Source organism: Hevea brasiliensis, unplaced genomic scaffold, assembly GCF_030052815.1.
Source record: "Hevea brasiliensis isolate MT/VB/25A 57/8 unplaced genomic scaffold, ASM3005281v1 Scaf7, whole genome shotgun sequence".
NCBI lineage: Eukaryota > Viridiplantae > Streptophyta > Magnoliopsida > Malpighiales > Euphorbiaceae > Hevea > Hevea brasiliensis.
In genome coordinates, this window is record NW_026615250.1 from 1,031,809 (window position 1) to 1,270,240 (window position 238,432).

A 238,432-nucleotide genomic window follows, 5' to 3' on the forward strand; every position below is an offset into this window, starting at 1 on the left:
TCAGATTTCATTGAAGACATAATGGAGGTTTTTATGGACGATTTCTCTGTTTATGGATCTTCATTTGATATATACTTGGCTAACCTTTCTAAAATTTTGCAGCGATGTGCAGATACTGACCTTGTGTTAAACTGGGAAAAGTGTCATTTCATGGTCCAGGAAGGGATAGTGCTTGGACATTTGGTGTCTAACAGAGGAATAGAGGTTGATAAAGCCAAAGTTGAAGTGATAGAGAAGATGGCTCCTCCTACCAATGTCAAGGGAATTCGAAGTTTCCTAGGACACGCTGGGTTCTACAGACGCTTTATCAAGGATTTTTCTAAAATAGCTAAACCTTTGTCTAATTTGTTAAGTAATGATACACCATTTGTATTTGACCAAGAGTGTTTGGATGCCTTTTGCAGGTTGAAGCAAGCTCTTATCACTGCACCAATCATGCAACCACCTGATTGGAGCCTACCTTTTGAAATTATGTGTGATGCTAGCAACTATGCAATTGGGGCTGTTCTTGGTCAAAGAAAGGACAAAAAGGCTTATGCTATTTATTATGCTAGTAGAACACTGGATGAGGCTCAAACAAATTATGCAACAACTGAAAAAGAATTTTTTGGCAATTGTCTTTGCATTGGAAAAGTTCAGACCTTACATTATTGACTCAAAGGTGGTTATATTTTCAGATCATGCAGCCATCAGATATTTGCTCCGTAAAAAGGAGGCTAAGCCTAGGCTCATTAGGTGGATTCTGATGCTACAAGAGTTTGATTTAGAGATTAGAGATAAGAAGGGAGTTGAAAATGTAGTTGCTGATAATCTTAGTAGGTTGAAATTGGATGGTGAAGAATTGGATGAAATCCCTATTGATGAGTTTTTCTTGGATGAACAACTTTTCTCTCTTGTTGCTAAACTACCTTGGTATGCAGACTTTGTGAATTATCTATCTTGTGGAGTTTTACCTCTAGGTATGACATGGCAACAAAAGAAAAAGTTTATGCATGAGGTGAAGTTTTATAGATGGGATGACCCTTTACTCTTTAGGAGATGTTGTGATGGTCTGATTAGAAGATGTATTCCTGAAGAGGAGGTACAGAGTATTATGCATCATTGCCATGCTTCTGATTATGGAGGTCATTTTGGAATCTCTAAGACAGCTAGTAAAATTTTGCAAGCTGGTTTCTTTTGGCCAAATCTTTTTAAGGATGTGAGGAAATTTGTGTCGAATTGTGATAAATGTCAAAGGAGTGGAAATTTGTCAAAAAAAATCAAATGCCCCTAAATAATATTCTTGAAGTGGAATTGTTTGATGTTTGGGGAATAGATTTTATGGGGCCATTCCCTCCTTCATATGGTAATAGATACATCTTAGTTGGGGTTGACTATGTGTCAAAGTGGGTGGAAGCTATTGCAACTCTAACTAATGATGCTAGAGTGGTAGTGAAATTTTTGAAGAAATTTGTCTTGAGCAGATTTGGAGCTCTTAGGGCTATAATTAGTGATGGGGGTTCCCATTTTTGTAATAAGCAATTTGAGAGCTTAATGAGGAAGTATGGTGTAGTGCACAAGATAGCTACCCCATACCATCCTCAAACTTCAGGACAAGTTGAAATTTCTAACAGAGAGCTCAAGCATATTTTGGAGAAAACAGTGAACAATTCTCGGAAAGATTGGTCTATCAAACTAGATGATGCTTTATGGGCATATAGAACTGCCTACAAAACCCCTATAGGAACTACTCCCTTTAGGTTGGTGTATGGTAAGTCTTGTCATTTACCTGTGGAGCTAGAACATAGAGCATATTGGGCCATTCAAACCTTGAATTTTGATCTTAAGCAAGCTGGTGAGAAAAGGTTGTTACAACTTAATGAGCTTGAGGAATTGAGGATGGATGCTTATGAAAGTGCCCGTATTTACAAAGAAAGAACTAAAGTTTGGCATGATAAGCATCTGAGAAAAAAGGAATTCAAAGAAGGTGATTTAGTTTTGTTGTTTAACTCAAGATTGAAATTGTTCCCTGGAAAACTCAAGTCAAGGTGGACTGGTCCATATAGAGTTTCTAAGGTTTTCCCTTATGGAGCAATTGAAATTTGGAGTGAAAAATCTGGGAATTTTAAGGTCAATGGGCATAGATTGAAACATTACATAACTGGAGACCCAATAATAGGAGCAAGCTGTTACAAGCTCTCCAATCCCTCACCTCTTTTCAGTGAAATTCATGAAAAGTCCAGCTAAGGACTATAAAATAGCCCTCTTGGGAGGCATCCCAAGTCCTTTTATTTTGCTTTTGCTAATTTACTTTCATTTTCATTGATTTTGTTTTATCTTAAATCTCCCCAAATTCAATTTTTGACATTGTTAAATCTTGTCCCTTGTAGATGTAATTCAATGAAGAAAAGGTCAGAACTGCTGGGGAAGTAATTCTTAACTTGAAAAATTTTGTCCTTCAAAAGAACTGATAAGTTTTTGCTGCATAATCTGTGCAGGAGCTGCAATCTAGTTCATGCAGAGGAAAAATGAAATCTGCAGCAAAAAGGGTGTCTGCAGCAAATGGCTTGTATTTTTGGTGAGGTTGGATGTATATCAATGGAGGAAGGTTGGTGAACTGCTGAAGTTGCTATCTGGTTTATGCAGAGCAGAAAAATAGAATCTGCAGCAGATCACTTAAATTCTTGGTGAGGTTGGGTGTGTATTTTTTTTAATACTTGTGCTTATAATGTTAATATGGTGGTAAGTGAGTCATTTTTGCAGTTTTGAGCTTCTTTGGGTTATAGGATACAAGGTAGAAATGCTGCATTTTCTTGGCAAATCTTGGAGAGTTCATTTCTCATTTGTGGTTAGATGCAACTTTATGCAGATTTTATGGAGTTTTATGTGCTAAATGTTGATTTGCAGAATTTGAGTCAAGATGGCATAGCTCTCAAAGGTCTTTTATGTAGGATCAATGTCTACACGCCTGTGTGATGCCTTTTTGATATACTTTGTATATATTGATGTGTTTTTGGTGAAAATTCTCATGGTTTATGCTTCATGGAATTATATTTCCTCATTCTAGGGTATTTTTCACACTTGCAATCCATGTTCTATTGCATTCTTGATCTTGTTAAATTGTGCATAAGCAACTGCATAGCTTATGCAATCCTGCATAACCACAATTCTTGCCATTTTTCACCTTTATTACAAGTGCATAAGGAGGGTGCATAGCTTATGCAACTCTGCATAGCCTAATTTTGTCAAATTTCACATCTCCAGAAACTTGCATAAGCAGAGTGCATGACCTATGCACATTTGCATAACCTCAAATTCTTCATTTTCTCTCTCTGCCGAAGTTTGCATAAGCAGAGTGCATAGCTTATGCACTTCTGCATAACCAAAAACTCTGAATTTCCAATTCTGCCGAGGGGTGCATAAGCAGAAGTGCATAACTTATGCACTTCTGCATGACCTCATTCTCTGAAACTCAAAACCCACCGAAGAGTGCATAAGCAGAGTGCATGACTTATGCACATCTGCATGACCACCAACCCAAAATTCCAAAAATTGCCGAACAGTGCATGAGCAGAGTGCATGACCTATGCACTTCTGCATGACCCGATTTTCTGAAAAACCACTTCTGCCGAGAGGTGCATAAGGGGAGTGCATAACTTATGCACTCCCGCATGACTTCGCTCCTCAAAATTTCAAGGGTCACCGAAACTTGCATAAGGAAGGTGCATGACTCATGCACAACTGCATGACCACTAACCTAAGATTTCAATACCTGCCGAACAGTGCATAAGGACAGTGCATGACCTATGCACTTGTGCATAAGCTATTTCTCTGAATTTCAAATCATTCTGAAACATGTATAAACGAGTGCACAGGTTATGCATCAATCATTTTTCACTTATGCAGTCTTTTACAAACCCGATTCAAATTCATTTTCGGCAAATAAAATTCCCACCTCCACTTCCCGACTTTTCCCCCCCACGACCGTCCTTCAACCTCCATTCCTTCCGGCATTCTCACCGTCTCTCTCCCTTCTTCTCCACTAGCACTTTCATCACGTAAACCCTAAATTTCCCTACATTTTCTTCTTTCACCCTTATCTCTTCCATCTTCTCCATCGGCAATGGAGTCCCCTCCACATTCCCGCCCCGCTTCCCCTCTCCAAGTTTCACCATTGTCATCGATACCCCCCACTCCTAATTCCCCTCCACAAGCGACGCCCCCACCACCTCCCCCAACCACATACAAACGCAAAATCCGATCAAAATCTGTGCGACCTATGTCCTCTGCCCCTCCTCTGTCCAAACGCAAAGACCCACCCACCCCATTGTCGGAACCGCCTCCCAAAAAGCCAAAAGCTCCAGCCTCTACACCCTCTTCCAGCAAAAAGACAATTTCGGCAACCTCATTTGTATCAAAGCTACCCTGGCCTCTCCCTGATACGATTCAAAAAGCAGCTTTTAAGCGACTTAAGGATAGGAAGGTACAACCCACTAGGTATATATCTGCTGATGCTTTACAATCTCTTGGTTTATTTGACAATGTAGTTGCATATCTTGATGGTATGGGTTGGACAGAATTTGTGCATAAGCAAGAGATAGTTTATCCAATTCTAGTTTTGGAGTTTATTTCTTCATTCTCTGCTACCCTCAACTTGCATGATGTAGACCATAAGCCAATTATGAAATTTAGATGCTTGGGGCAAAATAGAGAACTGTCATTAGACCAATTTCATAGCATTTTCGGTTTTGCAATTGATGGGTTATTTAGAGTACCACATACTGGAGTAGAGGTAGCCGCAAGGGCATTTGGAATGCTGCCCAATTTTGGAGAATCATCACAAACCAACCTCAAACTTTCTGTGGAAGATCAAAACATCCCAAATACTTGACCACACTTAGGTTTATTCATAGGGTGATGGCTAGCACCATATTGGGCGGAGGGACTAGTTACGTCTTTGTGGGAAAATCAACTATTTATGTTATGGTGTGCATTTCACAAAGTTAAGGTATCTCGGTTATTTCTTTTGTGAACATGTCTTGCATATTGCCACCAAATCCATAGGTGACATTGTTTTGGGTGGGCTCATCATAGCCAAGCATTTTGGTTTTAATCTGCAGAGCACTCAATACCAAAGACTTGAGGACACTTCATATTTTGATCGCACACTTAACCAAAAGCAGGTTCAATTTGTCATGTTTTGATCATCCACCTGCAGTGGCCAGGCCTATTGCACAACCGAAACCCAACCTTTCACATCAGTCCACGGCACCCTACTACACCTACCCCACCCCTCGGCTGCTCGGGACATTCCAGCTACCTCTGCTCGGCCCATACCTCCTCTGGTGAACCTTCCTCATCCACAAGACCTCACGCATTCAACACTAAAGCCTTATTCACCTATCTTGAAAGGCTTAGTGATGACATATACTTTGTGGATAGGAAGCTTGACACTGGTCTTGATACACTCAAGGATCGTCATGATCGGCTATTTGACCTTGTCATGGAAACCGAGGACAAAGCAGAAAGAATCAAGGAGATGGTGAAGCAACTCATGATCTTTTGGGCATGCCACCCCACCTCCATCACCTCCTCCAGCACCATCATTTCGACAGCCGGCAGCAGCCACCAGCCCCTTAGCAACATCCTTGGACAAAGGCAAAACAATAGACATAGATTAGCTTCTGTTTTACTTTTGTTCAATCTTGTAGGACCTTTTCTTTGTAAATATGTTCAAACATTTATAGTTTGTTTTGGATTATGTTTGTTTATTCTGAATTAGTTTGTTTTAAATTCTGTTTTTCTTGAAGTTTTATTAGATAGCTATTACATTAGTCTTCTTTGATTTTCATTGCACTTATTGCCCTTTTGTACATATTTGCCCATACTCTGTATATATTTCAATACTTCTACTGCTGGTTGTACATTCCCCTTGCCAATTCCCATGCAGCAGCTTTTGTATACACTGCACAGGTTGTATTCCCCTTATGCAACTGTCCTGCATAGCCTATGCAACATATATTGCCTCTTATGCAGCACCGCATGGCTTATGCACCTTACCTATGCACATGCTCTGGACAGCACTTAACTCTGCATAACCTGTGCAGTTTCTTATGCATCCCTTTATCTTGAATTCTCATCTACTACATACCAGGTAACTCTTTCTTTTTGCTCTTAATCTTTATAATTCCTGGTAATTACCATTTCCTTTGACTTTTGATAACACATTGCATGAGACATTGAGGACAATGTCCAATTTTGAGTTTGGGGGTGCACATTCTGATTTTTGCTTTATTTTTGCTTCATTTTTCACATTTTGAGTATAGGAACATCTCATCCCATTTCATTTACATATATTGTAAATATTTTACATATATTTCCACACATACATATACATAACACATTTACACACACATTATACATCACTTAGAAATTGTACACATTGCATACAAATAGACTCCCTCCATTTAGTTAATGCATTACTCATTTTAGGAATCATGCATCATGCATTAAAATCTTTTGCCAAATCCCTTGAGTATTGAAAATGTGCCTATGAGAATGATTTGACTCACCCTTTAGTTAGGTTTGTGGATTGAAAGTTTCCTAAAAGGTGTAAGGTTTTGAAGTGTCTATCCCTTGCCTATATCTTCTTAGCCAAAAAGCCACCCAACTAGTCATTTGGAGAAGGAAGTGTTTAGAGGGAGTTATTGGATATAAGATAGTCAAATGATGTCTCACCAATCCTAGAACAAATTTTCTAAACCTTTCAAGGCGAAATACCAGCTTGTACTTGAAGAGAGAGATGATTAGGCATTCTTTGATTTAAAACTTTCTCATTTTAAACCTTTGGCCCTTTTTCCCAATTAAAATTTACCCTTACAAACCCCTTTGAACCTTTTTATCCCTAATTTTTCTTGAAATCCTTATTACTACCTAGCCAATGAACCAAACACTCCAACCCTTTTCATGAGAATAATTATTCATAATATTAGGTACATAAAAAAAAATATACAATAAAAGGGAGAAGAAATACTTATCACCTTGTAAAAGTGCTAGTATATGTGCTTTTCACCATTGTCATTCAAAATGAAAGAAATCCACCCAAAGTATTAAAAGAAATGAGTTTGGGGGTGGCATTTTTAGGGACAATCATCAAAAGAAAATGCAAAATACAAGTCTAAAGTATCAAAATGTCCCTCCATTTTATGTGTCTTGTAAAATATGCTAGCACTTGACAATCCTCATTATGTATTTCTCTCTCCTATATATATATATATAAAGAAAAGAGAAAAAGATATAATAAAGTGTACCTTATGTTTCAAAATTACAATATATTCTCATGCTTTGAATACTTTTTACCCTTTTTTCTTCTTAGCCTCTTTTTGAATCCCATGGCCCCATTACATCCCTAAAAAGACCTTTGATCTCTTGATAGTACTTGCTACATTAGTGGAGATAGGAGTAGGGAATTTGCCTATGGGATTGGAAAACTATTCATCTATTCATTCAATTCCATCATTCCATATAGAGACACTTTGACTATTGATTGTTCTAGAATTCCTTTTGAGCATGACCCTCTCTTTTGATTGGTTGGTTTGGAGATTTTGAATGATAATTGACTTGATGGCTAAGCGGTGAAAACTTGGATAAGCATTAAATTCTTTGCATTTTGAAGGATGGGTATATGGATTGCTGGTATGGCTGAAGGTGTGCTAAGTTACTTCAATTGGTAATTTTCATAACTCTTTGGATAAGGCACCCCTAAAAACTTTGCACCACATTTTAAAGTTTGCTTGAGGACAAGCAAAAGCTTGAGTTTGGGGGTATTTGATGCATACATTTTGCATAGTCATTTAGGTCTAATTTTATAGCCATTTTATTCTATTATTAGTTATTTTTAGCTAATTTCATTAGTAAATTAGTTAGTTTTTCATAATTGTCGATTTTGGATTAATTTGTAATTTTTACTTTGTTTTGTAGGAAAAATGGTGTTTTTGAAGGACTGAAGAGAATTTTGCCATTGAGGAGTGTCTTCTGACCAAAGATGTCAAAAACAAGTTTTCAAGCTGAAATATCGTTGACCAAATTGTGCATAACTTGCCGTATAAGCTATGCAGATCTGCATAAGGAGAAAGATCATCTGTTCCAAAACCAAAATGTGCATAAGGAGACGCATAGCTTATGCACATTCTCGCCTCCCTTATGCACCTTCACGGAATTGTGCATAACCTATGCACCAAGTCATGCGATTTCGCATAAGTGACTCAGAACGATCAGCGCATAAGGGACTGCATAACTTATGCAGTCCACTTATGCAGTCCCATAAAGAGTTCATTAATGAGCTGGCAGAAGATTCCCTCAATTAATTCCTCCTAGAACATACCATTTTAGGGCTCCATGTCAGAAAAATGCTATAAATAGTCCCATTTTCCCATTTTAGAAAGGAGAAAAGGAGCAGAAAAGGAAAGGAGAAGAGAGGCAGAATTTGAGGAGTCACTTTCACCTTCCACACCATTTTCAACCAAGATTTGCAGATTTCTTTCTTCCCTTACATTTTTCTACATTTCTAGTGTTTAATTTCTTACTTCTTAGCTTAGATTAAAGCTTTATTTCCATTTAAACTCATCATATCTTGTAAGCATTATGGATAGTGAGTAGTTTACTTTTGATTCTGGAGTAAGGGTTGTAATATTTGAGATATTTTGTGGATTTTGATTGGGTAATCCATATTTTGTGGTCTTAATGAGTTTTATTCATTTCTTGTATGCTTAATGACATGCTTAGTGTAGGATCCCATTAAGTGATATTCTTAATCCATGGTTGAAGCACCGAAAGAAGAAGACCTTGTGATAGATAATCAAGAAATTGGACTTAATTAACTTAGACCTAGAAATAGGCTAAGGATTAAGAGGATTCACAGATTAATTAAAGAACTTAATGGGTCTTAATTAATTCTAACTCCACGAAAGTAGGATTAGTTTGATTAAGGCACTCTTTGTCTCACTCGAAAGGGAATTCAAAGGATTTAAGAATTAATCTCCTTAAAACCCATAAGTTTCATAAAATTGGATAACCGATTTAAATCCCAAAATAGCTCGAATATGAAATCCCGAACTCCGGAATCGCCTTTTTACCATTGTTAATTTTCAATTGAATTTAATTGATTGCCATTTTCAATATTGCCATATTTGAACTTGCCTATTTCAATTTGATGCAATTTTAGTTTAATGCAATACATTGTTAAATAGAATATTGATTTTGCACATATAGATTTTACGCTCCATTACTCATCAATTCACTTCTTTAATTTCATAGATACTTCGATTTAGTCAACTTTTATATCAAAAATTCAATCATTAACACGACTCCTCGTGGGATCGATATTTTTCTATACTACTTGTACGACCCGTGCACTTGCGGTAGGGACGCATTAGCGTTATTCCTCGGTTAATATAAAAGTGCTTCAGTTTAGCACCTCAGTTTTGTGAAGTACATAAAAGTGTGAAATAAAGTTAGCAGACATGTTGAGGTCTGCCATGGAAATACATTCTCCAAGAAATAATATATTTCTATCAGTATGGGTCTAAGTGTTGTGCCTATCTGGTGCTAGGCACGAGCACATAAGGGTGAGTTTTGATAGTATAATTGCACTAGATAAGGGTGAGGATACCACTGCTGGCAGTCGTCAGTGGATGACCCAGTCAGAGTAAGTTTATGATAATAGTAGATTCAAGAGAGATAAGAGATTAGGAGACCTAGTCTGTCAGGACATATCGTAGTAACTATACAATATTCTCGATGTCTGCTCTGTAAGCTGCAGATTACAATACCGACATGAGATTATTGTGTAGAGTTGCGTGCATCCCCGTGGTACTCCATAATGAGGGTGTTTGCGGATGGCCTCTGTTTTAGTACAATTATGTTAGAACAAAGTTCTATATCTGCAGAGGAGTTAGGAACTCCTGGTTAGGGATCTAGAGCTAGAATATCGAAAGGTCATAGTTGGTTGGTAACTAGAGTCGGTAACTCGGTTACCCTAGCATGAGCTCGAGTTACATCAAGAGTTGCCATCAGACCAGAGGTTGCGGATTAATTGCAAAGTAAAAGGTGACATTTATAGAGTGAGACCATCTAGTCTTCGGTATGGAAGTTTGGATGGTTTTTGCAGTACGACAGACATTTTGCTTAGAGCTTAATGAGAATAGTATACCTGGTGTGTATCAGCAAGGTGCAAAGTACAATCCTACTACCTAGGGAAGGTCGGAGCTATGAATTGATGATTTACAGAGTTATGATATGATAAGAGAGTCGTTAATTTGACATGGTTTTGGCAAGGTGGTAAATGTAGTACCTTTATTGCAGTAAGTTAGGGTATAGTCCTATCTTTTTAGAAGGGATCAAAGGTTATTACTGATAATGATGATGTCACACCTTACCCCTCTGTAAGGCATAACATGATCCCGTAGAATACTTAATGAACTACCGAACTTCACCTACCGATAACTCATTAAGTACCCTACAAGGGATTTTAAAACAATTTTCTTACATTTTGGAAGTGGTGAGCATTTTGATAAGAATTTAAAACCATTTATTCAAGTTTAAATACTAATAAAAATTTTTGTCCATTTTAATTTTGCCGCAAATTTTATAAAAATTTTGACAGAGTTCCCTCTGTATTTTGAGAAACCAGTTTTTCAAAGACCTATAAAATAGCACTTCCAAAAATATTTCACAACTCCCAACCTTCAATAACTCAATCATCTCAATTCAATGCACTTCAAAATAATTTCACAATACAAATCAAGATTTCTCATCTCAAAATATTTAATATTTCCATTCACAAAGCATAAAGCAGAAAATCCATATGAACAAATATTAAATTTACAGAAGAGAATCCAAAATAATATTGTTACAATTTATTTACAACTGCTCAACTACATTGATACATACAACATTTTTATATTTACATCAAGATTATCTACAAGGGTATAAAATAATACCCGTACAAAATGATCAGAGTAGTCCTCGATTTAACAGCAGCTCACTCTGCTGCTTTCTCCTTGCTCTTATCTGCGACAGCAAAATAAGCTATCGCTGAGTATAAAAATACTCAGTGGTGCACAATAAAAATTTAAAATACAACAAATAAATCATTCATTGCCAAACACAATTTAAATATTTCTCAGTCATATTTTGCAAATATCAAAGTCCATAATGACACCATTTTGTAAAATAATCCATTAAACACAGTTTAGTCATACAATTTCATAAACACAGTGTTGCCAGAGTTATACACAACTTAAGTCATGACACAAAATTTCCGATCAATGCCGTGTTGTACACCACGACAAAGCAATCTACAACCCCATTAATCGAAATCAATGAGGGAGGTGGCTAGCTAGCTAATGAGTACTCATCCGATCTACAACCTCAACTGGCAAGCCAGAGAGGGAGGAAAATAAACGATCTCAACCCCATAAATGGAGGAGGAAATGTGGTACTGTCATGCTAAGTGTGAATCCAAAATCAATTTAAAACAATTATTTTCAATAATTTATGAGAGATCCCAAACAATTTTCAAAGTCATTTTTGTAGTCACAAAGTGGCAACACAATTCATAAATAACACAGCGATTTCATAAAGTATAGCAATTCAAATTTTCAATTGGAAAACAATTACATAAATTTATTGTGCACAAACCTGACTAAAGTCGCCTCTAGGCCTTGACTCAGTCTTTCAGGGCTTCCAAGTCTTTTTCAGCTGAAACACATAATTTCACAGTGTTTCAGTACCATAACTTAGCATAAATCCAAAAATAAATTTCACTTTATTTTAACTAACTCTATTGCGATAAATTCGACGTTCTCGAAGTTTTTGTGTTTCGGGTTACTATTCACTACACTATTCAAGTCAAATTGTTGACTTTTTAAGGCTTAATAGGTATGGGAACTCCAACTTCACCCACATACCACATTTTGGTCATTAAACTTGTTGGTTTTGGTCATTTTCTCAAAGCTTAGGTCATTTTGGCAAAATTGCCAATTTTCGGTTTTGGTGCTCCGAAGTTGCACTGTTCCATTGGTCAATCTACTGTTGGAATTTAGCAAAACTTCCTTCATAGAAAATGTTCCTTATTGTCTTAAGTGTATTCTCATTTTTGGATCACCCCAATCGGAGTTTTTTAGCTCATGTTATAGCCAAAATACGATTCTTGTTCACGCAATCGCTCATACCGCAACTATGGTTCCGCGGGTTTTTATCCAACTTTGTTCAGTAATTTGATCAAGTTAAATTCATAATTTGGTCTAACTTTCTTCATATGAAATGTTTTACTATGTCTTAGGTTTCCATCGGTTTAAGAATCACCTAAATCAGAGTTTTCTAGAGAGAGTTATAGCCATTCAAACATTACTGCTCAAATGGCAATCCTCTGATTTTGCAGTCTGATAACTCAACTTTGCTCAATAATTTGAATGGGTTAATGGCATAATTTGGGTTGGTGTTCTTCATAAAGTTTTAGATCTATATCTTATCTAATTGCTGGTAAAATTTCAGGTCAATTTGACCTGTCTAACTCGAATTATGACGAAATGAACAGTTACTATTCATTTGGTCAGTTTGGTGCAGTGGCAGCCTGCTCTCATTTCACTTTGGTCAATTGGTTCACTAAGTTTTAGTCAGTTTTTGGCCATGGTTCCTTAATGAAAATTGTGCTATTTTATGTCTATTTTCATCCCCAATTGGTGGCATATCAATTAGACTTGTAAAATTTCCGTTTTGGTCCTTCAAAGTTTGCTTGGTCATGCTGCCAGCAGCATGACCATTTGCCCTACGAATTGGACTTCCATTCCAACAATTCCCACACATCTCCTTTGATCATTATTGACCATTTTTCAGCTCACAATAGGTCAAAGTCATCATTTATGCATTTCTCCAAAATTTGCCTCAAAACCCTAGGTCCAAAACCGTAACTCACTTAATTTGTTACATTTTACTAATTCTAAACATCTCAATCTTACTACTTCATTCAAACAAACTTGCCTAGCATATTGAATTCAATCAAAACTCAAACATATGCATAGTAACCCTAGTTGGCCAAATTTTCAGTTTGGTCCTTCACAAATGTTTTCTTTTCATTTTAAGTATATTTCTAGGTTAATTAAGCTATAAACATAACTAAATCAACTAACAATTCAAGTTTAGTTTACTAACCTTGTGTGCAGAATTTCTTCTCCCTTTTCTTCAAATTTTTCTTCTTTCTTTTCCTTGAATCTTCTTTCCTAGTTGCCCAAACAAAGTCTAGTTATGGTAGGACAATTTTCTATGGTTGGATTTTGGGTTCTTCAAGCTCAAAAATGAGCTTTCATGGTGGTTTTGGTGTGGGAGAGAGAGAGTGATGTTTTTTTGAAGAAGACTTGTGTTTTATTTTTTTTTCTTTTCTTTTCTTTTATCTTTATCTTATGGAAGACCACAAAAAAAATCAAATTAATTAATTTATTAATTAACACTTATGGCATCATGCATGATATCATGCATGATGTCATCACCTTTTCACTTTTTCATTTTCCTCTCTTTTTTTTTTCTATTTTTCTATTAGTTCTTTAATTTAATTATCGATTCCGAAATTTTCTTTTCTTCGATTTTATTTGACAGTTAGGTCAGGAGTCAGCTCTCGGGGTCAATTGACCAAATTGCCCCTCGCCGGTTCATCCCAGTTTGTAAATAATTCCATATTTCTTCCGGCTCCCTGACCTAATTATTTGGTAGCTTATGATTCTTTTTCGTGATTTTCTCTTTTCCACTTTGTGTTCATAAGGGTCCTAAGGATGCTGGCGTCACTTTTACGGTTCGAAATTTGAGTTTAAAAGCGACTTTGCGATGCGTTCAGGAGGTCACTCATCGCTGTGACTCTCGGCTCGTTTAACCTCTTATGTTCTGTTTTTCTTATTTATAGTTAACTAATTAAACATTACTAATTATTTGTGTTTATGTCTTCTCAAGTTGTCTTAAGTGTGGCCCTAATTCCATTAATTGTTTGGACCGATACCGGTCATCGGAACAGTGAAATATACCAGGCTATACCAATAGGGGTGTTACAATTCTCTCCCCCTTAAATAAATTTCGTCTCGAAATTTTACCTGGTGTCAATCTCTGAACAGCTGTGGGTGTTGTCTCCTCATGTCCTCCTCTCGTTCCCAAGTAGCTTCTTGGCCTGAATGATGGTTCCACAGCACTTTTATCAACGGTATCTGCTTGTTTCATAGCTGCTTCACCTCATAAGCCTGAATCTTTATGGGTTCTTCTTCATATGTGAGGTCTGGATTTACTTCAATTTCCTCTACTGGTAGTACATGAGATGGGTCTGATCGATACCTCCTCAACATAAACACATGGAAGACATTATGTATCTTTTCCAACTCTGGAGGTAGTGCCAACCGATATGCCAAAGGACCCACTCTTTCCAGAACCTCATATGGCCCAATAAAACGAGGACTTAGTTTTCCCTTCCTGCCGAATCTCATAATCCTCTTCCAAGGAGAAACCTTGAGAAAAACTTTCTCATCCACTGCATACTCAATATCCCTTCTTTTCAAATCGACATAGGACTTCTGACGGTCTGATGCAGCTTTAAGTCGACCTCTGATCACCCGGATTTTCTCTTCAGTCTGTTGAACAATTTCAGGTCCAATCATTTTTCTTTCACCCACGTCATCCCAACACAACGGGGTTCTACATTTCCTGCCATACAAAGTTTCATATAGAGGCATCCCAATGCTTGATTGGTAGCTGTTATTGTAAGCAAACTCAATCAAAGGCAAGTGTGTATCCCAACTACCCTCAAACTCAATCACACAAGCTCGTAGCATGTCCTCCAAGATCTGAATTACCCTCTCAGACTGGCGATCTGTCTGTGGGTGGAATGCAGTACTGAAGTTCAATCTAGTTTCTAGGGCTCTCTGAAGACTACCCCAGAATCTAGAAGTGAACCTAGGATCTCTGTCTAATACGATAGATACTGGCACTCCATGCAGTCTCACAATCTCATCGATGTACAATCTGGCCAATCTGTCCAAACTGTAGTCCATTCGGACTGGCAGAAAATGAGCGGAACTTAGTCGATCATCAATAACGACCCATACTGCATCATGACTCTTCTGTGTCCTCGGAAGTCCTATTACAAAGTCCATCGTTATTCTCTCCCATTTCCATTCTGGCACTGGTAGTGGATGTAACAACCCAGTGGGTACTTGATGCTCTGCCTTTACTTGCTGACAAGTTAGGCATTTGGATACAAACTCTGCCACGTCTCTTTTTAAACCCATCCACCAGTAATGCTCCTTTAGCCCTCTATACATTTATGTACCACCAGGGTGCATAGCAAAAGGAGACTCATGTGCTTCCTTCAAAATGATCTGCCTCAAATTAACATCATTAAGAACACACATTCTGCCTTGGTGTAGCAGTAAACCATCATCTCTGATTGAGAACTCTGGTTTCTTACCCTGCTGGACTTCTTCCATCAGCTTCTGATACTTCTTATCATTCTGAACAGCCATTCTAATCTGATCAATCAACACTGGCTGTACATGCCATGCAACTGCTATCTGCTCCTCAGCATTAATCTCTAAACTGGCATGTAATGATTTCAACTCATGTATCAAAGACAAAGGAGTAACTTGTAGACTTGCCATAGTCTTGCGACTTAGGGCGTCAGCCACAACATTAGCTTTCCCTGGCTGATAGTCTATCAAACAATCATAGTCTTTTATCAACTCTAACCACCTCCTCTGTCTCAAATTCAACTCTTTCTGGGTGCCCAAATACTTCAAACTCTTATGATCTTTGTAGATGTAACACTTCTCCCCATACAAATAATGTCTCCAGATCTTAAGAGCAAACACAATTGCTGCAAGCTCCAAATCATGTGTTGGATAATTCCTCTCATGCGGTTTCAGCTGGCGTGATGCATAGGCAATGACATTTTGATCTTGCATCAACACACAACCTAACCCATTATGAGAAGCATCAGAATCGTATATTCTTTACCCGGTGTAGGTAAAGTCAGGACTGGAGCCTCAGTCAAACATCTCTTCAATTCATCAAAACTTTGCTGGCATTTGTCCATCCACTGAAATTTCACATCCTTTCTAAGCAGCTTGGTCAATGGAGACACCAACATGGAGAATCCCTTCACAAATCTATGGTAGTATCCAGCTAAACCCAGAAAACTGCGAATCTCTGTGACATTTCTGGGTGACTTCCAATTAAGGACAGCTTCAATTTTGCTAGGATCTACCTTAATACCCTCTTCTGATACTACATGCCCCAAAAAGGATATCTCCTTCAGCCAAAATTCACACTTCGACAATTTGGCATATAGCTGTTTCTCTCTCAAAGTCTGTAGTACAATCCGCAGATGTCTATCATGCTCTTCTGCATTCCTCGAATAGACCAATATATCATCAATAAATACCACAACAAACTGGTCGAGGTATGGCCTGAAGATAGTATTCATCAGATCCATAAAAGCAGCTGGAGCATTAGTTAACCCGAATGGCATAACCAAGAACTCATAATGGCCATAACGGGTTCTGAAGGCAGTTTTAGAAATACTCTGCTCTTGTACTTTCAGCTGATAGTAACCTGATCTCAGATCAATTTTGGAGAACACAGCTACACCCCTCAATTGATTAAACAAATCATCAATACGGGGCAATGGGTATCTGTTCTTTATGGTCACCTTATTCAACTGCCGATAGTCAATGCATAACCGGAGAGTGCCATCCTTCTTCTTTACAAATAACACCGGCGCTCCCCAAGGTGACACACTAGGGCGAATGAAGCCCTTATCAAGCAGCTCTTGCAACTGCACTTTCAATTCATTTAGTTCTGCAGGTGCCATTCTGTATGGTGTTATGGAGATTAGGTCCACACCAGGCATAACATCAATTTCAAACTGCACTTCTCTTTTTGGAGGTAATCCTGGTAATTCATCAGGAAACACATCCGGAAAGTCACATACAGTAGGAATGTCCTTCAGTGCTGGACTCCCCACTTGAGTGTCTATCACATGTGCTAAGTATGCCTCACACCCTTTCCTAATCATTTTTACGCGGTCTGGTGAAATGATGTTTGAAGGTAATAACTGTCTCTCCCCATGTATTACTACATCACCATACTGAGGGAGACCAAAAGTGACTGTCTTCAGTTTATAGTCAATCATGGCGTGATGCCTGGCTAACCAATCCATGCCCAAGATAATGTCATAATCTCTGAAGGGCATTTCAATCAAATCAGATAGAAAAGTGTGTCCTTGGATCACCAAAGGACAGTCCCTATATAACCTATTTACCCTGACCTCCTGGCCTAATGGACTAGTTACTAGCACATCATAGTCCATTGGTACACACTGAATAGCAGTAGAACACATCACACTAGCACTAACATACGAATGTGTGGAGCCAGGATCAAATAACACATACACATCTTGGTTAAGGATGGAGAAAATACCAGCTACAACATCTGATGTTTCAGCTTCCTCCCTCTGACGCATAGTATACACTCTGACTGGCGCGCCACTGGATACTGGCTGGTTAACAGTGCTCTGACTTCCAGGAGTGTTACCAGGGGCCCTACCTCTGCCTCTACCTCTAGCAGCTGACTGTGACCCTCTAGGTGCAGAGACTTGGGCTGATCCCTCAGATGTAGCAGGAGGTCCAGACCGGCGCGGACTAGTGCAATCCTTAGCGAAATGTCCGCTCCCTCCACAATTAAAACATGCACCGGTGGCCTTGAAACAGACCCCACCATGAGTTCTACCACAAGTTTCACATGCTTGTTGGGTCGGCTGACCAGACCGAGGTGGTCTTTGGCCAGAAAATCTGCCTTTGCCTCTACGGGAGCTGGATCCCCCAAACTGTTTTCTCTTGCCAGAACCACTTTCAGATGCTTGTCCAGTAGTCTTTTCAGCCTTCTCTTTCTCTTGTGAACCCTTCTTCATTGCCCCTTCGGATTCTATCCTTTCTAATTCCAAGGCTTGTGAGATCAATTCAGCAAAATTCTGATATCAAAAACCCACGACTTGCATTCTTAAATTCTGCCTTAACTCGAACTCAAATCTCTTACATCTGTCTCTGGGGGTGGAGTCTAAGCTTCCAGCATAGTGGCTTAGCCTTGAGAAGTCTCTCTCATACTCTGCTATGGTTCGATTCCCTTGTTTCAAACTCAAGAATTCTTGCAACTTCATATCCACATATGCATTGGGAACCCATTTCTGTCGAAACTCCCTCAAGAAGTCTGTCCATGTAAGGACAGGTGGCTCAACCAGGCTGTGGGGGATGGTCTTCCACCATTCATAAGCATCCCCTTAGAGAAGAGATACTGAATACTTGAACTTCAGCTCTTCCGTACACTGCAGCTTTCTAAAAACTCGCTCCATTCTTTCCAACCACTGTTCTACCTCCAGTGGATCCACTGTGCCTTTAAACTCGGTGGCCCCAAATTTCATCAACTTTTCATATTGCCGAGCTGAGGGCTGTGGTTGTATTACAGGTACTGGCATTTGAGCCTGCGGTGGCACATTACCCGCCATTTGTTGGAAGAACGCAGCCATCTGCTGTACAAATTGAGCAGGGAACTGCGGTGCTGGAGCAGGAGCTGGAGTGGCTGACCCACTCACGTTTTGGAGTGCTGGGGCTTCCCCTTGAACCTCAGCCTCAACAGATTGTTCTTCGGAGTGATCTCCCCCTTCCATTCCGTTTTTCACAATTTTCTACTTCCTAAGATCAAACACAAGGAGGTTGACCTCCGTTAGTGCATATTCATGATGTAAATATGTCATATGTATCAATTAAAGACACTTGAGCAGTTGTACTTATCAATAAAATGTTCATACACATAGTTAAAATTTATTGAAAAACCATGCTCTGATACCACTAAAACATGTCACACCTTACCCCTCTGTAAGGCATAACATGATCCCATAGAATACTTAATGAACTACCGAACTTCACCTACCGATAACTCATTAAGTACCCTACAAGGGATTTTAAAACAATTTTCTTACATTTTGGAAGTGGTGAGCATTTTGATAAGAATTTAAAACCATTTATTCAAGTTTAAATACTAATAAAAAATTTTGTCCATTTTAATTTTGCCGCAAATTTTATAAAAATTTTGACAGAGTTCCCTCTGTATTTTGAGAAACCAGTTCTTCAAAGACCTGTAAAATAGCACTTCCAAAAATATTTCACAACTCCCAACCTTCAATAACTCAATCATCTCAATTCAATGCACTTCAAAATAATTTCACAATACAAATCAAGATTTCTCATCTCAAAATATTTAATATTTCCATTCACAAAGTATAAAGCAGAAAATCCATATGAACAAATATTAAATTTACAGAAGAGAATCCAAAATAATATTGTTACAATTTATTTACAACTGCTCAACTACATTGATACATACAACATTTTTATATTTACATCAAGATTATCTACAAGGGTATAAAATAATACCCGTACAAAATGATCAGAGTAGTCCTCGATTTAACAGCAGCTCACTCTGCTGCTTTCTCCTTGCTCTTATCTGCGACAGCAAAATAAGCTATCGCTGAGTATAAAAATACTCAGTGGTGCACAATAAAAATTTAAAATACAACAAATAAATCATTCATTGCCAAACACAATTTAAATATTTCTCAGTCATATTTTGCAAATATCAAAGTCCATAATGACACCATTTTGTAAAATAATCCATTAAACACAGTTTAGTCATACAATTTCATAAACACAGTGTTGCCAGAGTTATACACAACTTAAGTCATGACACAAAATTTCCGATCAATGCCGTGTTGTACACCACGACAAAGCAATCTAACCCCATTAATCGAAATCAATGAGGAGGTGGCTAGCTAGCTAATGAGTACTCATCCGATCTACAACCTCAATCGGCAAGCCGAGAGGGAGAAAAATAAACGATCTCAACCCCATAAATGGAGGAGGAAATGTGGTACTGTCATGCTAAGTGTGAATCCAAAATCAATTTAAAACAATTATTTTCAATAATTTATGAGAGATCCCAAACAATTTTCAAAGTCATTTTTGTAGTCACAAAGTGGCAACACAATTCATAAATAACACAGCGATTTCATAAAGTATAGCAATTCAAATTTTCAATTGGAAAACAATTACATAAATTTATTGTGCACAAACCTGACTAAAGTCGCCTCTAGGCCTTGACTCGATCTTCAGGGCTTCCAAGTCTTTTTCAGCTGAAACACATAATTTCACAGTGTTTCAGTACCATAACTTAGCATAAATCCAAAAATAAATTTCACTTTATTTTAACTAACTCTATTGCGATAAATTCAACGTTCTCGAAGTTTTTGTGTTTCGGGTTACTATTCACTACACTATTCAAGTCAAATTGTTGACTTTTTAAGGCTTAATAGGTATGGGAACTCCAACTTCACCCACATACCACATTTTGGTCATTAAACTTGTTGGTTTTGGTCATTTTCTCAAAGCTTAGGTCATTTTGGCAAAATTGCCAATTTTCGATTTTGGGTCCCTTAGGCAAATCCCACATCGGCAAAGCACGGAGATGGTCTTGGGCTCAAAAAGTAATGATATATAAAATGGGGAACTAATCACTAGAGGCGCCTTTTGGTGGAATGGCCTGGAGAGTTGGAAGAACTCCAGGGTTAAGCGTGCTCGCTTGAGAGAAATCCTAGGATGGGTGACCTCCTGGGAAGTTCTCCATTCCACCTATGGGACAAAACCGTGAGGCTTATGGCCAAAGCGGACAATTCCTCTAGTGGTTGGTTCCCGATCATTACAATTGGTATCAGAGCCGCTCGCGTGTCCTCTTGGGCAATGGTGGGGCAAACCTCAGCGAGGACGCTGAGTCCCGAAAGGGGGGGAGAAAGGTCCCTTAGGCAAATCCTACATCGGCAAAGCACGGAGATGGTCTTGGGCTCAAAAAGTAATGATATATAAAATGGGGAACTAATCACTAGAGGCGCCTTTTGGTGGAATGACCTGGAGAGTTGGAAGAACTCTAGGGTTAATCGTGCTCGCTTGAGAGAAATCCTAGGATGGGTGGCCTCCTGGGAAGTTCTCCATTCCACCTATGGGACAAAACCGTGAGGCTTATGGCCAAAGCGGACAATTCCTCTAGTGGTTGGTTCCCGATCGTTACAGATGACTTATGGTGTAGTGTCCCAGATGGGATTGTAGCGTGAGATAGAGAGTTGTTAGCTCAAGTGTTCTGGAGAGGGTACAAGTTCCATGTAGGAATCATAAGATGTAAAATCAAGATGTATTTAAGCCTTTAAATTGAATGACAGGTTTGGATAGCTAGTATTTTAAGTTTCAGCTAATTAAATGGATATGAGAAATTAGAGTTGCTACAGATCCCCTCCCTAAGGTAGTAGGGGGTAGTATGTAGTCCAAAATGGTAAGAATAGAGATCACGCAGGAGAAGTATGACTGCTATTCCCTAAGTTCATCCTTAGCTTTGTAATGCTTAAGACTAAAGTATACTCCAAATAAAGTAAAAGAAAAAGGACAAAAGTTAGCATCGATAAATCATAGAATATATATATATATATATATATATATATGGAGTGCAGTTCAAATGTAGTAGGAGAGATAGCCTGAATACCAGTAGAAGTCTAGCTAGGGTAGTTAGAGGATCAATTCTGAGTAATATTGAGGCATAGATGACGTGGTAGGGATAGTGGAAAGGTATAAGTTTCTGACATGACAATCAGGTTCAAAAAAAAAAAAAGATAGAGCTAAAGAATGGAAGAGTGAAAGTTCGGATTTGGGTAAGATAAAAAGAGTTGGCTAAAGAATAAACTAGAAAAACAGATTAGGATAAGATTAGGAAGAATAGAGCCAAGATACCAAGAAGGTGAATGTGCTTCTAAGAAGGGTAAATGAGATGAACAAAAAAGTAAGGATAGAGAGCGTAGAAAAGGATGTCATTAGGAAGGACATTATCAAGTTATGAAACCCATAAGTACAGGACTTAGAGTAGGTCATAATTGATATAGTGTTAGGAGCCTGAACCTAGAGCTTAGAGTTACAGGATCGGGATTAGACCTTATCTGTTTTCTACCCCCAAGGTAAGATAATGGGGCAATGACATAAGAACCCTTTTGGTTGTTCACAGTATGATGGAAATTAGGTGAGGTGTGCGACCAAAGTAGGTAGTAGCTGTTGAGCATGCTGTGGTAACTTGAATTGTATTGTCAGATAAAGAAGCAAGATCAGTAGGAGTAAGTTGGATAAAAGTCAACATAAGGGATTTAAATATGCAAGATGAAGGATAATGTCACAGAGGCTTGATGTTAAAATTTAGAATGGTGAGACCTAGAGTCAAAAATTGGAGTTAAATAGATATTTTCAGTGTGATCGATAGGATAATTATGTAAAAAAAAAAAAAAAGAAAAGGAATAATAATAAATAAATAAATAAATAATAGTATGATAATATGTAGCAGAACGCTAGTAAAGGTTAGAATAGGACAAGATAGGTATAGGTGTAATTATAAGATATTGAGAAGTACATGGATTAGAGGAGTGATTGTTGGTAAGATTGGAGTAGATCTGAAAGAATCTGTGAGTGCTTTTATCTTCTAGAATATAACCAAGTATAAAGAGCATTGGATAAATAATTATAAGCATGGAAGATAAATGGAGAGTAAAAAGGAAAAAGTAAATTCTAAAAGGAAATAGTAAATTTTAAAATAATATGTCAGACAGGACAACAGTATAACAAATGGTAGATACAACTGATATCTTGTAATAAAGCACAATAATTACAAAGAAATAATGAAACTAAAAAGGGAGACTAAGGGGTATGAGCTAAATCTTGTTTATCAAACAATGGTATACCAAAATGGTGGGAGAACATTTCTCATTCTTTCCAAATTAGCTCATGTTTCGATTCTAGGAGATTATGTTAAGAAGAGAGATCATATCAAAGTGACCCAATTAATTGAAAATTTGATGAGCGTTAGCACATATCCAATCTTTTGAGGTGAAAATGACGATAATGGTGTACCTAATATTAAATACGAAAGAATGATCAGAGAGATGACAGGAGTTAAATCGAGCTAGTTACTAGGGCTTACAACCCTTTTGAACTATAAGCTGGAGGAAGTGCTATTTGCTAATGAGTTACAGTGAATGAAATTATTGCTAATAGGAAAAGTTGAGGCTGAAGTTTGGAAAGCTATGGGCAGTATATGTGATTATATTAAGGAGAATGAACACATGAAGTATCTTGTTTAGAATTAAGGCATGGCACATATTTCCCACAGCCGTGTTAGTTCATATAGAACTTATAATTTCTGGGGCTTCTATCCATCCAAGATAAGTAATTTCCTACTAAGGTTGGTAGGGAATGATAATGTTCTGATAGGTAAGTTGGGAAAGGAGATACAAAAAGAATTTTCTATGGTTAATTACAAGTGTTACGTAACGTAAAGAATGTGCTGGTAGGAGTTAATCGTAAAGTTAGAATTCTCGAAGTAGTGGAACTAGTAATCAAGATAATACTAAGGGAAAAAAAAAAGAAAGTTAAAGTTGATGATGGGATAGACATCCTTGAAGGAAAAGGTGTAAGGGTAAGATAAGACTAAGATTAAGGAATAAGTACAGCATATTGAAAAGATATCAACGATAGCAGAAATAGGAAAAGAAAGTGGATAAGATCCAAAGGACAGGAAGAAAGCTCGGTAGAGCTAGTTATAATGATAAAGATAAGAAGGAATAGGTATGCTAGGAACACACTAAGAGATGTTTGAAACAAGTTATTATGAGATGATAGATTAAAGGAGTAGTAGAGCCTCAATCTAAATGCCAATGTGTCAGAAGTAAGCCACATACTAAGAAGCTTTAGGAAGAAGTCTAGATATTTCCTTTCCAGAGAAAGAGTGGGAAATGATAAAGTTGCATTAACTGGGTTGTCAAGGAATACAAATACATTTGTCCTATAAGAGAAGAGACCCAATTCACTATCCAATATTGATAAGTGGTGTAGGGTGTGCTTGACACTTGGATGGAGCTCTACATAACTAGTTACATAAGATGGATAGGAGCTGGTCTAAGGACCTTAGTAATGACACAAAAGAGATTGAAAATTTGAAGTATCATGGAAGTGAGAAGATTTATAGGTATTGACCATTGAGGTCATAGGACAAGTAAAGGTTTCGAACGAGATGTATATGATAGGTGCTACAGGAAAGCATTTCATAGGATACTATAGGGTAAGGAACATAAGTCATATTTTTGGGAAACAGAGATTATTGAAACAATGAAATGAGGACTAAAGTCACCAAGAGATACGTTAAGGCGTAATAAAATTGAGGTAAGGGCCAAAGTTGATTAAAGTTATCAAATATCAAGTCAAGAGTAGTGGAGTTATAATGAGTACTAGAGATGACCAAAAAGAAAAAAAGGGTAAACGAGTAGTCAGATGTGATGGTTTAGACTCAGAAGGAGGATGGTAGTTGGCATACTATGACAGGGGCAGATAGACATAAAAATTTTTAACCATCCATGCAGGTCCAAGGCAGAAAGATGTAAAATTTGCAATGGGTGACCATGTTCTTGAAGGTTTCTCCTATGAAAAGGGTTATGAGATTTGGAAAGAAAAGGCAAATTGGCACTCCATTATATAGGACCTTTTAAGATCATGGACAGAGTGGGAGCAATTGCCTATCAGTTAGAGTTGCCACCAAACCTTTCTCATGTCCACCCAGTATTCCACATTTTCATGCTTAGAAAGTATATTCTCGATCATTCTCATGTGCTGCGATTAGACACAGTGGAGTTAAATAAGAATTTGATCTTTGAGGAGCAACTAGTAGCTATAGTAGACTATCAGATGAGACAACTTTGGTAAAGGAAAATCCCTATGGCTAGTCCTGTGGAGGAGTTAATCTATAGAGGAATGCGCTTGGAAGTTAGAGCGGAATATGTGCAGCAAGTACTCATAAGTTTGATATGCAACTATGTGTCATTATTCTGCCTTGTGTAAAATTCGAGGACGAATTTTCTATAAGGAGAGAAGAATGTAACATCCCTAATTTTCAAATAATTATTATATATATATATATATATATATATATATATATATATATATATATATATATATATTATTCTAACCTTGGTATTGTAGACTTCGCATATGTACTTTTATTTCGTGGAAATTCGATCATCGCCTAGATCTGCAATTTCGGGCCGAGCAGATAAGTTGCTGGAGCCATTTCAGAACCGGGTCAAGATTATAGGCTACCCCACCATTTTCAGACATTCTGGACGCGTTCCAGTTGTCAGATTTGGTATAGGTAAACTCAAACTCTACATTACTCAATTTTTGCCTTGTACTGGGTTAGAATAAAATTTATAAAATATTCGTGGATGATAAGAAAATTACGATTCCTATTGCAATAGCCTTATAATATTGTTAAGGACCGCGGGGCAGGTTTATAGAATTTTTAAAGATAGTTTGGATAGTTTTTGAAAAATATTAGTTTTGAAGTCTTATAATTGAGTTGTCTGATGTTGTGATTATTGCTTGGTTTGGAGGGCCCAGGAGGGGCCATATAATGATAATGAGATATGGGTTGAGTTTATAAGTGTTATTTGAACCATTTTACAGGTTGGGTAGGTTATAGGTATAGGGGAGACTCTGCCAGATTTTCAGCACAACTTATGGTGTCTTTGGTCTTTTCTAAACTTGTGTTGAGTCAAACATATTAAATAATTGCAATGAAATTGTCAGGTGGCCCGGGACAGCCTTCCTCCTCCACCCGACCGCTACAGTGACTTCGGTTAAGTCTGTGAGTAAAATATTAATTTTAATTATAATTTTGATATTATTATATGTTCAAGCATGCCCATGCATCACTTATAAATATGTATCTATGTAGTTAAACTTTAGACACGTTTTATGTTGCATTCACAACTGTTAAAGTGCCATGGATGTTGCTAGTGGTAATTTGGAGCAGTGTGTGTGCGTGGCGTGCGTGTGGTATGGTATTGGATATGGACAGGACGGGTAGACACGGCTTGAGTTCTTCGCTGGGACTCGGTCCTTCGGGGTAGACACGGCTTGAGTTCTTCGCTGGGACCCCGTATTGGTTTATTAAGCAAAAGTCTGGCTTGAGATCTTCGCTGGCAGAGATTGGATTAAGAGGGCTGTATAGGGGATTAGCTCCCATATATGTATTGTTTGACAGTGTTGGGTGTGTGAGTGTAACATCCTCATTTTAGCTAGTCAGCTGATCTCTTGTTCCGGTGACGATGTCGGTCCTGGCAATAGAACGTTCGAAAAAATATTTAAACTAAAGTGAGAAACCAAAAATTAACTCAAATATTAATAAGAAAAAAAAATTTAGGAAAAATTATAAAATAATTCTTGGGACTCCAGAGAAGGGTCATTGAGGTTCTTATGCCATTAGAATGCCAAGAAAATATTTAGAAAAAATTTTCAATCGGTACAGACAATTTTGACCCGTTAAGCCAAACGGAGGGCATTTTGGTCATTTCGTCTTCAGAGATGATTTTTGGGCCAACTTGTCCAGTTAAATAAATAATTTATATAACATAAAATATAAATAAATATTGTCAAAAATTTAATTGCAATTAAATAGACAAGAAATGAAGAGAATAATGATAGAAAATGGATTTATGACATCACCATGATGTCATTTAAAATTCTCCCAACCAACTCAATGTTGACACATGGCATAAACATATATAAAAGAGACTAAATGGGCTAGAAAAGGAAACAAGAATCAGACCTCCTCTCTCTTCTTCTCCTTGACGTAAAACACTCCTACCATGGCCACCATGAACAAGCTTTCAAAGCTTGATTTTCCCCCACTTTTACCCAACTAAACCCTAACCTAGCAACACAAAAACTTGCTCTTACACGTTGGTGATTCTTTTGGGAGCAAAAAGAAAAGGAAAATAAGAGTTTTAGCAAGTGGGAAAATCTCACTCCTTTGAGGTTAGTGACCAATCCTTGCTTTCTTTTTGAAATGCATGCTTAGGGACAAAAATTGAGCTAGAAAATGAGAGAAACTTAAATGAAATTGATAATTATGTAAACCCCCATTTTCAGTAGCTATGTGAAGGGTAGGATTTTGATTGTTTTTCTTGAATAAATTTGGTATTGTGGCTGCCCATAACACTAACCTATTGTTTAGAATGGTGAAAGGTAAGTGAATGCATGAATTGAGATGGAATGGGTTAGGGTTTGGGTATAAAATAGAGACTTTGATCATGTAATGGTTAAAGTGAGTTTTAATGGTCAATTAGTGACCATTTGGATATGTGTAAATAGGAAATGAAGTGGTTTGTGTAGTGGGAATTGAGATTAGTGTGGCTGCCCATGGTGACCTGCAGAATTGGACATGAGTCCAGCAGGTTTGGGCAGCCATAACTTGAATTGTAGAGGTTCAATTGGTGCAAGGCCAATTGGACATGAAACTAGACACATAATGGCACAACTTTGGTGAAGAAACCATGCCCATAAAACCAAACCAAGTGGGCCAAAAACTTGCCTTAATCCGGGTGACCTGCAATCTGTTTCTGCAGAATGACCAAATGAATAGTGATTGCTCATTTGGCTATAACTCAATGTAGAAAGGTCTAATTGACCTGAAATTTTACCAGAAATAAGATGAGATATAGACCAACAACTTTCATGAAGGAACCTAACCCAAATTATAACCAGAACCTATCCAACAAGTGAGTTGCAGTCACTATTCACTGCACTGTAGATATGGTCAGTCCAAAAAAATTTCAATCCGGCCAATTGTGGTTTTTGGATCATAACTTGAGTTACAAAACTCCAAATGGAGTGATTCAAAAAAGGAAATTCAACTAGACAAAATAAGGAACAACTTTCATGTTGATCATTTTGCCAAATTCCATTGCAAAAATGACCAATAGAACAGTAAATATGAATCATGAAAACTAAAAATTTTGCTTAATTAACATTAAACTTAGAAATGGTATTGGCAACCAATACCAACAGATTTTGAATGCAAAATGTGGTATGTTGGGAGTATTAAAACCAATGTACCTATTGTTTATGCAAAATTCAATATTTTGGCTGACTAATGAAGTGAATAGTAACACCAAAACTTGAAATTCAAAAATTGTAAAACTCAAAAGTGTAAAATGCCCTAGTATACCTAACAAGATTGGTTTGGATAGCTTGGCATGCCAATAGGGTTCTGTTAGCAGTACTGCATATGGCTTCATGCCATTCTATGTTTCATGGCTTTCCCATGCCATTCTGTGACATAATAGCCTTTGGCTATGTTATTTGAGTTGATATACTTGGGTTTTAACCCTGATAATTATTACAGCTTATTAGTTGTTCTGTTGCACACTGGGAGACATAGTGTGACTGATGGTGTGATGGTCCGAGGTACTTAGTACTCAGTGCCAGTTTACCCATTTATCCAGTCCAGTCAACTAGTATGGGTTACTCGGGCAATGATAATAAACCTTATCAAATTTTAAGTGAATAATACTACAAATAATATCAAAAATTAAGTCTACCCAAAAATAAAATCATATATTCTGCATAATTATTTTATTCTATTTTATTTTATTTTATATTGTCACTACTAAGCAGAATTGCTTAGCGCGTCGCTTTTGCCACGCGCAGGTACTGGAGACCTAGCTGGGGAGCCCAGCAGATATCAGACGGAGTAAGTCTTCAGAGCTGCATCCGGGGTCCGGAGTCACCTCACATCTGCACTGCATATGGTAGGACATTAGGACTATAGGTGTCCCTTTTGTATTTTGTATTTTGTATTAGTTTGGATTGTAACTCTAAACTCCTGTAATTATGCATTAATGTAAATATATGAAATTTCATATTATTGAGATCTTTTGCATAATGTATGTTGATAAATGAAATGTTTAGAATTAATTGTGAATATGCTTCAAGTGATGAAGTGAACAGAAAAGTTTTAAAAATAGTCTTGTGATTTGAGATTGAGATTTTGAGATTGACTTGAATGTGTATAATGGAGTTTGAATTTGAAAATTATTTTGGAAGTGTTTTTAAACAAGTTCAGAAGAACTGTTTTTCCAATTTACAGCCGGCACTCTGCCGGATTTTCTATAAAATTTGCTGATAAATTCAGATTTATCAAAATTGAAAATAAATGAATTATAAAGGGATAAATTGTAATAGAAACATAAATTGGTGCTCCGGCACACTAAGTGGCATAACTTGCTCGGCTACACTGTAGACGGGTAAGGGGTGTGACAGTGAGTGCTCCAAATTGCCTTTTTGATGTGATTTGTATGAAAATTTATGACGATGTTGCATTTCACTCTACAGGGTACATTTGTTTTAGATAGCTATAGAGATTATAGTTAAAATTGATATTTTACTCTCTGAGTCGAACGCTCACTCCTGTTCATTATTTTTCCAGGCTACAGGAGGATTATTGTTGTGGTTAACCTGCTTTTCTTCTTCGCAGGTCATCTATTCATGTCTGTAATATTTGTATAATTTTGTTAACTCCTAGAATTTCTGCATGTGTTAGAAATATTTATTTGATTTGGGTTTGTAATATAATTTACCATGTTGGACCTGTAAACTTATTATATGCATGTATGTTGGACTGGATGAGGGAGCTGAGCTCCCATTTGACTTTATGTTATTATGAGTATGTGGAGGGTGAGTTGAGCTCCCCAATTAATTATATATTGTGTTTACAGGTCCGGCGAGTCAAAAACTTCTCGTTAAAAGGTCCATTTTATGGTCGGACTCTGTCCAGTTGAATTCTTGAAATTAGACCCAAATGGGCCCTAGAGTTGGGTTGAGGAATAATTAGGCTTATTACGGGCCTCGGGGGCTTTAGGCTGGCCCAGGTCCTAGTGCCGGTCCGACCCATAGGTTGGGTTGTGACACATCTACTCATATTACTCCATTAAAAATTAAATAATTCATGTTATTAAAATTTTTTGGGAACTAATAAATTTTATTTTTTAATATATATTAAATTGGATAAGTTAATAAATAAGTTATTATTTGTAATTTAAAATAAATAAAAAATTAATAAGTCTATTTTTATTTAACAGAGAGAGTAATATAAATATAATTAAAGTAATATGTTTTATTTAATTTTTTAATATACTCTTCCTAGTATATCATCCACTCATATTACCCTATTAAAAACTAAATAATTTATGTTACTAAATTTTCCTTGAAATTAATAGATTTTATTTTTGAAACTAATAAATTTTATTTTTTTTAATATATATCAAATCGGATAAGTTAATAAATAAATTATTACTTATAATTCAAAATAAATAAAAAAAGCCTATTTTTATTTAACGGATGGAGTAATATACTCAACTCAACTAAGCCTTTATCCAAAAAATTTGGGGTCGGCTATATGGATTCGCTTTTTCACTTTGAACGATTTTGGGTTAAATCCTCAGAAATGTGTAATGTTTCTAAGTCATGTTGTACTACTCTCCTCCAAGTCAATTTAGGTCTACCCCTTTTTTTCTTTCTATCCTCTAACCTAATGTACTCTACTTGTCTAACTGGAGCCTCCGTATGTCTACGCTTCACATGACCAAACCACCTCAATCTCCCTTCTCTCAACTTATCTTCAATTAGCGCCACTCCTACTTTAATTGTATTTAATAACGGAGGGAGTAATACAAATACAATTAAAGTAATAAATTTTATTTAATTTTTTAATATACTCGCTATTCATATTAATTTATTAAAAATTAAATAAATTTTATTATTAAATTATTTTTAAAATTGATAAATTTTATTTTTCCATGTAAATTAAATAGTGACATATTAATAAATTAATAAATAAATTACTATTTTAAAATAAAAAGTGACCTATAATTTAAGACAAATGAAAAGGAAAAGTAAATTTATACTATATTTGTAATGAATTAATATATAAATTACTATTTTTAGTAATATTACAATCGTCTTTAATATATGAAGTCTCGAATTTAAATTTTAATTATAAAAATAAAATAAAAATAATAAAATAACTATCTTCCCCCTTTTTCTCAGGGTAGGAATGGAATTGTCATTTCTATTTAGCGGTTCCATAATTTTCTCTAAAATTAAATTGTGAAATTATAAAATTTAAGTTTCAATCAAAACTGAATTAAATTTCAATCATTCAATTTAATGATGGGCCAAAAGAAAAATTAAGGAATAACAAATTGCATCAACTTAGATTAACCAAAGACTTACATTTCTATATAATGATTCATACTGATGAAAACAAAGAATAGATTTAAGAGAGAGAGAGAAATAATAATTATTTAGGAAATTGGAATCAAATATATTATCTAAGAGCATGAGTAATATTCATTCCAATATTCTATATGCCATTTCTGGAAATCAAAAACTTGTGTCAAACTATGGGCTATAATTAATTTGAAGAACTAGGAACTACCACCTCCAACTAAGTTGATGATTTTAAGTTGCCTGCTAAATTTCAGGTCACTAAGCGCTTATTTGGTTGGTTTTTATAATCTAATCTTGATCACATTTAAGGTAACTTGAGGCGTAAAAACATATCATTTTCCTGTGAATCATAAAATGAAAAGTGGCATATCTTATTCGACAATCAACAACAATCTTCAAGTATTGTTATGGATTTTCAAATAAATCAATATAAAAGATTCTATTATACATTGCTTTCCCAGAACCCAAATCCCTCTTCTAAGTAGTGCATCCCATCACTTGTTTCTAAAGCTGCATTTTAAACTTTTGCAATGCTATAGACTAGGCTCCTTTTAGCTTAAAGCTATATAACCCTTTTATGTTAATGAAATATTTATCTATTAATAAAAAAAGAAGGATAATTAGCATTGATATCTACAAGGGTAATCTTTCATTCTTCATCACATGTTGGCGAGCTTCTTGTGATAGTTTATGATAATCAATGGCTTTGCATATGCTTAGAGGTGAGCATTATTTGATTCAAACCAAATCAACCGAACTGAACCGTCTTAATTCGTTAATTCGGTTTGATTTTTAAGATAATTCGATTCAGTTCGGTTTTATATTATAAAAATTTTGGTTATTTTGATTCGGTTCGGTTTTAAGAGAAAAAAATCGATTAAACTGAATCAAATCAAATAGTTTTATTGATTTTTTAATTTATTTATTTTTATAGGAAATTTATGAATTATATGTGATTATGTATATATAAATTGTTTAATTTCATTAATTAATGGTTATTAGGTTCAAATCAAGGTTAAAATCAGACCAAATAACTTGAAAATCAAGTCTAAATTAAAAAATAATCAAAAATCAAAACCGATCGGTTTGAACAGAACCGAACTGAAATACGCAGATTCAGTTCGATTTAGTTTCTAAAATATGTAATTCAATTTTCATTATTTGATTCGATTTGGTTTGAACCAAATGCTCATCCCTACATACGCTTGTTCTTTCTTCTTCTGTTAGATTAGGATGTGCCTGGATAGCTCTCTAGTTAGTGGCATGCAATAGGAAAGTTGACATTTAGTGAGAGGATACCTTGAGATACATGTCTATGGGTCTATAGAGATTGTCATCACAATATCGAGCGTCCTTTGGTAATGCTTCCATAAGCAATTAGAACTGTTTAATCAAAAGCTTCTCATCCTTAAAGATCATTATAACATACTTATCCACCAACCTTCCCACAATGTATATTCTTGATGCTGGATATTTTAGCATAGAAAAAACATGTGATTCGACCAATCTTATAGTGATTCTCACATCATAAACAGTATCAGTATTGTTGTAATTTGTTACACTCATTTCATATAGGCATTTTAGGGTAGTTTTGCATCCATTTTGCTCTAATATTTTAGTATATTTTATGTTTTTAGCTTTATTTTAGCTTATTTATCAAATTTAGATACTTTATATTTGATTTTTGTAATTTTGTTGTTTTTAATAGGATTTTATGTCAAATCGAAGATCAATGAGTGCATTAGGAAGTGATTTGAAGAAATTTGGAATTCTTTAAGCATGGAGGAAAGTTGAAGAAATCAAGCTTTGAAAGAGCAAGTTAGCTGTAATTTGCTTAAGACTTTGCTTATGATGTTGCTTAGGGTATGTCATACAAGTTTAACCTTAAGCCTGTTCAAGCTGAAAGTCAAGCACGACTTAAATCCTACATATTCAAGCTTTTACTCCACAACCTGCTGAGAATTGCTTAAGATCCTGCTTAGGGTAAAGCGGCAGTGCTTAAGGTGTAGCACAAGTCAAGCTGGAAGTCAAGCATGAGCAAAAAAGTCCATTTTACTCCAAGTCTGTCGAAATTTGCTGAGGGTCTGCTTAACCTTAAGCAGACAGTGCAACCAGAGGCTGAAATTTGCTAAGAAGCTGCTTAGGATTAAGCAGTACCCTAAGCAGACTGCCAGAACGTGAATAATGCTGTTGACTTGGATAATTTTATACCTCATTTTCTATCCACTCCTTGGCTCTTATTTACTTTTAGGGCAACTTTTTGGGACCATATAAATTCATCATTTCCTAGTTTTTGCCACAAGAGGAAAGGAGAGAAAACAAAAAAAAGGAAAGAAAATATAAATAGAGAGAGGAGGAGACGCCATTTTCTGTGGAGGAGCTGCTGCAACCATCTTTTGGAGCTCCAGAAACCAGAGTTTTGGGTTCTTCTACCTGGGTTTTTCTATTTTAGTCCTCTTATCATGTTTTTCTTTACTTTTCCAACAATCTTTCTTGTAAATACCATTATGAGTGAGTAAACTCTTTAGATTTCAGAGTTGGGAAATATGTTTTAGATTAATTTGTGGATTTGGACTATGTATTTCCTTATTTTACATAAATACGAGTTTTGATTCCTTTCTTGTGTGCTTGATTTACTTACCTAATGTTGGTACCCATTGGGTATTGTGTTAATCTTTGATTGAAGGACCGAAAGGTGAAAGTTATTGATAGATAATCAAGGATTAGAATTTAAAATCACCTAGATTTAGAAATAAACTAGGATTTTAAGAGGAATTAATTATTGGTTACAAAACTTAATGGGTTTTAAAGTAATCAAATAACATACGAAAGTAGGTTTGGTTATTTTAGAACACACTTTGGTTTGCTTGAAAAAGATATCAAAGGAATTTAGAATCAATTTCCTTCAAACTCTATTTTTTCCCTTAACATTGAAATGCCCAAGACAAATCCCAATTAATTTATGCACAAACCCCCAACTCTGGAATCACTTTTAACATAATTAGACTTTGATTTGAATTACCCATTATTAATTTAGTTTAATTGCAAACTAGATTTAGAATTTATTTGTTTGCTCTTTACCCATTCCAATTAGATTAATCAATTTACCTTGCTTATTTATATTTACCATTTATTCATCAATCATTAGCCCAAATAATCCTTCATTCATAGTTTGGTACTCAAACGGCAAATCCTCGTGAGAACAATACTTGATTCATCACTTTATTATTTGAGACGACCCGTATACTTGCGGATTCTCACATCAAGTTTTTGGCGCCGTTGCCGGGGATTTGATTTTTGTTTGATATTGAACGATTGTTTGTTTGGTTAATTTGGGCATTTTATTTTATTTTCTTTTTACCATTTTACTTTGAGAATTTGTTTATTTTGTTTTTCAGGTACTTTATTTTATGAGAAGGACAAAAAGTGAAGAAATCAATTTATTCTTTGATCCAGAAATAGAAAAGACAGCAAAAGCTTTAAGAGCAGAATCTAAAAGGAGAAAAGCTGAATTTAAAGCTCAACAACAATAAGAAAGAGCACGAGAGCAAGAGCAATTACAAAAAGAAATGGCCAACAACAATAACAACCACTATGTGAAGGATCATGCCTATCCTAACATTGGGGATTTCATGCCAAGTATCACAAGACCAAGAGTAGAAGCTAATAATTTTGAACTGAAACCTGCACTTTATCAGATGGTACAACAATCACAATTTGGGGGAAGCCCAAGTGAAAGTCCACATGTGCATCTAGCACACTTTCTTGAGATCAGTGATATATTGAAGATAAATGGAGTTTCTGATGATACAATTCGACTCAGATTATTTCCTTTTTCTTTGAAGGACCGAGCTAGAGAGTGGTTACATTCTTTGCCACCGGGTTCTATCACAACATGGGATGAACTTTCTCAAGCATTTTTAGCTCAATATTTTCCACCAAGCAAGACAGCTAAGCTAAGAAATGAGCTGACTTCTTTCAAACTTAGAGATGATGAGAGCTTGTATGAAGCATGGGAGAGGTACAAGGATTTGCAAAGGAGGTGTCCACATCATGGGATTCCTAAGTGGATGCTTGTTCAACACTTTTACAATGGAGTTTCACTAGCTATTAGAAGTACAATTGATGCATCTTCTGGAGGTGATCTTATGGAAAAATCTAAAGATGAAGCTTTTTCTGCTCTGGATAAAATTGCTTATAACAACTACCAATGGAGTTGTGAGAGGAATGAGATCAAGAAACCAGTTGGTATGTTTGAGCTTGATGCCATGAATATGATTAATGCTAAGTTTGATGCTTTGACAAGGAAAATGGACAAGCTAAGCATGAAAGTAGATTCTTCAGCTGGAGGTTCTAATAATTCAGTAGAAGTTGGAGCTGCAAATGTTAATTATGCAGCTGATTTTTCTGCACTTAGTCAAGATTTTTCAAGTGAGCAAGTGGATTATGTGGGGAACTACAATCAAAGACCAGGTGGTAACCCATTTTCTATAACTTATGATCCAACATGGAGAAACCACCCAAATTTCTCTTGGGGAGGTAGACAAGGACAACACCAGAATTTTTAGCAACCTTTTGGGTATCAACAACATCAGAATTTTTAGCAGAATAGAGGTCCTCCTGGAATTCCTAAACCTCAAAATGCACCTGCTCCATCTCTACCACAACAAGCACAACCAAACAAGACAGCTAGATTAGAAGCTATGATAGAGACTGTACTTGTGAGCCATCAAAGTCAACAAGATATGATTTCTCAATTAGCATCTAAAGTAGATCAAATGGCAACACACAACAAGATGTTAGAAAATCAAATAGCTCAACAAGCTAGCTCTTCAAATAACAAAGCATTTAGGAAGCTTCCTAGCCAACCAGAAAATTCAAGGGAGCATTGCAAGGCTATTACATTGAGAAGTGAAAAAATATTGGAGAGTGGAGATAAAAAGATTGAAAAGAAAATTGTAGAAGAGAAAAACAGAGAAGGAGATGAACAAACTGAAGTTGAAGTTAAAATTGAAGCTGAGAAAGAGAGTTCAGTGGAAGAAAAAGGAAGTAAGGAGGGAGCAAGCAAAGAGGAAGAACCTAAATATGTAGCACCTAAAGCCTACATGCCACCTTTACCATTCCCACAAAGGTTCCAGAAAGTGAAGTTGGATAAACAATTTGGGAAGTTTTTGGAGGTATTGAAGTCTTTGCATGTGACTATTCCTTTCACTAATGCCTTAGCACAAATGCCTTCATATGCTAAATTTTTGAAGGAGATTTTGTCTAACAAGAAGAAATTGGAGGAATTTGAGACCGTAGCTCTCACAGAAGAAAGTAGTGCTATTTTGCAAAATAAGCTCCCACCCAAACTGAAAGATCCTGGTAGTTTTCCATACCATGTCACATTAGGGACATCAGTATAGATAAGGCTTTATGTGATCTTGGAGCCAGTGTTAGTCTAATGCCATTGTCTATCTATGAGAAAATGAAGATTGGAGAAATGAAGCCTATTACCATTTCACTATAGTTAGCAGATAGGTCTATTAAATTTCCAATTAGGGTGATTGAGAATGTTCCTCTGAAAGTTGGAAAATTTTTCATACCAGTAGATTTTGTGGTATTGGAGATGGAGGAGGATGTACACATTCCTATTATTCTTGGTAGACCTTTCCTTGCTACTGCTGGAGCTGTGATTGATGTAAAAAATGGAAGGCTTACATTAGAAGTTGGGGAAGAAAAAGTTGAATTTAATTTGTTTCAAGCAATGAAAAAGAAAGATGATTCAAATTCATGCTTGAGAATTGATGTGATAGATGAAGAGGTCAGAGAAGTGCTCAAAAAGCAACATTCTGAAGATCCCTTAGAAGCTTGTTTGGTTTATAACATCAAAAAAGGGGATGAGATTGAAGAAGCTGTAGAATATGCTACAATCTTGGAAGGAAATCCACCTTTGCCTATGGCTAATACTGAGAAGATTGGGGATTTAAAGCAAGATACAACTTCATCATCAAAGCTTGAAAAAAGTGAAGCACCGAAGGTAGAGTTGAAAACTCTTCCAACAAATCTCAGGTATGCTTTTCTTGGTCAAAATTCTACATATCCTGTGATTGTTAGTGCTAAACTGAATGATTGTGAAGTTGAAAAATTATTAAGAGTTCTTAGAAAGCATAGAAGGATAATTGGTTATACCATTAATGATATTAAAGGAATACATCCTTTTGTGTGCATGCATAGAATTTTGTTGGAAAATAATCATAAAGCCTCTAGAGAGTCACAGAGGAGATTGAATCCAAATATGAAAGAGGTTGTGAAAAAGGAAATCTTGAAATTGCTTGATGCAGGTATCATTTACCCTGTTTCTGACAGAAATTGGGTAAGTCCAGTTCATGTTGTACCCAAAAAGGGGGGCATCACAATAGTGAAAAATGAAAATGATGAACTAATACCTACAAGGACTGTAACTGGATGGAGAATGTGTATAGACTATAGGAAGTTGAATAATACAACTAGAAATGACCATTTTCCATTGCCATTTATAGATCAGATGCTTGAGAGATTAGCTCATCATTCTTATTTCTGCTATTTGGATGGCTATTCAGGGTTCTTTTAGATCCCTATTCACCCGAATGATCAGGATAAAACTACCTTCACATGTCCTTATGGTACCTTTGCATATCGAAAGATGCCATTTGGACTATGTAATGCCCCAGCTACATTTCAAAGATGTATGATGTCCATATTTTTTGACATGATTGAGGATATTATGGAAGTGTTCATGGATGATTTTTCTGTGTATGGTAAATCTTTCGATGAATGCTTATCTAACTTGTCTAAAGTTTTGCAGAGATGTGAAGAGTTTAATTTAGTTTTGAATTGGGAAAAGTGCCATTTTATGGTAGAAGAAGGAATTGTTTTAGAAGAAGGAATTGTTTTGGGACATCTTGTGTCAAACAGGGGTGTTGAGGTGGATAAAGCAAAGGTGGAAATTATTGAGAAAATGCCACCCCCGACATCCGTGAAGGGAGTGAGGAGTTTCTTGGGGCATGCTGGATTTTACAGGAGATTCATTCAGGATTTCTCTAAGATTTCTAAACCTCTTACCAATTTATTGAGTAAAGATGTGGAATTTCATTTTGATACTGATTGTATGAATGCTTTTTGCAGGATAAAGGAAGCTTTGATATCTGCTCCTATTATGCAGCCACCCGATTGGTCATTACCTTTTGAGTTAATGTGCGATGCTAGCGATTATGCCATTAGGGCTGTTTTGGGACAAAGGAGAGATAAGAAGGTGTATGCAATATACTATGCAAGTAAAACCTTAGATGATGCTCAAATAAATTACTCTACTATAGAGAAAGAGTTTTTGGCAGTGGTATTCGCAGTAGATAAATTCAGGTCCTATCTTATGGGGTCTAAGGTAATAGTGTACACAGATCATGTAGCTATCAAATATCTCCTTCAAAAAAAAAAAGGCCAAACCTAGGTTGATAAGGTGGGTGTTCCTTCAAGAGTTTGACTTGGAAATTAAAGACAAGAAAGGAGTAGAAAATGTAGTAGCAGATCATCTGTCTAGATTGAGGCAAGAACAAGGAGATAATTTGGGAAAAGAGCTTCCAATAGATAATTATTTTCCTGATGAGCAGCTGTGGGTAATCATGAGTGCAAAAACCCCTTAGTATGCAGATTTCGTAAACTATTTGGTGTGTGGAATCCTTCCACCTGATCTAACATGGCAGCAAAAGAAGAAATTTCTTTTTGATGTGAAGGATTACGATTGGGAAGAGCCATTTTTATTTAAGAGATGTGGAGATGGTTTGATTAGAAGATGTTTAGCTGATGAGGAGATAGGGAATGTTATTAAAGATTGCCATTCTTCGCTTTATGGGGGTCATATGAGTGTGACGAAGACTGTAGAAAAAGTTCTTCAAGCAGGGTTCTTTTGGCCACATATGTTTAAAGATGTGAGAAAGTTTGTAAATGCATGTGATAGGTGTCAAAGGATGGGTAGTATCTCAAAAAGAGATGAAATGCCCCTCCAAAATATATTGGAAGTGGAACCATTTGATGTGTGGGGCATTGATTTCATGGGACCTTTTCCATCATCCTTTGGACACAAGTACATTTTAGTTGGGGTAGATTATGTGAGCAAATGGGTTGAAGCTATACCATCTCCAACTAATGATGTTAGAGTTGTGATTAAATTCCTTAAGAAGTTCATTTTTACAAGATTTGGAACTCCACGTGCCATTATACGTGATGGAGGTTCTCATTTTTGCAACCATCAATTTGAGAGATTATTACAAAAATATGGAGTAAAGCACAAGGTTGCAACACCCTACCATCCACAAACTAGTGGTCAAGTGGAGATCTCAAATAGAGAGTCGAAAAGAATTCTTGAAAAAACAGTGAATAGTTCAAGGAAAGATTGGTCAATAAAGTTAGATGATGCTCTTTGGGCCTATAGAACAGCTTTTAAAACTCCTATTGGCACCACCCCATTTAGATTGGTTTATGGGAAAGCTTGTCATTTACCTTTGGAGTTGGAGCATAGAGCATTTTGGGCCATAACAACACTGAATTTTGACTTAAAAACTGCAGGAGAAAAAAAAAATGCTGCAACTAAATGAACTTGAGGAACTTAGATTGGATGCTTATGAAAATGCCAAGCTTTACAAGGAAAGAACTAAGAGATGGCATGATAAGCATATTAGGAGGAAAGAATTTCAGGAAGGGGATGTTGTTCTCTTATATAATTCTAGGTTAAGGTTATTTCCCGAAAAATTAAAGTCAAGATGGTTAGGGCCTTACATTGTTATAATGGTATATCCCTATGGAGCTGTTGAGATAGGGAATGAAACCTCAGGTACTTTCAAAGTTAATGGGCAGAGATTAAAGCATTATATTGTTGGAGAACCCACACAAAAGGTTGTAGAGGTTTCATGGCTTAGTTCCCCAACTGGGGATATTTAGGTGATTTGGAGTGGAAGGTCAAGCTTAAGACCTTAAACAAGCGCTTCTTGGGAGGCAACCCAAGCGTATCCTTTTATAGTTTATTAATTTTCTATTTCATTTCATTTTCAATTTTTTCCCTCATTAAACTCAAAAGTGACATTTGTTTATCTTTTGTGGGTCATTCATGAAGATTGAGCAAATTGACACTTGTAGCAAAAACAAAGAATTGAAAGGGAGCAAGTATAAAGCAAAATTCTGCACTTTATCCAGTACCTGTGAACAGTAACACTTTTAAACTCGTGCTAAATTACTGATATTGCAATCTACTTGATAGCACATGTTTAATTTTTTGTCTTGTGTAAATTCTGTGAAATACAACTTGAATGAGGATCAATTTTGATATTTAGGACTGATGTGAGCTTTATTAAAGTGCAAAAATAGTGTTTGTTAAGTTTTACCTTTTAGTGTATATATAGTTTTGTAGTCTGTTAGAATTTGCATATACTGCTAGTTTTTATAGTCTGTTAGTTTTGTTCTTTATTCACGCTCTTTGTTCATCTTTGCTAAGAAGTTAATTTCTATGTCTTTTCTGCAATTTTTGAATGTTTGGAACTTGTCTCAAATGCTGCTGAAAATGTACTTTTGGTATAAGTTAAGGAATAAGACCATTTCATTAAGTTTGCAAAAAGGTAATCACAATTGGTGCCTAATTTGAACCATGCTTGCAAAAAGCTAAATGAACTTGTATCATGCTTGCTAAGTTTATGAGAGATGATGAGCTTAAATTTTTTAATTTTGTGGTATTAATGTGTATTTGGTAATTGTTGAGGATCATGATAGCATTCCATAGCATTTGGACTATTTTTGGTAAGTAAAATCACAATTTTTTCCAAAACCTGCCAAAATTTGCTGATGATGTTGCTTACCCTAAGCTGTACCCTATGCAAATTCTGCTGAACCCTAAGCAAATTTCTGCTTAACCACAAGCATAACCCCAAGTTACCAAGTGTCTGCCCTACATTTTAAAAAGCCCCAAAATTTTCGCCATTTTTATGAAACCCTCACCCTCACTCCCAATAAACCAAAGCGCTATTCCACTCCCTCCACCATTTTTTTCAGCCATTCTTGGGAAGCTAAAGAGATTATTTCTCTTCATTAAATGGTGAGAACCAAGATGTGTTCCACCCACAAACCCAGAAAATCCAAACGCTCTGTTAAATCGAAAATGGTTACTCCATCTTCACTTTCTGCGAACCTTAACCCCAGTCCCAGTCCGCCGCTGCCATCCTAGTCACCACCGCAAACACCACTACTACCTCAATCACCACCACCGCAAACACCACCACTACCCCAAAACCAAACACCGATCCTCATTCCGCCGACCCCCTTCTCGCCACAAAATGAAGCATAAAATGAAACAACCATTTTCGAAACTCAGATTCAAGAACCAATGTCTGAACCCGCGCCAACTCAAACCAAATCTAAAGGTAAAACCAAAATGGCTGCGGGTAGACCCAAGAAAGCCACTGTCAGAAAAAGAAAAGGAAACCCCTCTATTGCTTTGGACTTTAACTCTTCACCTCAGGTTTCCTCTGAACCAGTCAGTAAAAGAACTAGGTCTTCATCTCAAGTTTCATCACCAATGGCTCAAATCCCTGTATCTCAGTCACCCTTAGACTCTCCCCAGCCTGCCACTGCTCTAGCAGCACCTGCGACATCTGCCAATGATATAGAGGAGGTACTTTCTCCATTACCTTGGGCTTTTAAAGACATGGATATAAAAAATGCTTATGAGAGTTTAGCTTCTAAGCCTATTTCGGCAAACAAATATATGGATGAGCAGATTTTAAAAGAGTTAGGAATTTATGACTCTGTATTTGCTTATTTAGATGCTGTCAACTGGACTAAGTTTGCTAGGATTAGGGAACCAGTGTACAAAGATTTGACCTTGGAGTTTTTGAGTTCCTTAAGGTTGAATTTCAAACCAACTGTTCCTGAGCATAAGGATGTGATCTGTTTTCGATGTGCTGGCATTGATAGGGAGTTAGACATGGGTTCTATGAGTGAAATTTTTGGTTTTCAGGGTTCGGGCTATAAGAGTATTGAGTGGCAACAAACCATTTATGATCCTGTTAAGTTCTGGAAAGAAATTGCACCTTATGGGGGTTATTACAGGCAGAGGACAGCAAAAGCCTCTAGGATAGTAGATCCTGTGTTGAAATACCTCCATAGATTTATCTCTTACACTGTTTTAGGAAGGGGACACAGTAACAGCATTGTGGGTGCTGGAGACTTATTTTTCTTGTGGTGCATCAAGGAGAGAAAACAAGTTAGCACAGCCCATTTCCTAGCTACTCATTGGCACCAAACTGTCACAAGGCATACCACAGGTAGCATAGTTTTTGGAGGCTATATATAACTGCCATAGCCAATTCATTTAGCTTTGATGCTAGTCTACATAAGCTGCTGCCAGTGTCTGGTGAGTCCTTTATAGATAGCACAATGTTGCTACACATGGATCTTTGTGAGAAAGTAGGACATGCATATGTCTTGTTACAGCAGCATGCTGATGCTAGTGGTGCTACAGAACCAAGTGCCTTTGCACCAGCAGAACCTCAAACAGCCACTTCCCAGTAGTTTTCAGCAGATATTTTATCCCTCCTAAATCTAAAGTAGCTAGCTTCACTACCCAACTATCTGTTCCCTCACCTGACACCATAGATATCCTTGCAACCTTGAAGAGCTTAGAAGTTAAAATTGATACCATGGGTCAGTAGCAGGTCAACTAAAAGAAGAAGCTAGAAAAGAAACTTAAAAAGAGATTTTCATCTCTTAAAAAGAAGCAGCAGCAACAGCAATTTCAAATGTTGGAGCTCTACAACAAATTGGCTCAATCTTATAACAATTTATATCATTGGGGCCAAGACATGCTCCAGCAAATAAAAGAACTCACAAAAAATTTAGAGACTGCTTCTGAAGCTTCAGATTACAATGAGACTAATGCAGAACCTGAAGCAGCAACAAAGCCTTGACAGCAATAGCAGTAGCAGTAGTTTATTTAGTTTAACAAGTTTCTATTTCTGTATTTGTTCTTGTGTTTGTTCTAGTCTTTAATTTCATTTTATCTTTTATTTGTTAATCTTTAAACTTTGGTAACATATGTGATTATTCTTATTTTATGGTTGTGCTCACACTTACATATTTTCTTTAGCTTATTCTCTCCTGCTTTATTTTCCTATATGATTTTGCAGTAGTAAATCTAGTTCTTTTCTGAATACTCCTATTTTCCACCTTAGTACACATTATCTTTCCATTTTTGCCTTTATTCAGTTCTAATTTTGTGGATATTAATGACTGGCACAGTTTACCTTCAGCCAAATCTGTTTCATTTTATCATGAGGTACTGAATCACTTTTAGTTCTTTCGATATTTTTTTTAGCATGTTCCCAGAGCTTAAGATCTTGCCTAACCTTATGCAGATCTCGCTTAACCTTAAGCTTAATCTTAAGCAATTTCTTAAGCAGTGGAAATTCATACATTTGGGATACTTTTTCATATTTTTCTCTCTAAAGCTTCATTGTTAATATCATTTGAACTAATTTTGGAATTCTTGAGCTTATATTGATTTAATACCCAATTGTCTATATTTCATTAATTGATTAGTTCACACAATTTTGCCCATCTTTGCATTCATTTTAGACATTAAGGACAATGTTTCATTTGAGTTTGGGGGTGAGGGCAAAATTTTTGCAAAATTTTTAAAATTTTCTTTAAAATTTTCATTCATTCATTTATTGCATTTCATTCATTCATATATAGATAATCCATACACTTTTACATATACCACACACGTCTATACTCATACACATACATTTGCATATAGTTTTCATATAGATTACACTTAATTTTAATTTGATTTATGCATTCATTTTAGGATCATGCATATCATAAAAATAATTTTTTACCTTATCCTTAGAGGATTGAGAATTACTTTGAAGAGCAATTAAACTTACTTTTAGAAGGGTTTGATGGATTGAAAGTTCTAGATATATGTAAAGTTATTAGATTCTTGCTTTAGTTTATATCTTCTTAGCCAAGGGCCACCCAATCAATTGCGTTGACTTTGAGTGCCTAGAGAAAACTCTAAGGTGAGAAGTAGCTAATTGATGTCTCACCAATCCTAGAACAATCTTTCTAAACCTTTCAAGGCGAAATCATAACATGCACTTGAAAAAGAAATGATCTAGACATTCTTTGAATTTTAAACCCATATTTTAGCCTTAGCCAACCTCACTTCAAAATTTCCCTTTGAAACCAATTTGAGCCTATATTTATCCTTCTTATTTCTTTGGAACCCACATTAATGCCTAGCCATAAACCCAAACACTTACCTACCCTCCATGAGAATAATTCTTTGAGTGATAGATACACTTAAAAAAAAATAATAATAATAATTAGTTGGGAGAAGTGACTAAAATAAAAAGCTAGCAAATTCAATTATGATATGTAAAGTAATTCACCACCCAAATACACAAAGAAATGAGTTTGGGGGGGAATTGAAAGGGACAATTATAATTCAAAGTCAATGTTATTTATGTAGTTCCTCTAAAAGCTTTAAAATTATATGCTAGCAATCGTGAATAGTTGTAAAGTTTCTTCTCCCATTTGATTTTTAAAAAAAAAATTGCGTGTCTTGATCTTTTAATAATTTAATTATTCTCATATTTTGTTACCTTTATCCTTTCCTTGTTAGCTACATTATCAACCCCCTTAGCCTTATTACAACCCTTGAAAGTCTTTTTGATCTTTTGATGGTGTTTTGCTACATTAGTGGATATTGGAATAGGAGAATTGCCTATGGGATTGGGATATCATTAATCCATTCATTTACTTCCATCATTATTTGAGACACTTTAGTTTATGGATTACCCTATAGTCTATTTAGGCATGATTATTCTTTGTGATTGATTGGTTTGGGCTTGATGATATGGATAATTGACCCAAGGCTAAGCGGTAATAACTTTGATAAAGATTAAACTCTTTGTATCTTGAAAGTGGGTATATGGTTTGTTGGTGGCTAAATGTAAGCTTGAGAGTTTGGATAAGTAATTTTCATAAATTTAAGGTAAGATACCCAAATTGCATTAATTGTTTTTAATTTGCTTGAGGACAAGCAAAGGTTTGAGTTTGGGGGAATTTATTACACTCATTTCATATAGACATTTTAGGGTAGTTTTGCATCCATTTTGCCCTTATATTTTAGTATATTTTATGTTTTTAGCTTTATTTTAGCTTATTTATTAAATTTAGATACTTTATATTTGATTTTTATAATTTTATTGTTTTTGATAGGATTTTGTGTCAAATCGAAGATCAATGAGTGCATTAGGAAGTGATTTGAAGAAATTTAGAATTCTTTAAGCATGGAGGAAAGTTGAAGAAATCAAGCTTTGAAAGTGCAAGTTAGCGGAAATTTGCTTAAGATTTTGCTTATAATGTTCCTTAGGGTATGTCATATAAGCTTAACCTTAAGCCTGTTCAAGCTGAAAGTCAAGCACGGCTTAAATCCTACATATTCAAGCTTTTACTCCACAACCTGCCGAGAATTGCTTAAGATCCTACTTAGGGTAAAGCGGCAGTGCTTAAGGTGCAGCACAAGTCAAGCTGGAAGTCAAGCATGAGCAGAAAAGTCCATTTTACTCCAAGTCTGCCGAGATTTGCTGAGGGTCTGCTTAACCTTAAGCAGACAGTGCAACCAGAGGCTGAAATTTACTAAGAAGCTGATTAGGGTTAAGCCGTACCCTAAGCAGACTGCTAGAACGTGAATAATGCTGCTGATTTATATAATTTAATACCTCATTTTCTATCCACTCCTTGGCTCTTATTTACTTTTAGGGAAACTTTTTGGGACCATATAAATTCATAATTTCCTAGTTTTTGCCATAAGAGGAAAGGAGAGAAAACAAAAAAAAGGAAAGAAAATATAAATAGAGAGAGGAGGAGACGCCATTTTCTGTGGAGGAGCTGCTGCAACCATCTTTTGGAGCTTCAGAAACCAGAGTTTTTGGTTCTTCTACCTGGGTTTTTCTATTTTAGTCCTCTTATGATGTTTTTCTTTACTTTTCCAATAATATTTCTTGTAAATACCATTATGAGTGAGTAAACTCTTTAGATTTCGGAGTTGGGAAATATGTTTTAGATTAATTTGTGGATTTGGACTGGGTATTTCCTTATTTTACATAAATACGAGTTTTGATTCCTTCCTTGTGTGCTTGATTTACTTACCTAATATTGGTACCCATTGGGTATTGTGTTAATCTTTGATTGAAGGACCGAAAGGTGAAAGTCATTGATAGATAATCAAGGATTGGAACTTAAAATCACTTAGATTTAGAAATAAACTAAGATTTTAAGAGGAATTAATTATTGGTTACAAAACTTAATAGGTTTTAAAGTAATCAAATAACATACGAAAGTAGGATTGATTATTTTAGAACACACTTTGGTTTGCTTGAAAAAGATATCAAAGGAATTTAGAATCAATTTCCTTCAAACTCTATTTTTTCCCTTAAAATTGAAATGCCCAAGACAAATCCCAATTAATTTATGCATAAACCCTAACTCTGGAATCACTTTTAACATAATTAGACTTTGATTTAAATTACTCATTGTTAATTTAGTTTAATTGCAAAATAGATTTAGAATTTATTTGTTTGCTCTTTACCCATTCCAATTAGATTAATCAATTTACCTTGCTTATTTACATTTACCATTTATTCATCAATCATTAGCCCAAACAATTGCTTCATTCATAGTTTGGTACTCAAAAACGGCAAATCCTCGTGGGAACGATACTTGATTCATCACTTTATTACTTGAGACAATCCGTATACGTGCGGATTCGCACATCATAATTCCTGACTAAGAGATCCGAAGCAGAACATTAGTGCTATTCTTTGTTCCAGCTTAGTTAACAGTTTAAACTTAATTCTCATCATCATTCCCAACTTGAGAAAGTGAAGTAAAAAATTACATTTCTCCTTAGGAAGTACCTTAATCAAACTTTCTGTAGTAACTCTCAGTAAGTAACTAGTGTGTAGGATGTTTTAGCAAATTGTGCTGTCCCAAAGGAATTTGAGAAAGCCATTTTGCTGTCCAATCAGCCATGCATGATCCAACAAGTTGTGATCTTATCATTCCTTTTCTTTTAGTTGATTCAATGACTTCAAGAAAATGATTTATTCGAAGAACAGAAATATCTTCAAACCACCATTTCTCAGCTACAAATCTATGTTGTGAGTTTTCTGCGTTATTTGCTCAAGCATTAGAGCACAATGAATCATCATCACCAGCAGCAGATGTTTTTGGGTCCATTGAAGCTTTCCAAGCAATAGCTTCAGAGCATAATTTCAAGAGTTGTAATCCCTTAGTGCCTGAAGAAATTATCTCGCAGCTTTTGAAAATCTGAAATATATCTTTCCATGATGCGTAAAGTATAAAACTTAGAAAAGTCTCAGCCTTAGAAATAAGATTTCCTTGTTCAAGATCATCACTCATTTCCAAGAAATATGCCGCACAGTATACTGGAGCAATGTTGGCTGCTGTCAAATCAACTTTCCATCTGTAGTAGAATTTCACAACTAACTCAAAGATTTCAGCTCCACCTATAAGATTGTCTACTCGGATCTTAGAGATACTATTTTTATCTCCCATGCTTATTCTTTGGAATACTAATCTATTCAAATATCCACTTTTTGATACCATGGGAAGCTGACTACCCAAAAATAATATGAAGTTAGAATATGATTATGGATATTTATACTCAGAAGATAATCAAAAAGGGAAAAAAAAAAGAAAGATATTTCAACTTCTTTTTAAATGAAAATATAGCTCAGGAAAGACCCAATATAACTCCATGCATATTTTCAATTCTCAAAAGAAAGAAGTGGGCAAAATGCGTGAATTATTTTCTGATTCCAAGTTGTTTTGTTCTTTGCTCAATCTCTATTATAGTTCTATAAATGCTAAAACCTACAGAATTCTCTGCAATCTCCATTAGTCATAAACTCTTAACCGTAAGCTTGTTGCCTATTAGTGTCATATGGTGTAATCTCAACACAAAACTTCTAGCAACTCAAGAAAAGACTGCAACATTAATGCAGCAATAAGAAAATAATTTTCAACAGAGCTATATAACTTAAGAGGAACATATTGCGTGCACCTTATGTAACTGAAAGGTAGAATTCCCAACTTTTATTGTCAAATCATTTGTAACTTTTGAGCAAACAATCCTGCAGAAGTGAAATCAATCAAAATTGCAGAAAGAAGCACTGTAAAGATCATAGAGCTTTTCACACACACACACAAGTATATGCATGAACAGAAACAAAGAGATTACCAATTCTGGTTTCTTCTTTCTATAGCTTCAGCAACCATACTCACTTTGGAAAGAAAAATAATACACTTGTTGTGCTTAACCCCAAGTAATGAATGCCCACTGGCATTCCCTCTATCAAGACTTTTCGTTTCCATAGGAACCTTGTCATGTTTAAGGGATAGAGACCTGTACATTATTCCTTCACAACTCCAATTATCCAAAAAAAGAGTTGGTTTTTGGATTAGACAAATTTATGTTCAGGCAACAAAGAAAATACTTGTTGGAAAGTAGCTTTGCCATTAAGAGGGTTTGTTGCCTTTAGCTGTCTCTGGTCACTGTAAAGCACAGGTGTGTGTAGTGGACAGATTGTAGCCAACACCATGGCCAAATTTGTTATACATTCTCATCCACTAGGTGTCTCCTTTCTCTATCAGTCTTTGCTACCTAAAGCCTTTATTTTTTTTTATTTGACTCTTACTAAAAGTTGAACTCGAAAATTTATAATTTTAGAGATAACTCTAACACCACTAAAGTATATCTCACTGATTTCTACTTAAAAACTACATTATTCATGATCTCCAATCTATTCCATTCAAGCAAAAAATTACTGAACACTTCAACCATAGTGATCTACCACTAATCCTAGTCAACACTATATAATTTGAACTTAATTAAAAGTACTCACAGACAATGAGATTTTAAATTTGGAAAAAAAAAACCCACCTTTAAAATTTTGAACTTTTTCATATTCATCACATGAAATTCTTTTCCTTCTGGTATATCCCCATTTAGTACATGAGTATTTCAATTCACGAATTTCTTCTTTTTTTTTTTTCTTTAAATAAAAAAAGTGAGAATTTGTTAATGATAGTTTTAACGTTAATAATACTTATAAAAAACAAGTAATTAATGCAAAATTTTTTAATTCCTAATTTTTTATATTATTAAAAATAAATTCTTAAGGTATATATATACTGAAACATTCATAAACTTAATTGATTACAGTTGAAAACAAAACTACTGACTCAATAAATGAATAAAAATTGAAAAGCTTTAACTATTTAAGGGCTAAAATAGCTCAGTTCAAGATAACACTGAAGCTATGAATTTAAAAACCATTGAAGCTTTAAAAACCATTGAAGCTTTAAAAACCATCAACGTAGTTCTTATTACTGATTTTTAATTTTATTAGGGTTTCCTTTTGGATTAGCAGCAATTTTTCATAAGTGAAACAAAAAAGAAATTGTGGCATGAGATGATGTTTTAAAATAGTGTATATTTTCATATATTAATTATGTGATAAAATTAGATGATATTTAAAATAAACACTATTTTTTAAAGCTATCATTGGAAAACTTAGAACAAATAAAAGGGAAAATGATAGGGAAAATCAACTAAATATACATTTTATCAGAGATCTTGAGGGAACACTAGCTTGTGATGAGGGGATGATATATGAAGAGGTTAGAAGTACAGGGAAAAACAACACAAAAACAAAATTGTCAACATATTACATTCCATGCCTATTTGCAGATATTAGAGTTTCTCCACCCCTAGTTCACAGAGAGGAATGGATGCTCTAGTAAGCAATCAGAAGACCATCTATGAGCAGCAGTACGAACAAAACATCGACTCAGGAAATCCTTTGCATCTTCTGATACATTACTGGGTATTTGAGGCAGTTCATCTGTATATCCAATCACCCACAGAAGATCTTTAACTTCTGAATACTCCCAGGCTGGTTTTCCGGTTAGCATCTCCAACACAGCACATCCAAAGGCCCAAATGTCTGTAGCATACCCAATCTTTTTTTCTCTCACCAATTCTGGAGACATATATCTGGTTGTGCCCCTCAAATCATGGCACTCTTCATCCACTGCCTTAGCCAATCCAAAGTCCGCAAGCTTTGCTACAAAAGTTCCCTTCCTTTCTCCACTACCAGGCACTAGCAAAATGTTGTCGGGCTTGATATCGCAATGGATGTAGCCACGACAGTGAATGTGCTTCAACCCCTGAAGAACGTCTCTTGAATAATACTTAACATCAGAGTCAGCCAACCCAAAACCGGATAATCTTATTTGTCGTTCTAAACTAAGTCCCGAACAGTACTCCAAGAGTAAGTTATATACTTTCACCCCATTAGCCATATGCGTGACTTCGTCTCCATAACAACGAACCACGTACGGACTGGAAGTAAGATCACAGAGAACTTGTTTCTCATGCTTTAATGAAGATGATTGATCCATAATTGCAGATTTGACTGCCATTTGAGGAGGAAGATGAGTTCCCTGATTGATGGTTGTTCTTGTTTTAGCATAAAAGACAGAACCAAATCCTCCTTTGCCAAGCAAGCAAACTCGAACCCATGAAAGCCCATGAGAGGCTTCCAAAGTTGTAGCCGTTTCGAAACAAACGACTGGAGTCTTCTTTTTCCTCTTAAAGGCATTGCGTCGCTTGATCATTTCGTACCATTTAGAATCATGTTTTGGCTTCCTAGGAGCAGAAGAGGAGGAGGAGGATATGACCACCACGGAGATGATGGCTGCCATGGTTGAAGAAAATATTAGTTGTTTGCAACCGAAAAGTTGTGTTTCTTGAAGAGAAATGTGGAATCGGAGATTACTACTAGTAGCTTAAGGGTTCTGTTTCTTGAGAAGAAATATGGAATTGGAGATTACTACTGCCAATAGCTTAAGCTAGGATTGCGAATTTACTTAGGGAGACGTTTGGATAGATTGAGGGGTGAGGGAAATGTAAGTGATGAGAGGATAATAAATGATAAGGAATAGGAAGGGTAAAAAATGTTATAATAAAAAAAAATCTTATGTTTAGGAATGGGTGAATTAATAGAAAGATAAAAAGCGGTAATGTATATTTTTTTATATTTGGGAAGAGGTGAAAGAGGGATAAATTTAAGAGGGTGCATAAATAAAAATATTTATAACTCTTATTTCTTTCTCGTTATCTCCCACGGGGATGTAAGAAAAATTAAGATTTGAGGGATAAGAGAGTATAAGCTAACCCTTACTTACTCTTATCCCCCATTAGCTCACCTCTTTCCAAACAGGGAACAGGGGTAAAAGAGTTAATTACCCTTCTTATCTTTATTTATCCCTCCCTTGCCCTCATCCAAATAAATCCTTAGATGTAATCTTCAAGTCGATCCATGTGTCAAGTTCTTTTATCGGGTTGTGTTTTGATTGCAGATAGCACATTCTTCAAGCTTATCTCTCAAATTTAAGAGACCGAAAATAGTAGCCGCGTTTTGCAGGGAAGCAAAGAAGAGAATAAACCGATCAAAGTAAAACCAAGTTAGAGTTGGAGTTGGCTCTCCAAGGATTGAACTAGTTCTCTCTCACTAAATCCAACACTTATTAATAAAATAAAAGATATATTGAAATTACTAAATTTTATTAAACAAAATATTAACATAATTTAACAAATTTCTATGCAATAGGTTTTTACAATAAAAAAATATAAAATTTTTAAGAAAGTTATAATAAAAAACAACAGTTAACTTTCAATATTACACCACAGAAAATTTATTTATTATTTAGAAAAAAAATTAAATCAAATTTATATTTTCATACTATTTAATTTAACCCATTGAATCATCATGAGAATGTGTTATTCAATTTCGCATATTTAAGCTTATGCTACGGTCATTATTTTTAATTTATATAACACTCTTAATTCATGTTTAAAAATACCAAATAAATTCGATTAAATATTTTATAAACTTGTTAATATATTTAGAACCTAAATTACTTTGACATTTGTAGTATTAAAACAACTCAATGTAATATTTTAAAATTAATGTAAAATTTATCTATTACAAGCAAGTTGTGAAGACACCAATAAACAAAACAGCATTTAATTTAACTAAGGTTAATTCTTTCTGTAAAAAAATCTGTTTTGATATTCAAACTTTTAAAATTTTTAATATATGTATTATTTTTAATTTTTTTTACATTTTAAAAAATACATTAATCAATCCATTTAAACCAGAGTGGCAGAAACTTGACAAATGTGGATGCTGCTTGAATTTATTTCTTTTATTTATTTTTTGTGTCAATATGATTCTTGGTGTGTTAAAATGGTCGTTAGTTTTTCTCTTCACAACTTTGTTGGGTTGAGAATGCCTTTCTTCCCAGATGATCTGAAAACTCCACTGAAAGAATAATGTGATTCGACCAATCTTATAATGATTCTCACATCATAAACGGTATCAGTATTATTGTAATTCCTGACCAAGAGATCTAAAGTAGAACATTGCTCCAACATAAGTGTTATTCTTTGTTTCAGCTTATTTAACAGTTCAAACTTAATTCTCATCACCATTCCCAATTTGAGAGGGTGAAACAAAACATTACAGAAAACTGAGTTTTTCTCCTCAGGAAGTACCTTGATCAAACTTTCTGTAATAACTCTTAGTAACAGGTGTGTAGGATATTTTGGCAGATTATGCGGTCCAGAAGGAATTTGAGAAAGCCATTTTGCTGTCCAGTGAGCTATGCATGATCAACAAGTTTGATCTTATCATCCCTTTTCTTTTAATTGATTCAATGACATCAAGAAAATGATCTATTCGAAGAGCAGAAACATTTTCAACCTACCAATTCTCTGCTACACATCTACGTTGTGAATTTTATGTATTATTTGCTCGAGCATTAAAGCACAATGAATTTGTTAATGATAGTTTTAACATTAATAATACTTATAAAAAATAAGTAATTAATGCAAAATTTTTTAAATCCTAATTTTTTTATATTATTAAAAATAAATCCTTAAGGTATTTATACTAAAACATTCATAAACTTAATTGATTACGGTTAAAAAAAAAATACTGACTCAATAAATAAATAAAAATTGAAAAGGTTTAACTATTTAAGGGTTAAAATAGCTCAGTCCAAGGTAACACTGAAGCAATGAAATTAAAAACCATTGAAGATTTAAAAACCATCAACGTAGTTCTTATTACTGATTTTTAATTTTATTAGGGTTTCCTTTTGGATTAGCAGCAATTTTTCATAAGTGAAACAAAAAAGAAATTGAGGCATGAGATGATATTTTAAAATAGTGTATTTTTTTTATATATTAATTATGTGATAAAATTAGATGATATTTAAAATATACACTATTTTTTAAAGCTATCATTGGAAAAATTAGAACAAATAAAAGGGAAAATGATGGGGAAAATCAACTAAATTTACATTTTATTAGAGATCTTAAGGGAACACTAGCTTGTGATGAGGGGATGATATATGGAGAGGTTAGAAGTACAGTGAAAAACAACACGAAAGCAAAATTGTCAGCATATTACATTCCATGCCTATTTGCAGATATTAGAGTTTCTCCACCCCTAGTTCACAGAGAGGAATGGATGCTCTAGTAAGCAATCAGCAGACCATCTATGAGCAGCAGTACGAACAAAACATCGGCTCAGAAAATCCTTTGCATCTTCTGATACATTACTGGGTATTTGAGGCAGTTCATCTGTATATCCAATCACCCACAGAAGATCTTCAACTTCTGAATATTCCCAGGCTGGTTTTCCAGTTAGCATCTCCAACACAGCACATCCAAAGGCCCAAATGTCTGTAGCATACCCAATCTTTTTTTCTCTCACCAATTCTGGAGACATATATCTGGTTGTGCCCCTCAAATCATGGAGCTCTTCATTCACTGCCTCAGCCAATCCGAAGTCCGCAAGCTTTGCTACAAAAGTTCCCTTCCTTTCTCCATTACCAGGCACCAGCAAAATGTTGTCCGGCTTGATATCGCAATGGATGTAGCCACGACAATGAATCTACTTCAACCCCTGAAGAACGTCTCTTGAATAATACTTAACATCAGAATCAGCCAACCCAAAACCGGATAATCTTATTTGTCGTTCTAAACTAAGTCCCGAACAGTACTCCAAGAGTAAGTTATATACTTTCACCCCATTAGCCATATGTGTGACTTCGTCTCCATAACAACGAACCACGTACGGACTGGAAGTAAGATCACAGAGAACTTGTTTCTCATGCTTTAATGAAGATGATTGATCCATAGTTGCAGATTTGACTGCCATTTGAGGAGGAAGATGAGTTCCCTGATTGATGGTTGTTCTTGTTTTAGCATAAAAGACAGAACCAAATCCTCCTTTGCCAAGCAAGCAAACTCGAACCCATGAAAGCCCATGAGAGGCTTCCAAAGTTGTATCCCTTTCGAAACAAACGACTGGAGTCTTCTTTTTCCTCTTAAAAGCATTGCGTCGCTTGATCATTTCGTACCATTTAGAATCATGTTTTGGCTTCCTAGGAGCAGAAGAGGAGGAGGAGGATATGACCACCACGGAGATGATGGCTTCCATGGTTGAAGAAAACATTAGTTGTTTGCGACCGAAAAGTTGTGTTTCTTGAAGAGAAATGTGGAATTGGAGATTACTATTAGCAGCTTAAGGGTTGTGTTTCTTGAGAAGAGATAAGTAATTGGAGATTACTACTGCCAATAGCTTAAGCTAGGATTGTGAATTTACTTAGGGTCTGTTTGGATAGATTGAGGGGTGAGGGAAATGTAAGTAATGAGAGGGTAAGAAAGGATAAGGAGGAGGAAGGGTAAAAAGGTTATAATAAAAAAAAAATCTTATGTTTAGGAATGGGGAATTAAAAGAAAGATAAAGAAAGGTAATGTATATTTTTTTATATTTGGGAAGAGGTGAAAGAGGGATAAATTTAAAGGGGGTGCATAAATAAAAATATTTATAACTCTTATTTCTTCCTCGTTACCTCTCCTAGAGGTGTAAGAGAAATTGAGATTTGAGAGATAAGAGAGGATAAAGTAACTCTTACTTACCTTTATCCTTCACTAGCTCACCTCTTCAAGTCGATCCATGTGTCAAGTTCTTTTTATCGGATTGTGTTTTAATTTCAGATAGCACATTCTTCAAGCTTATCTCTCAAGCTTAAGAGACCGACAATAGTAGCCGCGTTTTGCAGGCAAGCAAAGAAGAGAATAAACCGATCAAAGTAAAACCAAGTTAGAGTTGGAGTTGGCTCTCCAAGGATTGAACTAGTTCTCTCTCACTAAATCCAACACTTATTAATAAAATAAAAGATATATTGAAATTACTAAATTTTATTAAACAAAATATTAACATAATTTAACAAATTTCTATGCAATAGGTTTTTACAATAAAAAAATATAAAATTTTTAAGATAGTTATAATAAAAAACAATAGTTAACTTTGAATATTACACCACAGAAAATTTATTTATTATTTAGAAAAAAAATTAAATCAAAATTATATTTTCATACTATTTAATTTAACCCATTGAATCATCATGAGAATGTGTTATTCAATTTTGCATATTTAAGCTTTTGCTACGGTCATTATTTTTAATTTATATAACACTCTTAATTCATGTTTAAAAATACCAAATAAATTCGATTAAATATTTTATAAACTTGTTAATATATTTAGAACCTAAATTACTATGACATTTATAGTATTAAAACAACTCAAAGTAGTATTTTGAAATTAATGTAAAATTTATCTATTACAAGCAAGTTGTGAAGACATCAATTTACAAAACAGCATTTAATTTAATTAAGGTTAAATCTTTCTTTAAAAAAAACTGTTTTGATATTCAAACTTTTAAAATTTTTAATATATGTATTATTTTTAATTTTTTTTACATTTTAAAAAATACATTAATCAATCCATTTAAACCAGAGTGACAGAAACTTGACAAATGTGGATGTTGCTTGAATTTATTTCTTTTATTTATTTTTTATGTCAATATGATTCTTGGTGTGTTAAAATGGTCGTTTGTTTATCTCTTCACAACTTTGTTGGGTTGAGAATGCCTTTATTCCCAAATGATCTGAAAACTCTGCTGAAAGAACAATGTGATTCGACCAATCTTATAATGATTCTCACATCATAAACAGTATCAGACTGTTGTAATTCATGACTAAGAGATCTAAAGTAGAACATTGCTCCAACATAAGTGCTATTCTTTGTTCCAGCTTATTTAATAGTTCAAACTTAATTCTCATCACCATTCCCAACTTGAGAGGGTGAAGCAAAACATTACAGGAAACTGAGTTTTTCTCCTCAGGAAGTACCTTGATCAAACTTTCTGTAGTAACTCTTAGTAACTGGTGTGCAGGATGTTTTGGCAGATTATGCGGTCCAAAAGGAATTTGAGAAAGCCATTTTGCTGTCTAGTGAGCTGTGCATGATCAACAAGTTGTGATCTTATCATCCCTTTTCTTTGAATTGATTCAATGACTTCAAGAAAATGATCTATTCGAAGAACAGAAACATCTTCAACCTACCAATTCTCGGCTACACATCTACGCTGTGAATTTTATGTATTATTTGCTCGAGCATTAAAGCACAAATGAATTTGTTAATGAGAGTTTTAACGTTAATAATACTTATAAAAAATAAGTAATTAATGTAAAATTTTTTAATTCCTAATTTTTTTTATATTATTAAAAATAAATCTTGAAGGTATTTATACTGAAACATTCATAAACTTAATTGATTACAGTTAAAAACAAAATACTGACTCAATAAATAAATAAAAATTGAAAAGTTTTAACTATTTAAGGGTTAAAATAGCTCAGTCCAAGGTAACACTGAAACAATGAATTTAAAAACCATTGAAGATTTAAAAACCATCAACGTAGTTCTTATTACTGATTTTTAATTTTATTAGGGTTTCCTTTTGGATTAGCAGCAATTTTTCATAAGTGAAACAAAAAAGAAATTGAGGCATGAGATGATATTTTAAAATAGTGTATTTTTTTATATATTAATTATGTGATAAAATTAGATGATGTTTAAAATATACACTATTTTTTAAAGTTATCATTGGAAAAATTAGAACAAATAAAAGGGAAAATGATGGGGAAAATCAACTAAATTTACATTTTATCAGAGATCTTTAGGGAACACTAGCTTGTGATGAGGGGATGATATATGGAGAGGTTAGAAGTACAGGGAAAAACAACACGAAAGCAAAATTGTCAACATATTACATTCCATGCCTATTTGCAGATATTAGAGTTTCTCCACCCCTAGTTCACAGAGAGGAATGGATGCTCTAGTAAGCAATCAGCAGACCATCTATGAGCAGCAGTACGAACAAAACATCGGCTCAGAAAATCCTTTGCATCTTCTGATACATTACTGGGTATTTGAGGCAGTTCATCTGTATATCCAATCACCCACAGAAGATCTTCAACTTCTGAATACTCCCAGGCTGGTTTTCCAGTTAGCATCTCCAACACAGCACATCCAAAGGCCCAAATGTCTGTAGCATACCCAATCTTTTTTTCTCTCACCAATTCTGGAGACATATATCTGGTTGTGCCCCTCAAATCATGGCGCTCTTCATTCACTGCCTCAGCCAATCCGAAGTCCGCAAGCTTTGCTACAAAAGTTCCCTTCCTTTCTCCATTACCAGGCACCAGCAAAATGTTGTCCGGCTTGATATCGCAATGGATGTAGCCACGACAATGAATGTACTTCAACCCCTGAAGAACGTCTCTTGAATAATACTTAACATCAGAATCAGCCAACCCAAAACCGGATAATCTTATTTGTCGTTCTAAACTAAGTCCCGAACAGTACTCCAAGAGTAAGTTATATACTTTCACCCCATTAGCCATATGTGTGACTTCGTCTCCATAACAACGAACCACGTACGGACTGGAAGTAAGATCACAGAGAACTTGTTTCTCATGCTTTAATGAAGATGATTGATCCATAATTGCAGATTTGACTGCCATTTGAGGAGGAAGATGAGTTCCCTGATTGATGGTTGTTCTTGTTTTAGCATAAAAGACAGAACCAAATCCTCCTTTGCCAAGCAAGCAAACTCGAACCCATGAAAGCCCATGAGAGGCTTCCAAAGTTGTAGCCCTTTCGAAACAAACGACTGGAGTCTTCTTTTTCCTCTTAAAAGCATTGCGTCGCTTGATCATTGCGTACCATTTAGAATCATGTTTTGGCTTCCTAGGAGCAGAAGAGGAGGAGGAGGATATGACCACCACGGAGATGATGGCTTCCATGGTTGAAGAAAACATTAGTTTTTTGCGACCGAAAAGTTGTGTTTCTTGAAGAGAAATGTGGAATTGGAGATTACTACTAGTAGCTTAAGGGTTGTGTTTCTTGAGAAGAGATAAGTAATTGGAGATTACTACTGCCAATAGCTTAAGCTAGGATTACGAATTTACTTAGGGTCTGTTTGGATAGATTGAGGGGTGAGGGAAGTGTAAATAATGGGAGGGTATGAAAGGATAAGGAAGAGGAAGGATAAAAAAGGTTATAATAATAAAAAAAAATTTATGTTTAGGAATGGGTGAATTAATAGAAAGATAAGGATAGATAATGTATATTTTTTATGAAGGAGTGATAAATTTAAGAAGGTGTATAAATAGAAATAAAAATTTAGATTTGAGAGATAAAGGAGGGTAAGGCTTATCTTTACTTACCCTTACTTTTCACTAACTCACCTTCTTCCAATCAAGGATAAAATAGTTAGTTATCCATTCTTCCCTTTATTTACCCCTCCTTCACCATAATCCAAATAGACCGTTAGATATAATATTCAAGTCGGTCCATGTGTCGAGTTTTTTAATCGGGTTGTGTTTTGATTTCAAATAGCACATTCTTCAAGCTTATCTCTCAAGCTTAAGAGTTTAGCAGAGTGACCGACAATAGTAGCTACCGACAATAGTAGCACATTCTTCAAGCTTATCTCTCAAGCTTAAGGGCAAAGCATAGAAAAATCTCAAATGAAAATATGTACCGGCAAAACAGCCTGAATTTCTCTTCTCAACCAACTTTGTAGCTACCGATTTGGTTGAAGATACTTGTGGGACTTCCAATATCGCAATGCATTAACTATATTGCTCAAGATACCTGACTGACCACAAAATTTAGTGTAAAACACATATAGGTACTGATTTGTTGGGAAATAGCATTAAACAACAAATATCAGTTTAACAAGCCACGAATAAAATAGGAAGTAGCAGAAAACCCGGTTCAGTATGATAGCATTTTAATCTATACTTGTGAGCTTTTGCAAAAAAAGAACTGAAAAAAAAGGGAAGTAAACTAAGTAAACAACCGATTTTAATAAAGTGAAGAGACTTGGAAGGGAAACAATAATATAGAAATAGGTACCTATAATCAAAATTTTCATTTACATACTGCCTTTGGAATGAACTTCCATCATATCCATAAATTATTGAAAGATTTTCTGTGAGCAGAACAATTATCAAACAATACTGCCATTAACAACAAATTTTACAGAGACATCAATCCTGTAATCAATATGGCAAAACAAATGGCCTAAATTGTCATGTGAAGCTAATGTAAAACATAAGTGGAATAAAGCAAACCTTGCACAAGGGACATTTTACAGAAGAAGGGGCACAGGAATGCTTGCCAGCAACTACTTTAGTCCAATGCAAAATGCACAAGCTTAAATAAGGTTTATACAGAATTATGGTAAAATTGCTCAAATACCCACATCTAGGATCGATTCATAATGCACAATTACTATCATAAAGGTTTAAAATTGCTCTCTGTTACCCATAATTCTTAACAAATCTTAAGTGCCTAATCACTACCGCTAATACAATTTTTAACCAAAGAAAAGGACAACAAGAGAGCTAATAGACATATAAATTGTTAAGAAGTATATAATGCAATACAACATGCATACCCTTGAATAGAAGTATATAACCATAAAAAGGCTGACACTCCAGAAGCGAGTGCAATTTTTGCCTCTGGGATATTTTGTTCTTCAACCAAAGCTGAAATTGGCTTAAGTGATTCCATCGAGCAAGACGTGGGTGTTGAAGAGGAAGGAGCACCTAAGTTAGATAATGCTTCTCTGATTCTACCAATTGGCCATGAAAATTCTAGTGCCGTATCCTTGAGCTGAAGTTTCAATGAATCATCATTCTCTATGGTAAAAGAAAGGTCCATCAAAAATCCACTATATATGTTCAACAATCATTTCATCAACTTAAATAAAAAAAGGCAAAACAAAAAGAGGAAGAGGCTACTGTAGAATTATGATGAAAACAAGGAAAATCCAACAATGTTAGATATGATGAATCTGAGAAATGATGAACCTGAATTTTAATTTATTTTTACAGGTAGATGAGAAAATATATGGGATTGCATACATTTCTAAAAGTTTTTCATAAACATTTGAAATCCAAATGTTACATATCATTATTTGATCACGAACCATTAAGATAGGAAAATATTTGATCACACTTAGCATTAGCAGCCATTATAATGCTGACAAAAGCTTAAGTTGGTTAAGTGACAATTACAGTTTCTAAATTGACCTAAAAGTCTTGCAGCCTGGACAAGTATTACAGGATGAGAATGCTAGAGACATATGGGTTATTACAATAATGGCATTAAACATGTCTCTCACATTGAAAATCACCTCTAACTTTGATGCATTTTTATTGACATCTAAAATAAACTATATAAATATAGAAAATAAAACAGTATTACCAGTTTGAATTCTTGTTCTTAAAAAAGATTAGTGATGGCTGCCGCTGCTTCTTCTCTTTTTTTTTTTTTTTTTCGCAATTCTAAATGCCAAGCTATATATGGGGAACCAGTAAGATGTAAGCCAGTGGACTGGTTTGCATGTGCAAATGAGAGATTGAACTGCTGGATTTGATTACTTTGGCAGAATGCCAAATCCATCAGCTTGCTAATGAACGCATTGAATCATTATCATTCAAAAGTATGAAAATATGAAAGGGAAGCCTAAATAGTGGTCTTGCAATTTGTCAGTCAAAGTTAATGCTTTATGATAAAAAAGCATACTTGCATCTAACAAAACAAAATTCAATTGAAAGCTTTTTCGTTTTTCTTAAGTGAAAATAAAACTCTCGCCCTCAAAACAGTTCTGAATTAAAAATAATGGGAGACCATGGAAACACTGGGGAAAGAACACTATTATTGATGAAAAGCTTATAACTTGACCAATTTATGGATAAAACTGGCTATTATGGTGTTAGATCAGAATTAGAAGTTTAGAACTATCCTCTCCAAGACTCCAACCAATTCTCACCAATTAAAAATTCTCAAGGGTTCCTTTAGATCATTAGTTTTAGATAACCCGAAATCCAGCCACATGAAAAATATTAGCTTTTGCAAAGTTGTAGTCCAATAACAACAATTGAACCAAACCAATCCCAGTACAAGAGAAAATATTGCGAATAAGGGAAGAGAACAGGGCTTATCAGATATATATATATATATTTTTTTTCATTGATCATATTTAAAGAAAAACTCAAAGGAACTCTATCTGAATAAAATCTGTGACTACAAATTTAGCTCCAAAAAATAGACAAATTCCAATCAATAATCCTGCAGAAAATGGAAGACAATTTCACTTGATCACAAAGGTTTCTACACAGCAAATAACCCAAGGGGGTATTATCCAATCAACATTTCAACAATCCCCAGATAAAACAACCCAAAAAAAAGAAAAAAAAAACTTGGCCTTTGCGGGTCTAGAACACAATGAAAGTAAAATATGCTAAGTACGATACACATATTCACATAATCTCAAAAAGGTATCTTTCAATCTACATTGCAAACAATCCCGACTCAAAATAAGCTGAAAAAAACCTTCACATATGTACATGATGTGGCCCAACCGCAAGTGCACGGGTCGTACAAGTAATATAGAAAAGATATTGTTCCCACGAGGAGTTGTGTTAATGATTGAATTTTTGATATAAAAAGTTGACTAATTTGAACTATTTTTGAAATTAAAGCAATAAATTGATGGGTATTGGAGTATGAAATCTATATGTGCAAAATTAATAATCTATTCAATAATGTAGAGATTTAACTAAATTTGCATCAAATTAAAATAAGCAAATTGAAATATGGCAAGATTTAAAATGGCAAGTAATTAAATTCAATTAGAAATTAACAATGATAAAAAGGCGATTCCGGAGTTCGGGAGTTCATATTCAAGCTATTTTGGGATTTTAAATTGGTTATCCAATCTTGTGGAACTTATGAGTTTTAAGGAGATTAATTCTTAAATCTTTTGAATACCCTTTCGAGTGGGACAAAGAGTGCCTTAATCAATCTAATCGTACTTTCGTGGAGTTAGAGTTAATCAAGACCCATTAAGTTCCTTAATTAATCTGTAAATCCTCTTAATCTTTAGTCTATTTCTAGATCTAAGTTAATTAAGTCCAATTTCTTGATTATCTATCACAAGGTTTTCTCCTTTCGGTGCCTCAACCATGGATTAAGAACATCACTTAATGGGATCCTACACTAAGCATGTTATTGAGCACACAAGAAATGAATAAAACTCATTAAGACCACAAAATATGGATTACCCAATCAAAATCTACAAAATATCTCAAATATTACATCCCTTACTCCAGAATCAAAGAAAACTACTCACTATCCATAATATTTACAAGATATTCTGAGTTAATATGGAAATAAAGCTTTAATCTAAGCTAAGAAACAAGAAACCCAACACTAGAAAGGTAGGAAAAATGTAAGAAAAGAAAGAAATCTTCAAATCTGGTTGGAAATGGTGTGGGAGACGATTTTTTTGACTCTTCAGCTGCTGCCCCCTTTTTTTTCTTTTCTTCCTCTCTTTTCTCCCCTCCTTTCTAAAATGGGATAAGGGTCTATTTATAACTTTTTCTGACATGGAGCCCTAAAATGGTGTGTTTGAGGTGTGATTTTCTGGGGGAATCTTCTGCCGGCTCATCAATGAAGTCTTTGTGGGACTGCATAAGTTATGCAGTCCCTTATGCAGTTTCGGCTGGTTTCTGGCTCTCTTGTGCGAAACTGCATGAGCAAGGTGCGAAACTGCATAGGTTATGCACAATTCTGTGAGGTTGCATAAGGGAGGCACGAATCTGCATAAGTTATGCGGCAACTTATTCAGATTTCGGCAGGTGCTTGGGACAGTTTCTTTTCCTTATGCAGAACTGCATAACTTATGCGGCAAGTTATGCGCAATTTGGCCAATGCATACTTCAACTTTGAAACTTGTTTTTGACATCTTTGACTGCAGAAATCATTCCTCAAAAGTAAATTTCTTTTTAGTCCTTCAAAAACACCATTTTTCCTACAAAACAAAGTAAAAATTACAAATTAATCCAAAATTGATAATTATGAAAAACTAACTAAATAACTAATGAAATTAGCTAAAAGTGACTAATAATCAAATAAAATGGCTATGAAATTAAACCTAAATGACTATGCAAATGGTTTTTCTCTGAATACAGGCAAGGACTATGACTATGAAATTAAACCTAAATTAAACTTAAAATGGTTTTTCTCTGAATACAGGCAAGGACTCATTAGAGAGAGTTTTTCACGTCAACTATGCTATGTTGACGATCTCCCAGCATTGGCTCTATAATATTGATTTTGGCGTATTTTATGGGAAGTTTTTTGGTTGTTAAGTTCTTGGAGGTCTACTTTGGTGAATAGCACTTTAGAAGTCTTTACCCACTTCTAAAGACATGGAACTTTGTGTTGCTCCCTTCCTGAATGCCTCATTGCTCTTACTTGTGTTGCAGCTACCGTAGCTAGGGTTTGGATCTCTGGGTTGGACTTGTATGCTGGATTGAGGAGCTTTTGTTTTAATTCGTGGGTTGTATGTTTTATGAGTTAGGTTTCATTGGATTCTATGTCTCTAGTCTAAGTCTCTGTTAACTTTATGGTTTTTTTTTTAGCTCTTATTCTTGATTTTTACCTATATATTCTTTTCCCATCAACGATACCTCCAACTTTAATGAAAGTAAAAATTCAACTAAAAATTAAAACAAAAATTTAAGCCATAATCCAAACATAGATATAGCCATTAAAACGAATCTAACCTGTGACTAGAATTAAATCAAAATTGATATTAAACTAACCAATCCAAATCATCTGATTTTGAATCATATCTAAGTTTTTTCCCTTTCAAAAATTTTATTAAAACATTAACCATTAAATTGATCGAAATTAAATCGATAGGATACTGAAATTAAAACCATGTTGTCAAAGTAGTCAAGATTAGCTAAAGGTTTCTTTTTCAATTCATAAAGTTTCGAATAAAACTCGAACTCAATACCTTAAAATTAGAGACAACTCTAGAACTAGTGATGTAACACCCCGTTTGCATAGCCTGGTAGATTTCACTGTTCCGGTGACCGGTGTCGGTCCGGATAATTAAGGGGATTAGAACCACACTTAAGACAATTAGAGAAGCCATAAACACAAATAATTAGTAATGTTCAATTAGTTAAGTATAAACAAGAAAAACAGAACATAAGAAGTTAAACGAGCCGAGAGTCACAGCGATGGGTGACCTCCTCGGGAACGACTGCGAAGTCATTTTAAACTCAAATTTCGAACCGTAAAAAGTGACGCTGCGGTCCTTAGGACCCTTATGGACATAGTGGAAAAGAGAAAATCACGAAAAAGAACTGTTAAGTCAGTCAAATAATTAGTTCAGGGAACCGAAAGAAATATGGAATTATTTACAAACCGGGATGAACCGGCGAGGGGCAATTTGGTCAATTGGACCCGAGAGCTGACTCCTGACCTAACTGTCAAATAAAATCGGAGAAAAGAAAATTTTGAAATTGAGAATTAAATTAAAGAAATAATAGAAAAAAATAAATAGAAAAAAAAAGAAAGAAGATGGAAAAGTCAAAGGTGATGACATCATGCATGATGTCATAAAGGATTAATTAATTTATTTTATTAATTTGGGATTTTTGGTCTTCTAAAAGGGGATAAGATTAAAGAAAATAAAAAAAAAAATTAGAAAAGTCTCTTCATCTTCTCCCAATTGCCGCCCCATCTTCCTCCATAACTCCCATGAGAATTCTTCATCTAAGCTTGCATCTAAGCTTAAATTTCTTCACCCAATTTATATAACTCCCCTAAAAACCTCACTAGACCTTGCCATCTCAACTTAAGAACAAGAAATAAGGTAGAAAGAAAGAGAACAATTGAAGATTTGAAGCTTTAAGTTGAGGTTAGTATGCTAAACTTCTTATTTTTCCATTTAAATGCATATGTGATGTTGAAATGAGCTTGTAAATAACCTTAAAATGAAATAAAAATATGTGAAGAGGACTAAACTGAAATTTCATCCAGCTTGGAGGGAGTGTGATTTTGTATGGTTTGAGGGTTTTGAATGAGTGTAGAAACCTTAATTAGTTGAATGATTAGCATTAAAACCATTAAATGTAGTTAAATACAATGATTTAGTGAGATTAAGGTTTGGAGGCCTAGGGTTTTGAGGCAAATTTTGGAGAAATGCATAAATGATGACTTTGACCAATTGTGAGATGAAAAATGGTCAATAATGACCAAAAGAGATGTGTGGAAATTGTGAGAATGAAAGTTAAATTCGTAGGGCAAATGGTCATGCTGCTGGCAGCATGACCAAACCAACTTTGAAGGATCAAAACAGAAATTTTACAAGTCCAATTGATATGCCACCAATAGGAGATGAAAATAGACATAAAATGACACAATTTTCATTAAGGAACCATGCCCAAAAACTGACCAAAACTTGGTGAACCAATTGACCAAAGTGAAATGAGAGCAGGCTGCCAGTGCACCAAACTGACCAAATGAACAGTAACTATTCAATTGGTCATAATTCGAGCTAGACAGGTCAAATTGACCTGAAATTTTACCAGCAATTAGATAAGATATAGATCTAAAACTTTCATGAAGAACACAAACCCAAATTATGCCATTAACCCATTCAAATTATTGAGCAAAGTTGAGTTACTGTACCTGCAAAACTGCAGAATTGCCATTTGAGCAGTAATGTTTGAATGGCTATAACTCTCTCTAGAAAACTCGGATTTAGGTGATTCTTGAACCGATGGAAACCTAAGACATAGTAGAACATTTCATATGAAGAAAGTTAGACCAAATTATGGACTTAACTTGATCAAATTACTGAACAAAATTGGATCAAAAATATGCCAGAACCAAAATACCAGTATGAACAGTGCACGTGAACAGTAATTATATTTTGGCCATAACTTGAGCTACAAAACTCCAATTGGGGTGATTCAAAAATGAGAATACACTTAAGACAATAAGGAACATTTTCTATGAAGGAAGGTTTGCCAAATTCCAACAGTAAAAGGATCAATGGAATAGTGCAACTAAGAGCACCAAAACTAAAATTTGACAATTTGGCCAAAATGACTTAAACTCAACTCAACTCAACTCAACTAAGCCTTTATCCCAAAAATTTGGGGTCGGCTATATGGATTCGCTTTTTCCACTCTGAACGATTTTGGCCAAAATGACTTAAGCTTTGAGAAAATGACCAAAACCAATAAGTTTGGTGACCAAAATGTGGTATGTGGGTGAAGTTGGAGTTCCTATACCTATTAAGCCTTAAAAAGTCAACAATTTGACTTGAATAGTGTAATGAATAGTAACCCGAAACACAAAAATTTCGAGAACGTCGAATTTAGCACATTAAAGCTAGGTAAAAGTGAAGTTAAATTTATTTTTGGACTTATGCTAAGTTATGGTACTGAAATACTATGAAATTGTGTGTTTCAGCTGAAAAAGATTTGGAAGCTCGGAGAGACTGAGTCAAGGCCTAGAGGCGACTCCAGTCAGGTTTGTGCACAATAATAATTGCTTAAATATTTTAATCTCAAAAATTTGACTTCTTTGATTAATTATGTATTGTGTTGCCATTTTATAATCCTAAATGTGACTTTGGAAAGTGATCAGATTTCTCATCAAAGGTGATGACATCATGCATGATGTCATAAAGGATTAATTAATTTATTTTATTAATTTGGGATTTTTGGTCTTCTAAGAGGGGATAAGATTAAAGAAAATAAAAAAAAAATTAGAAAAGTCTCTTCTTCTTCTCCCAATTGCCGCCCCATCTTCCTCCATAACTCCCATGAGAATTCTTCATCTAAGATTGCATCTAAGCTTAAATTTCTTCACCCAATTTATATAACTCCCCTAAAAACCTCACTAGACCTTGCCATCTCAACTTAAGAACAAGAAATAAGGTAGAAAGAAAGAGAACAATTGAAGATTTGAAGCTTTAAGTTGAGGTTAGTATGCTAAACTTCTTATTTTTCCATTTAAATGCATATGTGATGTTGAAATGAGCTTGTAAATAACCTTAAAATGAAATAAAAATATGAGAAGAGGACTAAACTGAAATTTCGTCCAGCTTGGAGGGAGTGTGATTTTGTATGGTTTGAGGGTTTTGAATGAGTGTAGAAACCTTAATTAGTTGAATGATTAGCATTAAAACCATTAAATGTAGTTAAATACAATGATTTAGTGAGATTAAGGTTTGGAGGCCTAGGGTTTTGAGGCAAATTTTGGAGAAATGCATAAATGATGACTTTGACCAATTGTGAGATGAAAAATGGTCAATAATGACCAAAAGAGATGTGTGGAAATTGTGAGAATGAAAGTTAAATTCGTATGGCAAATGGTCATACTGCTGGCAGCATGACCAAACCAACTTTGAAGGACCAAAACGGAAATTTTACAAGTCCAATTGATATGCCACCAATAGGAGATGAAAATAGACATAAAATGACACAATTTTCATTAAGGAACCATGCCCAAAAACTGACCAAAACTTGGTGAACCAATTGACCAAAGTGAAATGAGAGCAGGCTGCCACTGCACCAAACTGACCAATTGAATAGTAACTGTTCAATTAGTCATAATTCGAGCTATACAGGTCAAATTGACCTGAAATTTTACCAGCAATTAGATAAGATATAGATATAAAACTTTCATGAAGAACACAAACCCAAATTATGCCATTAACCCATTCAAATTATTGAGCAAAGTTGAGTTACTGTACCTGCAAAACTGCAGAATTGCCATTTGAGCAGTAATGTTTGAATGGCTATAACTCTCTCTAGAAAACTCGGATTTAGGTGATTCTTGAACCGATGGAAACCTAAGACATAGTAGAACATTTCATATGAAGAAAGTTAGACCAAATTATGGACTTAACTTGATCAAATCACTGAACAAAATTGGATCAAAAATCTGCCAGAACCAAAATACCAGTATGAACAGTGCACGTGAACAGTAATTATATTTTGGCCATAACTTGAGCTACAAAACTCCAATTGGGGTGATTCAAAAATGAGAATACACTTAAAACAATAAGGAACATTTTCTATGAAGGAAGGTTTGCCAAATTCCAACAGTAAAAGGATCAATGGAATAGTGCAACTAAGAGCACCAAAACTAAAATTTGACAATTTGGCCAAAATGACTTTAGCTTTGAGAAAATGACCAAAACCAATAAGTTTGGTGACCAAAATGTGGTATGTGGGTGAAGTTGGAGTTCCCATACCTATTAAGCCTTAAAAAGTCAACAATTTGACTTGAATAGTATAATGAATAGTAACTCGAAACACAAAAATTTCGAGAACGTTGAATTTAGCACATTAAAGCTAGGTAAAAGTGAAGTTAAATTTATTTTTGGACTTATGTTAAGTTATGGTACTGAAATACTATGAAATTGTGTGTTTCAGCTGAAAAAGACTTGGAAGCTCGGAGAGACTGAGTCAAGGCCTAGAGGCGACTCCAGTCAGGTTTGTGCACAATAATAATTGCTTAAATATTTTAATCTCAAAAATTTGACTTCTTTGATTAATTATGTATTGTGTTGCCATTTTACAATCGTAAATGTGACTTTGGAAAGTGATCAGATTTCTCATAAATTGTTTGCATAAATTGTTTTGAATGGATTTTATGTTCACACTTAGCATGACAGTACCACATTATTCCTCCTCCACTCATGGGGTTGAGATCGTTTATTTTCCTCCCTCTCTGGCTTGCCAGTTGAGGTTGTAGATCGGATGAGTACTCATTAGCTAGCTAGCCACCTCCTTTATTGATTTCGATTAATGGGGTTGAGATTGCTTTGTCGTGGTGTACAACATGGCATTGATCGGAAATTTTGTGTCATGACTTAAGTTGTGTATGACTTTGGCAACACTGTGATTATGAAATTGTTTGACTAAACTGTGTTTAATGGATTATTTGACAAAATGGTGTCATTATGGACTTTGATATTTGCAAAATGTGACTGAGAAATAATTAAATTGTGTTTGGCAATGAATGATTTATTTATTGTATTTTAAATTTTTATTGTGCACCATTGAGTATTTTTATACTCAGCGATAGCTTATTTTGCTGTCGCAGATAAGAGCAAGGAGAAAGCAGCAGAGTGAGCTGCTGTTAAATCGAGGACTACTCTGATCATTTTATACGGGTATTATTTTATACCCTTGTAGACAATCTTGATGTAAATATAAAAATGTTGTATGTATCAATGTAGTTGAGCAGTTGTAAATAAATTATAATAATATTATTTTGGATTCTCTTTTGTAAATTTAATATTTGTACATATGGATTTTCTGCTTTATGCTTGGTGAATGGAAATATTAAATATTTTGAGATGAGAAAACTTGATTTGTATTGTGAAATTATTTTGAAGTGCATTGAATTGAGATGATTGAGTTATTGAAGGTTGGGAGTTGTGAAATATTTTTGGAAGTGCTTTTTACAGGTCTTTGAAGAACTGGTTTCTCAAAATACAGAGGGAACTCTGTCAAAATTTTTATAAAATTTGCGGCAAAATTAAATGGACAAAAATTTTTTACTAGTATTTAAATTTTGAATAAATGGTTTTTAATTCCTACCAAAATGCTCACCACTTCCAAAATGTAAGAAAATTGTTTTAAAATCCCTTGTAAGGTACTTAATGAGTTATCGGTAGGTGAAGTTCGGTAGTTCATTAAGTATTCTACGGGATCATGTTATGCCTTACGGAGGGGTAAGGTGTGACAAGTGAGTTAAAGCTTATTGATAACTAAAGGTATATTTTTTAATCAAGCATAATTCAAACTTTGCTGTTCCACATTAGGAATAAAACTTTTAATCAGCTTCATTAGAGTCGTCATCAAAGACATCAGAGTCATCATCAAAGACAGAAATATGGGATTCCAGGTGGGCGTGAATTCACTAGGTTCTCCTTCTGCAGCCTCAATCAGTTTCATCAGAGTCGTCGTAAAAAATATACAAGTATGGGACTATTGGTGTGTGTTCACTATGTTCTACATCTGCACCCTCACCAGTCAATCTAGGAGTGTTCCAACCCAACTGCTGCATGTATGCTTCATCATAGGCTTCAATGTTGAAACCTGAAGCAAGAAACAATTCCAACTCATTCACGAATTGTGCTGTTCTTGCTGCTAGAAAAGGCCTTGCTGCATCAGAGACTAGATTCTTGAACTCTCCTTTTTTTGTTTCAGGTGTTCTCATTTGATGAGATTGATCACCCCTGGCAAAAAGGAAAGCAAGCTTTTGAGAAAGAGATATGTAAAGTAATAGAGATATGTAAAATAATTAGAGTTATGTGACAAACTTTCATACTCATCAAAAGAACTTAAAGAATGAGGAATCCAATTGTTACAATCTAGAGTTCATTTTAATCGTTAAGTTGCACATGATTAAACAAAAGGTGGGATAAGTAAAGAAAATACCTTCTCAAGAATGAATCAACCACACCAAGTATATGGTGTACAATAATTTCAACATCCTCTTCCTGCATGCAAGCATGTCAGAAGATGAGAGTTTGTCAATGATAGCTAACCAGAGTTAGAAGATAACTATAGACATTAAATTAACATCCCAAATTATGAAACAAAAAAAAAAAAAGAAAATCCAAAACAAAAACAGTGCAAGGTTTTTTGTAAACATCATTACTATTATATGCATAAAGCCATAAACATTCTTCTATTTATATGCATAAAGCCATAAACACTCTTCTATTTCCTGTGTACATCGAAAAATACGCAAAACCAAAACTTTAAATATTTATCCACATCCACAAAGTTTGAATCAGTGCCAAAGTAGCAAATGAAAGAGTTGGAAGAGAATAATGCCTTTCAAACTCTACTCAACTCAACTAAACTCAACTAAGCCTTTATCCCAAAAATTTGAGGTCGGCTATATGAATTCTCTTTCTCTACTCTAAACGATTTTGGGTTAAATCCTCGAAAATGTGTAATGCTTCTAGGTCATTTTATACTACTCTCCTCCAAGTCAATTTAGGTCTACCCCTTCTTTTCTTTTTATCCTCTACCCTAATGTGCTCTACTTGTCTAACTAGAGTCTCCGTATGTCTACGCTTCACATGACCAAATCACCTCAATCTCCCTTCTCTCAATTTATCATCAATTGGTACCACTCCTACCTTTTCTCTAATACTCTCATTACAGATTTTATCTAGTCTAATATGGTCACTCATCCACCTTAACATTCACATGACCAAATCAACTCTTATCTTAGGCACATACGACTCCTTCAGTGCCCAACACTCACTATCATATAACATGGCCGGTCGTATGGCTGTACGGTAAAATTTTCCTTTCAACTTATTTGGAATCTTGTGATCACATAAAACTCCCATGGCACGTCTCCACTTCAATCATCCGGCTTTAATCCTATGACTAACATCCTCCTCACATCCCCCATCTACTTGAAGGACTGAGCCGAGATATTTAAAGTGATTACTTTGGGACAGTATCACTCCATCCAAACTAACTCATTCCCTATCACCAGTTCGCCTTTCACTGAACTTGCAATACATGTCACACCTTACCCCTCTGTAAGGCATAACATGATCCCGTAGAATACCTAATGAACTACTGAACTTCACCTACCGATAACCCATTAAGTACCCTACAAGGGATTTTAAAATAATTTTCTTATTTTTGATAAGTGATGAGCATTTTCCAATAGGTATTTAAAACATTTAATTAAAATTAAAACTAGTTAATATTTTTGGTCCATTTTATTTCTCCACAAATTTTATAAAAATTTTGTCAGAGTTCCGTTTATATTTTGAGAAAATAGTTCTTCAAATACCTGAAAAAAAAAAGGCACTTCCAATAATTTTTTTATCACTGTTTCAAATTCATACTCAATCTCAATCAATTTCTCAAGTCTCAAAATTCAATAGTCAACATTTCTCAATTTCCAAAATTTAATAATCATTAAAATAATATCTATCAATCTCATTCAAATTAAAATAAAACATTTCCATTCATTAAATACAAACAATCTATATATACATCATAATAATATCTACATTGGGAAAATCCAAACTAAATTTTATTACAATTTTATACAAACTTTGTACAAACTGCTCAAGACTGAATTTACATGTCCATACATTTATGCATATTACATATATCAAAATAAATTTCTACAATCAGGGTATAAAATATACCCGATATAACTTCAGGATGAGTCGCTTGATAATCCTCAGCAGCTCACTCTGCTGCTCCTCTAGTCTCTAAATCTGCGACAACAATAATAGCTATCGCTGAGTACTAGGACTCAATGGTGCACAACATACTAAAATAATCTTTATGCAGAATTTAAATCACATTTATTCAAAAATTGAACTAAACATGCGAGTTAAACACAAAACATGAATTATGAGATTTTATTCCAAACAATTTCATTTCGAAGTATCAAACACATTTCATAAAACCCACAGTTAGATCATGCCATTCGAAACAAATATAATCTCAATAGCCAGAGGCTAAAGATGTCACATCACAAGGCTAGCTAGCTCAAATATATGGATATCCATTCAAATCCTCTTCTACTGGCGCACCTCAACACTTCTCCAAAGAAGGAATCAAAATTCGAAACTAATTACCCCCACTAGTCATGCTAGTGAGGTGTTCAAATATATGGTCATGACACTGTGGTTTCAAAACTTATCTTAGCAATTTGCTAAACATTGCTATTTTAAATATACACAATAACTTTTACAATTTAAATCAAAGCATCATAAATAATGTCACAAATAAACTTTCAACAATTCTGTCACGACCCAACCTATGGGCCGGACCGGCACTAGGACCTGGGCCAGCCTAAAGCCCCCAAGGCCCATAGTAAGCCTAACTATTCCTTAACCCAACTCTAAGGCCCATTTGGGCCCAATTTCAAGAAACCAACCGGACAGAGTCCTGCCATAAAATGGACCTTTCAACGGAGAGTTTTTGACTCACCCGACCTGTAAACACATTATATAATCAATTGGGGAGCTCAGCTCACCCTCCACATGCTCATAACAACATAAAATAAATGGGAGCTCAACTCCCTCATCCAGTCCATCAACATGCATAAAATAATAAGTTTACAGGCCCAAATTAGCACTTTATATTACAAACCCAATTCAAATAAATATTTCTAACACATGCGGAAATTCTAGAAGTTAATAGAATTACACAAACATGAATAGACAACCTGCAAGGGAGAAAAGCAGGTTAACCTCAAAAATATCCTCCTGTGGCCTGGAAAAATATTGAACAGGAGTGAGCGTTCGACTCAGAGAGTAAAATATCAATTTTAACCATAATCTCTATAACTATCTAAAACTAATGCACCCTGTAGAGTGAAATGCAACATCAGCAGTAATTTCACATCATAACAGCAAAAAGGTAATTTGGAGCACTCACACACCCAGTAATATCAATCATAATATATGGGAGCTGATCCCCTATACAGCTCTCTTAAATCCAACCTGTGTCAGCGAAGAACTCAGCTTGGACTTCTACTTAATAACCAAATCGGGGTCCCAGCGAAGAACTCAAGCTGTGTCTACCCCGAAGGACCGGGTCCCAGCGAAGATCTCAAGCCGTGTCTACCCGTCCTATCCATAGTCCACACCACATCACACGCACGCCAATACACGCACACTGCTCCAAATTACCACAACAACATACATGGCACTTTCACAGTTATGAATGCAACATAAATCGTGCCTAGAGTTTATCTACATAGATATATGCATATAAGTGATGCAAGGGTATGTTTGAACATATAATAATATCGAAATTACAATTAAAATTAATATTTTACTCACAGACTTGACAGCAATCACTGGGTGGAGGAAGAAGGCTGTCCCGGCTCACCTGACAATTACATTACAATTATTTAATACAATTGACTCAATACAAATCAAGAAAAGACCAAATACGTCCTAAGTCGTGCCGAAAATCCGGCAGAGTCTCCCCTATACCTAGGACCTACCCAACCTGCAAAAGGGCTCAAAACACACTTCTATATTTGCAACTCATATATCCACAATTCAATCACATCACACAGCCCCTCCTGGGCCCATCGAAACAATCATTCATCACAATATATAAAATTTCAATTTAGTCCTTATAATTGATTATTTTTGCAAAAACTGCCCAAATAAGCTCTAAAAATTCTAAAACTTTGCCCCGCGGTCCTTAGCAATATTACTAGGCTATTGCAAAAAGAATCATAATTTTCTAAGCTACCACGAATATTTTATGGATTTTTAATCCTATTTAAGCACTAGAAAATTACGAAAAAGCAAGGTTCGGGTTTACCTTTGCCGATTCTGACTCCGAGGACGCGCTCGGGACGTTTGATAATGGTGGGATAGCTAAAACCTCGATCCAATTCGGAGACTTTTCCGATAGCCGGTCTGTCTGGCCGGAAATTCACAGACCCGGACAACTATCAAATTTTCGTGAATTGAAGATACCTACACGAAGCCCATAACACGAGGGTTAGTACATAAATTTTACGGAATTTTCTAAGCTCATTAAATACTCGGAAAAACACTGCGAAGTTTCGTGGGACCCACCGAAAAACAGTGTAGGAAAAATTCGAAATTTATATCGCCGCGAAGCTCTCGACGAGTGGAGCGCTCTGGTACTCTCGGTTTTCTCGTGGGTTTCACGGTTTGCGAGAAATCTAGCTCAAAAGTCAAAATGGGCTAAAACTTCCTGGGCAAAAATTGGACAAACCGCTCGATGGATTTCGGTGTTCTTGGTGTCTATGGAAAGCTCTCGACGAGTAGATGAGTTTAGACACAAGACCCGGTCCGATTGGTGGCCGGATCGGTCGGATTTCGGCGGGGAAGACGAAGCGGAGCGCTTGCGCTTGCGCGTCGCGTCGCTTCGCTTCGGGAGCCGTTTTCCGGCATTCCAGGCGGCGGTCGGTGGGCTGGGGCGGTGAGGATGGTAGTCCGGCGGGGTGGCGAGGAGCGCGCGCGGCAAGGGGAGGAGGGAGGAGAGAGAAAAAGGGAGAGAAGGAGAGAGGGGTCGGGACGCGCGCGGGGAGGAAGAAGAAAAAGGAAGAAGCCGGTCCGGTTCGATTCGGCCAGTTCGATTCGGAATACAAAATTTTTGAATTTTTACTCTGCCTCGGGACCGAAAACGAGGTCCAAAAATTCCGAAAAAAATTTCAGAAAACTCATAAAAATTCGTAGACTCCAAATATATTTTTAGTTTTGCCACGTGGTCTTTAAATTAATTTTTAAAAATTATCAAAGTTTATATTTTTGAAAAATCGAACCCGATTTTTAAAATCCGAAAAATCTCAAATAATTTCTAAAAATTTAAATAAAATTAAAATATCAATATTACTCATAAAATAATAAAATTTAAAATTTTTGGGGTGTTACAAATTCAAAGCAAAAGTAAAATACATATTTCATTCACTTTATCAATAAATTTTAAAGCATAGTGATGTTGTGCACAAACCTCAAGCGAGTCGCCTCTTGGCCTTGACTCGGTTCCTCGAGTTCTTTCCCAGTATTCTTTTCAACTGAAACACACAATTTTACAGTGTTTCAGTACCATAACTTAGCATAAATCCAAAAATAAATTTAACTTCACTTTTACCTAGTTCTAATGTGCTAAACTCGACGTTCTTGAAATTTTGTGTTTTGGAGTTACTATTCACTACACTATTCAAGTCAAATTGTTGACTTTCTAAGGCTTAATAGCTATGGGAACTCCAACTTCACCCACATACCACATTTTGGTCACTAAATTTGTTGATTTTGGTTGTTTATTCAAATTCTAAGTCTTTTAGGCAAATTTGATAAATTTTCAGTTTTGGTGTCTAAGGTTGTACTGTTCCATTGGTTACTTTACTGATGGAATTTGTCAAAACTTCCTTCATAGAAAATGTTCCCTAATGTCTTAAGTTTATTCTCCTTTTTGAATCACTCCAATTAGAGTTTTGAAGCTCAAGTTATGGCCATTTGAACCATGGCTGTCAGATTGGATTCAACCCAGATTTTCTGGGCAATTTTTTGTGCTAGCAGTTTTAGGTCACCAACTTGGGGTGGCCAAATGACTTGGTTAATGGCATAATTTTGATGCGTCCCTACCGCAAGTGCACGGGTCGTACAAGTAGTATAGAAAAATATCGATCCCACGAGGAGTCGTGTTAATGATTGAATTTTTGATATAAAAGTTGACTAAATCGAAGTATCTATGAAATTAAAGAAGTGAATTGATGAGTAATGGAGCGTAAAATCTATATGTGCAAAATCAATATTCTATTTAACAATGTATTGCATTAAACTAAAATTGCATCAAATTGAAATAAGCAAGTTCAAATATGGCAATATTGAAAATGGCAATCAATTAAATTCAATTGAAAATTAACAATGGTAAAAAGGCGATTCCGGAGTTCGGGATTTCATATTCGAGCTATTTTGGGATTTAAATCGGTTATCCAATTTTATGAAACTTATGGGTTTTAAGGAGATTAATTCTTAAATCCTTTGAATTCCCTTTCGAGTGAGACAAAGAGTGCCTTAATCAAACTAATCCTACTTTCGTGGAGTTAGAATTAATTAAGACCCATTAAGTTCTTTAATTAATCTGTGAATCCTCTTAATCCTTAGCCTATTTCTAGGTCTAAGTTAATTAAGTCCAATTTCTTGATTATCTATCACAAGGTCTTCTCCTTTCGGTGCTTCAACCATGGATTAAGAACATCACTTAATGGGATCCTACACTAAGCATGTCATTAAGCATACAAGAAATGAATAAAACTCATTAAGACCACAAAATATGGATTACCCAATCAAAATCCACAAAATATCTCAAATATTACAACCCTTACTCCAGAATCAAAAGTAAACTACTCACTATCCATAATGCTTACAAGATATGATGAGTTTAAATGGAAATAAAGCTTTAATCTAAGCTAAGAAGTAAGAAATTAAACACTAGAAATGTAGAAAAATGTAAGGGAAGAAAGAAATCTGCAAATCTTGGTTGAGAATGGTGTGGAAGGTGAAAGTGACTCCTCAAATTCTGCCTCTCTTCTCCTCTTCTTCTTTGCTCCTTGTCCCCCTCTAAAATGGGAAAATGGGACTATTTATAGCATTTTTCTGACATGGAGCCCTAAAATAGTATGTTCTAGGAGGAATTGATTGAGGGAATCTTCTGCCAGCTCATTAATGAACTCTTTATGGGATTTGCATATGTGGACTGCATTAGTTATGCAATCCCTTATGCGATTTTAGCTGGTTACGAGTCACTTATGCGAATCGCATGACTTGGTGCATAGGTTATGCACAATTCCGTGAAGGTGCATAAGGGAGGCGAGAATGTGCATAAGCTATCTTGTCTCCTTATGCACATTTCTACTGGGTTCTGAACAGTGATCTTTCTCCTTATGCAGATCTGCATAGCTTATGCGGCAAGTTATGCACAATTTGGTCAATGCATATTTCAGCTTAAAAACTTATTTTTGACATCTTTGGCTGTAGAAGACACTCCTCAATGGAAAAATTCTCTTCAGTCCTTCAAAAACACCATTTTTCCTACAAAACAAAGTAAAAATTACAAATTAATCCAAAATCGACAATTATGAAAAACTAACTAATTTACTAATGAAATTAGCTAAAGATAACTAATAATAGAATAAAATGGCTATAAAATTAGACCTAAATGACTATGCAAAATGTATGCATCAAATACCCCCAAACTCAAGCTTTTGCTTGTCCTCAAGCAAACTTTAAAATGTGGTGCAAAGTTTTTAGGGGTGCCTTATCCAAAGAGTTATGAAAATTACCAATTGAAGTAACTTAACACACCTTCAGCCATACCAGCAATCCATATACCCATCCTTCAAAATGCAAAGAATTTAATGCTTATCCAAGTTTTCACCGCTTAGCCATCAAGTCAATTATCATTCAAAATCTCCAAACCAACCAATCAAAAGAGAGGGTCATGCTCAAAAGGAATTCTAGAACAATCAATAGTCAAAGTGTCTCTATATGGAATGATGGAATTGAATGAATGAATGAATAGTTCTCCAATCCCATAGGCAAATTCCCCACTCCTATCTCCACTAATGTAGCAAGTACTTTCAAGAGATCAAAGGTCTTTTTATGGATGTAATGGGGCCATGGGATTCAAAAAGAGGCTAAGAAGAAAAATGGGTAAAAAGTATTCAAAGCATGAGAATATGTTGCAATTTTGAAACATAAGGTACACTTTATTATATCTTTTTCTCTTTTCTTTATATATATATATATATAGGAGAGAGAAATACATAATGAGGATTGTCAAGTGCTAGCATATTTTACAAGACACATAAAATGGAGGGACATTTTGATACTTTAGACTTGTATTTTGCATTTTCTTTTGATGATTGTCCCTAAAGATGCCACCCCCAAACTCATTTCTTTTAATACTTTGGGTGGATTTCTTTCATTTTGAATGACAATGGTGAAAAGCACATATACTAGCACTTTTACAAGGTGACAAGTATTTCTTCTCCCTTTTATTGTATTTTTTTTATTTTATTTTTTTATGTACCTAATATTATGAATAATTATTCTCATGAAAAGGGTTGGAGTGTTTGGTTCATTGGCTAGGTAGTAATAAGGTTTTCAAGAAAAATTAGGGATAAAAAGGTTCAAAGGGGTTTGCAAGGGTAAATTTTAATTGGGAAAAAGGACCAAAGGTTTAAAATGAGAAGGTTTTAAATCAAAGAATGCCTAATCATCTCTCTCTTCAAGTACAAGCTGGTATTTCGCCTTGAAAGGTTTAGAAGATTTGTTCTAGGATTGGTGAGACATCATTTGACTATCTTATATCCAATAACTCCCTCTAAACACTTCCTTCTCCAAATGGCTAGTTGGGTGGCTTTTTGGCTAAGAAGATATAGGCAAGGGATAGACACTTCAAAACCTTGCACCTTTTAGGAAACTTTCAATCCACAAACCCAACTAAAGGGTGAGTCAAATCATTCTCATAGGCACATTTTCAATACTCAAGGGATTTGGCAAAAGATTTTAATGCATGATGCATGATTCCTAAAATGAGTAATGCATTAACTAAATGGAGGGAGTCTATTTGTATTCAATGTGTACAATTTCTAAGTGATGTATAATGTGTGTGTAAATGTGTTATGTATATGTATGTGTGGAAATATATGTAAAATATTTACAATATATGTAAATGAAATGGGATGAGATGTTCCTATACTCAAAATGTGAAAAATAAAGCTAAAAATCAAAATGTGCACCCCCAAACTCAAAATTGGACATTGTCCTCAATGTCTCAAGCAGCAGATAACCAAAACTCAAAGCAAATAATATTGACCAGGAATTGTAAAAATTAAGAGCAAAAAGAAAGAGTTACCTGGTATGAGAATTCAAGATAAAGGGATGCATAAGAAGCTGCACAGGTTGTGCAGAGTTAAGAGCTGTCCAGAACATGTGCATAGGTAAGGTGCATAAGCCATGCGGTGCTGCATAAGAGGCAATATATGTTGCATAGGCTATGTAGGACAGTTGCATAAGGGAATACAACCTCTGCAGTCAAGTATAGCAGAAAGAGTTGCATAGGCTATGCAAAAGTTCTGCATGAGGAAATTCATAGCTGTGCAGTGTATACAAAAGCTGCTGCATGGGAATTGGCAAGGGGAAATGTACAACCAGCAGTAAAAGTATTGAAATATATACAGAGTATGGGCAAATATGTACAAAAGGGCAATAAGTGCAATAAAAATCAAAGAAGACTAATGTAATAGCTATCCAATAAAACTTCAAGAAAAACATAATTTAAAACAAACTAATTCAGAACTAACAAACATAATCCAAAACAAACTATAAATGTTTGAACATATTTACAAAGGAAAAGTCCTACAAGTTGGAACAAAAGTAAAACAAACACTAATCTAGTTCTATTGTCTTGCCCTTGTCCAAGGATGTTGCTATAATGGTGGTCGCCATTGTCGAAATGATGGTGCTGGAGGAGGTGATGGAGGTGGGGGTGGCATGCCCAAAAAGATCATGAGTTGCTTCACCATTTCCTTCAGTTCTTTCTGTTTGTCCCTGGTTTCCATGACAAGGTCAAATAGTTGATCATGACGATCCTTGAGTGTATCAAGACCAGTGTCAAGCTTCCTATCCACAAAGAATATATCATCACTAAGCCTTTCAAGATAGGTGAATAAGGCTTTAGTGTTGAATGCAGGAGGTGCTGTGGATGAGGAAGGTTCAAACAGAGGAGGTATGGGCTGAGCAGAGGTAGCTGGAATGTCCTGAGCAGGCTGAGGGGGTGGGGTAGGTGTAGTAGGGTGCTGTGGGACGGATGGGAAAGCTTGGGTTTTTGGTTGTGCAAGGGCTCGATTGGCCAGTAGGCGAGATCAAAATATGACAAATTGAACCCTGTTTTGGTTAAGTGTGCAGTATCAAAATATGAAGTGTCCTCAAGTGCTGGTATTGAGTGCTCTGCAGGATTAAAACCAAAATGCTTGGCTATGACAGTGATAAGCCCACCCAAAACAATGTCACCTATGGATTTGGTGGCAATATGCAGCACATGCTCACAAAAGAAATAACCGGGAGAAACCTTAACTTTGTGAAATGCACACCATAACATAAAGAGTTCAGATTTTCCTACAGCACCAGAACTAGTCCCTCTGCCCAATATGGTGCTAGCCATCAGCCTATGAATAAACCTAAGTGCAGGGTCAAGTATTTGGGATGTTTTTGATCTTCCAGCAGAGAAAGTTTGAGGTTGGTTTGTTATGATTCTCCAAAATTGGGCAGCATTCCAAATGCCCTTGTTGGCTACCTCTACTCCAGTATGTGGTACTCTAAATAACCCATCAATAGCAAAACCAAAAATGCTATGAAATTGGTCCAATGAAAGCTCTCTATTTCGCCCCAAGCATCTAAATTTCATAATTGGTTTATGGTCTACATCATGCAAATTGAGGGTAGCAGAGAATGAAGAAATAAACTCCAAAACTAGAATTGGATAAACTATCTCTTGCTTATGCACAAATTCTGTCCAACCCATACCATCAAGATATGCAACTACATTGTCAAATAAACCAAGAGATTGTAAAGCATCAGCAGATATATACCTAGTGGGTTGTACCTTTCTATCCTTAAGTCGCTTAAAAGCTACTTTTTGAATCGTATCAGGGAGAGGCCAGGGTAGCTTTGATACAAATGAGGTTGCCGAAATTGTCTTTTTGCTGGAAGAGGGTGTAGAGGCTGGAGCTTTTGGCTTTTTGGGAGGTGGTTCCGACAATGGGGTGGGTGGGTCTTTGCGTTTGGACAGAGGAGGGGCAGAGGACATGGGTCGCACAGATTTTGACCGAATTTTGCGTTTGTATGTGGTTGGGGGAGGTGGTGGGGGTGTCGCTTGTGGAGGAGAATTGGGATTAGGAGGTATCGATGACAATGGAGAGACTTCGAGAGGAGAAGGTGGACGGGAATGGGGAGGGGACTCCATTGCCGATGGAGAAGATGGAAGAGATAAGGGGGAAATGAAAATGTAGGGGGAAATTTAGGGTTTACGTGATGAAAGTGCTAGTGGAGAAAACGGGATAGAGACGGTGAGAATGCCGAAAGGAATGGAGGTTGAAGGACGGTCGTGGGGTGAAGAGGCGGGAAGTGGAGGTAGGGATTTTTGTTTGCCGAAAATGAATTTGAATCGGGTTTGTAAGAGACTGCATAAGGGGAAAATGATTTATGCATAACCTGTGCACTCTTTTATACATGTTTCAGAATGATTTAAACTTCAGAGAAATGGCTTATGCACAAGTGCATAAGTCATGCACTGTCCTTATGCATGTTTCGCAGTATTGAAATCTTGGGTTGATGGTCATGCAGTTGTGCATAAGTCATGCACCTTCCTTATGCAAGTTTCGGTGACCCTTGAAATTTTGAGGAGCGAAGTCATGCGGGAGTGCATAAGTTATGCACTCCCCTTATGCATCTCTCGGCAGAAGTGGTTTTTCAGAAAATCGGGTCATGCGTAGTGCATAGGTTATGCACTCGCTCATGCAATCGCTCGCAATTTTTTTGAATTTTGGGTGGTGGTCATGCAGATGTGCATAAGCTATGCACTCTGCTTATACACTCTTCGGTGGGTTTTGAAATTCAGAATCTTTGGTTATGCAGAAGTGCATAAGCTATGCACATTGCTTATGCAGGTCTCGCAACTTTTGGAATTTTCTCGATTTGGTCATGCGTAGTGCATAGGCTATGCACCTTCCTTATGCACCCTCGGCAAGTTTGGTTTTTCCGGGTTTGGTCATGCGTAGTGCATAAGCTATGCACTCGCTTATGCACTCTTCTGCGAATTGGAGTTTTGATTTTTGGTTATGCGTATGCATAAGCTATGCACATTGCTTATGCACTCTTTGGCAGAGAGAGAAAATGAAGGATTTGAAGTTATGCAAATGTGCATAGGTCATGCACTCTGCTTATGCAAGTTTCTAAAGATGTGAAATTTGACAAAATTAGGCTATGCAGAGTTGCATAAGCTATGCACTCTCCTTATGCACTTGCAATAAAGGTGAAAAATGGCAAGAATTGTGGTTATGCAGGATTGCATAAGCTATGCAGTTGCTTATGCACAATTCAACAAGATTAAGTTTGCAATGGAACATGAATTGCAAGTGTGAAAAATACCCTAGAATGAAGAAATATAATTCCATGAAGCATAAACCATGAGAATTTTCACCAAAACACATCAATATATACAAAGTTCATCAAAAATGCATCACACGAGCATGTAAAAATGGATCCTGCATAAAAGACCTTTGAGAACTATGCCATTTTAACTCAAATTCTGCAAATCAACATTTAGCACATAAAACTCCATAAAATCTGCATAAAGTTGCATCTAACCACAAATGAGAAATGAACTCTCCAAGTTTTGCCAAGAAGATGCAATATTGTCCACCTTGAATTCCACAACCCAAGTAATCTCAAAACTACAAAAATGACCAACTTACCACCATATTAGCATTAAAAACACATATACTTAAAAGTCACACACCCAACCTCACCAAAAACACAAGCCATCTGCTGCAAACACCCTCTTTGCTGCAGAATTTTTTTTCTTCCTCTCTGCAGAAACCAGATTGCAGCTCCTGCACAGGTTAAAAAAAAAAAAAATCAGTTCTTGGGAAAATTTGAAGGACAAAATTTTCAAGTTAAGAATCACTTCCCCATCAGTTTACCAGCCTTTCTTCATTGAATTACATCTACAAGGGACAAGATTTAACAATGTCAAAAATTGAATTTGGGGAGATTTAAGATAAAACAAAATCAATGAAAATGAAAGTAAATTAGCAAAAGCAAAATAAAAGGACTTGGGATGCCTCCCAAGAGGGCTAATTTATAGTCCTTAGCTGGACTCTTCATGAATTTCACTGAAAAGAGGTGAGGGATTGGAGAGCTTATAACAGCTTGCTCCCTTTATTGGGTCTCCAATTATGTAATGTTTCAATCTATGCCCATTGACCTTAAAATTCCCAGATTTTTCACTCCAAATTTCAATTGCTCCATAAGGGAAAACCTTAGAAATTCTATATGGACCAGTCCACCTTGACTTGAGTTTTCCAGGGAACAATTTCAATCTTGAGTTGAACAACAAAACTAAATCACCTTCTTTGAATTCTTTTTTTCTCAGATGCTTATCATGCCAAACTTTAGTTCTTTCTTTGTAAATACGGGCACTTTCATAAGCATCCATCCTCAATTCCTCAAGCTCATTAAGTTGTAACAACCTTTTCTCACCAGTTTGCTTAAGATCAAAATTCAAGGTCTGAATGGCCCAATATGCTCTATGTTCTAGCTCCATTGTAAATGACAAGACTTACCATACACCAACCTAAAGGGAGTAGTTCCTATAGGGGTTTTGTAGGCAGTCCTATATGCCCATAAAGCATCATCTAGTTTGGTAGACCAATCTTTCCGAGAATTGTTCACTGTTTTCTCCAAAATATGCTTGAGCTCTCTGTTAGAAATTTCAACTTGTCCTGAAGTTTGAGGATGGTATGGGGTAGCTATCTTGTGCACTACACCATACTTCCTCATTAAGCTCTCAAATTGCTTATTACAAAAATGGGAACCCCCATCACTAATTATAGCCCTAGGAGCTCCAAATCTGCTCAAGACAAATTTCTTCAAAAATTTCACTACCACTCTAGCATCATTAGTTGGAGTTGCAATAGCTTCCACCCACTTTGACACATAGTCAACCCCAACTAAGATGTATCTATTACCATATGAAGGAGGGAATGGCCCCATAAAATCTATTCCCCAAACATCAAATAATTCCACTTCAAGAATATTATTTAGGGGCATTTGATCTCTTTTTGACAAATTTCCACTCCTTTGACATTTATCACAATTCAACACAAATTTCCTCACATCCTTAAAAAGATTTGGCCAAAAGAAACCAGCTTGCAAAATTTTACTAGTTGTCTTAGAGATTCCAAAATGACCTCCATAATCAGAAGCATGGCAATGATGCATAATACTCTGTACCTCCTCTTCAGGAATACATCTTCTAATCAGACCATCACAACATCTCCTAAAGAGTAAAGGGTCATCCCATCTATAAAACTTCACCTCATGCAAAAACTTTTTCTTTTGTTGCCATGTCATTCCTAGAGGTAAAACTCCACAAGATAGATAATTCATAAAGTCTGCATACCAAGGTAGTTTAGCAACAAGAGAGAAAAGTTGTTCATCCAAGAAAAACTCATCAATAGGGATTTCATCCAATTCTTCACCATCCAATTTTAACCTACTAAGATTATCAGCAACTACATTTTCAGCTCCTTTCTTATCTCTAATCTCCAAATCAAACTCTTGTAGCATCAGAATCCACCTAATGAGCCTAGGTTTGGCCTCCTTTTTACGGAGCAAATACCTGATGGCTGCATGATCTGAAAATATAACCACCTTTGAGTCAATAATGTAAGGTCTAAACTTTTCCAATGCAAAGACAATTGCCAAAAATTCCTTTTCAGTTGTTGCATAATTTGTTTGAGCCTCATCCAGTGTTCTACTAGCATAATAAATAGCATAAGCCTTTTTGTCCTTTCTTTGACCAAGAACAGCCCCAATTGCATAGTTGCTAGCATCACACATAATTTCAAAAGGTAGGCTCCAATCAGGTGGTTGCATGATTGGTGCAGTGATAAGAGCTTGCTTCAACCTGCAAAAGGCATCCAAACACTCTTGGTCAAATACAAATGGTGTGTCATTACTTAACAAATTAGACAAAGGTTTAGCTATTTTAGAAAAATCCTTGATAAAGCGTCTGTAGAACCCGGCGTGTCCTAGGAAACTTCGAATTCCCTTGACATTGGTAGGAGGAGCCATCTTCTCTATCACTTCAACTTTGGCTTTATCAACCTCTATTCCTCTGTTAGACACCAAATGTCCAAGCACTATCCCTTCCTGAACCATGAAATGACACTTTTCCCAGTTTAACACAAGGTCAGTATCTGCACATCGCTGCAAAATTTTAGAAAGGTTAGCCAAGCATATATCAAATGAAGATCCATAAACAGAGAAATCGTCCATAAAAACCTCCATTATGTCTTCAATGAAATCTGAGAAGATTGCCATCATGCACCTTTGAAAAGTGGCTGGTGCATTACATAACCCAAATGGCATCCTTCTATAAGCAAAGGTTCCATATGGACAAGTAAAAGTGGTTTTTTCTTGATCATTTGGATGGATAGGGATTTGAAAAAAACCTGAATATCCATCTAAATAGCAAAAGTAAGAATGCCTAGCTAGTCTTTCCAACATCTGATCAATGAAGGGAAGTGGAAAATGATCTTTTCTAGTGGCAACATTTAATTTTCTGTAATCTATGCACATTCGCCAACTAGTCACTGTTCTGGTGGGAATTAATTCATTATTTTCATTTTTGACAACTGTCATTCCACCCTTTTTTGGGACAACATGTACTGGCTCACCCAAGTACTATCCGAGATAGGGTAAATGATCCTGCATCAAGCAACTTCAAAATTTCCTTTTAACAACTTCTTTCATATTTGGGTTCAACCTCCTCTGATGTTCAATAGATGGCTTACAATTTTCTTCCAAAATGATTCTATGCATACAAAAGTGTGGGCTTATTCCCTTAATGTCATCTATGGTGTATCCTAAGACTTTCCTAAATTGTCTCAACACTCTTAACAACTTATCAGCCTCTAATGTACTCAAATTTGCATTTACAATTACTGGATAAGTGTTATTGGTGCCAAGAAATTTATACCTGAGCTGAGAAGGAAGTTGCTTAAGTTCTACCTTAGGTGCATCTTCTTCCTTGAATGATGGTTGCTTAGATTCGACTTTTTCCTTTTGTGTGAGTTGAAAAACTGGAGCAGAAATGAATGGTGGACTTCCCTCTAAGTGTTGAGCATATGCAGCTACATGAGGGTTGTCATAGTCTATGCCTCCTCCATGAACCAAACAATTTTCAAGTGGATCTTCTGGATATTTCTTTACAAGTGTTCTTCAACCAGCTCATCAATGATATCAACTCTCAAGCAAGTATCAGCTTCAGAATGATGCTTTTTCATAGTGTTATTAATATTGAAAACCAATTGCTCTTCACCAACCCTAAGAGTTAATTTTTCTCCCTTAACATCAATCAATGCTCCTGCTGTAGCTAGAAAGGGTCTTCCCAAGATAATTGGAATATTAAAATCTTCCTCCATGTCCAAGATGACAAAGTCAACAGGTATGTAGAACTTCCCAACCTTCAGAGGCACATTCTCCAAAATCCCTTCAGGATACTTGATTGATCTGTCAGCTAACTGAAGAGAAATGTGGGTTGGCTTTAGATCTCCCATGTTGAGCTTCTCATAGATGGAAAGGGGCATAAGGCTAACACTAGCCCCTAAATCACATAAGGCTTTTGTAGAACAAGACTCTCCAATGTGGCATGGAATTGAAAAACTCCCTGGATCCTTGAGCTTTTGAGGAAGTTTCCTTTGGAGGATAGCACTACATTCTTCTGTCAAAAGCTACAGTTTCATCATCTTCAAGTTTCCTCTTGTTTGAGAGAATTTCTTTCAAGAATTTTTCATAAGAGGGCATTTGTGAAAGAGCATCAATAAAAGGCACATTTATGTAAAGTTTCTTCAAAACCTCTAAGAACTTCCCAAATTGCCTATCAAGCTTGGCTTTGTGAAATCTTTGTGGAAAGGGAAGCTGTGGCTTGTAGGGTTCAGGAGGTATATATTTCTCTTCCTTCTCTTCAATTTTCTCTTTACAATTTTCTGCACTCTCTTGTTTTTCACTCTCATCAGTATTTTTCTCATTTTCTCTCTTCTCACTGTTTTCACTCTTCTCATCATTTATAACTTTTCCACTTCTTAAAGTAATAGCTTGACACTGCTCTCTTGGATTTTTTGGTTGACTTGGAAGCTTTCCAAAAGACTTAGCACTTGAGGAGGATGCTTGTTGTGCAATCCGTTTTTCCAGCATTCTGTTGTGTGTTTGCATCTGTTCCAGCCTTGCTTTCACCTCTCTCATCTCCTCATCATGCTTATTTTGGTTAGCAAGTATCTGTTGCAATAAAGCTTCAGTGGTGGAATTTCGTTCTTGCTGTTTTGGTGGAGGGTTCATATTTTTCTGCTGAAAATTAGGCAGTGGTTGCCTATTTTGCTGATATGGAACTTGACTCTGCTGTTGTGGTTGAAAATTCTGATTTTGAACTTGATTTTGCTGATTTCCCCATGAAAAGTTGGGATGATTCCTCCAATTTGGATTGTAAGTTTGAGAATAAGAATTCCCCATTTGTTTGTTTCCATAATTACCAACATATGCTGCTTGTTCTCCATAGTCTACTCCACAGCTGGTAGTTTCCTCTGCATAAGCCACTTGTTGTGAACTTCCAGCTGATGATGATGAACTAACCAACATACTCAAATCTTCCATCTTCTTAGCAAGGACATTTGTAAGTGCATCAAATTTTGCATTAATCATGTTGAATGGATCAAGATCATACATTCCAGCAGCTTGCCTTTTCTGAGTTGGAGCTGGTCCTCTTGGACTACTCCAAAGATGAGTATTCTTTGCAATTTTCTCCAATAGCTCATAAGCTTCATCTTCATGCTTTATAATAAATTCTCCTCCTGTTTGAGCATCAATAATTCCTCTGATTGCAGGAGTGACATTTGTGTAGAAATTCTGATTTATCATCCATTTTGGAATGGCATGATGTGGGCATAATCTCTCTAATTCCTTCCATCTCATCCATGACTCATAGAGAGTTTCATCTTCTCTTGGTCTGAAAGCTGTCATTTGATTCCTCAACTCTTGAGTTTTTCCAGGTGGAAAATATTGTGCAAGAAATGCATCAGTGAGTTGCTCCCAATTTGTAATGGAGTTGTGAGGTAAAGAATCAAGCCAATCCAATGCTCTATCTTTCAAAGAGAATGGGAATAGCTTCAATCTTGCTGCATCATCAGACACTCCAGGTTGTTTTTGCATGTCGCAAATCATAGCAAACTTCTTCAGGTGTGTGTGTGGATTTTCAGAAGGATGTCCTCCAAATTGAGAATTTTGAATCATTTGAAGAACTCCAAAATCCATCTTGTAACTATTTGCATCAATCCTTGGTCTTGCTATGCTCTCTCTCAAATCATCAAAACGTGGAAAAGCATGATCCATCATACTTCCCCTAGGCACGTTTGCATTAACAACTTCTTCTCCGTGGGCTTCATTTTCATTGTTTTGACCATTTCCAGCATTACCAACACCAATTCTAATTCTTTCATCAGCCATGTCTGCTTCAATTTCAATCTCTCTCAAAGCTTCCTTCCTTTTTCTGGTCTCTTTCTTGTTGGCTTTACAAAATTTCTCAATTTCAGGATTGAACAGTAAGGTTGTGTCACTTGAGCTTCTAGCTCTTCTCATAAAAGATTAAAAGTACCTGAAAAAGAACAAACAAACACAAAAATGAAAAGATAACAAAAATAAAACTATAATCAACTAAAATAATCAAGAATTCAATCTTAAACAAACAACTCCTCAGCAACGGCGCTAAAAACTTGATGCGTCCCTACCGCAAGTGCACGGGTCGTACAAGTAGTATAGAAAAATATCGATCCCACGAGGAGTCGTGTTAATGATTGAATTTTTGATATAAAAGTTGACTAAATCGAAGTATCTATGAAATTAAAGAAGTGAATTGATGAGTAATGGAGCGTAAAATCTATATGTGCAAAATCAATATTCTATTTAACAATGTATTGCATTAAACTAAAATTGCATCAAATTGAAATAAGCAAGTTCAAATATGGCAATATTGAAAATGGCAATCAATTAAATTCAATTGAAAATTAACAATGGTAAAAAGGCGATTCCGGAGTTCGGGATTTCATATTCGAGCTATTTTGGGATTTAAATCGGTTATCCAATTTTATGAAACTTATGGGTTTTAAGGAGATTAATTCTTAAATCCTTTGAATTCCCTTTCGAGTGAGACAAAGAGTGCCTTAATCAAACTAATCCTACTTTCGTGGAGTTAGAATTAATTAAGACCCATTAAGTTCTTTAATTAATCATGAATCCTCTTAATCCTTAGCCTATTTCTAGGTCTAAGTTAATTAAGTCCAATTTCTTGATTATCTATCACAAGGTCTTCTCCTTTCGGTGCTTCAACCATGGATTAAGAACATCACTTAATGGGATCCTACACTAAGCATGTCATTAAGCATACAAGAAATGAATAAAACTCATTAAGACCACAAAATATGGATTACCCAATCAAAATCCACAAAATATCTCAAATATTACAACCCTTACTCCAGAATCAAAAGTAAACTACTCACTATCCATAATGCTTACAAGATATGATGAGTTTAAATGGAAATAAAGCTTTAATCTAAGCTAAGAAGTAAGAAATTAAACACTAGAAATGTAGAAAAATGTAAGGGAAGAAAGAAATCTGCAAATCTTGGTTGAGAATGGTGTGGAAGGTGAAAGTGTCTCCTCAAATTCTGCCTCTCTTCTCCTCTTCTTCTTTGCTCCTTATCCCCCTCTAAAATGGGAAAATGGGACTATTTATAGCATTTTTCTGACATGGAGCCCTAAAATAGTATGTTCTAGGAGGAATTGATTGAGAGAATCTTCTGCCAGCTCATTAATGAACTCTTTATGGGACTGCATAAGTTATGCAGTCCCTTATGCAGTTTTCGGCTGGTTCTGAGTCACTTATGCGAAACTGCATGACTTGGTGCATAGGTTATGCACAATTCCGTGAAGGTGCATAAGGGAGGCGAGAATGTGCATAAGCTATGCTGTCTCCTTATGCACATTTCGGCTGGTTCTGGAACAGTGATCTTTCTCCTTATGCAGATCTGCATAGCTTATGCGGCAAGTTATGCACAATTTGGTCAATGCATATTTCAGCTTGAAAACTTGTTTTTGACATCTTTGGCTGTAGAAGACACTCCTCAATGGCAAAATTCTCTTCAGTCCTTCAAAAACACCATTTTTCCTACAAAACAAAGTAAAAATTACAAATTAATCCAAAATCGACAATTATGAAAAACTAACTAATTTACTAATGAAATTAGCTAAAGATAACTAATAATAGAATAAAATGGCTATAAAATTAGACCTAAATGACTATGCAAAATGTATGCATCAAATTTGGGTTTGTGTTCCTCATGAAAGTTTTAGGTCTATATCTCATCTAACCACTGGTAAAATTTCAGGTCATTTAGACCTTTCTAGCTCAAGTTATGACCAAATGAACTAACACTGTTCATTTGGTCAGTTTGTACAGGGGCAGACTGAGATTTTCCAAGTTTGGTCAATTTGTTCACTAGGTTTTGGTCACTTTTTGGGCATGCTTCCTAAATGAAAATTGTGTCATTTAGTGTCTATTTTAATTCCCAATTGGTCTCATACCAATTGGACTTGTAAATTTTCATTTTTGGTCCCTCAAAGGGACCTTGGTCATGCTGCCAGCAGCATGACCACACTCAATCCGAATTTGGCCTTAACTCCAACCATTCCAACACACTTCATTTGGTCACAAATGACCATTTCTCACTTCAAACTAGATCAAATACATCATATGGCTCATTCTCAAATTTTTCTCCCCAAACCCTAGGTGCCAAGAACCCTAAATTTTCAACTTCTCAATTCTAAGCAATTCAAGGTAACCTCAACCTATACATCATATAAGCATCACTAATCAAGCTAGAAGGCATGTTTAATTAAATCAAAACACATCAATTCCATAAACTTCCATGGCTGCCAAAAATTCATTATTTCCATACAAGCATCAATTCTACCATTACATATGAAATTTCAACTCAACTTCACTTAATTAAACTAAAGAAAAAGATTAAATTAACTTACCTCTCTTGTGAGATTTCCAAGCTAACCCACACTTCACTTTCTTCCCTTCTTCTTGGTCCCAAACTCTTATTTGAGATCTATAATCAAATTTATGTGTTGGAAACTTGAGAGTTTATGGTAAGAATGTTTGAAAATTTAAGCTTAAAAACTCAAAAATGGAGGATGGCTTGGGTGGAGAATGGTTTGGCATATAAGTGGGGGAAGAAGAAGAATATTTAGAGTTTTTACTTTTCTTTTGCCATTAAGTTAATATTTATCCCCAAAACCAATAATTATAAATTAAAAGTTTAATTGTGTCATGCTTATGTCACTTAATGTCACTAAAGCAATTTCTTTTCCTTTTTCTCTTTTTTTATTTTTTTTATTTATCTATTAGTTCTTTAATTTAATTTCTGACTCCAAAGTTTTCTTTTCTCCGATTTTATTTGACAGTTAGGTCAGGAGTCAGCTCTCGGGGTCAATTGACCAAATTGCCCCTTGCCGGTTCAACCCAGTTTGCAAATAATTCAATATTTCTTCCGGCTCCCTGACCTAATTATTTGACTGACTTAATAATTCTTTTTCGTGATTTTCTCTTTTCCATTGTGTTCGTAATGATCCTAAGGACCGCGGCGCCATATTTTACGGTTCGATATTTGACTTTAAATCGACTTCGCAGTCGTTCCCGAGGAGGTCACCCATCGCTGTGACTCTCGGCTCGTTTAACTTCTTATGTTCTGTTTTTCTTATTTATACTTAACTAATTGACAATTACTAATTATTTGTGTTTATGGCTTATTTATTTGTCTTAGATGTGGTTCTAATCCCTTTAATTGTCTGGACCGACTCCGGTTACCAGAACAGTGAAATATACCAGGCTATACAAGTAGGGGTGTTACAATACATGTCTTCTGTCGTCGTTCTACTTAACTTAAAGCCCTTTGACTCTAGAGCACTTCTCCAAAGCTCTAACTTTCTATTAACTCCTTTTTGCATCTCATCTATCAGAACTATATCATCCGCAAACATCATGCACTAAGGGATACTCTCTTGTATATGTTTCATTAATTCATCTAAAACTAATGTAAAAAGGTAAAGGCTTACAGCTGAACCTTGGTGTAATCCAACTGAGATAGGAAAATCTCGTGTTCCCTCCCACTATGCGCACAATAGTAGTTGCTCCTTCATACATGTCTTTCAACACTTGTATGTACCTAATAGATACCCCTTTTGTTCTAACACTCTCCATAAGACATCTCTTGGAACACTATCATAAGCCTTCTCCAAATTGATAAAAACCATATGTAAATCTTTCCTCGCATCTCTATGTTTCTCCATCAAACTTCTAATGAGAAAGATCGCTTCCATAGTTGAACGACCAGGCATAAAACCAAATTGATTGGGAGAGATAAAAGTATCATGACGTAGTCGATGTTCCACAACTCTCTCCTATAACTTCATAGTATGGCTCATGAGTTTAATTCTCCTATAGTTTGAGCAACTCTATATATCTCCCTTATTTTTAAAAATAGGTACTAAAATACTCCTCCTCCATTCATCAAGCATTTTCTTTGAATTTAGAATTTTATTAAACAATTTAATTAACCATGCCACTCCCATATCTCCCAAACACTTCAATGCCTTTCAAACTCTGACATTAAAAAAAATAGAGAACTAGTCTGAATTCAATGGAGTAAAGTAGGAAAAGACATAGTTGATGCGGCATAATTGATGCTATGTGTAGCTCCATATGACTAAAAATTTTACGATTTGAACAGTTTTTCACATGGTTATGCAGTCATCCACTAATGCCAGCTTAGTTATACAAATTATTAATTTTGGTAGGATCTCCAATTTACCAGCAATGCAACATTATTAATGGTATTTATCTGCTCTAATGAATAGAGTATCTTAATTTAATAATATAATCTTATATGTTAGAGCACCAACTTTCAGTGGGATGTCCAAGTTTGTATTTTGTAATAAGTAAAGGTCAAAGGATAGAAAAATCTCAGTTAATAGATGGACTTGCAAAAGAGCCTGAATTTCTCTTCTCAACCAACTTTGCAGCCACCGATTTGGTTGAAGATACTTATAGGACTTCCAATATCGCAATACGTTAACTATATTGCTCAAGATACCTGACTGAACACAAATTTACTGAAAAACATATATAGGTATTTATTTGTTGGGAAATAGCATTAAAAAACAAATATCAATTTAACAAAACAAGAATAAAATGGGAAAAGCGAGAGAACCAGTTCAAAGATAATAGCATTTTAATCTATACTTGTGAGCTTTTGAAAAGAAAGAACTGGAAAAAAAAGGAGAAGTAAACTAAGTAAACCGATTTTAATATAGTGAAGGTTTGAAAGGGAAAAACAAGAATATAGAAATAGGTACCTAAGCTCAAAACTGTCATTTATATACTACCTTTGGAATGAACTTCCATCGTATCCATAAATTATTGAACAGTTTTCTGTCTGCAGAATAGTCGAACAATACCGCCATTAACAACAAATTTTACACAGAGACATCATTCCTGTAATCAATAAGGCAAAGCAAAAGGCCTGCATTGTTATGTGAAGCTAAAGTGAAACATAAGTGGAATAAAGCAAACCTTGCACAAAGGACATTTTACAGAAGAAGGTGCATGAGAATGCTTGCCAGCAACTACTTTAGTCCAATTCAAAATGCAACTGTAACAAAATTTATTTGCAATAGAGGAATGAGAGGAACAAATGACCCACCATTATCTTGCATCATTCCCCAACCCTCTCTGCCCCCGCCCACAACCCAACAGCTCCCCCCCAACCCCAACACCACAAAAATATATATGTACAGAAAGCATGCACGCACAAGCACTCATGAAAACACTGGTAACTGAAAAGCTTTGCCAATACAAGCTCAAATGAGGTTTGTACAGAATTATAGTAAAATTGCTCAAATACCCACATTTAGTATTGATTCATAATGCACAATTACTATCATAAAGGTTTCAAATTGCTTTCTTTTCATATAATCCTTAACAATTCTTAAGCGCTTAATCACTACTAACCGAAATGAACACCAGAAATCAAGTGGAGGTTAAACAACAAAAAGCACAAGAAGAAAGCTCTCATACAAATACCAAACAAGGAATTAGGTCAATAATAGACATATGAATTGTTAAGAAAAAGGGAAAATAAAAAGAAAAGGTACGATTTTTGAGAGAAAGTCAAGACAACATACGGAAATAGGAATCAAGATAGGATTCTTGAAGGAAGGGACCGAGGCAGATGGGGCACGGATTGGAGTCCCGCGAAGAGTAAGAGTGATTCTCTTTGCTTTTAGCTTCATCTTGGTCCATTGTTTTTCTTGAACTCGCTAGATTTCTCCTTCCCACTCCAATGGCGACTTCAACCATCCATGGAAATTATTATAAAATAAAAATTAATTAAATGTAAATATTTTTAATAAATGTAAACATTTCTTTTAACATTTTACAATTTCAATCATAATTTTATTATTTATTTTTCAAAAAGGGACTTAGAGCAGAGAATTGAGAAAGTAGAACCTGAAATCAAAAAATGCCAAAAAAATTCTAGATAGTTTAAAAGAAATTACGTCAAATGGGCTTCACACTGTTTAAAAAAAAAAGATACTATGTGACATGAAAATTCATCCATCTCGCAAAAATATAGCTTTACTTTATTTATTTATTTATTTCAAATTATAAATTTTTATAAATAATAATTTATTTAATAACTTACTAATATATTTTTATTTGATATACATTAAAAAAGTAAAATTTATTAATTTGAATAATAATTTAAAATATGAGTTATTTAATTTTTAATAGAATAATGTAAATAAAGAACATATTAAAAAAAATTTCAGAAAATTTTTCTAGGTAAAACAAAATTTATTATTTTAATTATGTTAATTATAATAACTTAACTCATGTAAAAATAAAAAGTAAGCAAATCTTTATAAGATGAAAGATGTGTAATTAAAATAAAAAATTTTATTTAATCTTTTTTAACATATCATCCGCTCATATTACTCCATTAAAAATTAAATAATTTATGTTATTAAATTTTTTTCAGAACTAACAAATTTTATTTTTTTAATATATATTAAATTGGATAAGTTAGTAAATAAGTTATTACTTATAATTTAAAATAAATAAAAATAATAATAAGTCTACTTTTATTTAACAGATGGAGTAATATAAATATAATTAAAGTAATAAATTTTATTTAATTTTTTAATATACTCTTCCCAATATATCATCCACTCATATTACCCCATTAAAAATTAAATAATTTATGTTACTAAGTTTTTTTTGAAACTAATAAATTTTATTTTTTTTAATACATATCAAATTGGATAAGTTGATAAATAAATTATTACTTATAATTTAAAATAAATGAAAAAAAATAATAAGTTAGTAAATAAGTTATTACTTATAATTTAAAATAAATAAAAATAATAATAAGTCTACTTTTATTTAACAGATGGAGTAATATAAATATAATTAAAGTAATAAATTTTATTTAATTTTTTAATATACTCTTCCCAATATATCATCCACTCATATTACCCCATTAAAAATTAAATAATTTATGTTACTAAATTTTTTTTGAAACTAATAAATTTTATTTTTTTTAATACATATCAAATTGGATAAGTTGATAAATAAATTATTACTTATAATTTAAAATAAATAAAAAATAATAATAAGTCTATTTTTATTTAACGGATGGAGTAATATAAATATAATTAAAGTAATAAACTTTATTTAATTTTTTAATATACTCTCTACTCATATTGATTTATTAAGAATTAAATAAATTGCAGTATTAAATTATTTTTAAAATTAATAAATTTTATTTTTCAATGCAAATTAAATAGAGACATAATAATAAATTAATAAATAAATTACTATTTTAAGATAAAAAGTGACCTATAATTTAAAATAGATGAAAAGAAAAAGTAAATTTATATTATATTTGTAATAAATTAATAAATAAATTATTTTTTTTAGTAATATTATAATCATCCTTAATATGTGAAATCTTGAATTTAAATTTTAATTATAAAAATAATATAAAAATAATAAAATAAATATCTTCCCTTTTTTTTTCATGGTAGGAATAGAATTGCCATTTCTATTTAGCGGTTCTATAATTTTTTCTAAAATTAAATTGTAAAATCATAAAATTAAGCTTCAATCAAAACTAAATTAAATTTTAATCATTCAATTTAATGATGGACCAAAAGAAAAATAAAGGAATAACAAATTGCATCAACTTAGATTAACCAAATACTTACATTTCTATATAATGATTCATACTAATGAAAACAAAGAGTAATTTAAGAGAGAGAAATAATAATTATTTAGGAGATTGGAATCAAATATATTATCTAAGAGCATGAGTAATATTCATTCCAATATTTTATATGCCATTTCTGGGAAAAAAAACTCGTGTCAAATTATGGGCTTTAATTAATTTGAAGAACTAGGAAACTGCCACCTCCAACTAAGTTGATGATTTTAAGTTGCCTGCTAAATTTTAGGTCGCTAAGCACTTAATTGATTGGTTTTCATAATCTAATCTTGGTCACATTTAAGATAACTTAAGGCACATAAACATATCATCTTCCGGTGATTAATAAAATGAAAAGAAGAATATCTTATTCTACAATCAACAACAATCTGCAAGTATTGTTATGGATTTTCAAATAAATCAATAATAAAAGATTATATTATACAATGCTTTCCCAGAACCCCAATCCCCTTCCAGGTAGTGCATCCCTTCACTTGTCTCTGAAGCTACATTTTACACTTTCGCAATGCATTTAATTGCACCTTCATGTTCTCAACCTCTTTCTTCATTATCTTTTTTTCTTTCTGAGGTGTCATGCATCCCTTATCCAAACCCTTAGTCATTCTGATGATAGTTTGAGCCTTTGTTCTTCGGTCATTGGATCTGGTAGTTGTCATTGACTTCATTATATTTACTTGTTCAAGAAGGATAATTCAAGTGCTCTCATCTTTTCTCTCGTTCTAGGTGTTTTTCTGAGACTCAAGATCTCTCCTGTTGAGCTCCCATCGGCCATTCCCTACCCTTTTCTGGTAGGGGATGGCCTCCTCTCCTCTGCCCGGACATGGGTCTTCCCCTCCGTAGATAGCGTTTTTGGACAAATAAAATTTGGTTTTTTGGGTGGCAGATCTATGGTTATTTGTGAGGGCTTTCTTCATCTGCTTCTTTTGTGGGTTTTGCATGTAGGGATGGTCTCCATTTGTGCTTTTTTCTAGCTCTAGGAGGGGTAATCATTTTAAGGGATGATGGCATCTCAGGGGTCCTTAGTCAAATCTACCATCATGGCTGACCTTCAAGGCATGTTGCCATTTAGAGCTTTGCCTCATCACCCTCTTTGAGTTGCTTACTTAGCCTGCAATGCATTATTTGGGTTGCATGGTCTACTGCTCTGGAGAATCCTTATGTTGATCTTGTTGTTTTGCGGGAATGTGATTGGGTTGTGGCTCTCCTGGGACTTCATCAGGCCTCAGTGTTCCCTAAGCTTCTCTTGGTTTGCTTTTCCTTCTCTGCGGCACTGCAATAAGAAGATTTGGATCTACGCTGGTTTCTTTTGGGTTGCCCAAGTAGAGTAGGGTTCTCCTGTAATTGGGCCTAATTTTGGGTCTTTATGCTGTAGACTGGGCTCCTTTTAGCTTAAAGCTATATAACCCTTTTATGTTAATGAAATATTTATCTATTGACTTAAAAAAAGAAGGATAATTCGCATTGATATATACAAGGGTAATCTTTCATTCTTCATCACATGCTGGTGAGCTTCTTGTGATAGTTTATGATAATCCATGGCTTTGCATACGCTTGTTCTTTCTTCTTCAGTTAGATTAGGATGTGTCTGGGTAACTCTCTAGTTAGTGACATGCAATAGGAAAGTAGACGTATAGTGAGAGGATCCCTTGAGACATGTCTATGGCCGTATAGAGATTGTCATCACAATATCGAGCGTCTTTTGGTAATGCTTCTATAAGCAATTGCAACTGTTTAATCAAAAGCTTCTCATCCCTAGCGATCATTGTAAGAGACTTATCCACCAACCTTCCCACAATATATATTCTTGATGCTGGATATTTTAACATAGAAAAAACTTTAAAAGGTAATGCAAAAAATTACATCTCTCCTCAGGAAGTACCTTGATCAAACTTTCTATAGTAACTCTCAGTAACTGATGTGTAGGATTTTTGGCAGATTATGCTGTCCAAAAAGAATTTGAGAAAGCTATTTTGCCGTCCAATGAGCTATACATTATCCAACAAGCTATGATCTTATCATCTCTTTTCTTTTAGTTGATTCAATGACTTCAAGAAAATGATCTATTCGAAGAACAGAAACATCTTCAAACCACCAATTCTCAGCTACAAATCTATGTTGCGAGTTTTCTGCATTATTTGCCCAAGCATTAGAACACAATGAATCATCATCACCAGCAACAATTTTTTTTGGGTCCATGGAAGCTTTCCAAGCAATAGCTTCAGAGCATCATTTCAAGAGTTGTAATTCCTTGGCGCTTGAAGAAATTATCTCACAGCTTTTGAAAATCTGAAATATATCTTTCCATGTTGCTAAAAGCATAAAACTTAGAAAAGTCTTAGCCTTAGAAATAGGATTTCCTTGTTCAAGATCATCACTCATTTCCAAGAAATATGCAGCACAGTATACTGGAGCAATGTTGGCTGCTGTTAGATCAACTTTCCATCCATAGCAGAATTTCACAACTAACTCAAAGATTTTAGCTCCACCTGGAAAATAGTCTATTTGGATCTTAGAGATACTATTTTTATCTCCAATGCCTATTCTTTGGAATACTAATCTATTCAAATATCCACTTCTTGTGTCACCCAAATTCTACTAAACATGACTAAAATATCCAAAAACAAAATTTTAATATTTCTACTATAATTAACTATTTCAACACATAATAATAATAATAATAATAATAATAATAATAATAATAATAATAATAATAATAATAATAATAATAATAATAATAATAATAATAATAATAATAATAATTTTTTTTTTATTTTGGACTGCACCCGAAGGCTGCCTACGTACCTTCATAACAAAATGAAGGATTAGGTCCACGTAGCTCTAAAAATAAAACCTTTAGCACTTGAAAGTGAAAGTAACATAATTATACAAATGTAGTAAATAAATTAACTAAATGAAAATGAATTGACTAAGTAATTTACAAATAATAGAATATTTTATCATTTGACCTAAAAATAAATATGCAAATCCACATAGATGTTGATACACAATTTTTTTTTTCAAGTCAGATGACATGTCACTTTCAAACCTTACTTCCAAGTACTTACCTCTGATACCTGAAATGCATTTTTTTTTTTTATAAAATACAGTTTACTCTGCTAGATGGAAACCAAATCTTTTAGTGCAATACTACATGGAAAGAAATTTAAAATCATTAAGACAAGGTTTCAAAATTAACAAGGCAGATATCACACCCCAGAGAGTATCGGTATTGTTGTAATTCCTAACTAAGAGATCTGAAGCAAAACATTGCTCCAACATAAGTGCTATTCTCTGTTCCAGCTTATTTAACAATTCAAACTTAATTCTCATCATCATTCCCAACTTGAGAATGTGAAGCAAAAAATTATAGGAAACTGAGTTTTTCTCCTCAGGAAATACCTTGATCAAACTTTTTGCAGTAACTCTCAGCAATCGGTGTGTAGGATGTTTTAGCAGATTGTGCAATCTAAAAAAAATTTGAGAAAGCCATTTTGCTGTCGAGTGAGCCATGCACATGATCCAACAAGCTGCGGTCTTATCATCTCTTTTATTTTAATTGATTCTATGACTTCAAGAAAAAGATATATTCGAAGAACAGAAACATCTTCAAACTACCAATTCTCAGCTACACATCTATGTGGTGAGTTTTTTGCATTATTTGCTCGAGCATTAAAGCACAATGAATTTGTTAATAATAGTTTTTACGTTAATAATACTTACAAAAAACAAGTAATTAATGCAATTTTTTTTAATTCCTAATTTTTTTATATTCTTAAAAATAAATCCTTAATGTATTTATTATATTGAAACATCCATAAGCTTAATTGACTGCAGTTGGAAATAAAAATACCGACTCAATAAATAAATAAAAATTGAAAAGGTCTAATTATTTAAGGGTTTAAATAGTTCAGTCCTAGGTAACACTGATGTTATATATGAATTTAAATACCATCAGTGCAGTTTTTATCACTAATTTTTAATTTTATTAAGCTTTCTTTTTGGATTTGCAGCAATTTTTCATGAGTGAAACAAAAAAGAAATTGTGAAATGAGATGATATTTTAAAATAGTATATATTTTCATGTATTAATTATGTGATAAAATTAGATGATATTTAAAATATAAACTATTTTTTAAAGCTATTATCGTAAAACTTACAACAAATAAAAGGGAAAATGATGGGGAAAATCAACTAAATTTACATTTTATCAGAGATCTTGAGGGAACACTGGCTTGTGATGAGGGGATGATATATGAAGAAGTTAGAAGTATAGGGAGAAACAACAAGAAAACAAAATTGTCAGCATATTACATTCCATTGCCTATTTGCAGATATTAGAGTTTCTCCACCCCTAGTTCACAGAAAGGAAAGGATGCTCTAGTAAGCAATCAGCAGACCATCTATGAGCAGCAGTACGAACAAAACATCGGCTCAGGAAATCCTTTGCATCTTCTGATACGTTACTGGGTATTTGAGGCAGTTCATCTGCATATCCAATCACCCACAGAAGATCTTCAACTTCTGAATACTCCCAGGCTGGTTTTCCAGTTAGCATCTCCAACACAGCACATCCAAAGGCCCAAATGTCTGTAGCATACCCAATCTTTTTATCTCTCACCAATTCTGGAGACATATATCTGGTTGTGCCCCTCAAATCATGGCACTCTTCATCCACTGCCTTAGCCAATCCGAAGTCCGCAAGCTTTGCTACAAAAGTTCCCTTCCTTTCTCCACTACCAGGCACCAGCAAAATGTTGTCCGGCTTGATATCGCAATGGATGTAGCCACGACAGTGAATGTACTTCAACCCTCGAAGAACGTCTCTTGAATAATACTTAACATCAGAATCAGCCAACCCAAAACCTGATAATCTTATTTGCCGTTCTAAGCTAAGTCCCGAACAGTACTCCAAAAGTAAGTTATATACTTTCACCCCATTAGCTATATGCGTGACTTCGTCTCCATAACAACGAACCACGTACGGACTGGAAGTAAGATCACAGAGAACTTGTTTCTCATGCTGTAATGAAGATGATTGATCCATAATTGTAGATTTGACTGCCAATTGAGAAGGAAGATGAGTTCCCTGATTTATGGTTGTTCTTGTTTTAGCATAAAAGACAGAACCAAATCCTCCTTTGCCAAGCAAGCACACTCGAACCCATGAAAGCCCATGAGAGGCTTCCAAAGTTGTAGCCCTTTCGAAACAAACGACTGGAGTCTTCTTTTTCCTCTTAAAAGCATTGCGTCGCTTGATCATTGCGTACCATTTAGAATCATGTTTTGGCTTCCTTGGAGTAGAAGAGGAGGAGGAGGATATGACCACCACGGAGATGACGGGCGCCATGGTTGAAGGAAACATACGTTGTTTGCGACAGAAAAGCTGTGTTTCTTGAAGAGAAATGTGGAATTGGAGATTGCTACTAGCAGCTTAAGGGTTGTGTTTCTTGAGAGATAGGGAATTGGAGATAACTAGTAGTAGCTTAAGGGCCAAGTTTCTTGAGAAGAGATAGGGAATTGGAGATTATTGTATAAAACAAAATTTTCAAATTTTTAAGATAGTTATAATAAATAAATAAAAAAGATAACAAAATAAAAGATATATTGAAATAAAATAAAAGATATATTTTATTTATAAAATAGAAGATATATTGAAATTACTAAATTGCATTAAACAAAATATTAACATAACAGATTTCTATGTAATAGTTATAATAAACAAATTTTCAAATTTTTAAGATAGTTGTAATAAATAAAAAAAATAACAAAATAAAAGATATATTGAAATAAAATAAAAGATATATTTTATTTATAAAATAGAAGATATATTGAAATTACTAAATTGCATTGAACAAAATATTAACATAACAGATATCTATGTAATAGTTATAATAAACAAATTTTCAAATTTTTAAGATAGTTGTAATAAATAAATAAATAAAAAATAACAAAATAAAAGATATATTTACATAAAATAAAAGATATATTTTATTTATAAAATAGAAGATATATTGAAATTACTAAATTCCATTAAACAAAATATTAACATAACAAATTTCTATGTAATAGTTATAATAAAAAAAATTTCAAATTTTTAAGATATTTACAATAAAAAAAATTGTTAACTTTGAATATTACACCACGGAAAAATTATTTATTATGTAGAAAAAAAATTAAATCAATTTTATATTTTTACACTATTTAATTTAACCTATTGAATCATTATAAGAATGTGTTATTCAATTTTGCAAATTCAAGCTCATGCTTCGGTCATTATTTTTAATTTATATAACACTCTTAATTCATGTTTGAAAATACCAAATAAATTTGATTAAATAATTTTTAAACTTGTTAATATATTTCAACCTAAATTGCTTTAACATTTTCATTACTAAAACGACTCAATAAACAAAACAGTGTTTAATTTAATTAAGGTTAATTCCCTCTTCAAAAAAACTGATTTCATATTCAAACTCTTAAAATTATTAATATATGTATTTTTTTTATTTTGAAAAATACATTAATCTATTTAAACCAGAGCTCATGATCAATGTGAATGCTGCTTGAATTTTTTTTTTTTTTATTTGTTGTGTCAATATGATTCTTGGTGTGTTAAAAATGGCCGTTAGTTTTTTCCTTCGCAACTCTCTAAAGTTGAGAATGCCTTTATTCCCAGATGATCTGAAAGCTGTTGGTGATCATCAAACTCTGCTGAAAGAACAATGTGATTTGAAAACTTTGCATGTGATGGACAGGTGCCTACTGCTCATATTTCAATATTCCAATCATGTAACGATGGTAATCCACGAAAGAACAATGCATCTAGTTCCAGATATCCAAATTTTAAACATTTCATTTGACAATAAATTTAAGAAGAATAATAGATAAAACTGAAGATCAATGTTGTCACTAAGCTACCATAAATGTGGTACACCTTGAATATAGAGCGAAAATGAAGCGTATATCTACATCATAGAAATCCTATTCTAGATTTATTTAAAAATAACTTAATAAAATTTAATGTAACCTCAAAAAAGAGTTCACAACTCAAAGGGAACAGGGGTAGACAAGGCAAATGCCACAAAATGATAGTTATTAGTTAAACATTACTTCTACAACAGAACCTTGTACAACAATTACATGCGCAAAGCTCTGGCCATGATCCTATAATCTCCCTTTTTCTTCAAGGCTCTCCCTATTCTGAGGTATCCCTACTGCCTGCATGGCACCCCTAGATAACGATACTTCTTTCTTTTCGTGAATCGGATTGGCCCATGCTAATGACTTATTGGATACTCTTCTTCACAATTCCCTCAAGCATTCCATCATTCCCAAAACGACCTGAAATCATATCCAAGTTTTTTCCCTTTCAAAAATTTTATTAAAACATTAACTATTAATCGATAGGATACTCAAATTAGAACCATGTTGTCAAAGTAGTCAAGACTAGCTAAAGGTTTCTTTTTCAGGTCATTAAATTTCGATTAAAACTCGAACTCAATATATTATCATCAGAGACAACTCTAGTACCAATGAGTTAAAGCTTATTGATAACTAAGGGTATATTTTTTAATCAAGCATAATTCAAACTTTGTTGTTCCACCTTAGGAATGAAACTTTTAATCAGCTTCATCAGAGTTGGCATCAAAGATAGAAATACAGAATTCCAGGTGGGTGTGAATTCACTACGTTCTCCTTCTGCAGCCTCAATCAGTTTCATCAGAGTCGTCGTAAAAAATATACAAGTATGGGACTATTGGTGTGTGTTCACTATGTTCTACATCTGCAGCCTCACCAGTCAATCTAGGAGTGTTCCAACCCAACTACTGCATGTATACTTCATCATAGGCTTCAATGTTGAAACCTGAAGCAAGAAACAATTCCATCTCATTCACGAATCGTTCTGTTCTTGCTGCTAGAAAAGGCCTTGCTGCATCAGAGACTAGATTCTTGAACTCTCCTTGTTTTGTTTCAGGTGTTCTCATTGGATGAGATTGATCACCCCTGGCAAAAAGGAAAACAAGCTTTTGAGAAAGAGATATGTAAAATAATTAGCGTTATGCGCCAAACTTTAGTAGTCATCAAAAGAACTTAAAGAATGAGGAATCCAATTGTTACAATCTAGAGTTCATTTTCATCATTAACTTGCACATGAATAAACAAAAGGTAGGATAAGTAAAGAAAACACCTTCTCAAGAATGAATCAACCACACCAAGCATATGGTGTATAATAATTTCAACATCCTCTTCCTGCAAGCAGGCATGTCAGAAGATGAAAGTTAATCAATGATAGCCAACCAAAGCTAGAAGAAAGCTATATACATTAAATTAACATCCCAAATTATCAACAAACAAAAAAGAAAAAGAAAAAGAAAATCCAAAACAAAAACAGTGCAAGGCTTTTTGTAAACAGCATTACTATTATATGCATAAAGCCATAAACATTCTTCTATTTCCTGTATACACCAAAAAATACACAAAACCAAAACTTTAAATATTTATCCACATCCACAAAGTTTGAACTAGTGCCAAAGTAGCACATGAAAGAGTTGGAAGAGAATAATGCCTTTCAAACTCTGACATTAAAAAAAATAGAAAACTGATCTGAATTCAATGGAGTAAAGTAGGAAAAGACATAGTTGATGCAACATAATTGATGCTATGTGTAGCTCCATATGACTAAAAATTATATGGTTTGAATAGTTTTTCACACGGTTATGCAGCCATCCACTAATGCCAGCTTAGTTATACAAGTTATTAATTTTGGTAAGATCTCCAATTTACCAGCAATGCAACTTTATTAATGGCATTTATCTGTTCTAATGAATAGAGTATCTTAATTTAATAATATAATCTCATATGTTAGAGCACCAAAATTCAGTGGGATGTCCAAGTTTGTATTTTGTAACAAGTAAAGGTCAAAGCATAGAAAAATCTCAATTAACAGATGGACCTGCAAAAGAGCCTGAATTTCTCTTCTCAACCAACTTTGCAGCCACCGATTTGGTTGAAGATACTTACGGGACTTCCAATATCGCAATGCGTTAACTATATTGCTCAAGATACCTGACTGAACACAAATTTACTGAAAAAATACATAGGTATTGATTTTTTGGGAAATAGCATTAAAAAACAAATATTTGTTTAACAAAACAAGAATAAAATGGGAAGTAGTAGAGAACCTGGTTCAATATAATAGCATTTTAATCTATACTTGTGAGCTTTTGAAAAGAAAGAACTGGAAAAAAAAAAAAAAAGGGAAGTAAACTAAGTAAATAACCAATTTTAATATAATGAAGGGTTGGAAGGGAAAACAAGAATATAGAAATAGGTACCTAAGCTCAAAATTGTCATTTATATACTACCTTTGGAATGAACTTCCATCATATCCATAAATTATTGAAAGGTTTTCTGTCTGCAGAATAGCCGAATAATACTGCCATTAACAACAAATTTTACACAGAGACATCATTCCTGTAATCAATAAGGTAAAACAAAAGGTCTGCATTGTTATGTGAAGCTAAAGTGAAACATAAGTGGAATAAAGCAAACCTTGCACAAAGGACATTTTACAGAACAAGGTGCATGAGAATGCTTGCCAGCAACTACTTTAGTCCAATGCAAAATGCAACTGTAACAAAATTTATCTGCAATACAGGAATGAGAGGAACAAATGACCCACCATCATCTTGTATCATTCCCCAACCCTCTCCCTCCCTCCCCCCGCCCCGCCCCCCCAACCCAAACATCACAAAAAAAAAAAAATATATATATATATATATATATATATATATATATATATATATATATATATATATATATATATATATATATATATAAAACACTGGTATCTGAAAAGCTTTGCCAATACAAGCTCAAATGAGGCTTATACATAATTATAGTAAAATTGCTCAAATACCCACATTTAGTATTGATTTGTAATGCACAATTACTATCATAAAGGTTTCGAATTGCTTTCTTTTCATATAATCCTTAACAATTCTTAAGCGCCTAATCACTACTAACCGAAATGAACACCGGAAATCAAGTAGAGGTTAAGCAACGAAAAGCACAAGAAGAAAGCTCTCATACAAATACCAAACGAGGAATTGGGTCAATAATAGACATATGAATTGTTAAGAAGAAGGAAAAATAAAAAGAAAGGGTACGATTTTGTAGAGAAAATCAATACAACGTACGGAAACAGGAATCGAGATAGGATTCTTGAAGGAGGGGACCGAGGCAGATGGGGCATGGATTGGAGTCCCACGAAGAGGAAGAGTGATTCTCGTTGCTTTTAGCTTCATCTTGGTCCATTGTTTTTCTTGAACTCGCTAGATTTCTCCTTCCCACTCCAATACCCACTTCAACCATCCATGGAAATTATTATAAAATAAAAATTAATTAAATGTAAATATTTTTCATAAATATAAACATTTCTTTTAACATTTTACAATTTCAATCATAATTTTATTATTATTTAAAAAAAAAAGACTTAGAGTAGAGAATTGAGAAAGTAGGACCTGGAATCGAAATATGCCAAATAAATTCTACATAGTTTAAAAAAAATTATGTCAGATGAACTTCACGATTGTTTAAAAAAAAAAAACTTTGTTGCATGAAAATTCATCCATCTCGCAAAAATATAGCTTTACTTTATTTATTTATTTATTTATTTCAAATTATAAATTTTTATAAATAATAATTTATTTAATAACTCACTAATATATTTTTATTTGATATACATTGAAAAAGTAAAATTCATTAATTTGAACAATAATTTAAAAATATGAGTTATTTAATTTTTAATAGAATAATGTAAGTAAAGAATATATTAAAAAAAATTTCACAAAATTTTTCTAAGTAAAACAAAATTTATTATTTTAATTATGTTAATTGTAATAGCTTAATTCACCTAAAAATAAAAAGTAAGCTAAAAATAAAAAGTAAGCATATCTTCATAAAATGAAAGATGTATAATTAAAATAAAAAATTTTATTTAATCTTTTTTTAATATATCATCTACTCATATTACTCCATTAAAAATTAAATAATTCATGTTATTAAATTTTTTTGGGAACTAATAAATTTTATTTTTTAATATATATTAAATTGGATAAGTTAATAAATAAGTTATTATTTGTAATTTAAAATAAATAAATAAATAATAAGTCTATTTTTATTTAACAGAGAGAGTAATATAAATATAATTAAAGTAATATGTTTTATTTAATTTTTTAATATACTCTTCCTAATATATCATCCACTCATATTACCCTATTAAAAACTAAATAATTTATGTTACTAAATTTTCCTTGAAATTAATAAATTTATTTTTTAAAGTAATAAATTTTATTTTTTTAATATATATCAAATCGGATAAGTTAATAAATAAATTATTACTTATAATTCAAAATAAATAAAAAAAGCCTATTTTTATTTAACGGAGGGAGTAATATAAATATAATTAAAGTAATAAATTTTATTTAATTTTTTAATATACTCGCTATTCATATTGATTTATTAAAAATTAAATAAATTTTAGTATTAAATTATTTTTAAAATTGATAAATTTTATTTTTCCATGCAAATTAAATAGTGACATATTAATAAATTAATAAATAAATTACTATTTTAAAATAAAAAGTGACCTATAATTTAAGACCAATGAAAAGGAAAAGTAAATTTATACTATATTTGTAATGAATTAATATATAAATTACTATTTTTAGTAATATTACAATTGTCTTTAATATATGAAGTCTCGAATTTAAATTTCAATTATAAAAATAAAATAACCATCTTCCCCCTTTTTCTCGTGGTAGGAATGGAATTGTCATTTCTATTTTATCCCATAGGTGAAATGGAATTGTCATTTCAGATTCAGCGTCCTCGCTGAGGTTTGCCCCACCATCGCCCAAGAGGACTCTGATACCAATTGTAACGATCGGACTCCAATCACTAGAGGAATTGTCCGCTTTGACTATAAGCCTCACGTTTTTGTCCCATAGGTGGAATGGAAAACTTCCCAGGAGGTCACCCATCATAGGATTTCTCTCAAGCGAGCACGCTTAACCCTGGAGTTCTTCCAACTCTCCAAGCTATTCCACCAAAAGGCGTCTCCAGTGATTAGTTCCCCTATTTTATATATCATTACTTTTTGAACCCAAGACCATCTCCGTACTTTGCCGATGTGGGATTTGCCTAAGGGACCTGGAAACCCATTTATATTTATTATTATTTTATTTTAATTAGCTAACAATAATTTAATATATTTATAAATATATATATATATATATATATTATTGGATGGTCTGCTTATTTATTTTAGATATATATATTATTTTTGAAATTAAATATATATCTGCAATCTGAACAACCCAGTTCAATAATAACTCTTATCCCATTCTACACCTAATAGAACTCTTAAAATATATATATACCCTAATCATCTATTCTGCTAAACTTTGCTTTTAAAACCTATTTGTCACCTCATTTTTCTACCAAATACTCTCAACAGGTATTTTCATTATCTTTTAAATTATTATTATATATGTGTGTGTGTGTGTGTGTATATATATATATATATATATATATATATATATATATATATATATATATATATATATATATATATATATATAAATTTACGATTTATAATCTGATATGCGCAGAGAATCCCTAAATTTTTACTTCTCTATTCATCACATTCGATTTTGTTTTCAAGGTAAAAAAAAAAAATTCTCGTTCTTTGTTCAATAATGGGTGAATCTAATTTTATTTTCTTTTTTTGATCTGTTATAACTACTCTAGAAATTCATTTTTTTTCTTTGATTATTAGTATTGAATTCGGTTGATCATAATTGCTGTTGGACAATAATTGATTGTTATATATATATTCGTCCCGTTCCGTCCCATCCCTTCGCATTCATCACGCTTATATATATATATAAGTATAACTGTTCATCCACTGCAAATCCGCAAGACCCACCATGTTCATCCACCGCAAATCCTCCCGTCCCGTCCCATCCCATCCCGTCGCATTCATCACGTTTATATATATATATATATATATATATATATATATATATATATATATATATATATATATATATGTGTGTGTGTGTGTGTTATTTTATTTTATTATTATTTGATATTTTTCTTTAATACTTTGGGTGTGTAGGAGATTTGAATATTCAATCAGTCAATTGAAATTGTCTCTCTTTCATTGAAAATAACTATTGTCTTGGAGGTTCCAAGTGAGTGGTAATTATAGTACATGACACTGTTTTAGTCCCTTTTAAAATTTCTTAGCATTAAGTTTGTTATTAAATGAAATTTTAAATCAATATTTTAACAATTATTTTACATGTGATTTTCTAGAATTTTATTTTATTATTGAATTTTATTTCGATTTTGATTAAATAATTGATTTTGTCAACTATCTCTGCATTAGAGCAATTATGATTCCGGAAACAGGCCTTTAATGTGTTTATATTGATTGATATTTGACTATAAAATTTACCGATGTGTTACACTGGATTGATTTGAGATTGGTTTGATCTTATTGACTCTTTGAAATTATTAAAATAAATTATTGAAATTACACTATCAGTTATTATTTGCTATCTGAAATTTTTTATTGATTTTGATTGATTTGTACAAATTGATTTTCTGTTTTGAATTGGTACCTGTGCCCAGTATCTGTTTTTGTTATTTGGCCCCACCATGTAGACTATCATGGTATTAGGTTGCATTATCGAGTTATGCATCATTGCAGTTTATGATTTGCATTAGTATCATATGCATTGATATCTATGAAGGAGGAGGAAGGTATCTAATATCTGGTAGCGCGCTTACCATCTGGCCTTTGGTGATGTGGGGTATCATCACCCTAGTGTACTGTACTATAAAATTTTTATTGAATGAATTTCTTTTATATATATGTTTTATGAAATTATTTTATTAATGATTTTGACAGCATGAGCATGATTTTATTGAATAGAAAATTTATTGTAAAATTAATCAAGCGTCTGCCTGTTCCTATTCCGTTGTGTGTTATAATTATCATTCACTGAGTATTTAGCTCAAACCACGTTTTCTCTGTCTGTTATCTGTTTCAGATCAATAGAATTCTACAGCTGATCCAAATATTCAGTCCATTTTCTGGAGAGGGATAATATTTGATTTGTTCTCATGGTATGCTCGAATTCATGTTTTCTCGGGCTAATAATTAGTTTAATTTATTGAACAGTTCAAGTTTTTATTTGAAATCTGTAGAGACTCCACAGTTTACTTATAGGATATTTATGATGTTTATTCAACATTTTGTTTATTTGGATTTGTCTATTTTTTTGGGATTAGTAAGTGACAGTATATTCATTCAACATACTCTGATAAGGCTCTCATGATTTAAAAATACTTAAATTATGCGCCGGTCACGGTTAAGAATTTTGGATCGTGACAAAGTTGGTATCAAAGCTCGGTTGAGGTCTGGTAAACTTGCGGAGCATAGGATCCTTAACGTCTTTTCAGTTTATCATTGCTTTAGATGTCTGCGTCCTTCGTACCTTCCACCTGTCTTAATTTGGCTCACATTTTCAAATTTAATCCTTGTTTCTTAAAATGAATAGGTGCCTGGATCTGTTAGACGCAAGAGAAGAACTGGGGCCAAGGGTCTTAATGGTGCAAACCTTGATCCAACAGGGGAGGTACCACCTCAAACTATTAATTAGACATCTGAACAAACGCCTATGGCTAAGACTGGGGCACAACCATTCTAATTAGCTACTGCAGCTCAAGCACCTAGAGTTGGTCAAGTTACTGTGGCAGATCTGGCAGCGGGATTGCATGCAGTGAATCGTGCTGTTAATACTATAACTGAGTACCTTACAACTCAACCACAGCAACCAGTGGTTGGCTCTATTTCAGCACCAGCTCAGAATAGGGCTCGATTCCTTGACTCTACAGACTTTCTCAAGCTAAAACCAAAGGAGTTCACTGGAGAGGATGCATTAGCTGATCCCTTATATTTTTTAGATGACATGGAGAGGTGTTATGACACTATGGGTTGCAGTAGTGCTAGGATGGTGATGTTGGCAGGAAATCAGCTTAAGGGAGTTGCTCGTGAGTGGTATATCTCTAAGAAGAATGGGCGACCCGAAGGTTCTATCCTCTGGCCTGAGTTTCACTCTCTCTTCTTAGAGCAATTTCTCCCTCCTAGTGTTCAAGAGGCTAAGGTTTGGAGTTTGAAACCTTGAAGTAAGGTAAAATGACAGTTACAGAGTATGAGATGAAGTTTACCAAATTATCCCGTTTTGGTAAACACTTGATTCCAAATGAGGAGAAGAAGGCTCGCAGGTTTGAAAGGGGCTTACGAGACAGGCTAATTGATCGTGTAGCTCCTTTACGACTACCTAAATATGAGGAGGTGGTTGATCGGGCTAGACAGATGGAGATGTATGATGATGAACGTTGGGCTCGTGAGCAATGCAAGTGGTTTAAGAAAGATAGTCAAGGTAATCAATTTAATAGAGGACAGAGTCATAAGGGTTCTTATCAGGATAATAAACATGGTTCTCAGTCTACAGTTGGCAATAGGGCACATCAATCTGGAGTTGGTCAGGGACATGAGCAAAGGACTCATGCAGGGAATGCTTGGTATAACCAGATTAGCACTGACCTATTACCGCTCCTTGTCAGCATTGTGGTAAGCCACATAAGGGCACTTGTCATTGGGTCACTGGAGCATGCTTTGGTTGTGGACAGCTGGGACACCGTAGACAGGACTGTCCTACTAGTGAGACAACTCAGGGTGCTGGTCAGGCAGCACATTCTGCTCCCTCTTAGGTTCAACCAGTTTCACAGTATAGTGGTAGAAGTCAGGGTTTTGGTGGTCGCGATCAGGGTGGTAGAGGTTCTGGTGGTAGAGAATTTGCTCAAACTCAGGAACAGACATCTGGTGGTAGAGGTCAAGCTAGGGTTTTTGCTTTGACTCAGCAGGATGCTCAGGCATCTAATGCAGTAGTGACAGGTACACTTCCTATTTGCTCATTTGATGCTAGAGTAATGTTTGATCCTGGTTCCAGTCATTCCTTTGTTTCTCCATACTTTTCCATGAGATTTAGTACACCACCTACTTTGTTAGAGTATCCTTTATCTGTATCAACACCTATGAGGGATGCAATAGACACTGATATGGTGTATAGGGGATGTATAGTTTACATTGGAGATAAGGAATTAGCTGCAAATCTTGTTTCTTTGGATATGTTTGAGTTTGATGTGATTTTAGGCATGGATTGGTTAGCCACTTATCACGTTTTATTAGATTGTCATAATAAAGTTGTACTCTTTAAAATTCCTGGGGAGGCAGAATTTCAATTTTAGGGAGATTGCAGTATAGCCTCTTGTAATCTTATCTCCGTAGTGAGTGCTAGACGATTATTGCAAAAGAGGTGTAAAGGGTATCTAGCTTATGCTAGAGATGTTCAAGTAGAAGGTGCAAGTTTGGAGAATGTTGCAGTGGTTAAGGAGTTTCCTGAAGTGTTTCCAGAAGATTTATCAGGTTTACCCCCAGAGCGAGAGGTAGAGTTTGGTATAGACTTAGTTCCTGGAACTGAGCCCATATCTATGCCACCTTATCGTATGGCACCCGCAGAACTTAAGGAGTTGAAGGAGCAGCTACAGGACCTACTAGATAAGGGGTTTATTCGCTCTAGTGTTTCTCCATGGGGTGCTCCTGTATTATTTGTACGGAAGAAGGATGGGTCTTTGAGAATGTGCATTGATTATAGGCAATTGAATAAGGTGACTGTGCGTAATAAGTATCCTCTTCCATGCATAGATGACCTGTTTGACCAACTTCAAGGTGCAAAGTATTTTTCCAAGATTGATCTTCGATCTGGGTATCATCAATTGAGGGTCAAGAAAGAGGACATACTCAAGACGGCCTTTAGGACTAGGTATGGACACTATGAATTTCTTGTAATGTCTTTTGGTCTTACCAATGCTCCAGCCGCTTTTATGGATCTCATGAATAGAGTTTTCAAGCCTTTCTTAGATCAATTTGTTATAGTGTTCATCGATAACATTTAAGTGTACTCAAAGAGTAAAGAGGAGCATGAGCAGCATTTGAGAATTGTCCTTCAGACCTTACGGGAACACAAGCTATATGCCAAGTTCTCAAAATATGAGTTCTAGTTAGATAGTATGGCTTTCCTAGGCCATACAGTATCTAAGGATGGGGTGTGCATTGATAAGAAGAAAGTTGAAACAGTGCTTCATTGGCCTAGACCCACAACTGTGTCAGAGATTCATAGTTTCTTGGGTTTAGCAGGGTATTATAGACGGTTTATTCAAGACTTCTCTCTTATTGCAACACCTTTAACTAAGTTGACACAGAAAAATGTGAAATTTCAGTGGTCTGAGGCTTGTGAAAAAAGTTTTCAGGAGCTCAAGACTCGTTTAACTACTGCACCAGTGTTAAAACTGTTTAATCAAAAGCTTCTCATCCTTAGAGATCATTATAAGATACTTATCCACCAGCCTTCAAACAATGTATATTCTTGATGCTGGATATTTTAGCATAGAAAAAACATGTGATTCGACCAATCTTATAATGATTCTCACATCATAAACAGTATCAGTATTGTTGTAATTCCTGACTAAGAGATCCAAAGCAGAACATTACTCCAACATTAGTGCTATTCTTTGTTCCAGCTTAGTTAACAGTTTAAACTTTATTCTCATCATCATTTCCAACTTGAGAAGGTGAAGTAAAAAATTACATTTCTCCTTAGGAGGTACCTTGATCAAACTTTCTGTAGTAACTCTCAGTAAGTAACTAGTGTGTAGGATGTTTTAGCAAATTGTGCTGTCCCAAAGGAATTTGAGAAAGCCACTTTGCTGTCTAATCAGCTATGCATGATCCAACAAGTTGTGATCTTATCATCCCTTTTCTTTTAGTTGATTCAATGACTTCAAGAAAATGATCTATTCGAAGAACAAAAACATCTTCAAACCACCATTTCTCAGCTACAATTCTATGTTGTGAGTTTTCTGCATTATTTGCTCAAGCATTAGAGCACAATGAATCATCATCACCAGCAGCAAATGTTTTTGGGTCCATGGAAGCTTTCCAAGCAATAGCTTCAGAGCATAATTTCAAGAGTTGTAATCCCTTAGCGCCTGAAGAAATTATCTCGCAGCTTTTGAAAATCTGAAATATATCTTTCCATGATGCGTAAAGTATAAAACTTAGAAAAGTCTCAGCCTTAGAAATAAGATTTCCTTGTTCAAGATCATCACTCATTTCCAAGAAATATGCCGCATAAGATATCTGGAGCAATGTTGGCTGCTGTCAAATCAACTTTCCATCTGTAGTAGAATTTCACAACTAACTCAAAGATTTCAGCTCCACCTATAAGATTGTCTACTCGGATCTTAGAGATACTATTTTTATCTCCAATGCTTATTCTTTGGAATACTAATCTATTCAAATATCCACTTCTTGATACCATGGGAAGCTGACTACCCAAAAATAATATGAAGTTAGAATATGATTATGGATATTTATACTCATAAGATAATCAAAAAGGAAAAAAAAAAAAAAAGAAAGATATTTCAACTTCTTTTTAAATGAAAATATAGCTCAGGAAAGACCCAATATAACTCCATGCATATTTTCAATTCTCAAAAGAAAGAAGTGGGCAAAATGCGTGAATTATTTTCTGATTCCAAGTTGTTTTGTTCTTTGGTCAATCTCTATTATAGTTCTATAAATGCTAAAACCTACAGAATTCTCTGCAATCTCCATTAGTCATCAACTCTTAACCGTAAGCTTGTTGCCTATTAGTGTCATATGATGTAATCTCAACACAAAACTTCTAGCAACTCAAGAAAAGACTGCAACATTAATGTAGCAATAAGAAAATAATTTTCAACAGAGCTATATAACTTAAGAGGAACATATTGAGTGCACCTTATGTAACTGAAAGGTAGAATTCCCAACTTTTATTGTCAAATCATTTGCAACTTTTGAGCAAACAATCCTGCAGAAGTGAAATCAATCAAAATTGCAGAAAGAAGCACTGTAAAGATCATAGAGCTTTTCACACACACACACAAGTATATGCATGAACAGAAACAAAGAGATTACCAATTCTGGTTTCTTCTTTCTATAGCTTCAGCAACCATACTCATTTTGGAAGGAAAAATAATACACTTGTTGTGCCTAACCCCAAGTAATGAATGCCCACTGGCATTCCCTCTATCAAGACTTTTCGTTTCCATAGGAACCTTGTCATGTTTAAGGGATAGAGACCTGTACATTATTCCTTCACAACTCCAATTATCCAAAAAAAGAGTTGGTTTTTGGATTAGACAAATTTATGTTCAGGCAACAAAGAAAATACTTGTTGGAAAGTAGCTTTGCCATTAAGAGGGTTTGTTGCCTTTAGCTGTCTCTGGTCACTGTAAAGCACAGGTGTGTGTAGTGGACAGATTGTAGCCAACACCATGGCCAAATTTGTTATACATTCTCATCCACCAGGTGTCTCCTTTCTCTATCAGTCTTTGCTACCTAAAGCCTTTATTTTTTTTATTTGACTCTTACTAAAAGTTGAACTCGAAAATTTATAATTTTAGAGATAACTCTAACACCACTAAAGTATATCTCACTGATTTCTACTTAAAAGTTACATTATTCATGATCTCCAATCTATTCCATTCAAGCAAAAAATTACTGAACACTTCAACCATAGTGATCTACCACTAATCCTAGTCAACATTATATAATTTGAACTTAATTAAAAGTACTCACAGACAATGAGATTTTAAATTTGGGAAAAAAACAAAACCCACCTTTAAAATTTTGAACTTTTTCATATTCATCACATGAAATTCTTTTCCTTCTGGTATATCCCATTTAGTACATGAGTACTTCAATTCACGAATTTCTTCTTTTTTTTTTTCTTTAAATAAAAAAAGTGGGAATTTGTTAATGATAGTTTTAACGTTAATAATACTTATAAAAAACAAGTAATTAATGCAAAATTTTTTAATTCCTAATTTTTTTTATATTATTAAAAATAAATCCTTAAGGTATTTATACTGAAACATTCATAAACTTAATTGATTACAGTTAAAAATAAAATACTGACTCAATAAATAAATAAAAATTAAAAAGGTTTAACCATTTAAAGGTTAAAATAGCTCAATCCAAGGTAACATTGAAGCAATGAATTTAAAAACCATTGAAGATTTAAAAACCATCAACGTAGTTCTTATTACTGATTTTTAATTTTATTAGGGTTTCCTTTTGGATTAGCAGCAATTTTTCATAAGTGAAACAAAAAAGAAATTGAGGCTTGAGATGATATTTTAAAATAGCGTATTTTTTTATATATTAATTATGTGATAAAATTAGATGATATTTAAAATATACACTATATTTTAAAGCTATCATTGGAAAAATTAGAACAAATAAAAGGGAAAATGATGGGGAAAATCAACTAAATTTACATTTTATCAGAGATCTTGAGGGAACACTAGCTTGTGATGAGGGGATGATACATGAAGAGGTTAGAAGTACAGTGAAAAACAACACGAAAGCAAAATTGTCAACATATTACATTCCATGCCTATTTGCAGATATTAGAGTTTCTCCACCCCTAGTTCACAGAGAGGAATGGATGCTCTAGTAAGCAATCAGCAGACCATCTATGAGCAGCAGTACGAACAAAACATCGGCTCAGAAAATCCTTTGCATCTTCTGATACATTACTGGGTATTTGAGGCAGTTCATCTGTATATCCAATCACCCACAGAAGATCTTCAACTTCTGAATACTCCCAGGCTGGTTTTCCAGTTAACATCTCCAACACAGCACATCCAAAGGCCCAAATGTCTGTAGCATACTCAATCTTTTTTTCTCTCACCAATTCTGGAGACATATATCTGGTTGTGCCCCTCAAATCATGGCACTCTTCATTCACTGCCTCAGCCAATCCGAAGTCCGCAAGCTTTGCTACAAAAGTTCCCTTCCTTTCTCCATTACCAGGCACCAGCAAAATGTTGTCCGGCTTGATATCGCAATGGATGTAGCCACGACAATGAATGTACTTCAACCCCTGAAGAACGTCTCTTGAATAATACTTAACATCAGAATCAGCCAACCCAAAACCAGATAATCTTATTTGTCGTTCTAAACTAAGTCCCGAACAGTACTCCAAGAGTAAGTTATATACTTTCACCCCATTAGCCATATGCGTGACTTCGTCTCCATAACAACGAACCACGTACGGACTGGAAGTAAGATCACAGAGAACTTGTTTCTCATGCTTTAATGAAGATGATTGATCCATAATTGCAGATTTGACTGCCATTTGAGGAGGAAGATGAGTTCCCTGATTGACGGTTGTTCTTGTTTTAGCATAAAAGACAGAACCAAATCCTCCTTTGCCAAGCAAGCAAACTCGAACCCATGAAAGCCCATGAGAGGCTTCCAAAGTTGTAGCCGTTTCGAAACAAACGACTGGAGTCTTCTTTTTCCTCTTAAAAGCGTTGCGTCGCTTGATCATTTCGTACCATTTAGAATCATGTTTTGGCTTCCTAGGAGCAGAAGAGGAGGAGGAGGATATGACCACCACGGAGATGATGGCTGCCATGGTTGAAGAAAACATTAGTTGTTTGCAACCGAAAAGTTGTGTTTCTTGAAGAGAAATGTGGAATTGGAGATTACTATTAGCAGCTTAAGGGTTGTGTTTCTTGAGAAGAGATATGGAATTGGAGATTACTACTGCCAATAGCTTAAGCTAGGATTGCGAATTTACTTAGGGAGATGTTTGGATAGATTGGGTGAGGGAAGGGAAATGTAAGTAATGAGAGGATAAGAAATGATAAGGAATAGGAAGGGTAAAAAATGTTATAATAAAAAAAAAAATCTTATGTTTAGGAATGGGTGAATTAATAGAAAGATAAGGAGGGATAATGTATATTTTTTTATATTTGGGAAGAGGTGAAAGAGGGGTAAATTTAAGAGGGTGCATAAATAAAAATATTTATAACTCTTATTTCTTCCTCGTTACCTCTCATGGGGATGTAAGAAAAATTGAGATTTGAGGGACAAGAGAGGATAGAGGATAAGGTAACCCTTACTTACCCTTATCCTCCATTAGCTCACCTCTTTCCAAACACAGGGGTAAAAGAGTTAATTACCCCTTCTTATCTTTATTTATCCCTCCCTTGCCCTCATCCAAATAAATCCTTAGATGTAATCTTCAAGTCGATCCATGTGTCAAGTTCTTTTATCGGGTTGTGTTTTGATTTCAGATAGCACATTCTTCAAGCTTATCTCTCAAGCTTAAGACACCGAAAATAGTAGCCGCGTTTTGCAGGCAAGCAAAGAAGAGAATAAACCGATCAAAGTAAAACCAAGTTAGAGTTGGAGTTGGCTCTCCAAGGATTGAACTAGTTCTCTCTCACTAAATCCAACACTTATTAATAAAATAAAAGATATATTGAAATTACTAAATTTTATTAAACAAAATATTAACATAATTTAACAAATTTCTATGCAATAGGTTTTTACAATAAAAAAATATAAAATTTTTAAGATAGTTATAATAAAAAACAATAGTTAACTTTGAATATTACACCACAGAAAATTTATTTATTATTTAGAAAAAAAATTAAATCAAAATTATATTTTCATACTATTTAATTTAACCCATTGAATCATCATGAGAATGTGTTATTCAATTTTGCATATTTAAGCTTATGCTACGCTCATTATTTTTAATTTATATAACACTCTTAATTCATGTTTAAAAATACCAAATAAATTCGATTAAATATTTTATAAACTTGTTAATATATTTAGAACCTAAATTACTTTGACATTTGTAGTATTAAAACAACTCAATGTAATATTTTAAAATTAATGTAAAATTTATCTATTACAAGCAAGTTGTGAAGACATCAATTTACAAAACAGCATTTAATTTAATTAAGGTTAATTCTTTCTTTAAAAAAAACTGTTTTGATATTCAAACTTTTAAAATTTTTAATATACGTATTATTTTTAATTTTTTTACATTTTAAAAAAATACATTAATCAATCCATTTAAACCAGAGTGGCAGAAGCTTGACAAATGTGGATGCTGCTTGAATTTATTTCTTTTATTTATTTTTTATGTCAATATGATTCTTGGTGTGTTAAAATGGTCGTTTGTTTTTCTCTTCACAACTTTGTTGGGTTGAGAATGCCTTTATTCCCAGATGATCTGAAAACTCTGCTGAAAGAACAATGTGATTCGACCAATCTTATAATGATTCTCACATCATAAACAGTATCAGTACTGTTGTAATTCCTGACTAAGAGATCTAAAGCAGAACATTGCTCCAACATCAATGCTATTCTTCGTTTCAGCTTATTTAACAGTTCAAACTTAATTCTTATCACCATTCCCAATTTGAGAGGGTGAAACAAAACATTACAGGAAACTGAATTTTTCTCCTTAGGAAGTACCTTAATCAAACTTTTTGTAATAACTCTTAGTAACTGGTGTGTAGGATGTTTTGGCAGATTATGCGGTCCAGAAGGAATTTGAGAAAGCCATTTTGCTGTCTAGTGAGCTATGCATGATCAACAAGTTGTGATCTTATCATCCCTTTTCTTTTAATTGATTCAATGACTTCAAAAAAATGATCTATTCGAAGAACAGAAACATCTTCAACCTACCAATTCTCGGCTACACATATACGTTGTGAATTTTCTGTATTATTTGCTCGAGCATTAAAGCACAATGAGTTTGTTAATGATAGTTTTAACGTTAATAATACTTATAAAAAACAAGTAATTAATGCAAAATTTTTTAATTCCTAATTTTTTTTATATTATTAAAAATAAATCCTTAAGGTATTTATACTGAAACATTCATAAACTTAATTGATTACAGTTAAAAATAAAATACTGACTCAATAAATAAATAAAAATTAAAAAGGTTTAACCATTTAAAGGTTAAAATAGCTCAATCCAAGGTAACATTGAAGCAGTGAATTTAAAAACCATTGAAGATTTAAAAACCATCAACGTAGTTCTTATTACTGATTTTTAATTTTATTAGGGTTTCCTTTTGGATTAGCAGCAATTTTTCATAAGTGAAACAAAAAAGAAATTGACACTTGAGATGATATTTTAAAATAGTGTATTTTTTTATATATTGATTATGTGATAAAATTAGATGATATTTAAAATATACACTATTTTTTAAAGCTATCATTGGAAAAATTAGAACAAATAAAAGGGAAAATGATGGGGAAAATCAACTAAATTTACATTTTATCAGAGATCTTGAGGGAACACTAGCTTGTGATGAGGGGATGATACATGAAGAGGCTAGAAGTACAGTGAAAAACAACACGAAAGCAAAATTGTCAACATATTACATTCCATGCCTATTTGCAGATATTAGAGTTTCTCCACCCCTAGTTCACAGAGAGGAATGGATGCTCTAGTAAGCAATCAGCAGACCATCTATGAGCAGCAGTACGAACAAAACATCGGCTCAGAAAATCCTTTGCATCTTCTGATACATTACTGGGTATTTGAGGCAGTTCATCTGTATATCCAATCACCCACAGAAGATCTTCAACTTCTGAATACTCCCAGGCTGGTTTTCCAGTTAGCATCTCCAACACAGCACATCCAAAGGCCCAAATGTCTGTAGCATACTCAATCTTTTTTTCTCTCACCAATTCTGGAGACATATATCTGGTTGTGCCCCTCAAATCATGGCACTCTTCATTCACTGCCTCAGCCAATCCGAAGTCCGCAAGCTTTGCTACAAAAGTTCCCTTCCTTTCTCCATTACCAGGCACCAGCAAAATGTTGTCCGGCTTGATATCGCAATGGATGTAGCCACGACAATGAATGTACTTCAACCCCTGAAGAACGTCTCTTGAATAATACTTAACATCAGAATCAGCCAACCCAAAACCAGATAATCTTATTTGTCGTTCTAAACTAAGTCCCGAACAGTACTCCAAGAGTAAGTTATATACTTTCACCCCATTAGCCATATGCGTGACTTCGTCTCCATAACAACGAACCACGTACGGACTGGAAGTAAGATCACAGAGAACTTGTTTCTCATGCTTTAATGAAGATGATTGATCCATAATTGCAGATTTGACTGCCATTTGAGGAGGAAGATGAGTTCCCTGATTGACGGTTGTTCTTGTTTTAGCATAAAAGACAGAACCAAATCCTCCTTTGCCAAGCAAGCAAACTCGAACCCATGAAAGCCCATGAGAGGCTTCCAAAGTTGTAGCCGTTTCGAAACAAACGACTGGAGTCTTCTTTTTCCTCTTAAAAGCATTGCGTCGCTTGATCATTTCGTACCATTTAGAATCATGTTTTGGCTTCCTAGGAGCAGAAGAGGAGGAGGAGGATATGACCACCACGGAGATGATGGCTGCCATGGTTGAAGAAAACATTAGTTGTTTGCAACCGAAAAGTTGTGTTTCTTGAAGAGAAATGTGGAATTGGAGATTACTATTAGTAGCTTAAGGGTTGTGTTTCTTGAGAAGAGATATGGAATTGGAGATTACTACTGCCAATAGCTTAAGCTAGGATTGCGAATTTACTTAGGGAGACGTTTGGATAGATTGAGGGGTGAGGGAAATGTAAGTAATGAGAGGATAAGAAATGATAAGGAATAGGAAGGGTAAAAAATGTTATAATAAAAAAAAAATCTTATGTTTAGGAATGGGTGAATTAATAGAAAGATAAGGAGGGATAATGTATATTTTTTTATATTTGGGAAGAGGTGAAAGAGGGGTAAATTTAAGAGGGTGCATAAATAAAAATATTTATAACTCTTATTTCTTCCTCGTTACCTCTCATGGGGATGTAAGAAAAATTGAGATTTGAGGGACAAGAGAGGATAAGGTAACCCTTACTTACCCTTATCCTCCATTAGCTCACCAATCTTATAATAATTCTCACATCATAAACAGTATCAGTATTGTTGTAATTCCTGACTAAGAGATCTAAAGTAGAACATTGCTCCAACATAAGTGCTATTCTTTGTTCCAGCTTATTTAACAGTTCAAACTTAATTCTCATCACCATTCCCAACTTGAGAGGGTGAAGCAAAACATTACAGGAAACTGAGTTTTTCTCCTCAGGAAGTACATTGATCAAACTTTATGTTGTAACTCTTAGTAACTGGTGCGTAGGATGTTTTGGCAAATTATGCGATCCAGAAGGAATTTGAGAAAGCCATTTTGCTGTCTAGTGAGCTATGCATGATCAACAAGTTGTGATCTTATCATCCCTTTTCTTTGAATTGATTCAATGACTTCAAGAAAATGATCTATTGGAAGAACATAAACATCTTCAACCTACCAATTCTCGGCTACACATCTACGTTGTGAATTTTCTGTATTATTTGCTCGAGCATTAAAACACAATGAATTTGTTAATGATAGTTTTAACGTTAATAATACTTATAAAAAATAAGTAATTAATGCAAAATTTTTTAATTCCTAATTTTTTTATATTATTAAAAATAAATCTTTAAGGTATTTATACTGAAACATTCATAAACTTAATTGATTAATGTTAAAAACAAAATACTGACTCAATAAATAAATAAAAATTGATAAGGTTTAACTATTTAAGGGTTAAAATAGCTCAGTCCAAGGTAACACTGAAGCAATGAATTTAAAAACTATTCAAGATTTAAAAACCATCAACGTAGTTCTTATTACTGATTTTTAATTTTATTAGGGTTTCCTTTGGATTAGCAGCAATTTTTCATAAGTGAAACAAAAAAGAAATGTGGAATTGTAGATTACTACCGGTAGCTTAAGGGTTGTGTTTCTTGAGAAGAGATATGGAATTGGAGATTACTACTGCCAATAGCTTAAGCTAGGATTGCGAATTTACTTAGGGTCTGTTTGGATAGATTGAGGGGTGAGGGAAGTGTAAGTAATGGGAGGATAAGAAAGGATAAGGAAGAGGAAGGGTAAAAAAGTTTATAATAAAAAAAAAAATCTTATGTTTAGGAATTGGTGAATTACTAGAAAGATAAGGAGGGATAATGTATATTTTTTATGAAAGAGTGATAAATTTAAGGAGGTGTATAAATAGAAATAAAAATTTAGATTTGAGAGGTAAATGAGGGTAAGACTTATCCTTGCTTACCCTTACCCTTCACTAACTCACCTCTTATCAAACAGTGATAAAATAGTTAGTTATCCATTCTTACCTTTATTTACCCCTCTTTCACCATAATCCAAATAAACCCTTAGATATAATATTCAAGTCGGTCCATGTGTGAGTTTTTTTATCGGGTTGTGTTTTGATTTCAGATAGCACATTCTTCAAGCTTATCTCTCAAGCTTAAGGGTTTAGCAGAGTGACCGACAATAGTAGCACATTCTTCAAGCTTATCTCTCAAGCTTAAGGGCAAAGCATAGAAAAATCTCAAATTAAAATATGTACCGGCAAAATAGCCTGAATTTCTCTTCTCAATCAACTTTGTAGCTACCGATTTAGTTGAAGATGCTTGCGGGACTTCCAATATCGCAATGCATTAACTATATTGCTCAAGATACCTGACTGACCACAAAATTTAGTGTAAAACACATAGGTACTGATTTGTTGGGAAATAGCATTAAACAACAAATATCAGTTTAACAAGCCACGAATAAAATAGGAAGTAGCAGAAAACCTGGTTCAGTATGATAGCATTTTAATCTATACTTGTGAGCTTTTGCAAAAAAAGAACTGAAAAAAAAGGGAAGTAAACAACCGATTTTAATAAAGTGAAGAGACTTGGAAGGGAAACAATAATATAGAAATAGGTACCTATAATCAAAATTTTCATTTACATACTGCCTTTGGAATGAACTTCCATCATATCCTTAAATTATTGAAAGATTTTCTGTGAGCAGAACAATTATCAAACAATACTGCCATTAACAACAAATTTTACAGAGACATCAATCCTGTAATCAATATGGCAAAACAAATGGCCTGAATTGTCATGTGAAGCTAAAGTAAAACATAAGTCGAATAAAGCAAACCTTGCACAAGGGACATTTTACAGAAGAAGGGGCACAGGAATGCTTGCCAGCAACTACTTTAGTCCAATGCAAAATGCACAAGCTTAAATAAGGTTTATACAGAATTATGGTAAAATTGCTCAAACACCCACATCTAGGATCGATTCATAATGCACAATTACTATCATAAAGGTTTCAAATTGCTCTCTGTTACCCATAATTCTTAACAAATCTTAAGCGCCTAATCACTACCGCTCATACAATTTTTAACCAACGAAAAGCACAACAAGAGAGCTCTCATACAAATACCAAACAAGGAATTGGGTCAATAATAGACATATAAATTGTTAAGAAGTATATAATGCAATACAACATGCATACCCTTGAATAGAAGTATATAACCATAAAAAGGCTGACACTCCAGAAGCGAGTGCAATTTTTGCCTCTGGGATATTTTGTTCTTCAACCAAAGCTGAAATTGACTTAAGTGATTCCATCGAGCAAGACGTGGGTGTTGAAGAGGAAGGAGCACCTAAGTTAGATAATGCTTCTCTGATTCTACCAATTGGCCATGAAAATTCTAGTGCCGTATCCTTGAGCTGAAGTTTCAATGAATCATCATTCTCTATGGTAAAAGAAAGGTCCATCATAAATCCACTACATATGTTCAACAATCATTTCATCAACTTAAATAAAAAAAGGCAAAACAAAAAGAGGAAGAGGCTACTGTAGAATTATGATGAAAACAAGGAAAATCCAACAAGGTTAGATATGATGAATCTGAGAAATGATGAACCTGAATTTTAATTTATTTTTACAGGTAGATGAGAAAATATATGGGATTGCATACATTTCTAAAAGTTTTTCATAAACATTTGAAATCCAAATGTTACATATCATTATTTGATCACGAACCATTAAGATAGGAAAATATTTGATCACACTTAGCATTAGCAGCCATTATAATGCTGACAAAAGCTTAAGTTGGTTAAGTGACAATTACAGTTTCTAAATTGACCTAAAAGTCTTGCAGCCTGGACAAGTATTACAGGATGAGAATGCTAGAGACATATGAGTTATTACAATAATGGCATTAAACATGTCTCTCACATTGACAATCACCTCTAACTTTGATGCATTTTTATTGACATCTAAAATAAACTATATAAATATAGAAAACTATATAAATATAGAAAATAAAACAGTATTACCAGTTTGAATTCTTGTTCTTAAAAAAGATTAATGATGGCTGCCGCTGCTTCTCTTTTTTTTTTTTTTTCGCAATTCTAAATGCCAAGCTATATATGGGGAACCAGTAAGATGTAAGCCAGTGGACTGGTTTGCATGTGCAAATGAGAGATTGAACTGCTGGATTTGATTACTTTGGCAGAATGCCAAATCCATCAGCTTGCAAATGAACGCATTGAATCATTATCATTCAAAAGTATGAAAATATGAAAGGGAAGCCTAAATAGTGGTCTTGCAATTTGTCAGTCAAAGTTAATGCTTAATGATAAAAAAGCATACTTGCATCTAACAAAACAAAATTCAATTGAAAGCTTTTTCGTTTTTCTTAAGTGAAAATAAAACTCTCGCCCTCAAAACAGTTCTGAATTAAAAATAATGGGAGACAATGGAAACACTGGGGAAAGAACACTATTATTGATGAAAAGCTTATAACTTGACCAATTTATGGATAAAACTGGCTATTATGGTGTTAGATCAGAATTAGAAGTTTAGAACTATCCTCTCCAAGACTCCAACCAATTCTCACCAATTAAAAATTCTCAGTGGTTCCTTTAGATCATTAGTTTCAGATAACCCGAAACCCAGCCACATGAAAAATATTAACTTTTGCAAAGTTGTAGTCCAATAACAACAATTGAACCAAACCAATCCCAGTACAAGAGAAAATATTGCGAATAAGGGAAGAGAACAGGGCTTATCAGATTTTTTTTTTTTTCATTGATCATATTTAAAGAAAAACTCAAAGGAAATCTATCTGAATAAAACCCATGACTACAAATTTAGCTCCAAAAAATAGACAAATTCCAATCAATAATCCTGCAGAAAATGGAAGACAATTTCACTTGACCACAAAGGTTTCTACACAGCAAATAACCCAAGGGGGTATTATCCAATCAACATTTCAACAATCCCCAGATAAAACAACCCAAAAAAAAGGAAAAAAAAAAAACTTGGCCTTTGCGGGTCTAGAACACAATGAAAGTAAAATATGCTAAGTACGATACACATATTCACATAATCTCAAAAAGGTATCTTTCAATCAACATTGCAAACAATCCCGACTCAAAATAAGCTGAAAAAAACCTTCACATATGTACATATTCAACTTGTCAGAACCAAAATGTCAACAACCACAACCAACCAAGAAAATAAAAATTAGAAGCCATTAAAGAGCGTATATGCATTAATTTGCCAACAGTAGTAAAAGAAAGGGTGACATAGGTGTAGAGATTAATGGATGAAGCGACTGCAGTGGATCCGTGCACCAATGCGTTTTCACCGGACAGCGTGATTTTCCTTGGAGCTCTTGCTTTAACTTCCATTGTTTTCAGTAGCTCTGAAAATCCCAATTTCCTCGAGAGATCTTCGGGTTATTGAAGTCAGGAAGTTCAGTGCTCTCTGAGATTTATGGATCCGTTAATTGGGAAACTCATGATTGGGAAGAAATGAGCACTCTTTGACGGAGAAATCAAAAAACTGAACCGAAATAAATAGATATTCTCTTTTCTGTTGTTTTTCACACTACAAGCAAGTGGAAGATCACCACGCGCAGTCTCTGTCTTGGTGGCGCGTGGCTGGTCAAAGAGTGTAGCTTGTGGGACCTATTATTAAACTTGGATTGTGGAGGGATTGTGTGATCTAGGGTACACTTTGTTACGGTAGGTAAATGCTATTTTTAAGGAGAACTTGTAAATTATTATTGGATATATGATAAAAATTATAATTTATAATTTTATTTTTAAAATAATAAGTTACTTTATAAATTATATTACTATTAGTATAATATTTATTCTATTAAAATTCAATATTTGTGAATTAAAAATTACAATAATTTAATTCACAATATTTTTCTAAAAATTTTGTTTATATAATTTTCATATTTATAAAAATTTAATTTTTTTTAAAATTTAAGTTGACTGTTTAATTTATAGTTGATTAATAATATATTTTAATAAAAATGTCTCAAAAATTAATTTATTTTTTTAAAAATAGAAATACTAAATTTGTGATTTTATCATATTTTGAGAATTAAATTATTTAAAAGAAATTGTGCATTAAATGGTAAACCATATATATATATATATATATATATATAAAGCGACCTAGTTATTTAAATATATATTATTAATTAATATATATTTTATACCAAAAATGTGCAATACACATTAATTTATAATCCGAATTAGTATTAATTCAGTTTAAATTACATAATTAAATTTATTTTTTAAAATGTAAAATAATTATTTTTCCCTAGAAAACGTGAAATAAATTTTATCCATTGACAAGGAGAGATCTATGCTGATTGTGAACTTGTGATTGAATCCCGCTTTCTAGATGAGAAAATTATATACTACATCAATTATTTAAAAAAATAATAATTACAATTATTTAAGTAAAAAATAATAATACAATGATTATTCATATTTAATTTATCATATACTTATATGAAATAATCAAAATACTATATAATTTCTCCTGTAAATGTGGGTCTAATCTAATCCCATTAACCAACAAAGTCGTTGACAAAAGCAAGCCGTGGCTCCACCCCACTTTCATTGCCTATTTTTTCATTCCACTAACCACAAGATGAGAGAGAGAGAGAGAGAGAGAGAGAGAGAGAGAGAGAGAGAGTATGGTTCTGAATTGTTTAGTCAATTAATGCGATAAGAGAAAGTATGATAGTTGAAATTACATATCAGTCGTTTTTGTTGAACAGAAAATGCTAAGTGGCATGAAAGAGTCAACTGAGATTGAATCTCTGACCATTTTTTTGAGGCAAGATGAGGAGGACCTGTGGATTCAGCAAGCTATCATTCTGAAATTGCAATCTGTTCTTGGAGAGTGTCATAAAGAGTTTCAACAACATTGAGCAGGAAGCCATCTGAACCATGTTTCGCCAATAATGAAATAGCCACAGGTACATCATCGTACATGCCTAGCGGTATGCTCACCTGTAGTTCGATATGATATTCACAGAAATATAATAATGCTCAAGTTTTATAAAATCCAAGGAAATTGTTTTTTCTTTTTTTTTTTTTTTTATTCACATTAAAGAGCAAGAGAGAACCTGGCAGAATCCTGATAATCCAGCAATGGAGAGCAAGCTAGAAGCCTCGGCACGAAAAATTTCCAGTGTAGTTGGATCTGTGTTTAGTTTTGGTGGACGTCCTGGTACTGTAGGGATAGCCAGGATACCAAAATCCTGCTCTTATATTGTTAGATATTAGACAAGCACATTAAAAATAATGAATCAAGCAAGTATGACACAGATGTTCTGCCTGCATTTTACTTAGCAGGTTTATTGATTTTTATATTTGACAACGGTGAGCCCATACGACACTGATACTACACAACTAAAACCTTATTAATCCCATTGTGAATTGAAATTGGTTCGAGCAAAGTTCACGTTAGCATATATATATATATATATATATATATATATATATATATATATATATATATATATATATATATGTCAATCCGCAAATAAAAACTATTTTCTTCTTTGCACAAGTGTTATACTTCAAGTGTCTTAACTGCCTAAGCCCTTATAGGCAGATTTTCTTTATCATATCAAAAGCAATGCAAAATCCAGATATAGAAGATTAATCAACTTCCACAAGCATAATTTATGTAACCTAAAGATAAGCTTAAGGCCTTATTCTTTTGATGAAGAATTTTTGGGTTGTGGAGTAGCTGCAAGAGAGAGTACCTCAAGAAGACTTGTAAGGGTGGCAATTATTTCTGCCTTCACAGAGTAACAAATATCAATGCTTTCTCCTGTTGTTTGAATAGCTCCCCACACTCGTTCTGATATTCCTGTACCCAAATCAGGTTTGACAGTAGTAACCCATTCACCATGGTTATTCTTGAATTCATACCTACGCTTCAAATAGAAAATAAATCCAATCAGATCTAGCAGATACATTCTCTCGTCTGGCACAACCATAAGGAAAATGATAATTATCATTCAGGTTCATAGATAAATCAATTCAGAAAAAATTAGGAAATGTTTTACACCTTTGAAGCAAACGCATGGCACTTGAGAGGGCTGCCAAGGATGCTATACCATAGTCTTGCTTTTTGATTTCTTTACTAATAAAATGACTCAAACTTGGAACTTTGTTCTCAACATAGTCCCCAAGGATTAAATGCTTCACGACATCACCTGCAATATCAAATGTAAGAAGCGATACATATGAACAAACTGATGCAGATGCGATAATGCATTATGATAGGACACCAAAAGGAATGAAACAGTACTAGGAAACATTTCCATCAAGCCCAGTTGCATCTTCCTGTTGTATGTTCTAACTGAGAAATGTCCAAACAACTACCGTATTTATCTTGATGCTACTATTTCCCATTCAGTCCATTACAGAGAATAAAAGTATCCTTCATATACTATGGAATCAGGATGCAATTTCTAAATTCCTGCCTTAGAACTTGAAAGATAAAAGAAAACTGACCCCCAAATAACTTCTCCACTGATTTAACAAGAACTTGACTAACTCGATTATTCGGAGTGCTTGAAAGCTGAAAACAGTCTTCTGCAATAAATATCTGCCTTGGTCTAACCAGATCCACATCAGGCAATTGAAGTAGAATGCGACCAACTCGATTCAAAATCACTGGATCCCTAGCAAACCATCCTGGATGAAGAATCGATGCCAAAAGAATGAATCACCAAGTTAAAGCACTCAGAGAATTATTTAATTCTCCTGCAACTCTATCCAGTTGATTGGTAGAATAAAGAAATTGAACAGACAAACTGTCCCAATATCATTACATAAAGCAACAGAGATTAGTAGCGTGTTGGTGCATTGTTGTGAATATTGAAGAAATGATGCTATTGATCAGGGAATACATAAAAATTTCAGATTCAATGATCTATAGAAATACTCAAGTGTCCTGTCCACCCATAATTCAGAAGTTGCAGATGCTGCTTTGAATGTGAATGTAGAATGAATAAAGATACAAAGAAATAATATTTTTGGTGAAACACTCTAATATCAGAAACCCACACAATAATTTGACCACCAGTTGGTTTATTTGGTCCAATAAATTCATTCAAAATGAACCATAATAATGCTGGTTCCTTACCCACAGTATCAAAACTCTGTGCCATGGGAATAACTCCAGCAGTAGAAACAGCATCATGTGAAGGTCGAAACCCCAAAATGCTGCAATATGATGCTGGAACTCTTACACTTCCTCCAGTGTCAGTTCCTGCAGCCAAAATAATCTTTTTACTTTGATTGAGTTATGATAAACCAAGGCATATGAAAAATCAATCTAGAGTAGAATATTCACCTAAGGAGAAGTCTACAAGCTTTGCACCTACTGCAACAGCAGACCCACTGGAAGATCCTCCAGGTACACGATCTGGAGCACAAGGATTTGTAGGTGTGCCATAATGTTTATTTTCCCCATCTAGACTGCCTCAAAACACAATTATTCAGTTATATAAGAAACAAATATGACGTGAATGTTCAGGGAAGTTTTATCATGCAAAAGATGAACCACCTTGAAAAAATGTACGATGAATAATTAGAATTTAAATGGCACATCAGATTTGATACCAAATTAAACTAATGTCACACCATTTATATATATTCAACATTTTCACAGGCTTGCGATGCAATTTTGATTCAAGAATCACTGAGAAAGAGATGTCATCACTTCACTTGCTCATTTCCTGAAGTACATTGCATGCAGAATCTTAGCACAACAAATAATAAAAGAACTAAAAACAAGGGCACAAACTGCTTTTAGTTCATGACATTTGTTTAATCACAAGTAAGACAATAGCTAACAAATGAAAGAACTTTAAGGTCTCATGAAATTTTTACTTTACTCACTGCTCTTATTCAATTTATCTAAGAAATGGTTCACAATTAAAAAATAAATATATAAATAAACCCTCTGCCTCTGAGTATTTAAGAACAACACTTGTTTACCAATGAACTTTAGCTTAGTAGCAATGGTGCCTACACTTATGAGATCTAGAGTTCCAAAAGGTTGGAAGAAAATCAATAAAAATTAAAATTGAAATTAAAAAAGAACAGGACCTGTTTCACATTCTCACCTATATGCCATTTCATCCATGACAGTTTTACCAATACATGTGGCTCCTCCTCTCAAGATAGCCAAAACAGCCGGAGAAGTAGATGTAGCAGCTGAATGGGTCCTTGCCCAGTCCGGATTGCCAAACCCAGTCACAAATCCATTCACATCGAAACTAATCCAAAAGTTCAACCCACAAAGGTAAACTAAACATTAAAACACAATAAGATGCAGATTGAAAAAATAAATAAATAAAAAGGAAAGCAAAATTTTTATTCCAATTCCAATTCCAATTATCATCAAGAGCTGGAAGATGAGCCCAAAACAAGCATGAAAACGAGCATCGTAATTGAAAATATTCATGAATTCACTATAAAATAAGAGACGAATATTGAAGGAAACGAAAAAGAAACCAAGAAAAATAATTGAATTGAAGAGACTGACATATCTTTAACCGCAAAGGTAAGACCATTTAAGGGAAGTTCATGAGATGAAGAACTCGGTTTGAGCACGAATTTCTCCATGAAAGCTCCATAATCCGAGCTTCTTTCCATGTTTGTTACTGCTCAGTGTGATTGTGGTCTCTAACCCAAAGTCCCTACGTTCTCAAACCGAAAAAGGATGTTGGCCCCATAAATCAGATAACTGTATCGTGATGACCTTTTTGGCCGTCTAATTTGGGTGCTTTAGTTGGCTTTATGGAGGGCAACGAGGGAATTTCAGTATTTCCGTTCTATTTATCCATTCCTCATTAATCAGTTAATCCTTCAGCGGAAGTTTGATTGGACAGAAAAATAACATGAAATAAAACTTTTTTATAATTAATTTTTTTAAAAAATAAAAAGAATGTCAATTGAATTTCTATTTACAAAAATCATCTATCATTAAAAAGGAGAAATTTAAGTCAACATATAAAAAATTTCTGAGTGATCAAGATTTTTTTCAATCGAAAGAGTATTAATTGATTTTTTCATTATGTTGAAATACATTTGTTATTAAAAAAAGGGTAAACTAATTAAATTTACGGAGAGTTAAGTAATTTAGAAAAAAATTCATCCTTCATGTTTGCTACTACATCCGCTGCAGCTCTCTCTCATAGTTTTTTCAGTGACTCTCCTCTATGTTTTTTATTTTTTTATATTTTTATAAGAGAGAGACTCTCCTCTGTATTTGATTTTTCTTTCAAGGCTTAGTCCTTCATTCCTGCCAAAGTAGTCAGTTGTCTCCTACCTCATCTAGGTGAGGACGACATCTTTTCTTACTAGGAGAGTGGCATCTTCCTCCTCACTTCCGAGTGGGTTGTATATATGATTTTGTTGGTTTTTCTCTGAATACACGCAATGACTCATTAGAGAGAGTTTTTCACGTCAACTGTGCTATATTGACGATCTCCCAGCATTGGCTCTATAATATTGATTTTGGTGTATTTGATGGGAAGTTTTTTGGTTGTTAAGTTCTTGGAGGTCTACTTTGGTGAATAGCACTTTAGAAGTCTTTACCCACTTCTAAAGACATGGAACTTTGAGTCGCTCCCTTCCTGAATGCCTCATTGCTCTTACTTCTGTTGCAGCTGCCATAGCTAGGGTTTGGATCTCTGGGTTGGACTTGTATGCTGGATTGAGGAGCTTTTGTTTTAATTCGTGGGTTGTGTGTTTTATGAGTTAGGTTTCATTGGATTCTCTGTCTCTAGTCTGAGTCTCTGTTAACTTTATGGTTTTTTTTTTTAGCTCTTATTCTTGATTTTTACCTATATATTCTTTTCCCATCAACGATACCTCCAACTTTAATGAAAGTAAAAATTCAACTAAAAATTAAACCAAAAATTTAAGCCATAATCCAAACATAGATATAGCCATTAGAACGAATCTAACCTGTGACTAGAATTAAATCAAAATTGATATTAAACTAACCGATCCAAATCATCTGATTTTGAATCATATCTAAGTTTTTTCCCTTTCAAAAATTTTATTAAAACATTAACCATTAAATTGATCGAAATTAAATCGATAGGATACTGAAATTAAAACCATGTTGTCAAAGTAGTCAAGATTAGCTAAAGGTTTCTTTTTCAGTTCATAAAGTTTCGAATAAAACTCGAACTCAATACCTTAAAATTAGAGACAACTCTAGAACTAGTGAGTTAAAGCTTATTGATAACTAAAGGTATATTTTTTAATCAAGCATAATTCAAACTTTGCTGTTCCACATTAGGAATAAAACTTTTAATCAGCTTCATCAGAGTCGTCATCAAAGACATCAGAGTCGTCATCAAAGACATAAATATGGGATTCCAGGTGGGCGTGAATGCACTAGGTTCTCCTTCTGCAGCCTCAATCAGTTTCATCAGAGTCGTCATCAAAAATATACAAGTATGGGACTATTGGTGTGTGTTCACTATGTTCTACATCTGCAGCCTCACCAGTCAATCTAGGAGTGTTCCAACCCAACAGCTGCATGTATGCTTCATCATAGGCTTCAATGTTGAAACCTGAAGCAAGAAACAATTCCAACTCATTCACGAATTGTTCTGTTCTTGCTGCTAGAAAAGGCCTTGCTGCATCAGAGACTAGATTCTTGAACTCTCCTTGTTTTGTTTCAGGTGTTCTCATTTGATGAGATTGATCACCCCTGGCAAAAAGGAAAGCAAGCTTTTGAGAAAGAGATATGTAAAATAATAGAGATGTAAAATAATTAGAGTTATGTGCCAAACTTCCATACTCATCAAAAGAACTTAAAGAATGAGGAATCCAATTGTTACAATCTAGAGTTCATTTTAATCGTTAAGTTGCACATGAATAAACAAAAGGTGGGATAAGTAAAGAAAATACCTTCTCAAGAATGAATCAACCACACCAAGTATATGGTGTACAATAATTTCAACATCCTCTTCCTACATGCAAGCATGTCAGAAGATGAGAGTTTGTCAATGATAGCCAACCAGAGCTAGAAGATAGCTATAGACATTAAATTAACATCCCAAATTATGAACCAAAAAAAAAAAAGAAAATCCAAAACAAAAACAGTGCAAGGTTTTTTGTAAACATCATTACTATTATATGCATAAAGCCATAAACATTCTTCTATTTATATGCATAAAGCTATAAACACTCTTCTATTTCCTGTATACATAAAAAAATACGCAAAACCAAAACTTTAAATATTTATCCACATCCACAAAGTTTGAATCAGTGCCAAAGTAGCACATGAAAGAGTTGGAAGAGAATAATGCCTTTCAAACTCTACTCAACTCAACTCAACTCAACTAAGCCTTTATCCCAAAAATTTGAGGTCGGCTATATGGATTCTCTTTCTCCACTCTAAACGATTTTGGGTTAAATCCTCGAAAATGTGTAATGCTTCTAGGTCATATTGTACTACTCTCCTCCAAGTCAATTTAGGTCTACCCCTTCTTTTCTTTTTATCCTCTACCCTAATGTGCTCTACTTGTCTAACTAGAGTCTCCGTATGTCTACACTTTACATGACCAAATCACCTCAATCTCCCTTCTCTCAATTTATCATCAATTGGTACCACTCCTACCTTTTTTCTAATACTCTCATTACGGATTTTATCTAGTCTAATATGGTTACTCATCCACCTTAACATTCTCATCTCCGCAACTCTTATCTTAGGCACATACGACTCCTTCAGTGCCCAACACTCACTATCATATAACATGGCCGGTCGTATGGCTGTACGGTAAAATTTTCCTTTCAACTTATTGGGAATCTTGTGATTACATAAAACTCCCATGGCACGTCTCCACTTCAATCATCCAGCTTTAATCCTATGACTAACATCCTCCTCACATCCCCCATCTACTTGAAGGACTGAGCCAAGATATTTAAAGTGATTACTTTGGGACAGTATCACTCCATCCAAACTAACTCATTCCCTATCACCAGTTCGCCTTTCACTGAACTTGCAATACATGTCACACCTTACCCCTCTGTAAGGCATAACATGATCCCGTAGAATACCTAATGAACTACCGAACTTCACCTACCGATAACTCATTAAGTACCCTACAAGAGATTTTAAAACAATTTTCTTATTTTTGATAAGTGGTGAGCATTTTCCAATAGGTATTTAAAACATTTAATTAAAATTAAAACTAGTTAATATTTTTGGTCCATTTTATTTCTCCGCAAATTTTATAAAAATTTTGCCAGAGTTCCGTCTGTATTTTGAGAAAACAGTTCTTCAAATACCTGAAAAAAAGGCACTTCCAATAATTTTTTTATCACTGCTTCAAATTCATACTCAATCTCAATCAATTTCTCAAGTCTCAAAATTCAACAGTCAACATTTCTCAATTTCCAAAATTCAATAATCATTAAAATAATATCTATCAATCTCATTCAAATTAAAATAAAATATTTCCATTCATTAAATACAAACAATCTATATATACATCATACTAATATCTACATTGGGAAAATCCAAACTAAATTTTATTACAACTTTATACAAACTTTGTACAAACTGCTCAAGACCGAATTTACATGTCCATACATTTATGTACATTACGTATATCAAAATAAATTTCTATAATCAGGGTATAAAATATACCCGATATAACTTCAGGATGAGTCGCTTGATAATCCTCAGCAGCTCACTCTGCTGCTCCTTTAGTCTCTAAATCTGCGACAGCAATAACAGCTATCGCTGAGTACTAGGACTCAGTGGCGCACAACATACTAAAATAATCTTTATGCAGAATTTAAATCACATTTATTCAAAAATTGAACTGAACATGCGAGTTAAACACAAAACATGAATTATGAGATTTTATTCCAAACAATTTCATTTCGAAGTATCAAACACATTTCATAAAACTCACAGTTACATCATGCCATTCGAAACAAATATAATCTCAATAGCCAGAAGCTAAAGAGAAGTCACATCACAAGGCTAGCTAGCTCAAATATATGAATATCCATTCAAATCCTCTTCTACTGGCACACCTCAACACTTCTCCAGAGAAGGAATCAAAATTCGAAACTAATTACCCCCACTAGTCATGCTAGTGAGGTGTTCAAATATATGGTCATGACATTGTGGTTTCAACACTTATCTTAACAATTTGCTAAACATTGCTATTTCAAATATACACAATAACTTTCACAATATAAATCAAAACATCATAAATAATGTCACAAATAAACTTTCAACAATTCAAAGCAAAAGTAAAATACATATTTCATTCACTTTATCAATAAATTTTAAAGCATAGTGATGTTGTGCACAAACCTCAAGCAACTCGGTTCCTCAGGTTTTTTTCCGGTATTCTTTTCAACTAAAACACACAATTTTACAGTGTTTCAGTACCATAATTTAGCATAAATCCAAAAATAAATTTAACTTCACTTTTACCTAGTTTTAACGTGCTAAACTCGACATTCTTGAAATTTTATGTTTCGGGGTACTATTCACTACACTATTCAAGTCAAATTGTTGACTTTCTAAGGCTTAATAGGTATGAAAACTCCAACTTCACCCACATACCACATTTTGGTCACTAAATTTTTTGGTTTTGATTGTTTATTCAAATTCTAAGTCTTTTAGGCAAATTTGATAAATTTTCAGTTTTGGTGTCTAAGGTTGTACTGTTCCATTGGTCACTTTACTGTTGGAATTTGGCAAAACTTCCTTCATAGAAAATGTTCCCTAATGTCTTAAGTTTATTCTCATTTTTGAATCACTCCAATTGGAGTTTTTTAGCTCAAGTTATAGCCATTTGAACCATGGCTGTCGGATTGGATTCAACCCAGATTTTCTGGGCAATTTTTTGTGCTGGCAGTTTTAGGTCACCAAATTGGGGTGGTCAAATGACTTGGTTAATGGCATAATTTAGGTTTGTGTTCTTCATGAAAGTTTTAGGTCTATATCTCATCTAACCACTGGTAAAATTTCAAGTCATTTAGACCTTCCTAACTCAAGTTATGACCAAATGAACCAACACTGTTCATTTGGTCAGTTTGTATAGGGGCATACTGAGATTTTCCAAGTTTGGTCAATTCGTTCACTAGGTTTTGGTCACTTTTTGAACATGCTTCCTAAATGAAAATTGTGTTATTTAATGTCTATTTTCATTTCCAATTGGTCTTATACCAATTAGACTTGTAAATTTTCATTTTTGGTCCCTCAAAGGGACCTTGCAGCATGACCACACTCAATCCGAATTTGGCCTTAACTCCAACCATTCCAACACACTTCATTTGGTCACAAATGACCATTTCTCACTTCAAACTAGATCAAATACATCATATGGCTCATTCTCAAATTTTTCTCCCCAAACCCTAGGTGCCACGAACCCTATATTTTCAACTTCTCAATTCTAAGCAATTCAAGGTAACCTCAACCTATACATCATATAAGCATCACTAATCAAGCTAGAAGACATGTTTAATTAAATCAAAACACATCAATTCCATAAACTTCCATGGCTGCCAAAAATTAATTATTTCCATACAAGCATCAATTCTACCATTACATATGAAATTTCAACTCAATTTCACTTAATTAAACTAAAGAAAAAGATTAAATTAACTTACCTCTCTTGTGAGATTTCCAAGCTAACCCACACTTCACTTTCTTCCCTTCTTCTTGGTCCCAAACTCTTATTTGAGATCTATAATCAAATTTATGTGTTGGAAACTTGAGAGTTTATGGTAAGAATGTTTGAAAATTTAAGCTTAAAAACTCAAAAATGGAGGATGGCTTGGGTGGAGAATGGTTCGGCATATAAGTGGGGGAAGAAGAAGAATATTTAGAGTTTTTACTTTTCTTTTGTCATTAAGTTAATATTTATCCCCAAAACCAATAATTATAAATTAAAAGTTTAATTGTGTCATGCTTATGTCACTTGATGTCACTAATGCAATTTCTTTTCCTTTTTCTCTTTTTTTATTTTTTTTATTTATCTATTAGTTCTTTAATTTAATTTCCGACTCCAAAGTTTTCTTTTCTCTGATTTTATTTGACAGTTAGGTCAGGAGTCAGCTCTCGAGGTCAATTGACCAAATTGCCCCTTGTCGGTTCAACCCGGTTTACAAATAATTCAATATTTCTTTCGGCTCCCTGACCTAATTATTTGACTGACTTAACAATTCTTTTTCGTGATTTCTCTTTTCCACTGTGTTCGTAATGATCCTAAGGACCGCGGCGTCACATTTTACGGTTCGAAATTTGACTTTAAATCGACTTTGCAGTCGTTCCCGAGGAGGTCACCCATCGTTGTGACTCTCGGCTCGTTTAACTTCTTATGTTCTGTTTTTCTTATTTATACTTAACTAATTGACAATTACTAATTATTTGTGTTTATAGCTTATTTATTTATCTTAGATGTGGTTCTAATCCCCTTAATTGTCTGGACCGACTCCGGTTACCAGAACAGTGAAATATACTAGGCTATACAAGTAGGGGTATTACAATACATGTCTTCTGTCGTCGTTCTACTTAACTTAAAGCCCTTTGACTCTAGAGTACTTCTCCAAAGCTCTATGTAACGATCGGGAACCAGCCATTAGAGGAATTGTCCGCTTTGGCCATAAGCCTCACGGTTTTGTCCCATAGGTGGAATGGAGAACTTCCCAGGAGGTCACCCATCCTAGGATTTCTCTCAAGCGAGCACGCTTAACCCTGGAGTTCTTCCAACTCTCCAGGCCATTCCACCAAAAGGCGTTGCCTAGTTTGCCACCAGAAAGGAAAGTTGAATTTGCTATTAAAGGTCCCTTAGGCAAATCCCACATCGGCAAAGCACGGAGATGGTATTGGGCTCAAAAGTAATGATATATAAGATGGGGGAACTAATCACTAGAGGCGCCTTTTGGTGGAATGGCCTGGAGAGTTGGAAGAACTCCAGGGTTAAACGTGCTCGTTTGAGAGAAATCCTAGGATGGGTGACCTCCTGGGAAGTTCTCCATTCCACCTATGGGACAAAACCGTGAGGCTTATGGCCAAAGCGGACAATTCCTCTAGTGGCTGGTTCCCGATTGTTACAATTGGTATCAGAGCCGCTCGCGTGTCCTCTTGGGCGATGGTGGGGCAAACCTCAGTGAGGACGCTGAGTCTCGAAAGGGGGGGAGAAAGGTCCCTTAGGCAAATCCCACATCGGCAAAGCACGGAAATGGTCTTGGGCTCAAAAAGTAATGATATATAAAATGGGGGAACTAATCACTAGAGGCGCCTTTTGGTGGAATGGCCTGGAGAGTTGGAAGAACTGCAGGGTTAAGCGTGCTCGCTTGAGAGAAATCCTAGGATGGGTGACCTCCTGGGAAGTTCTCCATTCTACCTATGGGACAAAACCGTGAGGCTTATGGCCAAAGCGGACAATTCCTCTAGTGGCTGGTTCCCGATCGTTACACTCTAACTTTCTATTAACTCCTTTTTGCATCTCATCTATCAGAACTATATCATCCGCAAACATCAAGCACTAAGGGATACTCTCTTGTATATGTTTCATTAATTCATCTAAAACTAATATAAAAAGGTAAGGGCTTACAGCTGAACCTTGGTGTAATCCAACTGAGATAGGAAAATCTCGTGTTCCCTCCCACTATGCGCACAATAGTAATTGTTCCTTCATACATGTCTTTCAACACTTGTATGTACCTAATAGATACCCCTTTTGTTCTAACACTCTCCATAAGACATCTCTTGGAACACTATCATAAGCCTTCTCCAAATCGATAAAAACCATATGTAAATCTTTCCTCGCATCTCTATGTTTCTCCATCAAACTTCTAATGAGAAAGATCGCTTCCATAGTTGAACGACCAGGCATAAAACCAAATTGATTGGGAGAGATAAAAGTATCATGACGTAGTCGATGTTCCACAACTCTCTCCTATAACTTCATAATATGGCTCATGAGTTTAATTCCCCTATAGTTTGAGCAACTCTGTATATCTCCCTTATTTTAAAAAATAGGTACTAAAATACTCATCTTCCATTCATCAAGCATTTTCTTTGAATTTAGAATCTTATTAAACAATTTAATTAACCATGCCACTCCCATATCTCCCAAACACTTCAATGCCTTTCAAACTCTGACATTAAAAAAAATAGAGAACTGGTCTGAATTCAATGGAGTAAAGTAGGAAAAGACATAGTTGATGCGGCATAATCGATGCTATGTGTAGCTCCATATGACTAAAAATTTTACGATTTGAACAGTTTTTCACATGCTTATGCAGTCATCCACTAATGCTAGCTTAGTTATACAAATTATTAATTTTGGTAGGATCTCCAATTTACCAGCAATGCAACATTATTAATGGTATTTATCTGCTCTAATGAATAGAGTATCTTAATTTAATAATATAATCTCATATGTTAGAGCACCAAATTTCAGTGGGATGTCCAAGTTTGTATTTTGTAATAAGTAAAGGTCAAAGCATAGAAAAATCTCAATTAACAGATGGACCTGCAAAAGAGCCTGAATTTCTCTTCTCAACCAACTTTGCAGCCACCGATTTGGTTGAAGATACTTACGGGACTTCCAATATCGCAATACGTTAACTATATTGCTCAAGATACCTGACTGAACACAAATTTACTGAAATACATATATAGGTATTGATTTGTTGGGAAATAGCATTAAAAAACAAATATTTGTTTAACAAAACAAGAATAAAATGGGAAGCAGTAGAGAACCTGGTTCAGCATAATAGCATTTTAATCTATACTTGTGAGCTTTTGAAAAGAAAGAACTGGAAAAAAAAGGAGAAGTAAACTAAGTAAACCGATTTTAATATAGTGAACGTTTGAAAGGGAAAAACAAGAATATAGAAATAGGTACCTAAGCTCAAAACTATCATTTATATACTGCCTTTGGAATGAACTTCCATCGTATCCATAAATTATTGAACAGTTTTCTATCTACAGAATAGTCGAACAATACCGCCATTAACAACAAATTTTACACAGAGACATCATTCCTGTAATCAATAAGGCAAAGCAAAAGGCCTGCATTGTTATGTGAAGCTAAAGTGAAACATAAGTGGAATAAAGCAAACCTTGCATAAAGGACATTTTACAGAAGAAGGTGCGTGAGAATGCTTGCCAGCAACTACTTTAGTCCAATTCAAAATGCAACTGTAACAAAATTTATCCGCAATACAGGAATGAGAGGAACAAATGACCCACCATCATCTTGCATCATTCCCCAACCCTCTCTGCCCCCGCCCACAAACCCAACAGCTCCCCCCCAACCCCCCAGAACCCCAACACCACAAAAATATATATGTACAGAAAGCATGCACGCACAAGCACTCATGAAAACACTGGTAATTGAAAAGCTTTACCAATACAAGCTCAAATGAGGTTTGTACAGAATTATAGTAAAATTGCTCAAATACCCACATTTAGTATTGATTCATAATGCACAATTACTATCATAAAGGTTTCAAATTGCTTTCTTTTCATATAATCCTTAACAATTCTTAAGCGCCTAATCACTACTAACCGAAATGAACAACAGAAATCAAGTGGACGTTAAACAACAAAAAGCACAAGAAGAGAGCTCTCATACAAATACCAAACAAGGAATTGGGTCAATAATAGACATATGAATTGTTAAGAAGAAGGGGAAAAAAAAAAAGAAAAGGTACGATTTTTGAGAGAAAGTCAAGACAACGTACGGAAACAGGAATCAAGATAGGATTCTTGAAAGAAGGGACCAAGGCAGATGGGGCATGGATTGGAGTCCCACGAAGAGGAAGAGTGATTCTCTTTGCTTTTAGCTTCATCTTGGTCCATTGTTTTTCTTGAACTCGCTAGATTTCTCCTTCCCACTCCAATGGCGACTTCAACCATCCATGGAAATTATTATAAAATAAAAATTAATTAAATGTAAATATTTTTAATAAATATAAACATTTCTTTTAACTTTTTACAATTTCAACCATAATTTTATTATTTAATTTTCAAAAAGGGACTTAGAGCAGAGAATTGAGAAAGTAGAACCTGAAATCAAAAAATGCCAAAAAAATTCTACATAGTTTAAAAGAAATTACGTCAGATGGGCTTCACATTGTTTAAAAAAAAAGATACTATGTGACATGAAAATTCATCCATCTCGCAAAAATATAGCTTTACTTTATTTATTTATTTATTTCAAATTATAAATTTTTATAAATAATAATTTATTTAATAACTTACTAATATATTTTATTTGATATACATTAAAAAAGTAAAATTTATTAATTTGAATAATAATTTAAAATATGAGTTATTTAATTTTTAATAGAATAATGTAAATAAAGAACATATTAAAAAAAATTTCAGAAAATTTTTCTAAGTAAAACAAAATTTATTATTTTAATTATGTTAATTATAATAACTTAATTCATGTAAAAATAAAAAGTAAGCAAATCTTTATAAGATGAAAGATGTGTAATTAAAATAAAAAATTTTATTTAATCTTTTTTAACATATTATCTGCTCATATTACTCCATTAAAAATTAAATAATTTATGTTATTAAATTTTTTTCAGAACTAACAAATTTTATTTTTTAAATATATATTAAATTGGATAAGTTAGTAAATAAGTTATTACTTTTAATTTAAAATAAATAAAAATAATAATAAGTCTACTTTTATTTAACAGATGGAGTAATATAAATATAATTAAAGTAATAAATTTTATTTAATTTTTTAATATACTCTTCCCAATATATCATCCACTCATATTACCCCATTAAAAATTAAATAATTTATGTTACTAAGTTTTTTTTGAAACTAATAAATTTTATTTTTTTTAATACATATCAAATTGGATAAGTTGATAAATAAATTATTACTTATAATTTAAAATAAAAATAATAATAATAAGTCTATTTTTATTTAACGGATGTAGTAATATAAATATAATTAAAGTAATAAACTTTATTTAATTTTTTAATATACTCTCTACTCATATTGATTTATTAAAAATTAAATAAATTGCAGTATTAAATTATTTTTAAAATTAATAAATTTTATTTTTCAATGCAAATTAAATAGAGACATAATAATAAATTAATAAATAAATTACTATTTTAAGATAAAAAGTGACCTATAATTTAAAATAGATGAAAAGAAAAAGTAAATTTATATTATATTTGTAATAAATTAATAAATAAATTATTATTTTTATTAATATTATAATCATCCTTAATATGTGAAATCTTGAATTTAAATTTTAATTATAAAAATAATATAAAAATAATAAAATAAATATCTTCCCTTTTTTTTCATGGTAGGAATAGAATTGCCATTTCTATTTAGCGGTTCTATAATTTTTTCTAAAATTAAATTGTAAAATCATAAAATTAAGCTTCAATCAAAACTAAATTAAATTTTAATCATTCAATTTAATGATGGACCAAAAGAAAAATAAAGGAATAACAAATTGCATCAACTTAGATTAACCAAATACTTACATTTCTATATAATGATTCATACTAATGAAAACAAAGAGTAATTTAAGAGAGAGAGAAATAATAATTATTTAGGAGATTGGAATCAAATATATTATCTAAGAGCATGAGTAATATTCATTCCAATATTTTATATGCCATTTCTGGGAAAAAAAACTTGTGTCAAATTATGGGCTTTAATTAATTTGAAGAACTAGGAAACTGCCACCTCCAACTAAGTTGATGATTTTAAGTTGCCTGCTAAATTTTAGGTCGCTAAGCACTTAATTGATTGGTTTTCATAATCTAATCTTGATCACATTTAATGTAACTTAAGGCACATAAACATATCATCTTCCGGTGATTAATAAAATGAAAAGAAGCATATCTTATTCTACAATCAACAACAATCTGCAAGTATTGTTATGGATTTTCAAATAAATCAATAATAAAAGATTCTATTATACAATGCTTTCCCAGAACCCCAATCCCCCTTCCAGGTAGTGCATCCCTTCACTTGTCTCTGAAGCTACATTTTACACTTTCGCAATGCATTTAATTGCACCTTCATGTTCTCAACCTCTTTCTTCATTATCTTTTTTTCTTTCTGAGGTGTCATGCATCCCTTATCCAAACCCTTAGTCATTCTGATGATAGTTTGAGCCTTTGTTCTTCGGTAATTGGATCTGGTAGTTGTCATTGACTTCGTTATATGTACTTGTTCAAGAAGGATAATTCAAGTGCTCTCATCTTTTCTCTCGTTCTAGGTGTTTTTCTGAGACTCAAGATCTCTCCTGCTGAGCTCCCATCGGCCATTCCCTACCTTTTTCTGGTAGGGGATGGCCTCCTCTCCTCTGCCCGGACATGGGTCTTCCCCTCCCTAGATAGCGTTTTTGGATAAATAAAATTTGGTTTTTTGGGTGGCAGATCTATGGTTATTTGTGAGAGCTTTCTTGATCTGCTTCTTTTGTGGGTTTTGCATGTAGGGATGGTCTCCATTTGTGCTTTTTTCTAGCTCTAGGAGGGGTAATCATTTTAAGGGATGATGGCATCTCAGGGGTCCTTAGTCGAATCTACCATCATGGCTGACCTTCAAGGCATGTTGCCATTTAGAGCTTTGCCTCATCACCCTCTTTGAGTTGCTTACTTAGCCTGCAATGCATTATTTGGGTTGCATGGTCTACTGCTCTGGAGAATCCTTATGTTGATCTTGTTGTTTTGTGGGAATGTAATTGGGTTATGGCTCTCCTGGGACTTCATCAGGCCTCAGTGTTGTTTCTTGTCCTTGGGTTAAAGAGCTCTACCCCTAAGCTTCTCTTGGTTTGCTTTTCCTTCTCTGCGGCACTGCAATAAGAAGATATGGATCTACGCTGGTTTCTTTCGGGTTGCCCAAATAGAGTAGGGCTCTCCTGTAATTGGGCCTAATTTTGGGTCTTTATGCTGTAGACTGAGCTCCTTTTAGCTTAAAGCTATATAACCCTTTTATGTTAATGAAATATTTATCTATTGACTTAAAAAAAGAAGGATAATTCGCATTGATATATACAAGGGTAATCTTTCATTCTTCATCGCATGCTGGTGAGCTTCTTGTGATAGTTTATGATAATCCATGGCTTTGCATACGCTTGTTCTTTCTTCTTCAGTTAGATTAGGATGTGTCTGGGTAACTCTCTAGTTAGTGACATGCAATAGGAAAGTAGACATATAGTGAGAGGATCCCTTGAGACATGTCTATGGCCGTATAGAGATTGTCATCACAATATCGAGCGTCTTTTGGTAATGCTTCTATAAGCAATTGCAACTGTTTAATCAAAAGCTTCTCATCCCTGGCGATCATTGTAAGAGACTTATCCACCAACCTTCCCACAATATATATTCTTGATGCTGGATATTTTAGCATAGAAAAAACTTTAAAAGGTAATGCAAAAAATTACATCTCTCCTCAGGAAGTACCTTGATCAAACTTTCTGTAGTAACTCTCAGTAACTGATATGTAGGATTTTTGGCAGATTATGCTGTCCAAAAAGAATTTGAGAAAGCCATTTTGTCGCCCAGTGAGCTATACATGATCCAACAAGCTATGATCTTATCATCTCTTTTCTTTTAGTTGATTCAATGACTTCAAGAAAATGATCTATTCGAAGAACAGAAACATCTTCAAACCACCAATTCTCAGCTACAAATCTATGTTGCGAGTTTTTTGCATTATTTGCTCAAGCATTAGAACACAATGAATCATCATGACCAGCAACAATTTTTTTTGGGTCCATGGAAGCTTTCCAAGCAATAGCTTCAGAGCATCATTTCAAGAGTTGAAATTCCTTGGCGCTTGAAGAAATTATCTCACAGCTTTTGAAAATCTGAAATATATCTTTCCATGGTGCTAAAAGCATAAAACTTAGAAAAGTCTCAGCCTTAGAAATAGGATTTCCTTGTTCAAGATCATCACTCATTTCCAAGAAACATGCAGCACAGTATACTGGAGCAATGTTGGCTGCTGTTAGATCAACTTTCCATCCATAGCAGAATTTCATAATTAACTCGAAGATTTCAGCTCCACCTGGAAAATAGTCTATTTGGATCTTAGAGATACTATTTTTATCTCCAATGCCTATTCTTTGGAATACTAATCTATTCAAATATCCACTTCTTGTGTCACCCAAATTCTACTAAACATGACTAATATATCCAAAAACAAAATTTTAATATTTCTACTATAATTTAACTATTTCAACACATAATAATAATAATAATAATAATAATAATAATAATAATAATAATAATAATAATAATAATAATAATAATAATAATAATAATAATAATAATATGGAAATCAAGAAAATAATTTTTTTTTTATTTTGGACTGCACTCGAACGCTGCCTACGTACCTTCATAACAAAATAAAGATTAGGTCCACGTAGCTCTAAAAATAAAACCTTTAGCACTTGCAAGTGAAAGTAACATAATTATACAAATGCAGTAAATAAATTAACTAAATGAAAATGAATTGACTAAGTAATTTACAAATAATAGAATATTTTATCATTTGACCTAAAAATAAATATGCAAATCCACATAGATGTTGATACACAATTTTTTTTCAAGTCAGATGACATGTCACTTTCAAACCTTACTTCCAAGTACTTACCTCTGATACCTGAAATGCATTTTTTTTTTATAAAATACAGTTTACTCTGCTAGATGGAAACCAAATCTTTTAGTGCAATACTACATGGAAAGAAATTTAATATCATTAAGACAAGGTTTCAAGATTAACAAGGCAGCAGATATCACACCCCAGAGACTATCGGTATTGTTGTAATTCCTGACTAAGAGATCTGAAGCAGAACATTGCTCCAACATAAGTGGTATTCTCTGTTCCAGCTTATTTAACAATTCAAACTTAATTCTCATCATCATTCCCAACTTGAGAATGTGAAGCAAAAAATTATAGGAAACTGAGTTTTTCTCCTCAGGAAGTACCTTGATCAAACTTTCTGCAGTAACTCTCAGCAATCGGTGTGTAGGATGTTTTAGCAGATTGTGCAATCTAAAAAAAATTTGAGAAAGCCATTTTGCTGTCGAGTGAGCCATGCACATGATCCAACAAGCTGTGGTCTTATCATCTCTTTTATTTTAATTGATTCTATGACTTCAAAAAAAAGATATATTCGAAGAACAGAAACATCTTCAAACTACCAATTCTCAGCTACACATCTATGTGGTGAGTTTTCTGCATTATTTGCTCAAGCATTAAAGCACAATGAATTTGTTAATAATAGTTTTTACGTTAATAATACTTAACAAAAAACAAGTAATTAATGCAATTTTTTTTAATTCCTAATTTTTTTTATATTCTCAAAAATAAATCCTTAATGTATTTATTATATTGAAACATCCATAAGCTTAATTGACTACAGTTGGAAATAAAAATACTGACTCAATAAATAAATAAAAATTGAAAAGGTCTAATTATTTAAGGGTTTAAATAGTTCAGTCCTAGGTAACACTGATGTTATATATGAATTTAAATACCATCAGTGCAGTTTTTATCACTAATTTTTAATTTTATTAAGCTTTCTTTTTGGATTTGCAGCAATTTTTCATGAGTGAAACAAAAAGGAAATTGTGAAATGAGATGATATTTTAAAATAGTATATATTTTCATGCATTAATTATGTGATAAAATTAGATGATATTTAAAATATAAACTATTTTTTAAAGCTATTATCGTAAAACTTACAACAAATAAAAGGGAAAATGATGGGGAAAATCAACTAAATTTACATTTTATCAGAGATCTTGAGGGAAAACTGGCTTGTGATGAGGGGATGATATATGAAGAAGTTAGAAGTATAGGGAAAAACAACAAGAAAACAAAATTGTCAGCATATTACATTCCATTGCCTATTTGCAGATATTAGAGTTTCTCCACCCCTAGTTCACAGAAAGGAAAGGATGCTCTAGTAAGCAATCAGCAGACCATCTATGAGCAGCAGTACGAACAAAACATCGGCTCAGGAAATCCTTTGCATCTTCTGATACGTTACTGGGTATTTGAGGCAGTTCATCTGTATATCCAATCACCCACAGAAGATCTTCAACTTCTGAATACTCCCAGGCTGGTTTTCCAGTTAGCATCTCCAACACAGCACATCCAAAGGCCCAAATGTCTGTAGCATACCCAATCTTTTTATCTCTCACCAATTCTGGAGACATATATCTGGTTGTGCCCCTCAAATCATGGCACTCTTCATCCACTGCCTTAGCCAATCCGAAGTCCGCAAGCTTTGCTACAAAAGTTCCCTTCCTTTCTCCACTACCAGGCACCAGCAAAATGTTGTCCGGCTTGATATCGCAATGGATGTAGCCACGACAGTGAATGTACTTCAACCCTCGAAGAACGTCTCTTGAATAATACTTAACATCAGAATCAGCCAACCCAAAACCTGATAATCTTATTTGCCGTTCTAAGCTAAGTCCCGAACAGTACTCCAAAAGTAAGTTATATACTTTCACCCCATTAGCTATATGCGTGACTTCGTCTCCATAACAACGAACCACGTACGGACTGGAAGTAAGATCACAGAGAACTTGTTTCTCATGCTGTAATGAAGATGATTGATCCATAATTGTAGATTTGACTGCCAATTGAGAAGGAAGATGAGTTCCCTGATTTATGGTTGTTCTTGTTTTAGCATAAAAGACAGAACCAAATCCTCCTTTGCCAAGCAAGCACACTCGAACCCATGAAAGCCCATGAGAGGCTTCCAAAGTTGTAGCCCTTTCGAAACAAACGACTGGAGTCTTCTTTTTCCTCTTAAAAGCATTGCGTCGCTTGATCATTGCGTACCATTTAGAATCATGTTTTGGCTTCCTTGGAGTAGAAGAGGAGGAGGAGGATATGACCACCACGGAGATGACGGGCGCCATGGTTGAAGGAAACATACGTTGTTTGCGACAGAAAAGCTGTGTTTCTTGAAGAGAAATGTGGAATTGAAGATTGCTACTAGTAGCTTAAGGGTTGTGTTTCTTGAGAGATAGGGAATTGGAGATAACTAGTAGTAGCTTAAGGGCCAAGTTTCTTGAGAAGAGATAGGGAATTGGAGATAACTACTAGCAGCTTAAGGATTGAGTTTCTTGAGAAGAGATATGGAATTGGAGATTATTGTATAAAACAAAATTTTCAAATTTTTAAGATAGTTATAATAAATAAAAAAAAAAGATAACAAAATAAAAGATATATTGAAATAAAATAAAAGATATATTTTATTTATAAAATAGAAGATATATTGAAATTACTAAATTGCATTAAACAAAATATTAACATAACAGATTTCTATGTAATAGTTATAATAAACAAATTTTCAAATTTTTAAGATAGTTGTAATAAAAAAAAAAAACAAAATAAAAGATATATTGACATAAAATAAAAGATATATTTTATTTATAAAATAGAAGATATATTGAAATTACTAAATTGCATTAAACAAAATATTAACATAACAGATTTCTATGTAATAGTTATAATAAACAAATTTTCAAAATTTTAAGATAGTTGTAATAAATAAATAAAAAATAACAAAATAAAAGATATATTGAAATAAAATAAAAGATATATTTTATTTATAAAATAGAAGATATATTGAAATTACTAAATTGCATTAAACAAAATATTAACATAACAGATTTCTATGTAATAGTTATAATAAACAAATTTTCAAATTTTTAAGATAGTTGTAATAAATAAAAAAAAATAACAAAATAAAAGATATATTGAAATAAAATAAAAGATATATTTTATTTATAAAATAGAAGATATATTGAAATTACTAAATTGCATTAAACAAAATATTAACATATTTCTATGTAATAGTTATAATAAACAAATTTTCAAATTTTTAAGATAGTTGTAATAAATAAAAAAAATAACAAAATAAAAGATATATTGAAATAAAATAAAAGATATATTTTATTTATAAAATAGAAGATATATTGAAATTACTAAATTGCATTAAACAAAATATTAACATAACAGATTTCTATGTAATAGTTATAATAAACAAATTTTCAAATTTTTAAGATAGTTGTAATAAATAAATAAAAATAACAAAATAAAAGATATATTGAAATAAAATAAAAGATATATTTTATTTATAAAATAGAAGATATATTGAAATTACTAAATTCCATTAAACAAAATATTAACATAACAAATTTCTATGTAATAGTTATAATAAAAAAAATTTCAAATTTTTAAGATATTTACAATAAAAAAAATTGTTAACTTTGAATATTACACCACGGAAAAATTATTTATTATGTAGAAAAAAAATTAAATCAATTTTATATTTTTACACTATTTAATTTAACCTATTGAATCATTATAAGAATGTGTTATTCAATTTTGCAAATTCAAGCTCATGCTTCGGTCATTATTTTTAATTTATATAACACTCTTAATTCATGTTTGAAAATACCAAATAAATTTGATTAAATAATTTTTAAACTTGTTAATATATTTCAACCTAAATTGCTTTAACATTTTCATTACTAAAACGACTCAATAAACAAAACAGTGTTTAATTTAATTAAGGTTAATTCCCTCTTCAAAAAAACTGATTTGATATTCAAACTCTTAAAATTATTAATATATGTATTTTTTTTTATTTTGAAAAATACATTAATCTATTTAAACCAGAGCTCATGATCAATGTGAATGCTGCTTGAATTTTTTTTTTTTTATTTGTTGTGTCAATATGATTCTTGGTGTGTTAAAAATGGCCGTTAGTTTTTTCCTTCGCAACTCTCTAAAGTTGAGAATGCCTTTATTCCCAGATGATCTGAAAGCTGTTGGTGATCATCAAACTCTGCTGAAAGAACAATGTGATTTGAAAACTTTGCATGTGATGGACAGGTGCCTACTGCTCATATTTCAATATTCCAATCATGTAACGATGGTAATCCACGAAAGAACAATGCATCTAGTTCCAGATATCCAAATTTTAAACATTTCATTTGACAATAAATTTAAGAAGAATAATAGATAAAACTGAAGATCAATGTTGTCACTAAGCTACCATAAATGTGGTACACCTTGAATATAGAGCGAAAATGAAGCGTATATCTACATCATAGAAATCCTATTCTAGATTTATTTAAAAATAACTTAATAAAATTTAATGTAACCTCAAAAAAGAGTTCACAACTCAAAGGGAACAGGGGTAGACAAGGCAAATGCCACAAAATGATAGTTATTAGTTAAACATTACTTCTACAACAGAACCTTGTACAACAATTACATGCGCAAAGCTCTGGCCATGATCCTATAATCTCCCTTTTTCTTCAAGGCTCTCCTTATTCTGAGGTATCCCTACTGCCTGCATGGCACCCCTAGATAACGATACTTCTTTCTTTTCGTGAATCGGATTGGCCCATGCTAATGACTTATTGGATACTCTTCTTCACAATTCCCTCAAGCATTCCATCATTCCCAAAACAACCTGAAATCATATCCAAGTTTTTTCCCTTTCAAAAATTTTATTAAAACATTAACTATTAATCGATAGGATACTCAAATTAGAACCATGTTGTCAAAGTAGTCAAGACTAGCTAAAGGTTTCTTTTTCAGGTCATTAAATTTCGATTAAAACTCGAACTCAATATATTATCATCAGAGACAACTCTAGTACCAATGAGTTAAAGCTTATTGATAACTAAGGGTATATTTTTTAATCAAGCATAATTCAAACTTTGTTGTTCCACCTTAGGAATGAAACTTTTAATCAGCTTCATCAGAGTTGGCATCAAAGATAGAAATACAGAATTCCAGGTGGGTGTGAATTCACTACGTTCTCCTTCTGCAGCCTCAATCAGTTTCATCAGAGTCGTCGTAAAAAATATACAAGTATGGGACTATTGGTGTGTGTTCACTATGTTCTACATCTGCAGCCTCACCAGTCAATCTAGGAGTGTTCCAACCCAACTACTGCATGTATACTTCATCATAGGCTTCAATGTTGAAACCTGAAGCAAGAAACAATTCCATCTCATTCACGAATCGTTCTGTTCTTGCTGCTAGAAAAGGCCTTGCTGCATCAGAGACTAGATTCTTGAACTCTCCTTGTTTTGTTTCAGGTGTTCTCATTGGATGAGATTGATCACCCCTGGCAAAAAGGAAAACAAGCTTTTGAGAAAGAGATATGTAAAATAATTAGCGTTATGCGCCAAACTTTAGTAGTCATCAAAAGAACTTAAAGAATGAGGAATCCAATTGTTACAATCTAGAGTTCATTTTCATCATTAACTTGCACATGAATAAACAAAAGGTAGGATAAGTAAAGAAAACACCTTCTCAAGAATGAATCAACCACACCAAGCATATGGTGTACAATAATTTCAACATCCTCTTCCTGCAAGCAGGCATGTCAGAAGATGAAAGTTAATCAATGATAGCCAACCAAAGCTAGAAGAAAGCTATATACATTAAATTAACATCCCAAATTATCAACAAACAAAAAAGAAAAAGAAAAAGAAAATCCAAAACAAAAACAGTGCAAGGCTTTTTGTAAACAGCATTACTATTATATGCATAAAGCCATAAACATTCTTCTATTTCCTGTATACACCGAAAAATACACAAAACCAAAACTTTAAATATTTATCCACATCCACAAAGTTTGAACTAGTGCCAAAGTAGCACATGAAAGAGTTGGAAGAGAATAATGCCTTTCAAACTCTGACATTAAAAAAAATAGAAAACTGATCTGAATTCAATGGAGTAAAGTAGGAAAAGACATACTTGATGCAACATAATTGATGCTATGTATAGCTCTATATGACTAAAATTATATGGTTTGAATAGTTTTTCACACGGTTATGCAGTCATCCACTAATGCCAGCTTAGTTATACAAGTTATTAATTTTGGTAAGATCTCCAATTTACCAGCAATGCAACTTTATTAATGGCATTTATCTGTTCTAATGAATAGAGTATCTTAATTTAATAATATAATCTCATATGTTAGAGCACCAAAATTCAGTGGGATGTCCAAGTTTGTATTTTGTAACAAGTAAAGGTCAAAGCATAGAAAAATCTCAATTAACAGATGGACCTGCAAAAGAGCCTGAATTTCTCTTCTCAACCAACTTTGCAGCCACCGATTTGGTTGAAGATACTTACGGGACTTCCAATATCGCAATGCGTTAACTATATTGCTCAAGATACCTAACTGAACACAAATTTATTGAAAAACATACATAGGTATTGATTTGTTGGGAAATAGCATTAAAAAACAAATATCTGTTTAATAAAACAAGAATAAAATGGGAAGTAGTAGAGAACCTGATTCAATATAATAGCATTTTAATATATACTTGTGAGCTTTTGAAAAGAAAGAACTGGGAAAAAAAAAGGGACATAAACTAAGTAAATAACCAATTTTAATATAGTGAAGGGTTGGAAGGAAAACAAGAATATAGAAATAGGTACCTAAGCTCAAAATTGTCATTTATATACTGCATTTGGAATGAACTTCCATCATATCCATAAATTATTGAAAGGTTTTCTGTCTGCAGAATAGCCAAACAATACCGCCATTAACAACAAATTTTACACAGAGACAACAACCCTGTAATCAATAAGGTAAAACAAAAGGCCTGCATTGTTATGTGAAGCTAAAGTGAAACATAAGTGGAATAAAGCAAACTTTGCACAAAGGACATTTTACAGAACAAGGTGCATGAGAATGCTTGCCAGCAACTACTTTAGTCTAATGCAAAATGCAACTGTAACAAAATTTATCTGCAATACAGGAATGAGAGGAACAAATGACCCACCATCATCTTGTATCATTCCCCAACCCTCTCCCTCCCTCCCCCCGCCCGCCCAACCCAAACATCACAAAAATATATATATATATAAAAAAAAAAAAAGCATGCACACACAAGCACTCATGGAAACACTGGTATCTGAAAAGCTTTGCCAATGAGGCTTATACAGAATTATAGTAAAATTGCTCAAATACCCACATTTAGTATGGATTCATAATGCACAATTACTATCATAAAGGTTTCGAATTGCTTTCTTTTCATATAATCCTTAACAATTCGTAAGCGCCTAATCACTACTAACCGAAATGAACACCGGAAATCAAGTAGAGGTTAAGCAACGAAAAGCACAAGAAGAAAGCTCTCATACAAATACCAAACGAGGAATTGGGTCAATAATAGACATATGAATTGTTAAGAAGAAGGAAAAATAAAAAGAAAGGGTACGGCTTTTGAGAGAAAATCAAGACAACGTACGGAGACAGGAATCGAGATAGGATTCTTGAAGGAAGGGATCGAGGCAAATGGGGCATGGATTGGAGTCCCGCGAAGGGGAAGAGTTGCTTTTAGCTTCATCTTGGTCCATTGTTTTTCTTGAACTCGCTAGATTTCTCCTTCCCACTCCAATACCGATTTCAACCATCCATGGAAATTATTATAAAATAAAAATTAATTAAATGTAAATATTTTTCATAAATATAAACATTTCTTTTAACATTTTACAATTTCAATCATAATTTTATTATTATTTAAAAAAAAAAAAAGACTTAGAGTAGAGAATTGAGAAAGTAAAACCTGGAATCGAAATATGCCAAATAAATTCTACATAGTTTAAAAAAAATTATGTCTGATGAACTTCACGTTGTTTAAAAAAAATACTATATTGCATGAAAAATCATCCATCTCGCAAAAATATAGATTTACTTTATTTATTTATTTATTTCAAATTATAAATATTTATAAATAGTAATTTATTTAATAACTTACTAATATATTTTTATTTGATATACATTGAAAAAGTAAAATTCATTAATTTGAATAATAATTTAGAATTATGAGTTATTTAATTTTTAATAGAATAATGTAAGTAAAGAACATATAAAAAAAAAATTTGACAAAATTTTTCTAAGTAAAACAAAATTTATTATTTTAATTATGTTAATTGTAATAGCTTAATTCATGTAAAAATAAAAAGTAAACATATCTTCATAAAACGAAAGATGTATAATTAAAATAAAAAATTTTATTTAATTTTTTTGAATATATCATCTACTCATCTTACTTCATTAAAAATTAAATAATTCATGTTATTAAATTTTTTTGGAACTAATAAATTTTATTTTTTTAATATATATTAAATTGGATGAATTAATAAATAAGTTATTACTTGTAATTTAAAATAAATAAAAAAATAATAAGTCTATTTTTATTTAACAGAGGGAGTAATATAAATATAATTATAGTAATATGTTTTATTTAATTTTTTAATATACTCTTCCTAACGTATCATTCACTCATATTACCCTATTAAAAATTAAATAATTTATGTTACTAAATTTTTCTTGAAATTAATAAATTTTATCTTTAACTCAACTCAACTCAACTAAGCCTTTATCCCAAAAATTTGGGGTCGGCTATATGGATTCGCTTTCTCCACTCTAAACGCTTTTGGGTTAAATCCTCATAAATTTGTAATACTTCTAGGTCATGCTGTACTACTCTCCTCCAAGTCAATTTAGGTCTACCCATTTTTTTCTTTCTATCCTCTAACCTAATATGCTCTACTTGTCTAACTGGAGCATCCGTATGTCTACGCTTCACATGACCAAACCACCTTAATCTTCCTTCTCTCAACTTATCCTCAATTGGTGCCACTCCTACCTTTTCTCTAATACTCTCATTACGGACTTTATCTAGTCTAGTATGGCTACTCATCCACCTTAACATTCTCATCTCTGCAACTCTTATCTTAGACGCATACGACTCCTTCAATGCCCAACACTCACTACCATGGTTATTCTTGAATTCATACCTACGCTTCAAATAGAAAATAAATCCAATCAGATCTAGCAGATACATTCTCTCGTCTGGCACAACCATAAGGAAAATGATAATTATCATTCAGGTTCATAGATAAATCAATTCAGAAAAAATTAGGAAATGTTTTACACCTTTGAAGCAAACGCATGGCACTTGAGAGGGCTGCCAAGGATGCTATACCATAGTCTTGCTTTTTGATTTCTTTACTAATAAAATGACTCAAACTTGGAACTTTATTCTCAACATAGTCCCCAAGGATTAAATGCTTCACAACATCACCTGCAATATCAAATGTAAGAATCGATACATATGAACAAACTGATGCAGATGCGATAATGCATTATGATAGGACACCAAAAGGAATGAAACAGTACTAGAAAACATTTCCATCAAGCCCAGTTGCATCTTCCTGTTGTATGTTCTAACAGACAAATGTCCAAACAACTACCATATTTATCTTGATGCTACTATTTTCCATTCAGTCCATTACAGAGAATAAAAGTATCCTTCATATACTATGGAATCAGGATGCAATTTCTAAATTCCTGCCTTAGAACTTGAAAGATAAAAGAAAACTGACCCCCAAATAACTTCTCCGCTGATTTAACAAGAACTTGACTAACTCGATTATTCGGAATGCTTGAAAGCTTAAAACAGTCTTCTGCAATAAATATCTGCCTTGCTCTAACCAGATCCACATCAGGCAATTGAAGTAGAATGCGACCAACTCGATTCAAAATCACTGGATCCCTAGCAAACCATCCTGGATGCAGAATCGATGCCAAAAGAATGAATCACCAAGTTAAAGCACTCAGAATTATTTAATTCTCGTGCAACTCTATCCAGTTGATTGGTAGAATAAAGAAATAGAACAGACAAACTGTCCCAATATCATTAAATAAAGCAACAGAGATTAGTAGCGTGTTGGTGCATTGTCGTGAATATTGAAGAAATGATGCTATTGATCAGGGAATACATAAAAATTTCAGGTTCAATGATCTATAAAAATACTCAAGTGTCCTGTCCACCCATAATTCAGAAGTTGCAGATGCTGCTTTGAACATGAATGTAGAATGAATAAAGATACAAAGAAATAATATTTTTGGTGAAACATTCTAATATCAGAAACCCACACAATAATTTGACCACCAGTTGGTTTATTTGGTCCAATAAATTCGTTCAAAATGAAGCCATAACAATGCTGGTTCCTTACCCTAAGTATCAAAACTCTGTGCCATGGGAATAACTCCAGCAGTAGAAACAGCATCATGTGAAGGTCGAAACCCCAAAATGCTGCAATATGACGCTGGAACTCTTACACTACCTCAAGTGTCAGTTCCTGCAGCCAAAATAATCTTTTTACTTTGATTGAGTTATGATAAACCAAGGCATGTGAAAAATCAATCTAGAGTAGAATATTCACCTAAGGAGAAGTCTACAAGCTTTGCACCTACTGCAACAGCAGACCCACTGGAAGATCCTCCGGGTACACGATCTGGAGCACAAGGATTTGTAGGTGTGCCATAATGTTTATTTGCCCCATTTAGACTGCCTCAAAACACAATTATTCAGTTACATAAGAAACAAGTATGACGTGAATGTTCAGGGAAGTTTTATCATGCAAAAGACGAACCACCTTGAAAAAATGCACGATGAATAATTAGAATTTAAATGGCACATCAGATTTGATATCAAATTAAACTAATGTCACACCATTTATATATATTCAACATTTTCACGGGCTTGCAATGCAATTTTGATTCAAGAATCACTCAAAAAGAGATGTCATCACTTCACATGCTCATTTACTGAAGTACATTGCATGCAGAATCTTAGCACAACAAATAATAAAAGAACTAAAAACAAGGGCGCAAACTGATTTTAGTTCATGACATTTGTTTAATTACAAGTAAGACAATAGCTAACAAATGAAAGAACTTTAAGGTCTCATGAAATTTTTACTCTATGAAATTTTTACTCTACTCACTGCTCTTATTCAATTTATCTGAGAAATGGTTCACAATTAAAAAATAAATAAATAAATAAACCCTCTGCCTCTGAGTATTTAAGAACAACACTTGTTTACCAATGAACTTTAGCTTAGTAGCAATGGTGCCTACACTTATGAGATCTAGAGTTCCAAAAGGTTGGAAGAAAATCAATAAAAATTAAAATTGAAATTAAAAAAGAGCAGGACCTGTTTCACATTCTCACCTATATGCCATTTCATCCATGACAGTTTTACCAACACATGTGGCTCCTCCTCTCAAGATAGCCAAAACAGCCGGAGGAGTAGATTTAGCAGCTGAATGGGTCCTTGCCCAGTCCGGATTGCCAAACCCAGTCACAAATCCATTCACATCGAAACTAATCCAAAAGTTCAACCCACAAAGGTAAACTAAACATTAAAACACAATAAGATGCAGATTCAAAAAATAAATAAATAAAAAGGAAAGCAAAATTTTTATTCCAATTCCAATTCCAATTCCAATTATCATCAAGAGCTGGAAGATTAGCCCAAAACAAGCATGAAAACGAGCATCGTCATTGAAAATATTCATGAATTCACTAAAAAAAGAGACGAATATTGAAGGAAACGAAAAAGAAACCAAGAAAAAAAAATTGAATTGAAGAGACTGACATATCTTTAACCGCAAAGGTAAGACCATTTAAGGGAAGTTCATGAGATGAACTCGGTTTGAGCACGAATTTCTCCATGAAAGCTCCATAATCCGAGCTTCTTGCCATGTTTGTTACTGCTCAGTGTGATTGTAGCCTCTGCCCCAAGTCCCAACGTTCTTAAACCGAAAAAGGATATTGGCCCCATAAATCAAACAACTGTATTCTGATGACCTTTCTGGCCATCTAATTTGGCTGCTTTAGTTGGCTTTATGGAGGGCAACGAGGGAATTTCAATATTTCCGTTCTATTTATCCATTACTTATTAATCAGTTAATCCTTCAGCGGCAGTGTGATTGGATAGAAAAATAACATGAAATAAAACTTTTTTATAATTAATTTTTGAATCATATCTAAATTTTTCCCCTTTCAAAAATTTTATTAAAACATTAAATTGAATCGATAAGACACTGAAATTAAAGCTATGTTGTCAAAGTAGTCAAGACTAGCTAAAGGTTTCTTTTTCAATTCCTCGAGTTTCGATTAAAACTCTAACTCAATACTTTATCATTAGAGACAACTCTAGTATCCGTGAGTTAAAATTTATTGATAACTAAAGGTATATTTTTTAATCAAGCATAATTCAAACTTTGTTGTTCCACATTAGGAATGAAACTTTTAATCAGCTTCATCAGAGTCGTCATCAAAGACAGAAATACAGGCTTCCAGTGGGTGTGAATTCACTACGTTCTCCTTCTGCAGCATCAATCAGTTTCACCAGAGTCGTCGTCAAAAATATACAAGTATGGGACTATTGGTGTGTGTTCACTATGTTCTACATCTGCACCCTCACCGGTCAATCTAGGAGTGTTCCAACCCAACTGCTGCATGTATACTTCATCTTAGGCTTCAATGTTTAAACCTGAAGCAAGAAACAATTCCAACTCATTCACGAATCGTTCTGTTCTTGCTGCTAGAAAAGGCCTTGCTGCATCAGAGACTAGATTCTTGAACTCTCCTTGTTTTGTTTCAGGTGTTCTCATTTGATGAGATTGATCACCCCTGGCAAAAAGGAAAGCAAGCTTTTGAGAAAGAGAAATGTATAATAATAGAGATATGTAAAATAATTAGAGTTATGCGCCAAACTTTCATACTCATCAAAAGAACTTAAAGAATGAGGAATCCAATTGTTACAATCTAGAGTTCATTTTCATCGTTAAGTTGCACATGAATAGTGGGATAAGTAAAGAAAATACCTTCTCAAGAATGAATCAACCACACCAAGTATATGGTGTACAATAATTTCAACATCCTCTTCCTGCATGCAAGCATGTCAGAAGATGAAAGTTTGTCAATGATAGCCAACCAGAGCTAAAAGATAGCTATAGACATTAAATTAACATCCCAAATTATGAACCAAGAAAAAAAAAAAAAGAAAATCCAAAACAAAAACAGTGCAAGGTTTTTTATAAACAACATTACTTTTATATGCATAAAGCCATAAACATTCTTCTATTTCCTGTATACATTAAAAAATACGCAAAACCAAAACTTTAAATATTTATCCACATCCACAAAGTTTGAATCAGTGCCAAAGTAGCACATGAAAGAGTTAGAAGAGAATAATGCCTTTCAAACTCTACTCAACTCAACTCAACTCAACTAAGCCTTTATTCAAAAAATTTGGAGTCGACTATATGAATTCTCTTTCTCTACTCTAAACGATTTTGGGTTAAATCCTCAGAAATGTGTAATACTTCTAGGTCATATTGTACTACTCTCATCCAAGTCAGTTTAGGTCTACTTCTTCTTTTCTTTCTATCATCTAACCTAATGTGCTCTACTTGTCTAACTGGAGTCTCCGTATATCTACACTTCACATGATCAAATCACCTTAATCTCCCTTCTCTCAACTTATCCTCAATTAATACAACTCCTACCTTTTCTCTAATACTCTCATTACGAACTTTATCTAATCTAATATAGCCACTCATTCACCTTAACATTCTCATCTCCACAACTCTTATCTTAGACACATACGACTCCTTCAGTGCCCAACACTCACTACCATATAACATGACCGATCGTATAGTTATACAGTAAAATTTTTCTTTCAACTTATTGGGAATCTTGTGATCACATAAAACTCCCATAATATATCTCCACTTCAATCATCCGGCTTTAATCATATGACTAACATCCTCCTCACATTCCCCATCTACTTGAAGGACTGAGCCGAGATATTTAAAGTGATTACTTTGGGATAGTATCACTCCATCCAAACTAACTCCTTCCCTATTACCAGTTCGGCCTTCACTGAACTTACAATGCATGTCTTCTGTCTTCGTTCTACTTAATTTAAAGCCTTTTGACTCTACAGTACTTCTTAAAAGCTCTAATTTTCTATTAACTCATTTTTGCATCTCATCTATCAGAACTATATCATTCGCAAACATCATGCACCAACAAATACTCTCTTGTATATGTTTCGTTAATTCATCTAAAACTAATATAAAAAGGTAAGAGCTTACAGCTGAACCTTAGTGTAATCCAAATGAGATAGGAAAATCTCGTGTTCCCTCCCACTATGCGCACAATAGTAATTGCTCCTTCATACATGTCTTTCAACACTTGTATGTACCTAATAGATACCTCCTTTTATTCTAACACTCTCCATAAGACATCTCTTGGAACACTATCATAAGCCTTTTCCAAATCGATAAAAATCATGTGTAAATCTTTCCTCGCATCTCTATATTTCTCCATCAAACTTCTAATTAGAAAGATCGCTTACATAGTTGAACGACCAAGCATGAAGCCAAATTGATTGGGAAAGATAAAAGTATCATGACGTAGTTGATGTTCCACAACTCTCTCCCATAACTTCATAGTATGGCTCATGAGTTTAATTCCCCTATAGTTTGAACAACTCTGTATATCTCCCTTATTTTTAAAAATAGGTACTAAAATACTTCTCCTCCATTCATCAAGCATTTTCTTTGAATTTAAAATCTTATTAAACAATTTAGTTAACCATGCCACTCCCATATCTCCCAAACACTTCAATGCCTTTCAAGCTCTGACATTAAAAAAAATAGAGAACTGGTCTGAATTCAATGGAGTAAAGTAGGAAAAGACATAGTTGATGCAGCATAATTGATGCTATGTAGCTCCATATGACTAAAAATTTTACGATTTGAACAGTTTTTCACATGGTTATGCAATCATCCACTAATGCCAGCTTAGTTATACAAATTATTAATTTTTGTAGGATCTCCAATTTACCAGCAATTCAACGTTATTAATAATATTTATCTGCTCTAATGAATAGAGTATCTTAATTTAATACTATAATCTCATATGTTAGAGCACCAAATTTCAGTGGGATGTCCAAGTTTATATTTTGTAATAAGTAAAGGTCAAAGCATAGAAAAATCTCAATTAACAGATGGACCTGCAAAAGAGCCTGAATTTCTCTTCTCAACCAACTTTGCAGCCACCGATTTGGTTGAAGATACTTACGGGACTTCCAATATCGCAATATGTTAACTATATTGCTCAAGATACCTGACTGAACACAAATTTACTGAAAAACATATATAGGTATTGATTTGTTGGGAAATAGCATTAAAAAACAAATATCAATTTAACAAAACAAGAATAAAATGGGAAGTAGTAGAGAACCTGGTTCAGTATAATAGCATTTTAATCTATACTTGTGAGCTTTTGAAAAGAAAGAACTGGAAAAAAAAGGAGAAGTAAACTAAGTAAACCGATTTTAATATAGTGAAGGTTTGAAAGGGAAAAACAAGAATATAGAAATAGGTACCTAAGCTCAAAACTATCATTTATATACTGCCTTTGGAATGAACTTCCATCGTATCCATAAATTATTGAAAGGTTTTCTGTCTGCAGAATAGTCAAACAATACCGTCATTAACAACAAATTTTACACAAAGACATCATTCCTATAATCAATAAGGCAAAGCAAAAAGCCTGCATTGTTATGTGAAGCTAAAGTGAAACATAAGTGGAACAAAGCAAACCTTGCACAAAGGACATTTTACAGAAGAAGGTGCATGAGAATGCTTGCCAGCAACTACTTTAGTCCAATTCAAAATGCAACTGTAACAAAATTTATCTGCAATACAAGAATAAGAGGAACAAATGACCCACCATCATCTTGCATCATTCCCCAACCCTCTCTGCCCCCGCCCACAAACCCAACAGCTCCGCTCCCCCCCCCACACCACAAAAATATATATGTAAAGAAAGCATGCACACACAAGCACTCATGAATACACTGGTAACTGAAAAGCTTTGCCAATACAAGCTCAAATGAGGTTTGTACAGAATTGTAGTAAAATTGCTCAAATACCCACATTTAGTATTGATTCATAATGCACAATTACTATCATAAAGGTTTCAAATTGCTTTCTTTTCATATAATCCTTAACAATTCTTAAGCGCCTAATCACTACTAACCGAAATGAACACCAAAAATCAAGTGGAGGTTAAACAACAAAAAGCACAAGAAGAGAGCTTTCATACAAATACCAAACAAGGAATTGGGTCAATAATAGACATATGAACTGTTAAGAAGAAGGAAAAACAAAAAGAAAATGTACGATTTTTGAGAGAAATCAAGAAAACGTACGGAAACAGGAATCAAGATAGGATTCTTGAAGGAAGGGACCGAGGCAGATGGGGCATGGATTGGAGTCCCGCGAAGAGGAAGAGTGATTCTCGTTGCTTTTAGCTTCATCTTGGTCCATTGTTTTTCTTGAACTCGCTAGATTTCTCCTTCTCACTCCAATGGCGACTTCAACCATCCATGGAAATTATTATAAAATAAAAATTAATTAAATGTAAATATTTTTAATAAATATAAACATTGCTTTTAACATTTTACAATTTCAATCATAATTTTATTATTTACTTTTCAAAAAGGGACTTAGAGCAGAGAATTGAGAAAGTAGAACCTGAAATCAAAATATGCCAAATAAATTCTACATAGTTTAAAAGAAATTACGTCAGATGAGCTTCACACTGTTTAAAAAAAAAATACTATGTGACATAAATAGTAATTTATTTAATAACTTACTAATATATTTTTATTTGATATACATTGAAAAAGTAAAATTCATTAATTTGAATAATAATTTAGAAATATGAGTTATTTAATTTTTAATAGAATAATGTAAATAAAGAACATATTAAAAAAAATTTCACAAAATTTTTCTAAGTAAAACAAAATTTATTATTTTAATTATGTTAATTATAATAGCTTAATTTATGTAAAAATAAAAAGTAAGCAAATCTTTATAAGATGAAAGATGTGTAATTAAAATAAAAAATTTTATTTAATCTTTTTTTAACATATCATCCACTCATATTACTCAATTAAAAATTAAATAATTTATGTTATTAAATTTTTTTCAGAACTAACAAATTTTATTTTTTTAATATATATTAAATTGGATAAGTTAGCAAATAAGTTACTACTTATAATTTAAAATAAATAAAAAATAATAATAAGTCTTTTTTTATTTAACAGATGGAGTAATATAAATATAATTAAAGTAATAAATTTTATTTAATTTTTTAATATACTCTTCCCAATATATCATTCATTCATATTACCCCATTAAAAATTAAATAATTTATGTTACTAAATTTTTTTTTGAAACTAATAAATTTTATTTTTTTTAATACATATCAAATTGGATAAGTTGATAAATAAATTATTACTTATAATTTAAAATAAATAAAAATAATAATAAGTCTATTTTTATTTAACGGATGGAGTAATATAAATATAATTAAAGTAATAAACTTTATTTAATTTTTTAATATACTCTCTATTCATATTGATTTATTAAAAATTAAATAAATTATAGTATTAAATTATTTTTAAAATTAATAAATTTTATTTTTCAATGCAAATTAAATAGAGACATAATAATAAATTAATAAATAAATTACTATTTTAAGATAAAAAGTGACCTATAATTTAAAATAGATGAAAAGAAAAAGTAAATTTATATTATATTTGTAATAAATTAATAAATAAATTATTATTTTTATTAATATTATAATCATCTTTAATATGTGAAATCTTGCATTTAAATTTTAATTATAAAAATAATATAAAAATAATAAAATAAATATCTTTCAATTTTTTTCATGGTAGGAATGGAATTGACATATCTATTTAGCGGTTCTATAATTTTCTCTAAAATTAAATTGTAAAATCATAAAATTAAGCTTCAATCAAAACTAAATTAAATTTCAATCATTCAATTTAATGATGAACCAAAAGAAAAATAAATGAATAACAAATTGCATCAACTTAGATTAACCAAAGACTTACATTTCTATATAATGATTCATACTAATGAAAACAAAGAGTAATTTAAGAGAGAGAGAAATAATAATTATTTAGGAGATTGGAATCAAATATATTATCTAAGAGCATGAGTAATATTCATTCCAATATTTTATATGCCATTTCTGGGAAAAAAAAACTTGTGTCAAACTATGGGCTTTAATTAATTTGAAGAACTAGGAAACTGCCACCTCCAACTAAGTTGATGATCTTTGACGAATACATAAACTTAGTGAAGTGATTAGTGAAAATTCTATTGGCAGTTCCAAATTCCGTTTGCATTATTACATGAATCCATCTTTTGAAGACTAATTTCAGATCATTAAAAAAAAAAGGCCTTGTAGCAATGCATATAAAAGAAGAACATCTTAAAGCAGTTCTTATCACCCCATATTTTTGTTCTCATCTCTACCACCAAAGGAAAAAAAAAAAAAAAAAAAAAGAAGCCACACAATTTCATTGTAATGGCTTGCAAACAGGAATCATTTTGAAGCATTAACCAAAATGACCCACCCACCAAGAAAAATTTAGCATCAGTACAATTTATTTCCCCATTTCTTTAATCTCCCCCCGCCCCTCTTATTCTTCTCACTTTCTCTCTTCTAATTTCTGTTTTATTTTATATGTATGTAAAGGGAGATAAGGAGAGAGCAATTTTTCCTTCTTGTCATATTCTGATAAAAACACACAAAACCAAAACTTTAAATATTTATCCACATCCACAAAGTTTGAACTAGTGCCAAAATAGCACACAAAAGAGTAGGCAGGGAATAATGCCTTTCAAACTCTGACATTAAAAAAAAAAGGAAAAAGAAAATTGATCTGAATTCAATGGAGTAAAGTAGGAAAAGACATTAGTTGATGCTACGTGCAGCTCCATATGACTAAAGACTATATGGTTTGAACAGTTTTTCCCACGGTTATGCAGCCATCCGCTAATGCCAGCTTAGTTATACAAGTTATTAATTTTAGTAAGATCTCCAATCTACCAGCAATGCAACATTATTAATGGCATTTATCTGCTCTAATGCATAGAGTATATAATTTGAATTATATAGTATCATATGATAGAGCACCAAATTTCAGTGGGATGTCCAAGTTTGTAATAAGTACAAGGGCAAAGCATGGAAAAATCTCATATTAACAGACGGACCTGCCAAAGAGCCTGAATTTCTCTTCTCAACCAACTTTGCAGCCACCAATTTGGTTGAAGATACTTGCGGGACTTCCAATATTGCAATGCATTAACTATATTGCTCAAGATACCTGACTGACCACAAAATTTAGTGAAAAACATACAAGGTATTGATTTGTTGGGAAATAGCATTAAACAACAAATGTCAGTTTAACAAACCAAGAATAAAAGGGGAAGTAGCAGAAAACCTGATTCAGTATAATAGCAATTTAATCTATATTTGTGAGCTTTTGCAAAGAAAGAACTGAAAAAAAAGGGAAGTAAACTAAGTAAATAACCGATTTTAATAAAGTGAAGAGACTTGGAAGGGAAACAACAAAGTCGTTGACAAAAGCAAGCCGTGGCCCCACCCCACTTTCATTGCCTATTTTTTCATTCCACTAACCACAAGATGAGAGAGAGAGAGAGAGAGAGAGAGAGAGAGAGAGAGTATGGTTCTGAATTGTTTAGTCAATTAATGCGATAAGAGAAAGTATGATAGTTGAAATTACATATCAGTAGTTTTTGTTGAACAGAAAATGCTAAGTGGCATGAAAGAGTTAACTGAGATTGAATCTCTGACCATTTTTTTGAGGCAAGATGACGAGGACCTGTGGATTCAGCAAGCTATCATTCTGAAATTGCAATCTGTCCTTGGAGAGTGTCATAAAGAGTTTCAACAACATTGAGCAGGAAGCCATCTGAACCATGTTTCGCCAATAATGAAATAGCTACAGGTACATCATCGTACATGCCTAGCGGTATGCTCACCTGTAGTTCAATATGATATTCACAGAAATACAATAATGCTCAAGTTTTATAAAATCCAAGGAAATTGTTTTTTCTTTTTTTTTTTTTATTCACATTAAAGACCAAGAGAGAACCTGGCAGAATCCTGATAATCCAGCAATGGAGAGCAAGCTAGAAGCCTCGGCACAAAAAATTTCCAGTGTAGTTGGATCTGTGTTTAGTTTTGGTGGACGTCCTGGTACTGTAGGGATAGCCAGGATACCAAAATCGTGCTCTTATATTGTTAGATATTAGACAAGCACATTAAAAATAATGAATCAAGCAAGTATGACACAGATGTTCTGCCTGCATTTTACTTAGCAGGTTTATAGATTTTTATATTTGACAACGGTGAGCCCATACGACACTGATACTACACAACTAAAACCTTATTAATCCCATTCTGAATTGAAATTGGTTCGAGCAAAGTTGACGTTAGCATATATATATGTCAATCCGCAAATAAAAACTATTTTCTTCTTTGCACAAGTGTTATGCTTCAAGTGTCTTAACTGCCTAAGCCCTTACAGGCAGATTTTCTTTATCATATCAAAAGCGATGCAAAATCCAGATATAGAAGATTAATCAACTTCCACAAGCATAATTTATGTAACCTAAAGATAAGCTTAAGGCCTTATTCTTTTGATGAAGAATTTTTGGGTTGTGGAGTAGCTGCAAGAGAGAGTACCTCAAGAAGACTTGTAAGGGTGGCATTTATTTCTGCCTTCACAGAGTAACAAATATCAATGATTTCTCCTGTTGTTTGAATAGCTTCCCACACTCGTTCTGATATTCCTGTACCCAAATCAGGTTTGACAGTAGTAACCCATTCACCATCGTTATTCTTGAATTCATACCTACGCTTCAAATAGAAAATAAATCCAATCAGATCTAGCAGATACATTCTCTCGTCTGGCACAACCATAAGGAAAATGATAATTATCATTCAGGTTCATAGATAAATCAATTCAGAAAAAATTAGGAAATGTTTTACACCTTTGAAGCAAACGCATGGCACTTGAGAGGGCTGCCAAGGATGCTATACCATAGTCTTGCTTTTTGATTTCTTTACTAATAAAATGACTCAAACTTGGAACTTTGTTCTCAACATAGTCCCCAAGGATTAAATGCTTCACAACATCACCTGCAATATCAAATGTAAGAAGCGATAAATATGAACAAACTGATGCAGATGCGATAATGCATTATGATAGGACACCAAAAGGAATGAAACAGTACTAGGAAACATTTCCATCAAGCCCAGTTGCATCTTCCTGTTGTATGTTCTAACTGAGAAATGTCCAAACAACTACCGTATTTATCTTGATGCTACTATTTCCCATTCAGTCCATTACAGAGAATAAAAGTATCCTTCATATACCATGGAATCAGGATGCAATTTCTAAATTCCTGCCTTAGAACTTGAAAGATAAAAGAAAACTGACCCCCAAATAACTTCTCCACTGATTTAACAATAACTTGACTAACTCGATTATTCGGAGTGCTTAAAAGCTGAAAACAGTCTTCTGCAATAAATATCTGCCTTGGTCTAACCAGATCCACATCAGGCAATTGAAGTAGAATGCGACCAACTCGATTCAAAATCACTGGATCCCTAGCAAACCATCCTGGATGAAGAATCGATGCCAAAAGAATGAATCACCAAGTTAAAGCACTCATAGAATTATTTAATTCTCCTGCAACTCTATCCAGTTGATTGGCAGAATAAAGAAATTGAACAGACAAACTGTCCCAATATCATTAAATAAAGCAACAGAGATTAGTAGCGTGTTGGTGCATTGTTGTGAATATTGAAGAAATGATGCTATTGATCAGGGAATACATAAAAATTTCAGATTCAATGATCTATAGAAATACTCAAGTGTCCTGTCCACCCATAATTCAGAAGTTGCAGATGCTGCTTTGAATGTGAATGTAGAATGAATAAAGATACAAAGAAATAATGTTTTTGGTGAAACACTCTAATATCAGAAACCCACACAATAATTTGACCACCAGTTGGTTTATTTGGTCCAATAAATTCATTCAAAATGAACCATAATAATGCTGGTTCCTTACCCACAGTATCAAAACTCTGTGCCATGGGAATAACTCCAGCAGTAGAAACAGCATCATTTGAAGGTCAAAACCCCAAAATGCTGCAATATGATGCTGGAACTCTTACACTTCCTCCAGTGTCAGTTCCTGCAGCCAAAATAATCTTTTTACTTTGATTGAGTTATGATAAACCAAGGCATATGAAAAATCAATCTAGAGTAGAATATTCACCTAAGGAGAAGTCTACAAGCTTTGCACCTACTGCAACAGCAGACCCACTGGAAGATCCTCCAGGTACACGATCTGGAGCACAAGGATTTGTAGGTGTGCCATAATGTTTATTTTCCCCATGTTGAAGTGGAGACGTGCCACGAAAGTTTTATGTGATCATAAGATTCCCAATAAGTTGAAAGGAAAATTTTACCGTACAGCCATACGACCGGCTATGTTATATGGTAGTGAGTGTTGGACACTGAAAAAGTCGTATGCGTCTAAGATAAGAGTTGCAGAAATGAGAATATTAAGGTGGATGAGTGGCCAAACTAGACTAGATAAAGTCCGTAATGAGAGTATTAGAGAAAAGGTAGGAGTGGTGCCAATTGAAGATAAGTTGAGAGAAGGGAGATTGAGCTGGTATGGTCATGTGAAGCGTAGACATACGGAGGCTCCAGTTAGACAAGTAGAACACATTAGGTTAGAGGATAGAAAAAAAAAAAGGGGTAGACCTAAATTGACTTGGAGGAGAGTAGTACAACATGACCTAGAAGCATTACGCATTTCTGAGGATTTAACTCAAAATCGTTTAGAGTGTAGAAAGCGAATCCATATAGCTGGCCCCAAATTTTTTGGATAAAGGCTTAGTTGAGTTAATTTGAGTTGAGTAGACTGCCTCAAAACACAATTATTCAGTTATATAAGAAACAAGTATGACGTGAATGTTCAGGGAAGTTTTATCATGCAAAAGATGAACCACCTTGAAAAAATGTACGATGAATAATTAGAATTTAAATGGCACATCAGATTTGATACCAAATTAAACTAATGTCACACCATTTATATATATTCAACATTTTCACGGGCTTGCGATGCAATTTTGATTCAAGAATCACTGAGAAAGAGATGTCATCACTTCACATGCTCATTTCCTGAAGTACATTGCATGCAGAATCTTAGCACAACAAATAATAAAAGAACTAAAAACAAGGGCACAAACTGCTTTTAGTTCATGACATTTGTTTAATCACAAGTAAGACAATAGCTAACAAATGAAAGAACTTTAAGGTCTCATGAAATTTTTACTTTACTCACTGCTCTTATTCAATTTATCTAAGAAATGGTTCACAATTAAAAAATAAATATATAAATAAACCCTCTGCCTCTGAGTATTTAAGAACAACACTTGTTTACCAATGAACTTTAGCTTAGTAGCAATGGTGCCTACACTTATGAGATCTAGAGTTCAAAAAGGTTGGAAGAAAATCAATAAAAATTAAAATTGAAATTAAAAAAGAACAGGACCTGTTTCACATTCTCACCTATATGCCATTTCATCCATGACAGTTTTACCAACACATGTGGCTCCTCCTCTCAAGATAGCCAAAACAGCCGGAGCAGTAGATGTAGCAGCTGAATGGGTCCTTGCCCAGTCCGGATTGCCAAACCCAGTCACAAATCCATTCACATCGAAACTAATCCAAAAGTTCAACCCACAAAGGTAAACTAAACATTAAAACACAATAAGATGCAGATTGAAAAAATAAATAAATAAAAAGGAAAGCAAAATTTTTATTCCAATTCCAATTCGAACCAAACCCAGTATCATCAAGAGCTGGAAGATGAGCCCAAAACAAGCATGAAAACAAGCATCGTAATTGAAAATATTCATGAATTCACTATAAAATAAGAGACGAATATTGAAGGAAACGAAAAAGAAACCAAGAAAAATAATTGAATTGAAGAGACTGACATATCTTTAACCGCAAAGGTAAGACCATTTAAGGGAAGTTCATGAGATGAAGAACTCGGTTTGAGCACGAATTTCTCCATGAAAGCTCCATAATCCGAGCTTCTTTCCATGTTTGTTACTGCTCAGTGTGATTGTGGTCTCTAACCCAAGTCCCTACGTTCTCAAACCGAAAAAGGATATTGGCCCCATAAATCAGATAACTGTATGCTGATGACCTTTTTGGCCGTCTAATTTGGGTGCTTTAGTTGGCTTTATGGAGGGCAACGAGGGAATTTCAGTATTTCCGTTCTATTTATCCATTCCTTATTTATCAGTTAATCCTTCAGCGGAAGTTTGATTGGATAGAAAAACAACATGAAATAAAACTTTTTTATAATTAATTTTTTTAAAAAATAAAAAGAATGTCAATTGAATTTCTATTTACAAAAATCATCTATCATTAAAAAGGAGAAATTTAAGTCAACATATAAAAAATTTCTGTGTGATCAAATTTTTTTAAATCGAAAGAGTATTAATTGATTTTTCCATTATGTAGAAATAAATTTGTTATTAAAAAAAGGGTAAACTAATTAAATTTACTGAGAGTTAAGTAATTTAAAAAAAAAATCAATTCATCTTTCATGTTTGCTACTACATCCGCTGCAGCTCTCTCTCATAGTTTTTTTCAGTGACTCTCCTCTATGTTTTTTATTTTTTTATATTTTTATAAGAGAGAGACTCTCCTCTGTATTTGATTTTTCTTTCAAGGCTTAGTCCTTCATTCCTGCCAAAGTAGTCAGTTGTCTCCTACCTCATCTAGGTGAGGACGACATCTTTTCTTACTAGGAGAGTGGCATCTTCCTCCTCACTTCCGAGTGGATTGTATATATGATTTTGTTAGTTTTTCTCTAAATACACGCAATGACTCATTAGAGAGAGTTTTTCACGTCAACTGTGCTATATTGACGATCTCCCAGCATTGGCTCTATAATATTGATTTTGGTGTATTTGATGGGAAGTTTTTTGGTTGTTAAGTTCTTGGAGGTCTACTTTGGTGAATAGCACTTTAGAAGTCTTTACCCACTTCTAAAGACATGGAACTTTGAGTCGCTCCCTTCCTGAATGCCTCATTGCTTTATACATTTTGCCATAGCTAGGGTTTGGATCTCTGGGTTGGACTTGTATGCTGGATTGAGGAGCTTTTGTTTTAATTCGTGGGTTGTGTGTTTTATGAGTTAGGTTTCATTGGATTCTCTGTCTCTAGTCTGAGTCTCTGTTAACTTTATGGTTTTTTTTTTAGCTCTTATTCATGATTTTTACCTATATATTCTTTTCCCATCAACGATACCTCCAACTTTAATGAAAGTAAAAATTCAACTAAAAATTAAACCAAAAATTTAAGCCATAATCCAAACATAGATATAGCCATTAGAACGAATCTAACCTGTGACTAGAATTAAATCAAAATTGATATTAAACTAACCGATCCAAATCATCTGATTTTGAATCATATCTAAGTTTTTTCCCTTTCAAAAATTTTATTAAAACATTAACCATTAAATTGATCGAAATTAAATCGATAGGATACTGAAATTAAAACCATGTTGTCAAAGTAGTCAAGATTAGCTAAAGGTTTCTTTTTCAGTTCATAAAGTTTCGAATAAAACTCGAACTCAATACCTTAAAATTAGAGACAACTCTAGAACTAGTGAGTTAAAGCTTATTGATAACTAAAGGTATATTTTTTAATCAAGCATAATTCAAACTTTGCTGTTCCACATTAGGAATAAAACTTTTAATCAGCTTCATCAGAGTCGTCATCAAAGACATCAGAGTCGTCATCAAAGACATAAATATGGGATTCCAGGTGGGCGTGAATGCACTAGGTTCTCCTTCTGCAGCCTCAATCAGTTTCATCAGAGTCGTCGTAAAAAATATACAAGTATGGGACTATTGGTGTGTGTTCACTATGTTCTACATCTGCAGCCTCACCAGTCAATCTAGGAGTGTTCCAACCCAACAGCTGCATGTATGCTTCATCATAGGCTTCAATGTTGAAACCTGAAGCAAGAAACAATTCCAACTCATTCACGAATTGTTCTGTTCTTGCTGCTAGAAAAGGCCTTGCTGCATCAGAGACTAGATTCTTGAACTCTCCTTGTTTTGTTTCAGGTGTTCTCATTTGATGAGATTGATCACCCCTGGCAAAAAGGAAAGCAAGCTTTTGAGAAAGAGATATGTAAAATAATAGAGATGTAAAATAATTAGAGTTATGTGCCAAACTTCCATACTCATCAAAAGAACTTAAAGAATGAGGAATCCAATTGTTACAATCTAGAGTTCATTTTAATCGTTAAGTTGCACATGAATAAACAAAAGGTGGGATAAGTAAAGAAAATACCTTCTCAAGAATGAATCAACCACACCAAGTATATGGTGTACAATAATTTCAACATCCTCTTCCTACATGCAAGCATGTCAGAAGATGAGAGTTTGTCAATGATAGCCAACCAGAGCTAGAAGATAGCTATAGACATTAAATTAACATCCCAAATTATGAACCAAAAAAAAAAAAAGAAAATCCAAAACAAAAACAGTGCAAGGTTTTTTGTAAACATCATTACTATTATATGCATAAAGCCATAAACATTCTTCTATTTATATGCATAAAGCTATAAACACTCTTCTATTTCCTGTATACATAAAAAAATACGCAAAACCAAAACTTTAAATATTTATCCACATCCACAAAGTTTGAATCAGTGCCAAAGTAGCACATGAAAGAGTTGGAAGAGAATAATGCCTTTCAAACTCTACTCAACTCAACTCAACTCAACTAAGCCTTTATCCCAAAAATTTGAGGTCGGCTATATGGATTCTCTTTCTCCACTCTAAACGATTTTGGGTTAAATCCTCGAAAATGTGTAATGCTTCTAGGTCATATTGTACTACTCTCCTCCAAGTCAATTTAGGTCTACCCCTTCTTTTCTTTTTATCCTCTACCCTAATGTGCTCTACTTGTCTAACTAGAGTCTCCGTATGTCTACACTTTACATGACCAAATCACCTCAATCTCCCTTCTCTCAATTTATCATCAATTGGTACCACTCCTACCTTTTTTCTAATACTCTCATTACGGATTTTATCTAGTCTAATATGGTTACTCATCCACCTTAACATTCTCATCTCCGCAACTCTTATCTTAGGCACATACGACTCCTTCAGTGCCCAACACTCACTATCATATAACATGGCCGGTCGTATGGCTGTACGGTAAAATTTTCCTTTCAACTTATTGGGAATCTTGTGATTACATAAAACTCCCATGGCACGTCTCCACTTCAATCATCCAGCTTTAATCCTATGACTAACATCCTCCTCACATCCCCCATCTACTTGAAGGACTGAGCCAAGATATTTAAAGTGATTACTTTGGGACAAGATCACCCATCCAAACTAACTCATTCCCTATCACCGCCGCTTTCATCGAACTTGCAATGCATGTCACACCTTACCCCTCTGTAAGGCATAACATGATCCCGTAGAATACCTAATGAACTACCGAACTTCACCTACCGATAACTCATTAAGTACCCTACAAGAGATTTTAAAACAATTTTCTTATTTTTGATAAGTGGTGAGCATTTTCCAATAGGTATTTAAAACATTTAATTAAAATTAAAACTAGTTAATATTTTTGGTCCATTTTATTTCTCCGCAAATTTTATAAAAATTTTGCCAGAGTACCGTCTGTATTTTGAGAAAACAGTTCTTCAAATACCTGAAAAAAAGGCACTTCCAATAATTTTTTTATCACTGCTTCAAATTCATACTCAATCTCAATCAATTTCTCAAGTCTCAAAATTCAACAGTCAACATTTCTCAATTTCCAAAATTCAATAATCATTAAAATAATATCTATCAATCTCATTCAAATTAAAATAAAATATTTCCATTCATTAAATACAAACAATCTATATATACATCATACTAATATCTACATTGGGAAAATTCAAACTAAATTTTATTACAACTTTATACAAACTTTGTACAAACTGCTCAAGACCGAATTTACATGTCCATACATTTATGTACATTACATATATCAAAATAAATTTCTATAATCAGGGTATAAAATATACCCGATATAACTTCAGGATGAGTCGCTTGATAATCCTCAAGACTCACTCACGCTTCCTTTAGTCTCTAAATCATGACAAAGAATAATACTATCACGAGTACTAGGACTCAGTGGAGCACAACATACTAAAATAATCTTTATGCAGAATTTAAATCACATTTATTCAAAAATTGAACTGAACATGCGAGTTAAACACAAAACATGAATTATGAGATTTTATTCCAAACAATTTCATTTCGAAGTATCAAACACATTTCATAAAACTCACAGTTAGATCATGCCATTCGAAACAAATATAATCTCAATAGCCAGAAGCTAAAGAGAAGTCACATCACAAGGCTAGCTAGCTCAAATATATGGATATCCATTCAAATCCTCTTCTACTGGCACACCTCAACACTTCTCCAGAGAAGGAATCAAAATTCGAAACTAATTACCCCCACTAGTCATGCTAGTGAGGTGTTCAAATATATGGTCATGACATTGTGGTTTCAACACTTATCTTAACAATTTGCTAAACATTGCTATTTCAAATATACACAATAACTTTCACAATATAAATCAAAACATCATAAATAATGTCACAAATAAACTTTCAACAATTCAAAGCAAAAGTAAAATACATATTTCATTCACTTTATCAATAAATTTTAAAGCATAGTGATGTTGTGCACAAACCTCAAGCAACTCGGTTCCTCAGGTTTTTTTCCGGTATTCTTTTCAACTAAAACACACAATTTTACAGTGTTTCAGTACCATAATTTAGCATAAATCCAAAAATAAATTTAACTTCACTTTTACCTAGTTTTAACGTGCTAAACTCGACATTCTTGAAATTTTGTGTTTCAGGGTACTATTCACTACACTATTCAAGTCAAATTGTTGACTTTCTAAGGCTTAATAGGTATGAAAACTCCAACTTCACCCACATACCACATTTTGGTCACTAAATTTTTTGGTTTTGATTGTTTATTCAAATTCTAAGTCTTTTAGGCAAATTTGATAAATTTTTAGTTTTGGTGTCTAAGGTTGTACTGTTCCATTGGTCACTTTTCTGTTGGAATTTGGCAAAACTTCCTTCATAGAAAATGTTCCCTAATGTCTTAAGTTTATTCTCATTTTTGAATCACTCCAATTGGAGTTTTTTAGCTCAAGTTATAGCCATTTGAACCATGGCTGTAGGATTGGATTCAACCCAGATTTTCTGGGCAATTTTTTGTGCTGGCAGTTTTAGGTCACCAAATTGGGGTGGCCAAATGACTTGGTTAATGGCATAATTTAGGTTTGTGTTCTTCATGAAAGTTTTAGGTCTATATCTCATCTAACCATTGGTAAAATTTCAAGTCATTTAGACCTTCCTAACTCAAGTTATGACCAAATGAACCAACACTGTTCATTTGGTCAGTTTGTATAGGGGCATACTGAGATTTTCCAAGTTTGGTCAATTTGTTCACTAGGTTTTGGTCACTTTTTGGGCATGCTTCCTAAATGAAAATTGTGTCATTTAGTGTCTATTTTCATTTCCAATTGGTCTTATACCAATTAGACTTGTAAATTTTCATTTTTGGTCCCTCAAAGGGACCTTGCAGCATGACCACACTCAATCCGAATTTGGCCTTAACTCCAACCATTCCAACACACTTCATTTGGTCACAAATGACCATTTCTCACTTCAAACTAGATCAAATACATCATATGGCTCATTCTCAAATTTTTCTCCCCAAACCCTAGGTGCCAAGAACCCTATATTTTCAACTTCTCAATTCTAAGCAATTCAAGGTAACCTCAACCTATACATCATATAAGCATCACTAATCAAGCTAGAAGACATGTTTAATTAAATCAAAACACATCAATTCCATAAACTTCCATGGCTGCCAAAAATTAATTATTTCCATACAAGCATCAATTCTACCATTACATATGAAATTTCAACTCAATTTCACTTAATTAAACTAAAGAAAAAGATTAAATTAACTTACCTCTCTTGTGAGATTTCCAAGCTAACCCACACTTCACTTTCTTCCCTTCTTCTTGGTCCCAAACTCTTATTTGAGATCTATAATCAAATTTATGTGTTGGAAACTTGAGAGTTTATGGTAAGAATGTTTGAAAATTTAAGCTTAAAAACTCAAAAATGGAGGATGGCTTGGGTGGAGAATGGTTCGGCATATAAGTGGGGGAAGAAGAAGAATATTTAGAGTTTTTACTTTTCTTTTGTCATTAAGTTAATATTTATCCCCAAAACCAATAATTATAAATTAAAAGTTTAATTGTGTCATGCTTATGTCACTTGATGTCACTAATGCAATTTCTTTTCCTTTTTCTCTTTTTTTATTTTTTTTATTTATCTATTAGTTCTTTAATTTAATTTCCGACTCCAAAGTTTTCTTTTCTCTGATTTTATTTAACAGTTAGGTCAGGAGTCAGCTCTCGAGGTCAATTGACCAAATTGCCCCTTGTCGGTTCAACCCGGTTTACAACTAATTCAATATTTCTTTCGGCTCCCTGACCTAATTATTTGACTGACTTAACAATTCTTTTTCGTGATTTCTCTTTTCCACTGTGTTCGTAATGATCCTAAGGACCGCGGCGTCACATTTTACGGTTCGAAATTTGACTTTAAATCGACTTTGCAGTCGTTCCCGAGGAGGTCACCCATCGTTGTGACTCTCGGCTCGTTTAACTTCTTATGTTCTGTTTTTCTTATTTATACTTAACTAATTGACAATTACTAATTATTTGTGTTTATAGCTTATTTATTTATCTTAGATGTAGTTCTAATCCCCTTAATTGTCTGGACCGACTCTGCTACGTAATGTTGAAATATACTAGGCTATACAAATAGGGTATTACAATACATGTCTTCTCGTCATTGCTCTACTTAACTTAAAGCCCTTTGACTCTAGAGTACTTCTCCAAAGCTCTATGTAACGATCGGAACCAGCCATTAGAGGAATTGTCCGCTGGCCATAAGCCTCACGGTTTTGTCCCATAGGTGGAATGGAGAACTTCCCAGGAGGTCACCCATCCTAGGATTTCTCTCAAGCGAGCACGCTTAACCCTGGAGTTCTTCCAACTCTCCAGGCCATTCCACCAAAAGGCGTTGCCTAGTTTGCCACCAGAAAGGAAAGTTGAATTTGCTATTAAAGGTCCCTTAGGCAAATCCCACATCGGCAAAGCACGGAGATGGTATTGGGCTCAAAAGTAATGATATATAAGATGGGGGAACTAATCACTAGAGGCGCCTTTTGGTGGAATGGCCTGGAGAGTTGGAAGAACTCCAGGGTTAAGCGTGCTCGCTTGAGAGAAATCCTAGGATGGGTGACCTCCTGGGAAGTTCTCCATTCCACCTATGGGACAAAACCGTGAGGCTTATGGCCAAAGCGGACAATTCCTCTAGTGGCTGGTTCCCGATTGTTACAATTGGTATCAGAGCCGCTCGCATGTCCTCTTGGGCGATGGTGGGGCAAACCTCAGTGAGGACGCTGAGTCTCGAAAGGGGGGGAGAAAGGTCCCTTAGGCAAATCCCACATCGGCAAAGCACGGAAATGGTCTTGGGCTCAAAAAGTAATGATATATAAAATGGGGGAACTAATCACTAGAGGCGCCTTTTGGTGGAATGGCCTGGAGAGTTGGAAGAACTCCAGGGTTAAGCGTGCTCGCTTGAGAGAAATCCTAGGATGGGTGACCTCCTGGGAAGTTCTCCATTCCACCCATGGGACAAAACTGTGAGGCTTATGGCCAAAGCGGACAATTCCTCTAGTGGCTGGTTCCCGATCGTTACACTCTAACTTTCTATTAACTCCTTTTTGCATCTCATCTATCAGAATTATATCATCCACAAACATCATACACTAAGGGATACTCTCTTGTATATGTTTCATTAATTCATCTAAAACTAATATAAAAAGGTAAGGGCTTACAGCTGAACCTTGGTGTAATCCAACTGAGATAGGAAAATCTCATGTTCCCTCCCACTATGCGCACAATAGTAGTTGTTCCTTCATACATGTCTTTCAATACTTGTATGTACCTAATAGATACCCCTTTTGTTCTAACACTCTCCATAAGACATCTCTTAGAACACTATCATAAGCCTTCTCCAAATCGATAAAAACCATATGTAAATCTTTCCTCGCATCTCTATGTTTCTCCATCAAACTTCTAATGAGAAAGATCGCTTCCATAGTTGAATGACCAGGCATAAAACCAAATTGATTGGGAGAGATAAAAGTATCATGACGTAGTCGATGTTCCACAACTCTCTCCTATAACTTCAAAATATGGCTCATGAGTTTAATTCCCCTATAGTTTGAGCAACTCTGTATATCTCCCTTATTTTTAAAAATAGGTACTAAAATACTCATCTTCCATTCATCAAGCATTTTCTTTGAATTTAGAATCTTATTAAACAATTTAATTAACCATGCCACTCCCATATCTCCCAAACACTTCAATGCCTTTCAAACTCTGACATTAAAAAAAATAGAGAACTGGTCTGAATTCAATGGAGTAAAGTAGGAAAAGACATAGTTGATGCGGCATAATCGATGCTATGTGTAGCTCCATATGACTAAAAATTTTACGATTTGAACAGTTTTTCACATGCTTATGCAGTCATCCACTAATGCTAGCTTAGTTATACAAATTATTAATTTTGGTAGGATCTCCAATTTACCAGCAATGCAACATTATTAATGGTATTTATCTGCTCTAATGAATAGAGTATCTTAATTTAATAATATAATCTCATATGTTAGAGCACCAAATTTCAGTGGGATGTCCAAGTTTGTATTTTGTAATAAGTAAAGGTCAAAGCATAGAAAAATCTCAATTAACAGATGGACCTGCAAAAGAGCCTGAATTTCTCTTCTCAATCAACTTTGCAGCCACCGATTTGGTTGAAGATACTTACGGGACTTCCAATATCGCAATACGTTAACTATATTGCTCAAGATACCTGACTGAACACAAATTTACTGAAATACATATATAGGTATTGATTTGTTGGGAAATAGCATTAAAAAACAAATATTTGTTTAACAAAACAAGAATAAAATGGGAAGTAGTAGAGAACCTGGTTCAGCATAATAGCATTTTAATCTATACTTGTGAGCTTTTGAAAAGAAAGAACTAGAAAAAAAAGGAGAAGTAAACTAAGTAAACCGATTTTAATATAGTGAACGTTTGAAAGGGAAAAACAAGAATATAGAAATAGGTACCTAAGCTCAAAACTATCATTTATATATTGCCTTTGGAATGAACTTCCATCGTATCCATAAATTATTGAACAGTTTTCTATCTACAGAATAGTCGAACAATACCGCCATTAACAACAAATTTTACACAGAGACATCATTCCTGTAATCAATAAGGCAAAGCAAAAGGCCTGCATTGTTATGTGAAGCTAAAGTGAAACATAAGTGGAATAAAGCAAACCTTGCATAAAGGACATTTTACAGAAGAAGGTGCGTGAGAATGCTTGCCAGCAACTACTTTAGTCCAATTCAAAATGCAACTGTAACAAAATTTATCCGCAATACAGGAATGAGAGGAACAAATGACCCACCATCATCTTGCATCATTCCCCAACCCTCTCTGCCCCCTCCCACAAACCCAACAGCTCCCCAACCCCGTAACCCCAACACCACAAAAATATATATGTACAGAAAGCATGCACGCACAAGCACTCATGAAAACACTGGTAATTGAAAAGCTTTACCAATACAAGCTCAAATGAGGTTTGTACAGAATTATAGTAAAATTGCTCAAATACCCACATTTAGTATTGATTCATAATGCACAATTACTATCATAAAGGTTTCAAATTGCTTTCTTTTCATATAATCCTTAACAATTCTTAAGCGCCTAATCACTACTAACCGAAATGAACAACAGAAATCAAGTGGAGGTTAAACAACAAAAAGCACAAGAAGAGAGCTCTCATACAAATACCAAATAAGGAATTGGGTCAATAATAGACATATGAATTGTTAAGAAAAAGGGGAAAAAAAAAAAGAAAAGGTACGATTTTTGAGAGAAAGTCAAGACAACGTACGGAAACAGGAATCAAGATAGGATTCTTGAAGGAAGGGACCGAGGCAGATGGGGCATGGATTGGAGTCCCACGAAGAGGAAGAGTGATTCTCTTTGCTTTTAGCTTCATCTTGGTCCATTGTTTTTCTTGAACTCGCTAGATTTCTCCTTCCCACTCCAATGGCGACTTCAACCATCCATGGAAATTATTATAAAATAAAAATTAATTAAATGTAAATATTTTTAATAAATATAAACATTTCTTTTAACTTTTTACAATTTCAACCATAATTTTATTATTTAATTTTCAAAAAGGGACTTAGAGCAGAGAATTGAGAAAGTAGAACCTGAAATCAAAAAATGCCAAAAAAATTCTACATAGTTTAAAAGAAATTACGTCAGATGGGCTTCACATTGTTTAAAAAAAAAGATACTATGTGACATGAAAATTCATCCATCTCGCAAAAATATAGCTTTACTTTATTTATTTATTTATTTCAAATTATAAATTTTTATAAATAATAATTTATTTAATAACTTACTAATATATTTTATTTGATATACATTAAAAAAGTAAAATTTATTAATTTGAATAATAATTTAAAATATGAGTTATTTAATTTTTAATAGAATAATGTAAATAAAGAACATATTAAAAAAATTTTCAGAAAATTTTTCTAAGTAAAACAAAATTTATTATTTTAATTATGTTAATTATAATAACTTAATTCATGTAAAAATAAAAAGTAAGCAAATCTTTATAAGATGAAAGATGTGTAATTAAAATAAAAAATTTTATTTAATCTTTTTTAACATATTATCTGCTCATATTACTCCATTAAAAATTAAATAATTTATGTTATTAAATTTTTTTCAGAACTAACAAATTTTATTTTTTAAATATATATTAATTTGGATAAGTTAGTAAATAAGTTATTACTTATAATTTAAAATAAATAAAAATAATAATAAGTCTACTTTTATTTAACAGATGGAGTAATATAAATATAATTAAAGTAATAAATTTTATTTAATTTTTTAATATACTCTTCCCAATATATCATCCACTCATATTACCCCATTAAAAATTAAATAATTTATGTTACTAAGTTTTTTTTGAAACTAATAAATTTTATTTTTTTTAATACATATCAAATTGGATAAGTTGATAAATAAATTATTACTTATAATTTAAAATAAAAATAATAATAATAAGTCTATTTTTATTTAACGGATGTAGTAATATAAATATAATTAAAGTAATAAACTTTATTTAATTTTTTAATATACTCTCTACTCATATTGATTTATTAAAAATTAAATAAATTGCAGTATTAAACTATTTTTAAAATTAATAAATTTTATTTTTCAATGCAAATTAAATAGAGACATAATAATAAATTAATAAATAAATTACTATTTTAAGATAAAAAGTGACCTATAATTTAAAATAGATGAAAAGAAAAAGTAAATTTATATTATATTTGTAATAAATTAATAAATAAATTATTATTTTTATTAATATTATAATCATCCTTAATATGTGAAATCTTGAATTTAAATTTTAATTATAAAAATAATATAAAAATAATAAAATAAATATCTTCCCTTTTTTTTCATGGTAGGAATAGAATTGCCATTTCTATTTAGCGGTTCTATAATTTTTTCTAAAATTAAATTGTAAAATCATAAAATTAAGCTTCAATCAAAACTAAATTAAATTTTAATCATTCAATTTAATGATGGACCAAAAGAAAAATAAAGGAATAACAAATTGCATCAACTTAGATTAACCAAATACTTACATTTCTATATAATGATTCATACTAATGAAAACAAAGAGTAATTTAAGAGAGAGAGAAATAATAATTATTTAGGAGATTGGAATCAAATATATTATCTAAGAGCATGAGTAATATTCATTCCAATATTTTATATGCCATTTCTGGGAAAAAAAACTTGTGTCAAATTATGGGCTTTAATTAATTTGAAGAACTAGGAAACTGCCACCTCCAACTAAGTTGATGATTTTAAGTTGCCTGCTAAATTTTAGGTCGCTAAGCACTTAATTGATTGGTTTTCATAATCTAATCTTGATCACATTTAATGTAACTTAAGGCACATAAACATATCATCTTCCGGTGATTAATAAAATGAAAAGAAGCATATCTTATTCTACAATCAACAACAATCTGCAACTATTGTTATGGATTTTCAAATAAATCAATAATAAAAGATTCTATTATACAATGCTTTCCCAGAACCCCAATCCCCCTTCCAGGTAGTGCATCCCTTCACTTGTCTCTGAAGCTACATTTTACACTTTCGCAATGCATTTAATTGCACCTTCATGTTCTCAACCTCTTTCTTCATTATCTTTTTTTCTTTCTGAGGTGTCATGCATCCCTTATCCAAACCCTTAGTCATTCTGATGATAGTTTGAGCCTTTGTTCTTCGGTAATTGGATCTGGTAGTTGTCATTGACTTCGTTATATTTACTTGTTCAAGAAGGATAATTCAAGTGCTCTCATCTTTTCTCTCGTTCTAGGTGTTTTTCTGAGACTCAAGATCTCTCCTGCTGAGCTCCCATCGGCCATTCCCTACCTTTTTCTGGTAGGGGATGGCCTCCTCTCCTCTGCCCGGACATGGGTCTTCCCCTCCCTAGATAGCGTTTTTGGATAAATAAAATTTGGTTTTTTGGGTGGCAGATCTATGGTTATTTGTGAGAGCTTTCTTGATCTGCTTCTTTTGTGGGTTTTGCATGTAGGGATGGTCTCCATTTGTGCTTTTTTCTAGCTCTAGGAGGGGTAATCATTTTAAGGGATGATGGCATCTCAGGGGTCCTTAGTCGAATCTACCATCATGGCTGACCTTCAAGGCATGTTGCCATTTAGAGCTTTGCCTCATCACCCTCTTTGAGTTGCTTACTTAGCCTGCAATGCATTATTTGGGTTGCATGGTCTACTGCTCTGGAGAATCCTTATGTTGATCTTGTTGTTTTGTGGGAATGTAATTGGGTTATGGCTCTCCTGGGACTTCATCAGGCCTCAGTGTTGTTTCTTGTCCTTGGGTTAAAGAGCTCTACCCCTAAGCTTCTCTTGGTTTGCTTTTCCTTCTCTGCGGCACTGCAATAAGAAGATATGGATCTACGCTGGTTTCTTTCGGGTTGCCCAAATAGAGTAGGGCTCTCCTGTAATTGGGCCTAATTTTGGGTCTTTATGCTGTAGACTGAGCTCCTTTTAGCTTAAAGCTATATAACCCTAATATGTTAATGAAATATTTATCTATTGACTTAAAAAAAGAAGGATAATTCGCATTGATATATACAAGGGTAATCTTTCATTCTTCATCGCATGCTGGTGAGCTTCTTGTGATAGTTTATGATAATCCATGGCTTTGCATACGCTTGTTCTTTCTTCTTCAGTTAGATTAGGATGTGTCTGGGTAACTCTCTAGTTAGTGACATGCAATAGGAAAGTAGACATATAGTGAGAGGATCCCTTGAGACATGTCTATGGCCGTATAGAGATTGTCATCACAATATCGAGCGTCTTTTGGTAATGCTTCTATAAGCAATTGCAACTGTTTAATCAAAAGCTTCTCATCCCTGGCGATCATTGTAAGAGACTTATCCACCAACCTTCCCACAATATATATTCTTGATGCTGGATATTTTAGCATAGAAAAAACTTTAAAAGGTAATGCAAAAAATTACACCTCTCCTCAGGAAGTACCTTGATCAAACTTTCTGTAGTAACTCTCAGTAATTGATATGTAGGATTTTTGGCAGATTATGCTGTCCAAAAAGAATTTGAGAAAGCCATTTTGTCGCCCAGTGAGCTATACATGATCCAACAAGCTATGATCTTATCATCTCTTTTCTTTTAGTTGATTCAATGACTTCAAGAAAATGATCTATTCGAAGAACAGAAACATCTTCAAACCACCAATTCTCAGCTACAAATCTATGTTGCGAGTTTTTTGCATTATTTGCTCAAGCATTAGAACACAATGAATCATCATGACCAGCAACAATTTTTTTTGGGTCCATGGAAGCTTTCCAAGCAATAGCTTCAGAGCATCATTTCAAGAGTTGAAATTCCTTGGCGCTTGAAGAAATTATCTCACAGCTTTTGAAAATCTGAAATATATCTTTCCATGGTGCTAAAAGCATAAAACTTAGAAAAGTCTCAGCCTTAGAAATAGGATTTCCTTGTTCAAGATCATCACTCATTTCCAAGAAACATGCAGCACAGTATACTGGAGCAATGTTGGCTGCTGTTAGATCAACTTTCCATCCATAGCAGAATTTCATAATTAACTCGAAGATTTCAGCTCCACCTGGAAAATAGTCTATTTGGATCTTAGAGATACTATTTTTATCTCCAATGCCTATTCTTTGGAATACTAATCTATTCAAATATCCACTTCTTGTGTCACCCAAATTCTACTAAACATGACTAATATATCCAAAAACAAAATTTTAATATTTCTACTATAATTTAACTATTTCAACACATAATAATAATAATAATAATAATAATAATAATAATAATAATAATAATAATAATAATAATAATAATAATATGGAAATCAAGAAAATAATTTTTTTTTTATTTTGGACTGCACTCGAACGCTGCCTACGTACCTTCATAACAAAATAAAGATTAGGTCCACGTAGCTCTAAAAATAAAACCTTTAGCACTTGCAAGTGAAAGTAACATAATTATACAAATGCAGTAAATAAATTAACTAAATGAAAATGAATTGACTAAGTAATTTACAAATAATAGAATATTTTATCATTTGACCTAAAAATAAATATGCAAATCCACATAGATGTTGATACACAATTTTTTTTCAAGTCAGATGACATGTCACTTTCAAACCTTACTTCCAAGTACTTACCTCTGATACCCGAAATGCATTTTTTTTTTATAAAATACAATTTACTCTGCTAGATGGAAACCAAATCTTTTAGTGCAATACTACATGGAAAGAAATTTAATATCATTAAGACAAGGTTTCAAGATTAACAAGGCAGCAGATATCACACCCCAGAGACTATCGGTATTATTGTAATTCCTGACTAAGAGATCTGAAGCAGAACATTACTCCAACATAAGTGGTATTCTCTGTTCCAGCTTATTTAACAATTCAAACTTAATTCTCATCATCATTCCCAACTTGAGAATGTGAAGCAAAAAATTATAGGAAACTGAGTTTTTCTCCTCAGGAAGTACCTTGATCAAACTTTCTGCAGTAACTCTCAGCAATCGGTGTGTAGGATGTTTTAGCAGATTGTGCAATCTAAAAAAAATTTGAGAAAGCCATTTTGCTGTCGAGTGAGCCATGCACATGATCCAACAAGCTGTGGTCTTATCATCTCTTTTATTTTAATTGATTCTATGACTTCAAAAAAAAGATATATTCGAAGAACAGAAACATCTTCAAACTACCAATTCTCAGCTACACATCTATGTGGTGAGTTTTCTGCATTATTTGCTCAAGCATTAAAGCACAATGAATTTGTTAATAATAGTTTTTACGTTAATAATACTTAACAAAAAACAAGTAATTAATGCAATTTTTTTTAATTCCTAATTTTTTTTATATTCTTAAAAATAAATCCTTAATGTATTTATTATATTGAAACATCCATAAGCTTAATTGACTACAGTTGGAAATAAAAATACTGACTCAATAAATAAATAAAAATTGAAAAGGTCTAATTATTTAAGGGTTTAAATAGTTCAGTCCTAGGTAACACTGATGTTATATATGAATTTAAATACCATCAGTGCAGTTTTTATCACTAATTTTTAATTTTATTAAGCTTTCTTTTTGGATTTGCAGCAATTTTTCATGAGTGAAACAAAAAGGAAATTGTGAAATGAGATGATATTTTAAAATAGTATATATTTTCATGCATTAATTATGTGATAAAATTAGATGATATTTAAAATATAAACTATTTTTTAAAGCTATTATCGTAAAACTTACAACAAATAAAAGGGAAAATGATGGGGAAAATCAACTAAATTTACATTTTATCAGAGATCTTGAGGGAAAACTGGCTTGTGATGAGGGGATGATATATGAAGAAGTTAGAAGTATAGGGAAAAACAACAAGAAAACAAAATTGTCAGCATATTACATTCCATTGCCTATTTGCAGATATTAGAGTTTCTCCACCCCTAGTTCACAGAAAGGAAAGGATGCTCTAGTAAGCAATCAGCAGACCATCTATGAGCAGCAGTACGAACAAAACATCGGCTCAGGAAATCCTTTGCATCTTCTGATACGTTACTGGGTATTTGAGGCAGTTCATCTGTATATCCAATCACCCACAGAAGATCTTCAACTTCTGAATACTCCCAGGCTGGTTTTCCAGTTAGCATCTCCAACACAGCACATCCAAAGGCCCAAATGTCTGTAGCATACCCAATCTTTTTATCTCTCACCAATTCTGGAGACATATATCTGGTTGTGCCCCTCAAATCATGGCACTCTTCATCCACTGCCTTAGCCAATCCGAAGTCCGCAAGCTTTGCTACAAAAGTTCCCTTCCTTTCTCCACTACCAGGCACCAGCAAAATGTTGTCCGGCTTGATATCGCAATGGATGTAGCCACGACAGTGAATGTACTTCAACCCTCGAAGAACGTCTCTTGAATAATACTTAACATCAGAATCAGCCAACCCAAAACCTGATAATCTTATTTGCCGTTCTAAGCTAAGTCCCGAACAGTACTCCAAAAGTAAGTTATATACTTTCACCCCATTAGCTATATGCGTGACTTCGTCTCCATAACAACGAACCACGTACGGACTGGAAGTAAGATCACAGAGAACTTGTTTCTCATGCTGTAATGAAGATGATTGATCCATAATTGTAGATTTGACTGCCAATTGAGAAGGAAGATGAGTTCCCTGATTTATGGTTGTTCTTGTTTTAGCATAAAAGACAGAACCAAATCCTCCTTTGCCAAGCAAGCACACTCGAACCCATGAAAGCCCATGAGAGGCTTCCAAAGTTGTAGCCCTTTCGAAACAAACGACTGGAGTCTTCTTTTTCCTCTTAAAAGCATTGCGTCGCTTGATCATTGCGTACCATTTAGAATCATGTTTTGGCTTCCTTGGAGTAGAAGAGGAGGAGGAGGATATGACCACCACGGAGATGATGGGCGCCATGGTTGAAGGAAACATACGTTGTTTGCGACAGAAAAGCTGTGTTTCTTGAAGAGAAATGTGGAATTGAAGATTGCTACTAGTAGCTTAAGGGTTGTGTTTCTTGAGAGATAGGGAATTGGAGATAACTAGTAGTAGCTTAAGGGCCAAGTTTCTTGAGAAGAGATAGGGAATTGGAGATAACTACTAGCAGCTTAAGGATTGAGTTTCTTGAGAAGAGATATGGAATTGGAGATTATTGTATAAAACAAAATTTTCAAATTTTTAAGATAGTTATAATAAATAAAAAAAAAAGATAACAAAATAAAAGATATATTGAAATAAAATAAAAGATATATTTTATTTATAAAATAGAAGATATATTGAAATTACTAAATTGCATTAAACAAAATATTAACATAACAGATTTCTATGTAATAGTTATAATAAACAAATTTTCAAATTTTTAAGATAGTTGTAATAAATAAAAAAAAATAACAAAATAAAAGATATATTGAAATAAAATAAAAGATATATTTTATTTATAAAATAGAAGATATATTGAAATTACTAAATTGCATTAAACAAAATATTAACATAACAGATTTCTATGTAATAGTTATAATAAACAAATTTTCAAAATTTTAAGATAGTTGTAATAAATAAATAAAAAATAACAAAATAAAAGATATATTGAAATAAAATAAAAGATATATTTTATTTATAAAATAGAAGATATATTGAAATTACTAAATTGCATTAAACAAAATATTAACATAATGATTTCTATGTAATAGTTATAATAAACAAATTTTCAAATTTTTAAGATAGTTGTAATAAATAAATAAAAATAACAAAATAAAAGATATATTGAAATAAAATAAAAGATATATTTTATTTATAAAATAGAAGATATATTGAAATTACTAAATTCCATTAAACAAAATATTAACATAACAAATTTCTATGTAATAGTTATAATAAAAAAATTTTCAAATTTTTAAGATATTTACAATAAAAAAAATTCTTAACTTTGAATATTACACCACGGAAAAATTATTTATTATGTAGAAAAAAAAATAAATCAATTTTATATTTTTACACTATTTAATTTAACCTATTGAATCATTATAAGAATGTGTTATTCAATTTTGCAAATTCAAGCTCATGCTTCGGTTATTATTTTTAATTTATATAACACTCTTAATTCATGTTTGAAAATACCAAATAAATTTGATTAAATAATTTTTAAACTTGTTAATATATTTCAACCTAAATTGCTTTAACATTTTCATTACTAAAACGACTCAATAAACAAAACAGTGTTTAATTTAATTAAGGTTAATTCCCTCTTCAAAAAAACTGATTTGATATTCAAACTCTTAAAATTATTAATATATGTATTTTTTTTTTATTTTGAAAAATACATTAATCTATTTAAACCAGAGCTCATGATCAATGTGAATGCTGCTTGAATTTTTTTTTTTTTTTTTATTTGTTGTGTCAATATGATTCTTGGTGTGTTAAAAATGGCCGTTAGTTTTTTCCTTCGCAACTCTCTAAAGTTGAGAATGCCTTTATTCCCAGATGATCTGAAAGCTGTTGGTGATCATCAAACTCTGCTGAAAGAACAATGTGATTTGAAAACTTTGCATGTGATGGACAGGTGCCTACTGCTCATATTTCAATATTCCAATCATGTAACGATGGTAATCCATGAAAGAACAATGCATCTAGTTCCAGATATCCAAATTTTAAACATTTCATTTGACAATAAATTTAAGAACAATAATAGATAAAACTGAAGATCAATGTTGTCACTAAGCTACCATAAATGTGGTACACCTTGAATATAGAGCGAAAATGAAGCGTATATCTACATCATAGAAATCCTATTCTAGATTTATTTAAAAATAACTTAATAAAATTTAATGTAACCTCAAAAAAGAGTTCACAAAATGAAAGTTATTAGTTAAACATTACTTCTACAACAGAACCTTGTACAACAATTACATGCGCAAAGCTCTGGCCATGATCCTATAATCTCCCTTTTTCTTCAAGGCTCTCCTTATTCTGAGGTATCCCTACTGTCTGCATGGCACCGCTAGATAACGATACTTCTTTCTTTTCGTGAATCGAATTGGCCCATGCTAATGACTTATTGGATACTCTTCTTCACAATTCCCTCACGCATTCCATCATTCCCAAAACGACCTGAAATCATATCCAAGTTTTTTCCCTTTCAAAAATTTTATTAAAAGATTAACCATTAATCGATAGGATACTCAAATTAGAACCATGTTGTCAAAGTAGTCAAGACTAGCTAAAGGTTTCTTTCTCAGTTCATTAAATTTCGATTAAAACTCGAACTCAATATATTATCATTAGAGACAACTCTAGTTTCAGTGAGTTAAAGCTTATTGATAACTAAGGGTATATTTTTTAATCAAGCATAATTCAAACTTTGTTGTTCCACATTAGGAATGAAACTTTTAATCAACTTCATCAGAGTTGGCATCAAAGATAGAAATACAGAATTCCAGGTGGGTGTGAATTCACTACGTTCTCCTTCTGCAGCCTCAATCAGTTTCATCAGAGTCTTCGTAAAAAATATACAAGTATGGGACTATTGGTGTGTGCTCACTATGTTCTACATCTACAGTCTCACCAGTCAATCTAGGAGTGTTCCAACCCAACTACTGCATGTATACTTCATCATAGGCTTCAATGTTGAAACCTGAAGCAAGAAACAATTCCATCTCATTCACGAATCATTCTGTTCTTGCTGCTAGAAAAGGCCTTGCTGCATCAGAGACTAGATTCTTGAACTCTCCTTGTTTTGTTTCAGGCGTTCTCATTGGATGAGATTGATCACCCCTGGCAAAAAGGAAAACAAGCTTTTGAGAAAGAGATATGTAAAATAATTAGCATTATGCGCCAAACTTTAGTAGTCATCAAAAGAACTTAAAGAATGAGGAATCCAATTATTACAATCTAGAGTTCATTTTCATCATTAACTTGCACATGAATAAACAAAAGGTAGGATAAGTAAAGAAAACACCTTCTCAAGAATGAATCAACCACACCAAGCATATGGTGTACAATAATTTCAACATCCTCTTCCTGCAAGCAGGCATGTCAGAAGATGAAAGTTAATCAATGATAGCCAACCAAAGCTAGAAGAAAGCTATATACATTAAATTAACATCCCAAATTATCAACAAACAAAAAAGAAAAAGAAAAAGAAAATCCAAAACAAAAACAGTGCAAGGCTTTTTATAAACAGCATTACTATTATATGCATAAAGCCATAAACATTCTTCTATTTCCTGTATACACCGAAAAATACACAAAACCAAAACTTTAAATATTTATCCACATCCACAAAGTTTGAACTAGTGCCAAAGTAGCACATGAAAGAGTTGGAAGAGAATAATGCCTTTCAAACTCTGACATTAAAAAAAATAGAAAACTGATCTGAATTCAATGGAGTAAAGTAGGAAAAGACATACTTGATGCAACATAATTGATGCTATGTATAGCTCTATATGACTAAAAATTATATGGTTTGAACAGTTTTTCACACGGTTATGCAGTCATCCACTAATGCCAGCTTAGTTATACAAGTTATTAATTTTGGTAAGATCTCCAATTTACCAGCAATGCAACTTTATTAATGGCATTTATCTGTTCTAATGAATAGAGTATCTTAATTTAATAATATAATCTCATATGTTAGAGCACCAAAATTCAGTGGGATGTCCAAGTTTGTATTTTGTAACAAGTAAATGTCAAAGCATAGAAAAATCTCAATTAACAGATGGACCTGCAAAAGAGCCTGAATTTCTCTTCTCAACCAACTTTGCAGCCACCGATTTGGTTGAAGATACTTACGGGACTTCCAATATTGCAATGCGTTAACTATATTGCTCAAGATACCTAACTGAACACAAATTTACTGAAAAACATACATAGGTATTGATTTGTTGGGAAATAGCATTAAAAAACAAATATCTGTTTAACAAAACAAGAATAAAATGGGAAGTAGTAGAGAACCTGATTCAATATAATAGCATTTTAATCTATACTTGTGAGCTTTTGAAAAGAAAGAACTGGAAAAAAAAAATGGGACATAAACTAAGTAAATAACCAATTTTAATATAGTGAAGGGTTGGAAGGGAAAACAAGAATATAGAAATAGGTACCTAAGCTCAAAATTGTCATTTATATACTGCATTTGGAATGAACTTCCATCATATCCATAAATTATTGAAAGGTTTTCTGTCTACAGAATAGCCAAACAATACTGCCATTAACAACAAATTTTACGCAGAGACAACAAACCTGTAATCAATAAGGTAAAACAAAAGGCCTGCATTGTTATGTGAAGCTGAAGTGAAACATAAGTGGAATAAAGCAAACCTTGCACAAAGGACATTTTACAGAACAAGGTGCATGAGAACGCTTGCCAGCAACTACTTTAGTCCAATGCAAAATGCAACTGTAACAAAATTTATCTGCAATACAGGAATGAGAGGAACAAATGACCCACCATCATCTTGTATCATTCCCCAACCCTCTCCCTCCCTCACCCCGCCCCGCGCCCCGCCCGCCCAACCCAAACATCACAAAAATATATATATATAAAAAAAAAAGCATGCACACAAAAGCACTCATGGAAACACTGGTATCTGAAAAGCTTTGCCAATACAAGCTCAAATGAGGCTTATACAGAATTATAGTAAAATTGCTCAAATACCCACATTTAGTATTGATTCATAATGCACAATTACTATTATAAAGGTTTCGAATTGCTTTCTTTTCATATAATCCTTAACAATTCGTAAGCGCCTAATCACTGCTAACCGAAATGAACACCGGAAATCAAGTAGAGGTTAAGCAATGAAAAGCACAAGAAGAAAGCTCTCATACAAATACCAAACGAGGAATTGGGTCAATAATAGACATATGAATTGTTAAGAAGAAGGAAAAATAAAAAGAAAGGGTACGATTTTTGAGAGAAAATCAAGACAACGTACGGAGACAGGAATCGAGATAGGATTCTTGAAGGAAGGGACCGAGGCAGATGGGGCATGGATTGGAGTCCCGCAAAGAGGAAGAGTGATTCTCGTTGCTTTTAGCTTCATCTTGGTCCATTGTTTTTCTTGAACTCGCTAGATTTCTCTTTCCCACTCCAATACCGATTTCAACCATCCATGGAAATTATTATAAAATAAAAATTAATTAAATGTAAATATTTTTCATAAATATAAACATTTCTTTTAACATTTTACAATTTCAATCATAATTTTATTATTATTTAAAAAAAAAAAGACTTAGAGTAGAGAATTGAGAAAGTAGAACCTGGAATCGAAATATGCCAAATAAATTCTACATAGTTTAAAAAAAATTATGTCTGATGAACTTCACGTTGTTTAAAAAAAAAATACTATATTGCATGAAAAATCATCCATCTCGCAAAAATATAGATTTACTTTATTTATTTATTTATTTATTTCAAGTTATAAATTTTTATAAATAGTAATTTATTTAATAACTTACTAATATATTTTTATTTGATATACATTGAAAAAGTAAAATTCATTAATTTGAATAATAATTTAAAAATATAAGTTATTTAATTTTTAATAGAATAATGCAAGTAAAGAACATATTAAAAAAAAATTGACAAAATTTTTCTAAGTAAAACAAAATTTATTATTTTAATTATGTTAATTGTAATAGCTTAATTCATGTAAAAATAAAAAGTAAACATATCTTCATAAAACGAAAGATTTATAATTAAAATAAAAAATTTTATTTAATTTTTTTTAATATATCATCTACTCATCTTACTTCATTAGAAATTAAATAATTCATGTTATTAAATTTTTTTGGAACTAATAAATTTTATTTTTTTAATATATATTAAATTGGATAAATTAATAAATAAGTTATTACTTGTAATTTAAAATAAATAAAAAAATAATAAGTCTATTTTTATTTAACAGAGGGAGTAATATAAATATAATTATAGTAATATGTTTTATTTAATTTTTTAATATACTCTTCCTAATGTATCATTCACCCATATTACCCTATTAAAAATTAAATAATTTATGTTACTAAATTTTTCTTGAAATTAATAAATTTTATTTTTAACTCAACTCAACTCAACTAAGCCTTTATCCCAAAAATTTGGGGTCGGCTATATGGATTCGCTTTCTCCACTCTAAACGCTTTTGGGTTAAATCCTCAGAAATTTGTAATACTTCTAGGTCATATTGTACTACTCTCCTCCAAGTCAATTTAGGTCTACCCCTTTTTTTCTTTCTATCCTCTAACCTAATATGCTCTACTTGTCTAACTGGAGCATCCGTATGTCTACGCTTCACATGATCAAACCACCTCAATCTCCCTTCTCTCAACTTATCCTCAATTGGTACCACTCCTACCTTTTCTCTAATACTCTCATTACGGACTTTATCTAGTCTAGTATGGCCACTCATCCACCTTAACATTCTCATCTCTACAACTCTTATCTTAGACGCATACGACTCCTTCAATGCCCAACACTCACTACCATGGTTATTCTTGAATTCATACCTACGCTTCAAATAGAAAATAAATCCAATCAGATCTAGCAGATACATTCTCTCGTCTGGCACAACCATAAGGAAAATGATAATTATCATTCAGGTTCATAGATAAATCAATTCAGAAAAAATTAGGAAATGTTTTACACCTTTGAAGCAAACGCATGGCACTTGAGAGGGCTGCCAAGGATGCTATACCATAGTCTTGCTTTTTGATTTCTTTACTAATAAAATGACTCAAACTTGGAACTTTGTTCTCAACATAGTCCCCAAGGATTAAATGCTTTACAACATCACCTGCAATATCAAATGTAAGAATCGATACATATGAACAAACTGATGCAGATGCGATAATGCATTATGATAGGACACCAAAAGGAATGAAACAGTACTAGGAAACATTTCCATCAAGCCCAGTTGCATCTTCCTGTTGTATGTTCTAACAGACAAATGTCCAAACAACTACCATATTTATCTTGATGCTACTATTTTCCATTCAGTCCATTACAGAGAATAAAAGTATCCTTCATATACTATGGAATCAGGATGCAATTTCTAAATTCCTGCCTTAGAACTTGAAAGATAAAAGAAAACTGACCCCCAAATAACTTCTCCACTGATTTAACAAGAACTTGACTAACTCGATTATTCGGAATGCTTGAAAGCTTAAAACAGTCTTCTGCAATAAATATCTGCCTTGCTCTAACCAGATCCACATCAGGCAATTGAAGTAGAATGCGACCAACTCGATTCAAAATCACTGGATCCCTAGCAAACCATCCTGGATGCAGAATCGATGCCAAAAGAATGAATCACCAAGTTAAAGCACTCAGAATTATTTAATTCTCGTGCAACTCTATCCAGTTGATTGGTAGAATAAGGAAATAGAACAGACAAACTGTCCCAATATCATTAAATAAAGCAACAGATATTAGTAGCGTGTTGGTGCATTGTCGTGAATATTGAAGAAATGATGCTATTGATCAGGGAATACATAAAAATTTCAGGTTCAATGATCTATAAAATTACTCAAGTGTCCTGTCCACCCATAATTCAGAAGTTGCAGATGCTGCTTTGAACATGAATGTAGAATGAATAAAGATACAAAGAAATAATATTTTTGGTGAAACATTTTAATATCAGAAACCCACACAATAATTTGACCACCAGTTGGTTTATTTGGTCCAATAAATTCGTTCAAAATGAAGCCATAACAATGCTGGTTCCTTACCCTCAGTATCAAAACTCTGTGCCAATAACTCCAGCAGTAGAAACAGCATCATGTGAAGGTCGAAACCCCAAAATGCTGCAATATGACGCTGGAACTCTTACACTACCTCAAGTGTCAGTTCCTGCAGCCAAAATAATCTTTTTACTTTGATTGAGTTATGATAAACCAAGGCATATGAAAAATCAATCTAGAGTAGAATATTCACCTAAGGAGAAGTCTACAAGCTTTGCACCTACTGCAACAGCAGACCCACTGGAAGATCCTCCAGGTACACGATCTGGAGTACAAGGATTTGTAGGTGTGCCATAATGTTTATTTTCCCCATTTAGACTGCCTCAAAACACAATTATTCAGTTACATAAGAAACAAGTATGACGTGAATGTTCAGGGAAGTTTTATCATGCAAAAGACGAACCACCTTGAAAAAATGTACGATGAATAATTAGAATTTAAATGGCACATCAGATTTGATATCAAATTAAACTAATGTCACACCATTTATATATATTCAACATTTTCAAGGGCTTCCAATGCAATTTTGATTCAAGAATCACTCAAAAAGAGATGTCATCACTTCACATGCTCATTTACTGAAGTACATTGCATGCAGAATCTTAGCACAACAAATAACAAAAGAACTAAAAACAAGGGCGCAAACTGATTTTAGTTCATGACATTTGTTTAATTACAGGTAAGACAATAGCTAACAAATGAAAGAACTTTAAGGTCTCATGAAATTTTTACTCTATGAAATTTTTACTCTACTCACTGCTCTTATTCAATTTATCTGAGAAATGGTTCACAATTAAAAAATAAATAAATAAATAAACCCTCTGCCTCTGAGTATTTAAGAACAACACTTGTTTACCAATGAACTTTAGCTTAGTAGCAATGGTGCCTACACTTATGAGATCTAGAGTTCCAAAAGGTTGGAAGAAAATCAATAAAAATTAAAATTGAAATTAAAAAAGAGCAGGACCTGTTTCACATTCTCACCTATATGCCATTTCATCCATGACAGTTTTACCAACACATGTGGCTCCTCCTCTCAAGATAGCCAAAACAGCCGGAGGAGTAGATTTAGCAGCTGAATGGGTCCTTGCCCAGTCCGGATTGCCAAACCCAGTCACAAATCCATTCACATCGAAACTAATCAAAAGTTCAACCCACAAAGGTAAACTAAACGTTAAAACACAATAAGATGCAGATTGAAAAGATAAATAAATAAAAAGGAAAGCAAAATTTTTATTCCAATTCCAATTCGAACCAAACCCAGTATCATCAAGAACTGGCAGATGAGCCCAAAACAGGCATGAAAACGAGCATCGTCATTGAAAATATTCATGAATTCACTATAAAATAAGAGACGAATATTGAAGGAAACGAAAAAGAAACCAAGAAAAAAAATTGAATTGAAGAGACTGACATATCTTTAACCGCAAAGGTAAGACCATTTAAGGGAAGTTCATGAGATGAAGAACTCGGTTTGAGCACGAATTTCTCCATGAAAGCTCCATAATCCGAGCTTCTTGCCATGTTTGTTACTGCTCAGTGTAATTGTAGCCTCTGCCCCATGTCCCAACGTTCTTAAACCGAAAAAGGATATTGGCCCCATAAATCAAACAACTGCATACTGATGACCTTTTTGGCCATCTAATTTGGCTGCTTTAGTTGGCTTTATGGAGGGCAACGAGGGAATTTCAATATTTCCGTTCTATTTATCCATTCCTTATTAATCAGTTAATCCTTCAGCGGCAGTGTGAATGGATAGAAAAATAACATGAAATAAAACTTTTTTATAATTAATTTTTGAATCATATCTAAATTTTTCCCCTTTCAAAAATTTTATTAAAACATTAACCATTAAATTGATCGAAATTAAACAGATAAGACACTGAAATTAAAGCCATGTTGTCAAAGTAGTCAAGACTAGCTAAAGGTTTCTTTTTCAGTTCATCAAGTTTCGATTAAAACTCTAACTCAATACTTTATAATTAGAGACAACTCTAGTATCCGTGAGTTAAAACTTATTAATAACTAAAGGTATATTTTTTAATCAAGCATAATTCAAACTTTGTTGTTCCACGTTAGAAATGAAACTTTTAATCAGCTTCATCAGAGTCGTTATCAAAGACAGAAATAAGGGATTCCAGGTGGGTGTGAATTCACTACGTTCTCCTTCTGCAGCCTCAATCAGTTTCATCAGAGTCGTCAAAAATATACAAGTATGGGACTATTGGTGTGTGTTCATTATGTTCTACATCTGCACCCTCACCAATCAATCTAGGAGTGTTCCAACCCAACTGCTGCATGTATACTTCATCATAGGCTTCAATGTTTAAACCTGAAGCAAGAAACAATTCCAACTCATTCACAAATCGTTCTGTTCTTGCTGCTAGAAAAGGCCTTGCTGCATCAGAGACTAGATTCTTGAACTCTCTTTGTTTTGTTTCAGGTGTTCTCATTTGATGAGATTGATCACCCCTGGCAAAAAGGAAAGCAAGCTTTTGAGAAAGAGAAATGTATAATAATAGAGATATGTAAAATAATTAGAGTAATAAGCCAAACTTTCATACTCATCAAAAGAACTTAAAGAATGAGGAATCCAATTGTTACAATCTAGAGTTCATTTTCATCGTTAAGTTGCACATGAATAAACAAAAGGTGGGATAAGTAAAGAAAATACCTTCTCAAGAATGAATCAACCACACCAAGTATATGGTGTACAATAATTTCAACATCCTCTTCCTGCATGCAAGCATGTCAGAAGATGAAAGTTTGCCAATGATAGCCAACCAGAGCTAAAAGATAGCTATAGACATTAAATTAACATCCCAAATTATGAACCATAAAAAAAAAAAAAAAAAAAAAAAATCCAAAACAAAAACAGTGCAAGGTTTTTTGTAAACAGCATTACTTTTATATGCATAAAGCCATAAACATTCTTCTATTTATATGCATAAAGCCATAAACATTCTTCTATTTCCTGTATACATTAAAAAATACGCAAAACCAAAACTTTAAATATTTATCCACATCCACAAAGTTTGAATCAGTGCCAAAGTAGCACATGAAAGAGTTAGAAGAGAATAATGCCTTTCAAACTCTACTCAACTCAACTCAACTCAACCAAGCCTTTATTCAAAAAATTTGGGGTCGACTATATGAATTCTCTTTCTCTACTCTAAACGATTTTGGGTTAAATCCTCGGAAATGTGTAATGCTTCTAGGTCATATTGCACTACTCTCCTCCAAGTCAATTTAGGTCTACTTCTTCTTTTCTTTCTATCCTCTACCCTAATGTACTTTACTTGTCTAACTGGAGTCTCCGTATATCTACACTTCACATGATCAAATCACCTCAATCTCCCTTCTCTCAACTTATCCTCAATTAGTACCACTCCTACCTTTTCTCTAATACTCTCATTACGAACTTTATCTAATCTAATATAGCCACTCATTCACCTTAACATTCTCATCTCCACAACTATTATCTTAGACACATACGACTTCTTCAGTACTCAACACTCACTACCATATAACATGGCCGATCGTATGGTTGTACGGTAAAATATTTCTTTCAACTTTTGGGAATCTTGCGATCACATAAAACTCCCATGATACGTCTCCACTTCAATCATCCGGCTTTAATCCTATGACTAACATCCTCCTCACATCCCCCATCTACTTGAAGGACTGAGCCGAGATATTTAAAGTGATTACTTTGGGATAGTATCACTCCATCCAAACTAACTCCTTCCCTATCACTAGTTCGGCTTTCACTGAAGTTGCAATGCATGTCTTCTGTCTTCGTTCTACTTAATTTAAAGTCCTTTGACTCTAGAGTACTTCTTCAAAGCTCTAATTTTCTATTAACTCATTTTTGCATCTCATCTATCAGAACTATATCATCCGCAAACATCATGCACCAACAAATATTCTCTTGTATATGTTTCGTTAATTCATCTAAAACTAATGTAAAAATGTAAGAGCTTACAGCTGAACCTTAGTGTAATCCAACTGAGATAGGAAAATCTCGTGTTCCCTCTCACTATGCGCACAATAGTAATTGCTCATTCATACATGTCTTTCAACACTTGTATGTACCTAATAGATACCTTCTTTTATTCTAACACTCTCCATAAGACATCTATTGGAACACTATCATAAGCCTTCTCCAAATCGATAAAAACCATATGTAAACCTTTCCTCGCATCTCTATATTTCTCCATCAAACTTCGAATGAGAAAGATCGCTTCCATAGTTGAACGACCAGGCATAAAGCCAAATTGATTAGGAGAGATAAAAGTATCATGACGTAGTCGATGTTCCACAACTCTCTCCCATAACATCATAGTATGGCTCATGAGTTTAATTCCCCTATAGTTTGAGCAACTCTGTATATCTCCCTTATTTTTAAAAATAAGTACTAAAATACTTCTCCTCCATTCATCAGGCATTTTCTTTGAATTTAAAATCTTATTAAACAATTTAGTTAACCATGCCACTCCCATATCTCCCAAACACTTCAATGCCTTTCAAACTCTGACATTAAAAAAAATAGATAACTGGTCTGAATTCAATGGAGTAAAGTAGGAAAAGACATAGTTGATGCGGCATAATTGATGCTGTGTAGCTCCATATGACTAAAAATTTTACGATTTGAACAGTTTTTCACATGGTTATGCAGTCATCCACTGATGCCAGCTTAGTTATACAAATTATTAATTTTGGTAAGATCTCCAATTTACCAGCAATTCAACGTTATTAATAATATTTATCTGCTCTACTGCATAGAGTATCTTAATTTAATAATATAATCTCATATGTTAGAGCACCAAATTTCAGTGGGATGTCCAAGTTTATATTTTGTAATAAGTAAAGGTCAAAGCATAGAAAAATCTCAATTAACAGATGGACCTGCAAAAGAGCCTGAATTTCTCTTCTCAACCAACTTTGCAGCCACCGATTTGGTTGAAGATACTTATGGGACTTCCAATATCGCAATATGTTAACTATATTGCTCAAGATACTTGACTGAACACAAATTTACTGAAAAACATATATAGGTATTGATTTGTTGGGAAATAGCATTAAAAAACAAATATCAATTTAACAAAACAAGAATAAAATGGGAAGTAGTAGAGAACCTGGTTCAGTATAATAGCATTTTAATCTATACTTGTGAGCTTTTGAAAAGAAAGAACTGGAAAAAAAAAGAAGTAAACTAAGTAAACCGATTTTAATATAGTGAAGGTTTGAAAGGGAAAAACAAGAATATAGAAATAGGTACCTAAGCTCAAAACTATCATTTATATACTGCCTTTGGAATGAACTTCCATCGTATCCATAAATTATTGAAAGGTTTTCTGTCTGCAGAATAGTCAAACAATACCGTCATTAACAACAAATTTTACACAAAGACATCATTCCTGTAATCAATAAGGCAAAGCAAAAGGCCTGCATTGTTATGTGAAGCTAAAGTGAAACATAAGTGGAACAAAGCAAACCTTGCACAAAGGACATTTTACAGAAGAAGGTGCATGAGAATGCTTGCCAGCAACTACTTTAGTCCAATTCAAAATGCAACTGTAACAAAATTTATCTGCAACACAGGAATAAGAGGAACAAATGACCCACCATCATCTTGCATCATTCCCTAACCTTGCCCTCGCCCACAAACCCAACAGCTCCCCCCCCCCCCCCGACCAACAAAATCCCAACACCACAAAAATATATATGTAAAGAAAGCATGCACACACAAGCACTCATGAACACGCTGGTAACTGAAAAGCTTTGCCAATACAAGCTCAAATGAGGTTTGTACAGAATTGTAGTAAAATTGCTCAAATACCCACATTTAGTATTGATTCATAATGCACAATTACTATCATAAAGGTTTCAAATTGCTTTCTTTTCATATAATCCTTAACAATTCTTAAGCGCCTAATCACTACTAACCGAAATGAACACCAAAAATCAAGTGGAGGTTAAACAACAAAAAGCACAAGAAGAGAGCTTTCATACAAATACCAAACAAGGAATTGGGTCAATAATAGACATACGAATTGTTAAGAAGAATGAAAAACAAAAAGAAAATGTACGATTTTTGAGAGAAATCAAGACAACGTACGGAAACAGGAATCAAGATAGGATTCTTGAAGGAAGGGACCGAGGCAGATGGGGCATGGATTGGAGTCCCGCGAAGAGGAAGAGTGATTCTCGTTGCTTTTAGCTTCATCTTGGTCCATTGTTTTTCTTGAACTCGCTAGATTTCTCCTTCCCACTCCAATGGCGACTTCAACCATCCATGGAAATTATTATAAAATAAAAATTAATTAAATGTAAATATTTTTAATAAATATAAACATTGCTTTTAACATTTTACAATTTCAATCATAATTTTATTATTTATTTTTCAAAAAGGGACTTAGAGCAGAGAATTGAGAAAATAGAACCTGAAATCAAAATATGCCAAATAAATTCTACATAATTTAAAAGAAATTACGTCAGATGAGCTTCACATTGTTTAAAAAAAAAAATACTATGTGACATAAATAGTAATTTATTTAATAACTTACTAATATATTTTTATTTGATATACATTGAAAAAGTAAAATTCATTAATTTGAATAATAATTTAGAAATATGAGTTATTTAATTTTTAATAGAATAATGTAAATAAAGAACATATTAAAAAAAAATTTCACAAAATTTTTCTAAGTAAAACAAAATTTATTATTTTAATTATTTTAATTATAATAGCTTAATTTATGTAAAAATAAAAAGTAAGAAAATCTTTATAAGATGAAAGATGTGTAATTAAAATAAAAAATTTTACTTAATCTTTTTTTAACATATCATCCACTCATATTACTCAATTAAAAATTAAATAATTTATGTTATTAAATTTTTTTCAGAACTAACAAATTTTATTTTTTTAATATATATTAAATTGGATAAGTTAACAAATAAGTTACTACTTATAATTTAAAATAAATAAAAAATAATAATAAGTCTATTTTTATTTAACAGATGGAGTAATATAAATATAATTAAAGTAATAAGTTTTATTTAATTTTTTAATATACTCTTCCCAATATATCATTCATTCATATTACCCCATTAAAAATTAAATAATTTATGTTACTAAATTTTTTTTGAAACTAATAAATTTTATTTTTTTTAATACATATCAAATTGGATAAGTTGATAAATAAATTATTACTTATAATTTAAAATAAATAAAAATAATAATAAGTCTATTTTTATTTAACGGATGGAGTAAAATATAAATATAATTAAAGTAACAAACTTTATTTAATTTTTTAATATACTCTCTATTCATATTGATTTATTAAAAATTAAATAAATTATAGTATTAAATTATTTTTAAAATTAATATATTTTATTTTTCAATGCAAATTAAATAGAGACATAATAATAAATTAATAAATAAATTACTATTTTAAGATAAAAAGTGACCTATAATTTAAAATAGATGAAAAGAAAAAGTAAATTTATATTATATTTGTAATAAATTAATAAATAAATTATTATTTTTATTAATATTATAATCGTCTTTAATATGTGAAATCTTGAATTTAAATTTTAATTATAAAAATAATATAAAAATAATAAAATAAATATCTTTCAATTTTTTTCATGGTAGGAATGGAATTGACATCTCTATTTAGCGGTTCTATAATTTCTCTAAAATTAAATTGTAAAATCATAAAATTATGCTTCAATCAAAACTAAATTAAATTTCAATCATTCAATTTAATGATGAACCAAAAGAAAAATAAATGAATAACAAATTGCATCAACTTAGATTAACCAAAGACTTACATTTCTATATAATGATTCATACTAATGAAAACAACGAGTAATTTAAGAGAGAGAGAAATAATAATTATTTAGGAGATTGGAATCAAATATATTATCTAAGAGCATGAGGAATATTCATTCCAATATTTTATATGCTGTTTCAGGGAAAAAAACTTGTGTCAAACTATGGGCTTTAATTAATTTGAAGAACTAGGAAACTGCCACCTCCAACTAAGTTGATGATCTTTGACGAATACATAAACTTAGTGAAGTGATTAGTGAAAATTCTATTGGCAGTTCCATATTCCGTTGCATTATTACATGAATCCATCTTTTGAAGACTAATTTCAGATCATTAAAAAAAAAGGCCTTGTAGCAATGCATATAAAAGAAGAACATCTTAAAGCAGTTCTTATCACCCCATATTTTTGTTCTCATCTCTACCACCAAAGGAAAAAAAAAAAAAAAAAAAAAAAAGAGGCCACACAATTTCATTGTAATGGCTTGCAAACAGGAATCATTTTGAAGCATTAACCAAAATGACCCACCCACCAAGAAAAATTTAGCATCAGTACAATTTATTTCCCCATTTCTTTAATCTCCCCCCAACCCCTCTTATTCTTCTCACTTTCTCTCTTATAATTTCTGTTTTATTTTATATGTATGCAAAGGGAGATAAGGAGAGAGCAATTTTTCCTTCTTCTCATATTCTGATAAAAACACACAAAACCAAAACTTTAAATATTTATCCACATCCACAAAGTCTGAACTAGTGCCAAAATAGCACACAAAAGAGTAGGCAGGGAATAATGCCTTTCAAACTCTGACATTAAAAAAAAAAGGAAAAAGAAAATTGATCTGAATTCAATGGAGTAAAGTACGAAGAGACATTAGTTGATGCTACGTGCAGCTCCATATGACTAAAGACTATATGGTTTGAACAGTTTTTCACACGGTTATGCAGCCATCCACTAATGCCAGCTTAGTTATACAAGTTATTAATTTTAGTAAGATCTCCGATCTACGAGCAATGCAACATTATTAATGGCATTTATCTGCTCTAATGCATTGAGTATATAATTTGAATTATATAGTATCATATGATAGAGCACCAAATTTCAGTGGGATGTCCAAGTTTGTAATAAGTACAAGGGCAAAGCATAGAAAAATCTCATATTAACAGACGGACCTGCCAAAGAGCCTGAATTTCTCTTCTCAACCAACTTTGCAGCCACCAATTTGGTTGAAGATACTTGCGGGACTTCCAATATTGCAATGCATTAACTATATTGCTCAAGATACCTGGCTGACCACAAAATTTAGTGAAAAACATACAAGGTATTGATTTGTTGGGAAATAGCATTAAACAACAAATGTCAGTTTAACAAACCAAGAATAAAAGGGGAAGTAGCAGAAAACCTGATTCAGTATAATAGCAATTTAATCTATATTTGTGAGCTTTTGCAAAGAAAGAACTGAAAAAAAAAGGGAAGTAAACTAAGTAAATAACCGATTTTAATAAAGTGAAGAGACTTGGAAGGGAAACAACAATATAGAAATAGGTATCTAAGATCAAAATTTTCGTTTAAATACTGCCTTTGGAATAAACTTTCATCATATCCATAAATTATTGAAAGATTTTCTGTCAGCAGAACAATCAAAAAATACAGCCATTAATAACAAATTTTACAGAGACATCATTCCTGTAATCAATATGGCAAAACAAATGGCCTGAATTGTCATGTGAAGCTAAAGTAAAACATAAGTGGAATAAAGCAAACCTTGCACAAGGGACATTCTACAGAAGAAGGGGCACCAGAATGCTTGCCAACAACAACTTTAGTCCCATGCAAAATGCACAACTTAAATAAGGTTTATACAGAATTATAGCAAAATTGCTCAAAAACCCACATTTAGGATCGATTCATAACGCACAATTACTATCATAAAGGTTTCAAATTGCTCTCTGTTACCTATAATTGTTAACAATTCTTAAGCACCTAATCACTACCACTCATATAATTTTTAAGCAACGAAAAGCACAACAAGAGAGCTCTCATACAAATACCAAACAAGGAATTGGATCAATAACAGACATATAAATTGTTAACAAGAAGGAATAACAAAAAGAACGAAGTAAGGTTTTTGAGAGAAAACTACAAGAACGTACGGAAACAGGAATCGAGATATGATTCTCTAAGGAAAGGACCGACGTAGATGGGGCATGGATTGGAGTCCCGTGAAGACGAAGAGTGACTCTCGTTGCTTTTAGCTTCATCTTGGTCCATTGTTTTCCTTGAATTCGCTAGATTTCTAGTTCCCACTTGACTTCAACCTAGATCCGGCCACGTGCAGAGGACCTGATCGGACCGCTTATGGTTCTCCCCAGTGAATTTGAATCGGAACCAACCAGCTCGAATCAGTGACTTCAATCCGATTCTGGTTCGATTATTTGAAAAAGAAGTCTAAATGTAAATATTTTTAATAAATATAATAAACATTACTTTTTAACATTTTACAATTTCAATCATAGCTCTTATTATTTTATAATTATTCTTTTACCATTTTTTACACTTATTTTACAAAATTGTAATATAAATAAATACTAAAATATTAAAAATTTAACTAAAAAATTCATATGATCTATTTTTTAACCGCATTTAAGGTAATTTAAATTATAGAAACATTTTATCTTCTTGTAAATTATAAAAAGAAAGATTTTTTTTACTTAACCGGATTACTAGACCCAAAACACAAGATATATGATTTCATTAGATCTATATAAGAATTCCCCGATAATGAAAAGTTGCATATTTTATTCTACAATCTACAGCAGTTTGCGGGTATAGTTATGGACTTTCAAACAAAGCAATATGAAAGATTCTATTATACAATGCTGTCCCAGAACCCAGATCCCTCTTCTAGGTAGTGCATCCCTTCACTTGTCTCTGAAGCTGCATTTTACACTTCTGCAATGCATTTAATTGCACCTTCATGCTCTCAACCTCTTTTTTCACCATCTTTATTTCTTCCTAAGGTGTCATGTATCCCTTATCCAAACCTTAGTCTTTTTTTATAATAGTTTAAGCCTTTGTTCTTCGGTAATTGGATCCAATAGCTGTAATTGATTTTGTCATATTTACATGTTCAAGAAGGATAATTCGCGTTGATATATACAAGGGTAATCTTTCATTCTTCATCGCATGCTGGCAAGCTTCTTGCGATAGCATATGATAATCCATGGCACTGCCTAGGCTTGTTCTTTCTTCTTCTATTAGATTATGATGTACCTGCATAGCTCTGTGGTTAGTGACACGCAATAGGAAAGTAGACATATAGAGAGAGGATACCTTGAGATGCATGTCTATGGCTCTATAGAAGTTGTCATCACAATATCGAACGTCTTTTGGTGTTGCCTCTATAAGCAATTGGAACTGCTTAATCAAAAGCTTCTCATCCCTAGCGATCATTGTAAGATATTCATCCACTGATGCATGCATTTTAGATCATCATTTAGGTGTAATTTTTGCACACAATTTACCCTTGTTCATAGCTATTATTATAGATATTAGTATATATTTAGTCAATTTTACAATTTTCACACTTCTTAGTTTAATTTTTGGAATTTATTTGTTTTGTAGGTTAAATTTGGAGAAATTTGATGTATTTTGATCAGAATAGCCATTTGGAGGAGATTAGAGTTGAATTGCAAAATTTTTTGAAGTTGAGTAAAAATGGCCGAGAGCTACACAACCTGCGACACAACCAATTTAGCTTATGTCACAGGTTGTGTCGATCGTCAGATATTCAGGCAGATTGTTACACAACCTGCGACACAACCCGCGACACAACCGATTCAAACATGTCGTTTTATCGAAATGGCTGACGTGGCATTTCCGTTACTCTGATTTTATACCTCACTTTCTCTGGAATCTTCCACCTTTTTACCCATTCTAGGGCAGACCCCTAACCCATATAAAGTCTCCTTTATCATTTTCTTTCCATAAGGAGGAAGGGAGGCATTTTTGGCAAGAAAAGAAAGAGAGAAAGAGGGAGCACGTGAAGCCATTTTCTGCAGCAGCAGCAGGGAGCTCTTTCTGCACTTTCCAGCAGTAGCTTCTGCACCATTCTTCTGGGTTTTTCTATTCCTTAACTTAGATTTCCATTATCTCTTCATTTATACATTTGGGTTTGTTTAGAAACTATGATTAGTGAGTAGTTGTTTGAGATTCTAGAGATGGGTTTGTAAATATTGTTTTGTATTGTGGTTTTAAACTAATTTAGCCATTTAAATGAGGTTTGTTACATTTTGATTTATTGCTTGTGAGCTTATTGCCTTGCTTGATGAATGGGCCCTCATTAAGTTAAGCTTTAATCCTTAATAGATGGACTGAAAAGTGAATATTAGGGATAGATAATCTTACAATAAACTTTATTTTTTTGGTGTTAGAGATAAGCTAAGAGGATTAAGGGGAACTTTCCAAAAAACAATTAGAGCTTTAATTGGGTTTTTGTTAGGTTTGAAATACCGTGAAAACAGGGTTTGATTTAATGAAAACCAACTTTGAAATGCTTGAAAAAGGTTTCAAAAATTTAAGAATTGATTTCCCTCAAAATTGCAATTCTCATATGTTTGGCTAAATTAGGGATAAACCACATGCAAACAATATTGAAAATCCAATCTCTAGAATCACTTTAATTTTCATTGAATTTAGATTTAATTCCTCCAAATTTCATAAATAGAAATTTCAAATTAAATTTTGGTAATCTAGTTTAATTAATTTAGTTAATTGTTTGATTTAGCTTAATTCTTCAAATACCAATTTTAATTTCAGATTTCATTTTACATCTTTAAATTTTACCATTCTAATTAGCTTATCCTTTTATTTCCAATTTAAGCACAATTCCCTGTGGGATCGATATCATTTTTAAAACTATACTACTGTGACCCGTGCACTTGCGGATTACACAACACATCAAGTTTTTGGCGCCGTTGCTGGGGAATTGTTTGTTTTTAAGTTGGATTTTAATTGTTTTAAGCTGATTAGAATTTTTATTTTCTTTTATTTTCACTGCTGTTCCTTGTGTTTTTCAGGTACTTTTCTTGTTTATGAGACGATCGAAAAGCACAAGTGATACTGAATTGTTGTTCAACCTTGAAATTGAAAAATTCTGTCGAGCCAACAAAAAGGAATACAAGAGAAGAAAGGCAGCAGAAAAAGAAGAACAACAAAGATTTGAGCAAGAGGAGACAATTGAAAATATGGAGAATCAAAATAGAGCTATTGGTGGAAACAATGGAGGAAATGAGCAAAATAGGCAAAATGAAGTTGTTAATCAAAATGATCCTCAGAGAAGATCCATGTTGGATTATGCTTTTCCTAGATGTGCTGATGTGAGAGATAATAGATCTATTATTTGATCTAATCAATTTGAGTTAAAGACTGGTCTCATTCAAATGGTTCAGAATTCACAATTTGGAGGTAGTCCACTTGAAAATCCTCATTCTCATTTGAAGAAATTTTTGATGATATGTGGTACACAAAGGCAACCTGGAGTTTCAGATGAAGTGATTCGGCTCACCTTATTTCCATTCTCTCTTCGGGATTCAGCATTGGAGTGGTATGACTCACTTCCACAAGCTACTATAGCTACTTGGGAGCAGCTATCTCAAGCTTTTCTATCTCAATTTTTTCCATCTGGGAAGACTACTCATTTGAGGAATTTGATGGTAGCTTTTAAGCCAAGGGATGATGAAACTTTGTATGAATCTTGGATGAGATTTAAGGAGCTTGAAAGGCAATGTCCTCATCATGAAATACCCAAATGGATGATTGTTCAGAATTTCTACACCAGAGTTACTCCAGCCATAAGAAAGCTGGGATTTATGAACTTGACTCAGTTAACTACATGAATGCAAGATTTGACCAGTTGACTCAGCTTCTTAGTGATTTTTGCACAAAGGCAACAACCTCAACTCCTACAACTATGCAACAAGTTGCCTACACAGATGGAACTCAAAGCTGTGGAGTTGATTACTCTTCTTATGGTGATGATTATTTGCAAGAACAAGCTGCTTATGCAGGAGGTTATCAACAAAATCCTATGGGAAATGCTTACTCTAATGTGAACAACTCAACATGGAGACCACAAGCAACTTTTGCTCAACAAGGTCAAAGCTCAAACTATGCTCATAACCAGCAGTATATGCAGCAGAATAGGCCTCAATTTCAGCCTCAATTTCAGCCCACAAGGCAACCACAACCTGGATATCAAGCAAGAGCACAACAATCCCTTCCACCTCATGAACCGAAGCCAACCTTGGAAAGCATGATGGAGAAATTTTTTGCTGAACAAAGCAAGATGAATAGCAAATTGGAGGAAGAAATGCAACACATGAGACAAACCATGAATCAATTACAAGTCCACAATCGCATGTTGGAGACTCAATTGGCTCAACAAGCAAGCTCATCGGGAAGTAAATCCTATGGGAAATTACCTAGCCAACCATAAAACCCTCATGAATAATGCCAGGTTGTGACCTTGAGAAGTGGTAAGAAAGTTGGTCAAGAGAGTGAAAACAAGAGAGAAGAAAAAGAGAGCACAAAAGAAGAAAATTCAGTTGAGAGCAAGAAAAATGAAAAAGAAGAAGAAAGCAAAAGTGAGCAAGATGAGGGAGAGAAACCATACATCCCACCTAAACCTTACAAGCCCACCCTTCCCTACCCTCAAAGATTCATTAAGCATAAGCTAGACAAACAATTTGGCAAGTTCCTTGAAGTGCTAAAGAAGTTGTATATCAATGTGCCATTCACTGAGGCACTATCCCAAATGCCAAGTTATGCCAAGTTTTTGAAGGAGATTCTTTCCAACAAGAGAAGGCTAGAAGATTATGATACCATCAACTTGGGAGAGCAATGCAGTGCTATAATTCAGAAGAAGTTACCTCCCAAACTCAAAGATCCGGGTGTGTTTTCCATTCCTTGTCATATAGGTGATAATTGTGTGGCAAATGCCTTATGTGACCTTGGAGCTAGTGTCAGCCTAATGCCTCTTTCAATATATGAGAAGTTGAATATGGGAGAGTTGAAGCCCACAAACATGTATCTTTCATTGGCTGACTGTTCAATTAAATATCCATAAGGCATTCTAGAAAATGTACCTATCAAGGTTGGGAAATTCTACATTCCAGTGGACTTTGTCATTTTAGATATGGAAGAAGACACAAAAGTTCCTATCTTATTGGGAAGACCCTTTTTGGCAACAGCTGGTGCATTAATTGATGTAAAGGGTGAGAAATTGACACTTAGAGTGGGAGATGATCAAATGATATTCAACATCAATCCAGCCATGAAAAGGAAACATGAAGAAGTTGAGTCTTGTTTGCGGGTAGACATTATTGATGAGATTTTTCAAGAGCATTTTAGAAAAGGCTATCCACAAGACCCACTTGAAAATTGCTTAGTCCATGGTGGGAGCATTGATGATGACAATCACAACATAGCTACTTTTGCACAACACTTGGAGAGTTCTCCACCACATCCTGAAGCCACAATTTTTCAACTTGAAGAAATGCAAAATTTGGAGATCAAACCACCATCATTAAAGGTAGAGGATGCCCCAAAGGTAGATCTTAAACCTCTTCCTTCCAACCTCAGGTATGCTTTTCTTGGACCAAATGGAACATATCCTGTTATAATTAATGCATCTTTGACTGATATTGAGAATGAAAAATTGTTGAGAGTTTTGAGAGAATATAGGAGAGTTTTGGGTTATGCAATTGATGATATAAAGGGAATTAGTCCAACAGTTTGTATGCATAGGATTTTCCTTGAGCCAAATAGTAAACCTTCCATTGAACACCAAAGAAGATTGAATCCTACAATGAAGGATGTTGTGAAAAAGGAAATCCTAAAATTACTAGCTGCTGGAATTATTTACCCCATTTCTGACAGTGAATGGGTGAGTCCGTGCATGTTGTACCAAAAAAGGGTGGGGTGACAGTTGTTAAAAATGAGAATAATGAATTGATACCTACTAGAACTGTTACAGGTTGGAGAATGTGCATAGACTATAGGAAGTTGAACAATGCTACAAGAAAAGACCATTTTCCCCTTCCTTTTATGGATCAAATGTTAGAGAGATTAGCCAAGCATTCTTTCTTTTGTTACTTAGATGGATATTCTGATTTCTTTCAAATTCCAATACATCCTGATGACCAAGAAAAAACTACCTTTACCTGTCCCTATGGCACCTTTGCCTATCGAAGGATGCCATTCGGATTGTGTAATGCGCCTGGCACATTTCAAAGGTGCATGATGACCATTTTTTCTGATTTTATTGAAGAAATTATGGAGGTCTTCATGGATGACTTTTCAGTATATGGTACTAATTTTGATTCATGCTTGACTAATTTGTCTAAAATTTTGCAGAGATGTGCTGATAATGATCTGGTATTGAATTGGGAGAAATGCCACTTTATGGTCCAAGAGGGGATCGTTTTAGGGCATTTAATCTCAAATAGGGGAATTGAAGTGGATAGAGCCAAAATAGAAATTATTGAAAAAATGCCCCTCCAACCACTGTCAAAGGAGTGCGGAGTTTTCTTGGACATGCCGGGTTTTACCGGCAATTTATTCAGGATTTTTCCAAACTTGCTAAACCCTTAACAAATCTTTTGAATCATGATGTTAAATTTGATTTTAATCAAGATGGTATGGTTGTTTTTTGCAGGTTAAAGACGGCATTAACAACGGCTCCTATCATGCAACCCCCGGATTGGACTTTGCCATTCGAAATCATGTGTGATACAAGCGAGTTTGCTGTTGGAGCTGTCCTTGGCCAGCGAAAAGATAGAAAACCTTATGCCATTTACTATGCAAGCCGAACCCTTGATGAAGCTCAAGTTAATTATGCTACAACTGAAAAGGAGTTCCTTGCGGTAGTATTTGCACTCAATAAATTTCGTTCTTATTTGGTCAACTCAAAGGTAATAGTTTTCACTGATCATGCAGCAATAAGGTATTTAATGAGCAAGAAAGAAGCTAAATCTAGGTTGATTAGATGGATTTTGTTACTTCAAGAATTTGAGTTGGAAATAAGAGATAAAAAGGGTGTTGAGAATGTGGTGGCTGATCACCTTTCTAGGATAAAAACTGAAAATAAAGATGATGAAATTGTGCCAATTGATGAGTTTTTTATGAATGAGCAGTTGTATGTGTTGAAATCTTCACTTCCATGGTTTGCTGATATTGTGAATTTCTTGTCTTGTGGTGTCTTGCCACCTGATTTATCTTGGCAGCAAAAGAAAAGATTCTTGTATGATGTTAAATTTTATTCTTGGGAAGAGCCTCTTTTATTTAGGAGATGTAATGATGGAATAATTAGGAGATGTATACCAGAGGAAGAAATAAATGATGTTATTTACCATTGTCATTCCTCTGAATATGGTGGTCATTTTAGTGTCTCAAAAACTGTTGAAAAAGTCTTGACATCGGGTTTCTATTGGCCAAATATGTTTAAACATGTGAGAGACTTTGTAAGCAAGTGTGATAGGTGCCAAAGGGTAGGCAACATTTCCAAAAGAGATGAGATGCCCCAACAGTCCATATTAGAAGTCGAATTATTTGATGTGTGGGGAATTGATTTCATGGGGCCATTTCCATCCTCTTATGGGAATAAATATATCTTGGTAGGGGTGGACTATGTATCTAAATGGGTAGAAGCTATTGCTACACCTACCAATGATGCAAAAGTTGTGGTGAAATTTCTAAAAAAATTTGTTTTAACCAGATTTGGTGCCCCACGTGCCATAATCAGTGATGGTGGTAGCCATTTTTGCAACCACCAATTTGAAAAATTGATGAGAAAGTATGGGGTAAAGCATAGGATTGCCACACCATATCACCCTCAAACAAATGGCCAAGTAGAAATCACAAATAGAGAGCTTAAGCAAATCTTGGAGAAAACTGTCAACAAGTCCAGAAAAGATTGGTCCCTTAAATTAGATGACACTCTTTGGGCATATAGAACAGCCTTTAAAACCCCCATAGGAACTACACCTTATAGGTTAGTTTTTGGGAAATCATGCCATTTGCCCGTAGAGTTAGAACATAAAGCTTATTGGGCCATTAGAGCAATCAATTTTGATTTACAAGCTGCTGGACACAAAAGGCTTTTGCAATTTGATGAATTAGAAGAATTGAGACTTGATGCTTATGAAAATGCTAGGATCTATAAAGAAAGAACAAAAAAATGGCATGATAAGCATATCAAGAAAAAGGACTTTAAAGAAGGAGATTTGGTTCTCTTATTCAATTCAAGGTTAAAATTTTTTCCAGGAAAATTAAAATCAAGGTGGTCCGGTCCATTTAAAATTGTGAAAGTTTTACCTCATGGTGCTGTGGAAATTTTTGGTGAAAAATCTGGTAATTTCAAGGTAAATGGACAAAGGTTGAGGCATTATTCAGTTGGTGAGCCAATTGAGAAAATAGCAACTTGCTATCTCTCTCATTCTCCATAAAATCTTGAGTGAGTATGGTCAAGCTAAAGACCTAAACTTAGCATTTTTGTGCAAAACTCACAATTTTTCATTGATTCTTTATTTCTTTCATATATATATTTGTTTTAAGTTTTTTTATACTCCTTATTCAGAGTTTAACATTGTTCTAATTTTCTTGTGCAGATGGGATGCAATGCATTGCAAGCAAATGAGCAATAAAAATTTTTATTTTTAGCTTTAAATTTTAGCTTTAAATTTTAGTTTTAAATTTGTTCACTTATAATTTTCATCTTTCTTTTGTTGAGTATTTGCTGGTGATTCTTGCTGGATTCATTGCCCTTTTTGTTAATTTTAAGAGAAAATTTTTCAAATTTTGACATCTTGGATTAAAAAGAAAATTATTTGAATGTGGATGTGTGAATTGGTGCTTTGAAAAATTATTTTGTATGAGTATTTGATGAGCATAACAAGTTGAACAATTAGAATTCATGTTATGAAGGTTTAATCATTTGAAATCTAATTTGTTTTAATTTTTTAGGTGCTATAAAATTTGGTCAAATTTGGGCAGCAGATTACACAACCTGCGACATAACCGGTTTTGCTTGTGTCGTCGCTTGTGTTCGCTGGACACATTTTGGGCAGATTGTTACACAACCTACGACATAACCGATTTTGCTTGTGTCGTCGCTTGTGTTCAGATTGTTACACAACCTGTGACATAACCGGTTTTGCTTGTGTCATCGCTTGTGTTCGCTGGGCACATTTTGGGCAGATTGTTACACAACTTCCGACACAACCCCCCCTATCCTTATGTTCTAACTTGTGTCGCCTGTTTGTTTTGCAGGATAAGAACTCACTTCACCAGAATGGGCCAGCAGCTACCCCAAGCCCAAGCCCAAAAGCCCACTAACCCATTTTGATATAAAAAAAAAACTAATTAAACCAAACCCAAAGCCCAAAACCCATAACCATAGCCCAACCGACCAAAACCCATAACCATAGCCCAACCGACTAAAACCCAAACCCATAGCCCACGCCTAAAACCCAACCCTTAGCCCATAACCCGATAACCCCATCTCACCTTCTTCCTCTCGGCTTAGCCCCGACACGACCCCCTCTTCACCGTCACCTTCGTCCTCACAGTCACCTCCACCACAGACATTTCTCTTCGACTTCTTCCCATTCTTCTTCTTTTTCAGTCCCTTCCCTCCATTTCTCCATGCCCGACTCCCCACTCTCTTTCGAAAACTCCCCTCCCCATTCCTCATAGTCGCCGCAACCCCAAACCACTCCACCCATAAATGCCGACTCATCGGCGGCCCATTCTGGTGACGCCCCCATCGCCACATACAAGAAGAAAAAGGCGAAAAACATTAAACCGCACAAATCAACAAGCGGCATCAAGAGGAAGCGACCCGAACCGGCCACACAACAACTCCCAGTCCCGCCCCCAATGCCTGCTGCACCTGATGTCCGACGTGGCATCCCAAAATCGACGGTCAAGCGCCCAGGTACATCTAAAGGTAACTTTGCAATTCGCTCCTCTTTGCCTACTGCTAGACATTGGGTGTTATCTACGGTCGAAATGAAAAGAAATAAGGCAAGAGTCGAAGCTCGAAAAATGGTTCAAACTCGGTATTTGAATGTGTTTACACTTAAATCCTTGAAGATATATGATGAAATGCAGACTCTGTTAGATGCTTTAGGTTGGGTGCGATTTGCACATAAACAGGAACTGGTTTACCCCATTCTAGTGCAGGAATTTATGGCCTCCCTGTCCACTAATAAGCATAAGAATGACTTGGATAATGACTTGACAATCAATTTTAGATGCCTTGGTCAAGATAGGGTGCTGTCTATGGATAATTTTCACCATATATTCGGCTTTCCACCTGATGGTTTGCTCAAAATACCTACTAGCCAAAGGGACTATAATGGGTATGAATTTTGGCAGCAAATTGCACCTTCAGCAGGTACTTTCAAACCGGGGCACAGTAAGGCCTCTAAGATTGAGAGTCATTCCTTGAGATTGCTTCAGAGATTAATTGCAAATACAATTTTAGGAAGAGGAACTAGTGTTGGCAAAATGTCTCAGTATGATTTATTCTTTTTGTGGTGTGCAAAAACTGGTAAGAGAGCTTCACCTGGTTATTATTATGCCGTCATGTGATCCGCCAAACTACTAGGGGTACTGGTAACATTGTGTTTGGAGGTTTGGTCACACCCATTGCACATTATTTTGGCTTTAATCCTCAAGTTCACAAGTGTGCTGCTGTTCCAACTGGTTTGCTATTTTTGGATGGACCTCATTTGGCCAACCAAAAATTTTGTATCAAAAATGAGGCTACCCAGCTGTATGAGATTCCTGCACCAACCGCACCACCACCTGGCTCTCCCACTGCAATTAGCTCCTCCTCAGCATCTGAGAAACCATCCGAGCAGCCTTTTACACAACCTCCACGCCAGGCTCCACCAGCTGCCCAACCTGCTTCATCAACAGCCTCTGGACCATCCATAGCAACTCTTCTGACATTCATGGAGAATCTCAGTGATGAGATCTATTCTTTTCGGCAAATGACGGATGTCTCTTTTCAAACATTACGGGATTTAGCTGATATATATTTGGATAGAAGTGCTGAAATGCAAGACGAGTTGAAAGTCATGCGAGCTAAGCTGGAGCAGATCGAAACAAACCAGGCACTGATTTTGAGCATCATCTCTCCACAGCAACCACCAAAAGCACCACCACCTCCACAAGATGGCAAGGGCAAAGGAGTTCTCATACCTGACTGACCAGCTTTTATTCTCCATTTACATTTCATGTCTTTAATTTCGTTGCTTAATTAATTAGTATTTTGAACTTATTTAGTTAATATTTTGCTTGTGTTATTTTTCTTTTACTCGAACCATTTACTTATTCAGTTTTTTTTTTTTTTTTTTTAGTTCCTCATAAAATACATTTTTCTTTTATATCTTTAGTACATTGCTCACTTGCTTTGATTTGCTACTTCGGATTTACACTTGATGGCTATATTTTTGAGCTTAACCTTTTTATTACAACTTTTTGAGTTTAATTGATTTAATGGATTCCATTGCACTGTTTCTTTTGCAATGAGTGCAGCAGTTGTCCAAATTTTATTTAATTATATTGGCTGCACTTCAATGAGGTAACAATTCTCATCTCAGCTTGTGTCACTTTTAACACAAGTTGTGCTATCGCTTATGCAACAGGGTAATAATTCTTTATCCACATATGAGCCCCCATTTTCTGCACATATAGCCAAATTATCCTATTCCTTGCAACCTTTTAACATTGAGGACAATGTTCATTCTGAGTATGGGGGAGAGGGTAAATTTTTTGCAAAAATTATTTTTCCTTTTTCACTTGCATATAGCGACATACTTATTACTTCATACTTGTACATATTCACATATATACACTGCATATAGCTTCATATATACTTCGTTGCATATAGATTCACTATACATTTATACATTCATGCATTTCATTTGTTCATTTAAAATTTTTGAATTTTTAAACCAGTCTTTGAACTCCATAAGCCACTTATTCAAGTAATCCAACTTGCCTTTAGATAGTTAGTGGAATGAAAGTTCCAGCTGGGTACAAAGTCTCAAGCATTATTCTTTCTCTTACTTAATAGCTGATAATTAATATATTTATCTAGGTATGCAGATTCTGATTAGTTATTTTGAGTTTTGAGTGTCTAAATAAGCCTTTAAGGAAGAAAATGGTCATTGTCGTCTCACCATTCCTAGAACAAGCATCTTAGATCTTTCAAAGCGAAATTTTTAACTTGCATTTGATAAGAATATGATTTAGGCATTCCTTCATATTTTAAACCTCACATTTAGCCTTAACCTACCTTAATTTCATTTCAACCCTTGCAAACCCCCTTGAACCTTAATTCCCTAATTTCTTTGGAACCCAAATCATTTACCTAGCCATTAAACCTAAACACTACCACCTATTTATGAGAATAATATTTTAGCAATTAAGTGCATAAAAAAAACAATAATAAAAGAATAATGATAAAAAAAAACTTGGAGGATTGAAACATCTTGAAAAGTGCTAGAGTAATTGTGAAAAGTTGATAAAAAAAGAAAAAAAAAGTCACAAAAATATCCCAAAGGTAATTTTGGGTGTGACGTGAAATAGGGACACATACAAAATAAAAAAATATATATTATAAAAGTAGTCCCTTTATTGTGTTAGCACTTGAGATTCATTGTGAATTTCTTTCCTCTTGATAGAAAAAAAAAATTATTATAAAAAAAATAATAAATAAAAAAAGAATATTGGATGCACTTTGAGTTTCATGATTAATATTATTCTCATATTTTGTTTACCTTATTCCCTTTCTTTGTTAACCACAATTTTACCCTATTTGACCCCATTACAACCCTTAAAAAGACCTAATGATTCTTTGAAAAATGCTTGTTACATTAGTAGAGTTAGATCTTTTATGCTTGCATATGGGTTTGGCAATATAATCTTCATACATTACTCACCATCTATTTGAGACACATTGGCTATCTATTTCATTTAGGTTTTTTTTAGCATAATTGACTCTTGTAGCTGGTTGGTATTTGTTGCTTGGGTTGATTAGTTAATTCTTAGCTATTTTGTAATTGTTGAGAGTGATTGCTTCATTCTTTGTGCTTTGCTGGTGGGAATTTGGAATGTTGGTAGCTAGAGGTAAGTTGGTAGTTTGGATTAGTGATTTTTGTGTTTTCAAAGACTGATTCTGTTCCTTTCCAAATGAGTTTTAATGAAATTTTGCTTGGGGACAAGCAAGAGTTTGAGTATGGGGGAATTTGATGCATGCATTTTAGATCATTATTTAGGTGTAATTTTTGCACACAATTTATCCTTGTTCATAGCTATTATTATAGATATTAGTATATATTTAGTCAATTTTACAATTTTCACACTTCTTAGTTTAATTTTTGGAATTTATTTGTTTTGTAGGTTAAATTTGGAGAAATTTGATGTATTTTGATCAGAGTAGCCATTTGGAGGAGATTAGAGTTGAATTGCAAAAATTTTTGAAGTTGAGTAAAAATGGCTGAGAGCTACACAACCTGCGACACAACCAATTTAGCTTATGTCGCAGGTTGTGTCGATCGTCAGATATTCAGGCAGATTGTTACACAACCTGCGACACAACCCGCGACACAACCGATTCAGCTTATGTCGTTTTTACTGGAAATGGCTGACGTGGCATTTTCGTTACTCTGATTTTATACCTCACTTTCTCTGGAATCTTCCACCTTTTTACCCATTCTAGGGCAGACCCCTAACCCATATAAAGTCTCTTTTATCATTTTCTTTCCATAAGGAGGAAGGGAGGCATTTTTGGCAAAAAAAGAAAGAGAGAAAGAGGGAGCACGTGAAGCCATTTTCTGCAGCAGCAGCAGGGAGCTCTTTCTGCACTTTCCAGCAGCAGCTTCTGCACCATTCTTCTGGGTTTTTCTATTCCTTAACTTAGATTTTCATTATCTCTTCATTTATACATTTGGGTTTGTTTAGAAACTATGATTAGTGAGTAGTTGTTTGAGATTCTAGAGATGAGTTTGTAAATATTGTTTTGTATTGTGGTTTTGAATTGATTTAGCCATTTAAATGAGATTTGTTACATTTTGATTTATTGCTTGTGAGCTTATTGCCTTGCTTGATGAATGGGCCCTCATTAAGTTAAGCTTTAATCCTTAATAGATGGACTGAAAAGTAAATACTAGGGATAGATAATCTTGCAATAAACTTTATTTTCTTGGTGTTAGAGATAAGCTAAGAGGATTAAGGGGAACTTTCCAAAAATCAATTAGAGCTTTAATTGGGTTTTTGTTAGGTTTGAAATACCGTGAAAACAGGGTTTGATTTAATGAAAACCAACTTTGAAATGCTTGAAAAAGGTTTCAAAAATTTAAGAATTGATTTCCCTCAAAATTGCAATTCTCATATGTTTGGCTAAATTAGGGATAAACCACATGCAAACAATATTGAAAATCCAATATCTAGAATCACTTTAATTTTCATTGAATTTAGATTTAATTCCTCCAAATTTCATAAATAGAAATTTCAAATTAAATTTTGGTAATCTAGTTTAATTAATTTAGTTAATTGTTTGATTTAGCTTAAATTCTTCAAATACCAATTTTAATTTCAGATTTCATTTTACATCTTTAAATTTTACCATTCTAATTAGCTTATCCTTTTATTTCCAATTTAAGCACAATTCCCTGTGAGATCGATATCATTTTTAAAACTATACTACTGTGACCCGTGCACTTGCGGATTACACAACACATCATCCACCAATCTTCCCACAATATATATTCTTGATGCTGGATTTTTTAACACAGAAGAAACATATGATTCGACCACCCTTAAAATAATTCTCACATCATAAACAGCATCGGTATTGATGTAATTCCTGACTAAGAGATCTGAAGCAGAACATTGCTCCAACATAAGTGTTATTCTTTGATCCAGCTTATTTAACAGTTCAAACTTAATTCTCATCACCATTTCCAACTTGAGAAAGTGAGGTAAAAAAATTATAGAAAACTGAGTTTTTCTCCTTAGGAAGTACCTTGATCAAACTTTCTGCAGTAACTCTCAGTGACCGATGTGTAGATGTTTTAGCAGATTGTGCTACCCAAAAAAAATTTGAGAAAGCCATTTTGCTGTCCAGTGAGCTATGCACATGATCCAACAAGCTGTGGTCTTATCATCTCTTTTCTTTTAATTCATTCTATGACTTCAAGAAAATGATATATTCGAAGAACATAAATATCTTCAACAAATTCTCAGCTACACATCTATGTGTTGAGTTTTCTGCATTATTTGCTCGAGCATTAAGCACAATGAATTTATCAATGATAGTTTTTACATTAATAATACTTACAAAAAACAAGTAATTAATGCAAATTTTTTTAATTCCTAATTTTTTTATATTCTTAAAAATAAATCCTTAATGTATTTATATTGAACAATTGGAAATAAAAATACCAACTCAATAAATAAATAAAAATTAAAAAGGTCTAATTATTTAAGGGTTTAAATAGTTCAGTCCAAAGTAACACTGAAGTTATATATAAATTTAAATACCATCAGTGAAGTTTTTATCCCTAATTTTTAATTTTATTAAGCTTTCCTTTTGGATTAGCAGTAATTTTTCATAAGCGAAATAAAAAAGAAATTGTGGAATGAGATGATATTTTAAAATAGTATATATTTTCATGTATTAATTATGTGATAAAATTAGATGATATTTAAAATATACACTATTTTTTAATGCTATTATCGGAAAACTTACAACAAATAGAAGGGAAAATGATAGGGAAAATCAACTAAATTTACATTTTATCAGAAATCTTGAGGGAACACTGGCTTGTGACGAGGGGATGATATATGAAGAAGTTAGAAGTATAGGGGAAAACAACAGGAAAACAAAATTGTCAGCATATTACATTCCATTGCCGATTTGCAGATATTAGAGTTTCTCCACCACTAGTTCACAGAAAGGAAAGGATGCTCTAGTAAGCAATCAGCAGACCATCTATGAGCAGCAGTACGAACAAAACATCGGCTCAGGAAATCCTTTGCATCTTCTGATACATTACTGGGTATTTGAGGCAGTTCATCTGTATATCCAATCACCCACAGAAGATCTTCAACTTCTGAATACTCCCAGGCTGGTTTTCCAGTTAGCATCTCCAACACAGCACATCCAAAGGCCCAAATGTCTGTAGCATACCCAATCTTTTTATCTCTCACCAATTCTGGAGACATATATCTGGTTGTGCCGCTCAAATCATGGCACTCTTCATCCACTGCCTTAGCCAATCCGAAGTCCGCAAGCTTTGCTACAAAAGTTCCCTTCCTTTCTCCACTACCAGGCACCAGCAAAATGTTGTCCGGCTTGATATCGCAATGGATGTAGCCACGACAGTGAATGTACTTCAACCCTTGAAGAACGTCTCTTGAATAATACTTAACATCAGAATCAGCCAACCCAAAACCTGATAATCTTATTTGCCGTTCTAAGCTAAGTCCCGAACAGTACTCCAAGAGTAAGTTATATACTTTCACCCCATTAGCTATATACGTGACTTCGTCTCCGTAACAACGAACCACGTACGGACTGGAAGTAAGATCACAGAGAACTTGTTTCTCATGCTGTAATGAAGATGATTGATCCATAATTGTAGATTTGACTGCCAATTGAGAAGGAAGATGAGTTCCCTGATTTATGGTTGTTCTTGTTTTAGCATAAAAGACAGAACCAAATCCTCCTTTGCCAAGCAAGCACACTCGAACCCATGAAAGCCCATGAGAGGCTTCCAAAGTTGTAGCCCTTTCGAAACAAACGACTGGAGTCTTCTTTTTCGTCTTAAAAGCATTGCGTCGCTTGATCATTGCGTACCATTTAGAATCATGTTTTGGCTTCCTTGGAGTAGAAGAGGAGGAGGAGGATATGACCACCACGGAGATGACGGGCGCCATGGTTGAAGGAAACATACGTTGTTTGCGACAGAAAAGCTGTGTTTCTTGAAGAGAAATGTGGAATTGGAGATTGCTACTAGTAGCTTAAGGGTTGTGTTTCTTGAGAGATAGGGAATTGGAGATAACTAGTAGTAGCTTAAGGGCCAAGTTTCTTGAGAAGAGATAGGGAATTGGAGATTATTGTATAAAACAAAATTTTCAAATTTTTAAGATAGTTATAATAAATAAAAAAAAAAGATAACAAAACAAAAGATATATTGAAATAAAATAAAAGATATATTTTATTTATAAAATAGAAGATATATTGAAATTACTAAATTGCATTAAACAAAATATTAACATAACAGATTTCTATGTAATAGTTATAATAAACAAATTTTCAAATTTTTAAGATAGTTGTAATAAATAAAAAAAATAACAAAATAAAAGATATATTGAAATAAAATAAAAGATATATTTTATTTATAAAATAGAAGATATATTGAAATTACTAAATTGCATTAAACAAAATATTAACATAACAGATATCTATAACAGATATCTATGTAATAGTTATAATAAACAAATTTTCAAATTTTTAAGATAGTTGTAATAAATAAATAAAAAATAACAAAATAAAAGATATATTGACATAAAATAAAAGATATATTTTATTTATAAAATAGAAGATATATTAAAATTACTAAATTCCATTAAACAAAATATTAACATAACAAATTTCTATGTAATAGTTATAATAAAAAAAATTTCAAATTTTTAAGATATTTACAATAAAAAAAATTCTTAACTTTGAATATTATACCACGGAAAAATTATTTATTATGTAGAAAAAAAAATTAAATCAATTTTATATTTTTACACTATTTAATTTAACCTATTGAATCATTATAAGAATGTGTTATTCAATTTTGCAAATTCAAGCTCATGCTTCGGTCATTATTTTTAATTTATATAACACTCTTAATTCATGTTTGAAAATACCAAATAAATTTGATTAAATAATTTTTAAACTTGTTAATATATTTCAACCTAAATTGCTTTAACATTTTCATTACTAAAACGACTCAATAAACAAAACAGTGTTTAATTTAATTAAGGTTAATTCCCTCTTCAAAAAAACTGATTTGATATTCAAACTCTTATAATTATTAATATATGTATTTTTTTTATTTTGAAAAATACATTAATCTATTTAAACCAGAGCTCATGATCAATGTGAATGCTGCTTGAATTTTTTTTTTTTTTTTTATTTGTTGTGTCAATATGATTCTTGGTGTGTTAAAAATGGCCGTTAGTTTTTTCCTTCGCAACTCTCTAAAGTTGAGAATGCCTTTATTCCCAGATGATCTGAAGTTGGTGATCATCAAACTCTGCTGAAAGAACAATGTGATTTGAAAACTTTGCATGTGATGGACAGGTGCCTACTGCTCATATTTCAATATTCCAATCATGTAACGATGGTAATCCACGAAAGAACAATGCATCTAGTTCCAGATATCCAAATTTTAAACATTTCATTTGACAATAAATTTAAGAACAATAATAGATAAAACTGAAGATCAATGTTGTCACTAAGCTACCATAAATGTGGTACACCTTGAATATAGAGCGAAAATGAAGCGTATATCTACATCATAGAAATCCTATTCTAGATTTATTTTAAAATAACTTAATAAAATTTAATGTAACCTCAAAAAAGAGTTCACAACTCAAAGGGAACAGGGGGAGACAAGGCAAATGCCACAAAATGAAAGTTATTAGTTAAACATTACTTCTACAACAGAACCTTGTACAAACAATTACATGCGCAAAGCTCTGGCCATGATCCTATAATCTCCCTTTTTCTTCAAGGCTCCCCTTATTCTGAGGTATCCCTACTGTCTGCATGGCACCCCTAGATAACGTCATAACGATACTTCTTTCTTTTCGTGAATCGGATTGGTCCATGCTAATGACTTATTGGATACTCTTCTTCACAATTCCCTCAAGCATTCCATCATTCCCAAAACGACCTGAAATCATATCCAAGTTTTTTCCTTTTCAAAAATTTTATTAAAACATTAACCATTAATCGATAGGATACTCAAATTAGAACCATGTTGTCAAAGTAGTCAAGACTAGCTAAAGGTTTCTTTTTCAGTTCATTAAATTTCGATTAAAACTCGAACTCAATATATTATCATTAGAGACAACTCTAGTACCAGTGAGTTAAAGCTTATTGATAACTAAGGGTATATTTTTTAATCAAGCATAATTCAAACTTTGTTGTTTCACATTAGGAATGAAAGTTTTAATCAGCTTCATCAGAGTCGGCATCAAAGATAGAAATACAGAATTCCAGGTGGGTGTGAATTCACTACGTTCTCCTTCTGCAACCTCAATCAGTTTCATCAGAGTCGTCGTAAAAAATATACAAGTATGGGACTATTGGTGTGTGTTCACTATGTTCTACATCTGCAGCCTCACTAGTCAATCTAGGAGTGTTCCAACCCAACTACTGCATGTATACTTCATCATAGGCTTCAATGTTGAAACCTGAAGCAAGAAACAATTCCATCTCATTCACGAATCGTTCTGTTCTTGCTGCTAGAAAAGGCCTTGCTGCATCAGAGACTAGATTCTTGAACTCTCCTTGTTTTGTTTCAGGTGTTCTCATTGGATGAGATTGATCACCCCTGGCAAAAAGGAAAACAAGCTTTTGAGAAAGAGATATGTAAAATAATTATGCGCCAAACTTTAGTAGTCATCAAAAGAACTTAAAGAATGAGGAATCCAATTGTTACAATCTAGAGTTCATTTTCATCATTAACTTGCACATGAATAAGATAAGTACAGAAAACACCTTCTCAAGAATGAATCAACCACACCAAGCATATGGTGTACAATAATTTCAACATCCTCTTCCTGCAAGCAGGCATGTCAGAAGATGAAAGTTAATCAATGATAGCCAACCAAAGCTAGAAGAAAGCTATATACATTAAATTAACATCCCAAATTATCAACAAACAAAAAAGAAAAAGAAAAAGAAAATCCAAAACAAAAACAGTGCAAGGCTTTTTGTAAACAGCATTACTATTATATGCATAAAGCCATAAACATTCTTCTATTTCCTGTATACACCGAAAAATACACAAAACCAAAACTTTAAATATTTATCCACATCCACAAAGTTTGAACTAGTGCCAAAGTAGCACATGAAAGAGTTGGAAGAGAATAATGCCTTTCAAACTCTGACATTAAAAAAAAAAAAGAAAACTGATCTGAATTCAATGGAGTAAAGTAGGAAAAGACATACTTGATGCAACATAATTGATGCTATGTATAGCTCTATATGACTAAAAAAAATGGTTTGAACAGTTTTTCACACGGTTATGCAGTCATCCACTAATGCCAGCTTAGTTATACAAGTTATTAATTTTGGTAAGATCTCCAATTTACCAGCAATGCAACTTTATTAATGGCATTTATTTGTTCTAATGAATAGAGTATCTTAATTTAATAATATAATCTCATATGTTAGAGCACCAAAATTCAGTGGGATGTCCAAGTTTGTATTTTGTAACAAGTAAAGGTCAAAGCATAGAAAAATCTCAATTAACAGATGGACCTGCAAAAGAGCCTGAATTTCTATTCTCAACCAACTTTGCAGCCACCGATTTGGTTGAAGACACTTACGGGACTTCCAATATCGCAATGCGTTAACTATATTGCTCAAGATACCTAACTAAACACAAATTTACTGAAAAACATACATAGGTATTGATTTGTTGGGAAATAGCATTAAAAGACAAATATCTGTTTAACAAAACAAGAATAAAATGGGAAGTAGTAGAGAACCTGATTCAATATAATAGCATTTTAATCTATACTTGTGAGCTTTTGAAAAGAAAGAACTAGAAAAAAAAAAAGGACATAAACTAAGTAAATAACCAATTTTAATATAGTGAAGGGTTGAAAGGGAAAACAAGAATATAGAAATAGGTACCTAAGCTCAAAATTGTCATTTATATACTGCATTTGGAATGAACTTCCATCATATCCATAAATTATTGAAAGGTTTTCTGTCTGCAGAATAGCCAAACAATACCGCCATTAACAACAAATTTTACACAGAGACAACAACCCTGTAATCAATAAGGTAAAACAGAAGGCCTGCATTGTTATGTGAAGCTAAAGTGAAACATAAGTGGAATAAAGCAAACCTTGCACAAAGGACATTTTACAGAACAAGGTGCATGAGAATGCTTGCCAGCAACTACTTTAGTCCAATGCAAAATGCAACTGTAACAAAATTTATCTGCAATACAGGAATGAGAGGAACAAATGACCCACCATCATCTTGTATCATTCCCCAACCCTCTCCCTCCCTCCCCCCGCCCCGCGCCCTCCTGCCCAACCCAAACATCACAAAAATATATATATACTCAACTCAACTCAACTAAGCCTTTATCCCAAAAATTTGAGGTCGGCTATATGGATTCGCTTTTTCCACTCTGAACAATTTTGGGTTAAATCCTCAGAAATGTGTAATGCTTCTAAGTCATGTTGTACTACTCTCCTCCAAGTCAATTTAGGTCTACCCTTTTTTTTCTTTCTATCCTCTAACCTAATGTGCTCTACTTGTCTAACTGGAGCCTCCGTATGTCTACGCTTCACATGACCAAATCACCTCAATCTCCCTTCTCTCAACTTATCTTCAATTGGCACCACTCCTACCTTTTCTCTAATACTCTCATTACGGACTTTATCTAGTCTAGTATGGCCACTCATCCACCTTAACATTCTCATCTCTGCAATTCTTATCTTAGATGCATACGACTCTTTCAGTGCCCAACACTCACTACCATATAACATAGCCGGTCGTATGGCTGTACGGTAAAATTTTCTTTTAATTTATTGGGAATCTTACGATCACATAAAACTCCCGTGGCACGTCTCCACTTCAACCATCCGGCTTTAATCCTATGACTAACATCCTTCTCACATCCCCCATCTACTTGAAGGACTGAGCCTAGATATTTAAAGTGATTACTTTGTAATGCATTCACTCCATTCAAACTAACTCCTTCCCTATCACCAGTTTGGCCTTCACTGAACTTGCAATGCATGTATTCTGTCTTCGTTCTACTTAACTTAAAACCCTTTGACTCTAGAGTACTTCTCCAAAGTTCTAGCTTTCTATTGACTCCTTTTCGTGTCTCATCTATCAGAACAATATCATCCGCAAACATCATGCACCAAGGAATACTCTCTTGTATATGTTTCGTCAGTTCATCTAAAACTAATGTAAAAAGGTAAGAGCTTATGGCTGATCCTTGGTGTAATCCAATTGAGATCGGAAAATCTCGTGTCCCCTCCCACTGTGCGCACAATAGTAGTTGCTCCTTCATACATATCTTTCAATACTTGTATGTACCTAATAGATACTCTCTTTTGTTCTAACACATTCCATAAGACCTCTCTTAGAACACTATCATAAGCCTTCTCCAAATCAATAAAAACCATGTGTAGATCTTTCTTCACATCTCTATATTTCTCCATCAAGCTTCTAATGAGAAAGATCGCTTCCATAGTTGAACGACCGGGCATGAAACCAAATTGATTGAGAGAAATAGAAGTATCACGACGTAGTCGATGCTCCACAACTCTCTCCCACAACTTCATAGTATGGCTCATGAGTTTAATTCCCCTATAGTTTGAGCAACTCTGTATGTCTCCCTTATTTTTAAAAATAGGTACTAAAATACTCTTCCTCCATTCATCAGGCATTTTCTTTGAGTTTAGAATCTTATTAAATAATTTAGTTAACCATGCCACTCCCATATCTCCCAAATACTTTCACACTTCAATTGGTATTTCATCGGGTCCACAGGCTTTACCCACTTTCATTCTCTTAAGTGCTTCCTTTACAAAGGTAATTGACCACTAAGGATACAAATATATACACAAATATATATATATATATATATATATATATATATATATATATATATATATATATATAAAGCATGCACACGCAAGCACTCATGGAAACACTGGTATCTGAAAAGCATTGCCAATACAAGCTCAAATGAGGCTTATACAGAATTATAGTAAAATTGCTCAAATACCCACATTTAGTATTGATTCGTAATGCACAATTACTATCATAAAGGTTTCGAATTGCTTTCTTTTCATATAATCCTTAACAATTCGTAAGCGCCTAATCACTACTAACTGAAATGAACACCGGAAATCAAGTAGAGGTTAAGCAACGAAAAGCACAAGAAGAAAGCTCTCATACAAATACCAAACGAGGAATTGGGTCAATAATAGACATATGAATTGTTAAGAAGAAGGAAAAATAAAAAGAAAGGGTACGGCTTGGAAAAATAAAAAGAAAGGGTACAGCTTTTGAGAGAAAATCAAGACAACGTACGGAGACAGGAATCGAGATAGGATTCTTGAAGGAAGGGACCGAGGCAGATGGGGCATGGATTGGAGTCCCGCGAAGAGGAAGAGTGATTCTCGTTGCTTTTAGCTTCATCTTGGTCCATTATTTTTCTTGAACTCGCTAGATTTCTCCTTCCCACTCCAATACCGATTTCAACCATCCATGGAAATTATTATAAAATAAAAATTAATTAAATGTAAATATTTTTCATAAATATAAACATTTCTTTTAACATTTTACAATTTCAATCATAATTTTATTATTATTTAAAAAAAAAAGACTTAGAGTAGAGAATTGAGAAAGTAGAACCTGGAATCGAAATATGCCAAATAAATTCTACATAGTTTAAAAAAAATTATGTCTGATGAACTTCACGTTGTTTAAAAAAAAATACTATATTGCATGAAAAATCATCCATCTCGCAAAAATATAGATTTACTTTATTTATTTATTTATTTCAAATTATAAATTTTTATAAATAGTAATTTATTTAATAACTTACTAATATATTTTTATTTGATATACATTGAAAAAGTAAAATTCATTAATTTGAATAATAATTTAAAAATATGAGTTATTTAATTTTTAATAGAATAATGTAAGCAAAGAACATATTAAAAAAAAAATTTGACAAAATTTTTCTAAGTAAAACAAAATTTATTATTTTAATTATGTTAATTGTAATAGCTTAATTCATGTAAAAATAAAAAGTTAACATATCTTCATAAAACGAAAGATGTATAATTAAAATAAAAAATTTTATTTAATTTTTTTTAATATATCATCTACTCATCTTACTTCATTAAAAATTAAATAATTCATGTTATTAAATTTTTTTGGAACTAATAAATTTTATTTTTTTAATATATATTAAATTGGATAAATTAATAAATAAGTTATTACTTGTAATTTAAAATAAATAAAAAAATAATAAGTCTATTTTTATTTCACAGAGGGAGTAATATAAATATAATTATAGTAATATGTTTTGTAACACCCCCATTGTATAGCCTGGTATATTTCACTGTTCCGGTGACCGGTGTCGGTCCGGACAATTAATGAGATTAGGGCCACACTTAAGACAATTTGAGAAGCTATAAACACAAATAATTAGTAATGTTTAATTAGTTAACTATAAATAAGAAAAACAGAACATAAGAGGTTAAACGAGCCGAGAGTCACAGCGATGAGTGACCTCCTCGGGAATGATCATAAGTCATTCTAAACTCAAATTTCGAACCGTAAAAGTGACGTCATGGTCCTTAGGACCCTTATGAACACAAAGTGGAAAAGAGAAAACCACGAAAAAGAATCATAAGCTACCAAATAATTAGGTCAGGGAGCCGGAAGAAATATTGGATTATTTGCAAACCGGGATGAACCGGCGAGGGGCAATTTGGTCAATTGACCCCAAGAGCTGACTCCTGACCTAACTGTCAAATAAAATTGGAGAAAAGAAAATTTCGGAATCGAGAATAAAATTAAAGAACTAATAGAGAAATAAATAGAAAAAAAAAAAAAAGGAAAGAGGTTGGAAAAGTCAAAGTTGATGACATCATTAATGATGTCATAAACAAATTTATTAAATATTTATTAAATTTGATATTTATGGTCTTCCATAGCAAAATAAATAAAAGAAACAAAAGAAAAAAAAAATTAAATTCATCATCTTCAAAAGGAAAAACGTGACTCACTCTTCCCTCTCACTTATTTCATCTTCCACCATGGATAAGTCTAACCAAGCTTTTGAAACCCTAAATTAAACATGCTTTTCCTAAAATTCTCCACATGAATTTCATTATTGCATCTTGAAGAGTATAGAAGAAGCATAAGAAAGCAAGAAGAAGAAGGAAGAAAAAGAACAAAAAGTGAAGATTTAAGGTTCACCTAAGGTTAGTATGCTAAACTCTTCATTTATCCATTCAAATGCACATGTGATGGTTGAAAGTGAGCTTAGAACTTGATTTAAATGAAACAAATATGGGGAAGAATTAAACTGAAATTTTGGGCAGCTTGAGAGGAATATGATTTGCATGGATATGATACATTTGAATGAGTTTAGAAACCTTTCTTGGTTGAATGATTAGTATTAAAACCATTAAGTGTGATTAATTGCAACAAAGTAGTGAAATTGATGAGTTAGGGTTTTAAATGCTAGGGTTGTGAACCAAATTTTGGGAAAAATGCATAAATGGCATGTTGGACTTATTGTGAAGTGAAATAATGGTCAATTATGACCAAATAAGTTGTGTGGGAATTGTTGGAATAAAAATCAAATTCGTAGGTCAATGGTCATGCTTCTTGGCAGCATGACCAAACCCACTGAAGGACCAAAACTCAAATTTTACAAGTCCAATTGATATGCCACCAATTGGAGATGAAAATAGACATAAAAGAGCACAATTTTCATTAAGGAACCATGGCCAAAAACTGACCAAAACTTGTTGAAACAATTGACCAAAGTGAGTTGATAGCAGGCTGCCATCGACTAAATCGACCAAATGAACAGTAACTTTTCATTTGGTCATAACTCGAGCTAGGTAGGTCAAATTGACCTGAAATTTTACCAGCAATTAGATATGATATAGACCTAAAACTTTCATGAAGAACACCAACTCAAATTAGGCCATTAACCCTTTCAAAATCATTGAGCAAAATTAAATTACTGTACTGAGATTCTGCAGAATTTTCATTGAGCAGCAATGTTTGGATGGCTATAACTCTCTCTAGAAAACTCGGATTTAGGCGATTCTTGAACCGATGGAAACCTAAGACATAGTACAACATTTCATATGAAGAAAGTGAGACCAAATTATGAACTTAACTTGATCAAATTATTAACCAAAGTTGTACCAAAAATCTGCCAAGACCAAAATCTCAAGATGAAAAGACACGTGAGCAGTAAACTTATTTTGGCCATAACTTGAGCTACAAAACTCCGATTGAGGTGATCCAAAAATGAGAATACACTTAAGACAATAAGGAACATTTTCTATGAAGGAAGTTTTGTCGAATTCCAACAGTAGACCGACCAATGAAACAGTGCAACTTCGGAGAACAAAAACCAAAAATTGGCAATTTTGCCAAAATGACCTAAGCTTTAAACAAATGACCAAAACCAACAAGTTTGGTGACCAAAATGTGGTATGTGGGTGAAGTTGGAGTTCCCATACCCATTAAGCCTTAGAAAGTCAATAATTTGACTTGAATAGTGCAGTGAATAGTAACTCGAAACACAAAATTTCGAGAACGTCAAATTTAACACGTTAGAGCTAGGTAAATGTGAAGTTAAGTTTATTTTGGATTTATTTTAAGTTTTAGTACTGAAACATTGGAAAATTTCGTGTTTCAGTGGAAAAGAATACCGGGACAGAACCCGAGGAGTCGAGTCAAGGCCAACAGGCGACTCGTTTGAGGTTTGTGCACAACATATACTTTTATAATCATCTTTTGCATAATGTTTTGAATAATGTGAAATATTGGATTATAGCATTTTTATGATGTTTGATTTAAATTGTGAAAGTTATTGTGTATATTTGAAATGACAATGTTTAGCAAATTGTTAAGATAAGTTTTGAAACCACGATGTCATGACCATATATTTGAACACCTCACTAGCACGACTAGTGGGGTAATTAGTTTCAATTTTGATTCCTTCTCCGGAGAAGTGTTGAGGTGTGCCAAGAGAAGAGGATGTGAATGAATATCCATATATTTGAGCTAGCTAGCCTTGTGATATGATTTCTCTTTAGCCTCGGCTATTGAGATTCATGTGATTTCTCTTTAGCCTCGGCTATTGAGATTCTATTTGTTTCGAATGGCATGATCTAACTATGGGTTTTATGAAATGTGTTTTGATACTTTGAAATGAACTTGGTTTACATGTAAAATCTCAAAATGCATGATTGTATTTAATTTTCATGTTTAGCCAAATTTTTGAATAAATGTGATTTAAGTTTTGCATAAAGATTATTTTAGTATGTTGTGCACCACTGAGTCCTAGTACTCAGCGATAGCTTCTATTGCCGCAGATACAGAGACTAGAGGAGCAGCAGATCGAGCTTTGAGGTGTGTGAAGTCATCGACTTGAAGCCTTCTGTATAATTTATACCCTAATCAGAATACTTCTTTTGATGTATATATTGCACATAAATGTATGGACATGTAAAAATGGGTCTTGAGCAGCTTGTACACAAATTTGTATGAAGTTTGTAATAAAGTTTAGTTTGTGTTTCTTTTGATATAAATTTGTAAGGTTGTGTACAAATTGTTTTGTTTTTAATTAAATATGAATGATATTGATTGTGATATTTTGAGAATTATTGAACTTGTGAATCTTGAGAAATTGATTGAGTTTGATTGTGAAACTGAAGTAGTGGTTGAGAAAAACTTTTAGAAGTGCTTTTTACAGGTATTCGAAGAACGGTTTTCTCAAAATACAGAGGAAACTCTGTCAAAATTTTTATAAAATTTGCGAAAAACTAAAATGGCCAAAAATATTAATTAGTTTTAATTTCAACTAAATGTTTTAAACACTTATTAGAAATGCTCACCACTTATCAAAAATAGGAAAATAGTTTTAAAATCCCTTGTAGGGTACTTAATGAGTTATCGGTAGGTGAAGTGCGGTAGTTCATTAGGTATTCTACGGGATCATGTGATGCCTTACAGAGGGGTAAGGTGTGACATGTTTTAGTGGTATCAGAGCAAATTTTTTAATTATGTTTTAAATTGTGAATTTGTGTCTTTTCTTTATTAAATACAACTGCTCAATGTCCATAATTGTTACATACAGTGCATTACATCATGAATATGAACTAACGGAGGGAAATCTCCATGTGTTACTTGTTCAGGAGATACCCTAACTTCAGACTGAAATGGAAGAAGGATCGCTCGATTGAGCGATCTGTTGAAGCTGAGGCACAAGGGGAAGCCCCAGCTTTGCAGAATGTTAGTGGGTCAGCAGCACCAGCCCCACAAATGCCGCAGTTTCCTGCACAGTTCGCACAGCAGATAGCTGCGATGTTTCAACAAATGGCTGGGGGTATGCCCGTTCAAGCTCCACCCCAACCACCTGTGGCACAACCACTGCCTCCAGCCAGACAATATGATAAATTATTGAAGTATGGGGCTGCAGAATTTAAGGGTACTGTGGACCCTTTAGAGGCAGAGCAATGGCTTGAAAGAATGGACAGAGTGTTTAAGAAGCTGCACTGCTCAGAGGAGTTGAAGTTTGAATATTCGTATGTCGCCATCGCAAGGGGATGCGTATGATGGTGGAAGACCATCCCCACGGCTTGGCTGAACCACGATCTTGACACAGGATGATTTCATCGAGAGAGTTCGCAAATACATCCCGGATGCATATGTTGATCGAAATCGCAAGAATTTTTGAGTTTGAAACAAGGAAATCGATCAATGGCGAGTATGAGAGGGAGTTCTCCCTTTGAGTCACTATGCGGAGAGTCTCCTTACTACCAGCAAAGCAAGATGCAAGAGATTTGAGACGGGTTTGAAGCCCAGCATAAGGATGCAAGTTGTGGGATTTCGACACAGCAACTTCTCAGAACTTATGTCCCAAGCACTTGAACTGGAGAGAGTTGAAGCAGAAGCAAACCCAGTGAAGGAAAAAGTCGAGAAATTAGAAAAAGACAAGGGGGAAAAATCAGTTGAACAGAGTTCTGGTGCTACCTCTGGAAAGAAAAAGAAGTTTAGTGGACCCAGCAGGGGTCGAGGTGGAAGGTTTGGTAGAGGTAGATTTTCTGGTCAGAGACCCCCTAGGTCTGGTCAGCAGTCGAGCAGGGGTTCACATTCTGCCCGCCCCTGTGAGACTTGTGGCAAGATTCATGGGGGGGAATGTTATTGGGCCACTGGAGCCTGTTTTAACTGTGGAGGCAAGGGCCATATAGCTAAAGACTGTACTAGTGCTCCGAGATATGGTCCAGCTCCTACTACGCCGAGGATCTATTCGAATCCTGCTCCCAGAGGTTCACAAGTCATTTGGCGGAGGAAGAGGCAGAGGTAGAGGCACTACTTGTGCAGTGGCACGATTGGTCAATCGGCAAGGAAGTGCTTCAACCAGAATCTACGCAATGAAACAGCGAGAAGAGGCTGAGACTTCTGATGTGGTAGCTGGTACATTCTCTATCTCTGGTCAAGATGTATTTGTATTGTTTGATCCGGGTTCAACCCATTCATATGTTAGTGCTAGCATAGTCAGTTCACTTGCTGTTCCATGTGTGCAAATGGGTTTTGAAGTGCTAGTAACTAGTCCATTAGGACAAGAGGTCCGGGTCAACAAAATTTATAGAGATCGCCCTTTGGTGATCCAAGGACATGTTTTCTTGTCGACTTGATTGAGATGCCCTTCAGAGAGTATGATATTATCTTAGGCATGGATTGGTTAGCGCATCATGCTATGATTGGATCAGAGATCAAGATCACTTTTGGTCTCCTTTGTATGGTGATGTGGTAATACACGGGAGAGGCATTTATCGCCATCAAACATCATTTCGGCTGCACTAGCCAGAAGAATGATCAGAAAGGGGTGTGAAGCATACTTGGCACATGTGATAGACACCCAAGTGGGGAGTCCAGCACTAAGGGACATCCCTACGGTATGTGACTTTCCGGATGTATTTCCTGATGAGTTACCAGGATTACCTCCAGAAGAGAAGTGCAATTTGAGATTAATGTTATGCTCGGTGTGGATCCACTCTCCATAACGCCATATAGAATGGCAACTGCAGAATTGAAAGAGTTGAAAGTGCAGTTGCAAGAATTGCTTGACAAGGGCTTTATCCGCCCTAGTGTGTCACCTTGGGGAGCGCCAGTGTTGTTTGTAAAGAAGAAAGATGGCACTCTCCGCTTGTGTATTGATTATCGGCAGTTGAATAAGGTGACAATAAAGAATAGATATCCATTACCCCGCATTGATGACTTGTTTGATCGGTTGAGGGTGCGGTATGTTCTCCAAAATTGACACGAGATCGAGTTATTATCACCAAGGTACAAGAGCGAGTATTTCTAAAGCGCTTTAGAACCCGCTATGGCCATTATGAGTTTTTGGTTATGCCATTCGGTTAACTAATGCTCCTACGCTTTATGGATCCGATGAACACTATCTTCGCACCATACCTCGACCGTTTGTTGTGGTATTCATTGATGATATATTGGTCTATTCGAGGAATGCGTAAGAGCATGATAGACATCTGGATTGTACTGCAGATTTTGAGGGAGAAATGCTATATGCCAAATTGTCGAAATGTGAATTTTGGTGAAGGAGATATCTTTCTTGGGGCATGTAGTATCGTAAGAGGGCATCAAGGTAGATCCAAG

General features: G+C 33.8%; 12 protein-coding genes, 3 long non-coding RNA genes, 4 other non-coding genes and 9 pseudogenes across 23 annotated transcripts; 1 reads left to right on the forward strand and 27 right to left on the reverse strand.

Annotated features, from left to right (window-relative positions):
* Positions 1–4,044: 4,044 nt before the first annotated feature.
* On the reverse strand, positions 4,045–48,773 carry LOC110662021 (root phototropism protein 3-like; annotated as a pseudogene).
* Positions 35,219–35,325, reverse strand: LOC131177715 (small nucleolar RNA R71). Its single transcript, XR_009147050.1, has one exon. It is a non-coding gene; the product is annotated as a small nucleolar RNA R71 (small nucleolar RNA).
* A 1,359-nt stretch (positions 48,774–50,132) lies between the features above and the next one.
* Positions 50,133–51,128, reverse strand: LOC110643324 (mitogen-activated protein kinase kinase kinase 20-like). The gene has a single exon (XM_021795670.2). The coding sequence runs from the start codon at positions 51,126–51,128 to the stop codon at positions 50,133–50,135; it is 996 nt and encodes a 331-aa protein (XP_021651362.2).
* A 2,813-nt stretch (positions 51,129–53,941) lies between these two features.
* Positions 53,942–54,937, reverse strand: LOC110643054 (mitogen-activated protein kinase kinase kinase 20). The gene is made up of 2 exons (XM_058142799.1): positions 54,518–54,937; positions 53,942–54,388 (listed from the first exon to the last, which is right to left on the reverse strand). The coding sequence occupies exons 1-2, from the start codon at positions 54,935–54,937 to the stop codon at positions 53,942–53,944; spliced, it is 867 nt and encodes a 288-aa protein (XP_057998782.1).
* Positions 54,938–57,434: 2,497 nt separating this feature from the next.
* LOC131168734 (mitogen-activated protein kinase kinase kinase 20-like) lies at positions 57,435–58,930 on the reverse strand. The gene has a single exon (XM_058142697.1). It carries the CDS (start codon positions 58,663–58,665, stop codon positions 57,655–57,657), a length of 1,011 nt encoding a protein of 336 aa, XP_057998680.1. The 5' UTR covers positions 58,666–58,930; the 3' UTR covers positions 57,435–57,654.
* Positions 58,931–59,087: 157 nt separating this feature from the next.
* Positions 59,088–61,932, reverse strand: LOC131177643 (uncharacterized). Its single transcript, XR_009147016.1, has 3 exons — positions 60,312–61,932; positions 59,768–59,843; positions 59,088–59,677 (listed from the first exon to the last, which is right to left on the reverse strand). It is a non-coding gene; the product is annotated as an uncharacterized LOC131177643 (long non-coding RNA).
* Positions 61,933–70,567: 8,635 nt separating this feature from the next.
* LOC131177645 (uncharacterized) lies at positions 70,568–95,505 on the reverse strand (annotated as a pseudogene).
* LOC131177707 (small nucleolar RNA R71) lies at positions 89,014–89,121 on the forward strand. Its single transcript, XR_009147043.1, has one exon. It is a non-coding gene; the product is annotated as a small nucleolar RNA R71 (small nucleolar RNA).
* A 2,397-nt stretch (positions 95,506–97,902) lies between the features above and the next one.
* LOC131177690 (coleoptile phototropism protein 1-like) lies at positions 97,903–102,836 on the reverse strand (annotated as a pseudogene).
* A 2,197-nt stretch (positions 102,837–105,033) lies between these two features.
* Positions 105,034–106,571, reverse strand: LOC131177646 (uncharacterized; annotated as a pseudogene).
* An 8,399-nt stretch (positions 106,572–114,970) lies between these two features.
* Positions 114,971–116,818, reverse strand: LOC110662031 (coleoptile phototropism protein 1-like; annotated as a pseudogene).
* Positions 116,819–118,158: 1,340 nt separating this feature from the next.
* On the reverse strand, positions 118,159–119,154 carry LOC110660339 (mitogen-activated protein kinase kinase kinase 20-like). Its single transcript, XM_021818612.2, has one exon. It carries the CDS (start codon positions 119,152–119,154, stop codon positions 118,159–118,161), a length of 996 nt encoding a protein of 331 aa, XP_021674304.2.
* Positions 119,155–121,778: 2,624 nt separating this feature from the next.
* On the reverse strand, positions 121,779–125,113 carry LOC110660327 (mitogen-activated protein kinase kinase kinase 20-like). Its single transcript, XM_058142726.1, has 2 exons — positions 125,001–125,113; positions 121,779–122,964 (listed from the first exon to the last, which is right to left on the reverse strand). The coding sequence occupies exon 2, from the start codon at positions 122,882–122,884 to the stop codon at positions 121,976–121,978; it is 909 nt and encodes a 302-aa protein (XP_057998709.1). The 5' UTR covers positions 122,885–122,964; positions 125,001–125,113; the 3' UTR covers positions 121,779–121,975.
* Positions 125,114–125,731: 618 nt separating this feature from the next.
* LOC110660315 (amidase 1-like) lies at positions 125,732–133,496 on the reverse strand. 4 transcript variants are annotated; one of them, XM_058142722.1, is made up of 11 exons: positions 133,387–133,464; positions 133,322–133,350; positions 132,900–133,052; positions 132,125–132,249; positions 131,915–132,040; positions 131,281–131,463; positions 130,832–130,979; positions 130,524–130,692; positions 129,879–130,013; positions 129,575–129,762; positions 125,732–126,188 (listed from the first exon to the last, which is right to left on the reverse strand). In XM_058142722.1, exons 1-10 carry the CDS (start codon positions 133,429–133,431, stop codon positions 129,622–129,624), a joined length of 1,254 nt encoding a protein of 417 aa, XP_057998705.1. In that variant the 5' UTR covers positions 133,432–133,464; the 3' UTR covers positions 125,732–126,188; positions 129,575–129,621. The 4 variants fall into 4 exon arrangements, with proteins under 4 accessions (XP_057998705.1, XP_057998706.1, XP_057998704.1 ...); XM_058142723.1 differs by having other exon boundaries at positions 132,900–133,083; positions 133,387–133,461; XM_058142721.1 differs by having other exon boundaries at positions 133,322–133,496.
* Positions 133,497–135,207: 1,711 nt separating this feature from the next.
* Positions 135,208–142,433, reverse strand: LOC131177691 (uncharacterized; the record flags this gene model as incomplete). Its single annotated transcript, XM_058142801.1, has 3 exons — positions 135,208–135,505; positions 135,706–135,767; positions 142,308–142,433. Coding segments are annotated over 3 exons (486 nt in total), but the record flags the coding sequence as incomplete, so codon positions are not given.
* Positions 142,434–142,528: 95 nt separating this feature from the next.
* Positions 142,529–142,999, reverse strand: LOC131177647 (uncharacterized). Its single transcript, XR_009147018.1, has 3 exons — positions 142,900–142,999; positions 142,683–142,762; positions 142,529–142,593 (listed from the first exon to the last, which is right to left on the reverse strand). It is a non-coding gene; the product is annotated as an uncharacterized LOC131177647 (long non-coding RNA).
* Positions 143,000–145,724: 2,725 nt separating this feature from the next.
* On the reverse strand, positions 145,725–150,715 carry LOC131177692 (uncharacterized; annotated as a pseudogene).
* Positions 150,716–153,488: 2,773 nt separating this feature from the next.
* On the reverse strand, positions 153,489–161,170 carry LOC110662042 (amidase 1). Its single transcript, XR_009147019.1, has 8 exons — positions 160,293–161,170; positions 159,866–160,018; positions 159,075–159,199; positions 158,865–158,990; positions 158,232–158,414; positions 157,783–157,930; positions 154,133–154,194; positions 153,489–153,948 (listed from the first exon to the last, which is right to left on the reverse strand). It is a non-coding gene; the product is annotated as an amidase 1 (transcript).
* A 2-nt stretch (positions 161,171–161,172) lies between these two features.
* Positions 161,173–165,102, reverse strand: LOC131169241 (uncharacterized). Its single transcript, XM_058142802.1, has 7 exons — positions 164,928–165,102; positions 164,317–164,411; positions 164,100–164,179; positions 163,955–164,010; positions 163,725–163,837; positions 161,527–161,588; positions 161,173–161,332 (listed from the first exon to the last, which is right to left on the reverse strand). The coding sequence occupies exons 1-7, from the start codon at positions 165,100–165,102 to the stop codon at positions 161,173–161,175; spliced, it is 741 nt and encodes a 246-aa protein (XP_057998785.1).
* On the reverse strand, positions 164,317–172,850 carry LOC131177648 (amidase 1-like; annotated as a pseudogene).
* A 1,616-nt stretch (positions 172,851–174,466) lies between these two features.
* On the reverse strand, positions 174,467–179,641 carry LOC131177693 (uncharacterized). Its single transcript, XM_058142803.1, has 3 exons — positions 179,627–179,641; positions 175,026–175,087; positions 174,467–174,825 (listed from the first exon to the last, which is right to left on the reverse strand). Exons 1-3 carry the CDS (start codon positions 179,639–179,641, stop codon positions 174,528–174,530), a joined length of 375 nt encoding a protein of 124 aa, XP_057998786.1. The 3' UTR covers positions 174,467–174,527.
* Positions 179,642–181,522: 1,881 nt separating this feature from the next.
* On the reverse strand, positions 181,523–182,349 carry LOC131177649 (uncharacterized). The gene is made up of 3 exons (XR_009147020.1): positions 181,991–182,349; positions 181,846–181,901; positions 181,523–181,728 (listed from the first exon to the last, which is right to left on the reverse strand). It is a non-coding gene; the product is annotated as an uncharacterized LOC131177649 (long non-coding RNA).
* A 2,678-nt stretch (positions 182,350–185,027) lies between these two features.
* LOC131177694 (uncharacterized) lies at positions 185,028–189,997 on the reverse strand (annotated as a pseudogene).
* A 5,845-nt stretch (positions 189,998–195,842) lies between these two features.
* Positions 195,843–199,348, reverse strand: LOC131177652 (amidase 1-like; annotated as a pseudogene).
* A 479-nt stretch (positions 199,349–199,827) lies between these two features.
* LOC131177654 (uncharacterized) lies at positions 199,828–207,939 on the reverse strand. Its single transcript, XM_058142735.1, has 10 exons — positions 207,801–207,939; positions 207,050–207,105; positions 206,820–206,932; positions 203,934–204,098; positions 203,311–203,405; positions 203,094–203,173; positions 202,923–203,006; positions 202,721–202,832; positions 200,487–200,548; positions 199,828–200,284 (listed from the first exon to the last, which is right to left on the reverse strand). Exons 4-10 carry the CDS (start codon positions 204,049–204,051, stop codon positions 199,990–199,992), a joined length of 846 nt encoding a protein of 281 aa, XP_057998718.1. The 5' UTR covers positions 204,052–204,098; positions 206,820–206,932; positions 207,050–207,105; positions 207,801–207,939; the 3' UTR covers positions 199,828–199,989.
* A 3,404-nt stretch (positions 207,940–211,343) lies between these two features.
* On the reverse strand, positions 211,344–211,450 carry LOC131177711 (small nucleolar RNA R71). The gene has a single exon (XR_009147046.1). It is a non-coding gene; the product is annotated as a small nucleolar RNA R71 (small nucleolar RNA).
* Positions 211,451–223,665: 12,215 nt separating this feature from the next.
* LOC131177695 (mitogen-activated protein kinase kinase kinase 20-like) lies at positions 223,666–224,661 on the reverse strand. The gene has a single exon (XM_058142804.1). The coding sequence runs from the start codon at positions 224,659–224,661 to the stop codon at positions 223,666–223,668; it is 996 nt and encodes a 331-aa protein (XP_057998787.1).
* A 1,529-nt stretch (positions 224,662–226,190) lies between these two features.
* On the reverse strand, positions 226,191–231,654 carry LOC131177653 (uncharacterized). Of its 2 annotated transcripts, XM_058142734.1 has the most exons (7): positions 231,080–231,654; positions 228,647–228,726; positions 228,499–228,554; positions 228,269–228,381; positions 227,504–227,565; positions 227,128–227,336; positions 226,191–226,673 (listed from the first exon to the last, which is right to left on the reverse strand). In XM_058142734.1, the coding sequence occupies exons 1-6, from the start codon at positions 231,185–231,187 to the stop codon at positions 227,156–227,158; spliced, it is 600 nt and encodes a 199-aa protein (XP_057998717.1). In that variant the 5' UTR covers positions 231,188–231,654; the 3' UTR covers positions 226,191–226,673; positions 227,128–227,155. The 2 variants fall into 2 exon arrangements, with proteins under 2 accessions (XP_057998717.1, XP_057998716.1); XM_058142733.1 differs by lacking the exon at positions 226,191–226,673 and having other exon boundaries at positions 226,913–227,336; positions 231,080–231,650.
* Between the last annotated feature and the right edge of the window lie 6,778 nt (positions 231,655–238,432).

What these genes read in the sequence shown, in the direction of transcription:
- LOC131177653 (XM_058142734.1), bottom strand. Translation starts at nt 231,187, where the DNA reads ATGAAGCTAAAAGCAACGAGAATCACTCTTCCTCTTCGCGGGACTCCA. An exon ending in AATGACAATTTTGAGCTTAG is followed by an intron (nt 228,555 to 228,646) that starts GTACCTATTTCT and finishes TTTTTTTTCTAG; the next exon opens with TTCTTTCTTTTCAAAAGCTC. An exon ending in AAATTCAGGCTCTTTTGCAG is followed by an intron (nt 227,566 to 228,268) that starts GTCCATCTGTTA and finishes GCCTGCTTGCAG; the next exon opens with GAAGAGGATGTTGAAATTAT.
- LOC110660315 (XM_058142721.1), bottom strand. Translation starts at nt 133,431, where the DNA reads ATGGAAAGAAGCTCGGATTATGGAGCTTTCATGGAGAAATTCGTGCTC. An exon ending in AGTGGAGAAGTTATTTGGGG is followed by an intron (nt 130,980 to 131,280) that starts GTCAGTTTTCTT and finishes TTGATATTGCAG; the next exon opens with GTGATGTCGTGAAGCATTTA. An exon ending in GATTATCAGGATTCTGCCAG is followed by an intron (nt 129,763 to 129,878) that starts GTTCTCTCTTGC and finishes ATCGAACTACAG; the next exon opens with GTGAGCATACCGCTAGGCAT.
- LOC110643324 (XM_021795670.2), bottom strand. Translation starts at nt 51,128, where the DNA reads ATGGCAGCCATCATCTCCGTGGTGGTCATATCCTCCTCCTCCTCTTCT.
- LOC110660339 (XM_021818612.2), bottom strand. Translation starts at nt 119,154, where the DNA reads ATGGCAGCCATCATCTCCGTGGTGGTCATATCCTCCTCCTCCTCTTCT.
- LOC131169241 (XM_058142802.1), bottom strand. Translation starts at nt 165,102, where the DNA reads ATGGTTGAAGTCGCCATTGGAGTGAGAAGGAGAAATCTAGCGAGTTCA. An exon ending in CTATCTTGATTCCTGTTTCC is followed by an intron (nt 164,412 to 164,927) that starts GTACGTTTTCTT and finishes CTTGTATTGCAG; the next exon opens with ATAAATTTTGTTACAGTTGC. An exon ending in ATGCTATTATACTGAACCAG is followed by an intron (nt 163,838 to 163,954) that starts GTTCTCTACTAC and finishes GTGTTCAGTCAG; the next exon opens with GTATCTTGAGCAATATAGTT.
- LOC110660327 (XM_058142726.1), bottom strand. Translation starts at nt 122,884, where the DNA reads ATGATCAAGCGACGCAATGCTTTTAAGAGGAAAAAGAAGACTCCAGTC.
- LOC131177693 (XM_058142803.1), bottom strand. An exon ending in GTTGATTCATTCTTGAGAAG is followed by an intron (nt 174,826 to 175,025) that starts GTATTTTCTTTA and finishes CCTTTTTGCCAG; the next exon opens with GGGTGATCAATCTCATCAAA.
- LOC131168734 (XM_058142697.1), bottom strand. Translation starts at nt 58,665, where the DNA reads ATGTTTTCTTCAACCATGGAAGCCATCATCTCCGTGGTGGTCATATCC.
- LOC131177695 (XM_058142804.1), bottom strand. Translation starts at nt 224,661, where the DNA reads ATGGCGCCCGTCATCTCCGTGGTGGTCATATCCTCCTCCTCCTCTTCT.
- LOC110643054 (XM_058142799.1), bottom strand. Translation starts at nt 54,937, where the DNA reads ATGGAAGCCATCATCTCCGTGGTGGTCATATCCTCCTCCTCCTCTTCT. An exon ending in ATATGGCTAATGGGGTGAAA is followed by an intron (nt 54,389 to 54,517) that starts GTATATAACTTA and finishes GGGTTGAAGTAG; the next exon opens with ATTCATTGTCGTGGCTACAT.
- LOC131177654 (XM_058142735.1), bottom strand. Translation starts at nt 204,051, where the DNA reads ATGGACCAAGATGAAGCTAAAAGCAACGAGAATCACTCTTCCTCTTCG. An exon ending in TAAAATGTCCTTTGTGCAAG is followed by an intron (nt 203,174 to 203,310) that starts GTTTGCTTTGTT and finishes ACTATTCTGCAG; the next exon opens with ACAGAAAACCTTTCAATAAT. An exon ending in AATGATAGTTTTGAGCTTAG is followed by an intron (nt 203,007 to 203,093) that starts GTACCTATTTCT and finishes TTTTTTTTCCAG; the next exon opens with TTCTTTCTTTTCAAAAGCTC.